At 46.8% G+C, this 237104-nt stretch overlaps 4 protein-coding genes and 2 pseudogenes across 10 annotated transcripts; 3 read left to right on the forward strand and 3 right to left on the reverse strand.

The window, feature by feature from the left end:
• Positions 1–9428: 9428 nt before the first annotated feature.
• Positions 9429–106022, reverse strand: GRK4 (G protein-coupled receptor kinase 4). The gene is made up of 16 exons (XM_042937034.1): positions 105778–106022; positions 76027–76122; positions 68883–68995; positions 65001–65081; positions 58284–58387; positions 54074–54166; positions 52795–52858; positions 48882–49022; positions 41391–41581; positions 30738–30775; positions 17132–17221; positions 15976–16184; positions 12444–12578; positions 11122–11259; positions 10631–10768; positions 9429–9578 (listed from the first exon to the last, which is right to left on the reverse strand). Exons 1-16 carry the CDS (start codon positions 105827–105829, stop codon positions 9525–9527), a joined length of 1737 nt encoding a protein of 578 aa, XP_042792968.1. The 5' UTR covers positions 105830–106022; the 3' UTR covers positions 9429–9524.
• LOC122218670 lies at positions 86368–88027 on the reverse strand (annotated as a pseudogene).
• Positions 106023–106675: 653 nt separating the features above from the next.
• NOP14 (NOP14 nucleolar protein) lies at positions 106676–131753 on the forward strand. Its single transcript, XM_042937037.1, has 18 exons — positions 106676–106947; positions 109569–109703; positions 110223–110364; positions 114794–114936; positions 115416–115550; positions 116545–116667; positions 117855–117986; positions 118844–119093; positions 120018–120148; positions 120751–120836; positions 122097–122232; positions 124424–124525; positions 125036–125189; positions 126824–126983; positions 129133–129280; positions 130977–131095; positions 131263–131418; positions 131592–131753. Exons 1-18 carry the CDS (start codon positions 106753–106755, stop codon positions 131689–131691), a joined length of 2547 nt encoding a protein of 848 aa, XP_042792971.1. The 5' UTR covers positions 106676–106752; the 3' UTR covers positions 131692–131753.
• Positions 131754–133493: 1740 nt separating this feature from the next.
• On the forward strand, positions 133494–137392 carry MFSD10 (major facilitator superfamily domain containing 10). Of its 4 annotated transcripts, none has more exons than XM_042937042.1 (13): positions 133494–133575; positions 134129–134329; positions 134440–134536; positions 134704–134807; positions 135064–135222; positions 135304–135465; positions 135707–135815; positions 135899–136010; positions 136177–136285; positions 136393–136483; positions 136606–136653; positions 136739–136828; positions 137020–137392. In XM_042937042.1, exons 2-13 carry the CDS (start codon positions 134156–134158, stop codon positions 137136–137138), a joined length of 1374 nt encoding a protein of 457 aa, XP_042792976.1. In that variant the 5' UTR covers positions 133494–133575; positions 134129–134155; the 3' UTR covers positions 137139–137392. The 4 variants fall into 4 exon arrangements, with proteins under 4 accessions (XP_042792976.1, XP_042792978.1, XP_042792979.1 ...); XM_042937044.1 differs by having other exon boundaries at positions 135132–135222; positions 135304–135470; XM_042937045.1 differs by having other exon boundaries at positions 135132–135222; positions 135308–135465.
• A 482-nt stretch (positions 137393–137874) lies between these two features.
• On the reverse strand, positions 137875–225330 carry ADD1 (adducin 1). 4 transcript variants are annotated; one of them, XM_042937041.1, is made up of 16 exons: positions 184173–184318; positions 183602–183816; positions 178218–178380; positions 170633–170784; positions 162381–162461; positions 161989–162138; positions 160131–160274; positions 159926–160024; positions 159030–159206; positions 153963–154214; positions 151328–151429; positions 150579–150668; positions 149750–149842; positions 145123–145279; positions 142185–142283; positions 137875–139700 (listed from the first exon to the last, which is right to left on the reverse strand). In XM_042937041.1, the coding sequence occupies exons 1-16, from the start codon at positions 184186–184188 to the stop codon at positions 139342–139344; spliced, it is 2349 nt and encodes a 782-aa protein (XP_042792975.1). In that variant the 5' UTR covers positions 184189–184318; the 3' UTR covers positions 137875–139341. The 4 variants fall into 4 exon arrangements, with proteins under 4 accessions (XP_042792975.1, XP_042792972.1, XP_042792973.1 ...); XM_042937038.1 differs by lacking the exons at positions 149750–149842; positions 184173–184318 and adding an exon at positions 225135–225330 and having other exon boundaries at positions 153870–154214; XM_042937039.1 differs by lacking the exons at positions 149750–149842; positions 184173–184318 and adding an exon at positions 186324–186406 and having other exon boundaries at positions 153870–154214.
• On the forward strand, positions 205091–205942 carry LOC122218675 (annotated as a pseudogene).
• Positions 225331–237104: the final 11774 nt, after the last annotated feature.

Raw genomic sequence — 237104 nt, forward strand, 5'->3', positions numbered from 1 at the left:
CACTCCGGACCCCAAACCCGGTAGGAGTCCCCGGGGCGCACGGCAGGGCCACAGGGAACGAGGTGAGTGGGCCGGTGGCTCCTGCCCGTCTCCCCTGAAGCTTCCTTCCAATTGAGAGAGAGCTATTGCCATGTATCTTAATTCTACGTAAATGCACACACGTGCTGCAAAAGACATAGACACGGTGATTGTGGTTCTGAACAATCAACATTTGTTTAAACTGACTCCCACCTCTACCGTGTTTTCTTACTCTTCGTTCCCTCCTGCATCTCCGAGCTTCCAGCTGGGGTCATGGTCTTCCGCCTGGAAAACACCACAGAGACTTGCTTTTACAGGGCACCTTTTATCGCTGAGATCCCTCTCAGTTGACCTGAAAAAACCTTTACTTTGCCTTCATTGTCAATGGAGTTTTGGTTGTGTATAGAGTTCAAGGACGACAGATGTTTCCTGTCAGCAGGTGAAAGGCCTGGACACCACTGTCCTCTGCTTTTCATTCTGCCTGTTGAGGAGTCGGCTGTTGGTTGAATGGTTGTTCCTTGAGGTGATGTGTCTTTTTTGCCTCTCTGTCTGCATTTAACCTTTTCTTGCTATCTTTGGCTCCCTTGGTTGTGCTGCACGTGTATGGAGAGAGGAGCCGGCCTCTTGACCACCGGTGAGGGATCCCGTTCAGTGATATAGCAGTCAGATGCTCGGCGGGAAGGGCTCGAAAGGCTGGCTGATACCAGTTCTGGAAGTTCTGGGATGCGAGTTCCCTGGTGAAAGATGTCTGGGATCAGGCTGTTCTTTTCATCAGCAAAGCCGTTCCCCGGAGCCCGAAGTCTGCCACTGCTGCGTGACCAGCCAGGGGCTCCCGGTTCCCTTCGGATCCCCGCAAACATGCACGTTGACAGGGAACAAGGTCCCTCTCCTGGGATGCTTCCGGTGGCCGTGGCCGGCTGGCCTGTGTGGAGCTAACACACAGCAGGAACTTGAGACAGGTGCTTCTTCTAATGGCCTTCTGCCTCCACGTTTCTCCATTCGCTCCACTGTATGTCCACACTGCGTGTCCTCTACATGGTGTTGGTCGTTCCTGGCTTGCTTAACAGTCGGGCTTCTTTTCTTTCTTTTTATTGTTTTATTTTTTTAAATGTTTATTTATATCTGAAGGAGAGAGGGACGGACTGTGAGCGGGGAGGGGCAGAGAGACACAGAATCCAGTGCAGGATCCAGGCTCCAAGCCGTCAGCACAGAGTCCGATGCGGGTCTCAAACTCAAGAACTGTGAGATCATGACCTGAGCTGAAGTCAGACGCCCGACCGAGTGAGCCACCCAGGCGTCCCACAGTAGGGTTTTCACTGAATCTGCTTGGAATTAGTTGGGTTTGATGGCTCTCAGGTTTTGGAAAAACTGGACTTATTTTACTGGTTCTCTCCCTGGCCGTTTCCATTCCGTTGTTCAATCCTTGTTTCACCATTAAGTTCTGGAGATTTCGTAGTTTTCTGTACTAGAATGCCTGATCAGTTCTACAGGATGCCGTGTCACTTGTTATAGTTTCTAGTTCCCTGCTGAATTTGTCATGCCTTGAACATCACGTGCACAGCTTTTGAAGACTTTGTGTCTCCTTGATTTCCATTTCCCGGAGCATCTAAGGGCATGCGTCTCCTGTCTGAAGTTTCTGCTAATTCTCATTTGTATTGTCACATCTCCTATCCCTGCTTCTCTTTGCTTGTATACGGGACATTGTATTTGGAAACCATTATAGAATAACTTGAAGCTTAAGGTATTGTCTTCCTCCAGGGAATATTTGATTTGCAATGCTGGGCAACTTGGGACGTGAGAAGTCCCAGGGCGTCTTAATCCAGGTTGCAGTTATGAAGTTCTCTGGGCCACTCCAGAGCTGGCTTACTCCCAGGTCACCCTTTTTCTTGGGTGGGCTGGACCCCAAAGTGGAGACTGAACCGCCTGGGGCCCCAGTCTTGGCACTTTGGATTTGACTTGTGTTTCCCCTGCCTCAGCCTCTCAGGCGTCTTAGGATCCTCCCCGGTCCCCCCACAGCAGGAGGAGCCCTGGCGTTTGGCTCATCTCTCTAGGTTCCTACCCTCTCCTGGCTTTCAGCCCTGACAGTTGCTTACTCTCTTGATGTTTATACTTGTCAGAAGGTAGGTCTGTATTCCCTAGCCCACCCTTGCTGTATGTGGAAGTTCTCCTCTACATATTAAATAGGATGTTGAGAGTGGTCATCCTTCTCTTATTCCTGATTTTAACATGAATGCCTCCAGTGTATATGGGTAAGTTGCTGCCTTCTGGGCCGATACGTCTATTCCATTGTACTAAAGAAGTATTTATTCAGTTTATTGACTGAAAGTAACATAAATAAAATGAGTCCCTGTCCTAGGCAGCCCTTAACCCAGTGGTGAGGCACAAGCCATAGTGAATTCTTGCTTCTACATCCGACTATCCACTGCATCCAACTATCCAACAGCACAGAACTGTCCACTTCCTCCATCTCCCCACGTCCAACCTGCCCAGCCACCGATGGCACCCACATGGCTCCTTCCTTCCACTCCTGCTGCCCCAAACCCTGGCTTCATGCAGCAAACGGAGTGCACTTTTCTTACCTCTCTTACACACACGTGAAGTTAGTATGCAGCGGCCACCCAGTATACCTTCCTCTATATTCAACAATGGTTAACGTCTTGTCGTATCCCCCCCCCTCCACCCCTGCAATCACTGGAAAGTACGTTGAAGACATTGTCCACTCTACCCAGCAATACTTTAGGAGATGCCTTCAAAACTAATGGCCACAATACCATTTTCACGTAACTATCCAACATCACCTAAAATCCAGTCCTGAGTGAAATTTCCAAATGGCCCCAATATGTCTTTTAAGTTTTTTAAAATGAGGATCCAATCAAGGTTCATGCTTTGCACTTGGGTTGTTATAATTTTTTATGGATAGTTCTCTGTTGTTGTTGTTGTTATTGTTGAAATGACACTGACCTTCTAAAGCATCCAGGCCAGTTTCTCCCGGAACATCCTCCCTTGTGAATTTGGTTGCCTCCTCGAGGCGTGGTTTGACTTGTTCCCATGTCCCTCGCATTTTCTGTAACCTGGAAGATTGGTTGCACTGCCCTATACTTTAGCCACTAGCCACATGTGGCTATTGAGTACTTACTAACTGTAAGGGCGCCTGGGTGGCTCAGTTGGTTAAGCATCCGACTTCGGCTCAGGTCATGATGGCTCGAGAGTTTGAGCCCCATGTCAGGCTCTGGGCTGACACGCACATTCTGTGTCTCCCTCTCTCTCTGCCCCTCCCCCGCTCATGCTCTGTCTCTCTCTCTCTCTCTCTCTCTCTCTCATTCTCTCTCAAAAATAAACAAACATTAAAAAAAATTTTTTTAAGGTAATAACTCTGAACTGAGATGCGCTGTAAGTACAAAATACACCAGATTTCAAATACTCCGTATAAAGTAAAGAATGTAGAATATCTCATATTTGTACTGTTTACTTGTAGAAATAATATTTGGATATATTGGGTTAAACAAAAATATTAAAAGCAGTTTCTTTTTACTTTTTAAAAATTACATATGTGGTTCACACGTTGTGTTGCACGGCTCTGGTCTGGAGGCCAGCTAGGCTCTGTCGAGCCCTTTGGGAAGGAGGCTGCCCAGGTGGGGCTTGTCCCAGGGTCAGGCTGCCCTCTGTCAGCGGGGCCGTGTGGGGTCACTCAGCAGAGCTGGTAACCGCCAGATCTCTCCCGTGTAAAGTACCTTTTCCTCTACAATCAGGAGGTCCTTTGTGGCTGTTCTCTGCAGTTCTCCGGACCTGTGAGAATTCTCCGTTACCCAGAAGCCTTCCACCAGTGGGTCTGGCACCCCCCGACGAGCCCGGCCCGAGTTGGCTGTGAGGCTGGGAGCGGCAGAGGGGCGGCTGTTGCAACTCCCTCGTTTCTTCTGCTTTAGCTGCCTGGCTGTCCTGTCTGAGGGACAGCTTGCCCCCCCATGTCGCATCCATTCCCTCCCTCCCTCCTCTCCTCCCAATCTTAAAAACTGTATGTGTCACAACCAGTTTCACCATTATTCTTTTATGGAAGCTCAAGTTGTCCCCAGTTCAACGCAAGCCCCTTCAAAGTAGCTCCTGTGTCCTTTTGACACACCCCGTCATGTCTCGAGCACTTTCTCATTTTATGTCACAACAAGATGTTCCCAGCCCGTCCTTCCTGCCTCAAACCTGGAATCGGCCATTTCTCTAAGGAGCCCTGACTCTTCGGTACATAATGACGTCTAGAAACGAAGAGCTGGGCTCCACGCATGCTCGCTGCTGTGGGGGTGTCACTGCTTCTGGGCCCTTCAGAGCACGCAGAGCTGGGGAATCATGAGTGGCTATCTCAGTTCAATTATTTTCATTCTCTTTCACTGTAGTAAAATATACAGAGCATAAAATTGACCATTTTAACCATTTTCAAGTGCACAGTTCAGTGGCACCCGATTCAAATTTATTTTAGAGTCTTTTTTAAGTTTATTATTTTTCTATTTTTTAATGTTTATTTTTGAGAGAGAGAGAGAGAGAGAGAGAATGAGTGGGGGAGGGGCAGAGAGAGAGGGAGACAGAGAGAGAGTCCCAAGCAGACTCTTGTGCTGTCAGCGCAGAGTCTAATGTGGGGCTCGGACCCACAAACCACGAGATCGTGACCTGAGCCGAGATCAAGAGTCACACGCTCAACCGACTGAGCCCCCCAGGCACCCCTCACATGCCTCGTGTTGTAGATGATGAAACACAGACCCAGGAGGGGTGGTGACATGAAGTGACGTGCCGAGTCCGGATCACCAGGTCCTGGCGCTGACGCCCCGGGTAGGGTGAGCACTAACGGGAAACTTTGAGTCGGAAACTCTTAACAACAGTATGCTCACAATCCAGCAAGAACCTGAGACGGGCGAGCAAAGATTGGGGACAGTACTAGCCAGGACCGGTACGAACACACGCAAACAGGACTCCAAACACTGTTAGTTGAATAAATTCTTGTCACTTTTCTCAAGAGTAATTTGGCAGCATCCATCAAAAGATTTAAGTACACAAACCATTTGACTTAGCGTCTACTTAAGAGTGTTACCGGGGCGCCTGGGGGGCTCGGTCGGTTGGGCGTCTGACTTCAGCTCGGAGATCGTGATCTCGCCGTTCGTGGGTTCGAGCCCCGTGTCGGGCTCTGTGCCGACAGCTCGGAGCCTGGAGCCCGCTTCGGATTCTGTGTCTCCCTCTCTCTCTGCCCCTCCCCGGCTCGCATTCTGTCTCCCTCTCTGTCTCAAAAATAAACAAACATTAGATATTTTTTAAAAAATTTTTTAAGTGTTACTCTAGAGACATTATTAGATAAGCCCTCAAAGATGGAGGTACAAAGGTGTCAATCAAAGTAATAATATCAAAAAGATGAAACGACATCAATGTCCAACATAAGGCATTTGGTAGAAACATTCATACTTTTATACATCAGAATGCCCAAAAGCCATTAAAAAATGACACATTCAGGAGGATGTGGAGAAACTGGAGCCCCGTGCGCTGTCGGTGGCAACGCAAACTGGTGCAGCTACTGTGGAAAACAGGATGGAGGTGTCTCAATTACCCAGCGACCCAGCAGTCCCAGTTCTGAGCATTTACCCAAAAGAATTGGCACCTGGGCCTCAAAGAGATATCTGTACACTGTTCCCAGCAGCAGGATTCATAGCCGCCGAGAGGTGGAAACCCAAGCGCCCGTCAGCGGATGGACGGACAAACAGTGTGGTCCGTCCACACAATGGGGTGGTATTCAGCCCTAAAAAGGAAGGAAACCCCGGGGCGCCTGGGTGGCTCCGTCAGTTAAGCTTCCGACTCTTGATTTCGGCAGGTCGCGATCTCACAGTTCGTGAGTTCGAGCCCTGAGTCGGGTTGAGTGCTGACAACATGGAGCCTGTGTGGGATTCTCTCTGTCTCCCCTTCTCTCTCTGCGCCTCCCCCCCTTCCCCCCCCGCCCCGGGCAAATAAATAAGTAAACATGAAAAAAAGAAAAAAAGGGGGAAGGAAATCCTGCCACCTGCCACCACCTGCATGAACCGTGAGGACATTATGCTCAGTGAAATGAGCCAGTCATGAAAGAACAAATATTGCATGATCCCCTTTATGTGAGGTCCCTAGAGTAGTTAAATTCAGAGACACAGAAAGGACATGGTGGGAGCCAAGGGCTGGGGGGAGAAAGGAGAGTTAGTGTTTAATGGGGACAGAGTGTCAGATTCACATCAGTCTAGAGATGGGTGGTGGTGACGGTTGCACAACAATGTGAATATACTTAATGCCACCAAACTGGACACTTAATGTTAAGAGGGTACATTTTACGTATATGTATGTTTTGCCACTGAAAAAATAAAGAAAAAGAAATACTTCATTTCTTTTTTTAAATTTTATTTTATTAAAAAAAATTTTCATGTCGATTTAATTTTTTGAGAGAGAGAGACACACACACACACACAGAATCCAAAGCAAGCTCCAGGCTCTGAGCTGTCAGCACAGAGCCCTACACAGGCCTCGAACTCATGAACTGCGAGATCGTGACCTCAGCCGAAGTCAGATGCTTAACCAACTGAGCCACCCACGTGTCCCAGAAATACTTCATATCTAATGAAAATCTTTACCAGAAGAAAAACCTAGTTTTTGATGAAACTAACAGGGAACTTTGAAGACATTTTTTGGTGGGAGAGGAAATTTTTAAAAATTTTCAGAAGGGCAGTTTGTTCTCATAGGTATATAATATACATTCTTTTAAAATGTCCATATACCTTTTTTTAGTATGTAATTGTGCTTTATTGGGGGAAAACAAATAATTTTTACAAGACAGTGTTTATTTTTATCTGGGTTTTTTCTTTTTTTTTTAGTTTTTTTTAAGTTCATTTATTTGTTTTAAGAGAGAGAGAGAAAGAGCATGAGCAGGGGACAGGCAGAGAGCGAGAGAGGGAGAAAGAGAATCCCAAGCAGACTCCACTGTGTCAGCACAGAGCCTGACATGGGGCTTGATCTCATGAACTGTGAAATCACGACCTGGGCCGAAATCAAGAGTCAGTCACTTAACTGCCTGAGCCACCCAGGAACCCTTGTTTATTCTTATCTTAGTAATAAACAGATGTGGTCGACAGAAAAGGGCAGACAGTGCTTATAAAGAAAACAGCATTCCTCTGTCCCTTTTCCACCCATCCCAGTGGAAATGGGCAGAAAGCCCATGGAAAGCCACTTTGAATTGCTTTAGCTCTTTCTTGTAGTGTTTACATCAACCGTTCATACACTTTAACCAAAGGATCCCCTGCTACAAATCTACCTTAGAAACACTACCATGTGCACAAAGATAACAGTACAGGGATGTCCATCCCACTGGTGTTTATAGCAACAAGAAAGCTGCAAACAACGATTGTGTGGATTGTCTGATACATGATGGCCTAAATGTGCAGCAAAAGATAATATTTAAATGACACGGCAAGAAACAAGTTAACTACAAATTATATAAATATAGAATAAACTGCTGATAGGGATTATCTTTGGACAGTGGCTGATATTAAAGGTGAATTTTTCATTGTGTAGCCTTTACTTTCAAAACTCTCTTCAATACATGTGTACTTGCTTATAACCAGAGAGGGAAGACAAGTCAACACGTGACGTTTCAGTCTGAAAAAATCCTCCCTAGATTTGTTGCCTCAGTCAGGACTCTTCGCTTGGTCTTGGAGACACTCAGCTCAGACTGGCTTAAGCAGGGAAAAAAAAAAACAACAAAAAACAAAAAGGAAGAAAGGACTGAACTGGTCCCTGGAGCTGTGCACAGCCCCCCAACCCTGAGGGCAGAGGGCCCCTCAGGCTCCCCTGGGGCCGGGGCTCTGCAGGCAGGTGGCTCCACCCCACGAGGGGCAGGAGTGTCCTCGGAAGGGATGAAGGCAAGCTGGAGGACCACCGCCCCTGTGCCCACACTGATGGAAGTGTCCGGAAGGCCTCAGAACGTAAACAGGTGGTAGGAATAAAGGTGATTTTTATTTTCTTTAGACTTTTTTTAAGAAAATTTTTTAGATTAGTCTAATTTTTTAGAAAATTAAGCTGTAATTTTTACCAAGAGCAAGCATTACCCTCCCACAGTTACTAACATATTTACTGAGCGGGTAGCACGTACCAAACGCTCTAGTGAATGCTTTACGAAGATGCTGAAGTTTCTGTCCCCACCTCCTGCCGTCTCCATTCTGGAGACGAGGGCCCCCACCTGAAGAGAAGCCATCTCTAAAATAAAGGTAACTTCTCTCTCCCCTCACCTGGGTATAAAGCACGCTCGGGATCAACGTCTGCTGGTCTCCAAGGACAAGGCCAGGCGGGGGCTTTCCTTGAAACACTGGCCCAGCGCTACTGTGCCCCAACGGCTGACAACACGCGTGGAAAACCGATTTCAGACACGCCGTGATGCCGACGGCACTCAGAAGCACCTCCGGGCGCAGGTCTCCGCCAAGGCAGAGCGGGCGGCCGTCCCCCTGGGGACACGCGGCGGACCCTGGCTCACTCTCCTGCACACCGCCGTGGGGTGGTGTCCCAGCATCCAGAACAAGTCCTTGCCATTGGCTCAAGTCGCCGAGGTCTGGGCCCTGGCTTCTCACCCCACAGCCCCCGCTGAAGGCCACACACACGTGGATACGGGAGAAAGCGCCAGTTCTGCACCTCGGGGCCACCCGCAGAGGTCTGTGTGCACCCCACCCCCGGGGCCTGCACAATGCCTGTGGGTGTGAGCGCCCCTCCCCGGGCAACAGAGCCCACGTTTCCACCTGAGGTTTGGGGCTCCGCCTTCTTCTCTGGGCAGCAGGGGCTGAAGGAGAGTTACTGACCTCAGAATTCTGGGGGCTCCTGCCGGCTAGGCGCCAACCAGCGCTTGGAAGGGGGCTCCTCGCCCACGACCACCTCCCACCTGTGCGTCAGGCCGGGGAGCCCCGCGGTCCCAGAGATGCACTGGGGGTGCCGCGGTTGGGTGAGTCACCGCTGCCAGCCACGCCCTGGCCTCAGGGTGCTGGAAACACCCCTGGAAGGTGCACGGCAGCCACAAGGACGGGCACGCAGGCGGAGACATGCCCCGGCGGGAGAATCTTGGTGACCGAGGCGCAGATGTCAGCCTGAATGCAAGCGGGTGAAGGCTTTGTGACGCTGGGGCCCTGGGGAAGGCGGGGCCGGCCTGTCCTCCCCCTCAATGACACCGGAGGGCACTCTGGGCTGAGGAACAGGACCCTCAGCTCTGGACACTGGTGGGCGAATGCCCAAGCCCTCCCCTCTCCCCTCTCCGTGGCACAGGTCCACCCCTGGGGGTCTCAGCATCCGGGTGGTCCACAAGGGCCTTCGTCTTCAACTCGGCTTTGGTGACAAGGTGATTCACGTATGAATATAGAGACGTCTGCAGACTCATGAGGCTCTCATTTTACGAGGTGTCACATGTTTATTGCTGTTCACAGATGGGGTCAAACACCGCGCTCGTGCTCCTGGGCGCTGGGGCCCGGCTCTGCAGTGAGTGGTCACACCATTGAGGACAGCTCTTCCTTGTCGCTGGGGACACCGCTAATGCAGCCCTGCAACACGGCAGAGTGGCCGGGTCAACCTCTTACCCGCTCGGCCGGCTCAGCTCTCCCGTGCTGGACACACAACTTTACAACCGCGGGGAGGGGGACCAACTTTAGGGCTGAGTTTCACACTTCCTCTCATCACCTCACGGTAGGGAAGCTGCTCAGTTCACACACACACACACACACACACACACACACACACACACACACAGTGTCTCAGATTCGCTTTCTCTGTCACACACCCAATTGCAATTCCTCAACCCCGAGCTGGGCCTGCAAGGAAGGAAACAGGGCCCGGGCTCCCCCTGCAAGCACCGGGTGGCGCAGAGCGGCCCCTCCCGCACCAGGACACCACAGCTGCAGGTGTCCCTGCCCGGCAACCTGCTCGCCTCGGCTCAGGCCTGCGTGTGGAGCGTGTGCAGACACGACTTCCCGCGCATGGACAGACCGACCGTGCTGACGCACGCCTGGCCCCCGTTCTCCAAGGAAATGTGGTCATGGTGGACGTGCCCGACAGACCTTTCCCACCCAAGGCGTGTTTTTTATGCTGAACAAAGATGGACTCGAATGTTAGTGGACGAGCTCTGAACGAGGCCTTCGAGAACGGACAGGGCACCAAGCAGGATAAGCCGCTAGTCCAAGGAGAACTGCACTAGGAGGAAACATTTCTAGATACGGCCCGCGAAGTGTCTCCGAACCACTCCTCCAGGTTCTCTGTGAAAGCAGGCTAGCGAGGGAGCGGCTGTGAAGTCAGAACGGGAAGGGAGTAGTCTACATGGCATATACCGTTTCCCGACTGTTGTCCACGACGCTGATTTTGGAGCACGCTTAAGGGCTTTGTCACTGAGAGAGGGATCTGCTTCGGAGGCAGGTAAGCCCTTTTCCTTTTTGGATCAGAACAGTCTTCGTACCAACAGCAAACGACCTTGTGAGGGTTTTTGAGCCCCCGTGGGGCTCAAAGAGCACCACATTGCCAGAGCACTTAAATTATGTTTCTTTGCTTTTAACACGTCACGTTTTTTAAGAAGCCAAAATAACAACATGCTTTTTGCTCTTACCCCTCTTCTGAGGAGTCTATAGAAGAAGCCTCTCTTTGCTTTGGGAACTGGGTGGCACAGTGTCTCTTGTAGATGTAGTGCCACACATTCTCCAGTGTCACTTTCGTTGATGTCCTTGAAACAACCCGATTCGATCATCTGCATCCACAGAGAAGCGGGGGACACCATGAGGTCAGTCGGCCACTTCCCCCCCGCCCCGGCAACCGTGCCCAGCACTCCGGGACCACCCCCATTCCCGTCCTCTTTCCTGCTTGCTGACTCCTTCTCGGGGTCCCTGCCCCGGCCTCCTCCTCCTCTCCCTGAGCGCACCCCCAGAGCAGGCCAGTACCGTGGGCACCGGGCACCGGCCAGGCCCGCTTTCGAAGTGAGACCCATCGTGGACAACTATCCCCTTCCTGTGCGTAATGTTACCTCCAAGCACACGCGCACGCGCGCGCGCGCACACACACACGTTTCCTCCTGGCATCGGACCCCGTGGAAACCCGCAGTACCTCGTTCTGCCAGGGGATGGAGACAGAGCCTGTGGCAAATTGGCTGTAGAAAGTATCGTCCGTGGTGTCCAGGTAGACTCCCCTCACCGTGGAGAACTGGTCGATATCCACGACATCCTTACAATACACTGCCTTCGGCTGTGCAAAGAACAAAAAGGCGTTGGCCTCTGAGATGACTGGAATCAATCTTAGTTTCCTTAATTACTAAGAACACGACGCATATGAAATGGACCCATTCACACCGTATCTGAAGCCTTTCCCTTCTCCAGGGAAGTCTCCTCAGTCGCAGGCCCTGCGGATGCCCTCTGGCCCACAAACCTCCTGAGGCCCCCCGCCCTCCTCTTTTCTGCAGGGGAAGGTGGGTTACAGGCAGAGGCAGGGATGAGGAAGGGCAGGGCGGAGTCCCACCTGTGCCTCCAACCCTCGGCCTCCTTCGCGTGAAGCGCCCTCTGCAAAGTCTCAGTGGAAAACAGCAGGTCCCGCCTCCCCACCTGCTGTCAGAGGTCATCTAGTGGTCGGGAGCCGACCCCTCCTCTGGGACAGGAGACCAGGCCAGCTGCCCTGAGGATCAAGCAAGCAGGGCGGGGCCAAGCCTGGGCCGCCTCCTCCGTGCAGCCGCCTGTGCTTCTGGAAATAAGGCGTTGGCAGCTACAGACCAAACCGTGATAGTGCAAGAGGCACTGGCAGTTCTGAGAAATGTCCTGCCCACGTGCCGGAACCTGCACAAAGAAGTGACATTCCATAGGTTGCCGGTCAGCACACGTCAGAGCAGTGCTATCCGTTCAGTCCCCACACAGCGGGGGAAGGGAGCAAATGGTGGCCACACTCAGGAGGCAGTCCACGGGAGGCCGAAGGCCCAGAGCCCCGTCCTGCCCGCCCCCCCCCCCCCCCATAGACAAAACTGCCTACCCCGCTGCCACCGGACTCTCCTGTCAAGTGGCCCCTCAGGGGACCTCCAGGGCTGCCAGTGTGGAGCCAGGAACTGGGAGACGCATACAGGGCAAGTGCTTCCCAGACTAAAGAGGCAGGTGTGCCAGCGCTGACACAAGAAAGGGGACGCCGGAACATGCAAGGCCTTGCCGGGCCCGCCGAGGAGGCCGTGGGGTGGTGCTGAGGTTCTGTGTGGGGCAGGGCCAGGCTCAGCTGCCACGAAGGCCCGTGAGGGCCCGTGAGGACAGTGTGGTGCGTGGCGGGGGCTGGGGAAGGGGGTCCAGGGTGGGGCACCCCGGGCACAGCCGGGCTGCACCAGGTGACTCTGTATCCGCTGGAACAAAATCACTGGGTCACGTGACCCCCTGCTCCTCTCTAGACAACATACTTACATCAGGACAGAAAGGGGGATCCAACATATTTGCTTCCAGCTTCTTGAAGTTAATGTCCTTGAACACGGGGTGTCCCTTCACTTCCGCTGCTCCACCGCTGAAGCCCAGCCGTTGTCTGGGATTCTTGGTGAGTAACTGTGCCAGAGGCAGAAGCGAAGTCAAGTTAAGCTCCTGGGACGCGAGAGAACTCAGAAAATCTCCGCAATAAGAACCAGGGAATTAGGGGTAGCAAAGAGCACCTCCATCCAAAGTTACGCAAATTTCAAAGTTTCAACCAAACCTCGTTAATTCAGATTTCTCTACTTTAGAATGCATGGTGCTTCAAAAAAAAGTGGAAGCTAATAAAATAACCCTTGAGCCACCAGCAAATAAAGGGTGGGCTAAGTAAACCTTTGAGGAAGAATTTTAGCCATGGAAAAATTAAGGGGCTTTTTTAAAGGAAAAGAAACTGTCAAGAACGTCCAATATGCCATTTTAATACTATGTTATGTTTATAAGCAGAAAGATCTTTATTCATTAACTAGATCACTGAGGAATTCAGATGAGGCAGAATTTTGGCAAACCTAGTTCTGGAAATTGTATGTTCTTAAAGTGATCAGGCAGCACCTCTTCCTAACGTGTTCCTTACTCACACACTCATCATCGTCACCAATTCAAAGAGGTTCATCCACGGTTACTATCAGTCAGTAAGGCTGGGGGTGCTCAAAGCAACATGGGAGGCCAGGGCCTCTAAAGCACAGCGGAGCAGGCCTGGGGAGCCCCTGAGCTTGTACCTAAGGTTTTATCGGAGCACAGCCGGGCCGTTACCTGAGCTGGGCCCAGGGCCGCTTCTGCACTGGAGCGGTGAAGGACCAGCTGTGAGAGGGACCTGTGAGGCCCAGGCACCTTTACTCTCTGGCCCCTCACAAGAAAGTTTGCTGGGGCGCCTGGGGGGCTCAGTCGGTTGAGCGTCCGACTTCAGCTCAGGTCACGATCTCACGGTGCGTGTGTTCGAGCCCCACGTCAGGCTCTGTGCTGACAGCTCGGAGCCTAGAGCCTGCTTGGGATTCTGTGTCTCCCTCTCTTTCTGCCCCTCCCCTGCTCACAGTCTGTCTGTCTGTCTCTTTCTCAAAAATAAATAAACATTTACAAAAACAAAAACAAAAAACAGGGAAGTTTGCTGACCTTGGCCTCGCCTCGCAGCCAGCACCCACTTTTCTGAACAGAAATCAACTCCCAGTGCGACGCACGCCTACCTCGTTCACCTCCGCAGACCCACGGCCCTCGTGTGCACTGTGCCCTCCGTCTAGAAGAGTCGTGGCCTGGCTCTCTCAGGCTCCAGCTTCCCACCTCAGACCTCCCTCGGCATACCTGTCACGACTGCTGTGACGACATCACGTGGGGAGCTGCTTGGAACAAAGCCTCCAGGGCCGGGGGGGGACTCCCGCTCACTGCTGTGGCCCCAGCACCCAGCCGGGGCGACAGCTGAGTAAGATTCACTCAGTGCAGCTACCCCTCGCACACTTCGTTAATTAGGAACAGATCTGGAAACTAACTGTGGGGCCAGATACAATCCCCACATCTCAGGGCTCCGTGACTCCATCATCCAGCCCGTTGCCAACACACACCCATCCAGTGGCCTTGGACTTGTGGTCAGAGAGCTCGCTTGGGATCAAGTCTGCCCACCGCCGTTGACGATGGGACATCACGAAAATCAAACGCTTAACTTTTCAACTGTGAGGCTAAGAAAATGCCCCAGAAATCCACCATGAGATTAGATGAGACAATCTGTCAAAGAGTTTTGAAAACTACAGAAAGGTGCCCACGCGTCAGGCGCCACTCTGACCTCCTGCTTGGGTCACCGTAAACACCGTAAACTTCCCTGCCTTCTGCTCTGTCGAGCACAAGTGCAACACCCTGACCTCACACCAAGTCCGGGTCACGCGCTCGGCACAGGTGCAGAGTGCTGGGGGCAGGCAGAGAGGGCGAGGGGCCCCGCAGAAGCCTGCAGCACCACCCCCCGCCCCGGCAAGTCCCTGTCCCCACAGGTGCCGTCCCCCTCGACTGCCCCTTGCCTCCCAAGACGCCCCCTCCTCTGGTCCTCGCTTGCTGGCACTGAACCCCCTCTCCAGGAAGCAGCCGCTGCCGATCTGTGTTGCCAGGCCCGGCACACGCACAGCTGCACCGCCTCCCGGCCGGCCTGTGGAGGAGAGGTCGTCACCACCCACAGCTTAGAGGCGAGAAACCGGAGGCGCCGGCAGGGAAACCCGGCACGGGGAGCGGAGATGTGGCCCCTGGCACCAGCTCCAAGCCAGAGCTGCCAGCCCCAACAGGGGCACTCACGCGGGCACCGCCTCGCTCCCCGGCACCCCTAGCAGAGAACAGCACTTCTCCAGCCTGAAAAGCCCTGAGTCCTGGTTTCTTCCTTGTTGACGGCACCCGTCAAATCCTGCTTTTCCACTACAGTTCTTTTTCACGTTAGGTCTACGCGTGCATTCCTTAGGGGGCAGGCTCTTCCAACTCCATATTTTTACATTCCCACCGCCCTTATCGGTGCCTGGCAGATCACAAGCACTCGGTCAAATAGCAGCTTGGCCAGAGAGCTGTTAAACGTGGAGGCGCTGACTCAACACTGCCAGCTCCCAGCAGAATGAGCTGGCGGGAAGAAAGGCCAGCCTGCTTCCGCTGTCCGGTGACAGGCCACAAACACTGGTCACATCATATATGGAAACAACAAGGGAGGGAAAACAAAACAGCTGCTCTCCAGCCACCGACAACTTACCGAAGTTACTGATCTACTCAGTATAGCGGCTGTTGGTCCCACACCCACTTGGGGACCCACGCCCGGCCTCTCTGTGGCCTCCTCACCAACGACCTGGTCCTCCGCCCCCCATTCCCGCCACTCTCTCTCCCTAGACTCTTCGTGACCAGCCAGACCTCCTGTCCTCTCCACACGCTCCCCCGGACTTTCTGACTTTGGCAAGGAGGGACCAGACTCCAACGAGCTGGGCCCCCACCTTGCCTACAGCCCGCCAACTCTGCCCCTTCCCTTGAGCCCCTCTTCCTCACCCTCCTACAACCCACTTCGATTCCACTGTCCATCATTCAGCCACCCCTCGGCCTCCACCCAACCCCACAGCCTCGTAGGGCCCTTCACACATCAAGGAAGGTGGCAGGCACGTGGCAGGCCATCAGGTCAAGGTGTCTGCTGTGACCATGATTCCCGGCAGTAGTTAAAGAGGAAAGAAACATGAAAAGACAGAAAAACCTCACTGTTTCTAAGATACTGAAGATGCTGCTTTATCTTTAGTTTTGCAGGAAATGATGACCTTGGCCCCACCTTCCCTGTCAGGTGCGTCTTTGGAGAAAGCAAACAATGACTGCTCTGCTTTGCTGCCGTTGGCTGAAGCCCAGTCGCGTCGTTTCCCGGGCAAGGGCAGGACGTGTGGCGCCAGCCTGGCGCGGAGACTGCTGGGTGTCCCCAGCGCTGGTGGCAACAACTACAATGAGGCAGAGGTGTCTCCCAGCCCGGCCCCCCCGGAGCCCGACCCACCATCCTGCAGACGGACTTGGCGTCCTCGGAAAACTTCCTGGAGTACTCCTCTGTGTCCTTCTTCACTCTGCGCTCGACTTCCTGTCGCTTGACCTTCTCTTTGAACTTTTTGAATGGAGAATGTCCCTGAATCATCTCATATATTAGGCAGCCAAGTCCCCACCAATCAGGACTAAATGTATAGTTTTCATTATTGATAACTTCAGGAGCTACACAACAAATACAGGAAATGTAAATTAAGTTTTGGTTTTAAATTTTCTTGCAATTACTTACAAATAAAACACTATAAATTTAACATTTACTACAACATGAACCTCGGAAATGTGTTAAGGGAAAGAAGCCGGACGCACACGGCCCAAGAGAGTGTGATTCCACGCACATGAAGCAGGCGGAACAGACCAGTCTGCAGGGGCTGGGGCGGGAGGGGGTGCTGATGGGCGCGGGGTCTCTTTCTGGAGGTGAGGGCAACACCCTGTGGTTGCACATCTCCGTGAGCATGCTGAAACCCGCTTCAGAGTGGTGGACTCGACGGTGTGGGACTCATGTTTCAACAAAGCGGTTACTGGACACGGTCTGTACGATCCCGGAGCGTGGAACGAACAGCCACAGAATAAGGGCCACGGGGAAAGCGGTGCTCCGGGTGAGACCCCGCTCCTGAGGAGCGCGCCCCCTCAGACACCCAGAAGCATGCCCATGGGCACCCCACGGGCATCGGCCGCCTATTCCCAACACGGGAAGACCCCGCGGCAGGCGGTCGCACAGTGGGGGCGTGGGGCTCTCGGGGTCCCTCCTGCTGGAGGCCACTCCTGGGTCAGGCTGGCACTGCTGGGCTGGGAGCTGACCCCAGGCCAGGGCCTCCCGCTCACAGAGGCTTTGCAAAAACCAGGGAACGGTGGTTTCACGAGGGGCCTGAGAGGCCAGAGGGCACAGCGTGGGGACTGCGGCAGTGAGGGGGCCCCGTCCTGTCCCGATTCTGCCCTCCCTCATCTGTGTGACCCTGCAGGCCTCACACCCCGCCTCTGTGAGACAGGAGGGCAGACGGAGGGCTCCCTCCGCAGTCCCGGCCCTGGCGCCCGTGCCCCTCCAGGCGGCCTGGACCTGGTCTCGGGTGTGTTCTGGGCATGCAGCGAGGCCCTCCAAGCGGCCCCTCACATACCCATGTAGCCGACGGTCCCCACTCTTCCTCGGACGGTCCGGCCCTCCGGGACCTCCACGGCTAAACCCAGGTCTGAGATCCGGATGTGCCCTGTGTGTTCAAGCACATCACACAAACCACACGGGGTGTGCCGACACATTAATGGCAAAAACCCATGGGGGAAAACCTAAAATTACGTGTACCTTCTCCGCATTCTCGTAAGACGCTATGCGGTTCCACTAACACAACAGGAAACCAGATTTACAGCTGCCTACTGACCAGGAAGCCCTTTAACCACAACCACTTGATAAGACAGAAGCATTGCATTTATTATTTTATATCCTATAAATAAAACTGTAATGCATAGTACATGAACTACACAGTCAAAAATAAACACTTTTGATCAGAACACCAGTAAGCTTATACGCAGGGACACCAACAGATGAATAAGGAGTTTTTCTCTGAAGAACAAATCATAATAGCAAAATAATAAATAAAAATCAAGGAAATTCATTTAAAAGACTGTTATGGGGGCGCCTGGGTGGCTCAGTCGGTTAAGCGTCCGACTTCAGCTCAGGACATGATCTCACAGGTCTGTGGGTTCAAGCCCCATGTCGGGCTCTGTGCTGACAGCTCGGAGCCTGGAGCCTGTTTCGGATTCTGTGTCTCCCTCTCCCTCTGCCCCTCCCCCACTCATGCTCTGTCTCTCTCTCTCTGTCTCAGAAATAAATAAACATTAAAAAATTTTTTTTAAATTTTTTTAAAGACTATGTTATGTGTTAATGCCTGTATGTAGAAAGATTTAAGTAGTTAGAAAGATTAAGTAGTAGTTATTAAGTAGCTTTCTTTTCAGAGTCTAGAAAGATAAACCAGCCCTGGAGGCAGACACCCTGGTCACCATGTTCACCAGGTGTCCCCAGCTTCTGACACAGCATCTGCATATAGTAGGTGGTCAATAAATATTTAAATATTTATTGAAGTGAGTGAATCAACCAATAAATGTGTGCTGAGCATTAAAAATACACAACATACTGCTCAAGGCCCTGGGGTCGTTTTACAACAGTCCACATTGTGCTCTAGATGGAAAGATGACTCTCCCTTAGCGTACCTGCCACCAGGAGTCACATCATTCCCTGCCCACCATGGGGGAGGCCGGAGGCTGGTGGGCACAGATTCTGGAGCCACACGGCCCAGACTTGAGTCCCAGCTCTGCCACTTATTAGCATGTCTCAGTTTCCTGCTTTCATACTGAAAGATTTCCTCAACAAGGCAGCTTTTATGTATTTTGTGTTTAAGTACAATACTGGCATGTCGTGAAATTTTAAGTAACCTTTCTTATTTTTCTTTTAAAAAGTGATTTTTTTAAACTGGGACATGAAAAGCAAAACTGCTGACAAACTGTGTTTGAGAACACGGCCTGTTGTGCAGACCGCGGGGAAGCCGGTGCACACACACCTTCCTAACGGGCACACAGACCAGCATAGACGGACAGCCCCCTCACGAAGAATTTGGCAATGTCTGTACAACTGCACGTGAATCCATCCTTCAGCCTCACATCCCCCAGGAGTCTATCCCAAGGACACACTAGATAAGGCAGGAAATGGCATGTGGACAAACGTATGCAGTAGAAATAGCAGAAGACGGGGAACAGCCTGCTGTCCGCCAGTGTGCACCAGGCAGATCATGCTGGTCCCTCCACAGGCAGGCGGACAAGGGAGTAAGCAAGGTCTCTATTTGGTGTTGTAGAGTGGTCCATGTTACATATTAAAGAAGCAAAGTGGGGGCGCCTGGGGGGCTCAGTTGGCTGAGCATCCGACTTTTGTTCAGGTCATTATTTTGCGGGTTCGTGAGTTCAAGGCCTGCACCAGGCTCACTGCTGTCAGCCTGTCAGGGAAAAGCCCACTTTGGATCCTCTGTCCCCCTCTCTCTGCCCCTCCCCCGCTACCACTCTCCCCAAAATAAATATTTTTTAAAAGGAAAGAAAGAAAGAAAGAAAGAAAGAAAGAAAGAAAGAAAGAAGAGGGAAATACTCTAATCATATTAATGTCATTAGGAACTAATATTTTCAGCATTAGGATTAAAAAACCCAAATGTGAAACAAAGAAGTTAAATGAGAATTGGAAATATCAACACGAATTCATGATGAATATTTTCTTTTAAAACAACGTTTTAAAAAAGTTTTTTTAATGTTTATTTTATTTCTGAGGGAGAGAGAGACACACACACACACACAGAATCAGAAGCAGGCTCCAGGCTCTGAGCTGTCGGCACACAGCCCGATGAGGGGCTTAAACTCAGGATCCGTGAGATCATGACCTGAGCCAAAGTCGGACGCTTAACCGACTGAGCCACCGAGGCGCCTCTAAAACAATGTTTTCAAGAACAATGTTTTCTAGGAAGAATGACCATCATGGCATCAAAGAACATCTTAGCACCCACACTGTGCTCTCACAGAGCTGCTTTCCACACAGAGGACCAGGGCCCTTCAGAGAAACAGTTGATTCCAGGCCTTGGTCAGCACACGTGCAAGGGAATCCTGGAACATGTTTAATAAGAAACAATAACAGAAAACAAGGAAGTTATTAAAGGCTACTGGGCATCCACTGGCTGAAGATGGGACAAAAAACATCAAAAACATCAAAAAGAATGATTACTCGAATGGATGAAACCATATCAACATGTTAAAATCATAATGATACCAAAACAGAACAAAAATCTCATGAGCATCTTGGAGAATGATAGAGAACTAACACAATACTCCGAAAAGTAGAAGTAAAAGAAGTGTTCAAGTATTTCACCCGCTTTTCCTGAACAAACAGGTAAACGACGTTCCTTTTTACAGATGAATCTCAACAGATAAGTGCCAAAGGAGTGAGGGAATTAGAATAGCACCATTGTACAATCCTGGAGAAATGATGGGTCTTGATGTTGACCATTAAGCCGTTAAGTGAAACGCTGGTGGGGAACGAATAATGGACGGATCAGGCTGACAAAGCATCTGAGAGCACTCATCAATCTGAACACCATAAAAAGAGAGACACTCCGGCATCGTATGCCTCCTGATGTAGTACAACAGGAGTTACACACACAGTGTGCTCACCAAAAATCAAATCTGGACCTATTCCAGCCTCCAGATCTAACTACTGGCTTCCAGGGAAAGTAGGGCAGTAGGAAACATGTTAAATCCAGCCAAGTCCAGAACACAGGAAATTCTACGGGACAAATGTCTGTGTACTTGTGTGGCAGGGCGGCCATAACCCAAGTGCCACAGGCTGGGGGCCTTCAGCAAGATAGTTACTTCCTCACAGCCCTGGAGCCTGGAGTCCCAGACCAAGAGCCCGAGGGCGGGCGGCCTCTGCGCTCGGGGTGTAGAGGACCGCTCTTGCTCTGTGTCTTGACAGCGTCCCCCACCCCGTGCATGCGTGTCTTAACCCCTCCTCTTGTAGGAACACTAGTCAGATTCAATCGGGACTTTCCCCAGCGGCTTCCGGCAACTCTAATCCCATCTTTAAAGACCTTAACTCCATTGAGCTGCGAACAACACGACCTTGAACTACAGGGCGCACTCATGCGTGCGGTTTTCTAAATATAGGACAGGGCTATAAATGTATTTTCTCTTCCTTAGAATTTTCTTAACATTTTTTCTCTGGCTTACCTCATTGTAAGAATACAGTATATAATATTATGACATATAAAATATGTGTTAATTGACTATTCATGTTATGAGTAAGGCTTCTGGCCAACAGTAGGCTATTAGTAGTTAACTGTTATTGTTTTTGTTGTTGTTTTTAAGTAGGCTCCACGCAACATGGGGCTCGAACTCACGACCCTGAGATCAAGACCTGAGCTGAAATCAAGAGTTGGTCACTCAACCAACTGAGCCACCCAGGTGCCCCAGTAGTTAAGTTTTGAGGAAGGTGAAAAATGATCTGCGGATTTTTGACTGCGTGGGAGTTGGTGCCCCTAATCCCCATGTTGTTCAAAGGTCCACTACATAGTCACTCTTTGAGATACTGTGGGTTAGGGCTTCACAACATGAACTTTAGAGGGACACAATTTGGTCCATAACACCTGGTTTCACAAACAAATAAATGACAGAAATAAGCAGGGAGAAGAAACCTATGAAGTTAAAAAAAAAAAAATCTCAACCAGATATCAACGAAATGTAATGTGAACTTCATGCTATATTCAACACACAACTATAAAAACATTTATGAAATAATGAAGGAAGATTTAAAACTGATGGTATATTAGGTGATGTTAAGGAATTGCTAAATACTTTTGGATGTAATAATAGTACTGGGTTTATGTTTTAAAAAATAGCATTCTTACCTTTGATATATATTTTAGAGATAGAAGAATATGATGTTTAGGACTTTCTTTAAAATCACTGTCAATGATAAAATGCTACCGGTTTTTACAAAAATTCACTACTTATCTTGCTATTTAGGAATATGCCTATTTCATAAAACCGAGGTCTCTGCTATAGAAAACATAGGAATGATACGGTTTTCTTTTTTATGTCAACTACCAGCTACATTTCACAAACCAAGTCCCTCTTAATTTATAAGTTTTCAAAAAAGAGTGTTGACATATTTAGGATGGACAAATGGTAAATATACCCTACAACCTGGAACAGATGATAGTTAGCATTTTTTAAATTTAAATTTTATTGTAATTCTAGCACAGGTAACATAGGGTTATATTCGTGTCAGGTGTACAACATACTGATTCAACAATTGTATATATTACTCGGTGCTCATCAAGATAAGTGCACTCCTTAATTCTCATCACCCATTTCAACCATCCCCACCCCCGTCTCCCTTCTGGTAACCATCAGTTTGTTTTCTGTAGTTAAGAGCCTGTCTTTTGGTTTCTCTCTTTATTTTGCCTTTATTCATTGCTTTTGTTTCTTAAATTCCACATATGCATGAAATCATATTGTATTTGTCTTTCTCTGACTGACTTATTTTGCTTAGCATAATACTCTCGAGATCCATCCGTGTTGTTGCAAATGGCAAGATTTCATTCTTTTTTATGGATGAATAGTATTCCATTGTATGTATATACCACATTTCCTTTATCCATTCATCAGTCGGTGGACATGGGCTGCTTTAATAATTTGGCTATTGTAAATAATGCTGCAATCAACACAGGGGTTTCAAATTAGTTTTTTTGTATTTTTTGGGTAAATATCCATAGTGCAATCATAGGGTAGTTCTATTTTTAATTTTTTGAGGAACCTCCACACTGTTTTCCAGAGTAGCTACACCCGTTTTGCATTCCCACCAACAGTGCACAAGGGTTCCTTTTCCTTCACATCCTCTCCAACACTTGTTGTCCCTTGTCTTTTTGATAATAGCCATTGTGACAGGCATGAGGTGATATCTCTTTGTGGTTCTGATTTGCATTTTAATACAGGACAGTGATGAGGGTGATGAGGGATGTTGAGCATCTTTTCATGTGTCTGCTGGCCATCTGGATGTCTTCTTTGGAAAAGTGTCCATTCATGTCTTCTGCCCATTTTTAATTGGATTATTTGTCTCCTGGGTGTTGAGTTTTGTTTTGTTTTGTTTTTTTGTGGTCCAAAGGGATGTTCCTCTAACTCATAATTTGGACCGAAATCGACCAGAGACATAATTAGTCCCAGAAAAGATAAACCAATATCAGAACTTTAAAAATTGAAGAAAAAGAGAATTGATGTGAAAATATATCTTTCAATAATAAAGACTAAAGAGAGTAGACACAGAATCAGGAAATTCCAGTATCCACAACAGAGAACAGAAAAGAACTTTCACCAATACAGGTCTTATGTCATAATAATGTAAACAACATTTTGGAATGTACAATTCAAGAAATTTTTTTGTAAAAGTATATAAAGTTGTATGTACCCACCAACAACAGATACATTTTTATCACCCTTGGGTCCAAGAGACATTGTAATGGGAAAGAGACATGTACATAACTGTGTGATTACTTCAAGTCTGAGATAACAACAAAGATTTTGTACAGATGTAGAAGACAAAGAAGGACACTTGAAACCATTAGTATTCATATCAGTGACACGAACTAGGAATTGATACACTTGGGATCCCCATCAAGGAAGAGGCACCTGGAAAGTCAAAACCACATTCATAATAATGAAAAGATTTCTGTCCCGCCTGAATTTTCATGAACAAAATACATGAAGTATTTTGAAGTATTCTGAAGTTTTCCCAAAATTGTGTCCATTCAGGATCATCTCCATTGCAATTGGCTCGCATTTTAAATAAGATTTTAAGGGAATTTAAATGCTTTCCCACAGTGTGTCTGTGCTCACAGATTCCTAGGATACCTGAAGTCTTTTCCCTGGTGCTTAAGTTCATAGGATTTCGTGTCACTGTGCTTTCATGTGTGTCCTCGAAGGGAAGAGGGACAAGTGAAGGCTTTCCCACAGAGCAGTCATTCACAAGGTTCTCCCCACCAAGGGCCATCACACATACTTGCAAGTCTGTGGGACACTGGAAGGTCTCACCAGAGTCCTTACATACAAAGCCTTACATACAAAGGCTTACTGTCCACTGTGCACCCTCTTGTGTTCTTGAAGGGAGCAGTGGCTTGTGATGGTCTCTCCCCAGGGTATTTCTTCATATGCACTCAAAGAGATGAGGAAAATTTGTATGCCTTTCCACACTCCTTACATTCATAGGGTTTAATCACGCTGTGCATTTTCAAATGACCTTGAAAACTTTGCGGCTGACTGAAAGCTTTCCCACACCCCATACACTCAAAAGGTCTCTCCCCATTGTGTGCCCACATGGTGCTTGCAGGAGTGATGGACACCTGAAGGCCTTTTGGGTGTTGAGTTTTATAACTTCTTTATATATTTTGGATATTAACCCTTTATGGGATATGTCATTTCCAAATATCTTCTCTCATTCAGTAGGTTGGTCTTCTTGTTTTGCCGTTTCCTTCGCTGGGCAGAAGCTTTTTACTTTAATGTAGTCCTAATACTTTATTTTTCCTTTTGTTTCCCTTGCCTCAGGAAACATATCTTAAAAAATATTGTTATGGCTAGTGTCAGAGAAATTACTGCCTGTGCTGTCTTCTAGGATTTTTATGGCTTCAGGTCTCACATTTAGGTCTTTAATCCCTTTTGAGTTTATTTTTGTGTATGGTATAAGAAAGTGGTCCAGTTTTCCTAACACCATTTGTTGGAGAGACTGTCTTTTCCCCACTGTATATTCTTGCCTCCTTGGTCATAGATTAATTGACCATATAATTGTGGGTTTATTTCTGGATTTTCTATTCTGTTCTATTGATCTATGTGTATATTCTTGTGCAAGTATCATACTGTTTTGATTACTACAGCTTTGTGGTATATCTTGGAATTTGGAATTGTGATACCTCCAGCTTTGATTTTCTTTTTCAAGATTGCTTTGGCTATTTGAGGTCTTTGTGGTTCCATATAAATCTTAGGATTGTTTGTTCTAGTTCTGTGAAAAATTCTGTTGGTATTTTGATAGGGATTGCATTAAATCTGTAGATTGTTTGCGGTAGTATAGACATTCTAACAATATTGGTTTTTCCAATCCATGAGCATGGTATATCTTTCCATCTGTTTGTATCGTCTTCAGTTTCTTTCATCAATGTTTTAAAATTTTCAGAGTACAGGCGTTTCACCTCCTTGGTTAAGCTTATTCCTAGGTATTTTATTTTTTTGGTGTAATTATAAATGGATTGCTTTATTAATTTCACTGCTGCTTAATTATGGGTGTATAGAAATACAATGGATTTTTATACATTGATTTTGTATACTGCCACTTTCGTGATATATCAGTTCTAGCAGTTTTTTGGTGGAGTCTTTCAGGTTTCCACATGTAGTGTCATGTCATCTGCAAATAGTGAAAGTTTGACTTCCTTGCTGATTTGGATGCCCTTTTATTCCTTTTTCTTGTCTGATTGCTGTGGCTAGGACTTCCAGTACCGTGTTGAATAAAAGTGGTGAGAGTGGACATCCTTGTCTTGTTCCTGACTTTAGGGGGAAAGCTCTCAGTTTTCCCCCATTGAGGATGATATTAGCTGTGGGTTTTTCATACATGGCCTTTATTATATTGAGGTGTGTTCCTTCTAAACCTACTGTGTGAGGGCTTTTATCATGAATGGATATTGTACTTTGTCAAATGCTTTTTCTGCATCTATTGAAAAGAACATGTGGTTTCATCCTTTCTCTTATTGATGTGATACATTACAATTGATTGATTTGCAAACACTGAACCACGCTTGCATCCCAGGAATAAATCCCACTTGACTGTGGTGAGTGATTTTTTTAAGGTATTGTTGGATTTGGCATGCTGGTATTTTGTTGAGGATTTCTGCAACCATGTTCAGAGATATTTGCCTATAGTTCTCTTTATAATCATCTTTTTTTTAAAAAACCTAATTTCACCACAAATGTCAAGTTCTGCTTTACAGACAAGAACAGAAGCCCTAACAAGCTGTCTAGATGGGAAATGAAAGAGTTACTCTTATGTTCTATGGTTTCTGGTGGAAATTAGTTCTTGGGAATTGTAACTACATGATACTAAAAATCCTAAAATCAATCACATTCATAAGTCATAAAGTATAGCTCGGATTACATTTTAAAAATTGAAAGAATAGGAAAACAAGAAGAAAAGATTTAAAGTCTCCCGAAATCGGAGCACCTGGGTGGCTCAGTCAGTTAAGCGTCCAACTCTCAGGTGCAGCTCAGGTGATGATCTCATGGTTTGTAAGATCGAGCCCTGTGTCAGGCTCTATTCTGACAGCACAAAGCCTGCTTGGGAGTCTCTGTCTCCCCCTCTCTCTCTCTGCCCTTCCCCACCACGCACGTGCATGTGCACATATATGCCCTCCCTCTCTCTCTGTCTCTCAAAATAAATAAACATTTTTTTTAATCTCCTGAAATCAAGAAAAGCAAAACAAAGTTCTGTAGAATATTCCTTTCCATTCTTAACAGGAATGTGACCAGGTGCACAGCACCAAAAGAACAAATAACAGTCAAGACTACAGACATGATGCTGGGCTCCTGCTTCGGGGCAGGGTGGTGAAGGTCAGGGCGGCCCATGCTACTACCAGCCACAACTGCAGGGCCTAACAAATCACACAAGCCGTCCTCCAAGGGTGTCCACGAGCCACGACGGTGACTGTATCGGATGGACGAAACGCCCGCGCAGAGAACCACACAGAGGTGAGCTGCCAAGGGGCACCAGCATTTCTCAGAAGCATTGCAAATCCTGGTCAGAGCAAGGCTGCTCACTGGCAGTGGGGGCTGAAAGAGCAGATCTAGGCCGGCTGACTAGTGACTATGTCCCCGACATGGCCGCAGAAAGAAGTTCCTGCTCAAACCTCAGAACACGCCTCCTCCCCTTAAGTAACTTACCGATTGATGCATTCTTCCGAAGTCTGAGGTGGGAGGAAGGGGAGTGTGAGAGGCGTGGAAAGTGTGAGTAGAAGAGGGAGGGCTTCTCTCAGGTCGGGGCCAGAGGCAGGAGCCCTCAACCCTGTCCAGGCTTAGAATGACCTGGGAGCATTTTACCCCTCCCCAAACCAATTAATCAGAGTCTCTGGGGATGGTGTTTGGTGCTAGGTATTTATAGCACAGCAAGGCTGACAGCCAATGGTTAATAGGTGACCAGTGAGAAACGTTCTGTATACGCTGAGGCCAAACATGTTAGAGATCCTCAGGCACAGTGGTTCTTAAACTTCGGCTGCATCGGAATCTCTTGGAAGACTTGTTCAAACACAGATTGCTGAGCCCCACCCCCAGAGTTTCTGACTCAGTGGGTCTGTGACCACCAGGCCCAACATTTGCATTTTTAACAAGTTCCAGGTGACGCTGATAACTGCTGATCTGGGACCACACTTTGGCAGCCAATCAGCTGAGTCCACGACCCTTCCCCAGCCAATCGGCTAAGGCCATGATCCCTATAAAACCTTTTGTGCTTTTGAAACTTGCTCTCTCTCTCCGGTATCTCACCGCTGCGTTGGTTCAGGTAGGAGATTGAGCTCGAGCTAGCTCGAATAAAGGCTCTTTGCTTTTGCATCGGACTCGGCTCCCTGGTGGTCTTTGGGGATCACGAATTCTGGGCATAACAGGGGCCACACACGGCCACTCTCCAGCTGCTCCAACCTGCGACTCCCACCGAGGCTGGGCCCGCCGGCGGCTGAGTCAAGACTTTTGGGCCCTGGAGCCTCTGCAGGGATGTAGGCAACAGCAGGCCGCTGGCGCTCCCATGATACTACAGACACAGAGAGCAGAGACCTTCACCCCCAAAATACCAGGAAACAGAATCTAGCAATCTATGTAAAGAATAGCATACTATGCCCAAGTTGGATTTATTTCAGAAATGAAATGTTAGCTTAACATCTGAAAACTTACTATATGAACAGAGAAAAAGGACATCCTATAATTATCTTGAAGAGCACTGATAAAATTCAACAACCATTTGTTATTTTTTTAAAAAGAAAAATTCTTTAAAAAAAATTTTTTTTAGTGTTTATTTATTTTTGAGAAAGAGGGAGAGAGACAGAGTGCGAGCTGGGGAGGGGCACAGAGGGAGACACAGAATCTGAAGAAGGCTCTAGGCTCCTAGCTATTAGCACAGAGCCTGACGCGGGGCTTGAATTCACAAACCGTGAGGTGAGATCATGACCCCAGCTGAAGTTGGACGCTTAACCGGCTGAGCCACCCAGGTGCCCCAAAAAGTAAAATTCTTAAATCTGACCAAGAGTATCTACAAAAATACTACAGCAAATTTCGTACTTAAAGGTGATATGTTAAAAGGCTACCCCTGAGCTGCTGACTGAGCCACCCAGGTGCCCCCATAAAGAACTTTTAAAGCTTAACAGTATGAAAAGAGACAACCCAGTTTTTTCAATGGACGAAAGACCTGAACAGACCCCTCATAACAAAAATACGCAACTGGGAAACGAGCATAAGAAGAGATGGTCAACACCGCATGTCACTAGGGAACTGCAAAGCAAAACAACACTAAGACTGCACACCTTTTAGAACCGCCAAATCCAGGGCTCTGACCCAGCACATGCTGACCAGGACGCAGAGCGACAGGCGGTCCCGGTCACAGCTGGCGGGAACGCAGGATCACAGGCGCGGCCGCTCTGGGAGATGGTTTGTCAGTTTCTTACAAAACGAAACATACTCTTACTGTCTGATTCAGAAATCACCCTCCTTGGTATATGCTCAACGGTGTTGAAAACTTCCGTCCACACGAAAACTTGCATGTGGATGTGTAGAGCAGGTTTATTCCTAATTCCCCAAACTTGGAAGCAACCAAGATGTCCTCAGCAGGTGATGGACAAATAAACTCTGGTCCGTCCAGACCGTGGAATATTATTCAGCAGTAAAGAGACATGAGCCCTCAAGCGTAGAGCTGGAGAAACCTTAAATGTGTATTACTAAGTGAAAGAAGCCAGTCTGCAAAGACTACACACCACATGACTCCAAGTCTATGCCTTTCTGGAAAAGGCAAAATGGCAGAGTGAGTAGAGATGGGTGGTTGCCAGGCTTGGAAGGAAGGTAGGAGGGCTGGATATGTGATACACAGGGGACGTTCAGGTTGTGAGACTACTCGGTGTGATACAGTAAGGGTGGACATATGTCATCACACCTTTGTCAAGACCCACACAATGTGCAACCCAGAGAATGAGCCTTAAAGTAAACCATGGATTTTTGTTAATAATAATGTACTGGTATTGGTTCGATTTCAACAGTGTATCAGACAGTAATGTAAAATGCAAAATAATAGGGGAAATTAGATTTCTAAATACCAGCAACAAGCAAATAGAAGTTTTAAAAACAAAACCATTAAAGAACATCAAATAGCAAAAATGTGTACGACCCTTACGGTGAAAACCACAACGCGATACTGAAAAAGGATACCCCGATATGTACAACTAGACCCCACCGGAATGTACGGAACTTCTGCCTCCAACCAACAAGGGGTAACTGATGCAACACTTGCTCTTCAATCAGAAATAATTAAAAAATGGCCCCAATACACTGTTCGGCACTGGGTCTACAGTAGCCAGGGATGGTGCTTCCCGACAGGAGAGAAACAAGACAGCTGGGTCCTACCGTCCTCCCGGACCAGGAGCCGCTTCCGGATCCCAGCACTGCAAGAAGGAGCCTACACAGAACAGGTGGTGTTGCTAAGTTAAGAAGACAGAGATTAGAACTGAGGGAAGACAGGTCAGCTGAAATTTGTGGGGGAAAGTCCTGGAGAGGAGGGAGTGATGCACAGAAAGAACTACAAACATCTCCGTGGAGTTTCACTGAGTCCACTTAAAAGTAATACAAACAAGGGGCGCCTGGGTGGCTCAGTCGGTTAAGCGTCCGACTTCGGCTCAGGTCACGATCTCGCGGTCCGTGAGTTCGAGCCCCGGGTCGGGCTCTGGGCTGATGGCTCAGAGCCTGGAGCCTGCTTCTGATTCTGTGTCTCCCTCTCTCTCTGTCCCTTCCCCGTTCGTGCTCTGTCTCTCTCTGTCTCAAAAATAAATAAACGTTAAAAAAAAAAAAAAGTAATACACACAAATGACTTCTGAATAACGAATGTACTCACATGGTGCTACAACGAACAGAATCACAAAATAATGTGGAGAGAAATTAAACGAGCCCCAAATATACGGGATTATATACTATTTTCTTAAACGGAATGATTTAATATTGTTAAGATGACAGTTCTCCGCAAAGTTTCTATAGATCCAATACCATTCCAATAAGAATCCCAGCATGTTGTGGGTTCTTTTGCAGAAACTGAATTACATACTGAAAAATATAAAAGGGCATTAGTGTCAGTGGAAACCCTGCTCCCCCTAGGCTATCTGCACTCTTAACAGTTTCTTATGAGTCTTCTTTTGTGTTTCTTCAGGTCTGTACGTATAAAGCAAATGCAAATACACATTACTTCCCCTCTCGTTTTACACAAAAGGCAGCACACTCTATGCTGTGCTTGACTTCACTTCTTTCCAGGGAATGCTGTATCTTGGAGATCACTTCCCGTTTCCACACAGAGTACATCCTCTGTTTTCAAAGCCACTTTCACGCCCCGCTGGTCAGCAGCACAGCACAGTGAACCGCGGGTTAAGGGCCAGAAGGCGTTTCCCAGTGCAGCCATCACCCCGAGAACTGAGGAGGGGCACCTGCTGATGACAATGAGCCGGTCCACAAGGGCCATTCCCCGCCTGTGCTCGCAGGGTCCCCAGCCAGCCACCTGCGCTCCTGCTCTGTGAAAGAAGCCGAAGGCAAGGGCAGCGGGTCAGTATTTAGGAGGGCAAAGATATACCCCTCCAAGGGAAAAAGCAAGATATGGGCAGAGGAAAATGTTCTTACTTTTGAATTTATTTTAATATGCTTCTAGAACTCAATTATTAACAGAAAATTATGACCATCTCTGCTTCTTGCCTAAATACGGGGGAATGACAACGTTATTATCTCTATTAGATTTTGAAAAGAACATGTACCAGTGAGTTTCTCTTTCTGGTGTTGTTTCTGTTCTGCGATAAGAGGCTAAGTGCACATTAACTCTCTGTAGCCAGGTCCCTCCTAACAAAGCCTTATGCGTTAGACGTGAAAAGCTCACTCACTTACCAATGTCATCGAGGAGGATATTCTCAGGCTTTAAGTCTCTACAAAGGAAGGGACAACAACAAAAAGCTCAGTTATTCATAAGGCGACACTGTGACTCCTCAGCACCCAGCAGAAATGACCACAGATGTCTCTACTCTGAGCAGCAGCAAGAACGGGAGACGACAAGACCACCCTCTGTGGGTCAGCTCATGAGCCCCTCACGCTGTCGCTGGGAAGGACAAGGACCCCACAGAGGCTTCATCTTGGCAAGCACCGTGCATGTGCCAGCGGTGTGCGAACCGCTCTGCACAGGCCCGCGGATCTAACGGAAGGTCAGTAAGGAATTAGTCCATAATAAACTTGGCTGTTTCTCTCATCATTAACGTACTTTTTAAAATGTCAACAAGTGAAAATCCCCCGTATCGGAAGAACTCAGCTCTGGGGGTCAGACAGGCACCGTCTGCCACTTCTCCGCTGCGTGGCCTTAACCGCCCTAGGCCTCCATGTCCTCCCCTCATAGAGCCATCCACACCCACCCGCTTCCCGGCAAGGCAGGGTTGGGGAGCTCAGGCCTTGCAGCGGGAAGCAGGTAAGCAACAGCAGTGACTGTTATTGGCAGTTCGTTGTGAAGGGGAGGTGGGGAATACCACAAACTTTGAATAAATATAGATCACGAAAGACTAAGATATCTTAAAAGTAATATGTCAAGCTGCTGCTTGTTTGTTTCTTCCCTTAGAGAGAAAAATTTTTTTCTTTTTTTTTTAATTTTTTAATTTTTTTTAAAATTTATGTTTGACAGAGAGAGAAGGAGCAACAGAGCATGAATAAGGCAGGGGCAGAGAGAGCGAGACACAGAATCGGAAGCAGGCTCCAGGCTGTGAGCTGTCAGCACGGACCCCGACGTGGGGCTCAAACTCACAGACCACGAGATCATGATCTGAGCCGAAGTCGGGTGCTCAACCAACTGAGCCACCCAGGAGCCCCCAAAATTTTATTTTTCAAAGGATTTACATTTAACTCTGATTTCCAGTATGGCCCTATCACAACACTGTGTCCCCTGAGCATCACCCCTGATCTGTGGCCAAATGACTAGAACCTACAGAGGAGGCAGAAGCAGCAGGACAGATGGACAGACAGTAAGCTAGTGAGAGCAATGGTGGCTGGAAGCGGCTGGCCTCCAGAACGCTCTGTAGAGAGAGGCCCCGCAGAACCAGGAGCTGCTGAAGTGAGAGCACTGCCCACAAGGCCCACAGGCTGCACTTCCTGTAAAGCCTGCTCAGGCCAACTCCCACCGCCCTGGGAAAGGAAAGAGGTTACCTGGTTCCAAGCCCAGGGAGAGAAGAAGCTGCAGAGAAACATTTCCTGTAGCAACACCCACGCCACTGTGGTAACGGTCTCCCTGGGGACAGAGACCAGTGGCAGAGACGTGGGGGCCTTCTATGTTTGCATTTTCTTTTCTTTTTTTATTTAAAAAAAATTTTTTTTAATGTTTATTTATTTCTGAGACAGGGAGAGACAGAGCATGAGTGGGGGAGGGGCAGAGGGGAAGGAAGACACAGAATCCGAAGCAGGCTCCAGGCTCCGGGCTGTCAGCACAGAGCCCGACACAGGGCTCGAACTCACAGACCACGAGATCTGACCTGAGCTGAAGTCAGACGTTCAACTGACTGAGCCACCCAGGCGCCCCTTCTTTTCTTTTTTTAAAAATTTATTTACTTAGGGGCACCTGGGTGGCTCAGTCAGGTAAGCATAGAGCCCAACATGGGGCTCAAACTCAAGAACTGTGAGATTGTGACCTGAGCTGAAATCAAGAGTCCGACGCTTAAACTACTGAGCCCCCCAGGCACCCCTGTGTTTGCCTTTTCTAGACCCATGCATATGCTCTTGCATTATCTGGGCGGAATGATGAACATTTTTGTTTTTTCCTTTATTCTTTTCTGTTTTAAAAAAAAAATCCTAATAAATGTTATTTTTAAGAAAAGGAGTCTTCCTTGACACGAAACTTCCACAGCCTCCTTGTTAACGTAAATTTACACTCATCACCACCACAACACCTGCCCACCCAAATTACTAGAACCTCCTCTGGGGACTTCCCAAGCCTCACTGCGCCCTGCAGAACTGGTCACAATACAAGCTGGGGCCCCGCCTGAGACCTCCCGACCCAACCCCGGGGCACAGCTCAGCAGCGCACACTCGGGGCCACCGTGCACAGCCAGTCCGCTCGCTCCGAAAGGAAGTGTGCTGTATCCGTCTCCCAAAGGAGTTAACAGTAGAGGCGGCCTTCGGGTCTGCTCGCTACCCACACACACCACGACTGTGCTTACCCCACGGCACAGGCACCACCTCCTGTCGGGGCCACAAGATCTGTGAAGTAGCTGTGGGCAGAATGTGAGTCTCGAGGACGAGCGAAGCACAGGTGTCACAGGGACGCTCAAGGACAAGCTGGAACAGGCCCCAGACCACCCGCTTCTCCCGCACACACCCGCTGTAAGCTGCGCGCAGATGAGCAGTCCACTGCCACGCTTTAGGCCACAACGTGTTGTTTCTCCCACCTTGCTCCAAAAACAATTTCTCCAGGCTTTTAGTCAACTTAATGGCTGTCTTCACGCATCTCCAAGTTGGGGCACGGGGTGTGGAGGACACTGGACACTGAGCACTGCCTCATCACTGGCCACTCGCTCGGCCTCCAGGACTTGGCTTCCTCACCTGCCCGGGGAGGGGTTTCCTAGTGATCTTTTCAGCTGCTTTTGGAGCCAGGAACACACGCTGACGTCAGCATGTACAGGAGGGTCCAAGGCTGAGGTTAAAAACAAGTGAGGTCGTCTTCTTACATTTGTACACCGCCCCCCCCCCCCAAACACACACACAGCCTGCTGACTTGGGTATAACTTGCATATAATTCGTTGTGCTCCCAGCCATTTAAGAGTGATCTTACACCTCCATGCTCTGGGGCCAGAAACTCATTTTCTGGCTTTATGTCCATCCTCTTCTTGTTAAAGACATTTTTGCCATCTGGATCACATTTCTCAGCCTGTTACTGAGGCGTAAGTTGATTTCTGGAGGCTGAGGCTTGAACGGCTCATCCGGTGACTTCCTCCCTTGTCCACATCCCAGTGCCCTGCTTTCCCCCGATGACCCTCTGTCTTCCTGGTGGAAGACACCTCACTCCCTGCCAGGTCCTGCCACGTAGCCGGCCTCTCCTGGGGAGTGAGGCCGTGGGTGAGCGATCTGCTGGGCACACTGTGAGAGTCAGGGGAAGAGAATGGCAAGGGCTGGCCCGGCCACAGGTGAGGGTTTCCTAAACCCTGGCAACGCTGGATCTTCAGTACAGTCTAAACAGACGTTGGTCTTGGGAAACAGCTCCACCCCCATCAGAAGGCATCAGAAGCAATGTTCTCCATCAGGGAAGGGGGAGAGTAAGGAAACAAAGGCAAAAATAACTTTGGCTCGTTCCCTAGAGTTCCCTTAAACGTTCTTCAAGGTAATGGGGCTCATGAGCCTCAGGGCAACATTCTAAGGTCCGTCCCCCTCCCCTGTCATGCCACCATGCCCCCCACTTCAGAAAAGCTCACCTGTCCAAGACAGCCTCCAGAGAATGGATCTGTTTAGTTGCTATTGTCGTTAGAGACAGACACTGCTATGAGGCAGAAATGTCCAATCTGGAAGGATGTGGGTCACATGCAGGTTAATAGTTCTTTTAAACATTAAGATCTGCCATTCTCACTTTAAATTAACTTCCATGTTTCAAAACCAATGGAAACAAGAGATTATCCTTTGAAGCGCTTCTTGTAAATGGTAGTTATATCTCTATTTATGTGTGTATTTGCACACTACCCTTCTAGCCTCTTGGTTATAAGCTTCCTGAGCACAAGGACTTCAAAATCCAATCTGTTCCCCGGAGTGTGCTTCTAGCATGCAACTAAGAAGTGTGTGTGCATCTGGGGCTCAATATACATTTCTGGAATGACTGAATGATCCTTCCTGCTACTGAAAAATCTAACGTGACAGCAATAATCTGTACTAATGGCCTGTATGGGCCAATTCACTACTGGAAAAGTGTAGGTCCAAACTCTTTCCTTCCCACCATTAGTCTCCTGCACACCAACTGCCTTCTCCTTACGGTGAATAATATCATCTGCTTTTCAATCCACAACTCATTCACTAGAAAAAGAAATCCAATGCACAACGAAACATCCGTTTCCCTTAACAATTTCTAACTACAGCATTCCAGACAGGTGGAAATTTCATCTTGCTTAATTAAGGCAGAGTCAACTTTCTTGAGAAATGTAACAAAACAACAAAACAGGTTGATTCAGGTTTTCCCTCCTGTTATGGGAAAGAGTGAGGCACAAAGGATAGAACACAAGGCCTGGATCAGTATCCATCGTTCACAGAGAAGGTGACGAGAGACAATCTCTCTTCATCTGTAAATAGACATGATCCCTCAAAACTGTTGAGACGGTAAATTACAGTGTATGCCAAAGGGCTCTGAAAATGCTGTGTGTTGTACAAATAAGTGTTATTAGTATATATCTTGACCATCTTTTGTTATTCATTTCATAGGGAGTGGTTTTCTTCAAAAAACAGTGATACGTGGAAACAAAGTGAAAGGGCATGTACTGCAAGTTTAAGTTGTTAAACTTGTTTATTATAAAATAAAACTGTAGAAATCATCCTGATTTAGTAACTACTTTTAGTTTTGTGAGGATTAGTAAAGGAAACGTGGTTTAGAATGAAATCTTGCCATTTGCAATGACGTGGATGGAACCAGAGGGTATTGTGCTAAGCGAAATTGGTCGGTCAGAGAAAGACAAATATATGACTTCACTCATATGAGGACTTTAAGATACAAAACAGATGAACATAAGGGAAGGGAAGCAAAAATAATATAAAAACAGGGAGAGGGACAAAACATAAGACACTCTTAAATATAAAGAAACAAAGGGTTGCTGGAGGGGATGCGGGAGGGGGGATGGGCTAATGGGTAAGGGAAACTAAGGAATCTACTCCTGAAATCATTGTTGCATTATATGCTAACTAACTTGGATGTAAATTTTTTAAAAAATTAAAAATAAAATTAAAAAAAAAAAAAGAAGTGGGGCGCCTGGGTGGCTCAGTCGGTTGAGCGTCCGACTTCGGCTCAGGTCATGACCTCACGGTCCGTGAGTTCGAGCCCCGCGTCGGGCTCTGGGCTGACAGCTCAGAGCCTGGAGTCCGTTTCGGATTCTGTGTCTCCCTCTCTCTCTGCCCCTCCCCGATTCATGCTCTGTCTCTCTCTGCCTCAAAAATAAATAAACATTTAAAAAAAAAAAACTTAAAAAAAAAAACAAGTGAAACTGCTATGTTATATGGTAGTTTTAGTTTTAATATTTTGAGGCACCTCCGCACTGTTTTCCATAGTGGCAAAATTGAAAACATTTTAAAAAGGTAACTCATTAAAATTTTCATAGCCTTTTGCCATCTTCACCTGCATACAGACTATACATTGTTATGTAAAATAATTCTTATAATTTAAAAGAAATTACACTACCCAAACAATAGCAAGCAGAATGTGCCATCCCCAGAGAGGCTGAAGAACACAAAGAAGGTTGTTCTCTGTATCCAGCTGCTAGTAGGCTGGTCTCGGGAAAAGCTTTTACATGGAAAGAAAGCATAGCTGGTCCTTGAATAACATGGGTCCCCTTACACATGGGTTTTCTTACAGTCTAGTGCTGTAAATGTATGTTCTCCTCATGATTTTCTTACTAACATTTCCTTTTCTCTAGCTTGCTTTTCTGTAAGCAAATAAGGTAGAATACACATAACATACAAAATACATGTTAATCGACAGTTTATGTCATCAGTAAGGCTTCCAGTCAAGCGTAAATTATGAGTAGGTTAAGTCTGGGGGGAGTCAAAAGTCTTCTGTGGATTTTTGACTGCAAGGGAGTCAATGCCCCAACCTCCAGGCTGCTCAAGGGTCAAGCACACTACCCAGAAACCCAAGTGCTGTTTAATAAGGAATTGGTTATGCCTGCACGTTAGTATTCAGGTGGTGTCAGGGCATGGACCCATGGAGTCTGTTCCTAGCTAAAAGCACTTTAGTTCATCTGATTTTGTAGAAACTATGTTCTTAAGTTAACTTTTAAAGGACGTTCAAAACCCCGAAGGCCCGCAGTCCCCTTCACATGTCTGCATAATGAACAGGCAAAAAAGTCGCACGAGAGTTTGCGAGTGAAAGTTCTCAGCTGGACTTAAAATGCACGCACACACAAATACCTTTATTGTTGTTCTGGTTTTTTGTTTAATTTTTTTAACCTTTATTCATCTTTGAGAGACAGAGACAGAGCATGTCCGGAGGGAGGGCCAGAGAGAGAGGGAGACAGAGAATCCGAAGCGGGCTCCAGGCTCCGAGCTGTCCGCACAGAGCCTGACGCGGGGCCGAACTCACAAACCGCAAGGATCGTGACCTGAGCCGAAGTCGAAAGCTCAACCGACTGAGCCACCCAGGTGCCCCTATCGTTGTTTTGTTTTAAACGGTTGATTTCTTAACTGAAGATAAGGCTGCACACTCAAAAGCATCACATATCTCTCAAGATTACATCTACACTTTCATTCACCTGCTTTTTGTCATTGAACAGTCTAGACAAAGCCATGTTATACGTAGAGGAATCTAAAGGTACGACACAACTACACGGGAAAACCACACAACCGTGCTACTCACACCTGCTGTCCGCCTCCCGAGTGCTGTGCGGCAGCCCAGCCCCAGGGGTGCTCCTGGGCCACACTGAGTCTGGCGCTTCTTTTGTGGCTTGTTGTTATGCTGTTTCAGGCATTTTATGGGAACAAAAAGCAGAGGACTACAGACAAAAAAGATGAAATACTCCAGGAAAATTACATCTGCAATAAAAGACCCCAACGATGCTCTGGCACTTTAGCAACTTCTTAACCTTTTCCAAAAAAATAACAGATACAAACAGGCACAGCCTAGGGCCTGGCAGGCAACAGAAAGCCAACATGTTTTTTGTTTGAGACAGAGAGGGAGCAAGTGAGCAAGGGGCAGAGAGAGAGAGAGAGAGAGAGAGAATCCCAGGAGGGGCAGAGGAAGAGAGAGAGGGGAGAGAGAAGAAGGACTCACCCAAAGTGAGGCTCGAGCTCACCTGATGTGGGACTCAAACTCGTGAACCGTGAGATCATGACCTGAGCCGAAGTCAGATGCTTAACGCCTGAGCTCCCCAGGCACCCCAAAAGCCAGCATGTTTGCTTCTCCCTTCCTCCTCTCTTTAGGACTGCTCTGGTTTCCATGGACTCCTCTGCCCACTTTCTCCAGAATGCAAACACAATGCTCATCTCCCCTGGAAGAACGACCCCTTCTCCCTCTGCCCAGATCTTAGCCATCTACCCAAGCTGCCTGGTGAGTCCCAGCCCCTCTGGGAAGCCTTCCCCGACTTAAAGCACTTCTGGTAGAGAGAATCCCGGGAGCCCATTAGGCTGCAGCATCCGTCCTGCTACTTCCAGTTTGGTGAGAGGCACGCGGAAGGCCTGGCACCCTCGGGGGAAGCTCCTGCGGAGGAGGGTGAGGTGGCCCCCAGGCTCTCAATTCTGACCGCTAACATGTTATACCCTAAGGCTGGTCTAAAACCCAACCTGAGTGCCTCCTCCCTTCTGACCTTAGACTTGAAATAGTAAAGCATTTTTATTTGTACTGTCCCTCTGCAAAAAGGAAGGTCATCTTTCTGCCACCTGGTCTGATCAAGGTTGTCAAGAGGCAATCTCTGACAACAAGAAGTAGGCCACAAAAACCTTTCTTTTGAAGAATGCAAGCAGTGCTTTACAGGTCCTTAGCTTAAAAGAGGAGGGGAAGGTACCAGCAGAGGCTGAATGCCATCAGTCATTCATTCAGCAAACACTTAGTGGGCACCTCCCGATGGCAGGTGTTGTGGACACAGCAGAGGAGGAGACAGGTATTCCAGTTCCCAGGAAGTGCCGGCCAACCCATGCCTTTCACCTGCTCTGTCGGAGGGCAAGGGGAAGCCTGAGGTGAAAGGTTGGTTCATAAAAGGTTCGTTTCTAGCCAATCCAGTAATCCACACCTCAGAGGCACGGCAGTTTGGCCCCAGACCACCACAATCAAGGGACTATCACAATAAAACAAGTCAAATGAATGTTTTGGTTTCCCAGTGCACATAACACTTATGTCTACACTGTACTATAATCTATTAAATGTGCAACAGTGTTATGTCTAAAAAAAACAATGAATCCCTCAATTTAAAAAATACTTTATTGCTAACCATCATCCGAGCTTTCAGCGAGCTGCAACCTTTCTGCTGGTGGAGGGTCTTGCCTTGACGCAGACTGCTGCTGACTGATCAGGGTCCTGGTTGCTGAAGGCTGGGGTGTCTGTGGCAGTTCCTCAAAACAAGAGAATGAATTTGCCGCCTCTTCCTTTCCCAAATGATCTCTCTGTGGCACGTGATGCTGTCTGACAGCATTCTACCCACAGTACAACGTCTTTCAAAATTGGAGTCAGTCCCTTCAAACCCTGCCGCTCTTTATGAACTAAGTTTATGCCATATTCTAAATCCTTGTTGTCGTTCCAACCGTCTTCACGGCATCTTCACCAGGAGCAGAATCCACCTCAAGAAACCACTTTCTTTGCTCCTCCGTAGGAAGCGCTCCTCATCCGTTCAAGTTTTATCCTGAGATCGCAGCCATTCAGCCCCTGATCGTAGTTCTCTTGCTGTTTCCACCCCATCTGCAGTGACTTCACCACAGAGTCTTGAACCCCTCAAAGTCCTGCATGAGGGCTGGAACCCGCTTCTCCCAAACTCCTGTTAACATTGGTATTTTGACCTCTTCCCATGAGCCACGGCAAGAAACGTTTTCGTAAGGACATCCAGAATGGTGAATCGTTTCCAGAAGATTTTCAATTTACGCTGCATCAGAAGAGTCACCATTTATGGCGTCTACAGCCTTATATTTTTTAAGATATGTGTTTCTTTTTTTTTTTTTTTAACGTTTATTTATTTTTGGGACACAGAGAGACAGAGCATGAACGGGGGAGGGGCAGAGAGAGAGGGAGACACAGAATCGGAAGCAAGCTCCAGGCTCTGAGCCATCAGCCCAGAGCCCGATGCGGGGCTCGAACTCACTGACCGCGAGATCGTGACCGGAGCTGAAGTCGGACGCTTAACCGACGGAGCCACCCAGGCGCCCCAAGATATGTGTTTCTTAAGTAGTAAGACGAAAAAGTCAAAGTTAAAAGTTACTCCTTGCTCCATGGGCTGCAGAATGGATGTTGTATCAGCAGGCATGAAAACAACATTAACCTTGCTATACATCACCAGAGCTCTTGGGTGACTGGGTACAATGTCAATGAGCAGTATTACTTTGAGAGGAATCTTTTTTTCTGAACTGTAGGTCTGAACAGTCGGCTTAAGATATTTGGTAAACCATGTCGTAAACAGATATGCTGTCATCCAGGCTTTGTTGTTCCATCTGTAGAGCGCAGGCAGAGTAGATTCAGCACAGTTCTTCGGGGCCACATTCTCGGGGGCAGGGGGAGGGGACACTGCCATGCTAACTCTGGGACAATGAGCAGCAGTGTCTCAGAGTGAAGGAAGAAGGGCCACAGTGAAAAAAAGCGTCCGACAAGCAGACCACATGTGCAAAGGTATGAAGCCCTGAGGACGCTTGAGAAGACTGTGAGCTGCAAATATGTGCCCAGCACGAAGGCAGGGAGTCCCCATTCGGGGAGCAGCAGGACACTGGGTTGGAGCAGTCAGTGAGGAGCGGCATCACACAGGCGTCACACAGGGTCAGGGGAGCCAGGCCCACAGGGGTCCAAGCTAGGGACAGCATGACAGGATCAGATCCCCATCACAGGAAGGCCTGTCACTGGTCTCACGGAGGAGGCACTGGGGCAAGACTGGCATTAGGGAGACCATTCAAGTGTCTGCCTGCCAGGTAACCTACGGAAGACCCAAACTAAGCCAGTGACCCTAACGAATGATCTGGGAAACATTCAGGGGTGATTTCACGACCAACTGTATGGGGAAGATGAAGGCAGGGGATACACAGAGCCCTTGGGAATTTCAGGAAAAGGGCACGGTGAGAAACTCCTGTAGGGAATGGTCTCCACATAGAGGTGCACCGCCACACAGAGGCGAAGGGACGGGCTGTGCAGGGAGGGGTAGAGAAGGGTGTCAGAGCCCGTGAGCTCCACACCTAAAGGTGGAAGGAAGGACTGCTTTCCCTAAAACTAAATATTCGATCATACTAATTTAATTCTACCTATTAAATTAAACTTAATTTTCTTTACTGAATTCTAAGGCACAAGATATTAAAATATTGAGGCATTTAATTGTACGCTATTTTGTGGGAACATAGTCTACAACCTTAAATAGAGCTCTCAAGATGCCTAAGAATCTGGGAAATGGGCTCTTCTTGCATGAGCAAAACTGCCTACATTTCATCAACGTAACAAATAAAACCAACCTACTAGAGATGGAAGAGAACTGAAAAGAAAACCAAGGTCCCCCACCGACTGACCCCATTTCCTGCGGTGTGAGTGACCACACCCTACAAATGGCCACCAAGGGGCCCCGTAGCCCTTGTGCCCAGGCTCGTGAGGGGTCAGCAGTAGCCGGGTGGGAGTCTTGGGCTCTCGGGCCCAGGAGTTCGTTCTGTTCTTACCTGTACACAATTCTTTCTTTCTGTAAGTCCTCCAAGCCACAGCACAGTTCGGCCGCATAGAAGATGGCTCTCTGCTCATCAAAGCCAGGGCTGCCCAGGTTGTAAATGTGATACTTTAAGTCCCCTCCATTCATAATGGTCAGCACCAAGTACAAGGAGTCTTTGGTCTCATAAGTATAAGACAAACTAACCTAAGGACAACAGCAACATAAAAAACAAAGCACAAAAACCTGCGCATTCATTGGTGATTTACTCTATTTGCTAACATTATTCAAATAACCCATGTTAGATTTATAATTAGAAAACCCAAATACTATATGCTTCAGGAAAATGCCTATCATGCATCTGGCGCTTCTCAGGCATGTACCTATCAAAGACTTTACAACAGTTCTGTACTGCAAGGACAGAACCTTCTGTGGCTAAGTGGGTAGGTGGCAAAACTTCAAAGACACTTGGGACTATGATTTATCAAAGCTATGCTCTCTAATCATTGAGCACTGATAGTCCATACTTGTAGAACACCCACGTTTAGCATACAAGTTAAAGACACTCTCCACAGTAGTGCAAGAGGGGTCTTGCTGCTGCACATCCTTCCAACATTTTGTGCCGTCAGTCAATGCTGGTGGAGGCATAGTTGTCTCTTACTGTGGTTTTAATGTGCATTTCTCTGTACATACAAATAAAGGAGACACTTCTCATAGTTTTTCATATACTTATCCATTTGCAACCTCTTGTGTGAAGTACCTGTCCAAGTGTTTTGCCCACTTCTCTGTTGGTATGTAGGTCAATTTGCGTGCACGCGCACACACACACACACACACACACACACACACACACCCTGCTGGGATTTTGATTAGGACTGCATTTAATTCATTTAATCTATATATCAATTTGGGAGAAGCAATATCTTTATATGTTGATTCATATGAATGTTCTGATCCATGAACATTATTTGGTCTTCTTCAATTTCTTGTAATAGCATTTCTAGCTCTCAGTTTAGAAGTCTTGCATATTCTCATTAAATTTTTGCCTAGATTTTGATATTTATTGATGCTATTATAAATGGTATCAATTAAATTTTTTTAATTTTCTAACTATTTGTGGTTGGCATTGTATCTAACTATTTGTGGTTGGCTAGATACACAATAAGTTATATAGAAAGTGTTAGGCTTTCATCATACATAATCATATTGTGGGCCAGTCAGGGTGGGCAGTGGGAAGCAGGAGGAAATGAGTAACAGGTACAGGTCAGGTTCCACTGATCAACTGTAAGCAGGGAGTAAAAAATGTTACTTTATATCTAAAGGAACTAGAAAAAGAACAAAGCTCAAAGTTGGTAGAAGGAAGAAAATAATAAATATCAGAGTGGAAATAAATGAAATAGAGAGTTAAAAAAAACAATAGAAAAGATCAATGAAACTAAAACTTGGTTCTTTGAAAAAACAAAATCAATAAACTTCTAGCCAGACTTGTCATTAATAAACAAATACATTAACTTTTTTAAACTCAGAAATGAAAGAGAAGTTACAACTGACACCACAGAAATACAAAGAATCATAAAAGATTAATATGAATAATTACACACCAACGTATTGGGCAGCCTAGAAGAAATGGATAAGTTCCCAGAAACCCAACTTTTCAGGACTGAATCACACAAAAATAGAAAATATGAACAGACCAATTACAAGCATTGAAATTGAAGCAGTAATTTAAAAACTCCTATAAAAAACAAAAAGTCCAGGATCACATGGCTTCACAGGTGAGTTCTACCAAACATTTAAAGAAGACTTAGTACCTATTCTCAAATTTTTCCAAAAATTGAAGAGGAATGAAGATTTCCAAATTCATTTTACAAGGCCAGAATCACCCTGATTCTGATACCAGATAAAAGCACCCTGAAACCAGATAAAAACACTACAAAAAAAAAAAGAGGGAGAGAGAATTACAGGCCAATAACCCTGATGAACATAGATGTAAAAATCCTCAACAAAATATTACTAAACCAAACTCAACAACACATGAAAAGGATCATACAACACAATCGAGTGGGATTTATTCCAGGGATGCAAGGATGGTTCAATACCCACGAATACATCAAGGTGATACACCACATTAACAAAATGAAGGATAAGTATCATATGATTATCTCAATAGATGCAGAAAAAACATTTGACAAAATTCAATATCTATTTATGATTTAAAAAACTCTCAATAAAGTGGGTATAGAAGGAACATACCTTAACATAATAAAGGCCATATATGACAAACCCACAGCTAATACTATACTCAATGATAAAAAGCTGAAAGCTTTTCTTCTAATATCAGGAACAAGACAGAGATACCCACTCTTATCACTTTTATCAACATAGTACTGGAAGTCCTAGCCATAGCAATTAGGCAAGAAAAAGAAATAAAAGGCACTCAAATTGGAAGCAGTAAAACTCACTATTTGCAGACGACATGATAGTACACATTGAAAACCTTACAGACTTCACCAGAAAGCTATTAGAACTAATCAATGGTATCAGTAACATCGGAGAGTACAAAATTAACATACAGAAACAGGTTGCAGTTTTATACACTAATAATAAGATATCAGAAACAGAAACTAAGAAAACCATCCCATTCACAGTTTTATCAAAAGAATAAGATACCTAGGAATAAATTTAACCAAGGAGATGAAAGACCTGTACTCTCAAAACTATAAGGCATTGATGAAACAAACTGAAGACAAAAATAGGTGGAAAGATATTCCATCCTCATGGATTAGAAGAATTAATATTGTTCAAATGCCCACAGTACCCAAAACAATCTACAGATTCAATGCAATCCCTATCAAAATACCAATAGTTCTGGGGTGCTTGTGTGGCTCAGTCAATTAAGCATCTGACTCTCGATCTTGACTCAGGTCATGATCTTATGGTTCATGGGTTTGAGCCCCACTTTGGGCTCTGCACTGACAGCATGAGGTCTGCTTGGGATTCTCTCTCTCTCTCTCTCTCTCTCTCTCTCTCTGTCCCTCTCCCACTCACACACTCACTTGCTCTCTCCCTCTCATTCTCTCTCTCAAAATAAACATTAAAGAAATACCAATAGCTCTTTTCACAGAACTAGAACAAACAATCCTAAAATTTGTATGAAACAACACAAGATTCTGAAAAGCCAAAAAAATCTTGAGAAAGAAGAACAAAGCTGGAGGCATCATGCTCCCTGATTTCAAACTATACTACAAAGCTGTAGTAATCAAAAGAGTATGGTATTGGCATAAAAACAGACACATACATCAGTGGAATAGAATAGAGAGCCCAGAGATAAACACATGCATATAAGATCAATTAATTTATGACAAAGGAGGCAAGAATATACAACCAGGAAAAGACAGCCTGTTCAATAAATAGTGTTGGAAAAATTGGACAGTTACATGCAGAAGAATAAAGCTGGCCACTACATTTTACCATACACGAAAATTAACTCAAAATGGATTAAAGACTTGAGGGGTGCCTGGGTGGCTCAGTTGGTTAAGAGTCTGACTCTTGATTTTGGCTCAGGTCATGATCTCAACAGTTCATGGGATCGAGCCCCACATCAGGCTCTGTGCTGACAGCACAGAGCCTGCTTGGGATTCTCTCTCTCCCTCTCTCTCTGCCCTTCCCCTGCTCACATGCATGGGCCTTCTCTCCCTCTATATCTCCCCCGACCCCCCGTCTCTCTAAAAACTAAATATAAATAAACATTAAAAAAATAACATGCTTAAAAATGGATTAAAGACTTGAATGTAAGAACCAAAACCACAGAACCCCTAGAAGAAACCACAGGAAGTAAGCTCTTTGGCATCAGTCTTAGGAATGTTTTTTCAGACCAGTCTCCTGAGTAACAAAAGCTTAAATAAACAATGGGATTATAGTAAACTAAAAAGCTTTTGCACAGCGAAGGAAACCATCAACAAAACAAAAAGCCAACCTACTGAACGGCAGATATTTACAAATCATATATCAGATAAGGAGATAATATCAAAATGTATTTTCTAAATTATACAAATATGTTAAAAAAAGACCTGATGAGAAAATGAGCAGAGAACTTGAACAGATATTTTTTGTGGTTTTTTTGTTTATTTATGTTGAGAGAGACAGATACAGTGTGAGCAGGGGAGGGGCAGAGAGAGAGGGAGGGAGAGAGAGAGAGAATCCCAAGCAGGCTCTGCACTGCCGACACAGAGCCTGACACAGGGCTCGAACTTATGAAACCATAAGATCATGACCTGAGCTGAAACTGAGAGTCAGATGCTTAACTGATTGAGCCACCCAGGCACCCCAGATATTTTTCCAAATGTATACACATACATATACATACAGATGGCTACCAGGCACATAAAAAGATGCTCATCATCACTAACCATTAGGGGAATGCACATCAAAACCACCACGAGATAGCATTTCACACCTATCAGTATGACTAGAATCAAAAAGACAAGAAACAAGGGTTGGTGAAGATGTGCAGAAAAAGGAACCCCTGTACAACTGTTGGTGGAAATGTAAGTTGGTGCAACCACTGTGCAAAACAGTATGGAGATTCCTCAAAAAATTAAGAATAGAAACACCATGTGATCCAGCAATTCCACTTCTAGGTATTTATCTGGAGAAAATGGAAACACCAATCCAAAGAGGTATCTGCACCCTTCTGTTGACTGTGGCATTAGTCATAATAGCCAAGATATGGAAGCAACCTAAGCGGCCACTGATAGATGACAAATGGATAAAGATGATGTGATGTGTATACAGGAGAATGAATATTGCTCAGCCATAAGAAAGGATGGAATCTTGCCATTTGTGGCAACGTGGACGGACCTAGAAAGGACAATGCTAAGCAAAACAAGTCAGTCAGAGAAAGACACCACATGGCTTCACTCGTATGTGGAATCTAAAAAGCAAAACACACTCACAACAAAACAAAACGGAAACAACAAAACAGAAACCGACTCCAACACTAAACAGGCTTGTTACAAGAGTAGGGAGGGGTTGGGGGTCAGAAAATAGGTGAAGTGGATTAAGAGGTACTAACTTCGGTTATAGAGCAAATAAGTCAAGGAGATGTGATGTACAGCGTAGGGAATACAGTCAATATTTGTAACTTTTTAATAACTTGTAATAACTTTGATATGGTAACTAAGCTTATCATGAGAATCATTTCACAATGTAGAAAAATATCAAATCACTATGATGTGCACTTGAAACGGATAGGATATTATTATGTCAATTATCCTTCAGTTGGGGGAAAAAAGGATGAAGGAAGTTACTTCCAGGTCCCTTGGGAGAGGCCAAGAATATAGAAACTAAAATATTTCATTTTAATAGAATAAACCATAGATACCGTTTATGTTCCCTTCATAAAGCTAGATTATGGATTTCCATGTTTCAAGGTAGTTATACAAATATATTTAAAGAAACCCCCAGATGAGCTGATTTTATGAAAGATTTTCGTGTCACGGGTGCAGAAGTGACCTATCATACAAGGAGACGTACATGATGGCTGTGCAGGCCCCTGTTCTGGAACATTTGTTCCCTACCACAAATCAGCGAACCTCAGTACTGAGACATGAATGACCGGGACGAAGTAGGTGTAACACTACAAATTCTTTCATAAAGTACCTTCCTCTCCCCGCTTCAGGCAGACCCTCCTGTTGCCGTAGCTGCTACGGGAGATAGGTGATGGGGTGAAGAAGTCACGTTTGGCGGTGAAAACCACACCACCTCATGCACAGCCTAGGGCCTGGAAGGGTCCCAAGGTTCACCCCAGCCCCACAAGTCCAATCCTTGCCTGAAACAGTGAAGGTGGAATTTGAGGCCCCATACAGTTGGAATGTGCTGATAGAGGGCCAGTAATACATTCGCCAAGTGTCAGAAAGAGGCCGCTGAGAAGAGAAGGACCAGAGGCAGTGCCTTTCAGGACTAGGAGTCAGAGTGGCTGCAAGGCCAGAGGGTAAGGCTGTCTGCCCCGCAGGGAGAGGAGGGCCCTCACTGGTTAAGAGCACACTGCCGGGTGTGGAGAGGAACCACAGGTCAGGCAGTGGTGGACAGCTACAGATTTATAGCAGGTCGGAAGTTGGGAGTGGGATCCCCACTCATTTATGTTTGTGCCCAGTAAGAAGTGAATTGGAAAGCGGATGGCCAACAGGCACATGAAAAGATGCTCAACGTCGCGCCTCATCAGGGAAATACAAATCAAAACCACACTCAGAGATCACCTCACGCCAGTCAGAGTGGCCAAAATGAACAAACCAGGAGACTATACATGCTGGAGAGGATGTGGAGAAACGGGAACCCTCTTGCACTGTTGGTGGGAATGCAAATTGGTGCAGCCGCTCTGGAAAGCAGTGTGGAGGTTCCTCAGAAAATTAAAAATAGACCTACCCTATGACCCAGCAATAGCACTGCTAGGAATTTACCCAAGGGATACAGGAGTGCTGATGCATAGGGGCACTTGTACCCCAATGTTTATAGCAGCACTCTCAACAATAGCCAAATTATGGAAAGAGCCTAAATGTCCATCAACTGATGAATGGATAAAGAAATTGTGGTTTATATACATAATGGAGTACTATGTGGCAATGAGAAAGAATGAAATATGGCCCTTTGTAGCAACGTGGATGGAACTGGAGAGTGTGATGCTAAGTGAAATAAGCCATACAGAGAAAGACAGATACCATATGGTTTCACTCTTATGTGGATCCTGGGAAACTTAACAGAAACCCATGGGGGAGGGGAAGGAAAAAAAAAAAAAGAGGTTAGAGTGGAAGAGAGCCAAAGCATAAGAGACTCTTAAAAACTGAGAACAAACTGAGGGTTGACGGGGGGTGGGAGGGAGGGGAGGGTGGGTGATGGGTACTGAGGAGGGCACCTTTTGGGATGAGCACTGGGTGTTGTATGGAAACCAATTTGACAATAAATTTCATATATTAAAAAAAAAAAAAAAAAAGAAGTGAATTGGAAAGAAGAGGGCTGCCACTAAGACGAAAGAGGCTGTCCCTGGCACGTTCCCAGGTTCCCAGCACATGCTGAGCCTGGAAGTGCGGGTGAGCCCCGGCTGCGGAGTTTTCGAGCCGGGGATGGAGGAGTAGGCGAGCCCGGACTGGAAAGTGGGCACGCCGCAGGGTGGAGAGTGGGCGAACCCCAGGGTGGAGAGTGGGCGAACCCCAGGGTGGAGAGTGGGCGAACCCCAGGGTGGAGAGTGGGCGCGCCCCAGGGTGGAGAGTGGGCGAACCCCAGGGTGGAGAGTGGGCGCGCCCCAGGGTGGAGAGTGGGCGAACCCCAGGGTGGAGAGTGGGCGTGCCCCAGGGTGGAGAGTGGGCGAACCCCAGGGTGGAGAGTGGGCGCGCCCCAGGGTGGAGAGTGGGCGAACCCCAGGGTGGAGAGTGGGCCAGTCCAGCAGCAGGTGCGCTCAGGAAGGTGGGACTCAGGACACCGCGTACAGGGAAGACTAAGGCAAGATACTTACTACAAATCTGCTATTCACTTTTTCCAGCATCCTCTTCTCATTTAGAGCCATTGCTTCACCTTTCCTCCTCTTTATTCTTTTCTTTGCTAGCTTCTTACAGGCGTACATTTTTCCTGTAGCTCGCACTTGACAGGCACAGACCTAGCCCAAAAGAAGAAACCACAAGCTTTGTATGTACCTGAAGTCTCTAGGCTGTCAACCACCAACACCACCACCAAACCCTGTCCTCTCCATGTCAATTCCTCCGGCCCAGAGCATGTGATGGGCCAAGGCCACTCCACTCTCAGACACGTGAGGGCTTAGAGCGGGCTCCTCCCTCCTCCCCCAGCTTCCTCAGACACAACCCGGTGAGCGGAGCGGGAGGCTGTGCTCCTGGAACTCGGGGGGGGGGGGGGGGTGCGGTGGGGGGGGGGCGCGGCTACAAGGGACTCCTCATGTGTGATCACGGCAGCCGCTTGACTCAAGGGTCCTCCTGGGTCTTTCAGTTTTCTTGCAAGAGCAACACCTTTTGAAACTAAATACATTCATTTTTCTTTTCTTTTTAAATGTTTATTTTTGAGAAAGAGGGAGACAGAGCATGAGCAGGGGACAGGCAGAGAGAGAGGGAGAGGCAGAATCCGAAGCAGGCTCCGGGCTCTGAGCCATCAGCACAGAGCCCACAGCAGGGTTCGAACTCACCGACTGTGAGCTCATGACCTGAACCGAAGTCTGACGCTTAACCGACTGAGCCACCCAGGTGCCTATCTTTTTTTTTTTTAAGTTCAAGAATATAAAAAAATAGATTTCAGAGAATTCATAATCTTTAATACATTGATTCTACTTAGTTGTAAAATAATATCTATATACTGCTTAACCTTACATTATGAGAAAATTTCCAAAATTACAAAAGTGGAGAGGAGGGAATAATAAGCTCCCATGTGCCTGACCCCCAGCCTCTGGCTATCAGCTCAGGGTTACTCTGTTTCCTCAGACTCCCACCCCCCTATACACACACACACACACACACACACACACCCTCCACACCAACACTCCAAAGACACATACACACCCCCCCACCCCACCCCCACTGCAGACACACACACACCCTCTACACCACACCCACACCCATTCCACACCGGACACACACACACAACACACCCCTCCACACATACACACAATCCACACCACAGACACACACACTCCACACACACAGTCCACACCAGACACACACGCCCACACCACAGACACATACCCACACCCCGTACACACTTACTCCACCACCACACACACACATATACACATGTACACACACCACACACACCTACTGCACACCATAGACACGTATGTGCCCCCAGGCATGTAACACAGGCACATGCTACACATACACAAACACAATTACCTTATAAGCAAATATAAGACACATCATTTTAATCCATCAATAAAATGATTTTGATAATAAAATATAAAGTTCATCGTGGAAAATACAGAAAGTATTAATAAGGACAAAACTCCATAAGGATAAAACTCGTTGGAATTCCAAGATGACTATCATTCACATTTGCTGTATAGGGTCCTGAGTTCTCCTCAGTTTTGGCAGGGGGAACCGGCCTTATATTATAGAACAGGTAATATTTTATACTGTTTTTATCTTACAGTGGGACTCTCTTCTCATCATTAAATGTTCTCCCACTATATGAATACTCCAAACCTTATATAATCATTAAGACACGGCACACAAATCACGGCATATCTCTCCATCGTTAACTTACGACAATTCTTTTAAGTGAAACTGCCAAGTCAAAGAGAAAGAAGGAAGAGGTCAGCGTGCCAGGCCCTGCACTATGGCTGGAGACGAACGCTCATTTGCCGCTCACAACAACCCAGGGAAGCAGGGATCATCTCCCTCTTAAGGGTAAGAAGGGGACGGTGGGCCCAAGATCACACAGCTGGAAGCCATGGAACAGGAACTCACCTCCAGTCTGCCCATCTCTCACAGATACGCTCTCTCCACAGCTCTCTGCTGTCTCTACAACCGTGCTTGCACAGACGCTGCCAATTCTCTTTCCCCCGTTCTGCCCCAGAGCCCTACAGATCCATTTCGGAGGACCTCAAGCATAAATGAACGTACAGTAGTTGACGAGATAAGACCAAAATGTTTGTCCTTCCAAACCCACCGGAAGAAGTATTAGCGTTTGGAAAAAGTAAATACACCATTGGAATCTGGTTTTAAATGGCACCGAGGCAGGACATCTGGGTGCCTCAGTCGGCTGAGCGTCTGACTTGATTTCATCTCAGGGCGTGATCCCAGGGTCATGGGATGGAGCCCCACATCAGCTTGGGATTCTTTCTCTTTCTTCCTTTGCCCCCCCCCTCCCCCTCCCCCCTCCCCCTCCCCCTCCCCCTCCTTCTCCTCCTCCTCCTCCTCCTCCTCTCTCTCTCTCTATCTCAAATGAAAGAGGCACTGAGGCTGTCTGCATTAGGGTCACAGTGCTCCCTCTGACAGGTATTCAGAATAGAAACAGATATTCACTCCGCTGCGCTCAGACTTGATGTAACAAATAGCACATTCAGAACAAGTCTGTGAAAAACCACAACATTTTTTTCATCCACCCAATCTTTTGTTTGGAAACACAAGGAAATGTGTTAAAAAGTAATCTATAAATATCATAAATACACCAAGTCTTCCACAACAGTTAAAAGCTGCAAACATGTTATCACTGAGTCCATTTTTAAATGTACACATGGCTACAGTTAGAACTACATTCTGTTGTAAACACAAGATCCATGTGCTTGAAATGTCTTTCCCTCTGTTCTCCGACAAAATCTGAGTTTTATACTTGGAGATCACGAAAGGCAGAATAGCATGAATTAAAGAGAGCAAATTTTCCTGCTCTAGGATGTACGGAAAGACAGAGTGGATTTCTTACAGAAATATCTATCCCGAAAGGGTGACAGCAAGCATTTTTGGTTGAGATCATTCAAAATACTCTAAAAGGTCTGCAGAACCGTATCAGAGGGTCGGTACCATGGATTCTCCTGACATAATGGCTACGAGGACCAGTTTCTTACCACGCCAACTACAGGTCTTACTTGCAGCACAAGGCCTCGAGGCCAGCTTCCTAATTCACGTTAAGGCAATTCTGGTACGTCTGGTTTAGGCTTTCGATTGGAATTTGGGAGTGTGCAGGATTTAAATCACAAGTGGCCAGCGTGACTTGCTTCTGACTAAACACACAGCTCCTGGCTCTGGGCAGTTGTAAATGCCTGAGCTGAATATGACCACTCCAGACCAAGAGCGAGGCAATTAACACCTCTTTAAATTACCGAAACAGAACTGCATGTGATTCTGTGTCCACCTCCCACAATAGTCTCTACCTGGGAGAGCCATTACATCTAGACCATGTCTCATGAACTTGTGGACAGTTTCCTCAGGATTTCCCCAAATTTAGATGTTGTGTAGTATCTTTTGATGTAGGTGTGGGGGCACATACACACATCCAAACAGAGTTGAGATAAATAAGCCTATTTAATAATACACCCTGTACTAAGTGAGCTTTTAGGCTAGTCCTAAATTATGGAAATAGAGTAACAGAAATTCCACAATATGGAAACAGAATCATCTTTTCAGTCGGGACAAACTGAGCTTGAACATCGGACAATCAAACACAGGAAAACAGCTTCTATAAGAAACATGAAGTAAAGAAAAAATCACAATGATAGCACATTTCTTTCCACATCTCCGAATTTTTTAAAAGTATGTAGCAAAGCACCTTTTGTTCGAAGTTCAATCTCAACTCACATGGTTGGCTAAAATTATTCCCAAAACACACAGTGAGGAAATAAAGGTATTGGTAAAGTTGAAGCACGTCTTTTCGTTCCCTTGCTATCTTACTTTTCTAGAAGTATTGCTTATGGTTAGTCACACATTACTTACCTCCCCAAATCCGCCTTTTCCTAGAACTCTGTAATGTCTAAATGTGTCCTTTGTTATTGGTTGCCTAATTAATTAAAAAAAAAAAGCTTCAGGTCTCACATCACATTGTTATTTTAAAACAGAAAAGCCTACCTAGCTCTTGTCCTGCTTGATTTATGAAAGCATGCTGTTCAAAGCAAGTGCCTGGGGCACGGTGCCTGAGCTCAGGGACTCCGTCCCCTCTGCTGACACAGCTCTCTACACTAAGAGGCAGATGCGCACGTCAACATTGAAGATTTACCGGATACACTGAAGATACATATGGAACAGTCCAAGTATCCTCGCTAATTAAAGACAGGTCAGCAACTAGTCCACACTACGAAATACTTATGAATCAGGCCGGTCGGAAAGCTGAAGAGGAAAATGATAGATCTACAGTGCACTATCTTTTGGGAAAAGAACCTCAGAGGAGATGTTCATACTCAACGTCTCGAAAGAAGTGTACATGAAGTAGAACTGGAAATTTAAACAATCAATCAATACAACAGTGACACTGGTGGCAGCTAACACTTTTTGAACACTTACTTTGTACACCAAGCACTGCTGAGTATCTTACACACGTTTTTCAGGTGGCCTCAGCAGCCCCGTGGGGGTAGATTATAGAATTGCCTCTATTTTACAGAACAAGGACCCGATGCTCATAAGGTCAGGTCTTTTGACTGAGTCCACATGGCTTGTACAAAGCTGAGCAGGGCTCAGACCACAAGACTGAACCAGTGTGCACTGGTTTATACTTCTGTGAATCCAGGATATGTTTTATTTTCTAACTACTATACCCACAGGGCTAACTGGCCATTTTATTTTATTTTATTCTATTATTATTATTATTATTTTTGTTTATTTTTGACAGAGAGAGAGAGAGAGAGAGAGAGCAAGTGTGAGCTGGGGAGGGGCAGAGAGAGAGGGAGACAGAATCTGAAGCAGGCTCCAGGCTCTGAGCTGTCAGCACAGGGCCCGACAAGGGGCTCGAACCCACGAACCGCGAGATCATGACCTGGGCCAAAGTCGTATGCTTAACCGACTGAGCCACCCAGGCATAACTGGCCATTTTAAAAAGGCAGAACAGAGTCAACTAAATCAGAAGAAATTATATAACACATATTAATAATTTCTGTATAAAAATACCATATACAGCCCAAGATTTCTAATAGTATTTTGACAGATGGGAAAGTATACATCTATCAGTACACATTCTGAGAAGTTACTACTTGTTTTTGTTGAATTCTAAATTAGAACATACCTTTCCAGCCATTTCCACTGTAGAAATCGAGAAAAATATGAACTTTCTTGATATTCTTCAAATGGTTCTCCACTTAAATAGTTATGAACAAATCTAGAAAAAGATTTTATATAATTCTATACATCCGTTGCATTACAGCAGGAAAACAGCTGTGTTCAGTGCAGTCATGAACACTGGATATGGGAAGTCAATCGTTATACACAATTAAATATATTGAGTTTTGCAAGTATAGAATTCCACACTAGTTTCTAATGTTATCACTAAAAATATGAAGGCAAGAATTCAGAAGAAATGAAATTGGTTTACCCTCCCAAAGTCAAAGGTTCTTTTTATGTATATGTACTCAAGGTGTGTGTGTGTGTGTGTGTGTGTGCATGTGTGTGTGTGCAGGAGTGCACACATGTGCATACACCCAAATGTGTACTTCAGCAGGGAATGTAAACATTTTGTATATAAGATTAGAATGAATATCTAAATGATAATAGTCATATGACAGAAAATGTTAATATGTGACATCACCTTTTTAAACATTGAAACTAAAGCATCCAATGAATTATTTTATGCTATACACTTCCTGAATTTTTGTGCAATTAGTCATGCTTCTAAAGTTTTATTTACAATTTTATTACAGAAGTAATAATTTTTTTTAATTGGAGATAGAGCACAAGTGGGGAGAGGGGCAGAGGGAGAGGGAGAAAGAGAATCCTAAGCAGGCTCCACGCTCGGTGTGGAGCCCTATAGGGGACTCAATCCCACAACCCTTGGAACATTACCTGAGCTAAAACCAAGAGTCGGACCCCCAGATGCCCGAAAGTAATAAAATTCTTATTTGGAGAGTCAATAAGGGACAGAATGTAGTCTGTCATTTAAAATTGTTTTCAATGTTTATTTATTTTTGAGAGACAGCGTGAGCAAGGGAGGGGCAGAGAGAGAGGGAGACACAGAATCGGAAGCAGGCTCCAGGCTCCGAGCTGTCAGCACAGAGCCTGATGCGGGGCTCGAACTCACTAACTGTGAGATCATGACCTGAGCCGAAGTCAAACACTTAACTGACTGAGTCACCCAGGAGCCCCCATAGTCTGTCATTTAAAACAGCTCATTAGTCAGTAAGCATCTAACGACTAGATTGTCAGCAGTGTGCAAGACACTGGAGGGACAATTTTAGATTAGGCTTACCCTGAAGAATCTGGCCACTCAAACAGGGAGACTGGTAAGATAGCGTGCCATGAGGAGAAGAGCGCCACCAGAGTTGTTACAGCCGTGCCTGGTGTGCTCGGAACACCTCTCCTGGGAAAGGAGGTGTAGGGAGACTTTGTGAAGGTGGCGTCTGAGCTGAACAGGAGTGACCCTGAGGAAGGGAGAAGGGAGGGTCTCCCAAGCAAAGGCAGAACTCCGAATGGGAAAAGATCATAGTCGTCACGGGGAATTGCTAGCAGGCCAGTAACTGAAGGGGCTCCAGCATTTTTACTGGTCGTTAGAGTTGAGCAATCAGGGGCGCCTGGGTGGCTCAGTCGGTTGAAGGTCTGACTCTTGACTTCAGCTCAGGTCATGATCTTACTGTCATGGGATCAAGCCCCACACGGGGCTCCATGCTGAGTGTGGAGCCTGCTTGGGATTCCCTCTCTCTCCCTCTGCCTCTCTCCACGGCTGGCGTGTGTTCTCTCTAAAAGAAAAAAAAATCTGAGGAAGCCACTTGATTTCACTTCATTTTGTAAAAGGAGGTTATTCACAAGCTCTTGGACTCATTAGTGTTATAGCACAGTGATTCTCAAAATGTGTTCTGAGGATCTCTGTGGATTCTGAGACCTCGTCAGTCGGGGGCGGGCGGGCGGTTGTTAATAAGGAAACTATACTTGTACTATACTTGTTGTAATGCTAAGACATCATGTACCTTTTAAAAACTTCATTTTCAGGGGCACCTGGGTGGCTCAGTCAGTTAAGCGTCCAACCTTGGCTCAGGTCATGATCTCACACTTTGTGAGTTCGAGCCCCGTATTGGGCTCATTGCTGTCAGCACACAGCGAGCTTCGGATCCTCTGTCCCCTGTCTCCCTGCCCCTTCCCCACTGGTTCTCTCTCTCTCTCAAAATAAATAAATACACGTGAAAAAAAAAAAAAAAACATCTCATTTCCACAGAGCGTTTTCCAGAAGCATAAGACATAGGATATCATTGCTCTGATGGCTAGGAGAATGCTTGTGTCTTTTTATTTTTAAAAACATAAGCCACATATACAAAAGTGTTTAATAGTGTAATGGCGTCAGGAGGTGGGGAAGTTCGAAACGGCTGCTGTAGACAACCTTAGACCTGAGCGCTGTTCTGGAGGCTATGAAGATCGCCTCCACATTTCCTAGTGTCCCCAACCTGGTCCAGCTCCCTCGGCCTCCCCCTCAGCCTTTAGGTGCAGTCTTTGTGGACACTCTTCTCTTGGTCACAGACTAGGAGAGGGCAGGTCACTGGCAACCTGCCCTACACTTGTGGGAGACTCAACAATGACAGAAACACATCCGGGTCCTAATCCCTGGAACCTGGGACTGTCACCTTACGTGGCAACAGGGACTCTGCAAATGTGACTGAGTTAAGGGGCTTGAGATGGGAAAACGATCCTGGATTATCTGGGTGGGCCCTAAATGCCATCACGCGTGTCCTTGTAAAAGGGAGACTGAGGGAGATTTGGACACACAGAGTAAGAAAAGGCTATGTGAAGATGGAAGCAGAGAGAAACTTGAGAATGCTGTACTGCTGGTTTTGAAGGTGGAGTAAGGGGCCATGAGCCAAGAAATGTATTCCTCGAAGCTGGAAAAAAACAAGAAAATGGATTCTCCCCTACATTCTCAAATGGATCAAGGCCCTGCTGACACCTTGATTTCTGCCCAGCGACACTGCTTTCAGACTTCTGGCCTCTAGAACTGCAAGAAAATAAATGTGTGTTGCTTTAGGCCACCAAGATTGTGGCAATTTGTTACAGCAGCAATTGGCAACTAATACCGACGTCTCGGTTACTCCACTCGGTTATAAGCTCCCTAGGAGTTCACTGTTGCTCATCATTTTATTCCTGGAAACTAGATCAATGACAGGCACATAGTATGTGCTTAAATAAATGTCTTCCAAAAAATAAGTAATAAGTGAAGACTCTACAGTGTATATTTCCTTAGGGCATGTAAGAATGTAAACTCAAGTCAGCAGCATTTTATTCTGTTTTGTCCTCTACCATAACCTCAACCCAAAGAAGCAAACTATCATGACTTGGAATCCATCTCCCAAAAACTATGTTGAAGTCCTAACCTTGAACCTGTATACTGATCTTACCTGGAAATAGGGTCGTTGCAGATATAATTAGTTAAGATGAGGTCACCCTGGAGTAGGATGGGCCCTAGTCCAATATGACTGGTGTCCTTATTAGAAAAGGAGAAAACACAGGGACAAAAACCCAAGGGAAGAAGGCCACGTGACAGCAGAGATTGAAATGCGGCGGGTGCAGGCCCAAAACATCAGGACTCCTGGCCACCGCCAGAAACAAGAGGAGGTGAGGAAGAGCCCTCTCCTCAAGTCTGCAGAGAGTACGACCCTGCAGAGAGTACGACTTCAGACTTGCAGCTTCCAGAACTGTGAGCATAAAGTTCTGTTGTTTGAAGCCTCCTAAGTTTGTGGGACTTTATTATGGCAGCCTTGGGAAAAGGACACAGTCCCTGACATAGAGTCAGCACTCAACAAGTACCTGTTGAATGAATGGGTAAGTGATACCCGAATGCTGCCTAACTGTACAAAGGACCACACGTGTCTCAGGCCAGATCACTCCAGAAACCATTCTTTCTTCCTATGTACAGAAGGATGCCAGATTTACTCAAAGTGCTCTGACTTAGAATTTTCCTGTCCACATTGCAAACATCCAGAGAAAAGAAATTTTCAGCGAGTGCCGAGGTCTTTAAAAAACAACATTTTATGCCAGTCTTTTCATCCCAGACACAAGCATTTTAGAAGGCTGAGCTGAGGGGCCAGGGGCCCACAAAACCTGTGCACACACTGGCTCTCCACAATGTGACCCGTTTCAGTGTGTCATTTACATCTGTGTGATTATCACCCTTCGTTTAGCTCTACCTAGTGACAGTGACCATTTTCTTTTGGAAAACACTCCAATAAGAACTTGTCTCCTGCAGGGAGGCCCCCTGGGAGCCCCCGTCTCAGTCTGTGTAGGGCCCGACCGGTGCTCACCTGGTGCACTCCTCAAAGACGTCCTTGGAGGGGTTCTCCTTCAGTCTCAACCTACATTCTTTCAAAACACGTGAAGGTATTTCTGGTAAAGGGGCTGCCGATTTCTTAGTACAGAACAAATCAAATGCATAACAATTAGTGCTTTCATAATTTACCAATTGTAAACAGAACCTAAAGCTTGCTGTAAAAAAAAAATTATAACATCAAGTGTATGAAATAACAAGCCAAAATGCCACCTTCACCCTGCACCCCAGTCCCGTTTTCCAGAGCTCACTGCGTTGTCCACCTTTTTAGACCTTTCCCTCTGCAAATAAAACCAGAAAGAAAAGCAAGGTTGTCAAGAGGCATCTGTACACCATTTTCACAGCATTATTCACAACATCCAACCTTTCACATTTAAATATGACGTTAGCTGTGCTTTGTATATGACCTTCATCAGGTTGAGCAAGTTCCGTTCCGTTCCTAATTTGTTGAATACGTGCATTAGGAAGGAGTCTTTGGATTTTGTCAAATGGTTTTTCTGCCTCTACTAAGACGATCATGGGACAGGTTTTGCCCTTTATTAATATGCTCTATTATATTAATTGATTATCAGATGTTGAATCAACTTTGCATTCCTAGAATAAATTTCACTGGGCTTTGGTCACGATTCTTTAAAACTGTGAATCAAATGACTGAATTTTAATATTTGGGAATACTGAAAAGAAAACTAAGAAAAACTAAAAGTGACTGAGAAAAAAGAAAGGCAAGAGTGAATATACACAGTCTTGCCTTACTTTTAGATGCCTTAAGAATTCTGCATTGCTGGAATTTGAATAAAGGAGTTCCCTTTTCAAGATGCAAAAAAGGATGCTTGTTGTTTTTAAAGAAAAGACAGGAAAAAGAAAATCTACAATAAGGATGTGACCCATTGTTATTTTTACATAAAGCACAAGAATAGTTTCCCCAGTTGATGTTAAGAAAAAAAAAAAGCTTTCAAGTTACACCATCTTCAGGCCACCCATAAACACCCCTCACTGAGCCACAGAGGCATGTGCACCCCTCCGCTCCCCTTCTACATTTGCTACATCCGTCAGGATTCCTTTTAAATTACGTCTTTTGGTGCACCTGGCTGGCTCAGTCAATACAGCATGCAACTCTTGACCTCAGGGTTGTAGATTTGAGCTCCACCATGGTGGGTGCAGAGATGACTTAAAAATAAAATCTTTAGAGCATCTGGGTGGCTCACTCAGTTAAGTATCTGACTTCGGCTCAGGTCATGATCTCGCGGTTTGTGAGTGAGAGCCCCGCTTAGGGTAAGCCCTGCTTCTCTCTCTCTCTCTCTCTCTCTCTTTCCCCCTCTCTCTCCCATTCTCTCTCTCTCTCTCTCTCTCTCTCTCTCTCTGTCCCTCACTCGCTTGCACCCTCTCTCTTTCTCAAAAAATAAAATAAAATATTTAAAAAATAAATACATAAAGTCTTTCTTCTTGACAACCTCCCTTGCTATGTCAGTATTTCTTCAGGAAAGGTAAAGGGAAAAAAAGAGGTAACAAAAAGATAAAAGAACTTGATAGGTGGGAGGGAAAGATGGTGGCAGAGTAGGAGGCCCCTGGGCTTGTCTTGTCCCACAAATACAACTAGATAACTAAAGAAATACCCCAGGAGTCGATCTGAAAACTGGCAGAATAAAATCCACAACTAGAGAAGAGGCCACATCAAAAAAGATAGAAATGTGGGGATGCGGGTTGGGAGAGAAACAAATCATGGCCATGATGGTGGGGAGGGAGTCGTGAAGAAGGAGGAGAGACAGACCAGCACACAGGGGAGCACATGGGGAAATCGAACCCCAATAGCAATTGGCTTGGAAAGAGACAGGGCCCGAATTTCATGAGTTCTTGCAACCAGCGGGGCTTAAAGCCTGGAGTTTGAAAGGTCAGCATGCCTGGCTCTGGGACAGCTCAGAGGACATTGGGCTGTTCCTGGAGAAAAGGCCGGCAAACAGCCTGCAGACATACACGGGGAAACAGTGATCGGAAGAGCGCCTGGGGCACACAGTGGGGAGGTTAGTTGCTCATCTGGGAGCGTGTCTCAGAGCGGCAGTATTCACAGAGGGACCTCTCTGGGAATAAAGGAACTAGCAGGTGCCATTTCCCTCCCCGGCCCCTCAGCACGAGCACAAAGCCCCCTGCGGGAAGCAGTGCAACCCCGACACTCAGCACCTAAGTTGCTTACACCGGGTCCCCCACCACGCGTTCCAGAAGAACCACCCTTCCCCAGCCACCTGCGCCTCAGTCCCACGTGGCAGGCCCCCTCCCCCAGAAGACTGGCCCAAGCCCATGCCAACACTGGGTCTCCCAACCTGGGAGTTTTCCAGAACCTCTGTTCTGGTGGAGGCAGCAACAGGTCACGTTTCACAAGCACACCAGAGAGCACCTACAATGCATCAAACACTGCATACAACAGGCGAAGAAAGCCTCTGCAGACAACTGGCCTGAAGGATAAAGCATCTAGGACATAAGAGCGTGCACACAGCACACACTGGAGACACTCCCGGAAGCGCCAGGGCCTGGGGAACAGGGGACACTGCACTGCGGGGACCTCTTTTTTGTAAGGCCATTTCCCTCAAGAACAGGAGGCATAGCTGACTTCCTAACACACAGAAACAGGCACAGAGACATAGACAAAATGAGGAAAGAAAACAAGGCCACAGCCAGACGGCCAAGCAAAACAGATATAAGTAACATGCCTGATGAATATTTAAAGCAATGATCATAAGGATACTCATTGGACTTGATAACCACAAATCGAAAACCACTAATAAATGAGTAAAGAAAAAAACGCAAATATATCACTAAAGACAATCAGCAAACTATGAAAGACAGAAAAACAAGAAAGGATCAGAGAAAATCTTCAGAAATAACCACAAAACAAGTAATAAAATGGCAATAAATACATATCTATCAGTAATTACTTTGAATGTAAATGGACTAGATGCTCCAATCAAAAGACATAGGGTGACAAAATGGATAAAAAGAAATAAGACCCATCTATATGCTGCCTATAAAGGACTCATTTTAGACCTAAAGACACCAGCAGATTGAAAGTGGGGAGAAAGAAAAATATCTATCATGCAAATGGAGGTCAAAAGAAAGCCAGAGTAGCAAAATTTATATCAGACAAAACAGACTTTATTTATTTTTTTTTTTTTTATTTATTTTTGGGACAGAGAGAGACAGAGCATGAACGGGGGAGGGGCAGAGAGAGAGGGAGACACAGAATCGGAAACAGGCTCCAGGCTCCGAGCCATCAGCCCAGAGCCTGACGCGGGGCTCGAACTCACGGACCGCGAGATCGTGACCTGGCTGAAGTCGGACGCTTAACCGACTGCGCCACCCAGGCGCCCCCAAAACAGACTTTAAAACAAAGACTGTAATAGGGGACAAAAAAGGACACTATATAATAATAAAGGGGGCAAACCAATAAGACGATATAATAATTGTAAATATTTATGCGCCCAACCTGAAACACCAGAATACAGAAAATAGTTCATAACAAACACAAGAGATCTGATCAATAATACATCATCAAAGCCATATATGAAAGACCCACAGCTAATATCATCCTCAATGGGGAAACACTGAGAGCTTCCCCCCTGAGGTCAGGAACACGACAGGCATGTCCACTCTCGCCACTGTTGTTTAGCATAGTGCTGGAAGTCTTAGCCTCAGCAATCAGACAACACAAAGAAATATAAAGCATCCAAATCGGCAGGGAAGAAGTCAAACTTTCACTCTTCACAGATGACCTGATACTCTACATAGAAAACCCGAAAGACTGCTAGATCCATGAATTCAGCAAAGTCACAGGATACAAAATCAATGTGCAGAAATCGGTTGCATTTCTACACACCGATAATGAAGCAGCAGAAAGAGATATCAAGGAATCAATCCCATTTACAATCGCACCAAAAACCATAAGTACCCAGGAATAAACCTACCCAAACAGGTAAAAGATCTGTACTCTGAAAACTATACAAAGCTTATGAAAAATTGAAGACACAAAGAAATGGAAAAACAATCCATGCTCGTGGACTGGAAGAACAAATATTGTTTAAAATGTTGAAACAGGGGCGCCTGGGTGGCGCAGTCGGTTAAGCGTCCGACTTCAGCCAGGTCACGATCTCGCGGTCCGTGAGTTCGAGCCCCGCGTCAGGCTCTGGGCTGATGGCTCGGAGCCTGGAGCCTGTTTCCGATTCTGTGTCTCCCTCTCTCTCTGCCCCTCCCCCGTTCATGCTCTGTCTCTCTCTGTCCCAAAAATAAATAAAAAACGTTGAAAAAAAAAAAATTAAAAAAAAAAAAATAAAAAAAAAAATAAAATGTTGAAACAATCTACACATTCAATGCAATCCCTATCAAAATAACACCAGCATTCTTCACAGAGCTAGAACAGTACTAAAATTAGTATGGAACCACAAAAGACTCCAAATAATGAAAGTAATGTTGAAAAAGAAAACCAAAGCTGGAGGCATTACAATTCTGGACTTTAAGCTGTGTTACGAAGCTGTAATCATCAGGACAGTATGGTACTTGCACAAAAACAGCACAAAGATCAATGTAATAGAAAAGAGAACCCAGAAATGGGCCCACATATATGACCAATTAATCTTTGACAAAGCAGGAAAGAGCATCCAATGGAAAAAAGTCTCTTCAGCAAATGGTGTTGGGAAAACTGGACAACGACACACAGAAGAATGAACCTGGACCACTTTCTTACACCAGACACAAAAATAAACTCAAAACGGATGAAAGACCTAAATGTGAGACAAGAAATCCATCAAAATCCTACGGGAGAAAACAGGCAGCAACCTCTTTGACCCTGGCCGTGGCAACTTCTTACTTGACACATCTCCAGAGGCAAAGGAAGTAAAAGCAAAAATGAACTACTTTTCCAAAGAAGACATCCAGATGGCCAACAGACACATGAAAAGATGCTCAACATCACTCATCATCAGGGAAATACAAATCGAAACCGCAGTGAGATGCCACCTCACACCTGTCAAAATGCTTAAAATTAACCACTCAGGAAACAACAGATGTTGGCGAGGAGGCAGAGAAGGGGGAACCCTTTTGCACTGTTGGTGCAAATGGAAACTGGTGCAGTCACTCTGGAAAACGATATGAAGGTTCCCCCAAAAGTTAAAAATTAATAGTTAGGTAGGTAGTTAAAGAACAATCCTACAATCCAGTAATTGCACTACTGGGTATTTACCCAAAGAACACAAGAATACAAGAACACTAATTCAAAGGGATACATGCACCTCTGTGTTTACAGCATCATTATCTACAATAGCCAAACTACGGAGGCACCCGAGTGTCCATCGACTGATGAATGGATAAAGAAGATGTGGCATATGTTGTATACAATGGAATATTACTCAGCCATGAAAAACGAATGACATCTTACTTGCAACGACATGGATAGAGCTAGAGAATATAATGCTAAGTGAAATTCATCAGAGAAAGACAAATACCATGTGATTTTACTCATATGTGGAATTTAAGAAACAAAAGAGATGAACACGCGGGAGGGGGAGAAAAGAGAGGGAAGCAAACCATAAGAGACTCTTAATGATAGAAAACAAACTGATGGTCACCAGAGGGCCGGTGGGATGGTGGGAGAAGTAGATGATGGAGATTAAGGATAACACTCAGGGGGAAAATTAAACCAATGTTTCAATGATTCATTCTATAATCATTGTGAAGACAGCTATACGATAATTTCAATGTCAAAATTATTTTTAATGTAAAAAAAAAAGGTTTATTCCTGTTGTCAAAAAAATAATCCTATCCAGTGATTTAAGTTCAAAAATAAAAAATAAACTAGCTAAATGCAACTTCCCATCAATTCCTCCCAATCAGTGACTTGGGGGTATCTTTAAGTACGTGGATGCTGTAGCAGCTGTGTTGGAAAAGAATGATCTAGGAGCCATGGTACTGAGGCTGGAGGCTAAGACAAACACAAGCTTTGGAGTCAAAACCTATCCGGTCCGAACCACACCTCTGCCTCTGCCGATTGTGTGTATATCTCTGTACCCGCCTGCTAGTCCACTGGCCTTCTCCCCGTGTACCAGCGAGCTCCCCCCGCTTGATGGCTCCAGCAACCTCAGTTAGCCAGGCGCGACGACTGAGTAGTTTGGACTCGATCTCACTACGCTGTTCTCCAACCCCAGTCTCTACACGTTTGATGCCTGGCCCTGGCACTTCCCAGCTGTGTAACCTTTGGTAAGTCACTCAACCACTCTGATCTTCAGTCTTCTCATATGAAAATAGACATAATAATGTACCCAACTCAGAGGACTCTTACTTGTTACATGTATGTGGCTTAGAGCGGTATACTAAAAACTGTAAGAATCTACCAAGTCAAAAATCATAGAAACTAAGACTCATTAAAGCTTTTAGGAGAAAAATATTATTTTCAGTCCAAGACAGACACATGAAATTCTCTAATTCTGTATTCTGTTTGAGGATACAGAAACTTTTAAACTCGTTGAATCAACTTTCTAAGAGGTTTGTTAATTTCCTCACTGACTCAAAAGAAAATGCATATGAGGAATATTTATAAGAAATTAAAATTTTTAACATACTTGCCATATCTTACCCAACTAAGTAAAAATGGTTATGTACTCTAATTATTTCAGTAAGTATTTACAACTCTGTGCATGTAAAGAAGAAAACGCACCTCAGCAGCACTGAAGAACGTGTCTAAGATGGACAGTCCGTAACTTCTGCGGTCTTCGTCATCAGCCACTTCATATTCTGCCTGATGGTAGAGAGGAGAACAAAGAAAAATGGTAGTTAAGCTTTGCCAGCTTCACAATGTTTCAAATTCTCTGACATACACAATTCACTTAGGACCCTATGAACCGCAGAGTAGCTCTAACCGATTTGATATCGATCAAGGATCTGCAGCTCTTCTTTGGGAAACGAATGGCAACGAGGGGAGATAACAGTTTTCTTTAAAGGGTGAATAATGCAGTAGAGCAACACGCCCAGTAATGCTCTGTCATATTACACTTTCAGCCCTTACATGTGGCCAAGTAAAATAGAATCAAATAAACAGCTTGGGTTGTTCTAGGCAATAGCATTTTAGAAATGCCCAAGAGGCACTTCAGGAGAACCTGAGTGCAGAGCTCCCAGAGAAGTCACATCCCTTCACAGGTGTCAGATGAGGGACCTTAAGAGAGGACACTACCACACAGGCCAGAAAACAGAGGAAAGGTCAAGGCAGGACCTGATCGATATCTAAGCACCTACAAAGGATAGGCAAGGAAGAAACAGAAGAAAGAGAAGAGAGAAAACCAGAGGAGAAATCATTAAAGCCTGGATAAGAATTTCAAGAAGAAGGTACTCGACAATGTCAACAGACCTGGAGACTCAGGCATGAGGAGGCCTCCGTGCAGCCACCGGGCTCTGCAGGTCGGGGCCTCAGAAGAGCAGTGAAACTAGCCAGATGGGGCCGAAGAGGTTGGTGAGGAAACAAAGACCAAAGGAAGTGCCTCGACTGAACCTCACACTTGCTGCCGCATCCTCCCCAACACAGGAGCCACGGCCATCGGGCTGACGGCCAGCCAGAGCCAGCTTCACGTTCTGTGCTCAAGGGCGCTACTCACCTTGACTGGGAACTAGACACTGTTTACTTAAAGAACCTTCAACTTACATTCTGGATGCTAGATGGCACGTAATGAGTGGGAGAGAAAGCCCTGTGATTTTGTGACCATCTTTTGACACATCAGCCTGGCAGGCAGCAGTGTCCAGTCATTCCAACACGAATCTAGTCATTGCTGAGCTGGGCTTTGCAGATGTGATTAAACTCTTTACCAGTGACTTCAAGTAAAGGATATTATTTTAGATAATCTGGGCGGGACTGATTCAGTCAGCTGAAAGGCACGTTAAGGCCAGAGCTGAGGCGTCCTCAGAGGAGTTCTACCTGAGGACAGCAGCTTCTCTCCTTTTGGAGGGTTCCCTCCTGCCCTACAGATTTCAGACTCTCCTGACCAGACCTCACAGTCATGTAAGCCAATTCCTCGCCATAAATCTCTTAATAAATATCTCCTCTTGGCTCTGTTTCTCTCACTGAACACTGACTGACACAGAGGCCCTTAATTCAGTCAACAAACACGGAGCAGAGAAGAGAGCGAACAGCCATGCCAGGCGCCAGGAGGCAGAGAGATCAGACGCCCTGTCTGCACTCCAGAAGCTCCAAGGACCTGTAACCGCCTCCCACAAGGGTGGTTCCAGGAGCAAGTGCCCCACACCCGGCCTCATCAGGTGTTATCATCGCCCCACACAGCTGGCACCAAAACCAGACCAGAGCAGAACCTGTCACGCCAGTCAACTGGCGCTCCCCAGTCTCGTCACACCGCCAGGAGGTCCAAACCTGGACCAGCTTTAGCAAAGCAGCTTAGCCATTTTGAAATAAAGAAGAATCATAGGTCCTTAAATTCTTAAAATATAGCAGCTTGGCAAATATAAGCCAATGCACGAAGACATATCCACACTCTACTCCTGGACGAGGGTAGGCGTGCCCCACCACACCAAGTTCTAGCTGGAAAAAAAAATTACCTCCTTTCAAAGCCCTGTCTTATTCGAGTAAAGGTGCCAGGAAGGAAAGGGCTGCAGGAGCTCCAGGGAGAATAGGTAAGAGTCTCACATGTTTTTCTGAAAGAATTCAGGTGTACTCCATTCTATTGTGCTTTGCTTTATTGCACTTCACAAATAATGTGTTGTGTTTTTTGTTTGTTTTTTAGGTTTTTTTGTTTTGTTTTGTTTTGTTTTACAAACTGAAGGTTTGTAACAACCCTGCAACCAGCAAGTCTATTGGTGTCATTTTTCCAACATCACTTGCTCATGTCATGTCTCTGTGTCATATGTGGAAACGTTTGCTATATTTCAAACTTCTTCATCATTATCATGTCTCTTATGGTGATCTGCGATCAGTGCTCTTTGATGTCACTTGTAACTGTTTGCGGGCGACATGAACTGCACTCATACGAGGCTTGGTAAATGTGGTGCGTGTTCTTACTGCTCCACGGACCGGTCATCCCCTCTCTCTCCCTCTCTTTCCTGGGACACAGCAGTATTGAAATCAGGCCAATTAATAACACTACAATGGCTTCTAAGTGTTCAAGCAAAAGAAGAGCCAATCAATGTGGCAAACTTCTGTTTTGTCTTATTGTAAGACACAGCCACAGACACCCCAAGTCAGCGACCCCCACCATGGTCAGTCAGCAGCCATGGACACCAAAGCAAGACCCTCCACCAGCAAAAGATGACAGCCTGATGACAGTCAGATGACAGTTAGCATTTTTAGCAGCAGAGTATTTTTTAATTAAGGTATATACATTGTTTTTTTAGAATAATGTTATTGTACAGTTGATAGATTACAGTATAGTGTAGACATAACTTTTTTTTAACGTTTATTTATTTTTTTGAGAGAGAGTGACAGAGGATCTGAAGCTGGCTCCAGGCTCTGTGGTGACAGCAGAAAACCCGATGCGGGGCTTGAACCCACCAACCATAAGATCATGACCTGACCCAAAGTCAGGACAGTTAACCGACTGAGCCACCCAGGTGCCCCTAGACATAACTTTTATATGCAGCGGGAAACAGAAAAGTTCATTTGATTCACTTCATTGCGATATTCACTTGTAGGGAATAAGTTTAAGAATTCCCTGAGTTTGCACCAATGGGTTAACAGGACTTAGGGCGGAAAGCCACCACAGGGCAAAAGCGCCCCCAGTGTAGAACAAAGCAAGGAGCGGAAAGCTGCTTCCACAGGACGAAAGCGTCCGAGAACAGGTAGAAGTGGAAAGCCCCACAGCAGGATGGAAATGTCCAGAGCTAATTAGCAAGAAAAATGCCTTGTCAACCCTGAGGTAGCACACTCTGACACTGCCCCTAGATAATTTAAGATAAACAGACACGGTGCCTGGTGCCTGCAGTAAACAGCCGTCTGCTCGGTGCCAGGACTTGGATTTGCATTGACCCTAACCCCTAACACTGCACACCTTTGAAACCCCCTTCCTCTCACACACGAGTTAATGATCACTGTTTTACTGTCTCTTTCTGCATGTGCATCACATTTGTAAGCCTTCTGATCCTAGTAAATACGGAGCAAGGACCCTTACTCTGGGCTCTTGTCTCCTCTCCAACATTAGCCTCTCTCGTGTTTAATTCTGCATCCACTCTCTTGCTGGACAAGAGAGAACTCCAGACTCAAAGTCTGCAACGTTCGCTTCACTGACATGGTCTGGAACTGGACCTGACCCGCAATATCTCCAAGTGTGCCTGCACTGACCATATGTTAGAAGGAGGGTCACCTGCTTCCGGACTCCAGCTGGCCCCAGACAACTGAAACCCGGAAGGCAAAACTGCAGACAAGAGGGAATATTATATAGGGACTTCCACACCAAGGTAACATGACACCAAGAAACTAGTTTATCCCCTCTTACCATCATTGCCAAGGTCTACTTAACTTAGAGAGATCTAAGTTTTTAGATCGAGTCTCTTAATTTTCAAAAGCACAAGACTGGGTGGTTCAACACTGAGATAAATTGCTCACCACTACGTCTAGGAATTTGATGTATATCTTTAGATCATGTCTTGTATCACAGAATTGCCTGAAGAGAAGTCTTCCTATTGGCTGCTTGTCACAAAGGCTGTTATAATCCTTTTCTGGGTGGAGAAAGGGGATAAGAAATGAACAAATATATTCATTACAATTCAGAAAGTGATTTTCTGAGCCTGCCATTTTCACCTGATAAAATAAAATCAATAATAGTATTTGCAGTATTTTTTTTTAACTACTGGTTTGTTTACTAATCTAGACTGGGTTATCATGAATATTTATAATCCCTCCACAGAGCAAAAGGTAGCTGGAAGAATTGATAAAAGTGTGTGAAGCAAACTGGAAATGTCCCTGCTCCCTTTCAAAAGGATTTATGTAGGGGAGCAGTATTCCCTGGGGAACTGAGCAGTCAAGATCACAGTGAAGGAAAAAGGGGGCAAGAAAGAGACCTGGCCCCGTCCTTGTACAGGCCTACCCCCCAGTATGTTTGGGACAAATTGTATGTGGTGAAATACAAGACAGGATGTACTAAATTACATTTTTTAAAATTCTTTGCCATTTTGCTACCATTTTACACTTTTACAAGTTACAAACATTATATATTCTTAATTATTTTTTTTTAAAGACACACACTGAGATTTTATTTTATTTTAGAGAGAGAGAGTGAGTACGTGCGTAAGTGGGGGGGGGGGCACGGTTAGAGGGAGAGAGAGAGAATCTTAAGCAGGCTCCATGCCCAGTGCAGACTCTTACTCTGGGCTCGATCTCACAACCATGAGATCATGACCTCAGCTGAAATCAAGAGTCAGACACTGAACCAACTGAACCATGCAGGTGCCCCTCTGCTTACTTGTTTTTCAACTGTTTTTTTTTTCTTTTCAGGGGATAATATGTTATATACCTTAACCTTACCCCAAACACTGATACTGTTTTGAGAACAAGGCACTAATATTTAGTCAAAGTATCTAGAGGGATATAAAACAAAAATGATGGGAGTGCCAGGGTGACTCAGTTGGTTAAGTGTCCAATTCTTGATCTCAGCTCAGTTCTTGATTTCATGGTCGTGAGTTCAAGTCCCACAATGGGCTCCACTCTGGGCACAAAGCCTACTTAAAACAAACAAACAAACAAACAAACAAACAAACACAAAAAAGTTATGTTGAAAATAGGCTAATTTAAAAATTGAGAAAATCAGTTGCTCTGAACCTGAAATGAACGTTATGTTCAGGTACTCTTTTTTTTTTTTTTTTAAACATTTAAACTTTTTTTTTTTAAACGTTTTTAAACGTTATTTTTGAGACAGAGAGAGACAGAGCATGAACAGGGGAGGGGCAGAGAGAGAAGGAGACACAGAATCTGAAACGGGCTCCAGGCTCTGAGCTGTCAGCACAGAGCCCGATGTGGGGCTCGAACTCACGGAGTGTGAGATCATGACCTGAGCCGAAGTCAGACACTTAACCGACTGAGCCACCCAGGCGCCCCTCAGGTACTCTTCAAGTGGCCCTAAAGCTGAAGAATTAAATAAAATTTGTGAAAAATAAGCAAGCCATAACAAATTCCTCAATTAACAGGTTTGTTAATGCCAAGTAATTAGTGGAATCTAAATCCGACTTTGGATCGCTGAATTTGCATATAGAAAAGGATACGCGGGGATGTAGATATTTTGGTTGCCAGTGTATAATCGCTTGTTTCAACAAACAACAGTTTTGCAGAGGAAGGCGCTGCAAAGCCGATGGCCAGAGTTCAACATGGGACCCCTGTTGACATCCCGGGTTTAAGCACTGCTCCGTAAGGACACCCGGGGAGCTCAGTCAGTTAAGCCTCCGGCTCTTGACCTCAGCTCAGGTCATGCTCTCAAGGTTTGTGGGATCGAGACCCAAGTGGGGCTTCGTGGAGACTGCTTTGGATTCTGTCTCTCCCTCACTCTCTGACCCTTCCCTGCTCTCTCTCCCTCTAACCCCTCCCCCGCTCATGTGCACACGGGCTCACTCTCTCTCTCTCTCAAAATAAATAAACTTAAAAAAAAAAAAAAAAAGTTTTGTTTTGTTTTAAACAGAACTGCTCCAGAGCCCAGATGTGGGGAGGAGAGCGACACAGTGAGGAGGAAGCCACCGCAGCGGGTCAGGAGGGAACAGCCTGGCCGGGAAGACAACGTTACAGTCCAGCTTAATCTGGTTTATCTGGTAAAGCCAAACATCTGAAGTTTACGGGCGTAACTGTGGGTACATAGTTCAGATTGTTTTGCATTTTGTATTTATATCATCCTTAGACGCTAAAAATACTCGATTAGAGATGGATTCCATTCAAACTTTCCAAATTCATTTCTTGATTACCCTTGATTTCATCCGGAACTCTGTTAGATAGGAGTCCTTACTTGTAAAGGAAGCTACCTAAATGGCTCTACAAGTCTTAACTCAGGTTCAGCAGGAAGAACATAAGATCCTAAAGCTCAGATACTGTATAAATTTCTATCCTAACTATAAAATCTCTGAGGAAATGATCACATGGTGCAAGCCACATTTGCCGAAAGATCTTTAAAAACATAAACACAGGGTAGGAGCCCCTTGGATGTTTCTGGAAGGAAGCGGAGCAAAATCAAAGAGCATGAGGAGGTCTAGGACAAGGCCGGGTCACGTGACACGCGCCTCGCTCCCGTCTGGAAAATGGCGCTGCCGCCCTCTGCCCACAGCGCTGGGTAAGGGCAGGGACTGGGGGGACTCCGCACACACACCTGGCTGAACGGGCTGTCCATCAATGCGAGTTTGGTTTTGGGGACAGGCCCGTCCTGCAGCGTGGTGAGGAGGCAGCAGGGACATTCAGACTGGACAGCACTGATGTGGGCACCTCACGGGAAAAGGTCTAATTTTACCCAGTCCAATCGTCTTAGATTGGCTCAGGTACATTAGCAAAAACGATGCATGGCTCCAAAAGACCTTAATTCTAGTTTTCCCCTTGTATTTGGGTGGTGGGAACATAGGTGATTATTTAGTCAATAAAGTCCTTTTTCTATTTCAAAATATTTCATCACACAATTTTCTCCATCCTGCAGTAATTCAATATTTTCACACTGATGACATTAACAGCAGAACCCTAGAGAAATGACAGCAACATCACAAAACCCATGGGAAGTAATACAATCAGGGAATTAAAAAAAAAAAAATGTTTCTCTAAACCAGTCGAAAACAAGCTTGGCATTTAAATAATCACAAAAACCGTAAATCTATTTCCTTTTACCTTATCTGGCTCACAATTCTATTGATGATTTCACTTTTCCATGCATTAGATTTCACATGTTACTAAAATCAAACACCATAAACCACAGAGATGTGCCACGAAATATGTGTCAGAAGCAGCAGCCACCCTCTTTCCGTCTTCCCGTCAGAAGCCCTGGTCCTGCAGGAGCCGGAAGATCCAGCTTCTTCTTTTGACCCCTCAGAGGCTGCACAGTGAACCATCTACTGTCCCGGCCATGGGTGAGCAGACGCCCCACAGGGAGTTCAGGCCACAGAGAGGGGAAGAGCCCTGCCTTGGTAGACAGGGACAGGGAGGGCCAGCACCGGAGACTTCCAGGTCGGAGCCCTCAGGGCACCAGAGTCAAAGTCCGCTCCCCGAGAGGCACTCTCCCTTGGGCAGCGTAGGGAGGGGAGCCAGCCACATGAGACACTGGGGTTTCTAAGTGCACCAAATTCTGAGGCAAGGATGAGCCACTTACCAAAAGCTCTCTTGCTTACTTTCAAAGTGATCCTCCCTCAGTAAAAACACTAACTCTAAGTTTTATAGCTCATGGATTCTCTACAAGCCACCAATTTAGAACAACCAAAGGCTAAACATTAGAAAGACCCAGCATGTGCCTACTACTGCACTAAATCAAACACACACGTAAACTAATAAGATAAACGAAGAGCTGCATACAAAGTAGAGGGTATCTGAGTGGAAGTATCGTTTTATTCAGTGAGAAAGTCGGCTTGTACATCTTCCCTGAAGCAACTGCACTAACGTCACCAATTCACCCATTCCTTCATTCATTCACTTAACAAAACTGTGGGTGAAACAGAGACCTTGACCTTGGGATAAGTCCAGTGGCCGCTTGACCTCTCCGCTGACATGCCCACCAACCTGGGGCCACCCTGGCCCCCGGTTCTCCGGACCCATCCGCTCCCCAGACTGCGCACAGACCCCCCTGGCTGTTCCTCCTTGGTCTGCTTTGCCCGAGCCACACCAGGATGTGAGGTCCTCTGAACCTGGTCAAGGGCCCCTTCTCCTCTTCCTGTCTCTAGGGAGAGCTTATCCGCTCCCAGTCATGACTGCCAAACGCCATTGAGACACAGATCTCCCCCAGACCCAAACTCTTCCGATCTCTAAACACGAATGTGCCCCTTCCGTCCAAACAGAGCTGCTCACACCACGGACCCGATCTCAGTGGGTGGACCAGACGTGGAAGCCACCCTTAATGCCTCTATCCTTCCTACCTCCACATGTAAATCCAACTGATTCTACTTCCTAAACATCTCTCATGGCCATCCAATTGGTCCCCTCCATCCCATGCCAAGCTGCCATCATTTCTTGCTCACACAGGGCGACAGTCTCTCCCATGGCCTTCCTGCCTCTCTATCTACCCTGTCAATTACATGCCTCACCCTGAAGCCCGAGACGCCCTCCAGAGACGTGCGTCTACTTACGACAGCCCTCCGCTGGAACTCTGACAACGCCATCTTTCTAATGAGATGGATGCCTTTACCAGGCCTACAAGCCCTGCCTCCCTCCTCTCCTCTCATCCAGTGCCACTTTCCTTCTCCACCTCTCTGCTCCGGTACGACTGGCCTTTCCGATGTCCCTGGGAATTGCCATGCTCCGTCTCACTTTGGGGCCCTTGTACTTACCCAGCAGGTGAGAACTTTTCCTTCAGAGGGCTTACTGCAATTTGTAACTATGCTTATTTCTGCAATGATTTATTTCATAACTATCTCTGCCAAGAGGTCAGAAGTCATGTCTGCTTCTTAGCCACTGTTATTGGTGGCACCATTCCCAGTGCTTGGTACATAGAAGCAAATAAATGCTGACATTTAAAAGTTAACTAATGGAGTGGTACACCTTAGGCTCATACAATGTTACATGTAAATTATATCTCAATAAAAATAAAATTAATTTCAAAAAAATGAAAATAAAAATTAATTTTAAATATAAAATATAAATAATAAATATAAAATAAAAATAAAAATTAATTTTTTTTTTAAATTTTTTTTTCAACGTTTTTTATTTATTTTTGGGACAGAGAGAGACAGAGCATGAACGGGGGAGGGGCAGAGAGAGAGGGAGACACAGAATCAGAAACAGGCTCCAGGCTCCGAGCCATCAGCCCAGAGCCTGACGCGGGGCTCGAACTCACGGACCGCGAGATCGTGACCTGGCTGAAGTCGGACGCTTAACCGACTGCGCCACCCAGGCGCCCCTTTTTTTTTTTTTTTTTTAATTTTTTTTTTTTCAACGTTTTTTATTTATTTTTGGGACAGAGAGAGACAGAGCATGAATGGGGGAGGGGCAGAGAGAGAGGGAGACACAGAATCAGAAACAGGCTCCAGGCTCCGAGCCATCAGCCCAGAGCCTGACACGAAAAATTAATTTTTAAAAAAGAGCATGAAGTGGCGGGGGGAAGGTTAACTAATGGGATATTTAATGTCATTTACTTCATTCTATGTACTAAAAACTACCCCCAAAGAATCAGAAGTATACAGAGGTAATTTATATGCAAACATACATGAATATATTTCTATGATCCTATGAATATATTCAATAGCATAAATAACCCAAAAGTAAAGCTTATAATATCTTAATTATAATGCATGTGTCAAATAATGGAATCAATCTTTGTATTAATCACTTGGGGCTACATGCAGAGAAAAATTACTATTAACGTTATGGATCAAGTATCAGTTGACCCAAAGAAGCATGGCCAATAATCACATAAAAAGATGCTCGACATCATTCGTCATTAGTGAAATGCAAATCACACCGGCTAGGCTAACTATAGTGAAAATAAGCGTTGGCAAAGATGTGGAGAAACTGGAACTCTCGTATGTTGCTGGTGGGAATGTAAAATGTGCAGCTGCCTTTGGGAAACAGTTTGCCAGTTCCTCAAAAGGTTAAGAAAAAGTTAAGCCTAGAGTTACCATCTGTAATAGGCTGAATAACAGCCTTCCCAAGATATCAGGTCCTCATCCCTACAAATACAACCTTATTTGAAGGAAAAAAAAAAAAAAGAGAGAGAGCCTTTGCAAATATGATTAAGTCAAGGATCTTGAGATGGATGACTGTGCTGATTATCTGAGTGGGCCCTAAATGCAAACACGTGTATCCTTACAAGTGCCCAGAAATAAACATTCACCTTCACAGTCAGTTGATTTTGATAAAGGTACTAAGACAATTCAATAGTCATTCAATGAATGGTTCTGGAACAACTGGACATCCAATGCAAGAAAATGAAACTGGATCCCTTAAAAATGGCTAAAATGGCAATTTTTTTTTTATTTTTTTATTTTTTAACATTTATTTATTTTTGAGACAGAGAGAGACAGAGCATGAACGGGGGAGGGTCAGAGAGAGAGGGAGACACAGAATCCGAAACGGGCTCCAGGCTCTGAGCAGTCAGCACAGAGCCCGATGCGGGGCTCGAACTCACATACCGCGAGATCGTGACCTGAGCCGAAGTCGGACGCTCAACCAACTGAGCCACCCAGGCGCCCCTAAAATGGCAATTTTTATGTGTACTCTACCACGAACACAAACACTTGTACATCAATGTTTCTAGCAGCATTATTCATAATAGACGAAAAAAAAAAGGAAGCAACTCCTCTATCAACTGATGAATAGATAAACAAGAAGTGATATAACCATATGGTGAAATGTTACTTGCCAAGAAAAAGGAATTAAGTACTGATTCATGCTACCACATGGATGAACCTTGAAAACATTGTGTTCACTTCTAGAGAGATGATTAGTTGGGTCATGGGGAGAGGAAATTTTACTACATTACTCTTCTGTCCTATATAGAACAATGTGCACATATTACTTCTTAAAAGAATAACACCTAACGAATGGTACAGTGCCCGACATGGGCCCCAGACTGGCACTATTTACTCACCAATGGAACATCTAAGCTCGCTGCACTGGCTGACAGGGGGCAGCTTCAGCATTTCCTTCCATTTTTTACTACGACCTCTTTTTTTGCCATATCCTCCTAAATTGGGGGAAAAAAGTATTTTTTTAATGATCAGAAATATCCAATATCTGTTTGAGTAGTTCGGTACCCATCGCGAGTGAAAATACAGTCTTAAAACAATTGGTCTTATCTAGAAGTCAGCTTGACAAAGTATAAAAATCCCAAGTGATACAATTAGTCACTGGCTCTATCTTTTAGAAACTGTGTGACCTTGACCTTCTATAAGTAACTCTGCTGAGCCTCGGCTTCCAAATTTGTAAACCGGACGTAACATATCATACATGGCTGCATACCTAGTATGAATCAAACACCTGCAAAGTACAGGAAATACAATCCCACCCTTCCATTCTAGTGCGGGAGGTTTTAAAAAAAACAACCAAAAAGCAGTTAATGATAAGTGATTAAAATATTAGCCGATCACACAGTGCTACGTGGTATGAAACAAAATCAAGCAAGGTGAAGGTGAGATCAGAGAAGGCCTCTCAAGAGGGTCAAGCTTAGGCAGAGGCGTGAAGGGAGTGAGTCTCTGGAAGATGTGCACGAAGAGTGTCCCCTAGAGAGACAAGACTGGTGGGAAAAGCTCTCAGGTCGTGTTTTTAGCAGATGGCAGGCACACTTGCGGTAAGCGGAGCATAGAGAGGTAAGAGTCTCTATGTTGTTTGTACATCTGAAACTAAGGTAACGTTGTGTGTCAACTATACTCAAATAGAAGAAAAGTTTTAATAGATAAGTAAAATAAAAATCTAAAAAGATAATATTTTAGAAAGATCTTTTTAAATAAGCGCCTTAAAAAAAAAATTTGGAACGCCTGGGTGACTCAGTTGGTTAAGCATCCTACTTGGGCTCAGGTCATGATCTCACGGTTTGTGAGTTCGCTCTGTGCTGACAGCTCGGAGCCTGGAGCCGGGAGCCTGCTTCGGATTGTGTCTCCCTCTCTCTCTGCCCCTCCCCTGCTCTCTCTCTCTGTCTGTCTGTCTCTCAAAAATAAACATTAAAAATAAAGCCTCAGAGAAATTACAACCTTCAATTTTAAGCATTCTGAGGAGCTGAAATTTTACCAAATTTCATCCAAGAGAAAATATCACAGTTTTGGTGAGCGTGATTGGAAAGAATAGGGAAAGCCATGTTCCGGGAAGTGACGAGCTCGGCCTTGACCACCGTGAGCAGAGAACTGAGAGAAAGCCACCTGGAGGACAGCGGCATGGGTGAGCTCAGGAGAGAAGGCCTGGCTAGAGACGCAGATTCGGAGTCTGCCAAACAGATACTGGTTGGACACGCAGGGGCTTCTTCCGTGGCCTTTTTGCTCCTCCTCTTACCACCCCTCCACCACCCCATTTCAACTGGGATCGGGACTCCAGACTTGTATCGCGACTGTAGACTACACAGAGGTCCCAGAACACCTCAAGGTCAACATGTTCAAATCAGACTCCATTTATCTTCCCCTCGAATTCAACCCTCTTTCCACACACTATGCCTCGAGTGGGCTGCCTACCGTCTACCAGGTGAATGGAGCTGGAAACTGCAGCACTAATTCTCTCTGAAGTGCCCCACCCATTTATTCAGAAGGCATTTGCAGCTGAAGTCCCGTGTGCGTGTGCGGGGCACCGTCTGGGCACCAGGCACACAGTGGAGGGTCAGGTGGCCAGCGCTGCCTTCAGAGGCTCTCCTGTCCCCTACTCTCCTTGCCCACGCTATTAAAAGATCATTAGCCTCTTCTTCTGACTGGCCTTCCTACCTCTGGTCTTCCCTTCCAGACCCTCCTCCATACTGCCTTCCACGGTTACTTTCCTAAAATGCAAGTAACAGCCCCCTCCTGAGTCGAGGGATGAAGCAGAACAGAGCACAGCCCTGCCTACCATCATTCCACAGGCACACCATCCCCGAGCCACACTGTCTACAAAGGTCCCAAAGAAGCAAAAGCAGGTTCCATCCTGGACTGTCACTCTGGGCTCATTACTGTAGGCAAATCTCTACTCAGCTCAGGCAGAACCACCCCCACACAGCCTGCCCCGCCTTCCTAGGGAGATGCAGGGACTCCTTCCTCTCCATACCTTTTGCGTCTTGAAAACATCTTCATTAAATCTCGATGGCAGGTTCTAGGTTAGTGGCCTCACTCTCAGTGTATCTCCAGCATTCAAAAAATGATCAAAGGAATAAATAAATGGACCTCCAGGTGCCCAGCACTCTACGAGCAGTATACCGCACACAGCAGACACTAAAGGAAAAAGCTGGAGATGCTGACTACAGAGTATGGGTCAGAGGAAGGATGAAACTGCCAAGGTCTAAGAGGAGGAGGAGGAAGTTAGTTTACTGAGTATTTATTATGTGCTGGGCACCTTTCCAGAAGCGTCATAAATATATTGACTCATTGAATCATCCCTCGTCCTATGATGAAAACACTACTACTATTCGCTTTTCTCAGATAAGGGACCAAAGCAAACGGGTCACATAACTTGTCCAACATGCCACAACCAGTGAGATGTGTGGGTCTGCCCCACTCCAGGAATCCTGTTTAATCATTACTGCTATTAAGAAGAAAAATGGTGTAACAAAGCCTTTTTTTAAAAGTACACAAACATTTAAAATAATTTGCCGTAAACACATTTACAATTAAATCATGTTGTGAAATGAAAATAATATTAAACCAACATTTCCCAAACGTTGGAAGTGGTTATGGTGACGGCCCTAATACCAGGCAGCCCTTATTAGCGCTGACCGTAAGCTAGCCACTCCGCTAGAAGATCCCAGTTTGCTCTCACTAGATCCTCCCATCAACCCTACAAGGTGAGCACTGCTGCTATACAGGTGCAAAGTTGTTTCAATCCTAATTTTATAGGTGAGGAAACTAAGGCACAGGTATGTGAAATAATTGGCCCAAGGCATTATAAGCAGTAAACAGAGAAGCTGGGATTTGAGCCCATGTAATCACACTGGCCGAACGGGGACATCCCCTTTGTCACAATAGCTCAGTTTTTCTATCGGTAATTAGGACCACCAAGGGAAATGCATCCGGTGACCAAGAACTGGACCGAATAGCTCTCCGGCCTACAAATTCTGCTGGATGTTAAGAGGTTTAGGACTTGGTTTTCTACTATGAACACCATAATTATGTTTATAACATATTCTGGGATATTATATGCCATCCTGAGTACAAGACACGCCGGAAAATCACAATCATTAATTTGGCGTGTGTTATCCCAATCCATTTGTAAATCTGTGTGTTTGTGTGTGTGTGTGTGTGTGTGTGTGTGTGTGTGTGTGTATGGCTTTGAACAATATATTGCTTTAGAGGAAGATTCTTTTTTGTTTTGTCTTGTTGTTTTTATTTATTTTTGAGAGAGAGACACACAGACAGAGCACGAGTAGGGGAGGGGTAGACAGCAAGGGAGACACAGAGTCTGAAGCAGGCTCCAGGCCGTTGAGCTGTCAGCACAGAGCCCGACGTGGGGCTCAAACCCACAAACCGTAAGATCATGACCTGAGCCTAAGCCAGACGTTTAACCGACTGAGCCACCCAGGCCCCCCTGGAGGAAAATTCTTAACCTGGCATCCACAGGCCGATATCAGGGTGTCCCTGAATTTGGACAGAAAAAAACTCACATTTAGCTTCACTAACTTCTGGCCAAAACTCATCATTTCTGCCAACCACAAATGTAGGCAAGAGTACCACAATATTAGTAGTACCTGTGACTTCATCACCAAGAAAATTTGGATTTTTCTATCATGTTACAGTTGTCAGAAATAACTCAAAATGTCATTTACACTCACACTGCTTTGAAATTACAACATCGGTGCCAGATCGTCCACAAGGGCTCAGGTGACGGGGCCAAGCAACCCCTAGGAAGCTCTGTGCTTGGTCGTTAATCGTTCAGACTCCAAATGGCAGGTCCCACGCTCTCACGTGGATTGTCTAGTGACTCCCTACAACTGTGTTGATGGACGCACGGAAGCAGCTGTGTCAAAGGCCACCCCGCAGCTTCAAAGCCCCACTCGGACTAAACAATGACACCCTTCACACGGACAGATCTTTAAAGGACAAGGCTTTAACTTGCCTAGGTATTGCCTTGCTGCTTAATGCTCGGATAACAAAGCACTTCTTATAACACTAATCCATTAAATTTTACAATTATTTCAATATAATTAACTTCTGTTACAATCATATGTATATTATTTTATTTAGATTAAGAACTCCTACTCTAGAGGTTGCTAAATTAGCAGGAATGGTGTGTTACTGCATACACCACCCTACAACTTTTCCTACACAGCTCAGGCCATTTTGACACAGATTATCCACTTGTCCCAAGTGGGCTCCATGCTCCTCCTACCCCCAGCCCCCAGCCTCCGGCCTCGTGACCTTTGCCTTCCTTGTTTCATGGCCCAAAAAGCTCTTCCTCAGCAAAGCTAGATCCCTCATCTCAGGTCTTTTCTTCTGGCCACCCAATCTGAACTTTCATGTCCTACCCCCACGCCTAACCCTTAGCATCCCCCTTCTCTGCTTTACTGTCTCTTCTTAGCCCTTATCACCGTCCACCACGCAATCTACTTAATGTATGCTATTGAGAACCTGTGTCTTCACAACATTAGAGACACCTTGAAGAGAGGGGTTTATCTGTGTTATTCACAGTCATAATCCCAATAGCTACACGAGCACCTGGCATAAAATAAGCATTCAGTAAATATTTGGTGAATAAATGAATTTGTTTTAAATACTATATAAATATCCTATTTATCTATTTCCCATTAATAGTCATTTAATGTTCCTGGTTTCCAGTATTACAAATAATGTTACAACAAATATTCTTATAAATGTCTTCTTTACCACCATTTCTGCAGAGTGTAGACCTAGAAGAAGAGTTTTTGACCTGGGACATTGACGAGTACTTTTCACTTGTTCTCCGAAACCGTTGTCAGTTACCATGATTTCTTAAAATACAGCACACACGCTGGGTGTAATTCCCTTGATAGGAGCCACTCAGGGTTGCTTTTCACACGTACTGTTAAGTTTGTAGTCAAAAATAAGACACGTTCTCTTCCTTGAGTTTAAAACAACTTTGGTTAGTCAGAAGAAGAGCTCCATGGAGTGGAGAGGCTGAGACTAAGCCAAATAAACGTAATTCACTTCCCTCTTAAAATCAGTTATAACCACAGGGCTCCAGAGTCTTCCGTAAGAGTCTTCCCAAACTCTTATCATACCACAGAGTTGCAGACACAAATGTGATGGTGAGAATCAGGCATTCCTGTTGAGCAGGGGGCCTCTCAAAGGTACACTGTGGTCACTGCATTCAGCAGGAAGCTACCTGCTGAAGCTGGCCGAGCCACCATCAGCCCGGGTTCTACATGACTGAACAACAGCACTGCCACCCAGCTGGGCCATCTGCCTGGACTCTTGCAGGACAGAAAGAACTTCTACTAAGTTGGAGATTACACTGGGGATCTATATGTTCTGTCAGTTCAGCCTACCCTAAATAATAAGGTGTGTTTTGATGAACAGGACAGCACTAGCATGGGACTTGGAATATTAGAAGATAAAAATGAACATGGCTGGATTTATCTGAAAATAAAATTGTTTATTAACATGCTCACCACTGACTTATGTTTAGTAGCAACATCACTTCATCAACTCAGAAGACAGTAAGAACCACAAAGAAAAAGGACCTCTGCAAAGCACAAAGTCAACATGCTGAAACTTGCACATTTTATTTACTCATAAAAGAATTTCTTAGGCCCTGATGTCTTCTCTTATTTTATGTACAATTCTTATTATTTGGCTTTGATTTCCTATACCACAACAAATTAGAAACAGAAAGTTACTAAAGAAAAAAAATACTTGTAATAGGTAATTTATAGACAGATCTATGTGACAGCACCTTGAAAGAATAGCCACAAAACAGCATAAAAAGGAAATGTAAGCATTCAAAGCACAGCATCGAGGCCACCTGGTATGGGGATAAAGAGGCACGTGCCACAGGCCTTAGAGCAGCTTTTACCATATGGAGGATCATAATATGCCCTTAAGTTATCCAAAAGAAATTAATTTAGGCTGTATTTAATAAAGGCAGAAAGGGTCCACTGTAGAAATGCCAATTTTAAAATGTCAATGCTCAAGGAAGTAAACCCTAAATGACTCAGACACCTCAGAGGCTAGAATACCATATTTCCTGGTTTCAGAGAGCAAAGGTTTCTATGTATTTCATGAAATAAATGTTTTTCATTGAACCAAAAGAAAAAAATCCACCAGTCCCTCTCCAAAGCCCTGGTGGCCTATTACCAGAAATACATGCATGAGGCTTCCAAGAAGAAGATTAAAGACATCCTCATCCAGTACAACCAGACCCTGCTGGTGGCCGGTCCCCGGGGCTGTGAATCCACAAAGTTTGGCCGCCCTGGTGCCTATGCTCACTACCAGAAAGTTTACCAATAAGCCCATCATGAGGATCAGGGTTCACCTTTATAGTAAACAATTGTCACAGGACTTAAGGTTAAAAAAAAAAAAAAACAGGATGGAAATTCTGACACCTGCTACAACACGGATAAACCTTAAGGGCATTATGCTAAGTGAAATAAGCCAGTCATCAAAGAGACAAATACTGTAGGATTCCACTTACCTGAGGTATTAGTAGTCAAACCATAAGAGACAGAAGCAGAATGGTGGTTGTCAGGGACTGGAGAGAGGGGAGAATGGGGAGTTATCACTGATGGGACAGAGTTTCAATTGGAGAAGATGAAGAGTTCCGGAGGTGGATGGTGGGGATGTTTGAATAACAATGTGAATGTTACTTAATACCACTGAACTGTGCACTTAAAAATGATTAAATGTATTTTACAACAATAAAAGTTTTTTGGAAAAAAAAAAAACTACTCAAACATCATAAAGTCACTTGTTGTTGACTATATCCATGGGATCTATAGCGATGTCCCTCTTTCATTTCTGAGATTAGTAATTTGTGTTTCACCCAAATTGTCCACTTCATAGTCACCCAGAAGTGAAAACAGATATGCAACAGTCCTGAGACACAACAGTCTTGATAAGGGTGTTCAACGTAACTGCTAATCCTGCCGTAAACTCAGCACACAGAGCCATCACACTAGAATGACATATCCAGGTCCCAGCTTGCTCCTTTGGGAGACTCCAGGGCTATTTTTCTTCCTCACTGCATCCAGTGTCAACATTTACCTAACACAACCAAAGCAAGAGTCAGGGACCAAAAACCCCACTGGGCCTACCCCAGTTCTTTCTCATCCCATGATAAAATCACAGGGATTTTGTTATTTCACCAAACAGAAGAATGAAAAAGGAGGATGGAGAGGATACATCAGATTTCCCTGCAGGTACCTTACTTGATCAAGTCTGTTTCCACCAATACTTCCTGAGAAAGGCTATTGCAATGCAAAAGAAGCAGGGTGCACAATCTTAGAATAAAGGGTGGTCTGCCAACCACACAGATGTGCTTATTTAAAACTCAGTAGTGTTTTGCTATTCCCACCCAACCGTGTCAACGAAAATTTTGCCCTGGTAACTTCTGTCCCAGGAGAGACGGAACCCCAGCAGATACTCTACTCTTCCATACCCTTAACTGCATGATCCACACGGGGCTTTACTTACATACAAGTGCCCTCATCTTGTCTGGCTCACTGATGACCCATTTCCCTCATACCTCCCACAAGTCATCTTTTTCCAAGTATTTCTCTAAAAGGTCTGTGAAGAGGAAGGAAGGGATTGGTGAACAGGCAGCCCCAGTGCTCCTGATGCAGAAGAGCCAGCAAGGTATACCAGTCTCCACCAAGGAAGGGCACAGGCTGGGGCCGCAGGTGCTGAAGAGCCCTGGCCAGGACTCCAGGTTCAGTTTGGCCTCTGGCCCCCGAGCCAGAGTCCAGGACAATGATAGGTCACTTCCCAGAGCCACAGGCTGACAGGGAAGCAGCATACCCTTCCAGGCCGGGTTCTCCTTGTGTGAGTGAAAATGGCTGGTTATAGGATATCTATCCAGTGATGAAGCAGGAGCAAAGCTGTGACAGAAACAGAGCTGGCATCTCCTGTGTCATTTTCTTGGTAAAGTTCCCTAATTTCGATTTCCTGAGTTATACGGGCTCATCAATTCATATGAGCTCAAGTTAATGATTTTGGTGTACTGATTTAACTCTTCAGAAGAAAAATAGTGACAGCAAAACACTGCATGGTGTCCGTCCAGCACATCCTTCCAGGTTATCAGATTCTAGCCTTCCTTGTCTCTGAGATGTTGTGCAGCTTTCTGCAAACTGTGGGTGACAGGCAGACATGAAAGCTGTTTTGTCTGGTAGCTCCCATGCACTTCTCTTCCCTCTGTAGGAAAATCAGTTTGCCTGGATTTGCAACAATTCCTTTTGCCATGTAAACTTGAGCCTTTTGACTTCATTTGAATTGATTATAACATCTGCCTGGTTCCCTATGTATGAGTCAAATAAAACATGTTCATTTTAATTTTATCTATTGAGCATAATTTTACCTTTCTCTAGCAATTTTAAGATTCCTTATTCCTAGCCAAGCTATATCCATGGCATCGGTAGTGATGTCCCTTTTAATTTCTGGTATTAGTAATTTGTGTCTTCTTTTTTCCTTAGTCTGGTTAGAGGCTTACAGATTTTACTAATCTTTCAAAGAGTCAGATTTTCACTTTATTTCCTATCTTTGGTTTCACTGATTTCTACTCTAATAGTATTCCTCTTCTTTTGATTTGCTCTTCTTTTTCTAGTTTCCTAAGGTGGGAGCTTAGATTACTGATTTTAGATCTTCTGGGGTTTTTTTAAGTTTTTGTTTTAATTTTAATGTTTATTTTTTGAGAGAGAGAGAGAGAGAGAGAATGAGCAGGGGAGAGGCAGAGAGAGAGAGAGAGGGAGACACAGAATCCAAAGCACGCTCCAGGCTCTGAGCTGTCAGCAAAGAGCTCGATGCGGGGCTCTAACCCATGAACCATGAGATCATGACCTGAGCCGAAGTCAGAGGCTTAACCAACTGAGCCACACAGGCACCCAAGATTTCTGTTTTAATATATGCATTTGAAACTAAATTTCCCTCAAGCACTGCTTTTGCTATGTCCCACAAATTCTGATGTTTTGTTTTCATTTTCACTGAGTTCAGAGTATTTTTCTAGTTTCTCTTGAGATTTCTTCTTTGGCCCCCATATTATTTAGAAGTGTGTTGCTTAAACTCCAAGTATTTGGGGATTTTCCAGCTGTCTGTTATGATTTCTAGTTTAATTTCACTGTGGTCTGAGAGCAGATATTGTATGATATCTATTCTTTTAAATTTGTCACCATGTGTTTTATGGCCCAGAATATGGACTGTCTTAGAGAACGTTCCATGTAACCTTGAGAATAATGTGTATTCAACTTCTCCTTGCAGTTCTATCAGTTTTTGCTTCATGTATTCTGACTATATGTTGTTAGGCACATACACGTTAAGGATTGCTACATCTTCTTGGAGAATTGACCCTTTTATCATTATGTAATGCCCCTCTTTTTTTTTTTAACGTTTATTTATTTTTGAGACAGAGAGAGACAGAGCATGAACAAGGGAGGGTCATAGGGAGGGAGACACAGAATCGGAAACAGGCTCCAGGCTCTGAGCTGTCAGCACAGAGCCGGATGCGGGGCTTGAACTCACTCACTGCGAGATCATGACCTGAGCCGAAGACGGCCGCTTAACCGACTGAGCCACCCAGGCGCCCCTGTAATGCCCCTCTTAATCATTGATAACTTGCTTTGCTCTGAAGTTTAAACTGTGTGAAATTAATATAGGTACTCCCACTGCCTTTGATTAGTGTTAGCATGGAATACTTCTCTCCATCTCTCTCTCTTTTTTTTTTTTAATTTGAATTCAAGTTAGTTAACATACAGTGTGGCCTTAGCTTCAGGAGTAGAACCCAGTGATTCATCTCTTCCATAAGCATCCAGTGCTCATCCCAAAAAGTGCCCTCCTTAATGCCCACCACCCATTTAACCCATCTCCCTACCCACCTCCCCTCCAGCAGCCCTCAGTTTATTCTCTGTATTTAAGAGTCTCTTATGGTTTGCCTCCCTCTGTTTTTATCTTCTTTTTCCTTCCCTTTCCCTATGTTCATCTGTTGAGTTTCTCAAATTCCACATGAGTGACATCATATGATATCTGTCTTTCTCTGACTTATTTCATTTAGCATAATACCCTCTAATTCCATCCACATTGTTGCAAATGGCAAGATTTCATTTTTTTTTTTCTCATTAAACTTTTGTTTTAATGGGTCTCAAAATTCTGTGACAGATTTTTGGTCAAAGTTGTTTCCATTAAAAAGTACTGATTTTAAAAACTAATAACTTAAAACTGCCACACACAAAAAAAACAAATGGTCCACAAAACATTCTCCTTTCCTTCTGAAGGTTTTACGATGCATTGTTATCATTAACCAGTCTTTTACTATTAAACTTAAATGGCCAATTGACACAAACAGTTCTGAGACCGTTCTTCCACCACTGATTAAGACTGGGGTGGCAGGTATTGGGGATAATATTCATTTAGCCTTCTGAGCTTTCTGGGCAGACTTGGTGACCTTGCCAGCTCCAGCTGCCTTCTTGTCCACTGCTTTGATGACACCCACAGCAACCGTCTGTCTCATGTCACGAATAGCAAAACGGCCCAGAGGAGGATAGTCAGAGAAGCTCTCAACACACATGGGCTTGCCAGGAACCATATCAACGATGGCAGCATCACCAGATTTTAAGAACTTGGGACCATCTTCCAGCTTTTTTCCAGAACGACGGTCAATCTTCTCCTTCAGCTCAGCAAACTTGCAGGCGATGTGAGCTGTGTGACAGTCCAGCACAGGTACATATCCGGCACTGATTTGGCCTGGATGGTTCAGGATAATCACCTGAGCTGTGAAGCCAGCTGCTTCCATTGGTGGGTCATTTTTGCTATCACCAGCCACATTGCCACGACGAACATCTTTGACAGATACGTTCTTGACATTGAAGCCCACGTTGTCCCCAGGTAGAGCCTCACTCAAAGCTTCATGGTGCATTTCAACAGACTTTACTTCAGTTGTAACATTGACTGGAGCAAAAGTGACCACCATGCCTGGCTTAAGAACACCGGTCTCCACTCGACCCACAGGGACAGTACCAATACCACCAATTTTGTAGACATCCTGGAGGGGCAGACGCAAGGGCTTGTCAGTTGGACGAGTAGGTGGCAGAATGCAATCCAGAGCTTCAAGCAGTGTGGTTCCACTGGCATTGCCATCTTTACGGGTGACTTTCCATCCCTTGAACCCAGGCATATTAGCACTTGGCTCCAGCATGTTGTCACCATTCCAACCAGAAATTGGCACAAATGCTACGGTGTCGGGGTTGTAGCCAATTTTCTTAATGTAGGTGCTGACTTCATTAACGATTTCCTCGTATCTCTTCTGGCTGTAGGGTGGCTCAGTGGAATCCATTTTGTTAACACCGACAATAAGTTGTTTTACACCCAGTGTGTAAGCCAGAAGGGCATGCTCACGGGTCTGCCCATTCTTGGAGATACCGGCTTCAAATTTGCCAACACCAGCAGCAACGATCAGGACAGCACAGTCAGCCTGAGATGTGCCCGTAATCATATTTTTGATAAAGTCTCTGTGTCCTGGGGCATAATGATGGTCACATAGTACTTGCTGGTCTCGAATTTCCACAGGGAGATATCAATGGTGATACCACGTTCACGTTCGGCTTTCAGTTTATCCAAGACCCAGGCATATTTGAAGGAGCCCTTTCCCATCTCAGCAGCCTCCTTCTCAAATTTTTCGGTAGTTCTTTTGTCGATCCCACCACATTTGTAGATCAGATGACCAGTAGTGGTAGACTTGCCCGAATCTACATGTCCAATGACGACGATGTTGATATGAGTCTTTTCCTTTCCCATTTTGGTTTAGGGTTAGCGGTGGTTTTCACGACACCTGTGTTCTGGCGGCAAACCCGTTGCAAAAAAGCAAGATTTCATTTTTTTCATCATCCAGTAGTATTCCATTGTGTATGTATACCACATTTTTCTTTATCCATTCACCAGTCAATGGACATTAGGGCTCTTTCCATAATTTGGCTATTGTTGATAATGCTGCTATAAACTATGGGGTGCATGTATTCCTTTGAAAGAACATTTTTTATCCTTTGGATAAATACCTAGCAGTACACTTGCTGGCTCATAGGGTAGTTCTATTTTTAATTTTTTGAGGAACCTCCATACTGTTTCCAGAGTGGCTGCACCGGTTTGCATTCCCATCAGCAGTGCACAAGAGTTCCTCTTTCTCCGCATCCTCGCCAACATCTGTTGTTGCCTGAGTGGTTAATTTTAGGCATTCTGACAGGTGTGAGGTGGTATCTCATTGTGGTTCTGATTTGTATTTCCCTGATGATGAGTGATGTTGAGCATCTTTTCATGTGTCTGTTAGCCATCTGGATGTCTTCTTTGGAAAACTGTCTATTCATGTCTTCTGCCCATTTCTTCACTGGATTATTAGTTCTTCGGGTGTTGTTTGGCAAGTTCTTTATAGATTTTGGATACTAACCCTTTATCTGATTTGTCATTTCCAAATATCTCCTCCCATTCCATTGGTTGCCTTTTAGTTTTGCTGATTGTTTCCTTTGGTGTGCAGAAGCTTTTACCTTGATGAGGTCCCAGTAGTTCATTTTTGCTTTTACTTCCTTTGTCTCTGGAGACATGTCAAGAAGTTGCTGTGGCTGAGGTCAATGGGTTGATGCCTGTTTTCTCCTGTAGGATTTTGATGGGTTTCCTGTCTCACATTTAGGTCTTTCATCCATTTTGAACTTATGTGTGTGTATGGTGTAAGAAAGTGGTCCAGGTTCACTCCTCCGAATATCGCTATCCAGTTTTCCCAGCACCATTTGCTAAAGAGACGGTCTTTTTTCCATTGGATACTTTCCTACTTTGTCAAAGATTAGTTGGCCATATATATGTGGGTCTATTTCTGGGTTCTCTATCCTATTCCATTCATCTATGTGTCTGGTTTTGTGTCAATACCATACTGTCTTGATGATTACAGTTTTGTAATACATCTTCAAGTCTGGAATTGTGATGCCTCCAGCTTTGGTTTTCTTTTTCAACATTACTTTAGCTATTCAGGGTCTTTTCTGGGTCCACACCAATTTTAGGATGGTTTGTTCTAGCTCTGTGACAAAAGCTGGTGTTATTTTGATTGGGACTGCATCGAATGTGTAGATTGCTTTGGGTAGTATCGACATTTTAAACAATATTCGTTCTTCCAATCCATGAGCATGGATTGTTTTTCCATTTCTTTGTGTCTTCAATTTTTCATAAGCTTTCTATAGTTTTCAGTGTACAGATCTTTTACCTCTTTAGTTAGGTATATTCATAGGTATCTTATGGTTTTTGGTGCAGTTGTAAATGGGGTTGATTGCTTAATATCTCTCTCTCTGCTGTTTCATTATTGGTGTATAGAAAAGCAACTGATTTCTGTACATTGATTTATATCCTGCGACTTTGCTGAATTCATGGATCAGTTCTAGCAGTTTTTTGTTGGAGTCTTTCCAGTTTTCCATGTAGAGTAGCATTTCATCTGTGAAGAGTTAGAGCTTGACTTCTTCCTTGCCAATTTGGATGCTTTTTACTTCTTTTTGTTGTCTGATTGCTGAGGATAGGACTTCCAGTACTACGTTGAAGAACAGTGGTGAGAGTGGACATCACTGTCGTGTTCCTGATCTTAGGGGGAAAGCTCTCAGTTTTTCCCCACTGAGAATGATATCAGCTGTGGGCCTTTCACACATGGCTTTTATGATGTTAAGGTATGTTCCTTCTATCCCTACTTTCTTGAGCGTTTTTGAAAGGATGCTGTATTTTGTCAAATGCTTTTTTCTGCACCCATTGAAAGGATCATACATCTCTATTTTTATCTACATGTGTTTTATATTTAAAGTGGGTTTCTTATAGACAACACGTAGTGGGGTCTTACTTTTCTGTCCACTCTGACAATCTCTGTCTTTGACTGTTGCACTTAGACCGCAGATATTTAAATATCATACAATACAGGCATACCTCAGGGACATTGTGGGCTCAGTTCCAGACCACTGCAATGAAGCATATATCACAATAAATACAAGTGGAATTTTTGGTTTCCCAGTGCATATAAAAGCCATGTTTACACTACTATACTGCAGTCTATTAAGTGTGTAATAGCATCATGTCTTTAAAAATGTACATACCTTAATTTTAAAATACTTTATTGTTTTTTTTTTCTAATTTTTTTTTTTAACGTTTATTTACTTTTGAGACAAAGAGAGAGCATGAACGGGGGAGGGTCAGAGAGAGAGAGGGAGACAGAGAATCTGAAACAGGCTCCAGGCTCTGAGCTGTCAGCACAGAGCCCGACGCGGGGCTCGAACTCACTAGCCATGAGATCATGACCTGAGCTGAAGTCGGACGCTTAACCGACTGAGCCACCCAGGCGCCCCTAAAATACTTTATTGTTAAAAAATGCTATCATCTGAGGTTTCAGTAAGTCAATCATTGATCACACATCACCATAAAAATTATAATAATTTTAAAGTTTGAAATATTACAAGAATTACCAAAATGTGACACAGAAACATAGAGAAAAAAATGCTGCTGGAAAAATGGCACCAAAAGACTTGCCACAGGATTGCCACAAACCTTCAATTTGTAAACAGTACAGTGTCTGCAGAGCACAAAACAAGGTATGTCTGTAGTTGGATTAATCTCCACCATATTTTTACTAGTACTTGTCATCCTTATCTTTGTTCCTCTTATTGTCTTCCATGTATATATCTGTTCCCTGTTAGCTGATAGCTGATAGAGCAATTAAGAATAAGACAAACAAATCTTCACTTTACCTTCACTTATTCATTTTCTGATGCTCTTCATTTCTTTATATGTAAAGTTTCTGAGTATATTATTTTCTTTCTCTCTGAACAATTTCTTTTAACATTTCTTGAGAGGCAGGTCTACTGGCAACACATTCCCTTGGTTTTTGTCTGGGTAAGTCTTCATTTCTCCTCACTTTTGGAGGATACTTTCACGGGGTACAGAATTCTAGGTTGGTGAGTTTTTTCTCCCAATACTTTAAATGTTTCACTCCCGTCTTCTTCCTTGCATGGTTTCTGAGAAGAAATTGGATATAATTCTTATCTTTGCTCCTGTACAGATGAAGTGTTTTTATCTGTGGCTTTTCTCAAGATGGCTTCCTTATTTTTTAGTTCCTGAAGTTTGAAGATGATATTCCTAGGTGTAGTTCTTTGGTATTTATCCTGTTTCATGTTTTCAGAGCTTCATGAGTCTGTGGCTTGGTGTCTTACATCAATTTGGGTAAAGTCTCAGTCATTATTACTTTTAATACTTCCTCTGTTCCTTTCTCTTTCTGCTCCTCTCAGCATTCCTGTTATGCCTTTTACAGGTGGTTGTCCCACAGTTTTTGGATATTCTGTCCTAATTTTGTTCAGTCTTTTTTTCTCCTTGCTTCTGTTTTAGGAATTCTCAGTTATTATCCTCAAGCTCAGAGATTCTTTCCTCAACCCTGTCCAATCAATTAATGAGGCCATCAAAGGGATTCTTCATTTGAAAAAAAAAATTTAGGGGCACCTGTGTGGCTCAGTTGGTTAAGCATCCAACTCTTGATTTCAGCTCTGGTCATGATCCTAGGTTTGTGGGAGCAAGCCCTGCGCTAAGCGTGGAGGCTGCTTAGGATTTTCTCTCTCCCTCTTTGCTCCTCCCCAGCTTGCGCAGTCTGTCTCTCAAAATAAACGTTAAAAAATTTTTTTCTTATTTGACAGCAAGATAACAAGCAAGCAGGGGGAGGGGCAGAGAGAGAGAGAGAGAGAGAGAGAGAGAGAGAGAATCTTAAACAGGCTCCACGCCCAGTGTAAGGCCCAACATGAGACTCCATCACACAACCATGGATCATGACCTGAGCAGAAATCAAGAGTCAGATCCCCAGCAAACTGAGCCACCCATGTGCCCTAAAAGGATTCTTTGTTATTGTTTTGGTTTTTCTTACCACTAACATTTCTTTTGATTTTTAGAATTACCATCTCTCTGCTTATGTTGTGCATCCGTTTTTGCATGGTGTCTACTTTTTCCATTAAAGCACTTAGAATATTCAGTTTTAAAAAATTCCTGGTCTGATAATTCCAACACATCTGCTTTTACTCTGCTTGGTCTGGGAGGTCATGACAAGAGTTCAAAGGAGAGGGATGACATCTTGACTTAAATTTTAATAGGATCACTCTGGCTTGTATGTTAAGAACAGACTATAAGGTCAGAAAGCCAAAAGCTGAAACCAAGTAGCAGTCAACTGCAGTCTTCCAGGTGAGAGAGGTTGATGGTTTGAGCCATGCTGAAAGCAGTGGAGGCAATGAGAGGTCAGATTCTTTATATTTTGAAGGGAGATCTAAAAATATTTGTCCAAGGGCTGGATGTGGGGAATTGAAAGTAAGGAGTTAAAAGTCAACTACAAGATTATTGGCCTGGGTATTAACTGAAATACAGAAGGAAAAAATTGGTGTACGTGGGTGTTAAGAGTTTAGTTTTGAATGTGTGTGTGTGTGTGTGTGTGTGTGTGTGTGTGTGTGCGCGCGCGCACGCATGCACCTATGAGGTTTTCCAAGTCAAGTGGGCAATATCAAGTGGGCAAGTGGAGAATGAGCTGCAGTGCAGTGGACAAGTCCAGTCTGCGGATTTCAATTTGAGAGATCACAAGAGAGTGAGTGTGGATAACGAAGGTGAGATTCCACAGCCTGAGCCTTCAGAATACTTCCATGTGAAGAGGTCCAGAGAATGAGGGGCGACCACTCAAGCAGTCTGAGAAGGACAAGCACTGAAACAGCAGAAAAACACAGAGGCTGGTCTAAAAGGACATATTGACTCAGGAAACCCCCATGATGGGCTATGTCAAGGGCAGCCCACAGGCATAGTAAAATGAGGACTGAGAACTGACCCTGGTGATCTGGACAAGGGTGGTTTTAGGGAAGTGGTGGAGGGGAGAGCTCAGAACCCAGCACATAATTCACTGACAATTTCCTGTTTAAAGAGTAAATGACACACACACAATAGTGCTCACACCATGCACATCCAAACACAGGGCATCATCCACATTTCACTAAATGTAGCAGTGCACACAGACAGACCCTGTGCCACCTGGGTAAGCTATGGCCACAAAAGACCCCCTTCTCCCTAGACAACGCTCCCTGGCTTGGTCTGAAGAAGAATATCACCAGGTGAAAGACAGAAGAATGGGGTCTCCACAGGTGTCTCTGTCACTTTGGACTGCTATAACAGAATACCATAGTCTGGGGGGCCTGAACAGCAAACACTTACTTCTCAGAGTTCTCTTACTTCTCAGAGATCAAGGTGCCAGCAGATTCACTGACTGGTGAGGGCCCTCTTGCTGCTTCGTAGATGGCTATCTTCTCATTATGTTCTCACATGGCCTTTCCCTGCTGCGTGCACTCGAAGAGAGATCTCACGTCTCTCCCTCTTTCTATAAGGACACTAATTCCATCATGAGGCCCCCACCCTTATGACCTAATGCAACCACAATTATCTTCCAAAGGCCCTACCTCCAAATGCCATCACACTGGGGATTAGAGCTTCAATTATTAAATTGTGAGAGGACAGAAACTTTCACTTCATAGCGGCAGGCTTGGGGCACACATGCCGGTGAACCTGAGCAGCACCTCCCGTGCACGCTCTCTCAAAATAAATAAACTTTAAAAAAATCTCAAACAAATAAAAAATGTCACACTTAAGATGTTAACTAATGGAACCACTGTGATTATCATTTCTCTTCCTTCCTGCGGTTATGTTACTGTAATACTCAAGTTGACCAATGCATAATGTGAAATGAAGAGCCTTGAATGTTCTTCATACACAACCTCAACTACCTATCATTCCTATAAGGTAAGCAAGTCATGGAAAATAATTTTACACACAGAAAAATGAAGTATCGACAGACCTAGTGTCTTCAAATGCTGGAGTGGCCCCCCCTGGGAAACGACAGACCTTGGAGACTGGACGACCTTTCTGCCCCTCCCCCCACAAGATCACAGCTCATCTCTAATGTTTTAAACTCAAGCTTAACGAAGAAAAGATTCCTTTGAACTAATTTAATTTTGAAATGCTTCTGCATTTATGGTAAAATATAAACAAAGCACAGGGCTATTTGCTGCTTTTTTGGTTTCAAATCATTTCCACTTACGTTCAAAGATGAATATAAATGATCAGTATTGCGGTTTTCCCCAATCTTTCTTGCTTGTGTTCAACTGCATTACTATAGCCAGTAGTGGCCATACTTTTGGAAAGCTTTATATTATACATGTATCTCACAGGTACATATCTTCTCAGGTAATAAAGGCATTTGAAAAGCACATGATTATAAGACCTAAAGCCAGGGTGCTTGGATTTGATCTGACCCCACTGTTCACTTGCTGTGTGATCTGGGCCCAGCTGTTAGCTTCTCTGGACTGTTTGTTATTTTTTAATTTGCAAACAGAATTACTAAAACTATCTTCTTAAAGAGTCATCAGAATGAAATGAATTATTATATAAAAACAGAGGTTCGTACATTTCAAATAGTCAAATATTAGCTATTATGATTATATAAGACTATCAAGCCAAAGGAAAAATGGTAGCAAAATACATACCAAAAAAAGTCCCATAAGATGTAAAATAGGGACTAAAACTTAAGTACTAAAAGAATGAGATTATTAGACTGGATAAACCAGCAAAATCCAGTGGGATGTTGTTTACAAGAGACATCTGAAGCATTCAAAAAATACCAAAAGGCAGAGAAAAACAGCACAAATTAGCGGGGGCAAAAGAAAAAAAAGCAGGTATAATAACAGACATGCCAGATGAAAATACAATTTAAGGCAAATGCACTGGTAGGGATAGAGATGCACCTTACATAGTAATAAAAAAAAATAATAACCAACAAGAAGATACCAAAATCATTAAGTAGTAAATACTTAACAGTGTCTTGAAATAAAAATCAACCAAATTAGGGAAATCAAATTTGACAAATCCACAGCCTTAATGGGAGATTTTATCAAACCTTTATCATAAACTGATTAATCAAGCAGACAAAAAGCAATAAAAATAGAGGCTATTTATATAATAATATTACAAATTTGACCTAATAGATAATTGTACAGGGTCTTACCCAGCAAATAAAAAACACATATTCCTCCTCGGGACAGGTAAAACAGTTATAAAAATTGACCACGTACAGACCACAAGGTATATTTCAACAAATATCAAAACATTATTATCCTTAACAACATATCTTCTGATCATATATAATTAAATTACCACCAATAAAAAAGATCATTTAAAAAGGTGCCACAAGTTTAGAATTTCTTAAAAATCACATTCAAATAATCAAGGTCTAACAAAGAAATCGCAATGAAAATCTAAACATAACTGAAATGAAAAACCTACATTAAAAAAATCTTGCAGGCTCCTGTTAACGCAATACTTAAAACTTAAGAGTTTTACACTTACTATAAAAGAAGGAAGTTTAAAAAGTAATAGGTTAAGCATTCAACTTGAGAAGCTAGAGGCAAATCAAAATAAAGAATACAATATAAGCAAAAATTAATAACCTGGAAGGCAAACATAATACAGCAAAGCACACGAAACCAAAAGCTGGTTCACTGAAAAGTTTAATAAAAAAAAAATCTTTTACAAGTCTAATAAAAATAAAAGACACACACAAGTAATATTCTAAATTAAAAATATCACAGTTGCAATTGTAAAAATAGCAAGAAAATGTTACCAATAACATTTGTGCCAAATAAATTTGAGAACTTAGGTGAAAATAATTTTCTCAAGGGAACCCTCTTGCGCTGTTGGTGGGAATGCAAACTGGTGCAGCCACTCTGGAGAACAGTATGGAGACTCCTCAAAAAACTAAAAATAGAAATACACTATGATCCAGCAATTGCACTACTAGGTATTTACCCAAAGGATACAAAAATACAGATTTGAAGGGGTACATGCAGCTCAATATTTATAGCGGCATTATCAACAATGGCCAAACTATGAAAAGACCCCAAATGTCTACCAGCTGATGAATGGATAAAGAAGAGGTGGTAAAAATATATACAATGGAATATTACTCAGCAATTGAAAAGAATGAAATCTTGCCATTTGCAACATGGATAGAGCTGGAATGCACTATGCTAAGCAAGACGAGTCAAATAGAGAAAGACAAATACCCTATGATTTCACTCATGTGTGGAATTTGAGAAACAAATCAGATGAACACATGGCAAGGGGCGAAAGAGAGAAGAGAGGGAAACAAACCACAAGAGGCTTTTAAGGATACAGAACAAACTGGGGGTTGGTGGTGGGATGGGGTGGGGGATGGGCTTAGATGGGTGACGGGTACTAAGGAGGGCACTTGTTGTGATGAGCACTGGGTGTTGTAAGTGATCAATCACTGAATTTGACTCCTGAAACCAATATTGTACCGTGTGTTAACTAAATTTTAAAAAATTTTCTTAGAAAACATAAATTGCCAAATCTACCTTGAAAAGAAATGGTCCTGAATATCACAACAAGTATTAAAGAAACTAAATTGATAATAAAAAGTCATCCCTATCCCTGCTTCCTAGGCAAGAAGGTCAGGATGGGGGATGAGGGAGACACCAACCTCAGGCAGTTTCATAAAGGTTTACCAAACATTTAAGGAGCAGAGAGGTCCTAACTTATAAAAAAAATTCTTCCTTATAAAAAAAAAAACAAACACACAACACTTTTTAACAGACACAATTTTCACAATAATATGCACCAATCTTAACACTATGGCTCTACAACCTCATAATTACCAGCAGGATCAATACACATTTTCATCATCCCATAAAGTTCCCTCTTGCCTCTTCGGTGACAATCCCTCCCTTCTTCAAAGCAATCAGCATCCCAATTTGTATTATTGTGGATTAATTTCACTTCATACTACTGGAACCACTAAGGATTGTTCTCTCTCCTGATTCTTCTTCCTTAACATGATGCTCCTGAGACTGGTCTGTGCTCTTGCATATACTGGCAGCTCTTTCTTTTTTTACCACCACATTGCGTTACGCGTATCAGTATGTCTCTATCCATCCTCTTATCCATGAACATTTGGGTTGTTTCCAGTTTGAGATTGTTATGAACAAAGCCGCTGCAAACATTCTTGTACTAGACTTTCTGTGGACACAGGCCCATTCTACTGGGTATATCTTGAAAGAGAATCACTGGGTCACTGGGCAGGTGTGTGCTTAACTTTATTAGAAACTGCCAGTTTCCCGAAACGGTTCTCCTGTTTCACGCCCCACCAAGCAGCACGGGAGAGTTGTAGCTGCAGCTGCTCCAGGTCTTTGCTAACGCCTGATTATTGCTGAGGTGTGCGGGTGGCGTCCAGAAGCTGGAAAAGGCAAGAAAATGGATTCCCCCACAGAACCTCCAAAACGAATCTCTAATAGCGCTCCACCTGTATTAAGGATTAACTCGCTTCAAGCTCTTGTGCTCCTTGTGTGCTGACCTAACTCCCTTAGCCTATAGCAGAACTAACCTCTTTCCTTGAGATTTGCGGACCACTGGCCTGGAGGAGTGAAGGACCAAACTTTTCCAGAAGGTAAGGCTGACCACCTTCAAAAACAGCTGCCACTGATGCCAGTGAGTCTGTTCAAGGTCATGCCAACAGACCACTGACTAACTGCCTGAGCACCTGCTTCTCTTGCATGTAGCCCCCCTCCCTTTTCCTGTGCCTTCCCCTCGAAAACCTTCCAACTTGGCCTGGACAGGGAAGATCGTCTTTGAGACGTCTGTCCACCTGTCTTCCCAGCTTGCCGGCTTCCTGACTGATGCAACCTTTCCCATCGGCACTGGTCTCTCGAGTGTTGATCTTTGAGAAAGCAGACAAACCTGAGCTCAGAACTGGTTCTCTGTCTGGTAACAGATTCCCCCTAGAAGCTCCAGAAAGCAACACAGCCCTTCTGCCATCTTGATGCTAGCTTAGTGAGACCCATTTCAGACTTCTGATCTCCAGAACTGTAACACAACAAATCCGTGTTGTTTGAAGCCGTTTAGTTTTTTGCGGTAACTTGTTACAGCAGCAATAGGAAAACTAATAGAGCAGGTGGGAGAATGGGAGATTTGTGCCATGTGTACTTAGCATCCCGATTATATAAAAAAACTGCTATAAGTCAGTAAGATATTCTGCCCTCATTTGTGCAGAAGATATGAAGAAGCAATTCATGAAGAGGAAAGCTAAATCACCCTCAATATGAAAAGATGTTTAATTGGGAAAATGCAAATTAAAACAGCATTATAGACTGATTTGTATCCCATCTCCTCCCCCTCACACTCACATGTTGAATCCCTAAACCCCAGTGTAAACCGTACTTAGAGATGGGGTCTTCAGGAAGGGTCAGCCAGTTAGGGCTCTAATCTGACAGGTGTATTCACAAGAGGAGTCACCAGAAAACCGCTGTCTCTCAGTGTGAACCCAGAGGAAAGGCCACGTGAAGACACAGGGGGAAAGCAGCTTTGTACAAGCCAGGAAGAGTCCTCACCGGAAACCAACAATGCTGGTAAGTTGACTTTGGATTCCTAGCCTCCATAACTATAAAAAAACAAACAAAAAACACAAAGAACAAAAACATTTCTGTTGTTTAAGCCGCCCAGTCTGCGTTATTTTGTTACGGCAGCCCAAGCTGCCCAAACAGTAAGATAATATTCCATGTCCTTCAGGAGCAAAAGTTTTACAGTCTGATAGGTCTCTGATTTTTTTATTATAGGTTGTTTGGAAACCTTTTTCTTCTACTTTTTTTTTTTTTAAGTTTATTTATTTTGAGAGAGAAAGAGGCAGAGAGAGAGAGGGTGAGAGAGAATCCCAAGCAGGCTCCGCATCATCAGTGCAGAGCGCGATGCTGGGCTGGAACTCATGGAACTGTGAGATCATGACCCGAGCCAAAACCAAGAGTCAGACACTTAACCGACTGAGCCACCCAGGCACCCTGGAAAACTTTAAATTAGTGGAACAGAATCAGCTCAAAGAGAATTCTGTCCCTAGCTCTACAAGGGGACATTAGCAGGCTGTCCTTTCAAGAGGAAACACGCTGTGTTTAACCCAATGGAGAACTTGAAGGAAAGACCACAAGCATTGAAGGCAAATGTAATAAAAACAGGGAGCAGAGAGAGGGGGCTCCAAGTCCCCTCCTTTCAGACTCAGAGTGACCTCAGTAAGGCCCTGCCCCATCGCCAAACGTCTACCATCACTTTCGGATCTGGTATAGGCTCCCTCTCAGTGAACAATGCTGTTGGCTCTTTAGTTCTCGTTGCTTAAACACAGACAACGTCTCCGGACTTCTCGTTAGATGAGAATACAGCGCCCCCCCTCCCCTGCCACATCCCAACTTCCGTCAACTGTGCTTTCATGCTGTCCAACCAGGCAAGGAGCGACACTCCCACATCTAGAAAGCTAATTTCATGCCAGAAGCTAAATACAAAACATCAACTCATTTCCATTGAAGCAGTAAACTGAGGAAGTCTTTCAACAGACAGCATTACATGATTGGTTAGAACATGAGTTTGGGGCCAGACAGACCTGGGTTGAAACCTAACACTCCCATTTACTAGTGACGTGACCTCGATCAAGTCACTTCACTTGTCCTTCCCCCATCTGTCAAAGGGGATAAACACCTGCCCCTGGGGGGGGGGGGGAGGGGGATGCTACCAGTTCAGCAGCCTTGTCAACCTCGCAAATGTGCTAGCATCGTCTTCCAAACAACTCACAAGAAGAGATCTAGGTTTACCATGCAAACACTCAGGCACAATGTCTCTGCCAGGAAGTGAGACAAATCAGCACAGGAGTAAGGGGGCAGGAAAGGTAGTACTACCATGTGTTCTTTGAACTAGAAACTCTTTCAATTTGGTAAAAACAGAGAGTTTACCCTCTAAAAGGAAAATGTACGGGCATGGCCTTTTGCTAACATCCTAACTAGTTGTGGCTAACCCTGCTGCTGTCTCCGCTAGTGATGAGCATGTAAATATTGAGAGAACTACAGATTGCGTTATAGGTATAATTAAATATTTTAATACTGATTTGCTAAAAACAAGAATATTAAATTCAAAATGAAATAAGAACTACTCACCACTTCGAAGTATGGAGCCAACTGACATTCCAAAAATTGAATACAATCTCAATTTCTGTTCCAGAAATCCAGACTAGTTCCAGATCACTAGTCTAAAAAGACAGCTTGGTTTGAAGCCTTAATTTCTGGTTATCACCAGTATTGAAAGAATTCCTGAGATGTGCTCTTTTGTCCCCAGTCATCAGTTGGCATTTGTGGAGCTGGGAGCTAGCACAGTGCTAGATGCTGGTGACACAGAAAGGGACACCCAAGCTGTCCTGAATCAGCCCAGTGCAGTAACAGCTCATCCTGGGCGTGGCAGTGGCACAAAAGATGGAATGATCAAGTCTCTTGCAGGAGTGTCGAAGTTTCCAGAAAAGACACCCAAGCCGGAACATGAAGGAAGAACAAGACTTCACCGGGTAGGAAGGCATCGAGTAGTCACATACACTTAGCAGCAAATAGACAAGGAGAGAAGAGCAGGTCAATGAGGTCAGGTAGGACCCTGTGGGCCATGATGCACTAAGGGGTTTATACTTGACCCAGAATGGAGGTCTAAGGCCAAATTCTAAACAGAAGATTAAGAGAACAAATCTGTGTTTTAGAAAGAGTGTTCTAGCAGCACTGGGGATGAAAAAGGAGGAAAAAAGTCTGGAAATTCTTGCCCTCAGTCAATTGAAGAGGTATAGAAGACCATCAGGGTGGGGGCTGGGGGGTGGGGGTGGTGTCTAGGTGAAAATAGAGACAAAGAGACAGACATGAGAAATAACAAAGGTCAAGGATAAATGAGATTCAAGCACCTCCAGCATGGAAGAATTTAGGAAGAGGAAAGTTATGCTTTTGGGAAATCTAAGAATGAGAACAGACTACAGACAAAGAGCCAGGTTCAAGATCAGTTAACACAATTGCACGTTAAAGTACCAGTTCTTCATTATGACACTGGACAGAACAACAAAATCTACAACCACAACTACTACTATTTACTGAGCACTTTCTGAGCGCCAAGCACTGTGCCACATTATCACAAGCAATACTCTAACCTTGTGTAGTAGAATTATTATCTGTCTGGTTTTATGGGTTAGGAGAATGAAGGATAGGACTAGCTGAAATAATGCCCTTAAAGAATTTAGCATGCTGCCTGGACAGAGCAAACCCTCACTAATGTTAGCTATCATTATCAACCACTAGTCTCTAAGCAAGCTGGGAACACACTTTATTCCCTCCAAGTCCAACCAATCCTTTTGTTTTCAACATGAATTTCACCCCCTCTTTCTTGAATTTAGCAAAATAACAAATCACCCCCTTAATCTCCAATTGTTTACCAAGTACCAATTATATGGCCAGCCAGCACTGAAAGGGATAAAAAATGAAGGTAAGAGCTATGCCCTGCCCATACAAAGATTGCAAATTAGCCGGGAAAAGAATCATTGACTATGTTGTTGTGAACCCCAAGTTCCAAATTTCCAAAGGGCAGAGAACGCCCCTGAGCTGGAAGAACAGAGCAAGCTACAAAGAGGAAGGCAAACTGGATTCTGAAGGGTGGAAAGAATTGAGCAAGAAAAAAGCAAGGAGGGCCGACTGCACATGTTGGAATGGCAAGCATTCAAGAACACATCCAAATAAATACAAAAGTTATTTTTTACAACAAAAATGCATTAAGTAGCTCTTGGGTGTGGGATCAAATTAAGTGCAATGAAGGAAACACAAATATTGGCCACTATACCTCTGGAATCAAAGGGTTTATAAGCTATTTCCAGAGATTCCTTGCAACCAAAATCCTGGGGAGCCTCAACAAGGGCATAAATGAGAACAGGGATGGGGTGCCCAACTTCGGCTCAGGTCACGATCTCACAGTTCATGGGTTCGAGCCCCGCATCGGGCTCTGTACTGACAGCTCAGAGCCCGGAGCCTGCTTCAGATTCTGTGTCTCCCTCTCTCTCTGCCACTCCCCCACTCGTGCTCGGTCCCTCAAAAATGAATAAATGCTAAAAAACATTTTAAAAAATGATAACAGCAATATTAACTATGCGTCAGATGCTAAAAAAACAACTGGTAAATAACACTATCATCTGCAATCAGAATGGAATTGCTATGAAAAGGCCAAAATCCATATTAAACATACATATATTTTATTCTTCCCTCTCTATTTACGCTGTCAGTTTCTCTAAGAGAAAATGGGGCGAATGTCTCTTTATAAGTATGATGTAAGCAATTTAAGGTTATCATTTAGAGCTATGAAAGGTAACAGATGTATTACATAGGAAAAAAAAAAATCCTAAAAGTTGGGGGCGGGGGGGAAGCAGTGATTTTGTGTTTTATTTTATTAACAGTATGATCATTTTCTACCTTTTTTTTTAATGTTTATTTTTTTGAGAGAGAGACAGAGTGTGAGTGGGGGAGGCAAAGAGAGAGGGAGACACAGAATCCGAAGCAGGCTCCAGGCTCTGAGCTGTCAGCGCAGAGCCTGATGCAGGGCTCAAACCCACAGGCCGTGAGATCATGACCTGAGCCGAAGTCGGTTGCCCAATCGACTGAGCCACCCAGGCACCCCCGTTTTCTGCCTCCTTAAAGTGTGCTGGCAGAGTGACTAAATCACTTTGTTGATGTAGCTTTATCTCCCAACATTCCCGAAAAGGAGGAACGGTTTTAACAAATCCTGTTTGTTTTTTTTTTCTTTTAAACAAATCTGTTGGAGACCAGAAAAAGACACTGAATTTATTTGAAACAAATCGAGAAAACGGCCTCACTCATACTATTAAGCCAACAGTGTAATTCCCAAGGCCAACATATAACTGCTCTGCTATGTACACTCCTTTCAAACGTTAACTTTCTAATGCGTGCGCCAGAAACACATGAGGAACCAGCCATGAACACACATGTCCAAAAAGACCCTTGCTAGGAGACAGTCTAGGGGCTTCTAAAGCAAATAAGCTGCTTTGACTTGGAAGAACAGCCCTCAGTTATAACCAACACTCAGCATATAGTCCTGTATTTCTGATATTTCATATTCAACTTCTCTGAGCATCAACCACACTGACAGAATGACTCTTTCTGAACACAGGAGTAAGCACTATCTGCTGACAGGGGCAGACCTTGTAAGAATCACAACATGACGGCTTAATACTTTAAGGAACAAAATTTAAAACTCTTTTGAAAGTATGCAGTCCTAGGCTTTATGGCAGGAAATACTGGTTTCAAGTATTGAGCACTTACAAAGCCCTTATATTCACCTCATCACCTAACCTCTACAGCACCGTAAAAAATCTGCTCGATATAACAGTCCATTTTTGTACATTATACTCAAAGAGGACGGTACAATGGAAAGAAAACAGGTTTAGTGTGGGTTTCCACAGATCCAGATTTCCACGGATCATGGTTCACCTTTTTTTTTTTTTTTTTAACGTTTATTTTTGAGAGAGACCGAGCATGAGCCGGGGGAGGGGCAGAGAGAGAATGGGAGACACAGAATCCGAAGCAGGCTCCAGGCTGCAAGCTATAAGCACGGAGCCTGATGTAGGGCTCGAACTCACAAACCGTGAAACCTGAGCCGAAGTGACCTGAGCTCAGTGACCTGAGCCGAAGTCGGACACTCAACAGACTGAGCCGCTGGGGTGCCCAGGATCATGGTTCACTTCTATGACCAATCTGGAGTTCAAAGTGAGAAACACGAAACACAATCAAATGCTCCACTGAAACGTACTGCTCTCAGGGACTTCCCGGTGCCTTAACAGAAAAGTAAGACCCACTTTCTTCCCACCCATCTTCACTCTTCTATTCAAAATAATGCAAGTTAGGGGCACCTGGGTGACTCAGTTGGTTAAGCGTCTGGCTTCAGCTCAGGTCACGGTCTCATGGTTTGTGAGTTTGAGCCCCTTGTCCAGCTCTGTACTGGCAGCTCAGAGCCTGGAGCCTGCTTCAGATTCTGGGTCTCCTTCTCTCTCTGCCCCTCCCCCAGTTGTGCTCTGTCTCTCAAAAATAAATAAATGTAAAAAAAAATTTTTTTTTTAAGAATGCAAGTTAGCACACAAAAATATTTGAGAAAATGAATTTCCTGTTTTCAACTCTTAACATGAGAAACACTTTACAAAACAAAAAATTCACTACTTCTTAATTCTGGATCCTTCTATGTAAACCTAACTTAGGTAGCTAATCCTCTGCACCTGTCACTCTTACTTCAAGAACTCCTGTTGGCCGTTTCTGAGTTGTCTCCACTGAGTTGAGAAATCAGGCACTTTCTGATGAAGCTCTTTCCTCTTAAAAACACACTTAGGACACAAATGGGAAGGGGAGAGCATTAAAAAGGAAACAAAACCCAAAGATCTGAAGTAGCTGTATTCCACATTAAATTCTCTCACAGAACGTTATTCACTATTTCAATCACAAGATGAGTTTATTGATGTTTCCCAGCAAGCATCCCAAGTGACCAGGAGGACCACTCCACGGACACGGGCGCCCAGGATGGGACTCCAGCCCTGGGAGACTGTGCATAGCACTCCTTCCATACGGTCTTCACTCCGGAGTCGTGGCCAACGCGGTACCTCCGGCGGCCATTTCCCGCCATCGCGCACAAACACCAGGCACCTGCTCCGTCACCCACTCGGTAGGAGCAAAGGGGCTGAAGAACCGCAGGTGGGTAGCTGTGCTGCCAGCTCTCCACTCTCTTGGGAGGCAACAGAAGGACGGTCGGGGCCAGGGCCACCTCTGAGCCAAAGGGCTGGGTCAACTGTGCCTTTTTGTGGACATGAGGCTGGATTCGTACCAAACTGTTGAATCTGCCACCACGTCCCGCCTGGTAAAACCCACTCCACACACCACGAAGCCTCAAAACCAAGTCAGAGCAAACCTCAAAACCAAAAATCTATGCTAAAATAACAGTCCAGGGGCGCCTGGCTGGCTCAGTCGGCTGAGCGTGCGACTTCGGCTCAGGTCACGATCTTGCAGTTCGTGGGTTCGAGCCCCGCGTCGGGCTCCGTGCTGACAGCTCAGAGCCTGAAGGCTGATGCGGATTCTGTGTCTCCCCCTCTCTCTCTGCCCCTCCCCCACCCTCACTTTGTCTCACTCTGTCTCTCAAAAATAAATAAATATAAAATAACAGTCCAAAAAGACTAATGGAAGGTCCTCGCTTAGGGTCGTTAACAGGATCGTCTTCTTCGTCCTTTAAAGACCGCAAAGGCACGGCTGTTTCTTGCCGGCTTCACTCGGTGGTCTGGCTTCCTCCTCCCAGGACAGGACCCCGCCAGCCTGTGCTGACGCACTGGAGGCTGCAGGACAGAGCAGGTTCACACCGACAAGAGTGGGGCGCAGGCCAGCGTTACTTGGGCCCACAGGTGCTGAGAGGGGTGCAGGGCGGCGCGCAGAGCAGCCTAAGGCACCCAAGCTGACCCCTCGCTGTCTGGCCGCTGCGAATAGTGAGACGGAGCGGACGGTGGCTCGGGGCTTTGCGGGGATCGGGGTTCCCGGTCAGGGTCGGGGCTCCTCGGAGGATCTGAGTTTGCGGGGCGTCGGGCGCCCCTGTGCACCCACCTTGGCGCGCTTTCAGCAGCAGCGTGTTGGCCAAGAGGTTCTCAAGCTCCATGGCCCCTGGCCGCCGCCGCCGCCGCCGCGGCCGCTGCCGCTGCCTCCGCCGCCTCCGCCGCTGCCGGGCTCGGCGTGTGCGAGAGGGAAGGGGAGACGGAGAGGGCTCTGGCGCCTCCGGGCATCGCTCGCAGGACGCCACCCGCTCGGGAGGGTCCACAGCGGGCCCGGGGGAGCTGCCCCGCCGCCGCCGCCGCCGCTCCAGCTGTCGCGGCTCCGGCTGCTGCCCCTCCAGCCGCCGCCGCCGCCGCCGCCGCCGCCGCCGCCACCAACCGCTTTGCTGCCTCCGAGACCGCCCGCGACGCCGCAGCTGCTTCGGAAGCTGCTGGCGCCGGCCCGGGGAGCCCTTGCCCTCGCGGCCCGGGCTTCCAGAGGGCGAGATGCTGGGGCGAGGGGAGCTGGCAGCCCGCCTACCGCCGGAATCTGCGCTCACCTTCCCCGCGCCGGGGCCCGGGCTCTCGGCCCCATCGCCCTAGTCTGGCAAGGGCAACGCTCTCCTCAGGGCCCGGCTCCCCAGCCGCCCAGAGTCTCCGCCGAGCCCCACCCCAGGGAGGGGCTCAGTGGCCGGGGCTTCCCGCCCCCCGGCGGCGACGGCTACGGCCGCCGCGGCCGCTACCCACTCTCACAGCGGCCGATTCCCAGAAGAAGGAGCTCGGCTGCACCTCTCGCCGCGGTGCGGCGCCGCGCAGGGCAGCAACGCTCCCAGAAGGCCGCGCGCAGGGAGGAAGTGGCGGGTCGGGAGAGCGTGGCCTGCTGGGAGTTGTGGTCGCTGGCCTGTAGGCGAATAGGCTAGCTCGCCGGTCGCTGGTGCGCCTCGCTGGCTCAGTTCTCGCGGGACGAGGGCGGGGCGGCTCTCAGGTCCCCGCACGCGTTTCCGGACGGAGCGATCCGTGCGGCTGGCCGAGCGGGCCTTCGCGGTGGCTGATGCGAGCCATGGGGAAGGCTGGGGGTGTCGCGGCGCGCAGGAAGGGTCTGGGGGCCCCGGCGGGAGGCCGCGCGAGACCCAACCCCAACCCGTTCGAAGTGAAGGTCAACCGGCAGAAGTTCGCGGTCCTGGGCAGGAAGGCGCGCCACGCCGTGGGGCTGCCCGGGGTGTCGCGCGCGCGGGCCGTCCAGAAGGTGAGTGGCGGGAGTCGCGCCTCCGGGATGTGGGGACGTGCCGGGGCCGCCGCGGTCCCCGGAGCTGTGAAACGGAGGTCCCGGAGGGCGCTGGCGCCCTGGGGCCGCTAGGAGAGCCAGATGCGCTCCTTTCAAGACATCAGACTCATGCCGGCACGGCTGGGCGTTCTGTGGTGTGTCGTGTGAGCCTTCACGCCTGCTGCCCTTGCACGCGCGGCGGTGACGTTGCCCTGGAAAGCTGCTGCCGCTTCGTCGAGGTGCAGCACACGCGTGCTCGTCTCTCTCGGGCGTGGGTCACCGCTTCTGTGCCCCGTGACCCCTGCGCACACCTCCTACAGCCTTGTCCCTCGGAGACTCTGAGCTATTGGTTCGGGGATTGTGGATGCTCTTCCTCCCCGAGTAGGCAGACACGGGATGGGGATGCTTCACAGACGTTTGGAGAGCACGTGTTTCTGTCTTTCCAAGCGCAGCACCTTGTCCCTTGAGAGGAAACTGAAATGCTTCCTTCTTTCCCGTACTTAGGGTTCCAGAATAATCTGCACCTCTCGAAGTCAGTGCAGATGGAATTCTCTATCTATATGCAGCCTCTGAGACGCGTTCTTTGGTTTGTTCAGGATATTTGTTGTTACTGTAAGGAATATACACTAGTATTTTATTGAAAAGTTAAGGTAGGTGGGGAAGTTAAGGCACAGAAAGGGCGTGTATGTTTCCCAAGGTCTCAGAACTGGTTTGAATGTCTGTGAAGCCTTAGCTCTGTTCTAGCTGCTGGGAGATAAAGGTCCACTGAGACTGGACCCCCTGCCTTCCAGGGCGGCCGACTGCGTCCTGTCATACAGTGTGCCATCCGGTCCAGCTTTGAACTGAATCAGTCGGCATCCTTCCTCCAAGGAGTGGTCACGACAAACTTAGGATGGACTCTGATCAGTGCCCCAGGGTTCACCCCCTAGGCCTCAGTATTCTCATTGCTAAAGTGGGGATGGTAATAACCGTCTTTCTCTGCCAGTGGTTGTAAGGTTAAGTAAATAGCACATCGGGCACATAGGAAGCATTCTAGCATTCTCTAAACACGAGCTATTGTTCTTAGACTTCTCAGCTTGTCATTGTCAGACTCCTTCACAGTCTGGCCCAACCTGTTGTCCTTGCTTTGCCTCTTACAACTCAGTTTGTCCAAAAACTCCTACCTTACCTCCCCAAGGCTCCCAGGGGCTGGTGCAGGTCACCGCCTCTGATACTTTCCCAAGCCCTACGGCCCCAACAGGGCAGGTTGCTCACGCCTGTAGCACCTGGTGGACTCACCTGTCAGGTGCCACACCTCCACGTGCCCGGGGCCCCACTCCTCCGTGCTCTGTGCTGAAGGCCTGGGGCGAATGGCCTGGAGGGAGGTGTTGGTGCCTCCTCTGATCCCCGGTGCTTGGCCCAAGTACTTAGTAGAAACAGGCCTTGGAAGGATTCAGAAGTAGAACCTGAGCGCTTTGGGGGCTGACAGTCTGGAGGAGGTACAGTAGGAACATCAGAAACTTCTTCCTAGTGGGAGCCACACTGGAGCTCGGAAGGGCGAGCGGAATGTCACAGGTGGGGACCAAGGCACGTCGTCCCCTGTAGCGGAGAGTGTGGCACGGCATGGGGCGGAAGGGCTCAGAGCTGTCCCAGGGGAACTCAGGTCATCCGGGGCGGTTAAAGCTGGATGTGGGGGAGTGGGGCAGACAGGGTGGCAGGGGCTGGGGGGGCCGCGTCTTCTCAGTGACAGTCCCTCGGAAGCAAACGCACTGGCCCACGTGCCCTCTCTCTTGTCAGTGGCAGCGCTTTGGGCAGCACGCGCCATCGCATGGCCAGGCCTCACCCTCCTCAGTTCTCACAGAACTTGTGAAATAACAAGAGTGAACGTGGCCACGACCCCTCCCACCAGAATAGGCGTCGTACCAAGGAGTTCGTATTGAATCCTCGCCGTCAGCCTTACGAGGGAAGTACTGTTACCCCATTTAACGCATGAGGAACCTGAGACAAGAACGGTTCCAGGCCTTTCTTCAGGTCAGGAATGGAGGAGCCGAGACCCAAAGCTAGACCTGAGTGTGACGCACACCGTGCCCGGCTCTGTCCCGAGCCATCTTGTGGCTCCCGTACCGACAGCCTGAGGTGATCACTACCGTCACTTCCCTTTTATAGGTGAGGCCTCTGGTGGACAGAGAGGTGAGGTGCCTCCCAGAGTCGGAGCTGGGAAGTGGCGGGGCTGGCGGAATTCAGTGTCCACACGCTTGGCCTCACCTCCTGGGCCTCACACACGTGAATGACCACGAAAGTGCCACGCGTACTGGTTCGGAGTCGCAAATAACCTTTAGCAAGCAGACAGGTTTATGGATCTGGAATCCGAGAGGTAACAGGGATTGACTGTTTACCAGCAAAGGCACGTGTGTACCAAAGAGAAAACGGGCACGCCTTACTACAGCCTTTGTGTCTGCGATGACACAAAATGGCCAGGTGGCAGTGTCGTCTTAAGCTTCATCGGAACCATCCCGTGTCCCCTTGTAGGAACGTTTTCCCTTTAGGGACCAAGATCGCCAAGCCATCAGAGCTCCAAATTGCACTGGGACCAGTGTGAGATTTTTCTGTGATCTGTTTTCCAGCGTACCCAGACGTTACTGAAGGAGTACAAAGAAAGGGATAAGTCCAATGTATTCACAGATAAGCGCTTTGGGGAATACAGTAGCAACATGAGCCCAGAGGAAAAGATGATGAAGAGGTTTGCCCTGGAACAACAGGTATGCAAGACAATTGGAGGAGGGTCTTATGTTGCAGACCGAACAAGAGTCCAGCACAGGGAGAAGGCAGTTGCCCCGTGCCCGTTGTTCACCTATACTTGTGTGGGCACTCACGCACGAGGTGCAGATCCTATACCTTGTCTGCGTAGGCCAGGGGGAAGCAGCCTTTTGCAAATACCGCTTGGGTGGAAGAGTAGCTTAACTAGAACGTGCAGCAGGATGTGTCCTGGCGTTCTTGACTCAGTTGCTCCTGCGGCTTGGTCGGGTGGATTGCGAGTAGCTTGTGGAACATCCTGGCGGGTAAGGCTGCATGAGTTACCGGTGGCTGAGCTGGCCCGCTGATTTGGTTACCTTCCGGGGGTTCTGTTTATATCTGAATCACTGCTCACATGACCCAGAATAAACTGGAAGCTGCTTGGGCTGCATTGTTACATTATGTAAATAGTGGAAGAATAACTGATTTTTGCTATTAAATGGTGGGGAATTTTTAGGAAATTGATTTTTTTTTTCTTCTGTCAGCGACAACATGAAAAGAAAAGCATCTACAACCTCAACGAAGATGAAGAATTAACTCATTACGGCCAGTCTTTGGCAGATGTCGAAAAACATAATGACATTGTGGACAGTGACAGTGATGCTGAGGAGAGAGGAACGCTGTCTGGTAAGGGCGGGAGTGGGGGCAGTCTGCTCATCATTACTTTCGTCCAGCCCTTGGAGACCTAGGAAAATGTGGGATACAAGTGCCACATCTCTAGCCTCTCAAGAATTGTACACGTGACAGGGTCTTTTGTGTATTTTTTCACTATGTCCAGAGGGTGTATATGCACATAGACAAAGGCTTTTATAGGCTGAGAAAGCACTTCCATATCCCTTATCTTATTTGAACTTCACCGCAGCTCATTTTTACCCGTAGCTCAGAGAAACAAGGTGATTAGTGTGACCCATGATTCAGAGCCATGGGTAGAACCCACCTCACTGACTCTGCCCTCACCCACACTGCTTTGCTACCCCTGTTTAGTCAGTTTGGTCTGAATGTTTGAACTAACGGTTTTACGTGGTTCTTTTAGTCTTTATTACCATGGAATCAATTATGGCAGTTTGGGGAGTAGTTAATACTGGGCTTCTTATTTATAGATGGTATCATGGTACCAAAGCAGATGAAATTTAGCTTCGGGGCAGCTGGGTGACTCAGTGGGTTAAGCATCTGACTCTTGATTTCGGCTCAGGTCGTGATTCACAGTTCGTGGGATCGGGCTCCACTTCGGGCCCTGTGCTGACAGCACAGAGCCTGCTTGGGAATCTGTCTCTCCGTCTCTCTGCCCCTCCCCTGCTTGTGTGCATGCTTGCATGTGCGCTCTCTTTCTCAAAATAAACAAACTAGGGGCGCCTGGGTGGCTCAGTCGGTTAAGCGTCCGACTTCAGCTCAGGTCACGATCTCGCCGTCTGTGAGTTCGAGCCCCGCGTCAGGCTCTGGGCTGATGGCTCAGAGCCTGGAGCCTGCTTCCGATTCTGTGTCTCCCTCTCTCTCTGCCCCTCCCCCGTTCATGCTCTGTCTCTCTCTGTCTCAAAAATAAATAAACGTTAAAAAAAAATTTTTTTTTAAATAATAAAAAAATAAAATACACACACAAAAAAAGTGTCCCATTTTCTAACATCTTCAGAAGGATGCAGAAACTAAAACTGACTTAAAGCTTTTGTCTTTACAGTGTGTGGAAAGCTAAGGCGTTAAAGCCGCGATTGCCCTTTGAAATTTGGATGCTCCTGGGGTCAGAAGGCTTAGGACGTAGGGCACACATGGTTCTGTCGCATGGCACTGGGGATGGGACCACAGCTGTGCTGAGACTGGGGGGTTGTAGAAGACTAGTTTCACCTTCTGTGCCTTTCTCTTTGTCTTCTCATTGTTCGAGATTGTTTCGAGTGCGTAAGTGTTAAACACGGTCACTTAGCTGGTCATAACTCACTGTGGTGAAGGTGAGCGTTGACACCTTCATGTTTCCAAACTGGTCTTCACAAGGTGAGTGGCCTTGGCCTTATTGGCACAAGAGGCTGTGATGCTCGGGTGTCTGGAGGAGACGCTGGATTCCATGTCTTCCTGGTGTTGGGTCTTAGGGGCTTGACTGTTCATTAGAGATTTCCTGGCATCCTTTGATTTTGGTCATAAGCTCACCAAAACCCAGGTAACTTAGAAAAGAAAGGCTCTTATATTTGAAAATATGTGTACTCACTATAACTTCACAAAGGAATCATTTGGAAACACATTCTGTTTTGTCCAGCTGCATGACACGGTATAGTCTCGTGTATTAGGAGAGGTGACAGGTGGCTGTTACTTCCTTGTGTAGCTGCAGAGGCTGAGGCTGAGGCTGGGCATTGGGAACTTGCCTGGGGCTGCAGAGCCAGGTGGAGCTACGCCTCACATCCCTCTGGGTTTGACTTAAACCGAAACCACGGTGTTATTCTCTATCACGTTACGAAAACAAGCATTTAACATACTGTAAACTATAGTTGGATTTCAGAATACATAAGTATCGAAAAAGCTTTCTAATTAAATCCTAATATAAGCACACTGATGGAAGATTGTTTTTCCAAGACTGAATTTGTTGTTTTTTGGGTTTTTTTTTAACGTTTATTTATTTTGAGAGAGTACGCGTGTGCGTGCGTGCAGGGGAGGGTGAGAGAGAGAATCCCACACTGACTCTGCACTGTCAGCACAGAGCCTGACTTGGGGCTCAGTTTCACAACTGTGAGATCATGTCCTGAGCTGAAATCAAGAGTCAGACACTTAACTGACTGAGCCACCCAGGTGCCCCATGACTGAATTTCTTATGTAATACCACCTTATTAGTTAATGGTTTGTCTACTTTTATTTTCAGAAAATATTGTAAATAGTCTTGAATTACTAAAATACTAAATAGTGTTTTCTGATAAAGTTTCTAGGAAACAGAGGAATTGTTTATTAATAAATACTGGCTTATGTAGCAGGCACTGTTCTTGGTGCTATAAGAATAGCAGTGAATAGGGGCACCTGGGTGGCTCAGTCAGTTGGGCGTCCGACTTCGGCTCGGGTCATGATCTCGCAGTCTGTGGGTTCGAGCCCCGCGTCGGGCTCTGTGCTGACAGCTCAGAGCCTGGAGCCTGTTTGGGATTCTGTGTCTCCCTCTGTCTCTCTCTGCCCCTCCCCCGCTCAAGCTCTGTCTCTGTCTCTCTCAAAAATAAACAAACATTAAAAAAAAAAAAAAACAATAGCAGTGAATAAAACCTTCCTGCACCTTACTACTGGGAAGACCCAGACGATAAACAAAAGATGTCACTAAATTATATGGAATAATTGAAAGCAAAGTGTTGTAGGGTAAAAATAAAGTAAGTTCCAGGCTGAAATGTGCCAGTCAGGTAGTCTTGATTTTAGCCTCCCTGAGAAAGAAGGTGGTGATCACATAAAGATTCAAGGGCAAGAGTGTCCAGGACGATCCTTACTTCAGGTGGGAACATGCCTGGGGCGAGGGATGATGGCAGGTGGGTGGACCAGAGCTACCTAAGCCACAAGAAAGGTTTTGGCTTTTACTGAGGACCTAAAGCCATCAGAGGGCACGGAGCACGACTTCGCCTGTGCGGCCGAGCCAGGAGGATTGCCGAATGGGTTAGATACGGGTGTGGGAGGAGGAGAGGGATCGGAAGATTGCCAGGGCTTCTGCCCGAGCACCTGTTAAGGTGGGACTGCCAGACGTTGGGAGGGGCTGGACTGTGACGCGGACTGGCTTCAGGCGGTTTGAAAGGCTGGTAAACCTTCGCGGGAGGCCTCAGGCCTGGAGCTGCAGCCGCAGGGGTGGGAGGGAAAGAGCGGATGAGGCATCCTGGAGCTGCTGGAAACCACTAGAGAAAAGCCCTTCCCGGAGGGAGTGGGAAGGGTCCCGAGCCCCTGGTGGTAGGCACAGTGAGAACGGGTGAGCCTGCCTCGGCCGGGAGCCCGTCCAGCAGTGATGGGGAGCCCGGGCGACCCAGGACTCAAGGGCCCAGGAGCAGTGAGGGTGCTAAGAGCGCCTCAACGGGAGAGAAATCAGATAATGACCCGATAGAATGGGAAAATTTGATTTGGGACAAAGGTGGTTGAACTGCTCCGGTCATTTCCTTGAGTAGCTGGGAAGGGATGGCCCAGACACTTGTGTGCTAATTGAGGGGCCGAGGATGATGCCCCGAAGACGCTCTCTGGTTGGGTGGGCGAGACTTCTAGTTTTCTCAGCTGAGAGCGGGTGGAAACGGAGCCCCAGCCCTGGTGAGTGGGCCGTGGAAACGATGTCACCGACCGGCAGCCTCAAGAGCCTGGCAGTGTTACAGACGATGCGCTTCCTTCCTGCACACACGTTAACCTGCGCAGCTGGGGCGGGGGCAGGTGCTCGTTGCGATCTCAGCAGGTGGCGGCAGCATTAACAAGAGGGCTGAGGCTGCCAGCAGTGTGGGACCCTGGGCCCCGCTGGGGAAAGCGGCCTGGACGTTCTGTTTCTGTTACTGGAAGTGAGTGTGGCTTAATGTATAAGCCTCCATTTTCTCAGCTGAGATACTGGGTTTTTTAAGGATTCTTTTCCATTCCAAAGGTGATGATTCCCACAGTGCTTTCTCTCTCATCTGCCCTGGTAAGTGGGGCCGGCTGAACATCAGTGTCTTATGCTGCTGGCTCGGGTTCCTGCCCTCGGGACTTTTTAATCTCCGAGTCCCTGCCCAAGAAGGTGTGAAGAATGGAGGTTCTGGTGCAGCCTGATCCTAAGATTTCCCTCCTAAGACTCATCACTCAGCTTGTTTAATTGAATTTGCTGGTCTTTTATGCAATGCAATCAGCAAGTAGATCCTTGGGGTTTCCAGTCATCAGGTCATGATCAAGTGGTATGCTATGTCTGGGTTTTCTTGGAGAGGTCTTGGGTGTTTCTCAAGTGCCACTGTGCCTGTGGTCTCGTGCAGCTACTGCGTGTGACCGTTTTTTCTTGAACACGGAATTGGTTCTCAAGACCACACTTGGGTAAACGCTGGTGGACCAGGGCAGGAAGTGGGTCCTGCGCCAGCGCCTGGGCTTCACAGACGTGTTTTCTGTTCTTTGTTGCCAGCCGAGCTGACCGCCACCCATTTTGGAGGCGGTGGTGCCCTCCTTCACAAGAAAACTGCTCAGCAGCAAGGCGAGGAGGGGGAGAAACCACGGTCACGCAAAGAACTGATTGAAGAGCTCATTGCAAAATCAAAACAGGAGAAGGTGCGCTAGCGAACTCGGTGGGGGCCTCCGTCACCAGAGACGCTCGCAAAACACTTTGGGACTTTTTTCCTTGTGCATCTTTAGGCTGTAGCTACCGTTTTTCTGTGTACTTAATAGAAGCATTAATTTTGAATAGGGGTATTTTATTTCACCGTGTATATACTTCTCATGGTCCGTTGTGTTTTGGGGAGGGGTGTTTTTTGTCTGGTTGGGTTTTGTATGTTGACATTATTTTATCATTGTTTTACTACCGGCAGACTGTTCAGAGCGTCTTAATGAACAGTTTACAGCAGGAAATTAGTTCTGTGTGATGAGATTTTGTAGCTTTCCTTCTACAATACTGATTTCTCATGGTCTGTCTATTCTGCTGATGCACGAAGCGTTGACTCTGCGTCGAGTGCGGCCTGGACACTGACGTGGGGCTGCTCGGTCGGGGCCCAGCAGTAGTGGCACACACCGTGTCTCTTCTCTTTCCCCAGAGGGAGAGGCAGGCACAGCGAGAAGATGCCCTGGAGCTCACAGAGAAGCTGGATCAGGACTGGAAAGAGATCCAGACCCTCCTTGCACACAAAACACCCAAGTCTGACAACAAGGACAAAAAGGAGAAGCCCAAGGTGGGAGTCGAGTCGGTTGACCTTTCTCTGGGAAGAGGTGGAGGCTGGCGTCTCCTCTGGCCTGTTCCTGACATCAACAACTGTTTCCTTTTCTCTTGGTTCCTGCATCCTCCGGTGGGCAGGAACTTTTCCTAATGCATGTGGTGTCCGCGTAGAGAGACAAAAAGTGACTTCCGTATCTACTCCTGAATAATTAAACTAAAGAAAATGGTGGTTTCTTGGTACGAGAAGTCCTCGAGGGTGAGACCTCCTTCAGGTGGTGTTTGAATTTTCCTATTACACGTTTGTATGTCTATGTATACAGTTACTTAGTTTTCCCTCCAAACAGTATATGGTTCCTACCACATTCTTTTTAGTCCGAATTGTTGGAAAAGCTGCATTTGCATGAGTGACTGCCTTCTAGGAAATACCCAGGATCTCACTGGATGACTGATGTGTGGCCAGCGTCCACCTTTGTGAGCCACTCTCACTGTCACTGCTGCCTTTACCCAACCCACATTTTGCGGGCTTCATGCCTAATGAGCAACATTTTATTAAAGCAGGTATGTTTTTAGAAGAATTTCCCAGGAGTGAAAATTCCCATGTATCTTTACTTAAAGTACCCTCAAGACTGAGGCGCCTGGGTGGCTCAGTCGGTTAAGCATCTGACTTCAGCTCAGGTCACCATCTCATGGTTCATGAGTTCAAGCCCTGCGTCGGGCTCTGTGCTGACAGCTCGGAGCCTGGAGCCTGCTTCAGATTCTGTGTCTCCCTCTCTCTCTCTGTCCCTCCCCCACTCATAGTCTATGTCTCTCAAAAATAAACATACATTAAAAAAAATTTTTTTTTTAAAGTTCTCAAGACTGATGAGAATAGCTTTCTTTCAAGAAGAAAAGACTCAGATATGGTTTGGCTTCATCCACCATGGTGTCCAGGGATTACTGGACATGCAGGAAGTGGCTGTGCAGGTCATTTTAAAAAACCCTAAATATGAAGTTCCTTCTTTCTGCCCTAGCCTGACGCATATGACATGATGGTCCGTGAACTTGGCTTTGAAATGAAGGCCCAGCCCTCTAACCGGATGAAGACACAAGAGGAACTGGCGAAGGAGGAGCAGGAGCGGCTTGAGAAGCTGGAGGTATGGGTGTGACTGTGACCGTGACCTGGGGCCCAGCGCCACTCGGCCCACGTGGTCCACGCGGGAGGCCTTCCTTCTGCCTTCTCTGAGGAGGGTCGCAGATGCTCTGTTTTATCACAGGAATCTTAGACTATTTGAAGTTTATGTTGATTTTACTATAAATATCTTTTTTATTATAGAAGCAAGAAAAATGCAGATAATACTCAAATACACCAAATAAACAGTGTTTGCTCTAATGCCTGTACCTCAGAGCAACTGCTAACTATAAAGCGTACTGCTTTCTCAACTTTTTTTTTGTGCCTTAAAGAAGCCTTTTAAAATTTCATACGTTAAAGCAAAAATTGGGGCACCTGGGTGGCTCAGTCGGTTAGGCATCTGACTTCAGCTCAGGTCATGATCTCATGGTTCGTGAGTTCGAGCCCCGCGTTGGGCTCTCTGCTGTCAGCTCAGAGCCCACTTCGGATCTTCTGTCTCTCTCTCTCTGCCCCTCCCCTGCTCACTCGCTCTCAAAGATAAACAAACACTGGGGCTCCCAGGTGACTCAGCTGATTGAGTGTCTGACTTCAGCTCAGGTCATGATCTTGCAGTTCATAGTTCAAGCCCCACACCAGGCTCGCTGCTGTCAGTGCAGAGCCCGCTTCAGATCCTCTGTCCCCCTCTCTCTGCCTCTCCCCTGCTTCTGCTCTCTCAAAACTAAAAAACGTTTTTTAAAAATTGAATAAGTAAACATTCTAAAAAATATACGAATGTTGGCACACCATTCTATGTCCCTTTCGGTACAGCCACATCACGAGCCTCCTCTGTCACCTGCATATTTCCAAATAGCGGTGTGGTTGGGCTCGCGGCTTGGACACACGGACCACACCGCGGGGTGCCTGCCCTCTTCGGTGGTGTGCACTGGGGAGTTAAGTCTGCATAATTTAGCCAGAAAGACCTTAGAACCACAGGCTTGCCTTCCTTGTGACTAGAACATCCTTGGGCCATAGCATTTATTTTCATTCCTGTGCGATAGGAAGTCCCCCACTTGATGCCTGCTCGCCCGGCGCCTGCACGTTAGAAAGAAGACAGCAGGCTCAAAGCCGCTGCCGCAGGGACCGGGGCCTGGGGGAAGGAGGGCAGGGATGGCGTGCCTCCTGCCGACGAGCTCTGTGAGCCCAACAGGCGGCTTTGCTTTCTTTCCCGCTCAGGCTGCCAGGCTGCGGAGAATGCTCGGAAGGGACGAGGACGGCGGCACCAAAAAACCAAAACATCAGTCAGCGGATGACTTAAATGACGGCTTTGTCCTGGACAAAGACGACAGGCGCTTGCTTTCTTACAAAGTGAGTGTTTGCCTTTGCCGGTCGGCTTGCTCTTTGAATTCAAAAGCACAGTTTCCGGTGTCTCGTTTAATGGGTTTATCACAGGTGGAAAGTGTAAATCTCTGAGAACACTCAGGTGCTCTGTATCTGGGTGTCCCTGGCGGGTCAGGTCCCACGCCTGGAAGCAGGCTGGCTGCCCAGAGAAGGGGCACGCTAGTCCCCTGCTGTGAGTTTGCCTATTAACATCGGCCACTTTGGTTTATGAGGGCTCAGCGTTGCTGTGGAGCGAGTTGAGCAAAATAATCGAGTTTCTGAAACCGGTAGTTTTTAGTTCACAAAGTCTGTAAAGTCTACACTCTCTCCCCTTTAGAGCGAATCAGGTTTCAGGGCGGGAATACAGACGCAGTTTTTTCAGCAGAAAAGGGTCCGAGGCAGGAAACGGAGTGCTCACAGAACGCTGGGCTATTGAGCAGGAGGGGACCGTCGGGGGTCACCCCCAGGTGTTGAGGTCCTGCCACCTCCAGGTGCAGCCCAAATGTTATGAAGTCCCTGCTGACCAGTCGTCTCCCAGCCCCAGAGCCAGTGGTGAGACACTGCAGACGTAGCCACCAGAGCCCACGGCCGCTGGTGCGCCTTCCATGCCTTGCCGCCCCGCGGCAGGAGCTAACCCTTGCCCAGAGCCCTGGCGACCGGGATTCAGGAGGCTGTCGGCAGGCCCTGCGGCTCAGGAGCTCACCGAGGTGGGGCCCGGTGCCCGAGGGCGAGTGCAGCACAGGGTTGGTGCTCCGTGTGCGGCGTTTTGACGTGGTTACAGGATGTGCCAGCTGCGTGCTCCCCGGGGAAGTGAGCCTGCGGTGTCCCTGTCTGTTCTACTCCAGGATGGAAAGGTGAGCACCGAGGAAGAGCAAAGCAGGGAAGCCGGTGATGACAACAGTGACGAGGAACAGGGTAAAGGCCCGAGCGAGGACTCAGAGGAGAGCAGTGGCCCTGATGGGCACTCGGACCTGGAATCGGACGTGGAGAGCGAGGAGGACAGAGAGACCCAGCAGGCTCCAGGGAAAGGGCTGAAAAGCGATGGTCACAAAGCTCGAGAAGCTGCCAGAACAGAGCTGCCCTATACCTTTGCAGGTAGACCGCTGGCTTTTCTTATGTCTTGGGATGACCTCCACGACCTGGCGATGTGTCTGCCTCGCTGGGGCCACTCTGAGGAGTGGGGGCCGAGGGCACGCTTCTGGGCACACGGACACCTGCCTACCTGTGAAGTCTTGGCTCGTGGTGTCATTCTCCCCGCTGTCTGGCCGGAGTGTTAGCCAGCCTTTGTGGTGTGACTGCAGGTGGTTTTGTAGGCCCATGGCAAAATGAGGACGCCACGTGCCTTTCCTTAGAAGCTCTCTGTGCTCTTTCCGTGGCCAGCCTTTTGTGGTGGAATCGTGGCCGCCCCGGAGAGCCAGGGCAGGGCCTGGGAAGTTGGGGAGCCGCCTGTGAGGAGGCTTCCCGTGTTCAGACCTGGGCAGTTGAGTGGCCACATAGCATCTTATAGCAAACGTGGCGTGTCCCGTTGTCTGGTTTGCAGAGAAGAATCACCTGGTTCTGGTGAGCAGCCCTAGGTTGTCCCGTGACTTAGGGTCACTTCCAGAGGAGACACTGGCGGGCGAGGCCTGCGACTGGTGGGAGTCTGGGGGTGGTGACGGCACCCACATGGCTTCTTCCGTGTCGGTCTGAGCCCAGTCTGGACACTAGAACCAGGGCCGTGCCCCTTGAACCTCCCGTGTGCTGGCCGTGGAGTCGTCGTCTCACTGGGGCTGTGCTCGGGTGCCTGTCACTGATCGTAGCCGTCCCACCTCACCTCAGCCCCAGGACGCTCTGGAGCACGTGTCAGATGCACCAGAGGTAGCTGTGGTGTGAGGCGAAATGTGTCTGTAGAATCGTGTGAAATCGTGTTCTGGTGAAGTATATCACTAATGTTCCTTTCCGTTCTTAACCTCTGGGTTATCAGAAACATGAGTCTCATTTTGAATAGTAACCGTGGCACGTGTTTTGTGTTTTCAATAGCCCCTGAGTCCTACGAGGAACTTAAATCCTTATTATCAGGGAAATCGACGGAAGAGCAGCTCTTGGTGGTGGAGAGAATTAAGACCTGCAACCACCCCAGCCTCGCGGTGGGAAACAAAGCGAAATTGGAAGTACGTGTTGGGCGTTGTGGGTGGCAGGGCAGCCCCACTCTGGGTCAGAATGCTGACTGTCCCGCGGTGCGCCTCAGCGCCTCGCGGCCGTGAGCACCTCATGGTGACCGCGGAGGGGGGGGTCGGGGCAGGCCGAGGGCCACCTCTGCTGACCACACGGGCCCAGGAGGAGGCACCGTTGCCCTCCGCCTGCAGGCGAGGAAAATCAGGCTCAGGGAGTGGCTCACCTGGCCGTCAAGTGGCAGAACTAGACTTAGGGAGATGAGTGACTGGGAAGGTGCCCCTCTTCCCGCTGGGCGCGCGCATTCACGGGGCAGGTGGCAGTGCCGGGTGTGTGCTTGGTTGGTCTTCAGGCTCGAGTGTTGTCCGCCATGATGGATGAGTGCGCACCTCAGCCCGCAGCTGTCCCGTTAACCCACCGCCCAGTGTTCCACAGGAATCTTGGCCCGCGTTTCGCAAGGTGCCCCGGTCAGTGGCCCTGAGGTGTGTGCGCACACGCTTTAGTCAGAGTGTAGGTGGCGGTGCCTTGCACGGCTTGCGTGCCTGTGGTCTTTATTCTGGGGCTCGGCACTGAACTCTGTTCCCAATCTGTGTTCCTGCAGAAACTGTTCGACTTCCTCTTGGAATACATTGGAGATTTGGCTACAGATGACCCACCAGACCTCAGAGTAATTGATAAATTGGTTGTGTAAGTACAGATGATCCAGTTGAACTGGATCACGGGGCTGAGTTGAACAACTTTTATCCTACTTACAGCCACAAAAATACACCTCGGAGTTACTAAGGTTGCTCTTGTAAATAGACCCCACAGCATACACCAGCTACGGTGATCTCAGTGAAGACGCCCCCTCTGCATGGCGTTAGCACACTGCTCCTATCACCCTGGAGAGCGATATGATGGTACCCACAAACAGGTTGACTTTAAGACAGTTGAACACTTCGGGGCGCCTGGGTGGCGCAGTCGGTTAAGCGTCCGACTTCAGCCAGGTCACGATCTCGCGGTCCGTGAGTTCGAGCCCCGCGTCAGGCTCTGGGCTGATGGCTTGGAGCCTGGAGCCTGTTTCCGATTCTGTGTCTCCCTCTCTCTCTGCCCCTCCCCCGTTCATGCTCTGTCTCTCTCTGTCCCAAAAATAAATAAAAAACGTTGAAAAAAAAAAAAAAAAAAAAAAAAAGACAGTTGAACACTTCAAACTCGTTCCTGGTGTTTGAAGATTAGCTTTCTGTTTCGTTCACCGGTACAATTTCGAGCTCTGCTCGGACAGGTGAAAGGTGTTTGGGACACGTGGTAGACTCCATTGTGGTGTCCAGGAACCCGCCCGCCCCAGGTTCACGCCTCAGTGGACCCTGACAGGCTCGTGCTGTGAGCGTCAGGGAGGTTGGTCCCTCTGGTCTGCCTGTTCCCACCCTGCCCGGCGATGGCTGGGGTCCTCGCTGCACCAGAACTCCTGTGAAAGCAGGCCCTGGAGCGCGGCTCCTGGGCCGGGTCATCGGAGGGAGGTGTGGGGGAGGGAGGATTAAGTGAGCACGAGTAGCTTACGGGTGCCTCTCTGGGGCCAGCCACACACTGTGCACCCCACCCCCCATGCCACCTTCTGCCAGCACGGCAGGGCTCACAGAGGGTTCCCGTGGACAGCGCCTTGGCACGGTCTTCTGAGTGTGGCACGTAGAACAAGCCGCTAATGGCATTACCTTTCACTACCATTGCTGCTAAAATCTCAGGCTGTTTGAAGAGATGGCGAAAGTAAGTGTAGATTGTTATAGAACAAGCACTACTGGAAAAATTACCTGGATCGCCAGGAAGGCCAGCCAGATCAGTAAGAGGAGAAGTGGCTTCATCCAGGGGCTTCCAGTGCATCACAGGGAAACGGTGAACGTGAAGTCTGGGGGCTCTTTTTCTGTTTTTGTTCTCTGGAGTCATTTTCACCTGACCTGTGTTTCTGATTAACAGGCAGTTATATAATCTTTGCCAGATGTTTCCTGAATCTGCAAGCAGCTGCATACAATTTGTCCTCCGAGATGCCATGCACGAGATGGAAGGAGCGATTGAGGCCAGAGGCCGGGCGGCGTTTCCAGGCCTGGACGTGGTGAGCAGGGGTGTGGTCTCAGCCACCAGGGGCCAGCGGCATTGGCCCCTGGGAGGGCTGACTGAGCACCGTGCGCAGTTACTACAGTGTGCGTAGTTAGAGCTTCCAGACTGATCTGGAGAACAGGCCGGAACTAGGTGGGAAGGACTGTTTATCCATTAACAGTGAACTAAAATGTGTTTCGTAAAAGAGGAGACTGTGGTTTGATTCCACGCCAATGGGGCTGTGTGTGGCCTTAGTGGCAGAGAGACTTTAGGGCGAACAGAACACATATGTTTTCCTACGGCCCCGAGCCCTCGTGCTGGAGCTGCTCTGTCCCAGTGTCTGCTCACTGAGGCACCTGCGTGGCTCCGAGGTTTCTAACGGTCCCGTAAGAGCCGCGGGCTGCGCTGTCAGCCTCGGTGACTTTGAAGAAATACTTGTTCCGTCTGTCCCACTTCAGGCTTTTCTGTGGAAATGTAACAGTGATTAACAAACTTAAAAATACAGGATTTGGGGCGCCTGGGTGGCTCAGTCGGTTAAGCGTCCGACTTCGGCTCAGGTCACGATCTCACGGTCTGTGAGTTCGAGCCCCGCGTCGGGCTCTGGGCTGATGGCTCGGAGCCTGGAGCCTGCTTCCGATTCTGTGTCTCCCTCTCTCTCTGCCCCTCCCCCATTCATGCTCTGTCTCTCTCTGTCTCAAAAATAAATAATAAAACGTTAAAAAAAAAAAAAATTAAAAAAAAAAAAATACAGGATTTACGTGCCTGGTTTTAAAGCCTCTCCAGAGCAGGATCTGAGCCAGTGCCCATGCACCGCTGCTGCGACTTCCTTCTGTGAGCCTCGGCCCTTAGCAGACTCTCCCTGTTTACCTGCTGACTGGTGGCCAAGGAGACACAGCCTGTCTCCCCACGGAGTGTCCGTGCAGAGACCGTGCAGCAGGGCCATAGGCAGCGCCTGGGCCCCATCCCTGCTCCTTAGATGAGCTGTGTGGCCCTGGCCTTTCTCCTCGTCTGGAAGCGGGGGTGACGGTTACAGTAATGCCTGCCCTAGAGATCTGATGTGCGGATTCACGACCTAACACGCGGAATGTGTCTGTGTCACTGCCTGGGTGCAGCAGTCACTAACCTGGGGCCATCACCCCTCACGACCGTTCCTTTAGCGGACACTCGTGGTCTGCTGCTGGCAGAGCGAGGGGTCGCGGGGGGCGGGGTGCTGGGGGCCAGGTGGGCTGTCCTCCACCTCTGCCTCCCTGTGCCTTGTGTCCCCTGGAGTCCCAGGTCAGAGTGAGGTCGAGGGCTCTGTGGGAGGCCCTCCTGGTAGGTCTGTGGTTGACCGTCGAGCCCCTGCCAGGAGCTTCGGAAGGAGTGGGGTCTCCTGGGGTGCACCTGACATTTTCAGAGTGATCTAGTTCTGGGTGTTTTGGGGGATTTCTTGGTGCCTTTGAACAAGATGAAGGGTCTGCAGATTCGACGCTTTTCTGCTTTAATCTGTGAACCAGCCTCTTCGGTGCCTTCCAGGGTGGGTAGCCTGTGGGTGCACCTTTCCCTGTTAGTCCCTGAAAAGTAACTGCCTGTGATTGTCGCCCTCCTCCCCCCGTCCTCGGGGCCCCCATCCAGTGCGTGCGGCCTCGTCTGTTTTTATCCCAGAGCCACCACTCACGCCCCGGTTCTTCAGGGCTGGGCCGAGCCTGGTGCAGTGGGACTCTGTGCGTTCTTTTCCCCTCTTCCCGACCCGACCCGGCACTTGTCTGCCCCGCCCATCTCCCTGTCTCCAAGCCTCGGCACCTGCCTTTACCCATGAGAGAGAGAAACGGTGGCCTGTGGTCTGTAGCGTAGCTTTAGTCTCCACGGCTCCCACTCTGAGTCTAGCTGAGGGCGATCCCACGTGTTTGAGAGGAATTATTTCGGTGAGCGGTCCTCCCGCGTCCTCTGCCCGTTTCTGCCAGGCCGTCGGCGTGTTCGTCAGTGCTTAGTGGCTGCTCTGGTGGACTGTGGCGCGTGTGGTGGGTGTGAGCCAACACGTGCAGGGAGGTGCCGCCCTGGCTACCGGACGGCGGTGAAGGTGGGACATGGGTGTGACGTCGCAGGCGCTCCGCTGCCCTTGACCGGGACGGTCAGAGCCCGATTTGCCGCCAGGCCCTCTGTAAAGGTCGTGTTTGAACTTCACTCTGCTGTGTCTTTAATCTGTGTGGTAACACTTTGTCTTTTAGCTCATTTATTTGAAACTGGCTGGGATGCTGTTTCCGACCTCTGACTTCTGGCACCCCGTCGTGACGCCTGCGCTCGTGTGCATGAGCCAGCTGCTCACCAAGGTACGTCCTCGGGCCCCGCTCGGTGAGCCCGTGGCGGCGCAGGGCTTGTGACCCTCGGGGCCACGGGAGGGAAAGTCATCCAGCGGGGCCTGTGGAGACGACCAGTCAGTATCTCTGAGGCTAGAAGTGGCCCCGGACGAGGTCACAGAGGATGTGACACCAGAGAAGACAAGTTCATGGTGAAGGCATCAAGTCTGATGTGGGGTCTTGTCCCCATTTTGGCTTTAAAAAGCCCAGATAGTCTCGTTCTCCTTGGTCAGGCATATGGCTGGTTCACTAACGGCGGTAGGTGCCATTGTAACTGTTGTTGGGAAGGGAGAACACTAGGGTCGCCTCCCCTGAATACAGCACGCAAGGGAGACACACACACACACGCACACACACACACTCCTCTGTGCAGGTGAGGCTCTGGGGCCACACGTCTCACCCGGGAAGCCAGGTTGCATACCTGGTGCAGCCTTCCAGAACATCACTCCAGACCGCTGACCATGCCCTGTGCCTCTGTGCCAGTGTCCGGTCCTGTCCCTCCAAGACGCGGTGAAGGGCCTGTTCGTGTGCTGCCTGTTCCTGGATTACGTGTCCCTGTCTCAGAGGTTCATACCCGAGCTTATCAATTTTCTCCTCGGGATTCTCTACATCGCAACTCCAAACAAGCAAAGCCAAGGTGAGCTGGTTTGAGGGAGCTTTCTCAAGTTCATTACACGTTAGCATTCTTTTTGAGGACTTTTAAAAGTAACTCGTACTACTTGTAGAGGGTGTGGGATGCGGGAACGTTAGGCCAAACCATCTGGAACCCTGCTGTCCAGAGGAGCAGCCTTTCCTTCCCCCGCTTTTGTTAATGTTTATTTTTGAGAGAGAGAGCACATGATTGTGTGGACACACTGCACCCTGAGAGAGTCGGGACCCTATTGTCTGTGTCCCCCGTGTCAGCCGGCAGCCACGTGCACGAGCCTGGACGGTGGCATGCTGGGTATGAAGCACAACGACCAAGACTTCCTGTTAAAGATAATAAGACACATCAGGGTTTTTTATATTGATTATGTGTTGAGATAATGTTTTTACATTTTGGGTTAAATAAGTATGTCATTAAGATCTATCTTTTCATTACTTTCTCTTGCAACAAGAACTTCTCACTCACTCTGCGTGGCTCACATCGTCTTTCCAGCGGCTCAGCCCTCCTCTGTGTAGTTTCTAGTTTCTACTGTGGGGATTTTGGGAGGAGTAGCCATCAAAAGCAACATTATGACAGGAGGGAGTTGTAGTGTTTGTTGATCTTCTAGACTGCCCCCTACTCTCCACTCCCCTGTCTGCCTCTGGCCACGCCCAGGATGTGACCACACACCCTGCTTCCCTCTCGGGTTGTCGAGGTGTCGCTTGATCTCTGCCCCTCGCTCTTTTGTGTCCGTAGGATCAGCTTTCCCGCCCCGATCGTAGATCGTGTCTCAGGGTTAAGGCGCAGATCTGATGCTGCCTGTTGTGCGGAGCACCTCACCAGTGCTGGGGCGGGGGCGGTGGGACGATTTCAGACCTTCAGGGGTGTGGCTGAGGGAGCCCAGCAGCTCCTCTGTCCAGTACCCTAAACATGGGGCCTGTCCTACTGTCCCCTTGTGACCTCACGGCAAAACCTCCCTGCACACCGCTCTGCTCCCTGGCCACTGACCCCCCCATCACATGCTCCAGCGTGCTAGGTGTGCTTTTGGGCCCTGGAGAGGCTCAGTCGTGCCCCGGGAACCTGCTGCAAGATGGTCATAGCCCAAGGTGAGGGCTGCAGTGAGATGCACTGGACGCTGGGGTGGGGGGAGGCGGGGGGCAGGCTCGCTGTCAGCCCACCTTCCCCTCCCCCTTTGCCTGCTGTGCCTGGAGCCCACCAGGCCTGGCAGGCCGTGCTTGCCGCCTCAGTTGCTCTTCAGGGCGGTAACTGGGTTAAGTCCTTGTCACTGGCGTTTGTCCTCTGTGACAGGCGTTCTCTGACCTGGCTGGTCAGCTGTACCATCTGCCTCCCGCCCTCCCCCTGCTCTGCTCCGCCGTGATCTTTCTGACACTCAGTCTTGTTCACTTCTGTCGTGTAGGTGTTGTCTACTGCCTGTCTCCCCGGCGAGGTCAGGGACCTGGTCTGTTCCGTCAGGCACACCTACGAAAGCTGTAGTCCTACGAAAGCTGTAGTCCCACCCGTGCATGATAAAAATAGGGTGTGTGTGTCAGAAGTGAATTTTCTACAGGCCTCACCATGTAGAGCCTGCCCTCTGAGCCCAGTAATGCTCAGAGGCTGTCTCTGTCCTTGTCCCACCTGGAATTCAGGTTACACTCTGGTGCACCCTTTCAGAGCATCTGGGAAGAATTCAGAGTTGCTTTTGGTTTCTGATGAAGAGGACATAGCCACATGGCAGAGGAGAGGCCTCTCCCTCCACTGGGCAAATGGACCGAAGGCCCAGACTAAGACGGAGGCCAACCACATGAGGTAGGTGTATGGCCTGGGGCACCTGGGAGGGCGTGCCTCAGTGCCTGGCCTGGAGCCAGACATGACCAGGAAAGCACTCAAAGGACGCACCAGTGTCCACTCTGCGGAGGATGTAAACTTAACATGTTTATATCCTCTAAAGACTCTACAGAAAAGCTGTTAGATCCAATAAGTTAATTCAGTGAAGTAGCAGAATACAAAGTCAACAAAAAATGTCAGCTGCATTTCTATGCACAGTGAACAATTGAAAAGAAAATTAGAAAATTTTACTTACAGTAGTGTCAAAAAGAATAAAATATAGGAATTAACCAAGGAGGGAAAAGACTATCGAAACTATAAGAGATCACTATAAATAAATGGAAATACATCCCATGTTCATGGATAGGAAGACTTAATCACCTCCAAATTCTGTCACATTGGGGATTAGGTTTCAACATGTGAATAGGGGCAGGTCACAAACACTCCATCTACAGGAGGAGGAGTATGAGGAGGACCAGGGGTTTTTGTCAGAAGTCTTTATTTATTCTCTGATTTTCAGAATTGTGGATTCTTTCAAGTGTTCCTTTGTCGTAGTAAAACAACAGAAGGTTTACCATGCTAATCATTTTTTTTTAATTTTTTTTAAAGTTTATTTTTTGAGAGAGACAGAGCATGAGTGGGGGAGGGGCAGAGAGAGAGGGAGACACAGAACCCAAAGCAGGCTCCAGGCCCTGAGCTGTCCACACAGAGCCTGATGCAGGGCTTGAACTCACAGAGATCGTGACCTAAGTCGAAGTCAGACGCTCAACCAGCTGAGCCACGCAGGTGCCCCGGGTCTTAGTCATCTTTAAGAGAGCAGTTGAGTGGTATTAAATATATTTGCACTGCGTGCGGTGCAGCCACCACACATTCATCCCCGGAATCTTCTCATTTGCGAGACTGAAATTGTGTACCTATTGTACACTCCCTCCCCAGCCCCAGACTCCCACCATCTACCTTCTGTCTCTGTGGATGTGGCTCTTCTAGGGACCTCACTGAAGTGGAATTACAGAGTATTTGTCTCTTCATTTTTGTCTTATTTCACTGAGCATACTGTCCTCAAGGTGCAGGTATGAGAATTTCCTTCCCTTTTTTTTTTTTTTTGATTTTTATTTTGGAGAGAGCATGAGCAGGGGAGAGGGGGCAGAGGAAGAGAGAGAGGGAGAGAATAGCAAGCAGACTCCACGCTCGGCACAGAGCCCCACATGGAGGCTTGATCCCACGACCCAGGGATTGTGACCTGAGCCAAAATCAAGAGTCAGATGCTCGACCGAGCCACCCAGGCACCTGAGAATTTCCTTACTTTTTAAAGGCCGAATAATATGCCATTGTCTGGATGAACCACATTTTGCTTCTCCACCAGCGGACACTTGGGTTCCTCCACATCTTAGCTATTGTCAGTAATGTCGCAGTGGATGGGGGTGTACAGGTATCTCTTTGAGGCCCTACTTTTAATTCTTTTCAGTGTATGTTCGGAAGCAGGATTGCTGGGTCACATGGTAATTCTGTGTTTAATTTTTTTGATGAGCCTCCACTCAGTGCCATACTTTACATCCGCACCAACAGTGCACAGGGTTCCGGTTTCTCCACATCTTCACCAACATTTATTATTTCATTACTATCATTTTTTTTAGTAATAGGCATTCTCATGGGAATCAAGTGACAACTCGTGGTTTTGATTTGCATTTCCCTAAAGACTAGTGACGTTGAGCATCTTTTCATGTGCTTATTGGCCATTTGTATGTCTTCTGTGGAGAAGTGTCCGTCCAAGTCCATGAAAGGAAAAAAAAACCTGTCCTAAAATTTTGAAGATCTGTCTGCTTGATTTTGCAAATAGTAATTTAAAACCTAACACAGAGCCACTCTCCCAAAGTTGTTACTGCATTTCCTACAATGGTCCTTTAGACTTGGGGACGAAAGGTGTGTTTCGCGGTGTTTCTGGCCCGATGCCGTGAGCCGTCGGCTGCTGCGGACACTGCGCGGGCAGGGTCTCCGCTCCGGTGGCCCCGCGGCCCGGGACAGGTCTCAGAGTTGAGTGCTGCCAGGGTGGTTGGCGGAGGCAGTGACCGACGGGAAGGAGCCGGCTCCCGTCCGGCCACCGGCCCTGACGCCGGGTGTCGCCCTCTTGCAGACTGTCCTGCCTGGCCGTGTGTCTGGCTCTGGTGAAGCGCTGCGTGCTCACGTACGGCCCCCTGCCATCCTTCCACGACATCGTGCGGCCCCTCCGGGCCCTGCTGACGGAGCACCTGGCCGCCTGCAGTCACCCCCAGGAGCTCCAGGTGAGGCTTCCCAGCCACCTCGGGTGGGTGGGGAGCAGGTCAGGGGGCGTTCCTGTCACGAGGCTGTGACTCTAGGAACCGGGGACACCAACGGGAAGGCGCAGTAGCGGGGTGCCGAGGGAGAAGGCACTCGGCCTGCGCGGCGTCTGGCTTGAGAGCCTGGTCTGAGAGCTGCCCTGTGGTCACGTGCCCTCTGGGCTCCGCATCCCCTGCGCCTCACAGGTTTTCTGAGAACAGTCCCACGGTTCTTTACAAGGTGACAGAAGCCAAGAAGGACCCCCTCGGTTTCTCTCAGCAGATGTCTTCAACAGCTGCCGGTTGTGTGGCACGTCTTTTGGTCGTGCCTCCGTTAACCTCCAGACCCTCCTTCCCGTGGGTGCCCCGCCTCCCCACCCTGTCTCCTCCGGAGTCGTCCCCAGCCGGCCATAGGCTTCCGTCCGAGGGGCCGTCAGGGCCCGTCAGGAGGCGAAGGCGGGACTGTGGTGTGTCAGGCCAGGCGAGCTGGCACCCTCCCTTCACCCGCTCGGACCCCGTCATCTGCAGAGTTGACACCTGCCCTTTTCTCTGCCTGCAGCGCTGTCCCTAAAGACCGGCGGCTCGTCCCCTCGCTTTCCTCAGGAAGCCGGGCCGTCTGGGAGGGAGTGGCCCCTGCTGCTCACCCCCTCCCTGGCCTCTCCTCCACAACAAATGTCATGTCTCTCCCCTGCTAGCACAGGGACAGGCCGTGTCCGTGAGGACAGGAGCTCAGCCGTCCCTTGTTGGACACCCTCCGAGCCCGGGCGGTCCACACGGAGTCACCTCAGCACGTAGAGATTGAGGAGGCTAAGGTGTCAACAGCTGTGTCTTACTGTAGGTGTGGCTGTGGCTTGTCCTTTAAAGGACGGAGTGGCTCTCTGGTCCTGCGGGATCTGGTCTGACCGAGGGGCCTCGATGGTGCTAATGGACCCGGGGCGAGCCAAGCTGGCCGTGCCTCACGTGCAGTTCCTGTGGAGATGGGGCTTTTGGCCTCAGAAGCAACTGTGTGGGCCGGGGGTGAGGGGTGCTGTGCCCGTGGTGCCAGAGGCCTGAGTTCCAGGACACAGCTATGTGAGGGGAAAGGAACCGTCAGTATGCCGGCTTCTAGAAGGTTCCTCAGAAGTCACAGCCGGGGTGAAGGTACCTTAACCATCTGGTTCTGTAAGGTCAGATCACAGAGTCGGGTAGAAACTCAGTCTTGCCCCCATAGTGTGGCTCCCCGTCGGCTGCCCCTGCACTCCTCGCCACTCGGGGTACGAGCGAAGGCCGTCCCGTATGTGTCCTTAACGGGTGGATCACTGGCGCCCATTGTGAGCAGTTTCTCCGGGGAAGGAGATTCCACTGTGTCTGCCGGACGCCAAAGCACAGGCGGTCCTCACTCCTACGTGTGCCAACAAGACACCCTTTTGCACGGGTCTCGGTGGCCCTGCAGTCCTGCCAGCCGGAAGTGGGAGCCAGGACGGGAGCCGGCCCGCCGTGCACCGGCCCCCACCCCTGTCGGCATGAAGGGGGCTCCCTCACAGCCGGGCCCTCACCCCTTTACTTAGCGGAGGAGGCCGGAGCCAGAGGGGCGCGGCAGGGGGGCCGGGTCTCTGACCCGTTTCCTGCCCGGGGCCCGGGGCCCGGAGGCCACACGCCTGCGGGCCCGCCGCAGCCTCCCCTCCGCCTGCCCGCGTTTCAGGACCTGTGCCGGAGCGCGCTGGCCGCCATGGGGAAGCAGGAGCGGCGCTACCGGCCGCTGATCTGTGAGAAGAGCAAGCCCGTGCCGCTGAAGCTGTTCACCCCCCGACTGGTCAAAGTGTGCGTAGCCGCGTTCCCCCGGCCCCGCTCGAGGGGTCCAGCCCCGGGGCGCAGGAGGGCTCGGGATGGGGAGGGGGGCGGGGGGACAGCCACGGCGGGGGGGGGGGGGGGGGGGGGGTGCAGACTGCCCGAGGCGGGCGGGCTTGACCGCGGCTCTCCACTCTCAGCCTGGAGTTTGGGCGGAAGCAGGGAAGCAGCAAGGAGGAGCAGGAAAGAAAAAGACTGATCCACAAACACAAGCGTGAATTTAAAGGGGCCGTCAGGGAGATCCGCAGGGACAACCAGTTCCTGGCTCGGATGCAGCTGGCGGAGACCCTGGAGCGGTGAGGAAGCCGGGGGGCTGCCTGACGGGGCGGGGGATGGGGGGGGAGGCCTGGGCCCCTGACTCCCCGCGTCTCCATGGGTCCGGCGCCCGCGTGCTCGTTAGCGGCTCGCGGGCAAGACATCCTGCAAAACAACTAATCCAGAAAATGGGGTTTTGTCCTTTGCTTTGAAGGGATGCGGAAAGAAAGCGAAAAGTGAAACACCTTTTTAACAGTCTGGCCACACAGGAAGGGGAATGGAAGGCTCTGAAGAGGAAAAAGTTCAAAAAGTAAAGTTTCGCACATTAGGCAAGGAGATCCTGTAGACTGAACGTAATAAAGGCTGCCGAACTGTCGGTGTGACTTCTTCTTCCCCGCGCCACAGCCCCACAGTCCTCCGTGACAGCCACACCGACCGGCCGGGACGGACTCCTCCGTTGTCCGGACAAGTCTCGCTGAATCACGGGGTTTGGGACTGAAGGGATCCCGGCCAGCTTCGTGTTGGGACGACCACAGATATTTGGCTCCCGTACAGAAATCGGTGTACCTGGCAGGTGATAACGGGGCCCGGCGCTGAGGCCTTGCCTCCCACAGGCCGGCGCTGGCGACCAATGTCACACAGCTTGTGGTCACACCAGCCAGTCCTGCGAGGTGGCCCTGGGACCTGCACTGAGACACCAGTCCCTGAGGTCACACAGCCGGCCGTGGCAAAAACCACAGAGATTTGAGGACTGGCCAGGGGGATGTGGGGGACCCAGGGAGTGGCCGGCAGGACGGCCTAAGTGTGGTGGGAAAGAGGAGGTTGGTTGGTGGGGAGAATTGGCAGTTTGCTTTTGGACAAATCGGATGGTGCTGGAACTCTAACGTGGAGTCCGGGGCCAGAATGCCCCTGGAGCACGTAGGGCTCAAGCCCCGACTACAGAGAGCAGCCTTGGGAATGAGGGAGGAGCACTCAGCCAGCCTCCCCTGGGTCGCCAGAGACCGGCTCGCCAGCTGTGTGGCTCCACAAAGCCAGGAGGCCCCGGCAGCTGTCACGGGCACGGACCAGGCTGGCGTCACCTCCTTGATGCGCAGGCCTGGCCAGCTGTCGTCGTTCAGCCCCGGGATCTCGTGCGCCTGGGCCTCAGCCCGACGTCCTGCTCTTCAGTCCCACGAGGCTGGACCGGGCCGGCAACAAGCCCTAAAGCCCCAGCTTTGGATCACGCTATCACTCTGCCCACCCCCGCCCCCCGGGCCTCTCTCCAAACCCCCTGGACATGAAATTCTCGGAAAGGTCAGGGTCTGTGTATCTGGCCCAGCCCAGCCCTGCCTCTTCCTGCAGGGATTCTGGAAGAAGGGATGAAACCCAGCTAGGACCCCCAGCCTGCCAGGGGCAGAACCGAGGGCTGCTCCGAGCCTTCTGAGACGCTACTTCCAACTCGTGCCTCCTGCCCCTCCCCCGTGGCCCAGCTGGGAGAAATGAACATGACCCGAACCTATCCTTTGGAGAAAGTGCTAACGGCTTTCTTCTTGGTTGGAGGTGGACTCCTTGCGCCTGTTATCAGGCGGTGGGGCTGCCGCTATCTTTACTTGGGAGTTTAATACGGTGTAAAGAGGGGGTAGGAATGCCAAGTTGACAAGGGGTGGGCTGTGGACGCGCGTCAACTTGGAAGCCGAACCTCATTTCCAGAACTTCCCGTTACTTTCTGGTTCGGGTCGGCCAGTCAGACGAATCCTGGAGGGCATGTGGGTGGAGGTGGTGAGGCGCTGTGGGCGTCCGCCGACCTGGGTCAGGCTGGTGGCAGGAGAGGCCAGCGCGCTGCCGGCTGGACGCTGTGGCTCCCGCGGGTCCCCTTCCCCGGCCGCCCGTCCCGGGGCCCCGGGCTCGGCACAACGCGCAGAGCCGCCGAGACACTGGCGTGCGCGGTCACGGCGGGGACACCCGCGCCGGCACGAGCCGGTGAGCGGCGGGAAGGCGCCCCGGCGCTGGCGCGCGGAAGGCGGCGGCGGCCCCTCTCCACCCGCCCGCCCTCAGCCTGCCGGCCGGAAGAGGAAGCGGGCCGGCGCCCACGTCCGGGGCGAGAGGAGGCGTGGCCGGCGCGCGCCCGCCCCCGACAGTGTGCCCGCAGTCCATTCCGCATCCGTCCGTCAGTTCGTGTGTCCGACCGTCCGTCATCCCTGAGCGCGCGGCCGCGGCAGGTGCAAGGGGGGGCCTGCTCCCGCGTCCGTGCGCGCCCCACTGCCCCGCCCAGGATGCGAGCCAGGGCGGGGGTCGGGGTCCGGGATTCCGGGCGGGGCGGGGCGGGGCGGGTGATGGGGGAGGTCGGGGGCCGGGTTCCTGGGGGGTGGGGGCTGGGGGCCGGGACTCAGGGGCACGGGGACACCGCCGGGGCTGCCCTCCGCCCGGGCCTCGGTTTCCCCAGCCACTCTGCAAGACGACCTGGGGCGGCTGCATGGAGTAGGCCGGGGCCCCGATGCCCCCAACTCGGCCCCTTGGGATGGTTGGCATCGGTGGCTGCGGTTTCTTTGCGCAACCCAGCAGCCTGACTTTCCTGCTGCCTGGCATCGGGGAGAGGGCGCACTGAGGGGCCCTTAGCCAGGCGGGCAGGCACTCCCTTTAGGATGCTTCCTAGCTGTTAGTGGGTCGGGGGCATGGTGAGGGCTGGGGAACTCCGTTTCCCCCCGGTCCAGGATAGGTATCTGGCTCTGGGGTACCCAGAGGTGCCCTCATGCAGACCTGCCACACTCTCAGCCAGGCGGGATTGGAGCGGCCCCCACCATGGGCTGGGGAGCAGGAGGGAGCTGCACCCCGCGCCCACCCATCCGCCAACAGCCCTTGTCAGAGCCCCGTGTGATCACCGTGGTCTTCCTCGGCCTCCTGCTGGATCTCCTGGCCTTCACTCTGCTGTTGCCTCTGCTGCCAGGGCTGCTGGAGAGCCATGGCCGTGCCCACGTGAGCCCTCCCCCATGTCTGGAGGCCCCCCGACTCCCACGATGGCTGCCCACTGCCCCAAAGCCCATCAGGGACTCCCCCAACCCCTGTCACACTTCCTTGCTCCCCAGGATCCCCTCTATGGCTCCTGGCAACGAGGCGTGGACTGGTTTGCCACAGCCATCAGGATGCCAGCGGAGAAGAGGTACAACAGTGTTCTGTTTGGAGGTACGGCCCCAAGTCCCACGCTGGGGTCCTTGTCCCCACTTTCCTGCTGCTGGGCACTGTCTGCCCCCTTCCCGTGTGCAGTGTCCACTCCTGGTGGGGCCCACCCAGCATCACCAGACCCATGAGGGCAGACCGAGTCGTGTAACCCAAACGTCTGTCTCTTTCAGGTCTGATAGGCTCAGTCTTCTCCTTCCTGCAGTTCCTCTTGGCACCAGTCACGGGGGCGGTCTCAGACTGTCTCGGGAGGCGCCCGGTGATGCTGCTGTCCCTGGTACGGGTGCCCACCTCTCACCCACCCGGCAGCGGCCCTCGCTGCCCCCTGGGTGTGCTGCTTTGGGTGCTGGCTCCTGTGGCTAAGGCAGGCTTTCCCAGAGCCGCTCCCTGTCTGCGGGGGGACATCGGGAACACAGACGGACCTTGAGTGCTCCAGAACAGACAGGGCCGGGTCCCAGCGGTGTTACCTGGGTTTGTCAGCCCAACTCTGGGCCCCTCCTGGCCTCAAGTGACCACACCTGCCCCGGGGACAGGCAGGTCTGGCCACCTCGTATGCCGTGTGGGCGGCCTCAAAGAGCTTCGCCGCCTTCCTGGCCTCCAGGGTGATTGGGGGCATCAGCAAGGGAAACGTCAGCCTCTCCACAGCCATCGTAGCCGACCTGGGCTCACCGTCCGCCCGCAGCCGAGGCATGGTGCGTGCGCACTACGGGGCGAGGAGGCTGGGATTCCTTGCCTGGGGTCTCCCGTCCCGGCTCAGGCGGCCTTCTCCCCAGGCAGTCATTGGAGTGGCCTTCTCGCTGGCCTTCACGCTGGGCCCCATGCTTGGCGCCTTCCTGCCAGCGGAGATGGTGCCCTGGCTCGCTTTGCTCTTTGCTGCCTCCGACCTGTTGTTTATTTTCTGCTTCCTGCCGGAGACGCTGCCTGCGGAGAAGCGGGTAAGGTGGGTCCCAGAACCTGCTGCCGAGCCCCAGGGCAGGGGCTCAGTTCTGTGGGCACGTGGGGCTGGCCAAGAATGCTGGGCTGGCCTCTCCTCCTGCACAGGGGCTCTTGGGGCCACAGTGCCTCCGGGGACCCCTGCCTCTTGGGCCGGGCATCTGGACCAGAGGCCAGGCCAGGTTCAGGTCGTGGCCCTCCCCAGCTGCCTGGCCGGCCTCTCCAGTCCCACCCCCTCCCCAGGCATCCTCTATCGGCCCGGGGTTCCAGGCCGCGGCAGACCTGCTCAGCCCCGTGGCCCTCCTCCGTTTCTCGGCCGTGGCCCGTGGCCAGGACCCACCCGCCGGAGACGGTAAGAAGGCACCCCCATCACGAGTGCAGGACTGTCGCGTCTTCGGGCTGCTGGCCCCTACAGCCGCTCTCCGTGCTCCCCAGGGATCCGTCACCTTCGCCGCCTGGGTCTGGTGTACTTCCTCTACCTCTTCCTGTTCTCGGGTCTCGAGTTCACCCTGAGCTTCCTCGCTCATCAGCGCTTCCAGTTCAGCAGGTAGCGGCCCCAGCCTGTCTTCCCCGCTTCAGTGACGCCCACCCTGGCCTGTCCCTGGGGCAGGCGCTGGCTGAGGCCCAGGAGAAGCTGTGGGCTCCCAGGCTCCGGCGTGGCTGGCGGGAGCAGGGCAGTCAGACCAAGGCACTAACGGCTCCCCCGCTCCCAGCCTGCAGCAAGGAAAGATGTTTTTCTTCATCGGCCTCACCATGGCCACCGTGCAGGGCGCCTACGCCCGGAAGATCAGCCCTGGCAGCGAGATTGCAGCGGTGAAGCGGGTACGAGGCTCCCCCGGGCGAGTGGGGGGCAGGCCCTGTCGCGAGTCCCGCTGGAAGCGGCAGGGGTGGGTCCTGAGTGCTGCCATGCCCCCCGCTCCCCGCCACAGGCCATCTTGCTGCTGGTGCCTGCCTTCCTCCTCATTGGCTGGGGGCTCACGCTGCCCGCGCTGGGCCTGGGGCTGCTGCTCTACTCCTTCGGTGAGGGGGTCCTCCGGGGCCAGGGTGGGAACGGTAGGGAGCCGGTGGCCAGGGATCCCGGGTCACAGCCCTCCAGGCATCACCTGGAGGCTGCCTGCCACCTTCCTGGTGTCCCCTGGCAGCCGCTGCCGTCGTGGTGCCCTGCTTGTCCTCCGTGGTCGCTGACTATGGTAAGGAGCCTTTCTTTGCCCGAGGCCCCCCAGGTGGGAGGAGACCAGCAAGCACCTCACGGCTTCCTCCCCCCCTCCCCCAAAGGCTTGCCCAGGCAGAAGGGCACGATCATGGGCACACTTCGGAGCCTGGGCGCCCTGGCCAGGGCAGTGGGACCCATGGTGGCCGCCTCAGGTAAGGGCCCTGGGATAGCATTCCAGGCACGCTTGTGCCCCTGGGAGGCAAGGCCAGGGGGAGGCCACGCGGCCCTGCCATCCGCCTTCCCCTGCCGCCCCGTCGGTTCCTGCCGTGGTCCTGCCATCCCCGGGGTGGAGGCGCAGCGGGGAGGGAGGGCCCGCGTCACCTCTCGGGCTGTCTCTCCACAGTGTACTGGCTGGCCGGGGCCAGGGTCTGCTTCACGGTGTGCTCAGGCCTCTTCCTGCTCCCTTTCCTGCTCCTGCGCAACCTGAGGCCTCCAGCCCGCATGGCACCCAAGGCCGAGTAGTGGAGCTAGCCCCGCCCCAAGCTGGGGGAGGCGGGGGGGAAGGGAACGGGACCTCTCGCCTCCCCCTGGGGCCCAGCCCTGGCCCCTGCCAGACACTCCAGCAGCTCCGTGGTACGCGCCTGGGCAGTCCTGCCCGTCGTGCTGGGAGCAGGGACTCCCCAACACCTTTCAGGTTTTGTGTTCACTTTTCTCTCAGACACACGGTGTCAGCCAAGCCTCCAAATGACAAAATAAAGCAGCTATTTTATACCAAGTGCCTTTCGCCAGCACACGGCTGTGCCTCACTACCCCCCACCTGGGAGACCCCCGAGCACCAGAAGCTCTTACACCTGCACTGAGCAGAAAAGGCCAAGGCTCGTCCGGGGCCCGTGACCATTCTGCACAACAGGGAGGACGCAAAGGGTGACACAGGGCCCGCCACGATGGGAGCCCGCACTCGCTAGGGCCTACGTGAGCTGTGCCCTGCACCCCGGCCACCCAGGGAGGAGGGAGCCCTGTGCTGGGCTCGTCCCATCACCATCCCACCCCTGCGCATCTGTTCGGACTGTAGGGGCGTCAGGCTCTGGGGCGCAAGAGCAGGCTGGCGCCCCGGGCAAGACGATTCTGGGTTCTAGGGGCCTTCCTGGTACAGAGCAACAGTGTCCAATCAAGAAATAAACACTTGGGATCTCAAGACAGACTTCTGGAAGTCCTATCTTGAACAAAGGGGAAAAAAAATGCCAAACTGCTTCCGAAATTTAGACAAGGAAACTGCTTAAAGAATTTTATTTGTGAGTAAAACACGTTACAGTGGAGGACAGAGGACCCATCCTCCCAAGCCTGTATCCATATATGCGACTAGACTTCATGTTGTAATACAAAGAGTTAAAATAAACTACAAAAGTGAAATAAAAGTCATTGCATGTGAGGGACAAAAGGAAGGGGTAAAGAGTCCGGGGTCAACTGAAGTACAGGCTGAGGGCTCAGCGCCTGGACGCCACCATGGCAACAAAGTGACACACGGGAGAAAAGCAAGTCGCCAGCAAGCTCAAAGCAGTGGTCAGCGCCATGCAGCCAGCCTCAGGTCCTGCCTTGGTGTCAGGAGCGTGGGTCCTCCCGGGGAGGAGGCCTGCCGGTGCCTGGTCAGGCTGGCACCGGGGCAGCTCCTGGAATGGGTCACCCACTAGTCCCGCTAAGCAGCTTCATGTGGTTTCTCAGGGGTCTGAGTTAAGTGAAACTTCACGATGCCGAACAAGGAGAGCAAGTCACGGCTCATAAGTGGCTGGTACAAGCAGTGAGGGAGGGACCACTGCGTCTTGTACCTTGTGCCTTTTACCAAAACCAGGGGGTCTTCGAGGCAGAGTTAAAGGTAAGAGAAGACCCCTTCTCGGTCCAAAACGTCCCCTAGACGAGTGAGCAGAGAAGAAACTTACTAAAAAGTGGCCTGTTCACGGTAAAAAACGTAGGGTAAATTGCAAACCTGCTGAAAAAAAATTCTAGAAAGGACCCTTCCCCTGTCTTGACGTGTCTTCCCCATGACAGGAACCCAGAGACCCCAGTGAGTGAGAAATGGGGAGGCCCTGAACCTGTTTCTGGCCTCAGGTAATCAGACCACACATAGCTTGTGCTGGGCAGACACAGGTCCCCTTTGCTGTTGGGGTTTCCGGCTCAGCCCAAACCCGCCTCTCAAAGGCTGTTATTATGCCCTGGGCCGCTGGTGGGCACATGAGTGTTTTCACAGGACTGAGGCTTTGTGTCCACAGAGTGAGATCACTCACCCAGCAGGGAACGCCAGCAGGAAACTACAAGTCTGATTCGGTCACCTGAGACCTGGGGGCGAAGGGGAGCCTAGCACACAGCACGGGTCACCTCACAACAGAAGGAGAGAGCGGTCAAGGCCAGAGCCGGCAGGGCCTCCGACCGTCTGGCCAGGACCAGGACTTCTCACCGCCAGGGGAGAGGGTGTCACCAAGGGGCAGACGGATGGGAGGGACGTGGATTCGTCTCCCCCAGAACCTGAGGCTGCGGGCCGGGGAGGAGGGGGGGGGGACCGCTGCGCACACACGCAAGGCGAGCACCGGTGGACGTGGGGGTCTGGTCAGGCCGGGAGGGGAGCTCTAGCTACATGGAGGGCTGGGCTTTTTGCATTCACTACACGGGAAGACAGGACACGAGACGCGATCGGGGACGGTCTGGTGGCGTCAGCTGGTGCAGGACGGGGTCTTCAGGAGTCACTCCTCTTCTTGCTCTTCTTCAGAAAGGAGGGGGTGCGGAATTTCTTCTTCTTTTTGGAAGGGGACTTGCCCGGAGACCCGTCGCTGCCAGGGTCCTCGGCAGCTGGGGAGGCGGCCTCTTCAGCCGCCCGGGCGGAGGCTGGCTCAGGGCTGGCCACCAAGGGGGACCTAGTGGGGCTGGGGGGCTCACGGGCCTCACAGAGCCCCTCCTCCTCTTCCTCCTCCTCCTCCTCCTCCAATGTCGGGAAGCCGAGCGCTTCTGAAGGCTCATCAGGGGACAGGTCGGGGAGAGTCGGCTTGAAGGTGGCAGCGTCACTGTCCTCTCTGGAGGCGGGCTCCTGCGGCAGGTCTGGCGGGTGGGGTAGGAGAGACAGGGCTGGAGAATGGCTGCCAGACCTCGGCAGGGCGGCCCCGAGGGGGGAGGGGGCAGCGCCCCGCACGGAGCCCACCTGGACGCAGGGGCTTCTACCGACACCCGACTGACACTTTAAGTGAGGTGTGCTCTACTTCAGGGCCAGGGGGAGCTCAGAGAACAAGACGTAGGCACAATCTCAGGGCTGTTTTCAGCTCCTCCTCGCGGACAGGGCGCTCACGGACAGGGCCTCGGTCCCCGGTCAGAGAGAGCGAGGTGGGCAAGCCGGGAGCATTTCAGCAGGACAGTGCTCTGCGTTAGCACTTGAACAGAAGTTTATTCTAGAACCCTAAGGGCACATTATCAGTAGTCCTGAAATTAAGCCTCAATTTCAGCCCACAACACCTGGTCTCCCACAAGAAGAAAACCACAGAAAATCATGGTTGACTCCAGACCCCATATATCAGCATCAAACGAAATAAAGGCATTTTAGGCTGGAGAATCAAAGAAAAGAGATGAATTATGAGGTAAGAGCTAGGGGCAAAACATCAGGCCATCTTCACAAGTTGAACGTGGAAACGTAAATAGGTACAGCATAACTGGTCTGAGGGTGTGCTTCTAGCGAAGGTCCCCATCACCAGATGTCTATACAGACTCCTCTGACATTTCCAGAGGAGTGATCTGAGCACAGGAAGGTCTAAGGACTGTGTAAGCGGTGGGCAAAATGGACATCATAACGAAGGCGGGACCTAATCCCCGAACCAGTTTTGTAGATACTTAAAAACAGCCTATAGAGTTACAAGCAACTTGCTGCTTAGGCAACAGCAAACCGTCTAGTACGGAGAAATGGAGCTGAAGTCAGGAGGGGCCCCGAGCTGAGTGTCGGTGAGGTGCGGCCGGCACAGGAGGCTCCGGGCCCCAAACACTTAGCACTTTGGCTCTGGGAGGCTGGAGCTGCCCTGTCCCTGCCCTTAGCCACCTTCTGTCCCAGGATAATGAAATGTCCTTACTTGGCTAGGGCAGGAGGAGGTCGGGATTCACTCTGCAAAGCATGCAGAGGTTGCCTGTGGGTGCCTCCGGGGACTTTCATCGTGTGGCCAATGTCACATTAAAAAACCAGTGCCGGGGCGCCTGGGTGGCGCAGTTGGTTGAGCGTCCGACTTCAGCCAGGTCACGATCTCACGGTCTGTGAGTTCGAGCCCCGCGTCGGGCTCTGGGCTGATGGCTCAGAGCCTGGAGCCTGTTTCCGATTCTGTGTCTCCCTCTCTCTCTGCCCCTCCCCCGTTCATGCTCTGTCTCTCTCTGTCCCAAAAATAAATAAACGTTGAAAAAAAAAAAAAAAAAACCAGTGCCAAATGTAGCTCTTCTGCCCCATCTGAACTTAAGCAAAGATCCAAACACATGCGACCCCTAAGCTGTCTGAACCTAGTCTGGACGTACTTCCGATACAAACAGCGAAACCTCCCGCCCAGAGCAATCACAGGCTGACCCGGCCAACATGATCGCTGTGGAGCTTCCAAGGCCCAGGGCTCCCTGAGCAGGGCCCTCAGTCCAGGGGCCCCAGGGACAGGCTGCCACCACCCAGCTCTCTGGTGACCGAGTCCCTGCCAAGATGCCACTGCCTGGGATGGAGGAACTGGGTGTGAGAAAGGGGGAGGGGGGCCCTCTATTTTTATTTTGAATAAACAGAAAACAAAACCGAATAAGCAACGAAGAAGCAGGAGAATGAAGCAAAGCACAGGGGATGCTGGTTAAACAGCAGAGGGCCGGACGGGCGGTACTTACTATGGTAACAGGTACTCTTTAGCACATCCACCTCCTGCTTGTGACGCAGCCACAGGAAGAGAAAAGCACAGGGAGAGAATCTAGGCATTCAGTCACAGCCGCCGGGTTATAGAAGGATGGCTGAGCCATTCTTGTGGACAAGGAACGGGGGGAAGGTGAGCCACAGGCTCCCAACAGGCACGGGCAGCACGACACAGAAGACCGAGGGACAGACACGTGGGCCACACGCCACAGACACGCAGTGGGCAGTCCGAGAGGCCGGTGGAGGCCTGCACTCGCACGGACCAATTACTACGGCAGGTCCAACGAGGTACCACAGCTCAGACATGACGGAAGACGTTTCCAGAGGAGTGATCTGAACACAGGAAGGTCTAAGGACTGTGTAAGCAGTGGGCAAAACGGACATCATAACGAAGGTGGGATCCAACCCCCGAAACCTTTCCCGCCTGGTTCTGACATCTCACTAACAATCCGTTTCTCCTTGAGTTACCAAGGCCAGCGCCAGCAAGGAGGGCCGGTTCAGAACCATGTGGTGGGTGGCTTTCCATGCAAAAGCGCTTTTTCATCACTCAGTCCCTCTACTGCACACCCAGCTGCTCTCCCCCCACGGGACAAAAACGCGAGGCCCACCCCTCCCGGCCAACGCCGGACCCCAGAAGGCCACGCGCCCTCCCACAGCGGGCAGCCAGAGCTCACCTTCCTCAAGCTTGACAGGGGTGCTGGGGGGGGTGTGGGGGGCAGCAGGGTGTTCTGGAGGACTCTTCTCCTTCTCTTCTCTGCTCTCGTCCAGAATCTCTGCAGGCAGACACACAGAGAAGCACGTGGTAAAGAGCTTCAGACATCGTGAGCCTTCACCCCCCTGCCCAGCCCATCTGGCTGCATCCAGGAGACTGGGAGGGCTCACGACACACTGTCTTCACCTCTCCAGGGTAAAGAAAGCCCACTATGACTGTGCATCTGAATTTCAGAAAGATTCAACAACTTTGGAAACAAAATTAATTTCTACTCTTAGGCCAGAGAGAATCCGCCAGAGCTGACCCTGTGGCACACCGACTGGAGGCCCCCGGCCTGTCCTCATCTGTCCTCCAGGGAGGAGCCCCTCCCCACGTCCTCACCGTCCAGCCTCCCCACTGCTGAGCTGGCAGCCCAGGGTCCCAAGCACCCTCACCCTGCTCACCTCCTCAAGGGATGGAACATGAGAATTACGTGGGTTTTCATTTTCTATGTAGAACATTTTCTACCAATAATTTAAACCTGGCAGCTAATAAAGCGTATTTTTATTTTCTGAAATAAAATCACTGATAAGGACCAGAGGAAAAATTACAGGTACTAGGACCGAACGAGGATCTAGGAAATTTCAAGCCTACTTCTCATTTAGGGAAAAATACATACTAATATTATCTTAATTCCCTAAATCTCCTTATCTCACTTACACTTTTTATATTAATGCTTAGCATCACTAGGTCCCATATTTTGAACAAGCAGCTACAATCATTAGGGCCTTTGATCTCAAAGAGATGCCAACCCACCTTCCTGAAGCCCGATTTCTATAAACAAAGGCCTTCGCATCTCCTACAAGTTCCCTCAACCAGAAGAAGGTGCCAGAGCCCTGAGGCTTTCTTTCCTCCTGCCAGAAGTGCTGACCTAGGGGCGCCTGGGTGGCTCAGTCGGTTAAGCGGCCGACTTCGACTCAGGTCATGATCTCGCGGTCCCTGAGTTCGAGCCCCGCGTCGGGCTCTGTGCTGACAGCTCAGAGCCTGGAGCCTGTTTCGGATTCTGTGTCTCCCTCTCTCTGACCCTCCCCCATTCATGCTCTGTCTCTCTCTGTCTCAAAAATAAATAAACGTTAAAAAAAAAAAAAAAAAAGAAGTGCTGACCTATGGCACCCAACACCTGTCCCCCACCCCCATGCCAAGGGCCAGCAGCAGTGCCGGGCAGGGGTCTCCTGGCAGTACGCCCCCACTGGCACTCCCACTGCTGACAGCTCTGTGGTCACAGAGCACGGACACAGCTGTCCTGTCCACTCAACTGCTGGAACGTCCCTCGTCATGGAGCCTCGTGTATGGGGAAAACTCCTGTATGTCTCGTGGTTTGACTCAAAAAAACATCTTGAGGGGTGCCTGGGTGGCTCAGTTGATTGAGCGTCCAACTTAGGCTCCCTCAGGTCATGATCTTGCGGTTTGTGAGTTCAAGCCCCACGTCAGGCTCTGTGCTGACAGCTCAGAGCCTGGAGCCTGCTTCGGATTCTGTGTCTCCCTCTCTCTGTCCCTCCCCTGCTCATGCTCTGTCTCTCTCTCTGTCTCTCAATCATAAATAAATGTAAGGGGAGAAAACAACATCTTGTAATCCGGGCCCCCCAACACTGGAGGGGCCCAGGGTCAGACGCATGTGTGTGCTCTGGAATTGGGGCCGGCCCACGCACCATCCCCAGGGCTCTAATCTGAGGCAGGGACTTACGGTGACAGCACAGAGAGCTCTCGGCGGGGCTGTGCGTACATGCAAGGGAGACGATCAGAGACACAGAGCTCTGTGTGCTCCCAGCACACCAGCTCGGTGTGACGGGAAGACTGGGCTCACTCTGATTCGATATGCACTAAGTCTTAATTTCAACGCACACCTAACAAAGTGACACAGACGGAAAACGACAGTTTTTTGCATGACCCAAATTCCAATAGCAGCTATGTAATGTATTATTTAGTCTAAAACAAGACCAGAAAAACCTAAATCGGGGCAAATCAGAGACTCGGGAGCAGTACTCAGAGACTCAGGAGTAGTTCCCGGTCAATCCCCCACAGACCCAGGGCCATGGAACACTTGTGGGACTTCCATTCCTAAAGGCAGATTCCTAGGGGGTGAGCCAAGGAGGAAGTGTGGTCCCTACAAAGACCAGGATTAGAACTTAAGGCCCTGAGGACGGCAGCATGAACCTCCTGGGCGGGGAGGGCGGGGGGACATCTGTGCCCAGGGTCTGCTGGTCTCAACCAAGGCTGCCTGGGGAAAGTGATGCAGACCCACTGGAGCCTTCCTGGTAGAGGCAGGGGGAGGCTCACCTCTGGCATTCTCAAAATTCTTGGAGCTACTTTTCAAAACCTAAAGTTGAAAACAACCTGCTCCGTGAGGTTCTGGTTCTTAGAACCATTTATTTTCATTTGCTGCAAACAGTCCCATTGTATTTTACAAAAACATAAAATATGACCTCCTGCGTCAGCGAGTTACCAAGAGAAACAAAGGGCCACGCCAGCAAAGGGCCACACTCCCCACTGGGTCTGGGACCCAGAGCAGGCTGCACGCTGGGCCGTGGGCCTGCCAGCACACCTGTGTAGGAAGACCCTCCAGGTTCGTGCAGGAGGGAAGTTCAGCTCTCCAACATGGTCTCTTGCACAGGCACCGTGCACACTCACAAGTGTGTCTCATGGTCTAATTCCTTCGGGACTAGGAAACGTGCGCTCAGTGACGTTCTGAACTAACCAGACCCAAGGCTGCTCTTTCATGCGAGTCACTGACCCTATCGCCCACCGTTAACACCTGGCACAGAGGAGCGGGCACAGCGCTTTCTCTTGCTTCGGGGACAGCCCGTGCGGCCTGCGCCAGCATGCCCAGGACTCGCCCAGGACTCGCGCACACGCATGCTCACCTCCAGGGCCCTTCTGCTTCCGCTGCACCTCCCTACGGTACTCTTCCAGCTCCCGGTCGGTGAGCGTGCTGAAGGGGTTGGGACCCGCGGTGCTCACAATGACGTGGGGCTGGTACTCCTTCTCAATGATGGCCTTGGAAGCCGTCACCAGCTCCCCCTGCAGACAAAGAGGGACGCCCCGTCGGTGGGAGCCCTGCCAGAGGGGACTCTCCCCCATCCCGGGCAAGGCTGCAGGCGGGGCGGGGCGGGGCGGGCGGGTTTCCAAGAGTGCACGCGCACACACCCACACCCACACCCACGCACACGCACACGCACACGCACGCATCCCTGAGACGGGGCCTAGGAATCGCCCTGGGCCCTGAGGCAGAGGCCGGGCTGCGGCCTCCAGTGGTAGGAGACAGAGAAACACAATTTAAATGCCACAAAACAAATGTACCAGGAGGAAAAAAAACCACAGGAGAGTCCTTCAGGTTTCAGAAGCAAAAGCAATGAGGTGCAGACGGACAGCACAGAGCGGGCACCTCCAGGAGAATGCCGTCTCCACAGTGACAGGCAGGACAGAAGAGGGGACTTTTGAAGTCAACTGCCCCCCCTCACGACAGCAGAAAACGTCAAGGGTTCCGATGGTCAGGGAAGGTGTGCTCGGAGACTGACCTACTAAGTTCACAGGTAAGTTCTGTCCTTTTGACTATGTATTTAGCTTACAACCAGCTCCCGAAAACGGATCCCAAGAAATTGTTTTAAAGTCCCAAAATATCAGTATTTGTCTGAGCAATTTGGAGAACTAGGAACATGTAGAAAAGAGAAGAAAACAGAAAGAAAGCAGCTCACAGGTCACACCCAGTCTGCAGGGAAGAGACAGACCCAGGGCAGGGCAGGGCAGGGGGTAGGGGGAAGGCAAGCCTCGGAGGGAGGGAGCCAGGAGGGCAGCCCTGGGCGTGTGACGTACAGCCCACCCTCGCCTGCCCCAGCACAGCTCCGCACTCCACTGCTCAGCCTGGCTGGCCCCCAAATGCCCTGGGTTCACCCACTGAGAAAGTCAGCCAGAGCTCACACACGTGCGCGTTACTTATCAGGAGCTTCCAAAAACCACCTAGGAAAGGAGAAGCCAAAATTCTGATGCCAGGCTGGTTTGCCAACACTCTCCTCAGTGAGAGGCAAACACCAGACACAGGCCGTGCCGACCAATGTGCACGAGGGACAGAGCCAGACTGGGGCCACCTGGGCCACCTGCTACCCTGGCAAAGCCTGGGAAACCCGGACGGAGGGGTGACTGTCCAGCAGGCTGGGTGCAGAGCATCCAGAGCACCCCAGGATTGCTCTGGGACGCAGACCCAGGGAAGAGAAGGGAAGGGCCTGCTGCAATTGGCCACCTCTGCTTAGAGAGCCTGAAGAGTCAAGACAAGCTGGATGGTCAAGGGGAGCCCACTTTCTGACCAAGGCGGACCCAAAGTCAACCGGCTTTTCGCTCAGAAGCTGCCCTGTCTCCAGACAGGGAACCGAATCCCTCTTCTCGGTAGAGCCTGTTCCTGTGCATCGGCTTCAGTTGTGCCATCCTTGGGAGGAGCTGCTGGGCTGACAGCAGGAAGTGCTGGGTGGGGGGGTCCTGCAAGCTGGGGCACTTGACCTGCTGCACGCGCACCCTGCTAGCACTGGCAACAAAGCGACCAGGCGATGCGAGGTTTGAGAGAAACGTTTAAATCCATTTAACTCAACAGTTCAGAACAAGGAATGAGTAAAATATCGAGAATCAACGGCCACAGAGGCACCTGTGGCAAGCGAGGCCCTTCCCGCACGGAGACCCCGGACCCTCAAGGCACCGTGGTTCCCACCTCTGCCGGCAGGGAGCCTCCTTCCTCCAAATTCCTCAGCCAAGCGCCAAGCGGCTGCCGAGCCCCCAAGACCTGGGCTCTGACCGGAATGGAGGACAGAGGAACTGCGTTATCTGGGGGGACGGAAACAAGGCTCGGGATGCAGAGGGAAAACGGGTCCCCTGCGGGGCAGCAGCCTGGGCTGAGAAGCCAGGATGTGAAGTGGCTGCTCTTCACGCAGAGGCTCTCGCTGCTGCCCTCACTTCCAGCCACAGAACGCAGCTCTAGGCAAAACCGATGCCGCCGAGTAACTGCTTCTGCGCTTGGCTGAGGAGCCCGGTGTGGACTACGAACGTGGCTAGTGACCCGCCCTCTCCAAGCATCAGGCTTTTCAGCCATAAAACCCACTCAGATTTGACCTTACATTCTTAGTGCCGGGCCACGCGCTTCTGGGCGCTCAACACCAAGTTCGCCAGGTAAGACTGCAAGGTGGGCCCAGGCACCTCCCATTTCCCCCACACAGCGCCAAGTGAGAGGGACTCTGCCCAAGGACACACAGGTGCACAGAGCACAAATCCGGCAGCACGGTCCCGGCCTGCCCCGGCAAGCTGTCGGCATGAACTTGTTCACGCTAACGTCTAACAGCTCAGTTCACTTGCAATGACCTCCAGAAGGCGGCCAGTTACCACAGCTTCCGTGTTGGCGCGTGCAACGTGGAGTTAAGAGAGCCTTCGGCTGGGCTCAGTATTCCTTCTGGAACCAGAGCATCAGGGTGCGGCTGACAAGCTGCCGCTCCTCCTTCAGGCAGAGGACGACAGGGCCTGAGTGAACGGCCCTCACCAGGGAGGGAGGGGTGGAAGCAAAGGGAAGGGCTTCCCCAGAGCCCCTACTTCCTAAGCCCCAGACACATGTTCCTCAGATTCTCAAATGGAAAGCAGGTATCTACAGATTTGCCTCATTGGGAAGAGGACGTTACTAGGACACGTAACCAAGTTCTTTTTCCACTTTGTCAAAGAAAAACTCGACTTGCCACCTTGAGAGCAGGGCCACCTTGTAGAGGGAGCAATGCAGTCTGCGTTTTGAGATTCGCACAAAAGATGTGGGAACAGCTTCAGTCAAGGTCACGGATGGAGTCGTATCCTCCACGTAAAAATGAGAAAAAGACCAAGGGTGCAAATGTGAGCAGCAGGAGGGTGTTGGAGAAAATGCAAGCTGGAACAAGAATCCAGGCGCGGGAGCACCCTCGAGGCTGGGCTGGGTGCGGTTTCCCCTGCTGACCCCACCTGGATGCGGCGCTCCCAGAGTGCGCTGCCCAGACTAGGGGGTGGGGCACCAGAATGGCCAGGAATCCCATTCCCAGCGACTCTGACTTCCTGGCAGGCGGGGGTGGGGGGCCACATCTATGCGTGATGAAGCACTCACAGGTGATGGTGACACACACCCGAGTCTGACATGCCGGAGCGAACACAAAAATCGGGGCTGGGTGAGGAACTGGCCAAAAAAGCCCACTTGAAACACAGCCAACCAGCCCACCTTCCGGAGAGCCCGAACAAGGTCAAGCAGAAACCACTACGTGTGACCCAGTGCCAGAGAGACTGTAGAGCAAGGACAGCGTCAATCAGCTCTGCCCAAGGACTACAGGGTGGCAGCCCCAGTGGAGACCCCGCACGGTAAGCACCCCGGGCTCACGGACTCAGCACACCTTCACGCACCGGAGAAAAGAAAATTATGAGCTAGCAAGACCACAACGGCTTAAAGCCCAAAGTACTGAGACATGCAGAAAAAGGCCATCTTTCTCCCCTGCTCTGAGAAGTCCCTCCAAGAACGGCAGCTCAAAGTACATTCAAAGGATAAGGAGAAACGGACCTACTGAATTAATCCCTAAGTATGCAAAACCTCGTCATTGGTGAGGGTTGCACGCAGGATACAGAACCCCTGGTACGAATCTCTGGCAACTGGGACATCACTACAAAGATATGGCATCTCACTGGAGGCGTAGGAATTGAAGAGACACACCCTAAAAATCTCCTTTGAACACAGGGTGAACATCACTACGACTCAACACCGTGCAGACAGCCGCTTTCTGCTGTCAGCACCGAGCTGTGCACACCAGCACACCTGCAGGGCCCTCACGGGGCTCCTTCCAACGGGGCAGGTTATATCACACAGACTTCCCACCTGCCAACCACATCAACGTGTGCGTGTACACAGCTTACTACTCCTGGCTTCAAATTTCCATGTCTTTTTTCCCTGTGAAACACTTTTTGAAGAATTATCCAGGATTTTTTTTTTTTTAGGAGAAAAACTAACTATATCTCATCAACAATAGAAACTGTCCAGTTTTACTTTCCGTTCCTCTGAAATGCTGTCTTTCAATTCTACAACCTCCAATGGCCACATTCACTACGCGTGCGGTCACAGCAGAGCAAGCAAAGGTAGAAGGTTGCACAGGGAGCCACCGCTGCCCACAGGCGGCCCGTATGAGCCTTCTGCCATCGACATCTCACAAAAGGCAAACAAAACCCAAAAGCATGCGCTAACCAAAGTCACGTGCAGACCCTCAGAAATGCGCCACGCATCGTGAAGAGGGGCCCTTTCTCCCCAACCTCGTGGATGCCTCGTGGATGCCGAGGATTATAAAAATAACCTCGTACCAGACACTCTAATTAAAGAACAGAACAGGCAGAACGGAACCTCGGTCCATCGCAGAGGCAGGGGTAACTGAGACGGTGCCCGGCAAGAGCAGACAGGTGGGGACGGGGCAGGTGGAAGGGCAGCGCGTGCCGAGAGGCGGTCAAGGACAGGGCGGTGAGTACCTTTCTACAAGACAGAGATCTAGCAGGACTAAAGGTCTGCTCTGTAAGCTCGAGCCCTTCGATTGTTTCCGTACAGTCAGAGAGGGGTGCGTCCTGCAACAGTAAACTGAGTCATCAGAGCCCGCCAGGCCCGGCTTCGAAACAGCAACTGAGAGCACAGGATGGAGCTGGCTGAGAGCATGCAGCAGAGACAGCCGTCCACGGCCGTGCAGCAGTGATGGCGGTGCACGTGCAGACACAGACCACGAGACCAGGACCACGGCTGCCCCAACTCAGAGCACAAACACCTACCCTGCAGGGTCGCGTTTAAAGCAGCAGGTGGCAACTTAATTTTCAGAGATAACTACTTACACGATTATCTTCAATGTGCCACGAAGTACAGTGCTCTTACAGAAAGGCATGTAAATGCAGACATTCACAGGTGCCCTCTGTAACCACTTTTCCCCAAGCAGCACTTTATTGCAGAGAGCAATACACACGAGAACAGAAAAGTCCGTTAAACCCACCCTCTTCTAGCATCTTCCACCGTACGCTGCCAAACCGGGGCAAATCCAGGTCCCACGGCAGGTGGCGTGAGTGCCACCCTCACACAGGCATGCATTGCATGGAGCAGGGCTGGGGAGGACACGGCCCGTGGGCATGCTTGTGCTACGTCTGCAACTTTAGGAAAAGTGGGGGGCTGTTTCTCATCATGAGGATCTTCCACAGGGGTAGCTCTTGCCTAGAACACTTACCTCATAGCACCGCTCTCTGCCAACTCAAGAATAATTTTGGAGTGGCCGGTCATTAGAGCCACCACCCACTACTATCAGACACTCTGGGCTCTCACCTGGACAAGGCTCCTGTCCATCACTACACCACACAAAACCTGGGACTGGGGGCCAGCCGTCTTAATGTCCTGCAAGTTCTGCTCTCGGATCTGAGGACACAAGAAGGAGAAACACACATCAACAGGACGGAGAAGACTCGCCACGACTTGAGTCACCCTGCATGTGCACTGGGGCCCCAGAGCCACGCGCAAGCCACACCCCTGCCCTGCCCTGCCCCTCAGGGCCCCACATGGCCACAGTGCCTGTCTGGTGGTGCTAGTCCGGCCTGTTTAGAGGTTCACAAGTCCAAGGGGATGGACTCTCTGCACCTCCTGGATGGCTCTGGCAAGCACCGATCTCTAACCGTACTCACTCCTCCAGGAGAAACATTCCCTACGAGCCCCTCTCACGGTGGCGCTGTGAACACTGGTGGATCTCATGTTCCACCTGACACATCGAACATTCAAAGCTCAGCGAATGAACGCTGAAACGCGGGGGCAAAGGCTGCTCTTGCCAGAAACAGGCTGTCGCTTCCGATTCTGCCCACTATGTGAGCAAGCATCTGTTCAGGAACCGGGGCCCCAGGCTGTCTGCTGCTCACACACCACGCTTGTTAGCACAGGCGCACAAGCGGTGGAAGGAGAGGGCCTCGACTGCAGCGGTGGGAGCCCTCCGCGAGGGGCGAGCACGTGCCACCTCCCGTCCCACCCGCCACCACCTCCGCCTGCACACAAGTTCTTGCCACGGGCTGACGTCAGCCAGTACGTACCTTGTTCCTCATCTCCTGGACCTCTTTGGGGTTAGTGTTCAATGGAACAAACAGGTTAGGGACAGCGGAGGTGGAGGTTCTATGTCCATCCTCTTTAGTCCACTGTAAACATCAAGAACAGTTGAAAAGTCAGAATTGGGACAACGGTTACGTGATGCCACAGCATCCAATCTGTCCCACGTGTCTCACACCTGGTCATGCATGAACATCACAGAGAATGAACCAATGACCACACCTCCTGTCACTGCAGCAGTGGGATCGGGGCAGGGCGTGTGCAAACAGAAACCAGTAACGGTGGAAGCCAGAGTCGTGACTGACCGGCACACGCCATCCAGAAGGCCCGGCAGAGGCTGACGACAGAGCTACGCTCTGTAACTCCCGCGGACTAGCCATGGGGGGACCCCTCAGAGCACATTGGTTCACCGCCCTGAGAGTCATCAATGCCAAAGCCGCTGGAAGCATGAGATGGCAGGGTCATGAAAAGCGATGTGATGTTGCCACCCAGGTAAAGGGAAAGACCGGACTGGGAGGCAAGAGTGGGCATCACCAAAGTTTTGCATGAAAATAAAGTACAGCATTAGAACGTGCTGTTGGCATAGCTTTTCAACCCAAGAAAATTGCTGCATGAACGGATATACAGTAGCTGCCTGGTGGGAGGGTTTGGTGATGTCGAATATTTTATATAACTTAATACTTCAGAGTGTTACAAAAATATCCCAGACAAACTTGAAGCGCTTCATGAGTTTTTATCAGAAGGCTGTTTTAGATATCAGTGCATAGCATCAGCACACCGCGCCTTTCACATTTTGTCTTTATTTTTGGATCTCCAATCACACACGAGATTTTCAATCAAATTCTAATTCTGAGGCATGGGTGGGCACTGAACATTAAAACAAGGCCAGCAATGTTACGCCTTTGAGAGTATTTTCAGGAGGCAGTAAGATGGCCATAAACCGTAAGACTTTAAAGAAAGCAACAGACTGGCAAATGCTTATTAGCTGCTGCGGAGGGAAGTGTGGGATGGGCATGAGCTGTGAGGTACTCACTGACAGTTATCTTCTCAGATAAAAATAACTCCAGCTTTTTATTAAAAATAAGTTTTAGTCAAAACATTAAAGCAATAACCTTGGAAGCGTGAACACGTTTGAAACTTGAGAACAGTTACTGTAAGTTAACATACCAACCTGGGAACACTGCATGGCATGCCCAATACTCCGGAGCAGTAGGAAACAAATTTAAGTGCTGAACAAGGTCTCCCCTTCAATGTGCACACTGACTAAAACACGCAAAGTGATTTCATATTGTTTCAAGACAATAGCAAATAAAGCTCAAAGCTGAGGCTACACATGTGCTTAGAAAAACTTCATCACGGCAACTCAGCACTATGTACGTATATCCTCAGCAGAAAGGTGGTTTTTAGGCCCACGCCCTTTAACAAGTAAAATAAATAAAAACAAAACAGCTGAAACTGGGGAGAAGAAAAGAGGGAGAGGAAGAGGAGGCGGGAGGAGAGAGGAGAGACGGGCTCCACGTGACGAGTCTGCTCAGGAGCACAGAGGCTCGCGCACCAGAACCACCTGGGGAAGACAGAACTGCCTTCTTTGGAATAAATCTATAAAGTAAGAACACTGTTATTACGGGAACAGGAGGCCCCGCATGCTTGCTCGGGGCACACCGTGTCAGGCCATCCGACCTCACGGGTCACCTGCGTGCCTGCCCCGGCCGCTCCAGGGGCCCCCTCTGTGTGGCACAGGAGCCGCCGAACTGTCAGAGGCTGGGTTACCGGACAGTGAAGACCGGTCTTCACAGGACGTGAGCACCAAGACAGCCAAGTGTCTTTGAGGGCCGTGTCTGTGATTACGGAAACAAAGCGCGCCTCGCAGGGTCTGTCGCTGGTGCCTGCAGATGGCCTGCGCCGCACTTGGGTCATGCCACACCCAGCAGGAGCCACAGGACTCACCACTACGGCCGTCTACTCACATGCAACAGTCCATGCAGAAGGTAGCTGGCTTAGAGCATTCGGAGGCTTTGGGACAGCAAGCAGGGAACGAGACCAACAAGAAAGGACGAGGTCAGCTGGGAAAATGCCCGTGAGACACCAGGGAAAACTGCTTAAGAAAACACTGAAGCCTTTAAAGAACAGACTGCAGTCTGGCGATGACAACACTCAAATAACAGGTTATGACTGAACTACCTTTCCGTGCATGAAGCATTAGGATTCCTTGAACATAATTTGAATTAAATGTCAGCTCCAACTTTTAGATTAATATGTATAAGTTACTTAGTATTTTCGCTACGCACAGAGTTAGGTGATGTGGGGGTTACTGAAGAAGTGCTGCGTATCTTAAGCAGTTTCAAGCAGACAGTATTACTTGAATTATAGCTAATGCATACGGCAGGTCCGGTTTGGGCTAAAGAAGGTTAAGGAGGAAGGTTTGCTCGAAATCCAGGTCAGAAAGGCTAGATTCCCAAAGCCTCCGAAGCCCCAGCTACCCAACTTGCTCTACATCATCTAACTATGAACAGTAAGGTAGGCACAGACCAAGCAGTTGGTAATACAGCTTGGCACGCAGACACCGGACGAGAGAGACTGCAGCAAGGGTTTCACGTGATCGTGTGTAATGTTCGTCCACACCTTAGTCTTCGACTTGGGACTGCTTCCGTTCTGCCCTTCCTCAGAAGCATCGTCACCCCGGCCAGAGTTCAGCCATCTTGTCTTCTCTCGCTGCTGCTTCTGAAAACTGTGTCTGAGAGGGGAGCCAGTGCCCGGATCCCCGTCACTAGCAAAGGAGTACCCTGTGACACTCGCAGGAACCTCCACATCGCTGTACTTTTTAGATTTCTCTCTCAGAGCAGGGTATCGGTAAGGGTAGCCAGTTCTGTAACCCTAGGGTCCAAAGAGAATGAAAGACCGTCAATATGCCAGATCTCACAACAGTTTCACTTTGGGGAATTGCGTGGAAATACCTACAAAAGCTGGACAGGCACGCACGCGACAACTCCGCACTCCCAGATACGTGCCGACAGAGACGCACAAACATTCACCAAAATCCTGACCGCAGATTAGACAAAGCCAGCAACACCAGAATGGGCAAACTGCAGCATCCACGCAACGGACTAGGGGGCCGGATTCAGAGCAAATGCTCCATCCCCAGGTGCAACATTAGGATGAACCTCACAAATGTGCTGCTGAGTCAAAGAAACCACATGCGAGAGAACACTATTCCATTCATCACTTATTAAAAGTACAAAAAGAAGCACCTGAAAGGGTACAGGGGATTCTGAGGTGCTGTTTTGTCATCACTGCTGCTGTTGTTTTCAATAGGCTCCACGCCCAACGGGGGGCTTGAACTCATAACCCTGAGATCAAGAGTCATGTGCTCTACCGACTGAGCCAGCCAGGCCCCCCACCGTGCTACTGTTTTTTGATCTGGATACTGGTTCTACAGTGTGTTCAGTTTCTAAAAAATTTTTTAACGTTTACTTATTTTGAGAACGAGAACGAGTGCATGTGTGTAAACGGGGGAGGGGCAGAAGGAGAGAGAATCCCAAGCAGGCTCCGCACGGTCGGCGCAGAGCCCAATATGGGGCTCGAACTCAGGAACCATGAGATCTGACCTGAGACAAAATCAAGAGTCAGACACTTAACTAACTGAGGCACTGAGGTGCTCCCAGTTTTTAAAAATTACTAAACTGAATACTAATAAACTGAATACTTAAATGGGCTTACTTGCTGCTGTCTACAGTAAAGATCGTATTAAACAACGTACTTAATTTTTTTTCTTTTTTTTTCTTTTTTCTTACCTTTTAAGATAAAGTTTAGATAAGATACCGTAATAATCTTTGGGGAAGGCCAAACAAGTACACCTCGTGAAACCTGGTTCTTTCTTTGAATGTAACAATCTTCGAGATCAACCTTCAATTCTGCCTCATGACCACTTACTAGGCTTTAAGGCCTGGGCCCCAGTAGTTCACACCTCTGTAATCACTGCAATAGCACTTAGCCCACGTGCTGGACCGACCTGTCTGCCAATCCCCACAGACGATCTCTCCAAGGCAAGGAGGATGTGTTCCCCATCCCTCCAACCCAGTGCATAGCAGCTGGTGGGTGTGGCAGACAGACTCTCTGGTGCGCACCCCCCCACCATGGTCCCCACCTGCTGTGATGCCCTCCCTCCTGGAGCGTGGGCAGGACCTGACTTGCTTCTAACCCATGGAATTTGGCAAAGGTGATGCGGGATGTACTACATAGGAGGCTGGCACCCATCTTGAGTCTTTTATCCATTGCTAGCTCTAAAGAAGCGAGCCGCCATGACTCCTACAGCGGGAAGAAAAATGAATTCTGTCCACAGAATTCTATCTGGAGCTCAGAAGTGGGTTCTGCCCCACTGAGCCTTCTGATGGGAACCAGTCCCGGCCACCACCTTGTGAGACCCTAGGCCAAGGACCTGGCTCAGTTTGCTCCTGACTCGCCGTTTCACGTCTGGACCGAGTCACTCACAGCACCTTCACCATAAAGGACAGGAGAATAAGGGCTGTCACATTAGAGGGGCCCCGGCCTGTGTCCTGCTTGCTGAGGTGCTTTAGAATCATTCACATTTCTCCCAATTCAGGAATTCTCTCCCTTCTGGATGCTTCTCTTCTTTGGGAGACCACTGGCATACCAACATCCCTTTACTACATTAAAAAAAGGGTGGTGGCAATTCTGAAACGCAGTCCTCAGTGGTCGTTTTCCCACCACCATCCTCAAGAAGATCGGTAAATGTCTACGCTGCAGTTTTTCCATTGATGAGCATGCTTTGTTGAGGAACAATAAAAGATAATGGCTCCACTGTAAAAAGGCTATCTTCAGAAAAATACAGTTCTTGTTAACTCAAGTTTCCTCTCGCTGAGGGAGCCAAGACTCCTGAGTAGTCTCCATGACTGAAGGATAAACCACCAGAACTTTGCCAAATTTTATCCTCAGAGGGTATGGTTTTATTCTTTAATCTTCCCCTTTAAATGCTGTCAAGCCAAAACTAGAGGCAATACTAGGACCTCACACCTACTGTGTGGCTTATCGATACACATATGGATTCCTTCCTTCTTTGAAGAGCTAGAACTAGATCTTCACGTGTGGGAAGCAATCAGCATCTCTTCTGTGTACGTTAAAATAGTTCTTACAGTATGAGAATCTTCAACTATTGTCTACCCTACTCAATTACTGGCAAACATATATGGTTAGTCAGAATGCTAAGTTAAGGGGCACCTGGATGGCTCAGTCAGTTAAGCATTCGACTCTTGGTTTCGGCTCAGGTCACAATCTCATGGTTTTGTGGGTTTGAGCCCCACACTGGGCTCTGTGCTAACAGCACGGAGCCTGATTGGTATTTCTCTCTCTCTTTCTCTCTCTCTCTCTCGTTCTCTGCCCCTTCCCTGCTCATGCTCTCTCTCAAAAATAAATAAATAAACATTAAAAAAAAAGAATACTAAGTTAAAACATGGACCGTAATGATAATTATTATTTCTTACAAATTACACAGCCTTCTAATATCAAAATGACAATAACAACCTGTGCACATCAGGGACACTGAATACCAACAGCCCTGCAATGAGCACTTCACTTATTCATCTTTTGTCCTTTCTCTCCCTCCTCTATCACATTAAGAGTTATTGCCTGATTTTGATTTCTCTCTCTCCACCTTCTAGAATGCACTGAGGACACAAGACGTGGTGGGCTGGTATTCTTGATTCTTGGTCCTCTCTTCTGATTGTTACCTGACTTCCAAGTAAAGAGCAGTGAAACCAGAGCAACGGCCAGGAGGAAAGAAGAGAGGTTGTAAGACAGGGTGCCCCAGCGCTCCTTGCCTCGTGGGGCCCCTTGGGGGTATCTGCCTCCCAGTACTGACACCTGGGACACCACTGGCCCCTGCCACCTAACTCCAGCTGCTTCTTCCACGTTCTTAGTGCGCCTCACTCCTCCCCCTGCTTCCCGAGACCAGTCCCGGCCCATGCCCTATGTCTCTGCCTCCACAGCTCTCCTTGTGCTCTGTCAGGACCCAGATCACAGATGCATGGCCACATGTGGGATCTGTTTGTCCACCTCCCCGGGTAGGTCATGAACTCCTTGTGTCCTATTAATGGCTCCTGGCTCAATAGTAGATGGTCAGTAAATGCAATCCCCCTGTACAGGGCAAATGAATTCAGAAGTTATAGAAGATTCTGCCTTCTGTGTTCATTCCCCCCTGACTAATCAAATCCAGCCCCTGAGGACACTTAGCACCCCTGAATCAGATCCATGAATTCTTTGTGTTCCAACACCTTCAAGAAAGTTAAGCTTCCCGCCTTCCGAAGCCACCCCTCCCCTGTGTGACCTGGTCCAATAGTCGGGACTCTCTCCTGCTAGGCTAAAATGCACCCCGCTGGCCCTGGAGATGCTATCTAGGGTGCCCAGCATGGCCACAGCAACACATGGGGACTCCAGCCCTTCTGGAGGCTTCTCAATCCCACACTCCTGGGACAGGTCCTTGTGTCTATACCACCTGAGGTCATGTGGAAAGAGGATGGACTCTCCCGAATTCCATCTAAACAGCGTGACACCGCAGCAGGCACAGAGCCCAACGTCTCTATGAGACAGAGTCCTTCGTCTTATAACACCTTGACCTAAATATTTAAAGAACCTGCTCATACCAGACAAGTGCCTGGAAGGCACGTCCCCACCCCCTACACCTACTGTAGTGTCTTCAGTCACGCACACACCTTCCTTCTCCCAACTCGGCCTACCACAATTTTACCTACTCTCCAAGATCACTTCCAAGTGCCATCCACATCAAGTTTTCTCCCTGATGCTTGCAAATGGATGAGATCCCTCACTGAACCCTCTAACACAGACCACATCCTGCTGGTAACATCAGAACATCCTTATTATGCTTAATACACCATGTCCAGCTTCCGTGTTGTGCTAGGCTCCGTGTCCCTGCAATTTGGAGGAAGGGGTCTCCCCAACACAGTAAATCAGCAGCAAATGTCTGTGAAACATAATAATCAGGCCCCACGTAGCTAGAACTTACATTAAAACAAAAGACAAAGCACATGGCTAGCAGATGTAGAAGGCACCCCCAGATGGCTTGCTTGTGGGAGGATGGGCACCGAGCTGGCTGCTACTCTAGGAGCAAGTTACCCAGCAGCCTACTTCCTTTATTTTTAAGTTATTTTCATTTTTATTTTTGAGAGAGAGAAAGAACATGAGTGGGGGAGGGACTGACAGAGAGAGAGAGAGAGAGAGAGAGAGAGAGAGAGAGAGAGAGAATCCTAAGTGGGCTCTACACTGTCAGCAGAGAGCCCAACTCAGCGCTCAAACTCACGAACCGGCAGATCATGACCTGAGCTGACATCAAGAGTCGGACACTCAACCGACTGAACCACCAGGCACCCCAACCCAGGAGCCTACTTCAGAGCAGGGCATTCTCTGTGCTCTTGTCCCCACATAGTCCAGTGTGATTACCTTTAAACAACAAAAGAAGACAAGAAACCCTCACTTCTGTATTTTGCCGTGATTTAGCTTAGAAGTTATATTGCCCGGTGCTTCTTCATGATTTTTGAGGGTGAAGGCACTCAGATACTGCATGAAGACAGTTTCACGCCATTTCACTTGCTATAAAAACACGAACGCTTCTGCTTTCAGAACAAAAGCTTTACCATCAGGTGGTAGCAACATTCTTACCAGATTATCGAGCATCCGCATCAGAGCTTCGAACTCCTGCTCACCAATCTGCCACTTGGGAGGTGAGCTGGTACCCTCCCCTGCCGGGGACCCTGGGGAACGGGACTTGGCTTTGTACTTGCCAGGATCCAGGAGGACTAAGTTGTCTGGCCCTCCTGCACTGGCCAGAGTCCGAACCTTTTCCAAAACAAGCAAACAGTAGTTTGAGTTCGTTACTGAGGGCAGAAGGAGCAGACGACTACAAGAGATCACTGAAACAGAAATGTACGTTTCAAAAGAAACCAAGTCATCAGAGTGTAAGAATAAACATGGAGGATGGACAGCAACAGATATTCACACACAAGGTTATTTTCAGAAGCTCGTCTTTAGCATGACAAAGATACTGAGCACTCATGCTTGGAGGAGAAATGGGGAAGCAGAGCACCTTTGAAGACCGTATGAGGAGCCTGGGGACTGCAGTACTGCCTTGAACGTAAGTCAAGGTAACATGCAGAGTGCAGACTTGGGGTTGAGCAGACCTGGCTCAGCGGCGCTCACAGACACGGGCCGGGGGCAAGGCTCTGCCTCCCTGCACGTGCTTTTTCACAAACAGTGCTGTGAGGGGCAAGTGAAAGAACATGGAGTAACATCTAGGAAGCGCCCGATGCCGGGTGCTCCGTAATGGTGGCGACTGACGTATTTGAGTAATAAAAAACTAGAAATGAAAGCCCGGTAATCATTTGTAAGTTTCAGCCAGTGAAATGGCATTTGCTCTGGTCGATTTCCAAATCTATGAGCTCATCTTTGGCAAAGAGATTACACAAAGACTCATTCCTACAAAACAAGTACCAAGACTCTATGAAAACGCGGCAAACACCCAGATAAGCTGCAGACCGAACAGAGTGGCCACCACCCACCTGGATCTCGCACGCGACCACAAGGTTGTGGATGTAGTAGAAAGCCTCCTCAACGCTCTCTCCGACGGATACGAGCCCGTGGTTCCGCAGAATAAGAACCTGAGCAAGAAACATGAAAGCCCTAAGGAACGAGGCAAGAAGACTGACGCTTTAACTTTTTCTTCTTCCCTCTATAATTTAAAGACCACATTAGATGCCCACTGACCTTGCTTTTAGGCCCCAGATTTTTCTGAATTAATACTTTTTCCTCCTCATCAACCAGAATCCCATGATAATCATGATAAGCTACTTCTCCAAGGGAAAGTGCCTCCGGGGAGATCGGCAAGAGGCCACATTTCATCGCAGAGACCTAGAGAACACGCAGTCACCATGAATGAAGGGAAATCAAGGGTCACACGTTGATGACATGGCACATGCTTTCCTCAAAGAAATAAACAGGGGGACAGATTTTATTTTGTTACCTTATGAGAAATAAATGAACCTATGAACTTAGGATGAACTTTAACTTCTGGGGCTTGCTAGTGATGTGCACTTAAAACTCCTAATGCCAAGCGAGCTCAGGTTTCAGGGTAAGATGACCCTGGCCCTAACGCAAGGACCGACCATTGCTTCCCCTGAGTGAATCGGGACACTGCAAAGAGCCGTTCTGATACACTTTTCATCTCAGGTCGTAGGTGAACCAAAACCAGAAATTTACATAAAAGCAAATTTCTGAAGTTTAGGATAATTATGCTGTAAAATTTCTATTTAAGTAGAAAAAATCGTAAGCATTCATATAGCCCTTCAGTTTCCTTAAATTTCCCAAACTGACTTCAGAATGTGCTAATTTTGAAGGTTTTCTACCAAGATGAAAGAACAGTTTCCAAAGATTCAAATAGTGTCTAGAGGTGGGTGCAACGATGCCACATACAAGTTCACCTAAAAAGACACCACAATAAAAAAGGCTATACAGCATTAAATTCCTTTCACAGCCTTCTTGTAAGAATTTCCTTACCAAGTGAAGTGATTTGGTAAGTTTTAAAACATATCACATGGTAAACTGTTTGGAACCATATTCTCAAAGGGACCTCAAATAGTTCCTTAAAATGCATGTGGTTGGGAGTGCATGCATCTTTTTACAAAAAAAAACTTCAGAAAAGGATAGATCTAACGAAACTCTTCTGTTCACATCTAGAACCACATGTTCAAAGTAAAATAAACTAGATAGGTCTAACACGCATCAAAACAATCCAATATGCGTGACATTAAAACATCATATAATTCCACATTACTGAATCCATGTGTGGTACAAATAAGCCCACAAAGTCATTAAAGAATAAAATGGCTGATAAAAAGCCAATTCTAGATAGTTGTAGTATTTCACTGTCACATGACCGTCCCAAAAACCGGAATGGGCATTTTCATACTGGGAGGTCTGGGCTGTCGGCACCAGAAAGGCCAGGGCTCGGTGACTGGGCAGGGGCAGGCTTTGGGAAAGTTCTAGGCTCCGAGGCCAGTCTCCTAACAGCCTACAATGTCTGTGCCTTCCTTCCTCTTGCAATAGCCATTCCTCCTCTCCTCTCACGACCCAGCCCTGCTCTTGCTGGCTCCAGACAGAACATCTACGGGTTTCCAGGCCTCAACCTCTCGCTGTCTCACCTGGCTCCTCCCCACAGCCCATCAGTGGGCTCAGGTCTCCTGCCTCCAGCTGATCCTTTCTGAGTCCACAGCCTCCTCCTGCGGCCTGCCTGAGCCCCTCCCTCCCACCCCTCTTCTCCAACAAGGTGTCTCTGCAGTCTTCACTTACACTGAAATCTGACCTCACCCTCAATACACTATGATTTGCTAACTGTCAAGTCTAACGGACACTTTCGCTCACACAGGTTTTCCAAAACTGGATAGTATACGGACCCCTTAGAAGAAGAAAAAATTCTTTTAAGATAGTCAAACTTAGGAAAAAACCTTCACTCCAACAAAATTAGGTTTATTGACTTGCCTCAAAAGAGGGCAGCTGTGAGTAAACGTGGCGTGCCTTTCACTAAACAGCTTTCAAATGTAAGCTGCCACCAGGGCAACGCACTCACCGCGGCCCCTGCTGGCGTGTGAATATGGACCACGCACTTCACATCTGGCCTTGCAGCATAAATTGCAGAATGTAATGTAAAGCCGGCCTGATTTACTCCCAGGTTAGTGCTCCCGCGATCTACCACATCTCCTTGAAAATTGATTTTAACCTGAAAATAAGCAAATCAAAATTTTCAATGTCAAGAGGATTTCAAATTACCCTTACTAGGTATTATTTAAACCAAAGTTTAAAGTGTGTATAACTAGTTCTAAAGTTTTTCTCAGAGTTAGTCACACAAAACATAAACTTCGTCCCCTTTCTTGGGTTTTATATGTCTCGTGGGGTTAGGTGTTTCATGATCTAATACGACCTAAACACACATAACCCCCAAGAGGAAAAGGATATTCTTACCAAACTGGACGCGGTCACTTCACTGTAGAGAAGTCCAAAGGGAACGATGAGGAAATGTTCCTGCTCAGAGCTCACTCTGGTCTGTAAGGAAAATTACCGAAAGGAATTACTCACACAGACTCACTCTGGTCTGTAAGGAAAATTAGCTCAAAAATAACAATTGGAATGATCTGCCTCTCTTTCCACCCACAAACACACAGGCTTGTGTGCATTCAGTGAGCTACACAGGAAAGCACATTAAGTACAGCATCTGTCACGAAGCTATGAGGTACCGGAAGCTTTGTATCATTACGCTGTAGTAATTTATCAGGTGCATGAAGTGCATCTTGGTCACACTCATGACAATTAACTTTATAGGGAAAACACCTGGTGGCTACCAAACCAGCATCACAGGCCAGAAGGTGGCATCCCGGAGGCATATACTAGTGAAAGCCAAAACTTTCTGGTCCTCAAAACCTGCAGGATAATGAACGATCATAAAAATCACAAACAACAGAGACCTCCTCCTTACCGCTAATGAAGGATTTCAGAAAGTTTCTACACATGATCGTGCCCCTGGTGGGTCTGCCCCTTCTTTCACTGCTTTCTGTCCACAATTCGTTCAACGTGTACCTGTGCTAGATACTAGTGACAACAGGAAAAAAAGAGTCCTGCCCATTTTTAGGATGATTCTGGGAGAACTCAAACGATTCCCCAAAGCCATTCGGTTGGGACGCACTCACTGCTGGTCTAAGAACTGCAAAGAGGGCCAGGCAGGCAGAGCGCAGCATCTGTGGGAAAGGACTTAGGGTGTTTAGTTCAACTTCCTAACCAGCACAGTGACTTCCATAGTGGTCCAAACAGATGCACACCCGGGGCCTGCCGGGGCAGGTGTACTGAGAGGGGGGCGCCCCCCACATCCTCACTGGGCCTCATTTCTTCATTCAGCAAACAGCCACCCACGGGGGCGGGGACCGAGCCAGAAGTGAAGCAAGAAAGACCTGATCATCAAAACGTCCTTACTCACACAGCAGAAATTTGTCTTCCTGAACTTCTCTGCACTCTTCCTAGCGTGTAACACAGAACAAACTCAGTCCCCTATTTGTACAATTTAGCTCTCAGATACAGGGAAACGACCCTCCTGCTCCTGTCACCTTCATGCGAAACTCACCTGATTCCCTCAGGATGACATCATGCGGAGCCACAATCAGGTAAGACCTTAGTTAAGATCTCAGCTCTGCCAAGTATGGTCTGTGCTGCTCTGGGGACCCTGCTCTCCTGGCCTCCTTGTCCATAAATAGGGGATGATAAGGGCTGGTACTCACAATAAATAATCAGTACATGGCATCTCCCCACGATTACTATTACTAGCGGTAACAGGATCAACGGCAGTAAATCATGACCATGAATGAGCCTATTCTATATCCACCTCCAAGATATCCACTCTCTTTAAATCCCCATTACCCTAGTCCCTGCTCTCTTTGCGTTTCAAAAATGCACACGTGATTTCCATTCTTCCCGAAAATATTTTCCCATTAATGGTGAGTTCGCTAGGCTTATATCTAAAGTCGGTTCTTGTACTTTAAAAAGCATGCACCTTTTTAACTGTCTACAACAAAACCACACAATTCCCCCAATTTCCAAGTTGGGCCAAAACAAAAAACATAAAGCAGACTATTGCTTTGTGTATTTACTACCGGTTAGAATGAAAAATAAGGAAAAATTAAATGTCAGATATTTTTACTTACATTAAAAGTTTTCTCTTGCAACATCATATAGAGTATTTAGAAGGCACATGAGTACAAAAGGCACTTAAGTACAAAAAAATCAAACACCCGTGTATCTTTCAACCAACTTCAGAACAGAGGAAGCGTAGTATCCTGGAAGCCCCGTGTCCCTTCCCCCAACTCCCAAAAGTAACCACTAACTTGAATTATGTGTTAGGCATCTTCTTCCTTTTCTTTACAGTTTTATCTTCTATATATCTATCCCTCACCAATATACTGTTTCATTTTTATCTGCTTATGAACTTCAACTAATTGGAATCATACCGTATTTTCTTTGCAGTGACATTTTTTTTCCTCAACAGTATTTCTGAGATTCCTCCAGACAACGACAGACGAGCCTATCATGTGTTCACTTCCATTGCTGTGGAGTGTCCACTGGTGAGTATACGATTGATGTATCCACTCTTCTGTCAATGGCCAGGATTCCCATTTTGCTACTAAAAACGCTGTGAACATTCTTGCACCTGCCTCCTAGCATCCGTGGTCAAATTTCTCCAGAGCGACACCGAATTACCTTCAGAGAGCCTAATTAAATAGACGCTCCTGCCAGTAATGTGCGGTGGGTCTGTGCTTCTACTATTCTCTTCTTTAAAAATGAAAATCTAATGTCTGTGATATGGTATTCCATTGTGGTTTTAATTTATAATTTCCTGGTTAGTAATGAGTTGAGCAACTTTTCACATTTTTATGAGCCATCTTATTTCCCCTTCTGTGAAATTCCTTTCTTGTCTTTTGGTCACAAAATGACCATACTGGTTTGTCCTTTTCATACTCATAGTTCTTTATCTTTTCTAGATACTAATTGTTTGTTGGTTACCTGTAAGGCAAAATCTTCCAGGTTGTAGGTTTTCTTTCTACACACTCTCTGATTTTTGTCCCAAGTTTATTTATTTTTTTGTAGTAATCTGTACCCCCCAACATGGGTTCTGAGCTCACAACCCCAAGACCAAGAGTCACATGCTCTTTCAACTGAGCCAGCCAGGCACCCCTATTTTTACTCTCTTTATGGCATCTTTTAATGATAAGAAATTTGTTCATTTTAAAGTAGTCAAATTTACCCATCTTTTCTTTTATAATAGGTGCTTTTGTGTCTTAAGACCTCTTTCCTTAGGTCAGAAGTTAAAGGTCAATGGCACGCCTGGGTGGCTCTGTCAGTTAAGTGTCCAACTTTGGCTCAGGTCATGAACTCACGGTTGGTGAGTTCAAGCCCCGCATCGGGCTCTATGCTGACAGCTCAGAGCCTGGAACCTGCTTCGGATTCTGTGTCTCCCTCTCTCTCTGTTCTTCCCCTGCTCGCCCGCTCTCTCTCTCTCTCTCTCTCTCTCTCTGCCAAAAGTAAAGATTTTAAAAAATTAAAAAATAAATAATTAAGAAGTTAAAGGTCAATGATTTTTGCCTATATTGATCAAAAAAAAAATTTTTTTTTTTTTTTTTAGTATTTATTTATTTTTGAGACAGAGCGTGAGTGGGGGAGGAGCAGAGAGAGAGGGAGACACAGAATCTTAAGCAGGCTCCAGACTCCGAGCTGTCGGCACAGAGCCTGACATGGGGCTCAAACTCATGGACTGCGAGATCATGACCTGAGCACAAGTCAGACTCTCAACCAACTAACTGAGCCACCCAGGCACCCCCATTCTAAAATTTTTAAAGTGTTACCTCTCACATTTAATTCTGAATTCACTGGAATTCCTTTGTGGGTATAAATATATAAGGTGGGAATCCAATGCAACTTTCCAATTTCAATTTTTCACTCCAACTGTGCCAGCACCAATTACTGCCTAGTGCACCCTTCCCATGCTGCTCTGCAACGCAGACTCTTTTGTGCCTCTGATTTCAATAAATGAGATCCAGCTCTGGGCTCGGTTCTGTCCCACTGGTCTGTGTCTTCCTTTGCCCAAAACACACTATTTTAATTAGTATCACTTTTACAAATTCAGTTAATAGGAAAAAACTCTCACTTAGTTCATCTTAGCCATTCTTGGACTTCCGTCTTCCCTATAAACTTTACAAGCATACTATCAGGTTCCACATTAAAAAACTATTACATACCATTTTTTAATGACTTGTTTCCTGGTCTCTATGGCATAATTCATAGTTATAAACAGTATACATTTTATAGTCCCTCTTTTGTAATAACTATTTTTCATTTTTTCCACATGGTCTATAGAAGTATTTTTCATAGTATGTAACGTTCCCTCAAACTGATGTTGAGTAACTGGGGCATTTTCCACCTACCATTGGATATTCAGACTCAAATTTTATTATTATAAATAATGCTATCACTTTTTCTTCTTTGACTTATTTCGTTAACATGTATTTCCAAGAGTGAGCCTAATAAATCTACATATTTTAATGGAAAAAGCTTAAAATATGATTTTCTGAGTCTGAAGCAAAAAAAAGGAAAAAGTGCTGGGACACCTGGGTAGCTTAGTCAGTTAAGCATCTCTGACTTCGGCTCAGGTCATGATCTTGTGGTTCATGAGTTCAAGCCCTACATTGGGCTCTGTGCTGACAGCTCAGAGCTTGGAGCCTGCTTCGGATTCTGTGTCTTCCTCTCTCTGCCCCTCCCCTTGCTTGCATTTGGTCTCTCTCTCTCTCAAAAACAAACATTAATTTAAAAAAAAAAAAGAAAGAAAAGGTGCTAAATACAGATGTAAAGTGAAAAAAGAGTGAAGGATATTTCCACGTAAGTTTGTTTTTGTTTTTTTTAAGTAGGCTTCACACCCAGCACAGAGCCCAATGCAGGGCTTGAACTCAGGACCCAGAGATCAAGACCAGAGCTGAGAGCAAGAATCCGACACGGGGCACCTGGGTGGCTCAGTCAGTTGAGCGTCTGACTCTTGATTTTGGCTCAGATCAGGATCTCACGGCTCATGAGTTCAAGCCCCACTGCCAGCGCAGAGTCTGCTTGGGATTCTCTGTCTCTCTCCCCTCCCCTGACTTGTGCTCTCTCTCAAAAATGAATATTTAAAAAAAAAAAAAAAAAAAAAAGTCTAACACTTAACTGGCTGAGCCACCCAGGTGCCTCTCCAAGTAAGGTTTCTGGTGTCTAAGAGACTGGCGTTACCCTCACTGAGACTGACTACTCATGTCACAAATTTTAAGGTCACTCACTGAAAACCAAATACACCCAACTCAGTATCTCTGGCAAAGATCCATATCATGTCCCAGAAGCACAGTGTACTGGTCACAAGGTGGGCTCAGACCACCACCTGAGGTTTAGCATTCCCTGGAGTCCACATGGAGCTGAACCCAGCACTCCACTGTCACCAGAGGCATTTAGGGACGGAAAGGCCCCAGCTACTGACACCCCCCAAAGCTTCTCTAAACCTAATGCGATCTTAAGACAGAGATCTAATTCAGACAATCATCTCCAATCTCCTAATGCCTGCCAGCACTCTAAATCCCTTCAGCAGAAAATCCCTATGGCCCTCTTTCCCAGAAAGATCACCATGACCTGTTCGCACTTTCTGGTTGCACTGATAAATATCGTTAGTGTTTCTTTGCTGTTAAGTGTTTATACGGTAACATTTAGATTATAAAACAAAAAATGTATACCACAAGTAGTTAAAATAAACAAAAATAAAACTTTTTCCCTCAAAGATTCTCTAGCTCACAAGATACAGGAAATATTTTGGTGCTTAAAAATCTTTTTTACTCAGTATTAAGGGCCACACAGATCATCTACAGAATAGTAAACATTTAACTAATGTTTTAATTCTGCCAAGTCCTAAATAAAGGGCGGGGGGAGCAATTTCAGCAATTTAAACTTATTTAAATAGCATTCATACCAGGACTACTGGTAAACAGCATTTTAAACACCCCCCCCAAAATGTGAAGGTGTTATTAAAGCCAAGGATTACATTTCCTATTACAGCTGTAACATTTTCATGGAACTAATTCTTAGCCGACCACTGAGCATTAAATCTCCGCACAGAGCACTTGGTCAAGCATAATCAGCCTCAGGTGCCAGCAATTTCCATGCAGGCACTAGAAACAGAACTGGCACTTCTGGCAGGTGAAGGGGACCTTCTGACCAAACACCAAAAGGCACCACGGAGTTCCTGTTTGACGTTTTTACTGAAGCCAGATTTCGGTCTGGGGGATTTCACCCTAGAGTTCACTGTATGCCTATTGTACGCCCAGCACGGCTCCTGCTCTTGGGGACACAACAGGAAACACAACAGAGGCACCCTTCAGAGTCAGTGTTCTCATGAGTGGAGATGGATGACAAAAGGCCAAAGTCAAGTATGGATGGTGGGAACTGCTTCGGGGGAAATAAAGCAGGGGCACTAGGGTGGAGGCAGCGTCCTACAGGCACGACAGTGTGGATACAACAGGGCCAGGTCTCCGTTTTGAAAAGCGAACTTTAAGGGCAACAGGGGGAAGAGATGGAGGGGAGAATAACTCGGTGTCTCTGGAAAGATCCACATCACATGCCACAAACACAGTGCACTGGTCACAAAGGTGGGTTCCAGACTGCCACCCTGGAATCCACGCTGGAACTGAACCCAGCACCCCTTACAAGTCCACATGTGCACACCACCCACACGTGTGCTGGGTATAGAGAAAAGGGTAAAACAATTCAAACAGCTGTTAACGCCAGTTGCCTGAAGAAGATAAGAGTATCGGCAGGATTACAACTTCCTCTTCAGACATGCCTGTGAAGTACACTTATTACTATCGGTAGGCACTGTACTAAAAATTTGAAATATTCAACAAAGGAAAATAAATGAAGAAACAGATTGGAACAGTTTAAGAGTCAAGGAAAGAGTATCTCTTTGGAAAAGCAAAGAAAAAAATAGAAGGCTGATGGTGCATTAGGAATCTAAGAAGGCAAGAGAGATGAAATTCCAACTGGGAAACAAAGTTTGGCTGCAGGTAGGAAGGAGGTGCTCAGGAGCACAGAATGGGTACAAACATCAGTCAGGCGTTCCCCTTTTCTCTGTGACACACTGTGGTCATTTGATAAGAGAAAAGAGGTCAGGGGCGCCTGGGTGGCTCAATCGGTTGAGTGTCCGACTTCGGCTCGGGTCATGATCTCACAGCTCATGAGTTCGAGCCCCGCGTCAGGCTCTGTGCTGACAGCTCGGAGCCTGGAGCCTGCTTCGGATTCTGTGTCTCCCTCTCTCTCTGCCCCTAACCCACTCGCATCCTGCCTCTGTCTCTCTCAAAAATTATAAATAAACATTAAAAAAAAAATTTTTTTTAAAAAGAAAAGAGGTCAGGAATTCCGAAGACAGTAGTAGAGAGAGTAGAGAGACACTAGTGAGTGAGCTCCTAAGTGAGACGTCCTACGGTGCCAGGCAGTGTCATGGGTCTGTAACCTACAGAGAAGGCCTGTGGGCCCTGTTGAGACTCTCTGCAGCAGGATTAGCTGTTTGGGTGCAGGAGGGAGAGGACAGCATTGCCAAAGAGCGTTACCGAAATGATGTAGCACCAGGAAATCCAAGCTGGACCAAAGAGGGAATGAATGTGGGCCAGTGGACAGGGATGCAGGAAGGAAGATCCACAGAGGCAGGACTTGTCGCATTCACTGATATGACCCCAGACTTAGAACAAGGCTTGTACTGAATAAATATGTACAAGAGACACGCAATAAATATTTACTGCAAAATCAACTGAAGAAAACAGAAGTCCTGATCATGTTGAAAAATAGCTAAAACTGGAGTAGCCGAAGAAATAAATAACTATGAGAAATAGAAGGCTTTGGTCAGAGTAGGAAAAAAATACCTTCATTCTTAGGTTTTTAGGCATATAAAGAATTTTGGGAACTGCCTATACATAGCTCCTCCTTATCCATGGGAGAGACGTTCCAAGACCCTCATGATGCCTGAAACTGCGGACAGCAGACAATACTAAACTCTACATACACTGTTTTTTCCTACACTTACATACCTACGATAAAGTTTAATTTATAAATTGGGCACAGTAAGAGGTTCACAACACAACTAATAATAAACTAGAACAAGTGTAACATACACTGTAATGAAAGTTGCAAGAATGTGGTCTCCCTCGCTCTCTCAAAATGTCTTCCTGTCCTGTACTCACCCTTCTTGCAATGATGACAGATGATGAAGTGCCGACACGTGGACACCAAGTGAGGTGAGTGATGCGGGAGGTGATGCAGCGTGAGGCTGCTGCTGACCTGACGATACGCCAGGAGGATCACCTGCTTCTGGGCTGGTTGACTACAGTAACGGAGACCGTGGAAAGCAAAACCCTATGTAATGGAGGACCACTGCACTTTGGTCAACAGTTATTAGATTAGCATGCAAGAAAGGAGTTTTAAAGAACTACTATTCTCATAATTTTTAATTCAAAGTGGGTAATTCTCAGATTATAATACTCTGCAATCAGGAATCAGAAAGAAAGTGTTCTAAGATTTACTTCAGTCGACTCTCCTCTTCTCCTAAATGGGAAGCAGTGATGTCAGACACATAACATTCCATTTACCACTCAGTTACTACCCCACTTAATACTCACTGTGATGTGATTATAGATAAGCTGAGACCATCCAAACAGATCTGCAAGTCGGTAAAATGCTGCCAACTTACACCGCAATAATTTCTCCCCTTTGTCATAGGCGATTGAATCAGACCCTCTCAGATCATTCACAGGAGTCACCATACCAAGACCTGAAATAGAAGATAAACAAACTCAAAGACTTACTATTTCTTATCAAATATAAAACAAATAATAATAATCCTGAGACACGAATCTTCCACACAAGGCTACAAGTCAGTCCTGAAAACTTCAAAGACTATTTCATAAAGATCACGTTCCCCAACATTAATACAGCTAAGTTAGAAATCAAGAACAAAATGGTAGCAAAATTTATGGGATACAGTCAAGCAATTCTTAGCAGGAAATTTACAGTAGAAAACATATATATTAGAAAAGAAGAAAGTTTTTTTTTAAATGATCTAGTTTCACCTTACTAAAAAAAGAGAAAACGAAATCCAAAAACAAGAAGAAAAAATTAGTAATAAAGAAAAAAGGAGATATCAAACAGAAAAATAGAGGAAAACTGACTTAATCTTGAGAAGATTAAAAATAAACTAATGAAATAAAAGAAAATGAAAAATGTAATGAAATAAAATAAAATACACCTCTAGGGAGACTCCAAAAAAAAAAAAACACAGTGGAGGTAGAAATTACACTATGAAGCAGTAGAGAAGGGACATAACTACATATCCTACAGACATTAAAAGGATAATAACAGGATAATATGAACAACTAATTATATCAGCATATGTTTTAACTTACATGAAAAAGACAGAATCCTTGAAACACACAAGCTATCAAAAGCTCACTCCAGAAGAAACAGACATCCTGAATACCCTTGTTTCCGTTAAGCTGAATTTGCAGTTAAAAACATTTCCATAAACGAAACTCCAGGCCCAGATGACATCACCATGAATTCTACCACACATTTAAGTCAGAAGTAATACCAATTCTATACAAACTCTTCTCGAAAATTCTACACAAACCCTTCCAGAACACTTTACAATTCATTCTATCAGGCCCAGCATTATCTTGATACCAAAACCATACAAAGATATTTTGTTACATGACGTTATAAGAAAAAACAGACCAGTATCTCTCATGACCACAGACTAAAATTACTTAACAAACTTTGAGCAAATAATCCAGCAATAAATACAAAGAATAGGGGCACCTGGGTGGCTCGGTCAGTTAAGCATCCAACTTCAGCTCAGGTCATGATCTCATGGTTCGTGAGTTCGAGCCCCATGCCAGGCTCTGTGCTGACAGCTCAGAGCCTGGAGTCTGCTTCAGATTCTGTGTCTCCCTCTCTCTGCCCCTCCCTCACTCATGCTCTATCTCTCAAAAATAAACATTTTTTAAAAATTCAAAGAATAATACATCATGAGGGGGATTATCTCAGCCACACAAGATTGGTTCAGCATTCAAAAACCTGAAGGTTTTATAGAAAGGTCTATACTGAAGAAGAAAAAGTATGGGATCATTTTAATAGATACAGAAAAAGCAGTTCATAAAATTCATCACCCAAAACTCTCCGCAGATTGGTAATAGAAGGTACTGTCTTCAACTTAATAAGGGACAGTTACAAAAATCCACCACTAATATCAAACATAATGATGAAAGACTGAATGCTTTTCTCCCAAGGCCAGGAACTACGTAAGGATGTATATACTCTGGCATTCTTATTGAATACTATACTAGGTAGGGATCCTAACTAACACAATAAGGCAAGAAAAAGGAAAAAAAACAAAGACATACACACTGGAAAGGAAGGAAAAAGAAGTATTTGCACGACTCCTCATTACATGTTGCTAGATTTGAATCTTGTTAATCATAAACTATCTTAAGCATACAGAAAAATATAGAGAACAATACCAAAAACCACCTATCATCTTGATTTAACATAGGTCAATCATCTACTTTAGATCTTTAATTCTTTTTTTTAAGTTTTATTTATTTTAGTAATCTCTACACCAAGCGTCGGGCTCGAGGCTCAAACTCATTACCCTGAGATCAGAGTTGCATGCTCTTCCAACTGAGCCAGCCAGGTACCCCCTAGATCTTCAATTCTTAAAAATTGTTTTTCAGAAGATTTTCAGAAGATGGTAGCAGTGACGGTACAGTTTTCGAGTCTTACTAAATCTCTATTCCAACCCTCCCCGAAAAGTTAACTACAGCAACTAAGATATCAAAGCCAAAAACCTAAGAATGATATCTACAACAACACTAGGTAATGAGGTAGATAGACTCACAAAACTGAAAATATAACTGGGTAGGGTTGACAAAGACAACAGTGTATATCAGCATACATGTAGGAGGAAGCAGAAGGAACCATGGACCATTGGTTGAACCTAGGACCCTCAAAAGAACCATCAGGAACTCACTACAAAGCTCAGCGGGCCAATTTGAGAACAGCAGCTAGAACCAAGAGGAGTTCTGCACACTTAAATCCTTAAAAATTCTCCAAACTAACCATTTACAATTGTCTTTTAGGACAAAGCCTCACACTAAGAAATATATGGTAATTCAAACCCAAACGGACTAGCACAGAACTATAAAGAAAACAGAAGAGTCCAGATAAAAGCAAGGAAGGGAAACAGGACCCAACTTCATTCAACAAACTGCCATATTTTTTTACCACTTTGAAAAAAAACAGAAGAGGGAGCTCTAGAGCCATGACATTAGAAAAGCCTGCCTAAACCAGGAATCTCCAAGAAAACCAAGTTTCGTGTAAAAGTGAACAAAAACATACCATGATCAAATACCACCCAAAAATTATTTTAAGAAAGAAGTGCAGAATCACATCCCTACAGATAATGAAATCACACAAGAAAGATATGTATGCAAAACAGATGAAAATGATAACCTACTGCTTCATAAACAGTAAAGAAAGGTAAAGAAAAGTATTAATAATAGAAGATATGAAAAAACATTTAATTAGAAAAATTCACGAAGGAACATAAAAAGGAATTAGAACATAAAAGGAATTAGATATAAATGAAAAAATAATTTTAAAAATAAATACTAAGCTAGGGGGCACCTGGCTAATTCAGGTGGTATAGCATGCAACTTTTGATCCTGGGGTTGTTAAGTTTGAGCCTGATGATGCTGGGTGTAGACACTATTTAAAAATAAAATCTAGAGGAGCCTGGGTGGCTCAGTCAGTTAAACGTCTGACTTGATTTCGCTTCAGGTCATGATCTCGCAGTTTGTGAGTTTGAGCCCCATTGTTGGGCTCTGCACTGATGGTGCAGAGCCTAGTTGGGATTCTCTCTCTCTCCCTCTCTCTCTGCCCCTTACCCACACTCGCTTGCTCTCTCAAATATAAATAAATTTTTTAGATTAATTAATTAAAAAATAAAATAGTGCTTGCTTTGGCAAGCACATATACTAAAATTTAAAAATAAAATAAAATCTTCTAAATAAATACATACATACGCACTAAACTAAAAGAGAAAAGAGCATGAAATGGAAAAATTTTTTAAATCATAAAGAAATGAAGCAATAAAAAGGATTTGAGAACAAGCAACAGTGACAGACAAAGAAACTCCAACATGCATATAACAGGAATCCCCGAAGTAGGAAACAACAGGAAACAGAATAAATACTGCTAAAATACAAAATATTGATAAAATACAAAAGATCTGGAAGAGCGCATCATCTGAGAAAATTAAGCCACAATGACCAACAACACTAAGACATATTCTGATAAAACTGATGGACTCTATAAAGAAAAAAGTACTTTGAACATCCAGGAAAAGAGACCAAGTCACTTATATGGAAGAGTATCTTCAATTTTAATAGCAATGCTTTGAGACGGAAAAAAAATTAATTATCTCTTTAAGATACACATAGAAAATGTGAGTCTAGTGTTTTACACCCTAACAAACCAAACTCAATTAATATTGACATACAGAGACGACAGCAGGCAAGAACTCAGAGAGTATTGTTTGCACAAGTCTTTTCTGAGAACTCTACTACAGAAGGCACTTCAGACAACCAAAACGACTGAGGGATACACGGATACAAAGGTTGGTGGTGAGAATTAATATATATTTATTATGTATTAATTATAACACTAACTGAACATTATAAGAGGGAGATCATAACGTGTAATGGTTACATACTCTGACAACATAGACTATTTTAAATCATGAAGAGAATAGACTGTTGGTAGAGTATGGTTACTTTGTGTGATATATGGGAAAACAAATGAGTAATTACATAATATTCTGGTTTTGTTATTCCTGGTTGTCCTTAAAGGCCAGAATTCTTGTTGTGGAAGAAAGGAGAATAAATGTTAGATAGAAAAGGTCCAGTAAAAACCCCTTAGCCCTGAATTTTGATTGGAATTAGGAGTATAATTCCAATATACTTAAAATTCCTATATGCCATATAATTCACAAGATAATATATATTTCCTAGTTCTGCCCACTAAAAAGGCCTAGAAAAGAATAACTAATCCATTAGCAAAGAGCATCCCTAGTACCTAATTTCCATTTCCCACAAAAAGAAATAAAGATTTCTTAGCAATATGGCCGATTCCAGACCTAGGGCAGGAAATGTACTAGGGAAACCTGGAACATTTCCTCATGGGGGATGGCCTGGAAACTGTCAAAGCACTAGGCTCAAAAGTCAACCTGGAGGGACGTCCACTGATCAAAGATGGGACAATGTTAGCATCACAACAGGTAACTGTTACATTTTGAAACACATTAAATATATTTAAATCTATGAATTCAAAAGAATACTAAAAAATAATTGGTCATTTAAGAATGATAGGAAACTAACTTCTTATTTTGAAAAGGGCTTTAGACCACACTGGGTAACCAAAAACAGTTGTTGAAGGGAAGCTCCTTTTTTGCATGCATGCCTGATGGTCAGTAGATCACAGCCAGGAAAGTGCTGTTACGTCTGAAACCCCGACCCAGAAACAGATCATTTACAAGTAGTTCAGCAAGAGGCTCCCCTTGAACATGAAATGAGTGATGGGGAAGGGCGTGGCCCCTTTCCAGCCATGCCCCATTTCCCAGGGAAGTTTTAAAGGAAGGAATGATAGAATTAAAACATCACCATCTTGGAACCTTTATTAAATTAATAGATCTATTTATTGAGCATCAGTGGCTGTTAACACAAAAAAGAAACAACCAGACTACGTGCCTACTCCTGATAGAACACAGTACTACCTACAAAGTAGGCTTTGCCAAAAAACTGAATCCAAACACACTCAAGCATCTAGATCCAACTACCAACTTATTGTAAATACAGAAGACAAAAAAACATGTTAGCAGCACCATGGAGATGGAATCAGCAAAATTCAGCCAAAAAACTCTACAGGTCCACAAACCCATTTTCTTTAAATGTAAGGAGAAAAGGGGGGACTGAGTGACTCAGTAGGTTGAGTGTCCAACTTCGGCTCAGGTCATGATCTCACAGTTCTTGAGTTCAAGCCCCCACATTGGGCTCTGTGCTGACAGCTTGGAGCCTGGAGCCTGGTTCAGATTCTGTATCTGTCTGTCTCTCTCTGTCCCTCCCCTGCTCACACTCTGTCTCCCTCTCTCTCTCAAAAATAAACATTAAAAAACATTTTTTTTAACAGACAAAAACCAAACCAAAATATTTAGGGATGACCATTTGATTGACGAAACCATGAAGAAAAACCAAGGCAGTGGTTACAAGCCAAAATGGAGGTTCCTGGGGTGACCAGCTGTACTCAGTCAGTACAATTCTTGATCTCAGGGTTGTGAGTTCGAACCCCACGTTGGCTAGAGAGATTACTTAAAAGTAAAATCTTTTAGGGGCGCCTGGGTGGCTCAGTCGGTTGAGTGTCCAACATTTGATTTTGGCTCAGGTCATGATCTTGTGGTTTGTGAGTTTGAGCCCCTCGTCAAGCTCCATGCTGACAGGGCAGAGCCTGCTTGGGATTCTCTCTCCCTCTCTCTCTGCCCCTCCTCCCCCGCCTCAAAATAAATAAATTAACATAAATAAATAAATAAGTAATTCTTAAAAGATGGTGGGTTCCTTCTGAGAGGATGATAGGAAATAGGCCAAGTGATCAACAACGTTCTATTATTAACCTGGGTAGGAGTTATAAAAGTATTCACCTTAAAATCCTTTATAAGTTATAGATCATTTATTCTATGCTATTTCTATATATTTTACAACAAAGGCTGTAATAATTTGTTTTTAAATTTGTGTTTTTAAGAAACATATCATTAGATATAATTGAAACTAATTAGCTTTCTTCCTTTCTTTTCATGGTGTGGCATTATTGAAATAAAATTTCCTTTTCTCTGACTAGAAGACAATATGCAAGTAAGTAAATACATTACACCACCCTTTTATTACCTAATCCGTATCAGACAGCACAGGATTCCATTAAAAATCCATGTGAAAACAAGAAAAACCGACTACCATTTGACTTCAGGGTAAAAGTTTGAGTTAGTGAATTAAATGTTATTTTCATCACTCTCTGGACATTAATGGATGCATCACTCTGGCGGGTGTCAGTCAACTTCTAAGAATACTATGGAACTGACAGGCAAACTGCAAACACCAGGTGACCTAACAGAAACCACTGTCTTACGTTGGCCCATCAGAAGCTAACTATCCAGGGGCACCTGGGTGTCTCAGTCGGTTAAGCATGCGACTTCGGCTCAGGTCATGATCTCATCAAGTTCCAAGTCGGGCTCCGTCTGACAGCTCAGAGCCTGAAGACTGCTTCAGATTCTGTGTCTCCCTCACTCTCTGCACCTCCCCTGTTCACGCTCTGTCTCTGTCTCTCAAAAATTAATAAACGTTAGGGAAAAAAAATTTGAAAAAAAAAGAACCTGACTATCCAATTAGAACCGGCAGACACCGGTCCAGAGAAGTACACAGTAGGTCAGTACACAGTACTCAAGCTGCCCTAGGTTCACCCCGTCATGTGAACGTTTACAAATTCAACAGCGATGGCAAAGCCCCTCCACCTTTGCACAGCTACCCGTTCTTTGCTCACATTCACCCATCCAACAATCTCCCCCTGGCTTTCTTTCGGAATTTCTCTGTTTCTCGCCCATTTACAAGCAGCAATAAGGAACGGTGGATAAGAAATGTTTGCCTGAATGAAGTTCAGGCAAAATTGATGTGCTACTTCACAAGCAGTTTCTGATTAATTTTAGTTCACAAAAGGTGTGAGAAGCCACCTAAAATGTCATCTGCCTGAGAAATAACAGTTAATGGCTCATAAAAAAGGAGGCCTCTACACTCAAGACATTTTCAGACTTACAGACGATTTTTTTACTGTAACCAAAATATTAATTTTCAAAAATCTCAATTCTATGTATTACACTGTATACTGATCTATTTCACATAAGAATCTGTCAGGAATTTTTTTTTTTAAGTAGGCTTCCTACCCAGCGTGGAGCCCAATGTGGGAATTGAACTCACGACCCTGAGATCAAGACTTGAGCTGAGATCGAGAGTCGGATGCTTAACTGACTGAGCCATGCAGGCGCCCCAAAACTGTCAGAAAATTTAACCTACAAAACGACAGAACATATATGCAGAGTCAGGAGCTACTCACTCATGTTTAAGGCAGCCATCCCTCCTTGCGGAGCTGCAGGGTAGACATTCGGTACGTTCGTGGTCATAAAATCTGCAATCTGCTGTAATGCCAACAGGCCTGTGGGATTCTTCCCCTTCTTAAATTGTTCCTGTATCATTGATTCCAACTCTTCGCAGAAAGCCTAATTAGAAGCAAATTACAACAGTGAGACACTATTTCTTTTCTGTTCCTTGGGAAGGCACAGGTAACTATCACATAGACCCGTTTGTTTGTTTTCATCCAGTGCTGGAAAAGTAAGTGGATATTCTCATATATTGCTACTTGGAGCATAAACTGCTACATTCTTTCTAGAAAGTAATTTAAACAGTACTAAAGCTTAAATCTTTGAACATTCTATTGCTGATAATCTTTTCTAAAGAAATAATCAAGACATGTCCAAAGAATTATTCATAGGAATGTTCATGCTATCATGAATGACAGACGGGAAAACGGGTGATGTTGACATTTTAGACAGTGGAGAACTGACTGAACACACTGGCCCACCTCACGACAGAATTCCCTGCACACATTCAACATAAGAGTCTGAGAAAAAGGAAAGGACATAAAATTGTTCCTGATATACTTTTGATCGTGAAAAGGTTAGAAAGCAATGGAACCTTTTTCTGTAAGAGAAAACATGTATCTAAACATAGAAAAAGACTACATTAAATACATCAAAATGTTCATTACAATTATCTTAGTGATGGAATTATTAGCAATTTTCATGTTGTACTTTGTGCTTCTCAGTATTCAAAACAGATTTGTTTTCAAAATAGATTTTTTGAAATTACTTTTTAAAAGTTGAAAAAGGGGGCGTCTGGGTGGCGCAGTCGGTTAAGCGTCCAACTCCAGCCAGGTCACGATCTCGCGGTCCGTGAGTTCGAGCCCCGCGTCAGGCTCTGGGCTGATGGCTCGGAGCCTGGAGCCTGTTTCCGATTCTGTGTCTCCCTCTCTCTCTGCCCCTCCCCCGTTCATGCTCTGTCTCTCTCTGTCCCCAAAAAAAAAAAAAAAAAAAAAAAAAAGTTGAAAAAGGAACCCTAAAACATTTGTCCTTTATCAAATAATCCTAAATTTTTAAAAAAAATCCTAAATTAGGCAAAAGGATTAAATTGGGTGAATAGTGACTTTCATATAAAGTCACTACTGAAACAATACAGATTTATAGCTTTCCCAAACCGCAATAATTTTTTATATACCCTATAAGGAAATATCTTCATAAATAACATTTAATGTGAAAATGTGAACTCACTGAATCATTATCCACCCCTGATTTTAAATACTCTGAGGGCTTCTGGATGATTTTATATTAAAATATACTAAACTTTCTTCTAGTTTTCCACTGCCTCAATGTAAAGCTGAAAAGATATATTGCCAAGGGACAGTCTAAATAGAACTATCACTTGCAGGAAGCAAGCAACAAACAAACATACCACATTTAATGTAATGGTATAAAAGAACGTCAAAAACCAAGAGCTGCTGGAGGAGCCCCTATTTACTGTATCATGAGAAATAATGTCACAGATCGTGTTCTGTGGTAGTCAAGGAACGAGGGAAAAGCTGACAGGTGCTCTGAGTAAGAACCAGAACCAAATCCACAGAACTCTGTCATCAATGCAGAATGTAAGACACAGACAGATACGCACAGATACAGATGATGAGATACAGACAGATGCAGACAGCCTCTACCAAACATCCCAGAGTGTGCTGGCTGGGCACAGAGGAAGCAAAAATTGCATAAAACAAGCTCCCTGCCCTCACGGGCCCTCAATCTGAAAAACCAAACAATCTATTTCCAGTTTCCAAATCCACAGACATATGTGCAGGAAGCTCAATTCAACATACAGGTACCACATATGTACATGCACGACATCACAACTCAGCACGTGTACACAGCACAACACACAGAAGTATCAGGTGCTGTTGTAGGTGTTGAGATTATACACATAGAAAAAATGGTTCTTGCCATCAAGGAACTTAAAGCTTAGCAAATACAACACAAAAAGAAGACCGCAGGGCGAGAGGCCCTTTGTGTCAATAGCATCCCAGATGACTTACACGTGCAGTAAGGAGCTGAGCTTAGCGGTGACCAGTGAGGGCCGGGAGCCACCTGTCTGGATCCCAGAATGTAGCTCCAGCCAGCAGTCACCGGCCAATGACCTTGTGTGCTTCCTTGGTGCTACATCCACACCCTGACTTCTCTGCTTCCTGACCACCTCTCCTCCAATGCCCCTGTCATCCAACTCACCTCAGCCTCCCCTGTCCACAATCATGCCCTGGACATGCTCTTTCCTAGGAACTGCGCCCCTCTTCGGTGTCAGAGACAAGCATGGGTTCTCCAAACACCCCCCCCCCCCCCGCCAGCATCCAGCTCACCCTTTTCTTCAACGCTGTCATGACCCTAACACCTTTCTGCCATCCCTTACCTTTCCTGAGTCCTGACCTCCCTCACCCAACTTAGACCCTTGGTTTAACATTATAATCAGTCCCTTGCTCACACCTTCAACTCTCCACCATTTCACCCAACAAAACCCTAATCCTGGTTAAGTTCAACCCTTCACTCTTTCTACTCATGCTGCTCAAATGAGTAGAGAGGCTGGAGGGAGGGGAAAAAAAAAAAAAAAACCCAGACCATGCTATGTTGTCTCACTATGAATTCCTGACCCTGACCTGACGCGCCCTTCACATTAACCCAGCGACGGCCCATCCCCTCACCCACTCTCTCCTCACACCCCCCTGCACGATGCCCTGGGCGCATTCTCAGCAGGTGGCTCCACTTACTATTCCCTGACAAGAGAGAACCAGCCTCAAGTGTGTGCTCAAGCTCCCTGTGGCATCTGTCCAACTACCAGCATCCACGGCCATGGCAAGGCCTTTCCCACTCCCCTCACTGACTCAACTCTCCGTGCTCCTAAAACCAGACACCAGCACCAGTGCGTTACTAGAAAGCAATTCTAGGCTTTCGACTTCTGTCCTCTGTTCCAGGGCCCCACACTGCATTCAGGTTGGTAACAGCCGATGCTTACTGTGCTCTAGACAACCTGTGGATGGGGGCTTGCTCAGTCCCCAGGGCCTGCGCATGAGGTGCTGGAAGTCTCCTTTCTGCACTCTACCCCTGGGGACTTGTACTTGGTCTCTTGCGGCTTTTACATGGGAAACTGCTCAAGCCAAAAGTCTAAATGTTTTCCTGATTCCTTTCTTTTTTCTTACCACCTCTTCCTCACCAGCCATCAGCAAGTCCTATGTATCCTACCTTCAAAATAAAACGCAAAACTTACCACCACCTCCTGCTTGGAAGACAGCTTTCTCCCTTACCCCATACTTTTTTTTTTTTTTTTAATGTAGGCTCCACACCCTACGTGGCTCTTGAACTCATGGCCCTGTGATTAAGTGTCGTGAGCTCTACTGACTGAGCCTTCCAGGCACCCCTACAATTACTTTTTCTTTTTTTTAAATATGTGTGTGTGTGAGTTTATAATTTACTTAGAGAGAGAGAGAGAGAGAAAGAGAAAGAGAAAGAGAGAGAGAGAGAGAGAAAGAGAGAGAGAGAGAGAGAGAGAGAGAGAGAGAGAGAGAGAGAGAGAGAGAGAGAGAATTCCAAGCAGGCTCCAAGCTATCAGCACGGAGCCTGATGTGGGCCTTGATCCACGAACCGTGAGATCATGACCTGAGCTGAAATCACTTAACCGACTGAGCCACCAAGGCGCCCCTATAATACTCATTCCATACAAAACCCAGAATAACTTCTTTAAAAACCAAATAGTGTCATTCCTGTCTGCAGCCCTCCAATGACTCTCTCCTGTACTCTGAACACAAAACAAACTCCTGATGTGAGCTTCCACAGCTTTCCAGGACCTGCCCCTCCCCACCATCCAACTTCACTGCCCCCTCCCTGTTGCCTCCTGTGCTTAGACCACACTGGTGCCTTCTGACTCTCCAAGCCCACAGAGCACACCCCTGGCTATCCTAGGAATTTCACGTCAGCTGCCCCTCAAGCTGGAAGGCTGCCCCCCCCCCCCCCCGCCCGCCGCAACCCCAGCATGGCCGGCTCCTTCCAGTCATTCAGACTCAGGTGAGACCTCCCTTTCTCAGAGAGACCTGTTCTAACCACCACTCAATCTAATCACCCCACTGCTTCCTGCACCACACTTCTCTTTGTTGTTTCTTGTTCACCTCCTTCGAGGGGAGTGTGAAGTCCTCTCCCTGACCTGGGTGCTCACACAGGGTGTGACACACATCAAATTTCACCAAGCTGTACACTTGAGATTTCTGTGCATTACTCTAAGTTATGCCTCAACAACAAGCAAACAGTAATAACGGCCAAACAAATAGAATCTGTTAGAATCTGAGACCTTATTTGTCCTGTTTACCACTAAGTCCTTAGGTTCCTTGAACAGCTATATGCTGCTGAGACAATCAACATTAAAAAAAATTCAATGACTACCTGCCAAATGATACCCCAAAGTATCAAGGGCATCAAACAAGATGAGAAGGATAAGAAGGAATAAAGCATATACAAGGGCAGCAGCATCAACATGAGGAAACCATCAGACAGAACTACTTTACGTGGAGACGCAAGCACAAGACGCAGAGTTGGGCGCGCTTCCCACTCTCGGTGCTGACGTAACTGAAGGGAAACCCAATCAATGATCAGGCGCAGGGTAAGGCCCAGTAAGTGCCCGGCGCTAAGCTAGGTGGTCTGGAGGAAAGGGCCCTTTTTAAAGGGTCCTGAAATAAACTGACTCTCTGGAGAAGTAGTAAGAGAGCGAAAAAGAGAAAGAAAGCACCTCCCCTCCTTGAGGACACTGAAGAGTTCTCATTTATTTTGACTGATAACGTGAACTAGACAAAATTCTTTCAAAAGCCTTGCACGTACATGCAAGGCACTGATTTCCTGTGTGAAAACACATGGACCCGGACACACACAACACAGCTAAGAGCAGATGCATCAGAAGAGGAAGAGGAGGAGGAGGAGGAGGAGGAGGAGGAGGAGGAGGAGGAGGAGAAAGAGGAGGAGGAGGTAGAAGAGGAGGAGGAGGAGAAAGAGGAGGAGGAGGAGAAAGAGGAGGAGGAGGAGAAAGAGGAGGAGGAGGAGAAAGAGGAGGAGGAGGAGAAAGAGAAGGAGGAGGTAGAGGAGGAGGAGGAGGTAGAGGAGGAGGAGGAGGTAGAGGAGGAGGAGGTAGAGGAGGAGGAGGAGGTAGAGGAGGAGGAGGAGGTAGAGGAGGAGGAGGAGGTAGAGGAGGAGGAGGAGGTAGAGGAGGAGGAGGAGGTAGAGGAGGAGGAGGAGGTAGAGGAGGAGGAGGAGGTAGAGGAGGAGGAGGAGGAGGAGGAGGAGTGCACTGGTTCAGAGAGAAGGCTTCTCTTACGGGACTCTGCAGGATCATAGACACCCTCTTTTTCTGCTCCATCATATTGAAGTCCTGGCGAAGGTCCGGTGCCATGTTCCTCTCTCGCAAGTACTCCGGGTTGTTCTCATCCACCCTGTCGAAGTACCTCTCCTTGTGAGGCGCTGTGGTCGGGGGTGGCGAGGTCACCACCGCAGCCCGCGTGTCACCGTTCATCGTACAGTCTTTCTCGGCTCCTACAGAATCAACACACAAGACAGCGTTGTGTTGGAGTCAACGTCCGCTAGCATTTCACAGCCAGCAGCCAGCCTGACAAACCCAGCCTCCAGCGTGACAGGGCTGTGACCAATGGAGTCAGAGCCACGGCGTGTGAGGCTTCTTTGTGGCCTGAGGCACACGGTGTGCATCAGCCACCTCCCACCCCTTCTACGAACCCAAGGCCAAGGGCGTCTGATCTTGCCATTGTTCCTCACACACAACAGAACAATCTCACAAAGCTATTAAGTCCTCTGTCAAAGTGAAAAAGAACTCGATATTCAACTGTGACAAGACGGTTTAAGTCACGATGTTGTCCCACCCAGACAGGACCTACCAACAGCAGAGTTCATTTCTGGAGAAATCTGATTTATGGTATTTTTCCAAGATTATGTCAGTACTGATTTTGCAAAGCATTTTCCAAACACATCAATAAGAAGCTGCTCACACATCTGTATTCATCCAAATGGGAAATACTCCTCATCAGCATCACCTTTTCAGTTCAAAGAACGGCAGGTCCTGAAAATGTCAATGTGCCCTAATTTGTGACTAACCTAAAAGATGCCCAAATGACTCAAATTTAAAAATCTGTTATTATAGCTACTTATTTACACTTTTTAATCCCAATCTTTTTATCTGAAATGATGTTCAAATACTAAATTATATTCTTTAACTACTAAATCTCTAGACAACACCCTTTACTAATCAATTAGTTTAATTACTATTGTTCGTATAAGACACTGAATGACAGCTTCAACTACATATATGCAGTACTTACTGAGCACCTGTTATGTCTAGCCATTGTGCTAGGCACAAAAATTAATCAGACACTGTCCTCACCTTGGGGAAGCTGGAGTCACAAACTGAGAGAGGAGGCACTGATTCAGAAGTCATCAGCACCGGGACAGTGCAGTTAAAGCCGGAGAGAAGGGGACACTGGCTAGCAGAACACAACTTGAGAACAAGGGGCAGAACCAGCACCTAGAATAGTTCCCAACATAGAGCTGTATATAAACAAAAGTTTTTGAATAAATTAAGAACAAGAAGGAAAGGAAACAGATACAGGGTGAGAAACAGACTCAGGGGCCACAGGCAGGATTTGAATGGTGAGTGGACAACAGCTCCTCAAGCCACACGGGATAAGCAAGGTAGAGATTTCCAAGTTGATTAAATTAGCAACTGAAACGTAATTGGTGCCCCTTCCTTACACACTACACACAAAATTCAGCCCAAATGGAACACAGACGTAAATGTAACAGCAAAATCTATAAAATTCCTAGAAGAAAACACAAGAGTAAATCCATGAGACATCAGGTCAGGCAAAGTTTTATGGCACCGAAAGGACAAGCAACAAAAAGAAAAAAAGAGATGGATTGGACTTCCACAAACTTAAAAATGTTTGCGCTTCAAAGGACACATAAGAAAGTAAAAAGAGAGCCCACAGAATGGGAGAAAATATTTGAAAATCATGTATCTGGGAAGAGATTTGCATCCAGAATATATAAAGAACTCTTACAATGTAATAATTAAAATAACAATAAAAAAACTTGAGAATTATCAAGTGACCTCAGTGGATACCCCAAAGAGCACAAGAACTGAGCAGCTGAAAGGGCCTAAATTCTTGATCCACAAAATCATGAGCTATGGATAATAAGATAATTATTTTAAGCTGCAAAGTCCCAGGACAGCTTGTTACTGAAATAATGGTGCTCAGGGGAAGGAGAGGGTGTATTGCAGACACTGGTTTTCACTTGTACGTGATCCTCTCAACTTCCCTATTTGGTTTCGTGGTTGTGTTTGTTTTTTATTTTAAAGATTCTATTTTTAAGTCATCTCTATGCCCAACATGGGGCTTGAACTTACAGCCCCAAGATCAAGAGTCACAAGCTCCACCGACCTAGCCAGGCAGGCGCCCTTCCCTATTTGTTGACACATCACTGTTTTCCTCACTTCACAGATGAGGGAACTCAGCTACTCAACAGAGAAGGCGCAGGGCTGGGATTCAAAGTGCAGGTCATCTGCTGCAGAGCTTTTGTTCTTAACCTGTAAGCCATACTGTAAATAATGAGGATGACAGTGGGAGGGGACAGAGGCAGCAGTGGGGGGGAGAAGGTCCCCAAAGGGATGAGAAGGAATGAAATCAATGGCCTGAGATGCTACATTGCTACATGTCTCGTAAGTCAGACCAATGCCACTGACTTTGGACTGCAATGTGAATAGCAAGGCTTTTTTTTTTTTTTTTTAAACATTTATTTATTTTTGAGAGACAGAGCATGAGCGGGGTAGGGGCAGAGAGAGAGAGGGAGACACAGAATCTGAAGCAGGCTCCAGGCTCTGAGCTGTCAGCACCGAGCCCAACATGGGGCTCAAACCCACGAATTATGAGATCACGACCTGAGCCGGAATCAGACGCTTAACCGACTGAGCCACCCAGGTGCCCCTGAATAGCAAGGCTTTAAAGAAAAGTTTATATAAAAAAATATCTTACGGTATCAACAGCCAAAGAATCAGTTGGAGAAAACCTTTTTTTTTTTTAAATAGAGATCAATTTAAATATTGTTCTTCTGAAACCTAAAGATAGGACAGAAATAATATATGCTTCAAGTGACACATTTCAAGGACTCAAAGACAAGGTATAAAAACAATCAGGGACTAAAAGTCAACACAGAATAAATAAACCCAGGACCTGAATGTAGTCTTTAAAACTTACCCTTCTCTAAACATATCCCATAAAATTTTAGTTTAATCTGTTTACTTTAACCTAGTTTGTTCTAAAATAATGATGCAAAGAATAAAATAATGGTTGTCTAATGTTTCTTCATTGGATGTAAATGAAGCTGAACATTCTGAGCCAATGAAACAAAGGTTCTATATCAAGGATAAAAGAGAGAGGAAGAAGAAGAATATGCAGTATTGTTACTTCTCTATTACTGAGTCCCAATTTGAAGACATTTTCACCAATTAATAAGGACACAGGCAACATTTTAGAGGCAACCATCGCTGGTTCTTGGTTCCCAGAGCTGACTCACAGAATCTCTGAAACACTTGTTAAAGATAAGGCAGAGATTGCTCTCTTTTTATTACAAACTGCCATGTGAATGGGATAAGACGCAGAGTGCAGACTAGATATGCATGTGTTCCTTTCCTTCAATAAGGAAGTCTATAAATTTAAATCAAAACCGAAGTATACATATTCTGAGCCTAATAATCAAGAATAAACATAATTCCATTTTTAAAGCACAAAGCTATATTTAGTTTTTGTCAATTGTGCACTCAAGTTTCATGAGCTTAGTTTTTAGGAGCATGTTAAGACAGCAAATTTTTCTAGGAAGATCTCTAAAACTAAGTTATTACTTAATCCAAATTTTTAAAAAAGAAATGGGGAAATACAGATGCAAAAAAATTTCTGGCAACATTAGAGTATTTTAAAATAATTTAAAAGGTAGTAACAAGCTCACTAGTTGTTAATGTCTAACAGTACATGAATGGTCATAACATAAATATTAAAATCTGCTCAATACAGTATTATGAAACTATAGATTCTTTGGCATAGCATACATAAGAGATTATACCATATAAGTGAAAAACTATAAATAATTTTTCTCTTCTATTCTATAATATTATCAATACTGTAATTATGATTACACAGACAAGATGACACAGTAGCACATGAGCTGTACTAAAGCTGAATAAATTGATAAAAGGCAAGAATGGATCAGCATTTCTCCATCTCAATATTCTGTAAAGTTACTCTAATTTTACCTGTGTAAAAATGTTAAGATTTCACTAATCTTAGTATGTTGATACTTACAATCAACGAAATCTCTGGGAACAATCCATTCAAATACACAAATGCACTCAACAGAACCCAAAGGTCTGGATGAGCCTTGACTACCAAGCTTGGCTTGCCCACGTGACATCTCGCACCCACCCCCTGCCCATGTCACTCCTGGACACGCACTCCTGGACACGCAACTACCTCCTAATTAGTTTCTCTACTTCCTGTCTCCCAATAATCCCCACACCAACCCATTCCCCCAGCGAAACCAGGAGTTTAAAAATGTCTGATGATAGCACTCACTCTCCTGCTTAAAACCTGATGGCTAACAATAGGTCTTTAGCTGAATCCTGATCTAAATCTAAAAATGACATATGAAACAATAAGACATCTGAACATCAACCAGTCTTGGATGGCATGAAGAAATTATTGTTAAAATTTTTAGGTATGATCTTATTATGGTTATATTAGCTACATAAGACACACACACAGAAATACTTATGGATGAAATAACATGGTATCTGGAATTCGCCTAAAGCTTCTCTGGGGGTGGGAGGGAGGAAGAGTAAGGCTTACACAAAACAGATAAGACTGGCCATGAGCCGGTAACTGTCGAAGCTGGATGAAGGATAAAGCAGGATTCACTATATATTCTGTATGGTCCGAAAGGCTCCATAATTTTCCTTCCTCTTAGAATAAAGCACGTCTCAAAACCCCTTACGTAAGCTGGTCCCCGCGTGCCTTCAGATGAACACATTTCAGCAAGTTCTTTCACACGAATATCACTGATACTGGGATGAAAAGACATTTTAAGATTAACACCCCTTGTCTAATGTCCCATAAGACACCACTCTGCCTCATACATTATTTACTGATATGGAAATGACAAAGTATGCCCTGGAATATTCTTTCTTACCAAAGGTCTTCTAGCCCAGAATGATCCACCTTGATATATAACTAAACCTTAGATCAGAAACCAGACAGATTTTTGCTTCTCTAAAATAGCTATGAGATCGTTCTAAAGCTTGTGGGCAGATTCAGTTATTTCTTGGCATCTCCCTTCCGGCACAGACATTTTGCTAATGGCTACCTAGTCTGGCCATTCACTGAATTTATCTCTGAATCCCTAAAGGCAGAACACTCAAACCAAAGGCTGAAACAAGAAGGTGGCCATTAACAAAATTCTCGGGATAAAGCGTGTGCTAGAAGGTCACGTCAGTTCCTAATTATTCTTAAAACATTTCTCAGGAACCATGACTGCCAGGTGATAATGAACTTCTCCATGGAAAATAAACCAGGAGGTATCAAAAATGCTCATGTGGTGATAAAAGTGGTACTTTCTGCAGGTGTCCTTGGCCATCTGACACCTAACTCCAGACAGCCTTTGGAACTGTCAACAGGAGAACAAGAAAAGAAGTGACCTCTGCAGTATCTCCCTTTATTTCTGTTATCTCCTAGTGCTTAACAGATCTCCACTACAGCTACTTTCCCCATTATGTGTGAGGCACCAGAGATAAAAAGTTAGAAAATGAGTAGATGAGAGACAAGTAAATGTAATCAAACACTCTTGGTGCCATGACAGAAACCTACTTACGTATCAGCGAGAGAGAAGTGCCCAACGGTGGCAGGTAAAAAGAGCAGCGACGGTGTTAGGGGTGGAACTGTATCCCCGCAAAATTCATTGTTTTTTCATTTTTTTGGAAATTAGGGTCACTGTAGATGTAATTAGGTAAGACGAGGTCACAGTGAAATAGTATGGATCCCTAATTCAATATGACTGATGTCCTTATAAAAAGAGGACATTTAGATACAGACTCGAATATAGGAAGAACGCCGTGTGAAGAAGGTAGGGGTCAGCTGAGGTGACGCATCTACAAGCCAAGGAACAGCAAAGACTGCCAGAAAGTCACCAGCAGCTAGCGGAAAAGCCTGGAACAGATTCATCTTCACGGCCTCAGAAGGAACCAACCCTACCGACACCTTGATCTTGCATTTTTGGCGTCCAGAACCGAGACACAATGAATTTCTGTCGTTTGAGTCACCCAGGCAATGGTACTTTGTGACGGCAGCCCCAAGAAACCAATACAGAGGGCTGTCTGGAAAGCTTCACAGAAGAGATGCATTTAGAGCTAAGGGGTTGCTTCCAGGAGGCTCGGGGCAGGTAGCAGTCACCTGGTGAACGGGTATCGACTGAGCTTTAAGGACAGCAGCAGAGACAGCACGGTGAGCGAGCGGTCAACCACCCCCGCTCTCACGCGTAATGCCTGGCACCCCGCAGGAAGGTGCCGAAGGAGCCTTTAATGACCCACCTGAACTGTTCTCTCTTGCAAACCTTTCAGCCCCACTCACTGTCAGGATCCAACTCAAACATATCCTGCTCTGTGAAGTGTTCCCAAGCCTCTGAGCTTGGCACTTGGCCTCCAGGGCTCCAAGGAACTTTACACTCACCTCTGTTCGGCCACTTTCAAACAGGACCAAATTATCTGTATGCGTGCTTGCTCCATCACCAGTCTGTGGGCCCACAAAGAACAGAGACACTCAAACTCTAGTTCACTTTTGTAAACAAGCCCCGTGAGAGTGTTTCGCATACAGTGGGGACTCAAGAGAGACCCTGTTTGTTCTTGCAGTAGAGTGTCTGCTACAAGAGACACCCTAACTTCTCGGGAAGGGCTCTGTGAGGTTTGTGCCCAGAATGAAACTGCATCATCAGGACACACTCAATGGTACAGATGGTAGAATCGCCCCCCAACAAAACAGGAACAAAACACGTCGCTGTGAGAAGTGACGGAGATGTGAATCTGATTGTGAGAATCATTTCACAGCGTATACACATGTCAAGTCATCACGCTGTACACTTTATTTTTTAATTTTTTTTTTTTTACGTTTATTTATTTTTGAGACAGAGAGAGACAGAGCATGTACGGGGGAGGGGCAGAGAGAGAGGGAGACACAGAATCGGAAGCAGGCTCCAGGCTCTGGGCCATCAGCCCAGAGCCCGACGCGGGGCTCGAACTCACGGACCGCGAGATCGTGACCTGAGCTGAAGTCGGACGCTTAACCGACTGAGCCACCCAGGCGCCCCATACACTTTAAATATATTACAGTTTTGAGGGGCACCTGGGTGGCTCAGTCAGTTAAGCGTCCAACTCTTGACTTCAGCTCAGGTCATGATCTCGAGGTTCATGAGTTTGATCCCCCACGTCGGGGGGCGCTGACAGTGCGGAGCCTGCTTGGGATTCTCCCTCTCCCTCTGTCTCTCTGCCCTCCCCAACTTGTGTGTGCTCTCTCACTCTCTCTCTCTCAAAAAAAAAAACTTTAAAAAATAAATGTATTACAATGTTGTCAATTATATTTCAATAAATCCACAGGAGAAAAAAGCTTAAAAAAAATGTGTAGTCTTTGCTGGAAAAAGTGACAGCATTTTTTTTAAGTTCATTTATTTATTTTGAGAGAGAGAGAGAGAGCGGGGGGGGGGGGGGGGGGGCAGAGAGAGAGGGAAAGAGAGAGAGAATCCCAAGCAGGCTCTGCATTGTCAGCACAGAGCCTAACTCAAGGCTCAAACTCATGAACCAAGAGGTTGTGACCTGAGCTGAAACCGGGAGCCAGTCGCTTAACCAACTGAGCCACCCAGGCACCCCCAGAGAGTGACAAGCTTTTAAACAGGAGGAGCGGACACTGATGGCTAAGCTCACACAAAGGGCTGGGACAGTGCTGCATGGATAGTCCACACCCTGTCCAGCGCCTGGGCTGGGAAAGCAGAAGAGACACAAAAATCATGGCCAAAAATTCATGATAAGTTCTTAGAAACCTACAAGTCTGGAAGGGGTGCTATGCCAGTCAGAAGAGGAGTCCCCAATACCTACTGGCAGGAGGGAGTCCAACATTGGAGCCCTCTCCCAAATAAAACAGAACACAGCCAGAATCAGTTAGAAGCCCTCACTGCTCACAGTACCAGCCTCTTTCTCCACCTCCCCTCGAGGGCAAACACCCACCTTCTGTGTAAGACTCTTCTTCACAGGTTCAGGCTGACTGAGTGTCCTGCCCTGCTTGGGGCCTCAAAGCTAAGTACAAGCCTTTAATTACTCTGATCGGATCATTTCTATTCCTGTGTCTCCGGATGTTCCCTTGCTGATGAAACTGCTCCAAAGTCCCCTTTAAAATAATCGCTGCTTACTATTTGGTTAAGTGCTGATTTAAAACTCAATTGTATACGCATTAACTCATGTTTTCCCACAGATAAGATAACTGAGGCACAAAGCAGTGAAGCAGCCAACACAAGGGGTAGCATCTGAACTCCAGCTGCCTGGCTCCAAAGCGCCTGCTCCTAACAACACCATACGCTAACCTCCCCACCCATATGTTGTCCCAGCACAGATCCGATTAGAAAAGAAAGAAAAAATAAAAAGTCAAACTGAATCAAAACAATGCTTCCCAGCCTTGTGGCCCACACTTCTGCTCCTTTTAATCAGGAAATGATAACCTGGGTGGGTCTTCTTATGTCCTCTCTCCCTTAGGATGGATGGTTAATTAACAAGTCCCCAGCCTAAATCTTACACAGTTTAGTTTTTGCATTCAGTCATATACCTGCTGTTGTTCTTTTAACTGTTTTTTTTAAAGGTTTCTCTTTTTTAATGTTTATTCATTTGCGGTGGCGGGGGGAGGGGAGCTAGCAGGGAAGAGGGGCAGAGAGTCTTAAGCAGGCCCCATGCTCAGCACGGAGCTCGACGAGGGGCTCAATCCCACCACTGTGAGATCATGACCTGCCAAAATCCAGAGTCAGACGCTTAACCGACTGAGCCGCCCGGGCACCCCTAACTATAGTTTTTTAATCAACCCTGTGGTGTACTATTACAGAGTCGAGTTGCTTGTTTAAGGATGCACAGCCATAAATGGAAAAGCAAGAATTTGGAAATAAGACTACAGTTTGGAGCCTGTCCACATGTGCTGACGACAGGACCCTCCAGTCCAGGGGTTAGTGCGAGGCAGTGGACAAGCCCCTGCGTCAGACCCCAGTGGTCAGTCCCACTACTTCCACTGCAGAACTTCAACAAGGACCAAGTCTTCATCCATAAAGTAGAAATATCTCCCTAACGTAATGAATCAAATGAGACAATGCAGCCTAGAGCACCTTGGGGGAAAAAATGAGAAAATGCTACAGAGAAATAATTATCATTTCTAGGACTCTCAAACTCCACACCTAATTGCTCTCAATCCAGCTGAGGAGAATACAACTAGGAAATGCAAGGGACGTAGGAGAGAGCCCAGCGCAGGAACTTTATGGCAGCGTGCCAAAAGTCCCTGCAGAGCACCAAGCTCCCACCCAGCTCTGTCCACTTAACAACCCATTTGCAGGTGGAAAACGGACTCTGAGTTTCCAGTTCCTGAGGCCTCAAGATGAATAAAGGGCCAAGTCAGGCCACGGACCCAAGACCACTCGCTCCAAACGCCAAGCTCATCCCTCAACTGCTGTACAAGAAGTCAAAAGTGGAACACTGGCCAAGAGCAGGAAAGCAGGGCACTCTCTCCCCACCATTTAGCACAGAACAGACCTGAAGATCGGTTAAGTGCATGGACGGTGAAGAAATACAAAGTCATCCTCCATTGCTGATTTCACAAAATTTCCTTTCGTCCAGAAAAATTATAAAGTGACATCCAGCACTTTCAGATGGCACATGAGCTCATATTGATCAGTTTACTCTCAAACAAGGGCTTTTCTTTTTTTTTTTTTAAGATTCTATTTTTTGAGTAATCTCTATCCCCAACATGGGGCTCAAACTCAGAACCCCAAGATCAAGAGTTGTAAGTTCCACCCACTGAGCCAGCTAGGTGCCCCAAACAAATGTTTTTCAAGAAAAAATTCCACATGGCATGCCTGGGTGGCTCAGTGGGTTGAGCTTCCGACTTTGGCTCAGGTCATGATCTCACAGTTCGTGGGTTCAAGCCCCGCATCAGGCTCTGTGCTGACAGCTCAGAGTCTGGAGCCTGCTTCGGATTCTGTGTCTCCCTCCCTGTTCCTCCCCTGCTCATACTCTGTCTCTCAAAAATAAACAAATGTTTAAAATTTTTTAATTAAAAAAAAAAGAAAGAAAGAAAAGAAAAAAGTTCCACAAAGGAAACTGCAATTCAGATTTCAAGAGAGGAATCTGGGAGAAAAAACTTTACATATGGTACCTCACAATTCAACAAATAACCCCCACTCCACGGGACAGTCTCCATTGCCATTACTCTACTGATCCACACATTCTAAGCCACATGCCCTGAACCACCATATATAATCAAGGGCATAACTCAACTTCATCCTCCGATAGTGCCAACGACTTTCTCTATTTTTGCTCCTTCACAATCCCATTACTGTCCTTCAATTACTATTTTTAGTTTTCACTATATTTTTACTGAAGCAATGGACTCTTCCAAAATTTACTGTTTTACTGAAACAAGACTCTTCCTGGATTTCATTCTATGAGAGTGGCTTACAAAGTAAGGGTCTGAGCTGGATTTCTGTTTCTTTTTCTGGGGGGAGGGAGAAGGTGAGGAAGTCTGGCAGGGTCATACAGAAGATTAAAAATACTGACCACAAAAACAAAGTGTTTTCAGAATGTAATGGTCAGTCACTAAATGTTCCTATTTGTGAAGTAACTGGTTCCTGTGGAAGACAAATGCTAACCAGAAGCTTTGAAGATAGTCAACCAGGGCAAAAAGACAGAGGGCACGTTGCCAAGTGCACGAAGAAATGCATATTCCACACACGCGAAGGTCGAGCTGCAGGCTCCTTTATTAACTCTGGGACTTCTGAAAACAGGGCCAGGTTTTTCTCTTTGGAGCTGGTCAGGAAGCACTTAAAATCACAAGCATAAGCCTAAGTAAAATTCTGCCAAAAGTATATTCTCTGAAAAGTAACTATGCCTGCTGACGGAGAACGAAAACCCTTTTATGCTATACTTATGAGCACACAAGTTTTTCGATGGTCTAGTTCTCACAAAAATAAGGATATACTGTCAGGTGCAAAAAGCAAAATACAAACAATGATATATGTGTGGTGGCTTTTCATGAGGGAGAGGAGGGGTAAGAAAAATACCTGTACTTGCTTGTATTTGCATAAAGAAATGAAAGAAGAATATACAAGAAACTTAAAATGGTGGTTTTCTTGTGAGAAGTGAGAAGGATCTGGATAGATGGAGGACAGAGATGGCCAGGAGAGTCTTTACTGTTCATGTATGTGTATGTATATATATATATATATATATATATATATATATATATATATATATATATACACACACACACACACATATATATATATGTGTGTGTGTGTGTGTATATATATATATATATATATATATTTTTTTTTTTTTTTTTTTTTTTTTAAGTGTAATTTATAGGGGCATCTGGATGGCTCAGTCAGTTAAGCGTCTGACTTCGGCTCAGGTCATGATCTCATGGTTTGTGGGTTCGAGCCCCACATCAGGCTCTGTGCTGACAGCTCGGGGCCTGGAACCTGCTTCGGATTCTGTGTCTCCCTCTCTGCCCGCCCTCCCCCACCTTGCACTCTATATCTTGCTTTCAAAAATAAACATTTAAAATATTTTTTTTAATAAAGTATAATTTATAAAAAAAAGAAAAATTTTAAGACATAACACCATGAAGAACATAAATAATAAGCATCACTGAAGGTATAAAATGAACAGAATACACAGTACATTGTATTTCCAGCAGCATGATGATACCAAACATTTGTTTACAGCTTATAGTTTAATATATATTGTTAGATGTTTTAGTAGGGTGGCCCTTTCCTGATTTTACAGGTGATAAAATGTAGGTTCTAAGAGACTGTCTCATCCTAAGTAAAGACTGCAAGAGTTGATAATGTAGAAGGTTAAACGAGCCCCTCCCAGTCTCTCCTCCAAAATGATTCTGTTCATATCAGAATCATTTATAACCCAATATTTCTTTACATCAGTAGTGGCTGATTAAAACGGGAGTATTTATTTAAATCCATATTGGCTCTAGTTTGCAGCCATGACTTCCATCTTGCCAAAAGCACTGGAGTTCCTGCCCTACAAGTACCAAAGGTCACTTCCTTCTCTAAGGAAGCAAATAAAATGCTCTTCGGTGTTAGAGAATGACAGACAAGGCTTAGCGCTAAAGAACAGGCCACTAATCGCACTGGCCTTGAAGTCTGTAGCTATTAGGGGATATGGTCCAGCTTGCTAATGGAGAGAGACAGACCAGGCTTTATGAATTTTCGTGGCCTATCAGCATCTCGCCCTGCTGTCTAGGGCACAGGAGGTCATCCTTAAGTGTGTTAACCTGAGGAGTTAGTAGGCAGCACAGCAGACATGAGGACCTTACAGCTTTTCTGACTCAATGTTGTAAAGGTCTCCGCAGTAGACCCCTTAACTCTGACCCCTTTGTTTTGTAAAATTTTTTTTTGTTTATTCATTTTTGAGAGACAGAGGGAAACCGAGCATGAATGGGGGGAGGGGCAGAGAGACAGAGGGAGACACAGAATCCGAAGCAGGCTCCAGGCTCCGAGCTGTCAGCACAGAGCCCGACGCGGGGCTCAAACCCACGAACCGTGAGATCATGACCTGACCTCAGTCAACCAACTGAGCCACCCAGGTGCCCCTGACCCCTTCATTTTAAAAGCAGGAAACCTGAGGATCAGAAAAGTAGAAGACTTGGCACACAGGGAATCACTGGCAGAGAGCAGCAGCCTAGGGTATGTCTAGAGTCAATCAAGGCCAAGTGAGAGTTACGAACTGTGTAATCCTGGACAAGCTGCTGTAACTTCTCTCTGGGACTCAGTCTCCTCATCTATAAACTGGATGTGGTGATGGAAACCTTGAGGGATATTGTAAGAATCCGAAATGCTGTCTGCAGAGCATTTAGCAGTGTTTGGCAGACAGGGCACGCACATTAACAAGCAGCTATGATTACTGGACTCACCTAGGACACACGTGTACACACATAATTTATTTCTCATTATCACTATCACTATGTTAACATCCAAAAAGCTCTGAAGTCTTTAAAAATTCTGGATGATATCTGAAAGGGGAAATTATGAAAAGCCTTAATAACCATAAACCAAAAAGAGGTCAAAACCAAATTCAGACAAAGGAAAATTATGCCTCAAACTGCATACCTTCATCAGTTTTTACTTTTCAAAATGGTGCCATTTCAATGGACAAGACATTACTGCAGTGGAGGAGACAATCCCAACTTGAAAAGGCTCTGCACTCAGCCCGCAGACAGAAGTGACAGACCCTGGCAGAGGGGCCAGGCAGTTGGCACGATGAGTGAGTAAGTGGCATGGTGCATTCGAAGGGGAGAAGTGCCTACGGGAGGGGGCCAAGAGGACAAGGAGGTGGGGAGCAGGTCCAACATTAAGGAGGAGGGCGGAAGAGGACTCTGGAGAAGGTGACATCACCCTCACCATAATGGTGAAGGCATCCAGACACTCCAGGCACAGGGAAAGCCAGAGCCAAGGCCAGGAATGAGGACCGGCATTTGCCTGGAGATAAAACAAAGTCTGTTTCTCATCATTTTCTTCAAGCATTAAAATATTTCATTTACATTCAGGCAAATAAGCAAAGATACGAAAAGGTCCACTCAACCCTAACTTGTCCCAAACAGGACTCTTAATCTTCCCCTAGTCTTGTCTCCCTGCTTCTACCCTCAAACTCCTGTAACTTGTTCTTCATAAAAATATAATCAAACCATGTCCTGCCCCTGCTTAATACCCACCAATGGCTTCCCACAGCCCCTGGAATAAAATCTGAAATCCTGACCAGAGCCAGCAGGGACCCTCCAAGGCTGGCCCCTAGCCATCTCTCTGCTGTGATGTCCCAGATACGTCAGCCTCTCTTCTGTCCACAAACACACCCAACCCCTTCCTGCCTGACAGCTTTACACTTACCTTCTCTCTGCCCACAACAAACTTATTCCAGCTTCGCCGAGTGTCTTACTCCTTATTTTAGGAGCAAGTTTTGGGTCAAATTTCACCTATAAATTTTGAGATTAGTTTCCCTGCCCACCCTAGAGTAGCCCCTACTCCCACCTCTCTCAAATCACCCTGGGTTTTCTTTGCCTTCAATGCACTCGTCACCACTTTCAGGGCACAGACTCTGGAGCCAGACTGCTTGAGTTCAAATTCCAGCTCAGCCACTTACCGACTCTGTATGCTTGGGAAAATTTCTTAACTTCTTCGGCCTCATTTCCCACATGTGAAATAATAAGGCTTAACAACAGTACCACCTCAATGCGTGTAAAATGCTTGAAAACAAGTATCTGACACATAGGAAGCATTCAAATGTTCGTTATTAGTATCACTGTCAGAAATGAGTATTCCTATCTCGCTATTAGAATATAAACCCAATAGGGCAAGAGGCTCATCTGTACCATTTACTCCTGTATTACAGACTCACACTTTATACACATAAATATAGGGGGAGAGACAGACAGACAGACATGTCCAATCTAACATTCTGGACTGGTAATGCTAATATAAGCATTTGGATGCTAGAGCATTTGACTGTAAGAAAAGCCATCACCTTGCTTCATTTAATCACAACTGACATATGACTCAAGAGACTCTGGGGACGCAAGCAGCTAACTAAACAGGCTCCAAATCTCCACCTGCCACTCACAAGGACAGCAAGTGGACAATCTGTATATCAAATTGGGTTTTGTGTTTTGAGGTGCCTGGGTTTTACATTTCCAAGAATTACGTCAATTCCCAAAGTCGGTATACAAAGCAAGGCCAGGAGCTCTATGTGTCTCTAGCTGACTAGATTTGAAGATTCAAGCAAGTGTAACTCCCAGAGGCCGGAAAATAAGAAAGAATTCCAGACCTCACAACTAAGTGTGCATGGTAATACAGTGAGACTCATAAACACTGCGTAAGATCCAGCCGAGCAAGATAGGAGGCACAGGTTGGCCAGACACGTGTAAGTATAGAAAATTCTATACAGATGTGATGAGGAAGAAAAAACCCACTCTGCAACCTAGTTAAACACATTAGGAAGGACCGTCTAACAACACTAGCATGAGAATGTTTCCCCCAAAAAGTACATTAATCGGTATCAGGGGGAAGAGTTTAATAGTTACAGAGGAGTAGGATGGAGAAGTATTTAGTCATAAAAATGATCTTAAGAGCAGTATGTAAGACACGGGCAACACTTCAAGTTATTCAAACGGCGTGCACAAAATATCACTGCAGCTGTGACAAGTACACAACAGTGACAGAGGCCAACATGGCTAGACAGAGGCTCTGTCATCCGCTCCTTCACTCCACAACCCCTAGTATCTGTTGGCTGAAATAAGAACAGGCTGTTTGCTCGGCTAGCTCTGTGTGATCCCACAGCTCTGTTCTCCACCTGGAATCTGCCTGGAATCAATATTCTAAGGGAGGCAGTACATGGTAAGAAAGACTGAGTGGACAACCCTCCGGTCCCACAACTGTGGAGAGGACAGCGACGCTTAATGGGAAGAAGGGAGGACTGTCGCCAGGCTTCAAACTCCAGCCCAGATACTACTAAGAGGGTATCCTGGGCAAGCTCACTATTTGTACCTCAGTTTTTTTATGGTTAGAAGGGGGTCAATAATAATATCCACCTCGCACAATTGTTGAGTGAACAGGACATGCTCAACACGATGTCTGTTTGATGCAGTCCCGTGCACCTGCCAGTGTAATCATGACAGCTGGTGCCTGAAAACACCGACCCTCGGTCACAGACGGCATCATTGTTCATATCTCACCCACCAAGCCAGATTCAGACTTTCAGAGGAATGAATACCAGAGGAACTCCCTAAAGTTACTGAGTAGACAGATGCGGCTATTAAACAGAAAGATCTAGTTAACTGAATATTTTGATTAATAAAATTGCCGGTTTTCAAAACCCTCAAATATAATAAAACATACTTAATACTAATAAATACTGAACAAATCAACCTTTGGTAGTTAACATTCTCTAGAATCATTTATGTACGTAAATGAATGTCAACAGCTCTCAAATATAAACCCCTTATTTTAAAAAGTACTAAATATGTTGGGATTGAAGGAAACCCTGTAATCTTTGCATACCCCTTTGGGTTAAAAATGAAAACAAAATGGCTAAAAACAAGAACTATTTAACATCTGTATATGCATAGGTGCTTTTATTTATTATTTTTTTTAACATTTATTTATTTTTGAGACAGAGAGAGACAGAGCATGAACGGGGGAGGGGCAGAGAGAGAGGGAGACACAGAATCGGAAGCAGGCTACAGGCTCTGAGCCATCAGCCCAGAGCCCAACGCGGGGCTCAAACTCACGGACCGCGAGATTGTGACCTGAGCTGAAGTCGGATGCTTAACCGACTGAGCCACCCAGGCACCCCTGCATAGGTGCTTTTAAAACCTTAAAATCATGGGCACCTGGCTGGCTCAGTTGGTAGAGCACATCCGTGACTCTTGATCTCAGGGTTGTGAGTTCAAGCCCCACGATGGGTGTGGAGCCTACTTTAATGAATGAATGAATGAAACCTTAAAATCATGTGGCTATTGATTAAAATTTTAGAAATAAAACCTTTTTAATTCAAGGGAAAAAACAACTTGGAGGACAGTCGAAAAGAGTCACATTCTGGAAACCACTTACTGTTGATTTTACCCAGACATGTTAAGTGGCCACTGGAACTGTAGAAGAAATGCAAAATACAGGGTGAACATTAATAGTATATCCCCATAGGAGATCCTGTTTAAGCCCAGCAGAAGCCAACTGCTCTTTTCAAAGGAGAAAAAAAAAGTTTATCCCTTTCATTCATCCCATTTCATTTAATACCTGAATAATACTAGCACTTTTAACCTAAACAACCCAGCTTTGAAATGAGCAAATAATTCATTCTTTCCCAAGTATTTTATACTGTGTCTAGGAAAATCTTGAGCCTTGGTTTCACAGCCTGTTCTTCTTGTGGTTATATAAAATAGAAACAACCCACCAAAGTGTTCAGATCCAAGCTTCAAATGAATAGCAATGTTCTGTTTACTTAGGGGAGGCAATTCTATTCAGGTCCCAAAAGCATGGCATACTATACTTCAAAATTATTTCCACACAACAGTTCAGAACCCTTCTGAAAAACTACAGCCTATTTTAACAAGCCAGTAAAAATGCAAGGCACTCTTGGGGCACCTGGATGGCTCAGTCGGTTAAGTGTCCGACTTCAGCTCAGGTCATGATCTCTCAGTTCATGAGTTTGAGCCCCACATCAGGCTCTGAGCTGTTGGCACAAGCAGCTGTTTGTACCAACAGCTCAGAACCTGGAGCCTGCTTCGGATGCTGTCTCCCTCTTTCTCTGCTCCTCCCCTACTCATGCTCTCTCACAAACAAATAAACATTAAAATTTTTTTTAAATGCAAAGTACTCTCAAAATAATTGTAACATGGCAAATAAAATAAACATCCCAGAGGGGCGCCTGGGTGGTTCAGTTGGTTAAATGTCCGGCTTCGGTTCAGGTCATGATCTCGCAGTTCACCTCGGAGCTCTGTGCTGACAGCTAGGAGCCTGGAGCCTGCTTTGGAATCTGTGACTCCCTCTTTCTCTGTCCCTCTCTCGTTCACACTATGTCTCTGTCTCTCAAAAAAAGTAAATAAATGTTTAAAAAAAAAGTTTTATTTTTAATTTTTTTATATGAAATTTATTGTCAAATTGGTTTCCATACAACACCCAGTGCTCATCCCAAAAGATGCCCTCTTCAATACCCATCACCTACCCTCCCCTCCCTCCCACCCCCCATCAACCCTCAGTTTGTTCTCCGTTTTTAAGAGACTCTTATGCTTTGTCTCTCTCCCACTCTAACCTCTTTAAAAAAAAGTTTTTTTAAATAAACATCCCAGAAAATGTGACCCCTTCAAAAACTGCTAGTTGCAGGGCCTTGCCTAGGGTGGGAGCTCAAATGCAGTTGCCAAATGAAAAAGCAGAAAACTGTGTTCTAAAACAACTGCTTGAAGGGTAAACCTGACAATGGGAAGTGTACAGTAAAAGAAACCCCCAAATGGGTTAGGATTAAATATAAAGTTTTACTTCCAGGGGCGCCTGGGTGGCTCAGTCGGTTAAGCGTCCGACTTCAGCTCAGGTCATGATCTCACAGTTTGTGGGTTCAAGCCCCGCGCCGGGCTCTGTGCTCACAGCTGGGAGCCTGGAGCCTGCTTCAGGTTCCGTGTCTCATTCTCTCTCTGCCCCTCCCCCACTTGTGCTCTGTCTCTCTCGTCTCTCAAAAATAAATAAAAATGTAAAAAAAAAATTTTTTTTTTTTTTAAGTTTTACTTCCTTTTTGACTCACAGACTCTGAAAAGGAAACAGAGGGATCACTGAGATTTCCCCGCTCCGGCAGATCGGAAGTGGCTGCTTTGTCATTCCTCTGACCTCTACTTGAGGATGAATGTCTTCCCTGTGTTTGTTTACATCTCCAATTTCCCACAGGGTCTATTAATTTCTTTGTCCACCTACCTCTCAACTCCTGGTGCAGTTACTCCTACAAATTAAAAAAAAAAAAAATAGTATACCTACTGACTTTTTGTCATATTTGATTCCCCAGACTATTACTTTCTATAATTTTATTTTTCAATGAATATTTTAATATTTTGTATACTGAGGTCTGCAAACTTCTCCCTCTGAACTCTTCTCTTTAAGAGACACTCCTCATTCCTTCACAGACGCAAGTCCCACAAATGTTCCGAGACAGTTTTCAGGAATCATCTCTGATAAACATGCTATCGTGCTTTCCCCACAGTCTCTATAATTAGAAACATGTGTCCTTAATCCATCTGGACTTTATTTTCATGAATGATGTTTTCCAGTTATCTCATGGCCGATAATCGCCTCTCCACAGAGACACATGAGCGTGGTTCCCTCCCGACAGGGCCAGGGACACACAGGCGAGCTCTGGGGCAACAGCACGCCACCGCTTGCTCCCATCTACACCACCTGACCTGCACCTCGGTGGCCTCATCTCTAAGGAAATACCCTCAAGTCACATGTCCCAAGGTTGTTGGGGCAATTCGAAACAATAAATGTAAAATGTCTAGCACAATGTCTGACACAGTGGATACCCGATAAATAGGAACTATTTTAATTATCTAGTTTCTAATGGGAATACAAAAGTAATATGCCAAAAAATTCACTTCAGAACTTCAAGAACATTAGGTTTAACCAACTAAATGTTAAAACACATTATTTTAATTAAAACTTAATTCTCTTATAAACTCATCTTCTTTTATCTTTTTATATTTTAACTAAAAAACTACCGTATTCTATCTGTATCAACACACAGTAGCACTAATTAATTGAGATTTCTCACTTTAACTCCATCCCTCAACCAACATTCTGGTGTGGCTTACTGAAACTGATGGGTGTGGTTCTGAAAACAAGGCTGGGCGAGGCACTAAAGATAAGCCAACTAACCATCTGTTTCACTAAACAAATTTAAGTGAACTTCGATGTACTCCATGCTGTTTGTATTTCCAAAATCCATCTGATAAAACTGGTACAGAAAGAACCTGGCTTGGGTCGTCAACAAAATTCCATTTGCCTCTCAATGCTAACTGATTTATAAACCCCACTGAATTCACATTAGAGTGCAGAGCCCAGGACCAGACCACCTGGATACTGATCTCAGTCCACCACGTACTAGCTCTGGTCATCCCTGGGCACGTTTCTTCACCTCTCTATATAAGCTGTAGTTTTTTCGTCTGTAGAATGAGAACGACAGCATTATCTACCTCCCTGGTTTAAGATTAAATGAGTGAACTCAGCACTGCTGAGAGTTCCCTGACAGCGGGCGTCACTGCTCTGTACTGTCAATCTTTAACACAAAAGCGAGACTGCAAGCTTACTGAAGGCAGGAGCTACTATACCACTTTACCTTCTGACATTCCCAACACAGTGCTTGGAGCACAGACCTTAAACAATGCTTATTAATAAAAGGGGAAAAAAGGGCAGTGAGACAAAACCTTAGAAGAGTAAATCTTTAGCACCAGAAGGAAATTTAAAAGTCATCCAGTCACTTTACAGATGATAAAACTGAGCAAAGTCGTGACTTTACTACCAAAGTCTCACATGCTGGCCAAGCTAGCGCCAGCTCCTCCCACGCCAAGAACGCCAACACATCTCACGACACCAACCCTCAAAAGTGTGCATTTTACAATCACCTCATACTGAATACGCTTTCCTAAGTTTTAAACCACTATTCCACATTCACAACCACTATTTCCATTACTAGTAATTACCACCTGGAGATCAAGTAAGGCCATTATCTGACAGGCCCTACCACTCAATAAGGTTTTCCATAAAATCAAATGCAATTCACACGTAAGAAATATATGAAACCTCCAAGGGCTAAACAAACAAACAAACAAAAAAGGCCCCAAACCATGAGAATGAAACTAGTAACTCCAAATGGGAATCACTCACAAGAGGCAGCATTACCAAAGGTCAAATACCAAAAATGAGCATTGTTGAAGGCAAACAAAAGAAGGAGCTAACGAGCTAATGAACTCTGAAGAGAGTGGAATGGTCTCAGGAGGGCAGTGACCCTGGCTCATGACAGAAGTAAATGCAGTCCTCGCAGGAAAAACATCCTCAACGTTGATCCCCAGGTTTTCCCCAGGTTAAAGTCAACCAAATATAAGGTCTTAGTCAAAACTTCAACAAACCCAAAAACACTCTCCATGAGTGACCATCATCAGAAACAATAAACCATACGTTTAGGCCCTCAAAGACTTCAGATACTAATACAGAACACAGAACAACTATGTACAAAATGTTCAAAAAATAACCACAAATAGGACAAGCCTCAGAGACTATCAAAAATGAGCAGCTGAAAAAGAAACCAAACAGAATTTCCAGAAATAGAATATCGAAAAAAATTCTTTACAAATCAACTAATGAATTAATAGCAGCTTTGACACAGATAAAGAGGAATTAGTAAATTAAAAGACAGACTTGAGGGGCGCCTGGGGGGCTCAGTCAGTTAAGCCTCCAACTTCAGCTCAGGTCATGATCTCACACGGGTATCGAGCCCCATCTCAGGCTCTGTGCTGACAGCTCAGAACCTGGAGCCTGCTTCAGATTCTGTGTCTCCCTCTCTCTCTGCCCCTCCCCCACTTGTGCTCATGCACTCACACTCTCTCTCTCTCTCTCTCTCTCTCTCTCTCTCAAAAATAAATGAACAGGGGCGCCTGGGTGGTGCAGTCGGTTAAGCGTCCGACTTCAGCCAGGTCACGATCTCGCGGTCCGTGAGTTCGAGCCCCGCGTCAGGCTCTGGGCTGATGGCTCGGAGCCTGGAGCCTGCTTCCGATTCTGTGTCTCCCTCTCTCTCTGACCCTCCCCCGTTCATGCTCTGTCTCTCTCTGTCCCAAAAATAAATAAAAAAAAAAAAACATTGAAAAAAAAAAAAAATAAATGAACAAAAAAAAAAAAAAAAAAGAAAGGACAGAATTGAAAAAATTCCCCAGAGACCAGCACGGGGAGACAAGTTGATACAAACTATGTCAGAAGAGACAGAATAAGAAAGTCCACTACACATCTGCTGGAATTACAGGCAGAGATAATAATAGTGAAGAGTCTGCAGATGCTGCCACCCCAGAGCCTGCCCGTGTGGCCCAGCCATGATCAATCCCACTGTGTTCTTGGACATCACTGTGGATGATGAGCCCTTGGGCCACATTTCCTTCAAGATGTTTGCAGACAAAGTTTTAAAGACAATAGAGAACTTTTGTGCTTTGAGCACTGGGGATAAAGAATTTGGTTATAAAGGTTCCTGCTTTCACAGGATTATTCTGGGATTTTTATGCCAGGGTGGTGACTTTGCACAACATAACGGCACTGGTGGCCAGTCCATCTAGGGGGAGAAATGTGATGATGAGAATTTCATCCTGAAGCACACAGGTCCTGGCATCTCGTCCATGGCACATGCTGGACCCAACACGAATGGCTCCCAGTTTTCATCTGCACTGCCAAGACTGAGTGGTTGCATGGCAAGCATATGGTCTCCAGAGAAGTGAAAGACGGCATGAATGTTGTAGAAGCCATGGAGTACTTTGGGTCCAGAAATGGCGAGACCAGCAAGAACACCACTGCTGACTGGACAAATCTAATAAATCTGACTTGCGTTTTACCTTTTAACTTAACTACCACACCATTCCTCTTGTAGCTCAGAAGGGCACCTCCGCACCCCCACCTGCTTGAAATACCCTATAATCTCTGCACTTCTGCTGCGGTTCTACGGGTCCCTTATTATCCTTAACCCACCTCCAAGTCTAGCTGGATTAGATTTAAGTTTGTGATTATGAAATAAAAAGTAAACATTAAGAACAAAAAGAATAGTGAGGCATCGATATAATATCCAAGGACAGAATGGGTAACAATTTTACCTAACTGAAAGACACAAATCCCCAAATACCAAGCAAAATAAAGAAAAATACATACCTTATACATACAGTAATGAATCTATAGAATAGCAAAGGCAAAAAAAAAAAAAAAAAAAAAAAGATCATCTACAAAAGAATAACAATTAGACACTGGCAAGCTTGTAACAGAAACAACAAAAGTGGAGGAATAGAGTATCTTCAAAACGCTAAAAGGAAATAACAGGCAATCTGGATTTGTATAACAAGCAAAACTATCCCTTAAGAATGTGCGTGAAAATAGTCACTTCAGATAAACAAAAACAACAGTACCATCTACAGACCTGCAGAAAAGGAACTTCTAAAAAAGAAAAAATGATCTCAAGGGAAAACAAATCAGAAATGCCATGGGCGGGGCAGGGGGGGTGCGGCGCCTGGGTGGCTCAGTCAGTTAAGCGTCTGGATTCAGCTCAGGTCATGATTTCACGGTTCATGAGTTCGAGCCCCACATCAGGCTCTATGCTGACTGCTCAGAGCCTGGAGCCTGCTTCAGATTCTGTGTCTCCCTCTCTCTTTGCCTCTTCCCCATTCATGCTCTCTCACTCTCTCTCTCTGTCTCAAAAATAACAAGGGGTCTGACTCTTGATTTCGGCTCAGGTCACGATCTCACGGTTTGTGGGATGGAGCCTGTGGTGCTCTGTGCTGACAGTGCAGCGCCTACTTAGGATTCTCCCTCTCTTTCTCAAAAATAAACAAACATTTAAAAATGAAAATAGAAAGTTAGAATCAAGGCTTGCCTGGTTAATTAAAAAAGAATACAAAATGTGAAATGATAAAAAAAAAATACAAATTTATCAGAATCACGAAAAACGTAACCGTACTAAATTATGCCAGTTAAGAGACAGAAATTACAATTAGTGTGGTAGGCTGAATAATGGTCACCAAAGACATTAGTTCTCATCCCAGGAGCCTGTAAATGTTATTTTACATGACAAAGACTGTGGAGATGTGATTAAAGATTTGGAATGATGAGATTATCCTGGATTACCAAAATGCAATTGCCAATAAAAAGAACTGCAGAAGGAAATGTGACTACAGATTTATAAGACAAGAGGGTGGTGGGACCAGAACCAGAGACACAGAAACTGGAGCAAAGCGGCCACAAGCCAACGAAAGCCGGCAGTCATAAGCTGGAAGAGGCAAGGAGCAAATTCTCCTCTAAGAAACTCCAGAGAAGTTACAGCCTTGCCATCACCTTGACGTCAGTTCCATGGTACTGATTTTGGACTTCTGGCCTCCAGAACTACAAAACAATAATCTCTGTTGTTTAAAGGTACCAAGTTTTAGGTAATTTGTTATGGTATCCACCAAAGGAAAAATAAAGCAAAAACAAATATATCAATAAAGCATAAGCACAGAACATAAAAGTTTGCAAGTAAATGGATGAAAATAGGTATTCTAGGCAAACACCAACCAAAAGAAAGCTGAAGTTTCTGTGTTAATATGAAACCAAAAAAAGACCATGGAAAATAAAAGCATTTACTTGGGACAGAAAAAGCCACTCCATAATGATAAAAAGTTCATTTCAAGAGAAAGATTAAAAATAATAATAAAATAGTCTCAAGGGGCACCTGGGTGGCTCAGTCGGTTAAGCGTCCGACTTCAGCTCAGGTCATGATCTCACAGTTTGTGAGTTCAAACCCCGCGTCAGGCTCTGTGCTGACAGCTCAGAACCTGGAGCCTGCTTCAGATTCTGTGTCTCCCTCTCTCTGCCCCTCCCCTGCTCATGCTCTGTCTCTCTCTGTCTCAAAATAAATAAAAAGCATTAAAAATTAAAAAAAAAAAAAAAGACATATGAAGCAAAATTTGCTGGAACTCAGAGAGAAACTGACAAATCTACCATCATAATGGGGAACTAAAACATTGCTCAATTATTAATAGGCAAAGAAGTCTTTGCCTTCTGGCTGGCTCAGCCACCTGGCTGGCTCAGTTGGAAGTGTGTTGATCTCGGGATAGTGAGTTCAAACCCCACATTGAGTATAGAGATTACTTACACACATACATACAAGAATATATGTTCTTCTCTAGAATACAAAAAACATTCATAAATATTAACCTCACCTCTGGATAGAAATTTTTTAAATCTCAAATTCCGGGGTGCATGGGTGGCTCAGTCAGTTGAGTTTCTGATTTTGGCTCAGGTCATGATCTCGAGGTTCATGGGTTCATGCCCCACATCAGGCTCTATGCTGACAGCTCAGAGCCTGGTGCCCGCTTAAGATTCTGTGTCTCCTGGGGCATCTGGGTGGTTCAGTTGGTTAAGTGTCCGACTTTGGCTCAGGTCACAATCTGGTAGTCTGTGAGTTCAAGCCCCAAGTTGGGCTCTGTGCTGACAGTTCAGAGCCTGGAGCCTGCTGTGTCTGCATCTCTCTCTGCCCCCTCCCCACTCACACTCTGTCTCTCTCTCAAAAATAAACATTAACAAAAAAATTTTTTTAAAGATTCTGTCTCCCTCGCTCTCTGCCCCTCCCCCACTCACGCTTGCGCTCTCTCTCTCTCTCTCTCTCAAAAATAAATTAAAGGGGCGCCTGAGTGGCACAGTCGGTTAAGCGTCCGACTTCAGCCAGGTCACAATCTCGCGGTCCGTGAGTTCGAGCCCCGCGTCAGGCTCTGGGCTGATGGCTCAGAGCCTGGAGTCTGTTTCCGATTCTGTGTCTCCCTCTCTCTCTGCCCCTCCCCCGTTCATGCTCTGTCTCTCTCTGTCCCAAAAATAAAAATAAAAAAAATTAAAAAAATTAAAAAAAAATTTAAAATACAAACCATTTCTCTGGTCACAATGCAATTAAAACATATCAATAATAGAAATTTAAAATTTTTTACATGTGTATTAAATATATATGTATACGTATGTGTGTATATGTATGTATACATACGTATGTATACATAAACATATATATTTCAAAATTTAAAAGCACACTTATAAACATCTAATGGGCCAAAGCAAAAATCATAATGAAATTTTAAACACACATAATGAAAAGATAATACTTGAAAACTACTGGCTTCCCTAAAGAGCTACTTTTAGAGAAAGGTAGACTTAAACACTTTAAGTGACCAACTTCTAAGAACTTAGAAAAAGAATAAACTTCACACATTCAGCAATCCATAACCCTCCCTATGCTTTATTTATTTATTTTTTCTAATCCTTAAAACAACTCTGAAACTTAGATTATAGCTATAGCTAAAAATGTGCTGATTACCTTAGTTTAAAAGCACAAACCACATGTCCTTTCACGGGGGAAAAAAAAAATGTATGTACATCACATCTCAAAACGCAATTCATGTATCCACTCTGGCAAACGACATGCAGCCTTGATTTTTACTGGGAATGAAGATGATGTCATGGCTTTTTTCCCAGCACAGTGAAATCTGGGGTCAATGGCCTCAAAAGCTGAAATAATGTACAAATAACAAAAAAAAAAGTACTGGCAATCTCCCATAGTTGTAGTCATGAAAATCTGCACTATTTTCATGAGGATTCTACTTCACCCTAATGCATTATGAAGCAACAAAAATGGAAATTATCCACCAAGAAAAATTAAAATATACTTTAAAACAGAACTGTTAGATTTTTAAGAACTGTTAGCTTTATTTTTATAAGATACAAATGATAAAAGTGACTGTGGGTGAGCAGCATGAAACATCTCAATGATTCCAACAGCCCTAACAGGCATCCATCTCGTGTCCCTCCCAAAGACGCGAGCAGGAGCACCTGTGCAGCCTCATGGGCTTATTCTCTGACCTGCAGAGCCATGAGCCCTACAAGTGGCACCTCTGTTCTTGTTATCTTCAATTCCTCAATGCTCAGTACAAATCCTGGTAGATGGAAGTCTTTTTAAAAAGTTCAGTAAGGGGCGCCTGGGGGGCTGAGTCGGTTGAGCGTCCAACTCCGGCTCAGGTCATGATCTCATGGTTCATAGGTTCAAGCCCCGTGTAGGGCTCTGTGCTGACAGCTCGGAGCCTGGAGCCTGCTTCATATTCTGTGTCTCCCTCTCTCTGCCTCTCCCCCACTTGCGTGCTTCCTCTCTCTCTCAAAAATAAATAAACGTTTAAAAAAAACAAAACCTTCGGTGAATTAAAAAGTCTCCTAAACGCTATTATCATTTAGCAACTAGAGACAAAGAAAATTCATACTTTCATCGCTTGACTAAAAGTTAGAAAAGAAATGCTTCCTTTCCCTGAAGAAATTCCCTGGTTTCTAAAACAATCAGTCTAACACCCTAGGCAAAAACAGAGCACATTAAATATTCCAGATTCTCTAAGTCAAGGTCATTCCTGATATTCATGCTGTCAAAATACATTGTGCTTCAGTCCCTGGAGATGATGCTCCACACAAACTGAGATAGGGAGTATCTGGATCGTGGGGTTACTAGTTCCCCAAAGATGAGTGCATTAATGTCACATCCCTTCCTACTGAAGTAGACAGGCCTAAAGGGAGCTCATTTCAGGAGACTCGAGCACCATTTCTAATCCTCGCTGCCTGCCTGAAGCTCTGTGCAACAATAACTTGATTAATGGTATCATCTGGGAATGAGGTTGGCCTGTTAACTAAAATATTCTTAAGTCTTGGAAAGCATGTTTAACCACAACGTCCTTGCTAAGCTGCAAAAACGTACAGCTGTACGTGACACAAATATCTCTGCACAGAGCTTTGACTTACTAAAAAAAAAAACACACACACAATGGTAGCAGTTAATAAACAGGGCTCGCTATTGCTTTTCTGTGCCTTTCGCTATTAGCATCCACTTCTCCCTAGTCTATGAGGATTCTACTTCATCCTAATGCATTATAAAGCAATACAAATGGAAATTATCCACCAAGAAAAAATAAAATATACTTTAAAACAGATCTGTTAGGACTACTCTATACACTGGAAAAGAGGAAAGAAAGGGAAAGTGCACACGGACAGCACACCTGTGCACCATAAGCAGTCACAAGTTCTCCCTGTGGCCCCACGACGCTTTCTAGTTAGACGGGACCGTTAGTGTCACTACTCCTACAGAAAGGAAAAGGAGTTCAGACAACTTCAGCAACTCGATCCAGGGCCACACACCCTGCGCAGCAAAGCTGGCACTGCATCCTGACACCATGTCCCCAATCCCCAGTGCTACACCAACCGTCGACCACGGACTCGCTGCAGTGAGCCCGAGCTCCTAATGCAGCATTTGCAGCTTTACGGTTGGACTGAGATACCATAAACTTCACCCAATTAAAGTGTGCAGTTCAGCAGTTTCTCCTTTATTCACAGAGATTGCAACCTTCATCACAATCTAATTTTGTAACATGTTCCACACCCAAGAAGAAACCCCCCCCACACACAGTCTCTCCCCGGCTCTCCCCACTCCCCCCACTCGTACTCCGTCCTCTTCCCCGTTTCTCTTTGGCTTAGCATAAGGTTTTCCAAGTTCGTCCATGTGAAGCATGTATCAACACTTCATTCTTTATTGTTGCCAAATACTGCTCCACTGCATGGATATACCACATTTTGTGTATCATCTATCAGTTCACAGACGTTTGGGGTTGTTCCTATCTTTCAGCTATTAAGAATTACACTGCTGTGAACATCCGTGCACCAGCTTTTGTGTGGACGGATGTTTTCACGTGGCATTTGCATTTTCAAAGTGTTTTAATAACATTCTCTCCTTTGTATCTTTTTTTTTAATGTTCATTTATTTTTGAGAGAGAGAGAGAGAGAGACAGTGCGAGTGGGGGAGGGGCAGAGAGGGAGACAGAAGCAGAAGCGGGCGCCAGGTTCTGCGCTGTCAGCACATAGCCCGATGTGGGGCTCGAACTCACGAACCGTGAGATCATGACCTCAGCCAAAGTCAGATGCTTCACTGAATGAGCCAGCTAGGTGCCCCTCTCTTTCGCGTCTTAAAACTGCTTCATTTGTGATGGAGAAAACTGAGGCTCGGAGCAGTCAGTGACTTTTTCACCTACTGCTCAATCACTCTCAGTTAACCGGCAGTAAACCCACACCTTCCAGCTGAAGACGGGCTCCTTCACAACCCTACACTGCTCCATCTCCCCTGCGGGGAATTTCAAGCGAGAGCAAGCAGATGAGAAGAGCCGTAATTGTAGATACAAGTCATTCTAAGTCAATCCATAAGGCAAATTTACTTTGAGCCTTTCGGAGTAAGAGAAGGGAAGAGCAAACACAGTGCTCAGGACAGGGTATTCTAAAGGTCCCCCTCAAGCGATGGCCTTCTCTTCCCCGTGCAGACTGCCAAAGCTGCCACTGCAGGGCACCGTGCAGGCACACAAGGAATAGATACCTACTGAGTCCTGTCCCTGTGGGCAGCCGGGGGCCTGGTGCAAGCCTGCACGTGCCTGCGGGTTCCATCATGACATCAGCCTCTGGGGGCTGGATGCAGAGCTAATTTGTTCTGATACAGGTGACAATATCTAGGGGGCACAAAGTACTATGGCCAGTTGTATAACTTCTCTTTCCCAACCTCCTGAAACAGTTGCTAGGCTTACGGTATTTCTGGTAATACAGTTCAGAAACAAAGGTTCATAATTACATGAGTAATATGTAACAGCCATTTACTGACAGCCTGCTAGGTACCAGGTACCTTACAATAACTGTGTAAGTTAGTTATGTGGAAACACTTTATTTGGGGGAAACATACCGCTAGTGGGAGGATAAGTCGGTGTAACTTCTAAGAAGCAAAATTTGGAAACAGCTATGGAAGCCAAAGCGCAAATATCCTCGGACCAGGCAATGCACTCCTCGGAATATCCCTATAAATATACTTCAGAGTGCCCAAAGATGGAGATGCAAGAATACTAAACTGAAACATTTTGTAACAGCAAGATTCAGAAAACAAACATCAATCAATACAGCAGTGATTAAATGACAGTCTACTTGTAAAATAGGATGCGTGAGACTTAAGGAGAACGAAATAGATTTCTGTGTGCTGATGTTGGGCGTTCTCTGAGATGTATTAAGGCAGAGCAAGATCAATGTCACCATGTGTAGCTATTTCTTATTTTTTTCTCATACAGTTTATTAAATTTTCTGCAACCTGTTCCTTGTTTGTTTGCTTTAAGTGAGCTCCATGCCCAATGGAGCCTGAACCCATGGCCCCGAGATCAAGTCGCACACTCTACTTACTGAGCCAGCCAGGCACCTCTAAAGGAGGTATATGTGCCAACCACCCTTCTGGCGGTGTGATCTCAGGCATGTTACTTAACAGCTTCCTCATCTGCAAAGCGGGATAACAACAGTACTTCCCACACAGTGCTCAATAAAAAATTACCTGTGGCTACTGCTGTAATTTAACGATTATAGAATCATGACACTACTATAATAGTAACATTAGTAATTTCACTGTTGCTGTTATTAGATGGGCTCCAAAAAAAAAAAATCCATTTCATACCTACACTTCCCAGCGTCAGGCATTAGGCAGATACGAGAAACCGACCTTCGCCATCTGCTCCGTCTCCTCGAGCTCACGGCCTAGCTGTGACACCTAGCCCACGTGGCCTGCCCTGGTCGGTATCTGCCACCGACAGGCAACAAAAAACACCGTGTGGTGAGATGGAGCTCCACTCCCACTGCCCAAACACCTGCTCCCAGACACACAGAGATTGGAGCTCTGATCAAATGTCACCTCCTCAGTCAATTCCGTCCTCCATCTAAAATAGATCCTGCTGCCATCATCCTCTATTTCCCCATGCCTCCAGTCTTCACAGCAGTTACTACTACCTAATGTAACATTCATTCCTTATCTCTCATTCTAGAATAGAAGTTCCCCAGAGGGGGAATGTGTCTGTCCGCTGTGCCTACAAAAATACCCAAGATGTAAGAGGTGCTCAGTAAGTATATATGAAGAGCTGGGACTGATATACAAGTTAACGTGGAACAGAAAATGTGCTTGCAAAATAACATTTTTAAAAATTACTGTTGTTATTTTATCCTGGCAGAGAGGGTTCTCAAGGCACTGTTAAAAGATAAGTGTCCTACAGACTCTAGTCCTACTGTATTTAAAATGCCAGCTTTTGGGGCGCCTGGGTGGCTCACTCGGTTGAGCGACCGACTTCGGCTCAGGTCATGATCTCACGGTTTGTGAGTTCGAGCCCCGCATCGGGCTCTGTGCTGACAGCTCGGAGCCTGGAACCTGCTTCTGATTCTGTGTCTCCCTCTCTCTCTGACCCTCCCCCACTCATGCTCTGTCTCTCTCTGCCTCAGAAATAAATAAACATTAAAAAAAAATTAAAAAAAAATAAAATGCCAGCTTTTTCCTATATAGCATAAACTCATTTAAAAAAAAAAAAAGCCTTGTCAAAATACACTGAACACTTATAAACTAACAACTATCAGAAACAACGTACATTAGTCATAACAACTGTTTAAAAAGATACTTCTGGAATAAAGCTCAAAGGGTAAAATGAATTAAACTTGTTCCCCTTCATTCTTTCCAATTCAAGTTTCCTGCATGTAGGTCAGAATAAGCATTAACTATTAAACAGTTCTGTTAAAATTTAATATTATGCTATGTTAAGATTCCTAACTATTTTAAGGAGACATGTGATTGCCAGTAAGCACTGACCAAACTAAGGGGGCATTAACATATTTACTGTTACTAACCAAATCTTAGATTCAGTTTTGAAAACCTTAAAAAATAGGGAATTCAAAAAAGGACATCCCTTCTACTTGCCAAAATAACTTCGCAAAGTGTGGAGGAAAATAAAAACAAAACGACATGTAGGATTCACAAGTTCACAAGTAAGTAGGTATTTTTTAGTGAATTTAGATTCTCAAGAAGGCTATGAACTTAACCTATATAAAAAGAAAAAGAAAATGTTGCAATTCACCAATTTTCCACCGAGAAAAATTTTAAAGTCCTGCTGCTGACATAACAGAACAATCTTCAAGAATATTTATAGGAAAAAATAACTCTTGATAACACAACAATGTAAAATTTACAATGCCTGGTATCTAATAAAAAATTACCCAACAAGCAAAGAACAGGAAAATATAACCCATATTGAGAAAATAATCAAAACTAACCCAGAGCTGAAAGATAAGTTAAAATTAGCAGACAAGATCATTAAAACAGTTGGTAAAACTATATTCTGTATTTTCAAAATCTTAAGTAGAGAATTGGAAGATATAAAAATACAAATAAGGGCACCTGGGTGGCTCAGCCAGTTGAGCATCCGACTCGATTTCGGCTCAGGTCAAGATCTCACAGTTGTGGGATTGAGTGCCTCATCAGGTTCTACACTGAGCATGGAGTCTGCTTGGGATACTCTCCCTCTCTCTCTCTCTCTCTCTCTCTCTCTCTGCTCCTCCCTGCTCATGCTCTCTCTCTCTCTCTCTCTCTCTCTCAAAATAAATAAACTTTAAAAAATTTTAATAATAGATAAAATAAAATAAAAAATTAAAATGATGCAAATAGAACTTTTTAATTTAATGTTACTTATTTTTGAGAGAGAGACAGAGACAGAGCACGAGCAGGGGAGGGGCAGAGAGAGTGGTAGACACAGAATCTGAAGCAGGCTCCAGGCTCCGGGCTGCCAGCACAGAGTTTAAAGTGGGGCTCGAACTCACAAACTGTGAAATCATAACCTGAGCTGAAGTTGGACATTTAACCAACTGAGCCACCCAGGGTCCCATGATACAAACAGAACTTCTAAAGATGAAAGCCACAAGGATCTAGGAGTACTGATTCATAGGGGCGCATGTACCCCAATGTTTACAGCAGTGCTATCAACAATAGCCAAATTATGGAAAGAGCCCAAATGTCCATCAAATGATGAATGGATAAAGATGTGGTTTATATATACAATGGACTACTACTTGGCAATGAGAAAGAATGAAATCTTGCAATTTGCAATAATGTGGATGGAACTGGAGAGTATTACACTAAGTGAAATAATTCAGTCAGAGAAAGACAGATATCATGTTTTCATTCATATGTAGAATTTGAGAAAGTTAACAGAAGACCATTGGGGAAGGGAACAGAAAAATAAGTTATAAACAGAGAGGGAGGCAAACCATAAGACTCTTAAATACAGAGAACAAACTGAGGGCTGATGGGGGGTGGGGAGGGGAGAGGAGAAAATGGGTGATGGACACCGAGGAGGGCACTAGTCGGGATGAACACTGGGTGTTGTATGTAAGCAATGAATCATGGGAATTTAAGAGAAAGAGCTAAGAGCACACTGTACACACTGTATACATACACTGTATGTTAGCTAACTTGACAATAAATTATATTTAAAATATATATGTACAAAAGTAAAAAAATAAAAATAAAGATGAAAGCTACAATGCGTAAGATGAAAAATTACATTGAACAAGACTAACGGTAGATTAAACACTGCAGAAGAAAAATTAGTGAATGTGAAGATACAGTAATAAAAACTATCCAAAATGAAACCTACAGAGAAAAGACAATCGAATAAAAGGGCATCAGTGAGCTGTGGGATAACTTTTAATGGTGTAACATGCATGGGATTGGAGCCCTCAAAGCAGACAACATGGAGAAGGAACAGAAAAAAGTGTGAAAAATAATGGCCAAGATTTTCCCAAACGTGATGAACACTACAAACCCAAAGATCCAAGAAAAAAAGCTCAATGTACCCCACAAGCACAAAAACATGTACATAAATCACATCAAAATACGACTGCTCAAAACCAGTAACAGGGAAAAATTTTTAAAGCAGCCGTAAAAAAGGACATGTCACGTAAAAGAACGAAAATTAGGATGACAGATTTCTTGCAGGAAATGTTGCAAGTAAAAACACAGTGAAGCAATACCTTTTGAAAAAGTAAAAATTAAAAGGGTTGAGCCCAACAGTTTCAAGTTCCAAGTCTTCTGGCTCAAATCTACACACCTCTGTGTAGCAAACTTCTATGGCAATACCACCTTTGAATTGCAAGGATTACATTTTCTTAGATGTAATATACCAGACATCTGCTTTCTTGTGCATACACCCAAAAGGCAGGAGATAAATATTTGCTGGGAGTTCATCTAAGAGAATTTACTGCAACCTGTGGGCCAGGTATAATGCTACCAGTTCACTTACGTTATATCTAATCCCCATAAATATGCCAAATGAAGTAGGAAATAGCTCCTGTTTTACAATTCAGGAAACAAGGGGTTAATTTGGCATAGAAAATTACACAGTGAGGTGTAACCAGGTCTTTCTAATTCCAAATAGCTCTTTCTATTAAAGTACAATTGAAATATATTAAAGGGAAAACGTAAAATACAAAAGTTCATTCTGGAACAGAGCTAGAATAATAAAATGGAGAATTCTATTCAAAGAAAGTAAAGCAGATTTCTTCATGAAAACAAACAACAGTCTTTTTTCCACTTATTATAAGGAACAGGCCCCCAACAACTGCCCTATGCCCAATATGACATGGTGTTTCAGAACAGTGTTTCTCATACACAGTTCCTTAATGGATGCAACAAAACACAGGCCACTAGCAGACAAAACAATTTGGTTCAGGAGAGAGGTCTAGTTCGATCTAATGATAAAACTTAGACCCTGGCCAGAAATCAGCAAGTCATGATTCCCCCCCCACCCCCAACCCAGCCAGATGCTTTTATAAGGGCCACAAGTTAAGATTAATATTTAAAGGTTGAAAAAAATGATATTAAACATAAATAATAACAGATGATAGACATGCAAATCAATTCAGATTTCAGCGTCCATAAAGAAGGTTTTATTGGAACAGTCATGCACATTCATTTGCATATTGCCTATGGCTGCTTCCTGCAACAACAGTAGAGCTCAACAGTTGCAACAGAGACCCTACAACTCTCAAAGCCTGAAATACCTATTATCTGGCCCTTTACAGAGAATTTGCCAACCACTGCTTTAAGGGAACAGATGACCCACACCACTTTTAACAATCTGCCATGAACGTTACTCCTCACAACTTAGCTTTTAAAAAATAACTGAAGATCGCTAACGCAACAACTATTTCTTGAGGACCTACTCTGTGCCAGGCATTGTGCTGGACTCAAAGACAGCAGTAGTGAGGCACAGCCCTTGCTCTCACAGGGAAGACCAGGACCAACAGTTATAATCAGCTGCCTACAGTGTCAGGACTGAGTATACACAAGGAAGGCAGCACAGCCTGGTGGTTAAGAGCATCGTCTGTGGAGTCAGGCAGCCTTGGTCTGAATCCCAGCTCCACCACCTAACTGTCTGACCTTGGCAATCATCTACACTCCCTTAGTGTTTTCATAGATAATCTCATGAGCACTGAACAGGATTGTTGTAAGGATTAAATGAGCTATTACATAAAAGCACAACGCCTGGCCTATAGCAGGTACTTAAAAAGACGAAAATTCTAGTTTATAAACTCAATTTTAGAAATTCTGTCTTGCTAATTGAAAGCACATCCCTGGTTTTCAACAATCATTTAAACAGAGAGAAGGACAAACCTCAGCAGAAAATCCAGAGGCACTTCACATGACACACACACCCAATGTGGAAGAAACACCACCTGCACAGAATGGTCATCTTGGGCCCACTCAACACTCACTGAATGGGGGACCACTGTTCTGGGGAGTACATCTGAATCACCTGGTCCAAGGTTGGAATTCAGCAGGTCTAGATGGGATTCCTGCATGTGTGTTTAAACCACAGCCATCAAACGTGGTGACAGAAAATCTAATCTTAAGAAACTTCCCATTTCTCCTTCACAGAATGATATTTCCCCTTTACCCACCGTGCCCAGCTCTCAAGGGTGACTTTAAACTCTACCTTCTTTATGTAGCCTTCCCTGAAGCTTCACGACCTTATGTTTTTAGCTATCATTGTCTTAAGAGTGTGACTTAATTTCCCAAAGACTTAAAGAGACTGAATCTTAAATCACTCATTCCACAAATATTTACTGGGCACCTACTGTGTGCCTGGTTACCATGCTCAGAGCACTGTGGGAAGCAAAACCAAGGTGTTGTAAGAGATAAAACTGGAGATATATATGGGAAGAGGCCAAGCCTTGAAAGCCCGGTCCAGGAGCTCTGGATTTACGGCCCAGGGAGAATTGATGAAAAGCTCTAAGAAAGGAAGTGTCATGGTCTAGTCTGTGACTCAGAACTCGTTCTAGCAAAAACACAAAGGGGCCAGCTTAAACAGCAAATAAATATGCTCTCTGCCTTCATAAAGTATGCTTGCTATGGGAAAAAAAAAAAAAAACATGACTAAATAAACAAATCATTAAAATTGAAGGACACAAGAAATGTCTGAGTTAGTAACAGGGGAAACCTACTTGAAAGAGGGAGGCAGGATAGGGAGAGTCTCTTTAAGGGACTTTTATGCAGGGGACTAAAAGAGAAGGAGTTGGCCATGCGGAGTGGTATAAAAGTGTTCACTCTAAGCAAAGAGATCAATGTGCGATTCCCTAAATGGGAAGAGCGGGCCTCCAGGAAAATCACTGTAAATGCAGGATAAATGAGCAAGCAGAATGACAGAAAGTGAGCTTGGAGATCATGTTAAGAAACTTGGATTATGTCGTTAAATATAAATGGGAAGTCACTGGGTTTTTGTTTGTAAGATGACTTATTTTATTCTGAGTACATAATCCAACTACATGAAATATAGGATATATATCCAAAGATATATAAACTTATCCCATGAAGAGTAATTCTCCCTCCCATGCCATCCCTCAGCCACAGTTCCCTGTCCCTAAAGGCAACCACTTTTATCAATCTTTGAAAGGTTGCAAGAAAGACAGACCATGATCTAATTTATATTACATGAATAAATCACCCTGGCTGAAATGTGGAAAATGGGTAGGAAGGATGCAGGGAAACCAGCCGGAGGCTGCTGTGCTGGTCCAAGGGAGATGTGACGGCTGCTGGGCCCCAGGTGGTGATAGCAGAGATGGGACGGGACTGGTTCAGAATGCATGATGGAAGCATAATTGACAAAACTGATGTGAGCAAAAGAGCATTAATAACTACAGCTATAGGAACTGTTTTTCACCCCCTTAAAATCTATAGGCCTAATATTTTAGACTTTAAAGCTTAAATATCTCAGAATTCAGGGAACATGTATGTAGATAATAGGTGAGAGAACGATAGGTAAGACCAGAAACACGGATTACTACAATGTAATGTTAACAAATCAATTAATAATGGACTCGTGTGTCAATATGAGTTAGATGATTCTATCTCAGAAATGGACTTTGCAAAAAACCAACATAAAACAGTACTGCTGTAATTGAGGAGCTGAAATGGCAGCTATTAAAAAGAAAAAGAAAGATACAAAACTGAAGTCTTTAATATCTGTAGCTGTCAACCACCAAATAAAGACTAAAGTCTAGTCAACTGAATTTCTGAGTATGAAATCAAACCTATGAGAAGTATTTCCTTCCAATCTGATAACTTAAAATGTACCAGAGAATTCTCATTAACTCATAGTATAAGGGGGGAAAAGCCATTAATGGATAAGATTTTTAAGTTAAGTATTCATTAAAAAGCACTTATGTGGTATATCTGCATAATGGAGTATGCAGACTGAAGATTATTCAGTCTTCAAAAGGAAAGACATCTTGCCACCTGCCACCAAATGGATGAACCTGGAGGACATTATGCTAAGTGAAGTCAGCCAGTCACAAAAGGACAAATACTGCATGATTCCACTTATACGAGGTATCTAGAGTAGATAAAATCATAGAGACAGAAAGAACAGAAGATGGGCTGAGGGCAAGGGCGAAGGTGGGGATATTGACTTATGGGCACAGAGTCCTAGTTCTACAAGATGAATGAGGTCTGGGATGGACGGTAGTGATGGCTGCACAACAACACGAATGTGTATACCAGGAACTGTACATTTACAAATGGTTAAGATGGTAAATTTTATGTTATATGTATTTCACCACAACTAAAAGAGGCCTTTTAAAGCACCATGAGATAATGTGTATATATTACTATCCATCTAATAAAGAGGAGGTATGAATATAACCATAAAATTAAAATATACAAAGGTTATCTATAGGGAAGAGAGGATAGGTGAAAATGAAGGGACAAAAAGAAGCTTCTTTGCCTATACCTTGTTTCATACGTTTGATTTTGAAAGACTTTTAATATTTTACGTCATTATAAAATAAAATTTTTAAAAAGCAATCCCTAAATATTGAAAGAAAAAAAAAACAAAACTATGCACCGAGTAGTAACAAAATCAGAGTAACTATTCTAAGCGACTTTTTTTTTTTTAAGTTTACTTATTTGTTGGGGGGAGGGGGAAAGGGCAGAGAGAGAGGAAGAGAGAGGATCCCAAGCAGGCTCCACATGGTCAGCGCAGAGCCCAATGTGGGGCTTGAACCCACGAACCCATGAGATCATGACCTGAGCTGAAACCAAAAGTCAAATGCTCACCCAACTGAGCCCCCCAGGCACCCCTTTAAGTGACTTTAAAACACAATAATTTGACTTCATATCCCTCACAGGGATGCAAAACAACTCAAATTTTATTAGTCGATAGCAGTTTTAGTATTCTTCTTCTGAGACTCAGATGTGTATGGTGTGGGATGAAACAGTGAGTAGTTCGAATCAAGCTGTTTCTCTTGGAAGAAAAAAAGATACAGGTGTAAGATCAAGAAGGTTAAGTAGGTCTCTGTACAGTGACCTGTGATCCGTGCACTGAAAAGACCTAAAAACAGTGACCCAACCCAATAGCACAGAACTACCCCAGGACACAGACTGTCATTACTAAACACTGTTTTTCATTAAGAGAAACCAAGGCCCCTTGAAAAAATGGATGATTCCAGGGCTTGGGAAAGAAATGTACAAGATGAGCCTGGTGGGGTGTGTCACACTAGAATGAAGATCAAAGACTTGAGAGTCCTGTTTAAAGGATTTAGGAGTCAGACTGAATAGATTCCTATTGGACAAAGATTAGACAATCTCAGCATCAATAAAGACAATGTCTACAATGGATCGAACCATATCAAATATCAAGTATCGGTGAGTGACACCGGTGACAATGACACAAGCATGCACAATTCACTGGCAACTTTTAGAGGATTCCAACTCATTTTGAGAACTAGTAAATAATGGAGAGGAATTAAGCATTCATCCTACTCTTCCCAAAAGAGCTAAAATTCAGGGTAACCAAATTACAGAGGAAACATTTCTCTTTATAGAAGCATTCCAGTTAATAAATGATGAAATTATAGGATTAAAATAACATTTTCCAAAGCCTAATAAAATAATGACTCCAGGCACTGAGCATCGAGGGTTGCTAACAAGACCACTAATCATAATCTGCCTACTATCCTACTGAGGTCTTTTTTGCCAAAAATAAATCCTGAATCTGATCACACCTTTTGATTTACCTACCGGTTTACAATCAATTCTGTGTAGTTAAACTACAATACAGAATAAAATCCAGACTGGATATAACTCCCCAGGACAAACCACTCACTGAGTGTCATCAAATAAATCACAAAAGAAGACAAAAGATGGAGGGGGAACCTATAAATTAAAACAAGTCACAATGTATAAATAGCATTTGGATCCTCATTAAAACTGTTATTAAAAAACTGTAAGACAAGAAAATTGTAACATTGGTTGGGTATGTGAAGGTGGATGAGAAATTATTCATGTTCTGTGATGGTGGTACTTACGTTTATCTTTTTAAAAACGATATGTAAATACACATACTGAAATATTTAAGTTAAAATGACACGAAATCTGGGTCTGGGGGGATACAGATAAAGACTGGCTAGGGGCACCCGGGTGGCTCAGTCAGTTAAGCGTCCAACTCTGGATCTCAGGTCATGACCTCATGGTTTGTGAGATGGAGCCCCGCCTGGCATTGGGCTCTGCACTGACAGCTCAGAGCCTGCTTGGGATTCTCCCTCCCTCACTCGTGCTCTCTCTAAAAAGACTGGGGTGCCTGGGTGGTTCAGTTGGTTAAGCATCCAACTCTTGATTTCGGCTCAGGTCATGATCTCACGGTTCAAGAGATCCTGCATCGGGTTCCATGCTGACAGTATGGAGCCTGCTTGGGATCCTCTCTCTCTCTCTCTGCCCCTCCCTCCCTCTCTCAAAAATAATAAACTTAAAAAAAAAATAAAAAGACTGGCTATTAACACCTGTTTAAGCTGGATAAGGGTAAGCAGAAGCAGGGAATTACTACACCATTCTCTCTACACGTGCATGAGAACAATTAAAGATGTAAAATAAATAAGTCAATTTATACTTTGAGTTTCATATAATAAAAACATCTTTCTTATCGTCAAACTGTTAAAAGTTGAGTCAACCAAGGTAAATTTTAACACTGGTTGGATATGTGTTTTTTTAACAATATTTTTTAAAGTATCTTTTAAGGCACTTCAGTATTTACTCTTCTGACAATACAGCCACTACTGGAAAGAACTAACTGGGAGCTATTATCTACAGAAACAGCCTTTACGGTAAAGTCTGCAACACAAAGCTGAACACCAAACATAACCTTATCAGTACCAGATAATGCCAAAGAGTTAAAGGAGAAAACGGCCGGCTGTACAAATTAACTTTCAGAGAGAAAACTATCCCACCTTTTGGAAACTGGGTAGAATTTACATTCAGGGCATGCAGTGAGCCTCTGTGGCTGAAATCTAAACGCACCGACGAGCAGTAAAAACAAACCATACCAGCTGTCCTGCTGCAAACCACACCAAAACTCGGAAAAGCAGTTCTGACTGCCAAAACCGTTCACTTCCTTTAAAAACACCTCTACGGGGGCACCTGGGCGGCTCAGTTAAGCATCAGACTCTCGGTCCCAAGCTCAAGTCACGATCTTACAGTCCACGAGTTCAAGCTCGGCATCCGGCTCCGCGCTGACAGTGCAGAGTCCGCTTGGGATTCTCTCTCTGTGTGCCCCTCCCCTGCTTGCTCTTTCTCTCTCAAAAATAAATAAATAAACTTAAAAAAAAAAAAAAAAAAAAAAGCCTTTACTCTTCTAGCTTTCCCCACAGTCAGACTGGAGGAATGTATTAAAATTTTGGATTTTAAAAAATAACATACGTTGCTAGCATGGGCCCATTAATTGAAGGCTGAATTTTACAATCTCACCCTGATACAATTCACGCTCCCGGCCAGATACGCCCTCCCCGCTCTGGTGCCTGAACTCTTACTCCTCCACACGCACTCGCTTTCACTGGAGGCCTCTATTGTGGTTTTGCAAAGGAGACAGAGTGGACCGAGCCTATTTCTAATCCCCACTAAGATTTCAATGCGTTTTTCACGCATATAAAAAAAAAATCTTTCCGTAATAACTTACGAGCAATACATGCAGCTATTACACGTGTTTTTATCCTTAGGAATTTAACAGTTGCCTTATGTCATTTAGGCATAAAATTATATGATCACACCACCAGCAGTTTCAGGTTAACCAAAATATTTACTTGAAGGTAGATGTGCAAGAGGTGAACACAAATCACCTACAAAACACCCTGAGCCGTAATTGCAAGGGTACCAACAAATGTTATTGTTAAAGGCAGAAGCCCTCTGAAACCTCCCCAGAACAAACGAAAACCAAGCACAGAGAGGGAGGAAGAGGACCGCCAGCCCCTCAGTAACTCCCATGTGCAGGCAGGTTGGGCTGGCACACCCCGTCGTCTGTGGAAACACCAGAGCCCACCGGCAGCACCGGATGCTCGCGACCGTGCCCAAGCCCCGAGCCGTGGGCGCTGCAGGCCACAGATGGGGCCGTCGCGAGCACCCGCCGACCCAGCGCCGGGTCCCGCGCCTCCTCTTCCTCGCTGACCCCCGACGCCCACCAACCAGCCCGCGGCGAGCTCCCGGGGCGCTCCCACGGAGAAGTCCGAGTGGCCAGGGATGTGCAGAGCGCCGTCCCCTCCGCACCCGGTCACCGCTGACGACCGCACCGCGGGGACCCCTCCCAGCGCGCCCCGGCGCCCGACTGGAGACCCGCCAGCGCCCCGCCCGGCGCAGCCCCCCACGCTCCGCGGAGGCCCCCGCGGGCCGCCCGCCTCCACCCGGCCTCCCGCGCCGCTCGGCCGCCGCCGCCGCCGCCGCAGGCCCCGCGGCCCGGCCTGCAGCTCCCGGGCCGCTCCGCCGCGCTCTGGGCCCCGCCGCCGCCCCTGCGAGCGGGCCTCACCTCAGGGGCGAATCGCAGGCAGCGCACCGGCTCCCAGGTCCGAGGGCGGCCGCCGCTCGTCGGCTCCGGCTCGGGCTGGGGCTCGGGCTGGGGCTCGGGCTGGGGCTCGGGCTCCGCCCCCTATCCGCCGCGCTCACCCCAGCCCGCAGCTCCGGCCGGCCCGGCCTCTCCGCCCCCTCAGCCCCTGGCGCTGCCCCCGCCGCCGGAGCTGGGTGCGGCCTGCGGCACCGCAGCCCAACAACGCGCTACCCCATAGGCCCATCCCGCGCCGCACCGCCCAGCAAATCCTCCTGCGATTGGCTGACCGTGAGGCGGGCCTTGCGGAGGGGGCGGGGCTCGCGCTGGAGGGGGAGGGTAAGGGCGGAGGCCCCGCCTGCGGCCGCCGCGGATCCCAGAGGCCCTACCGGCTGCGGCCCAGCCCGCCCCTTACGCGCGGGGGAGGGTCCCAGCTACCTGCCGGCTGGGCAGGTGCGTGGGCACCGGGGGTCGCGGCCTCACAGGCCTTGTCACGGACGCAGGTGGTCCGGCTCTGCCAGCGGCGCCTGCTCTCCCGGACCCGCTTGTGCACTCGCGCATTGTCGCGGCCCAGACCCTGGTGAAAGACTCGTGCGGGCCAGGTGCCCAGGGATGCTCAGCAGGCGTCCCAAACCGTCCGGTTCCCGGCCTGGGTGGGCGTCCGCTCCCTGCCCACCTCGCGGACTCCTCCAGCGCACGGACCCTTGGACCCGGCCCCCGTGAGCCTGGCCCTGTGCTTGTTTCTGTCCAGAAGCCCCGCAGAGCAGCGGGCGGGACCAGAGGCCGAGTTTGAGGCTGGCAGCCTGGGTGGAGTCAGGACAAGGGGGTCTGTGGATGGTGATAAGGCACCACACACAGGGTGGCCACCTGGTGCCCAGGGCCTACCCTGCTGATGCTTGATGAACGAGCACCGTTCTCCGCAGAGCCAGTAGAATGAGTCTAGGCGGGGGCATTGGCAAGACCAGGACACCTGCCAGTGACCTGGAGGCTAGCCTAGAGACCAGACCAGCACCTCTTAACCTCTCCCTCCTGTTGTCTCATCTGAATACCCCCAAAAGGCCCAGGAGACAGGGAGGCAGAATTTCTTGTTCCCTTTATACCATAGGAAGCTGAGGCCCAGCACTGGGCAGGGGAAGAACAGCGTGGAACCCAAACCTCCCTCCTCAGCAGGAACCTCTTTGGCTTTGCCCCCAGAAGACTCAGGGATATTGTGTATGAGTAATAGTCCGTGATCTCTGATCTTGGGGCACTTCCAGACAAGACTCCATAATTATGTCAGTCATTTTTTTTTTAATGTTTATATATATTTTTAAGTGTATTTACTTTTATTTAAGAGGGAGCGGGTGGGGGAGGGGCAGAGAGAGAATCCCAAGCAGGCTCTGCCCTGTCAGCACAGAGCCTGATGCAGGGCTCGAACCCACCAACTGTGAGATCACGACTTAAGCTGAAACCAAGAGCCAGAGGCTTAACTGACTGAGCCACCCAGGCGCCCTGTTTATTTATTCTTGAGAGAGAGACACACAGAGCATGAGCGGGGAAGGGGCAGAGAGAGAGGGAGACACAGAATACGAAGCAGGCTCCAGGCTCCGAGCTGTCAGCACAGAGCCTGACACAGGACTCGAACTCACAAATTGTGACATCGTGACCCGAGCCAAAGTCGGATGCTTAACCGACTGAGCCACCCAGGCACCCCAGTCACTTCTTTTTAAAGAGATTGATTGAGGGGTGCCTGGGTGGCTCAGTCAGTTAAGCCGTCCGACTTCAGCTCAGGTCATAATCTCACGGTTCATGAGTTCCAGCCCCGCATCAGGCTCTGTGCTGACAGCTCAGAGCCTGGAGCCTACTTCAGATTCTGTGTCTCCCTCTCTCTCTGCTCCTCCCTGCTCCTGCTCACTCTCTCTCTCTCTCTCAAAAACAAATAAACATTTAAAAATTTTAAAAAAATTGGGGCGCCTGGTGGCTCAGTCGGTTGAGCGACTGACTTCGGCTCGGGTCATGATCTCATGGTTTGTGGGTTTGAGCCTCGCATCAGCCTCTGTGCTGACAGCTTGGAGCCTGGAGCCTGCTTCGGTTCTGTGTCTCCCTCTGTCTCTCTGCCCCTCCCCTGCTCATGTTCTGTCTCTCTGTGTCTCAGAAATAAATAAACATTAAAAAAAATTTTAATAAAAAAATAGAGATTGATTGATTTTTGAGAGCACGCTCGTGCACATGTACGGGGCAAGGGGAAGGCAGAGAGAGAATCATGCAGGCTCCATTCCCAATGCAGAGCTCTAGGGCAGAATGGGGCGATCTCACTACAGAGAGATCATGACCTGAGCTGAAATCAAGAGTCAAACAGTTAACCACCCAGAACCACCCAGGCACCTCTGTATCAGTCACTTGTTTCCCTTGCACCCAGGAACAAGGCCTGGCGCATAGAGAGCTTTCTAAAAGAAGGGGGGGGGGGATAGAAGATAATTGAGAATCAATCATTAATGATTGAGAATCAATCATTAAGTAGAGTCATAGAAGACAAAAAAGACCCAGATCAAGCTTCGAAAGGTGGAAAATACATCAAATATGAAAAATACACTGAATGGGATTAACAGCAGATTATACACAGCAAAGGAAAAAGTGAACTGGAAGACGGGGAGAAAGTAAATGAAACACAGAAATGAGCCTGAAAAGAATGAACCCCACATCAGTGAGCTGCGGGACAATTTCAAGAAGCCTAATAAATGTGTAATTGGAGTCCCTGAAAATGTGGGTGGGGGGGTGGGAAGAAAACAAGTACTATTTGAAGATACAATGGCTGAAATTTCTTTTCAAATTTGATAAAACAACTACAAACCCGCGGATACCAGCAACTCAGAAAGTAACTTCTGGCTTGCTACTGGGCTCTGGTAGAAATGGAATGTTTCTATGGGACATCAAAAGTGAGGCCAGCATCGCCCATCAGTTGGTCCCATCAGACTAACAAGACATAAAGTCAGGTGATACATCATAATCTAAGTGGCAGATCCAGGATTGGATGGATTCATGTGGATACAGAGGTCCAGATCCTACGTCACCTGCCCCTGTAGCACCAATATCTATCAGCTCACACCAGTCGTCTCAGGGGGATTCCCTGTGACACAGTGCCAGAGGAGCAAAAAGCATGTGCTTGGTTCATAGGGAAGTTGGCTGGTATGGGCTGAAAATGGCCTACTGCCACACTATATCCCCATTCAGCAACTGCTCTGAAACAGTGGTGAGGGGCACTCATGCCACTAGGCAAAGCTTCAGGCAGTGAACTTGGCTGTTTACTTTGTGTGGCAGGAGATGTTGCCGGGATTCATGGACAGTGGCACATGGCTTATTTGGTTGGTCGGGAGCCTGAAAGGCGCAATCTCAAAATTTTGGGAACACAGAGGTCTGACGACAAGGCATGTCAATGGGCCTGTGGGAGTAAGCACAAAGAATGAAGATCTCTGTACTTCATGTTAATGTGCACCAGTGAGCATCCACCACAGAGGCTGAAAACAACCAAGCAGATAGAATGGACTGGCCAATGAGCGTCAGCCAGACTCCGTCCTCTGCCCCCATATTGCTGGCACAGTGGTCTCCTGAATGAAGCAATCATGGTACCAGGGTGGAGGCTATGCATGAGTCTAACAACATGGACTCCTGTAACCAAGGCTGACCCACCAACTGCCACTGCCACATGTAACCTGTCGGCCTCAGAGACCAGGGCTGAGCTCCCTGAAGGAGCCAACCAGCTATTTGTTGGCAAGTTGATTACACTGGATCCTTTCTATTCTAGAAAAAGCAATAATTCATGGATCCGGATGTGGGTTTGCCTTTTCTGCCTGCAATACTTTCTGCCAACACCACTATCAAGCTCACAAAGTGTCTACTTTGCTGACATGGAATCCCTCATAACTGCCTAGTTACCAAAGGACCTGCTTTATGGTAAAGGAGGTATGGCAATGGGCACATGACCAGGAGCCCACCATTCCTACCAAATATCCACCATCTAGAAGTTGCTGGCATACTACAGTGATGGACTCGCCTCATGGAGATTCAGATGAGGCTCCAACTTGGAGAGGACACCTGGGAGGTGGGGTGCTAGCCTCCAGGAAGCAGTATGCACTTTATATCAATAACCACTTTATGAAGCTCCATCCCTCATGGGCACAATATCCAGTGACCTATTACAGGAATTGGTGCTTCCTGTTCTGCAACACTAAGTGCTGTGAGCTTGGCCATCCTAGATGTCACCAAAGAGGACACTTCTACCAGGGAGCATAGTAATGTTGAAACTATGGCTACCACCTGATCACGTGCGACAATTTGTGCCAGTGGATCAGTGGGCAAAGGAGGGAGTAACCATATTGGTAAGGATACCTGACCTGCAGTATTAGGAATGTGTAGAGCCACCTGCCACGTGATGAGGGCAGGCAGGAATGGGTGTAGCACTCAGGCAACCGGAACAGGCATTCAGAGGAATGGGGCATCTCTTGGTACTCCCCCACCCAGCAACTGTAAACAGGCAAGCCTGGCAACATGTCCTGGTAAGGGCAGGCCCCCAGGAGCTCAGACCCTCAGGCACGAGCCATCTAGGAGAGCCAAAGTGTCAGCCGTGAAGAAATCTAAAATGGGTGGTAGAAAAGGGAGACGGTGAGTATCATTTGTGGCCTGGGAGGGCAACTGCACCAGTGAGGGCTACAGCTCATCTCTCTACCCACCTCTCAGAAGTTCCCCCAGATACTCTGACCCACTAGAACACTGGAGAATCTATGTCTGAATGGACTGACCTTAATGTGAGAAGCAAGTAGATATGAGTAGCTCACCGGGTGGACTCAGTCGTCGCTGTCAGTGCCTACCCAGATTACCTTTCTGGCTTGGTGTCGGAAGCGGGCCCTGCCCGGGTGCTGTTAGCTGCTAATGACCCCAGAGCCCTGCCTCCAGTGTCGCCCTGCCCAGGACATTATCTCCCTACTTGAAGAGCCTAGAGCCAATAACTGGCTGATCCAGGGGCACCTCAAAGCAGGATCAACAGTGGGACAATCCACACTCCAGAGCTCTCCGTGGGATCAGGCTGAAGCTAGACTCCAGCTGGGACTTCCATCCTTTCTTTATTCCTTTTCCCTATCCTGGTTCCCCCATTCAGCTTATCCTGAGAGCATTCCCTCTATAAATCACTTGCGCAGGAGCCCCATTTCAGGTTTTGCTCCTAAAGAATTGAATCTAAGAGAATTGCATATTAAAAATACTGTCTACAACCCAACACCAAAAAAGCAAGCAACCCAATTAAGAAATGGGCAGGGGCACCTGGGTGGCTCAGTCGGTTGAGCAACTGACTTCAGCTCAGGTCATGATTTCACGGTTTGTGGGTTCGAGCTCCGAGTTGGGCTCTGTGCTGACAGCTCAGAGCCTGGAGCCTGCTTCAGATTCTGTGTCTCCCTCTCTCTCTGCCCCTCCCCTTCTCATGCTCTGTCTTTCTCTCTCTCCAAAATAAATAAACATTAAAAAAAAAAAAAGAAATGGGCAAAGGACTTGAACATTTTTCCAAAGACATACAGATGGCCAATAAGCACATTTGCCCAACATCGCTAATCATTGGGAAACTGCAAATCAAAATCACCACAAGATACCACCTAACACCCATTCGGAATTGCTATAATAAAAAAAGAAAAGAGTAAGTGTTTAGAAAGAATGTGGAGAAATTATGCTGGTGAAAATGTGCAATGGTGCAGCCACTGTGGAAAACAGTAAGGTGGTTCCTCAAAAAGGCAAGCAGAGAATTGCCATATAACCCAGCAATCACACTTTAGGGTACATACTCCAAAGAATGAAAACAGAGACTCTGACAGATATTTGTATGTCCATGTTCATAGCAGCATTATTAACAATAACCAAAAGGTGGAAGCAACTCAAGTGGCCAGTGTAAGATGAATGGATAAACAATGTGGTCCATCCGTACAATGGAATATTATTCAGCCTTAAAAAGGAAGGAAATCCTGGCACCTGTTACAACATAGATGAATACTGAAGACACTACGCTGAGTGGGATAAGCCAGACGCAGAACAACAAACTGTTACATGATTCCACTTACACGAGGCTCCCAGAGTAGTGAAATCCATCCTTGTAAACGCCAGGCTAATCTCTGTATCATTCCCATCAGTCTATGTGCTGCCAAAACAAGCAGCGGAAGTACTAGCCTTGCAGGGCTCGAATCTTCAACCCGGGTGTTATTAGCATCACACTCAAACCAAGTGAGCTAACCGGCCAGCTGTGTGTCAGAGTCTCTCAGGGGGAGAGAGCAGACGGTCAGAGCCAGGGGCTGGGGGAGGGAGAATGCTGAGCTGTTTAATGGGGACAGAGTCTCCCTTTCACAGGATGAAAAGAGTTGTCAGGATAGATGGTGGAGATGATTCACAATAATGTGAATGTACTTAATGCCACAGAACTGTACTGTTAAAATGGTAAGTCTTGTATTACACATATTTTATCATAATAAAAAAAAAGTTTTTTTTTTAAATCTCTTATTTTGTGTTATCAAATTCAATGTATTTTTTTTTTAACGTTTATTTATTTTTGAGACAGAGAAAGAGACAGAGTATGAATGGGGGAGGGGCAGAGAGAGAGGGAGACACAGAATCGGAAGCAGGCTCCAGGCTCTGGGCCATCAGCCCAGAGCCCGACGCGGGGCTCGAACTCACGGACCGTGAGATCGTGACCTGAGCTGAAGTCTGACGCTTAACCGACTGAGCCACCCAGGCGCCCCCCCAAAAAAAAGTTTTTATACTATTAAAACGCACCTTCCTGGGGCGCTTGGGTGGCTCAGTTGGTTAAACGTCCGACTTCAGCTCAGATCATGCTCTCACGGTTCTTGAGTTCAAGCCCCGCGTCGGGCTCTGTGCGGGTAGCTCAGAGCCTGGAGCCTGCTTCAGATCTGTCTCCCTCTTTTTGCCCCTCCCCCACTAGTGCATGCACGCCCTCTCTCAAAAATAAAAAAATAAACATTAAAAACATTTTTTAAATACACCTTCCTTTTCCAAGGGGGGCGGGGGGAAGAAATACTGCCTTGGATGGAAGTCGTTTTCTTTTTTCCTTTTTTTTTTTTTTGGATGGGAGTTTAAAAAAATTAGACAACAAACAATTAGACAATTAAACAACAGAATTAGATACATACAACAATGATATCAAGTAATTAAGGAGATCGATGGAGCTAAAGTCACCTAAAGTCCTTGTGCTGGAAGTAAAAGTATTACTCCAGGACTCAAGTAAGAATAGAAATAGACTGTATAACTTTCAAACTAGAAGAGGGGTGTGGAATGACTGGAAAAAAAAAAAAAAGTTGCTCAATCCAAGAGAGAGAAAGGAGAAAAAACCCTGCATGGGTGCCTGGGTGGCTCACCTGACTCTTAATTTCAGTTCAGGTAACAATCTCACAATTCATGAGTTCAAGCCCCGAGTCGGGCTCTGTGCTGACAGCTGGGAATCTGCTTGGGATTTTCTCTCTCCCCCTCTCTCTCTGCCCCTCCTCTGTTCACACGCACACTCTCTCTCAAAATAAATAAGTAAACTTAAAAAAAAAAAAAAAAAACAAACCCATAAACACAGATGGGACAATACAAGTGGTAGATTTAATTAAATTAGATACAAATGAACAAAATGCTCCAGTTAAAAGAAGAGGTATGTCCTATATGCTAGAAACTAAATGAAATTAAAAACATATACAATTTGCAATAGACTAAAAGAAATATAAAGTATCTATGAACCGAATCTAATAAAACTTGAGCAGGGCACCTGGGTGGCTCAGTCGGTTAAGCGTCCAACTTCGGCTCAGGTCATGATCTCACAGTCCGTGAGTTCGAGCCCCGCATCGGGCTCTGTGCTGACAGCTCAGAGCCTGGAGCCTGCTTCAGATTCTGTGTCTCCCTCTCTCTGACCCTCCCCCATTCATGCTCTGTCTCTCTCTGTCTCAAAAATAAGTAAAAACATTAAAAAAAAAAACTTGAGCAAGATCATAATGGACAAAATGATGAAATCCTATTGGCAAACCTTAAAGAAGGCTCAAATTAATAGGGAGGTAGATAGACCATGTTGATGAGTCAGAAGACTCAATGTTGTAAAGATGTCAATTTTCTCCAAGCTGATTTACAGCTATAATGAATTCCCAATCAAAAGATCGGCAGAGGGATGCCTGGGTGGCTCAGTCGGTTAAGCATCCAACTCTGGTTTCAGCTCTGATCATGATCTCACAGTTTGTGGGATCAAGCCCCATGTCGGGCTCTGTGTTGATAGTGTGGAGCCTGCTTGGGCTTCTCTCTCTCCCTCTCTCTCTCTCTGCCCCTCCCCTGCTTGTGCATGTGCTCTCTCCCTCTCTCTCTCTTTCTCTCAAAATAAGCTTTAAAAGATCAGCTGAGTTATTAGTGACATTGACGAGCTGATTTTAAAACTTAAGTGAAAAAGAAAGTGGGAGAAAAAATTCACATGGAAGTAGAAAGAGCCATAATAGCCAAGACACTCTCAAGGAAGAAAATAAGGTGAGGACTTACTTAGCAGAGAGAAAGACATAATCTAGTGACAGTAACTAAGATAGCTGCTACTGGCATAGGAATAGACTGACAAATGGAACAGAACAGAGTCCAACAACCGACCTACATATATATGGACATGTCACAGGTGGCGTTGCAGATGGTGGGGGGAGAGCAGATTATAAATAAATGGTACAGGAAGAAGTGGGTAAACTTATGGGGAAAAAAATAGAAGTGAACCCTTACCTTTCACCATAAGCAAAAGAACAATTATAAAGTTGGAGACGATATTTGCAATACACATTACTGACAATATCAAGGCTACGTAAAGAATGTGTATAGGTTAACAAGAAATAGGAACAACACATAGAAAAATGTGCAAAATATTTAAATAGACACTTCACAGGAGACAAATCACAATGGTTAATAAACACATGAAAATATGCTCAAGCCCACTAATAATCAGCTAAATGCAAATTAAAGCCATGATTATACACCCACCAGATTGACAAAAAATAAAATCTGACAATACCAAGTGTCAGCAATGATGTGGAACCAAGGGAACTATCTTTTTTACTGCTGGTGGGAGTGTAAACTGGAAAAATAAAATTCCTGGAAGACAGTAAAAGGTTCTGATGCCCTAGAACCCAGCAGTCAGCCTCCTGGGTGCATAACCCTAGAGAAACTCATGAAACATGGATAAAATTGTTGCTAGCAGCATTGTCTGGGACTGCCCCAAACTGGAAGCAAACCAAATGTCCGTCAACGATAAAATGGACCGTGAACTGATACACTTATATAATGGAATGGTTTTCAGCAATGAACGGGAACTACAGCTGCGCCCAGCAACATGGACAAATCTCAAAGACATGACAAGCAAAAGAAGCCAGATGTCAAAGCTTCATCTGTAGGATTCCATTCACATAAAATACAAAAACAGGAAACCGCTGCAGTGGATGTGCAATTGAGTGGTGAAGGCTTTATAGCAAAACAAGAACATGAGCCTCACCAAAGCCAGGGCAGGGGTTGCCGACGAGACCGGGAGAGTGGTGCTGTGATGGGGAGGGCACATGGGTGCCAGAGAGGCTCTCTTGATGGGATCGTAAAAATGTTCACTTCATAGCAATTTGTTAGGCTGCACATTTGCATTTTGCTCATTTTTCTGAATGTGTGTTTTACTCTATGGGGAAAGAAAGAAAAAAAGGAGCATGCTTCAGCTCTGGGTAGCTCAGAGCATGGCCAGAGCTGAAGCCAGAGGGTGATGCAGGAAGAGCTGTTGGGCAGCCTCTAAGGATTCATGAGGAGCAAAGGAAGGTCTGAAGGAGGCAGACGTGTCTGGGGTCAGCTGTGTGTCGACTCTCCCTCTCGTGGGAGCATGCCAGAAGGGAGCTTAATGAGGGCTGGCCATTACCCACCATCTTTGAGGGTCACTGCCCCCCCTGGACAGGAGCCCTCCCCGAGGTCCCCCCATCAGGCCATCTTTTCCAGGGGGTGGGATAGGGCATGCAGGCACAGTCACAGCAGACTGGATATGGCAAGCTTCCCAGTGAGGGGCTCCGTGCCACGGGGTCATGGCCAGAGACAGAGGCCCTCCCCTCACTGCCCTCTAGACACACAGACTTGGTTTAAGTGCCAGCTCTGCCCCGTGTTCCCTGTGTGTCCTTCATGTCCTCCAGGCCTCCCTTCTCCCTTGGCCCTAAGCCGCTGACTCTTCTTCCCTGGTGCCCTGTCAGGGCGGCCCATCGCTACAGGGGTGCGGAGAGGTGGGGGGGTGGGGGGGGAGGGGTGCCTCCTTGGGCCAGCAGGGGGCGTCCTTGAAATGCGCCCCAGAGTTGGGGCAGGGACTTGCAGCACGTCTGGACTTGCTCTGTGAGGTCTCTTCTGGTTCTAAAAGCATCTCTTTTTACCATGAAAGTCTATTAACAGAAGGTAGAGAAGCTCCCCATACTCTTTCTGATCAACTATAAGAAAAGTAAACCCACGTTCAGTCCTCTGCTTGGAGAACTTCACAAAGGGTCTGGGCCTTTCACAGGACCAGGAGTTGGACCCATCCCTGAACCCACCATGATGCTGGACAAGGCAATGAAGCCTCCCTGAGCCTCAGTTTCCCTATCTGTAAGATGAAGAAGCAGGCTAGCCCCTGGGGCAGGTCCCAGGCCTTCTATTTATTCCCCCGAGACTGGGCCCAGAGGGCAAAGCAGAGGGAAGCAGGCCAGTTTGCTCGCCCCAGGGCTGTGGCCCCCTCGGCTTGGTCAGGGCATACCTAAGGACTGTGCAGACACTCAGAAGCCCCCAGGAGTGACGGGGAGGTAGCCAGGGGCTGGGGGCTGGGGGCTGGGCTCAGAGCAGCAAAGGATAGGTCACATGGTAACAAGTGGCAGAGCTGGGACTTGAATCTAGGCTTCTCTGACCCTCCGTTTTCTCACCTATCAAATGGGAACATAGCAGCTTCTTCTCCATCCAAACTATGTCAAGTATCCATGGGGCTCAGTGCCTGGAACCCAGGAAGTACTTGGTGAGTGGTAACCACCTTCCAACACTATAGGAGGAATAGAACATTCACGGCAGGTCTCAGGAGGGAGTGGATCCCTCTGGCTCCTCCTTTATGCTGGAGACCATGCCTGCGACCCCATCGGCCACCCAAAACACACACTCTTACCACTGAGGCCAGGGCCCCTGGGGCAGTTCAGGGAGGCAGGAGCCTGTCCTGCGCAGGCATAGGGCCCAGAAGGAGAGGTAAAGCCAGTCCAGGCCCTGGGGTGGGTCTTGGGCAGCAAGGCCTCATCCATCCAAGTAGGCAGAGGACCTATCACCTGGCTCTGGGCCCCAGAACCTCCAGACTTTCCAGCTCAGGGGTCTTCGAACACATTTTAGTCCCATGTTAGCCAGAAGTGCTAAGGCATCCCACATCCAGCAGCACATCACCAGCAAGCAGACTCCCAGGCACGGACTGGAAACCATTCTTCTGGTCCAAGCCCCCCGCTGAACAGTTTTTACAGGAAGGAAAGCCGCAGCCACAGTGGGGTGGAGTGCCTCAATGGGCTCCCCACACAAGGGCTGAGAGGGGCAAGAACTGTAGCTGCAGGGAGGAGGGGCTGCTCGTTCCCAGGGCTGGGGTAGGGCATCAAAAGCGCCCCGTGCGCCACACTGGACCGTGCCTGTGCTGACCCCTCCCCTGGCAGGCTTTAGAGGAAACATCTACACAGACGGTGCTGGACACTTGCTTCCTAGAAGGGACCTCTCAGTACCCTGGGGCCGCAGCCTCTCACATCCACAGAGGCCTCATCCCTCCCCCTCCTCCAGCAAGCCACCCCACCCCCAAAACATGCCCAGGGGCACATGGAGGTCAATCCAAACAAAGATGATCAATCCTCGGCTGGTGGGCACAAGTGCTATCCTGGGTTTGGATCTCACACAGCAAACTTCTTTCCCCACACAAGGTGCAGAGAG

The sequence above is a fragment of the Panthera leo genome, chromosome B1 (genome assembly GCF_018350215.1).
Source record: "Panthera leo isolate Ple1 chromosome B1, P.leo_Ple1_pat1.1, whole genome shotgun sequence".
NCBI classification, from domain to species: Eukaryota; Metazoa; Chordata; class Mammalia; order Carnivora; family Felidae; genus Panthera; species Panthera leo.

What these genes read in the sequence shown, in the direction of transcription:
- GRK4 (XM_042937034.1), bottom strand. Translation starts at nt 105,829, where the DNA reads ATGGAGCTTGAGAACCTCTTGGCCAACACGCTGCTGCTGAAAGCGCGC. An exon ending in GTCTTTGAGGAGTGCACCAG is followed by an intron (nt 54,167 to 58,283) that starts GTGAGCACCGGT and finishes ATCTTTTTCTAG; the next exon opens with ATTTGTTCATAACTATTTAA. An exon ending in GAAAAGGCGGATTTGGGGAG is followed by an intron (nt 49,023 to 52,794) that starts GTAAGTAATGTG and finishes CTTTTGGGCTAG; the next exon opens with GTCTGTGCCTGTCAAGTGCG.
- NOP14 (XM_042937037.1), top strand. Translation starts at nt 106,753, where the DNA reads ATGCGAGCCATGGGGAAGGCTGGGGGTGTCGCGGCGCGCAGGAAGGGT. An exon ending in AGCGGCTTGAGAAGCTGGAG is followed by an intron (nt 116,668 to 117,854) that starts GTATGGGTGTGA and finishes TTTCCCGCTCAG; the next exon opens with GCTGCCAGGCTGCGGAGAAT. An exon ending in CTGGCGGAGACCCTGGAGCG is followed by an intron (nt 131,419 to 131,591) that starts GTGAGGAAGCCG and finishes TTTGCTTTGAAG; the next exon opens with GGATGCGGAAAGAAAGCGAA.
- MFSD10 (XM_042937042.1), top strand. Translation starts at nt 134,156, where the DNA reads ATGGGCTGGGGAGCAGGAGGGAGCTGCACCCCGCGCCCACCCATCCGC. An exon ending in AGATTGCAGCGGTGAAGCGG is followed by an intron (nt 136,286 to 136,392) that starts GTACGAGGCTCC and finishes TCCCCGCCACAG; the next exon opens with GCCATCTTGCTGCTGGTGCC. An exon ending in ACCCATGGTGGCCGCCTCAG is followed by an intron (nt 136,829 to 137,019) that starts GTAAGGGCCCTG and finishes GTCTCTCCACAG; the next exon opens with TGTACTGGCTGGCCGGGGCC.
- ADD1 (XM_042937041.1), bottom strand. An exon ending in ATCTGGGGCCTAAAAGCAAG is followed by an intron (nt 160,025 to 160,130) that starts GTCAGTGGGCAT and finishes TTTCTTGCTCAG; the next exon opens with GTTCTTATTCTGCGGAACCA. An exon ending in TGCGGATGCTCGATAATCTG is followed by an intron (nt 154,215 to 159,029) that starts GTAAGAATGTTG and finishes TTTGGACCCTAG; the next exon opens with GGTTACAGAACTGGCTACCC.